Raw genomic sequence first — 207,638 nt, 5'->3', positions numbered from 1 at the left:
ATAGTTGTGCACTATCACAACTATCTAAGGACTTTTAAGTTACCCAATAAAGAAATGTGTACTCAGTCTTTTGTAAGTTGAGGCACCTTCAGCCTTTTTTACAAAATGTTATTTATGTTTGTTAATTGCATATTACTTGATACAACAAGTCAACACCAAAATGACTGAAAAATAATGCTTAAGAGAAAGATTTATTAAACTAATCTTTCATAGATGTTCAGATTTAATCTTGCTTCCTTGCTTTCTGGCACAATATGCGTTCCAGGTTTATCTTATATCTTCCCCCAGACAAGGAATAGGCCAACTCTGCAAGGAGCCCCGAGTCTTGAATGGAATCTGATCTCATTTTAGTCTTAGTATTTTGGGAAGTGGATTAAGCCTCATCTCACACAAGTTGCCAATTAGTGGGGGAAGCAAATGGGATGTTAGAACATGGTCTTCCTTCCATACATAATAGATGGAAAGGCCTATGTCTACATATTAATATGTATAGATATAGCTATATAGATTTTCTTTTTCCACTAAAGCCTATGTTGACAAAATACTAAAACTATCAGGACTTCAAAGCTATGTTCTTTCAAATTCTGGATGTGTGCCTACTACACTTTGGTAGATGTTGGAATATACAAAGCAAATCTTAACTCTCCTGTATTTACATTGCTGCAATAAAGTAAAATGGTAAGTTAGCTTGGTTTGCAGTCACCCAGAGAACCCACTCATGCGGAGCATGTCAAGTGCCTGCCAATGTCCCTGTTCCCTGGGCAGGTATGAATGAAGAGCCTCTTAGAGCAGGAGTTTGGTAACTACCAAGATGATACCTCCTTCTGCCACCAGGGGCATGAGGCAGGTGTAGAGCTTGAATTTGGAGGTCATCCAGGTAGCACTGTCCCTGTCTCGGCCCTGTGGGAAAGGAGGTACAAAGGCAGGGAGCTGTGGCAGGAAGCACACAAGTAAGTGGTAATACAGGGCCAACAGCGGCTGCCACTCCCGACTACCCGGAACCTCTTGCTTGGGACTGGTAGTAGGTCGTGAAAATGCCGTTAAGAGAAACAGGAAATTTGTTAGGGACGTGGTGGTAGTTGACACATTGGTCAAGGAAAGCTAAAGGAAGTGACATTTATGCTCAAAACTGAAAATGAAGAATTTACTTTGAGAAGGGTTGGGGAAGAACCTTCCAGTTACAGGGAAGAGCAAAAAGTCACAAGCCAAGAAAAAGCTGTCAAAAGCTGAGAGTGAGGTGGGAGTGTTTTCAGATGAAGTTAGAGGACTAGAAGGAGGTCAAATTTTCAAGTCTTTTAGGTTGTAAAAAACTGGTTAAAGTTTAACGGAAAGCTACTAAAGGGCTTTAAGCAGGGTTATTGCATAATCTGAACTACATTAAAAACAAACCAATTATAGACTTTGATACAGAAAATGAATTACCTTTTAGATTTTGAAAAGGATTCAAATGACAAAAGATGACAGAGGAGGCTGTGTCCCCTTGTGTGAGTCATAAATAAATTCTTGTCATAAATTAAAGTCACCCTTAGAAAACCAGACGTGGCCTCTCCTTTTCATTACTATCCTCTGTTCTCACAAGAGAAATTTTAAAATTATTTCATTACTCGGTCCTGAAGCTTCAAAAGCTTAATAGTAATTTGTTAAATTCCTGCAAATGAATGCTTGCACAAGGGGGTGATAAATGCATCAAAAAGTACGTTCCTCAAAGTAAGGTTGGTCATTCCCAAGTCCACCCTTTACTTAAATTCCTTTTCATCCTTGGGGCTCAGGTTCCTGTAGCACGCCCTCTCCGAAAGAGGCAAGTTAGGTCGGTACAAACTAGCTGCCCATCTTCGATCTCGCCTCAGGATTTGGAAGCAATTTCTGCAGGATGGTGTTTTAAGCTGGCACCACCCAAAGAATAGGAGGTTCTCCCAGCAGGGTTCTTTCCCATGGGGGCCTCGAGCCTGGCCGGGTGGTAGTGGAGTCTCCATAGAAGACACGGCCCTAAAATTAGTCCAGGCCTACGCCGGTGGAAGGAAGTGAAGCGACACTCCAATATCCTTTCTTGCACACTCTTGAAGATCACCTAGAATGCTTCACAGACAGGACGGTGTAACCCAAGAACCCGCTCACACCCAGAGGACCGCAAGCGTTTGCCAATGCGCCTGCGCCTGGGTCGGCCAGGGGCGGAGCCCGCGTGCTGACGTGTGGGAGCGTGCGTGCGTACGTGACGGGCGGGGCGTAACCGTCGCCGGGCTTCGCACCTCGACAACTGTTGCTGCTGGGTTTTTTTCCTGGGGTTACTGTTGTAAAAAGTCTTCCTTAAAGGCGGAGTGCTGCGCTTTTGGGCTTTCTCTACTGATTTGCGCCACACAGAGCATTTGTGAGCATCTGGTACTGGGGCGAAAATGGTAGCTGGGGGCAGGGAGAAATCAAAACGCCCGTTGGGGTCCCAACCCCTACTACTGATAGATGGACTGGTCCTTGATCTACTTCTCCACACCTGGAAATTCTTTCCTTGGCTTCCCCCAACATCCCCGCTCCAACTTTCTGCAAACTCAAGAGGTAGTTTCTTAGGTGTTAAGTGTGGTTAGGTACATTGGGTAGGTACGACAGTGATTAATTGAGGGAGTTGGACTCCACTGAAATTGCATTATCCCTAGCAGGTTCTCAAAATGTCATCGGTCAAGGAGCAGCTTATTGAGAATCTAATTGAGGATGACAGTAAGTCCCAGCGGAAGATCACCATTGTTGGAGCTGGTGCTGTAGGCATGTCTTGTGCTATTTGTATCTTACTGAAGGTAAGGGATAATAAAGCTATCCTGTGACTGAAAATCAAATAAGCACTTTTAGGTCTTGTAGATGTTGAATTCGGGCTTGCAGGGCTAATCCCTTGACAGCAAATATGTATACTCTTCTCAGATTTTGACACAATTTAAAAAACATTTATTGGGAGTTTACCATGTGTCGGGCATTGATAGACTATTTTAAATTTATTCATAGGATGCACGTTGATGGGATTATTTTCTTGAATATTATAACATTTTCTGTTGAAATGATCCATGAATTGCCTTCCTTGAAGTGTAATGGGTAAAAATCATGTTTCCCGATGGCTTATACTTTAAAAATTTTTAAAATTGTGTAAGTATTACATCCTCATTGTAAAACAAAAAATACCAAATTTAATAAAATAAAAATGGAAGTTCTTTAATTTTCCTTTCTATTTCCAGAGCATCTTTTCATGTGCTTATTGGCCATTTGTAAATCTTTGAAGAAATGTCTATTAAATCGTTTGCCCATTTTTAAATCAGGTTATTCGTCATTGTTCAGTTGTAGAAGTTCTTTTTATATTCTAGATATTAACCGTTTCCCAGATACATGAGTTTCAAATATGTTCTCCCATTCAATGGGTTTCCTTTTTCTGTGTTGATTGTGTCCTTTGATTCACGGATGTTTTTTATTTTAATGTAGTTCAATTTATCATTTTTACTTGTGTTGCCTGTGCTTTGGTGTCATAGCAAAAAAATCATTGCCAAATCCAATGTCATGAAGCTTTTCCTCTATGTTTTCTTATAAGAGTTTTATAATTGTAGGTCTTACATTTAGATCTTTGATCTATTTTGAGTTAACTTTGTATACGGTGTAAGGTAAACGGTCCAACTTCATTCTTTTTTGTGTAACTATACCATTTATTGAAAAGACTGTACTTTCCCCATTGAATGGGCCTGACACCCTTGTCAAAAACCATTTGACCATAAACATGAGAGTTTATTTCTAGGCTCTCTTTTCTGTTCCATTGCTGTATCTGTCTGTCTTTGTTCCATTACCACACTGTTTTGATCACTGTAGCTTTGTTTTGAAATTGGGAAGCATGAAACCTCTTAAGTTTGTTATTTTTCAAGATTATTTTGGCTATTCAGAGTCCCTTGAGATTCCATGTACATTTCAGAATGTACTCTTGTATTTCTTTTAAAAAAATGCCATTGGGATTTTGATAAGGGTTGCATTACATCTGTAGATCACTTTGGGTAGTATTAACATTTTAACAATAGTAAGTCTTCCAATCCATGAACTTGGGGTGTCTTTCCATGTATTTGTGTCTTCTTTCATTTGTTTCAGCAACGTTTGGTAGTTTTCAGTGTACAAGGCTTTTGCTTCTCTAAATATTTTAAAGGTATTATTTAATCTTTATAACAGCCTTAGGTGGTAGGTACTGTTATCTCCATTTATAAATGAGAATATTGAAGCACGGATGTTAAGTACCTTGCCCATGGTCAAATGGTTGGTAAATTAAGGGGCCAGAATTCAAACCTTGGCAATCTGGACACAGATCCTGTGCTCTTAAAGATTTTACTATATTATTTAGACAATTTTTGGAAACCTGCAAAGGAAGATGACAAGAAGCAAAGCCAGTTGGTCACTCTAGGCATATTCAAAAACTGCCATTTTTATCTATTAAAAATATAACTATCCTTTGATTATAAAATAGCCATACAAAATTTTTTTCTTATTCTACTAAAACTGAAATAGGAGCATTTTCCAGAACATTTTATTCAGAATTTTCATGTATTTTAGGATTTGGCTGATGAACTCGCCCTTGTTGATGTCGCAGAAGACAAATTGAAGGGAGAAATGATGGATCTTCAGCATGGCAGTCTTTTCTTTCATACTCCCAAGATTATCTCTGGAAAAGGTTAATTTTAGTTTTATAAAGTTATTTTCAGAGCTTTAAAAAAAGCAATGAATTTTACCAAACTGATAAATACAGAATTAAAAATAGGACTATTATCATTAGAACATATAGTTTAAAAGGTTAGTTAGTTTTTTTTTTATTTAAAGAACATTTCATTCTCATTGGAGAAAATTTGGTGAATACACAAAAGTATAAAGAAATATTTAAATCTCTTCTAATAGCATATTTCCTTTTTCTCTGTTTTTTTTTTTACATAACTGACATTATATAAATACTTTTTAAACTTACCGTCTGTCTTATAGATTGCCTGAAGGATATGCAAACTTGAATAATTTTTTTAATAATATTGATATATTTATCTGTGCTCTTTAACCTGGTTTTCTTTTTTGTGTTTATAGAGGATCAGGTTTCAAGGTATAGTGTGAGGTTATAGAACAGGAAATGGAGAGCTTGTCTCCATTAGCATTAGTGTCATGTCTTGACCAACTAAGAAGCCTCAGAGAATTAGGAAAAATAATTAGTTTATCATACACTAAAGTGGATAGCGCACTCTGGTAGTTTGATTCAACAGATGTAGTTGTACTAGAAGCTCTTTTATCTAACATGATTAGAACTGAAGGTGGTTACTTAATTTAAATATGCTGTTAGAAAGAACCATCATAAACATTGTATATTGACCTAAAACATGTAAATGTACGTAGATTAGAAGTTCATTTGCTAATTTTCTGATTGTAGGGCAAAGCCTTTTAGTGTGGCTCAGCTGATTGGAGTTTTGCAGTATCCTTTTAAAAGCACAGCAGTAGTGATCATTTGAATTTCTTTAAAATACTACAGTTAATTTAAAGATACTCATGAAGCAATTTGATCACAAAACTCTACTAAATTGTTATGGTTTTCTCTTGCACCTAAAAGGACTTTTAAACAACTTGTTTTTAATATGTCTTTCCAAGGCATTCAACTTAATTTTCATAGAAACAATTATTTTAAAATATTATGAGATATTTGAAATATAAATAGTTTAAGTATAATAAACATCAGTGTATCCAACACCCAGCAAAAGAAGTGAAACATTATCAGTTCAGTTGATACGATCTGGCTATAACATCTGTTCATATCTCAATCCTGAATGTAGTGTTTACTGGGCATTTTTTTTCACACTTATATTTAGTGATTCACATCATATAATAGATATGACTGACCCAAATAACGTTTGGGCATAAACGTTCTTGATATGCAGCACTAATGAGCAGAAGCGCACACACATACTAGGTAGAAGCCCACTAGTTGAGAGTATTCAGCGTGCCTTGCCATCAGTATGGTTTACATCAGTTAATCTACTGAGTTGGTTAAGTGGAGTCAACTTAAAAGAGCTATTACTGTATTAAAATACTTTAAAACCATTCAGCCTTTCATTTCTAGTAATATGGCAGGTGCCATATCTGGATCAATTGTTTTGCTGTAAATGAGAAAAACTCCTGCATAAAATGTGAAAGAAAAAGATATCCTGAAAGAATTCATATGCTCTTAACAAAGTGAGACATTTTCATAACAGTCAGTAGAGAGTTAAGCAGAGCACTGTAGCTAATTTTCACTCGGTAGCAATAGACAAACCTCGTGAATTTCAATTTTGTTTCTCGCTACCTCACAGATCTTAGGAGACTGGAGACAGCCATACTTGGGGTGTTACATAGGAGATAACCCCATAAAGCTGGTCTCCAGTGGATTATACCAGGGATCAGTAAACTTTTTCTAGAAAGGGTCAGATAGTTAATATTTTAGGCTTTGTGGGCAATGTGGTCACTGTCAGAACTCCTCAGCTCTGCTGGTGTAGACTGAAAGCAGCCATCGACATTACTTAAGTAAGTGAATGTGTACTTAAGTAAGACTTTATTTACAAAAATAGTGGACGAGATTTGGCCTGCTGGCCTTAGTTTGCCAATTCCTTAATGTAAAGATGATCTAGAAATGATTTCCTTCCTACCTTTGGGGACTGCAAGTAAAATTGAGTGTCTCAGATGCTTAGTAAAGGAGGGAAATGGTTGCTAAGGATTTCGAGCTATAAGCTCTAAATAAGCTTATTTGAATTCCGAAAAATCTCAAGCAGTCTTAAAACTTAAGATGACTCTTTTGAGGAAACCCACTTTATTTCAGACCTCATAGAACTTCCACAAACAAAATTCCAGTGAAAATGAACATCTCACAGTAGGAATAATTAAATCTGTAAGAAAATACATGAGCAAGAACCAGCAGACATAACAGAGAAGGCCACCATAGATTTCAAATATTGAAATTATCAAACACAAATTATAAATTAACTCTGGTTATTCTATTTAAAGAAATAAAGGACGAACTTGAAAATATCAGTAGGAGACAGTAAACTATAAAAAAAAACAGACTTTTAAAATAACCAAATATGGGCCGGCCCAGTGGCTCAGGCGGTTAGAGCTCCATGCTCCTAACGCCGAAGGCTGCCGGTTGGATTCCCACATGGGCCAGTGGGCTCTCAACCACAAGGTTGCCAGTGTAATTCCTTGAGTCCTGCAAGGGATGGTGGGCTGTACCCCCTGCAACTTAGATTGAACACGGGCACCTGGAGCTGAGCTGCCTCCCGAATGGCTCAGTTGGTTGGAGCGCGTCCTCTCAACCACAAGATTGCCAGTTCAATTCCTCGACTCCCGTAAGGGATTGTGGGCTGTGCCCCCTGCAACTAGCAATGGCAACTGGACCTGGAGCTGAGCTGCGCCCTCCACAACTAAGACTGAAAGGACAACAACTTGAAGCTGAATGGCACCCTCCACAACTAAGATTGAAAGAACAACAACTTGACTTGGAAAAAAAAAAAAAGTCCTGGAAGTACACACTCTTCCCCAATAAAGTCCTGTTCCCCTTCCCCAATAAAATCTTTAAAAAAAAAATAACCAAATATAACATACAAATATGTAAGAGAATGAACTAAAACTCAATTAATGGATTTACTAATAGAGCAAACACATTTAAAGAGAGAAGTGGTGAGTCTAAGGCAATTACCCAGAAAATAGCAAGAAGTGGAAAATAGGACAGGTTAAGAATCTTGGAGGGTAGAGTGCTAAAGTGTAATGTACATCTAATTAGAAAAGTGAATGGGGCAGAGGGTTATGATTGGGCATTTTTGAGAATTGATGAAAAACATCAACCAACAGATTCAAGCCAAACATAGAAGGTGCTAAGATATTTATGAAAGAAAGGGAGGAGGATGAGATCAGAACCTGTTATAATGGATCTTATGATCAAATTAGGGGTATAAATATGACATAACCATGGGAAGAGAACATCAGGCACTATATGTAAGGACTGTTTGAGAATTATAGGCAGTAATTCAGTAATGCTTTAAAAATTCAGTAAAGAGAATAGTATTTGGGCATAATAATATTTCAAATAATTTGAACTGTGGAGAGGTGACTCTGGAGAAGTTACAAGGGTTTTTGTCCATTTATCCTCTAATATCCAGAATATTATATGAAAAGTCTGTTCATCTCCAAATGCCAGACATGAAGGTATATGAGCACTTTAATAACAAGGTCATACAATAGACTTTTAAAGAATTAAGGCACGATGATTATGGCAGTCTTGATATAAAGATTGTCTTTTGTTTTCCTTTTAGATTACAGTGTATCTGCAAACTCCAAATTAATTATTATCACAGCAGGTGCACGGCAGCAGAAAGGGGAAACTCGTCTTTCCCTGGTTCAACGTAATGTGAATATCATGAAATCAATCATTCCTGCCCTAGTCCATCATAGTCCTGACTGTAAGATGATGATTGTTTCAAATCCAGGTGAGTCTTTTTCTTCCCTTTAACTGCATAAGGGATGGTCTTTCCATAGCATTCCTTTAAAAAAAAACACAACTTAATTGAGGTAACATTTATGTACAATAAACTGCATGCATTCAAAGTATACAATATGAAGTAAAGTTTTTTCCAGCTTTATTGAAATAGAATTGCCACATGTAAGCTTAAGGTGTACACTGACGTATTACAAAATGATTACCACAGTAGAGTTAGTTAACACCTCTGTCACCTCATAGAGTCATCCCTTGGTATTCTTGGAGGATTGGTTCCAGGACCCCCATGGATACCAAAATTCTCGGATGGTCAAGTCCGTTATATAAAATAGGGTAGTAGTTGCATATAACCTATATTTGCATATAGTCTACAGTAGGGTATGCATACATGTTACTTCATTTGCGTGGATTCAGCATAGTGCTCAGTATGTGGTAAGCTCAAGTTTTGATTTTTGGAACTTTCTGGATTTTTTTTCTTAAATATTTTTGATATGCGTTCAGTTGATTGAATCCACAGATACAAAACCTTTAGATACAGAAGACCAGCAGTAATTACGATTTCTTTATTGTGGTGAGAACATTTAAAATTTATTCTTTTAGCAACTTTCAGATACATTGTTAACTATAGTCACCAGAAGTGTATATCAGATCCCCAGAACTTAGTCATCTTATATCTGGAATTTTAAGTTTATCCTTTGACTGACATCACCCCCTTATCCCCCCTCCCCTGACAACCACCATTGTACTCTTTTTTTTTTAATTTTATTGGGGACTATTGGGGAGCAGTGTGTTTCTCCAGGGCCCATCAGTTCCAAGTCGTTGTCCTTCAATCTAGTTGTGGAGGGCGCAGCTCAGCTCCAAGTCCAGTCGCCGTTTTTCAGCCTTTAGTTGAAAAAGGCTGAAAAGGTCCCATGACGGAATTGAACTGGCAACCTTGTTGTTGAGAGCTCTTGCTCTAACCAACTGAGCCATCCGGCCACCCCACCATTGTACTCTGTTTCTATGAGTTCAGTTTTTTTAGATTCCATATGTAAGTGACATCCTACAGTATTTGTCTTTCTCTGTCAGACTTATTTCATAGCAAAATGTCTTCAAGGTCCATCCATGTTGTCACAAATGGCAGGATTTCCTTCTTTCTTGTAGCTAAATATTCCATTATGTGTATATATACTCGTATACCCAGAAGCGGGATTACTGGGTAATATGGTAGCTCTATTCTTAATTTTTTTGAGGAACCTCCATACTGTTTTTCATAGTGGCTGCCCCAGTTTACATTCCCACCAACTGTGCACAGGTGTTCCCTTTCCTCCACATCCTCACCAAATACCCCTAAATATTTCATATTTTTGATGTTATTATAAAAGGAGTTGTTATTTACATTTCATTCCAATTGTTTATTGCTAGTGTATAGAAATACTATTGGTTTTTACGTATTGAGCTTGTATTTTGAAACATTGCTAAATTCATGTATTAATTCTAGTAATTCTCTTTAAATTCTTAGGTCTCTACATCATTATGTTATCTGTAAACACAGTTTAACTAGTTTTAATTCTTCCTTTCCAATTTGAATACCTTTTTATTTTCTTGCCTCATTTCACAGGTTAGGACCTCCAGTACAATAGTGAATAGAGGTAGTAATGAGAGACAAATCTGAATCACCCTGGAGGCTCATTTTCTCTCTCCTTTGGTAGCTTATCAAAGCCAGCATGTGGAGAGACAGCAAGGTCTGAAGCTGATGTCAGCATTCCTGGCATGCAAGGTGCTTTCCAGGGCCCTCCGTAGGTAGACCTTGGCTCTGAAAATGCATACTCCTTACCATTGTTCGTGGACCCAGTTACCCTCTAATAAATTTTTTGTTACTTAAGGAAACTAGGGGTTCCCTTCCCCCTCCAAAGCTAACATATAGATATGTAACACAGTGTGGTGGTGGGGCTCATTCTTGTACTGGGAAGAGTTTCAAGAGAACATCCTGCTTGCCAGCCAAGGGAGGCTACTTCGTACTTGGCCATTTGGTATGTAGAAGATCTATGCCTAACCTATGCTGTAGCATAATGAGAATTTAGTGTGCATAGTATGGCGCCCTACTTCTCTGCTTCTAAGATTTTCCCCAATAAACACTACATGATACTCTGGTATTACTAGCATGTGTCCATGATACCCTCACACAAGTGTTGACAGTGACATGCTTGCCTATTTCCTTATCTTATGGGGAAGGCATTCAGTCTTTCATCATTGAGTATGATGTTTAATGTGTGTTTTTCTAGAAATTCCCTTCTCTTCATAATTGTGGAGAGTTTTTAAAATCATGTATGGTTGTTAAATTTTGTCAAATGCTTTTTTCTGCATCTATTGACCCTTTTATCATTGTATAAAGTCTTTGTCTTTAGGAATAATTTTAAAGTCTATTTTTTTATTGTGGCAAAATTACATGATATGAAATGTACCATTTTAACCATTTTAAAGTGTGTAAATTCATTGGCATTAAGTACATTAAGTATATTTTATTTTGTTCAACCAGTACCACTGTGTAGAGCCCAGATTTTTCATTACCCCAAATGGAAACTCTGTACCCGTTAAAAAGTCACTTCCCATTAACTCCTCTCTTCATTCCCTGGCAACCCCCCTTTTTTTGCTGTCTGTGTCTATGGATTTGTCTGTTCTGGATATTTAATATAAATGGGGTTATACAATATTTGTCTCTGGCTTCTTTCACTTAATAATGTTTTCAAGGTTCATCCATATTGCAGCATGCATTAGTACTTCATTCCTTTTTGTGATTGAATAATATTACACCGTATAGATATACCACATTTCATTTACCATTCAGCAGTTGATGGACATTTGAGTTGTTTCTACCTTTTGACTATTGTGGATAATGCTGCTGTGAGCATTCATGTACAAATTTTTGTTTGACCACCTGTTTTCAATTCTTTTGGATTGAAATACTGAGTTATATGGCAATTTTATGTTTGATTAGTGAGTAATTGCCAAACTGTTTTCCATAGTGGCTGTACTATTTTACATTCCCACCAGCAGTCATAATTGTTCCAGTTCTTCCCACCAACACTTGTGTTATTTTCCATATTTTCATTTTAATGATTCTAGTGGATGTGAAGTGACATCTTATTGTGGTTTTAATTTGCATTTCCCTAGTGCTTAATTACATTGCATATCTTTTCAATGCTGTTGGCCATTTGTATATCTTCTTTGGAGAAACGTCTATTCAAGTTCTTTGCTTATTTTTAATTAGTCTGTTTGTCTTTTGGTCATTGAGTAATAAGAGTTCTTTATATATTCTGGGTATAAGACAGTTATCAGATATGTGATTTACAATTATATTCTCCCATTTTGTGGGTTGTCTTTTCACTCTCTTGATAGTGTACTTTGATGCCCAAAATGTTTAATTTTAATGAAGTCCAATTTATCTGTTTTTCCTTGAGTTACTTGTAATTTTGGTGTCATACCTAAGAAAGCATTGCCAAATCCCAGGTCATGAAGATTTACCTTTATGTTTCTAGCTCTCATATTTAGGACTTTGATCCATTTTGAATTAACTTTGTACATGGCACGAGGTCAAGCTTCATTCTTTCGCATGTGGATAGCCATTTGTCCCAACAACATTTGTTGAAGAGATTATTCTTTCCCCAATGAATGGTCTAGCACCCTTGTCTAAAAATCAATTGATCATAGATGAGTGAGTTTATTTCTGGTCCTTCAGTTCTAATCTATTGATTGATATGTCTGTTCTATGCCAGTATCATTCTGTGTTTTTTTTTTTTTTTTTAGATTTTATTGGGGAAGGGGAACAGGACTTCATTGGGGAACAGTGTATACTTCCAGGCCTGTTTTTTTCCAAGTCAAGTTGTTGTCCTTTCAATCTTAGTTGTGGAGGGTGCCATTCAGCATCAAGTTGTTGTCCTTTCAGTCTTAGTTGTGTCGGGCGCAGGTCAGCTCCAGGTCCAGTTGCCGTTGCTAGTTGCAGGAGGCGCAGCCCACCATCCCTTGCGGGAGTTGAACCGGCAACCTTGTGGTTGAGAGGATGCACTCCAACCAACTGAGCCATCCAGGAGCTCAGCGGCAGCTCAGCTCAAGGTGCCGTGTTCAATCTTAGTTGCAGGGGGCAGAGCCCACCATCCCTTGCGGGACTCGAGGAATTGAACTGGCAACCTTGTGGTTGAGAGCCCACGGGCCCATGTGGGAATCGAACTGGCAGCCTTCGGAGTTAGGAGCATGGAGCTCCAACCGCCTGAGCCACCGGGCTGGCCCAGTATCATTCTGTTTTGATTACTGTAGTTATGGAGACAGTTTTGAAATCAGGAAGTATAAGTCCTTCAGCTTTATTCTTCTTTTTAAAGATTGTTTTCACTGTTCAGGTCCCCTTGTGATTTCGAATGCGTCTTAGGACTGGTTTTTCCATTTCTGCAAAAAAAAAAAAAAAAAAAGTCCTTTGGAATTTTGATAAGAATTGAATCAAATCTGTACATCACTTTGGGGAGTATTGCCATATTAACAATTGTAATTTTTCTAATCCATAAACAGGGGATGTGTTTCCATTTCTTTATGTCTTCTTTAAATTTTTTTGGCAATGTTTTGTCGTTTTCAGTGTGCAAGTCTTTTACTTCCTTGGTTAAATTTACTCCTAAGTGTTTTATTATTTTCAATACTATAAATTGAATTTTCTTATTTTCCTTTTTGGATTGTTCATTGATAGTGTATACAAATACAGCTTTTTTAAAATAATACATTTTATTTAACCCAATTTATCCCAAAATTATTCAACATTTAATCAATGTTAAAATTATTAGTGAGATATTTTTTTGAAATACAGTTAATTTTTGAGTGTTGATCTTATATCCTGCAACTTTACTGAATCATTTATTACCTCTAATAGTTTTTGTGTGTGTGTTTGTGAATTCTTTAGGATTTTTCTGTGTATAGGATCATGTTGTCTTCAAATAGAGTTTTACTTCTTCCTTACCAATTTGGATGCCTTTTATTTCTTTTTTTGCCTAATTGCAAGTGACTCACTTTAGATTTAAAGACATAAATAAGTTGTAAAAGTAAAAGGGTGGAAAAAGATATTTCACACACACACAGGAACCAAAATAAAGCTGGAATCACTATGCTGATTATCAGAGAAATTAGTCTTCAACACAAAAATTATTAGAGGCAAAAAATAATAATACATAATGATAAAAGAGTTAATAGGTACATAAACAGCATTCAACAAAATTCAACACCCAATCATGATTTTTAAAAAGAATCTCTCAGTAAACTATGCATAGAAGAAATTTTTTTCAACCTGATAAAAGATATTTAAGAAAAACCCACGGCTAGCATCATACTCAATGGTGAAAGACTGAAAGGTTTCTCCCCCCCAAGATCAGGTAAGACAAAGATGCCAGATTTCACCACTTCTATTCAACATCATTCTGGAAGTTGTAGCCAGAGTCATTGAACAAAGATTTACAGACAAATCATTTAAATCAACTATTTTAAATATGTGTAAAGAGCTAAAGCAAACCATGTACGAAGAAGTAAAGGAAATGTGAGACTGATGTCGTACCAAATAGTGAATATTATTAGTAAGTACATAGATAGAAATTATAAAAAGGAACTAAATGGAAATTCTTACGTTGAAAAGTTAACTGAAATGAAAATTCAGTAGAGGGGTTCAAGAGCAAATTCAGAAGGCAGAAAGAATCAGTGGACTTGAAGATTGGTTAGTTGTTTAATATTTGGGCTTCCTTAGGGATAGTTTCTACTGCTTTGCTTCCATTGTATGGTCCATACTTTCTTGTTTTGTTTCACATCTCATAATTTTTTGTTGAAAACTGGACATTTAAAAAATTATAATATGAAAACTGTAAAAAATCAAATTCTTCCCTCCCAGGGTTTATTTTTGTTGATGCTTGTTGTAGTTGTTTGTTTTGTGACTTTTATGAACTAATTCTGTAAAATCTGTGTTTTTTATTGTGCATGGCCACAGACATCTTTGTTTTCTGTTTGTTTAGTGATCAGCTAGTGATTGAACAGAACTTGCCTTAAATGTTGAACAAAAAAGTATCTCCCAGTCTTTGCTGGAGGGCTCTATGTGCATGTTGGGGAATGCCTTCAACACTCAGCCAGTTTACAACTGTGCCTTACCTTTCATTTCCTGCTTGTACAGCACCTCAAGGTCAGACAGAGCTAGAGCTTAGGATCCTCTCATGCTTTACCCAAGTATGCACACACCTGCATACAGCCCTGGGGATGCATGTGGCCTTATTCTAGGTAGGAGATGCTGATAGTTTAGGTGAAGATGTGGTGATGGAAAGGAAAATGTAGGTGGGGTGGCTGGTTAGCTCAGTTGGTTAGAGCGCGGTGCTCTTAACAACAAGGTTTGCAGGTTCGATCCTCACATGGGCCACTGTGAGCTGTGCCCTCCACAACTAGATTGAAACAACTACTTGACTTGGAGCTGATGGGTCCCGGAAATGCACACTAAAAATAAATAAAAGTTAAAAAAAAAAAAGGAAAATGTAGGCCATCTGAGAGGTAGAATTAACTGACTGATTATTAAATATTCAGATAGGCACATACATTATCTCAAAAGAGAATTTGTTTTAAAATTCTGATAGTGAATAATTTAGCCTTTTAAAACCTACATGAGAGATTATCCATATTTCTTTGCTGATTTGCTTCACTTTGAACTCTGTAATGAATCTGTATTTGACTGTAGAAAATTGATCTATTCAGAAAAGTAAATTGTAAAAGGAAGTAACTATAAATCATTTTCTTACAAGAGATTGTTCTTCCTAGTGGATATTTTGACATATGTGGTCTGGAAGCTAAGTGGTTTACCTGCCACTCGTGTAATTGGAAGTGGTTGTAATCTAGACTCGGCACGTTTCCGTTACCTAATTGGAGAGAAGTTGGGTGTCCATCCCATTAGCTGCCATGGTTGGATAATTGGAGAACATGGTGATTCTAGCGGTAAGTATAAACCTATTATCATTATGTAATCACACTTCTTATCTGTAATGATGCTTATTTTCTTTAAAGTCTATTTTTTTATATTAATATAGCTGTGCAACTTTTGTTTTATTGGTATTTCCCCAGTATATCTATGCTTTTTTTTCCTTTACTTTCAGTCTTTTGCATCATAAAATTGTGCATAGAGCGTATAGCTGTTTTAAAAGTCAATGAGTGTTTCTTTTATCCATTTATTGTTATTTTTAAAATAACGTTATTAAGATATAATTCATATACTATAAAATTCACCCATTTAAAGTGTATAATTCACTGGCTTTTAGTATATTCACAGAGTTGTGCAGTCATCACCACCATCTAATTAAAGAACATTTTCATCACTCCAAAAAGAAACTCCTACTTCTGCACTCACCCCCACCCTAACCCCAAGTAACTGCTACTTTCTGACTCTATAGATTTATTTATTCTAGACTTTCATATAAATAAATTTCTACAATATATAATTTAAACTATTACTTAGACCATACCAACCTTTTTCTTTTCTGAACTTAAACATTTAAGCTCTGCTGCACAATTAGAACTTTATTCTTCTTGTGGTGTTCTTTAATTGTGTCATATGTATAAATCTTATTTCCATAGTGGCAATAAACTGATTGAGAATAGGGACCGTTTGTTCATTCAGTCATTCATTTGTATATTCAAAATATTTAATGAGCCCTTCTCTTTTCTTTATACTACAAAAGTCATAGTATAATAAATACTTTAGATTTGATTTGGACAAATACTTCTTTGATCAGTGCCTTATTTTGACCCTGTTGGCTTCCTGAAAGTCATTAAAGAGAGTTTCCCCAAATATGTTTTAATTTCTCACATTTAGTATTCTATTGTTTTATTTTAAAACAAAGCAGTGTATTCTGATTAGTATTGATTTGAATATATTTAGTATTCTATTTAGTAAGATTTTTGTTTCTTTTCTCTTTTTCTGCTTTTTGTTGGGTTGATTAAACTTTCTTTAATTTCCTCCATTACTTTGGATGATACACTCACTTTGTAAGTGGTTACCTATAAATTTTTAGCATTCATACTTGACTTCAAAGTAATTAGTGTCTTCGGTGGGCAAGACATGGAAATAACCTAAGTGTCCTTCAATTGATGATTGTATAAAGAAAATATGGTACATATATACAATGGAATATTGCTCAGCCATAAGAAAAAAATGAAATATTGTCATTTGCGATGACATGGATGGATCTTGAGAATATCATGCTATGCAAAATAAGTCAGACAGAAAAAGTCAAGAACCATATGTTTAACTCATATGTGGGATATAAAACTGAAAGCAACAAATATACAAGACAGATAAACAAGCAAAAACTCATAGACACAGACAACAGTTCAGTGGTTACCAGAGGGAACGGGGAAGGGAGCGAGGTAGAAAAGGGTAAAGGGGGTCAAGTATATGGTGATGGAAGGAGATTTGACTTTGGATGGGGAACACACAATGCGATATACAGATGATGTGCTATAGAATTGTACACTTGAAACATATATAATTTTAACAAATGTCACCCTAATGAATTTAATTAAAAATAATTAGTGTCTTTTTTCTTCTTTGGAACACAAAGATCTTGGAATGCTTTAAATTTGATCACCCTCTTTCTATCATATATGTAATTATTAACCACTTTTCTGGTTCATCCTATTTTTATATCCCCAAACTAGTTATAATTATTATTATTTGAATACTCAGTAGCTGTTTTTATTTATGAACATGTTTGCTGATTTTATTGCTTGTCTTATTTCCTGTATCTAACTCCTTCAGTTTTTTTCTTCCTGAAGTATATCATTTCAGTGTTGTTTATGTGAAGGTGTTTTAGTTTCACCTCATTCTTAAGTGACTGTTTAACTGGATATGAGATTGATTCCAGATTGACAGTTATTTTATCTTTTTTCAACTATTCTTTTCTTTGTGGATTCTGTTGTTGTACCTTGCTTTAAAATGCCTTGTATACCACATAATTATAAATAAATTCTACTACATGTTTTTCTAACACTTATAATTTTATTTTTTACATTTCCCTTTTTTGTCCATTTGAAACTTATTTTTATATATGGTAATAGGTAGTAACCTAACTTTATAAAAAAATTACTAAACTGGAACAACTGATGCAGTACTAAGAAGAAGCATTCATTCTAAGATATATTTCTTTTTAGTGCCCTTATGGAGTGGGGTGAATGTTGCTGGTGTTACTCTGAAGACTCTAGACCCTAAATTAGGAACTGATTCAGACAGAGAGCAATGGAAAAATATCCACAGACAAGTTGTTGAAAGGTAACAGTACTAATTCAATTTCTTAATGTATTTATAATCAGTCTTAGGAACAAATTTCACAGGCAAAAATATATAGTTGATCTATGCTTTTTGTGATTTAAATAACTCTACCTGCCTGAAAATCCCCGAATTTAGACTTCTATTTTGCAGAGCTTAATTTGGGGAACATTTTTCAAAAAGAAAATGGACTTCACGAGAACTATGTGTTTGAGGGTAATTTAGCAAGTGGTTATGAGCATGGACTTTGGAATCAGGTTGCCCAGGTTTGAAACATGGTTCCACCATTTATTAGAGGTGTGATATTGGGAAGTTATTTATTTAAAAAGCTCAGTTTCCAACTCTTTAAATTGGGGATAACAATGGAGCCTACCTTAGAGGGCTGTTATGAAGAGTGAGTTAATACATGTAAAATGCTTAGAACAGCACCTAGAACTTAAATGTTCATCAAATGGTTTGATGAAAAAAAACATGAAGCTGATGCCGATCGTTAGAAGGTCACTAGGTTTCCTTGTAAATGAAGTGCCTTGACTGCGTGTGCGTCAGCCTTGACAGCACACACGGTGCTCCTTCACGCCTCAGTCAAGTTACATATTAGTAGAAGTTACAGAACTAAAAAGTCACTTTTGGATATTCTAAACTGGAGTGTTAAATTTATAAAAGCTCAAGCGTAGTGTAGTATATTTATGATAACAACTCTGCAGAAATGTGTAAGAAGTAAGGCAGACACTAAAAAGGCCCGCAATATAACAAGGTGATAAAGAGTAAGTTTTTATTTTCTAAATGCCTTTTAGTTAAATATATATATATATACACACACACACACATATGTGTGTGTGTGTGTGTGTGTGTGTGTGTATATATATATATTCTGATTTAAAAGCACATGACCACTTTAACTGGTACAGAGATTGTTTGGGAAGATGAAAAAATTCTGGAGAGGATCGTGGTAATAGTTGTACCACAGTGTTCATGTACTTAATGCCACTGAACTGTATACTTAAAATGGTTAAAATGGCAAATTTTACCACAGTTTTTAAAAAAAGTACACGATACCAATAGTGGTTTGAAGTTCAGACTCAAATTAAAGGGGCATAGTAGGCTTTAACCTAGCATTAAGTTAGTCAAGCTTGATGAATGGATACTGGACAGAAAACACAGTATAGAAATTAGCATTTTCTTTAGGAGGTGTTGCAAACACTCAGGAGTAGCTTTCAGCCCCCATCACTACGTGGGGCACACTCAGTTGCAAGGGAAGAGGGCAGACTACCCCAGCTTAGGCAAGATGTTGCCTTTGTTTCCCAACACTTTTTTTTCAATTACAATTGATATTCAATGTTATATTAATTTCAGGTGTACAGCATAGTGGTGAGACATTTATATAATTTACGAAGTGATGCCCCAAATATGTCTAGTATCCTGGCACCATACATAGTTATTATAGTATTATTGACTATGCTGTACTTTACATCCCCATGCTATTTTGTAACTGCCAATTTGTACTTCTTAATCCCTTCACCTTTTTCACCCATTCCCCCAACCCCCTTCCATCTGGCAACCATCAGTTTGTTCACTGTATCTGTAAGTCTGTTTTGATTGTTTGCTTGTTTTGTTTTTTTATTCCACATATAACTGAAATCATATGGTATTTGTCTTCTCTGTCTGATTTATTTTACTTAGCGTAATACCATCTAGGTCCACCCATGTTGTCACAAATGGTAAGACTTCATTCTTTATTACGGCCAAGTAATATTCCATTGTATACATGTACCACATCTTTATCCAGTCGTCCATTAATGGGCCCTTAGGTTACTTCCATACCTTGGTTATTGTAAATAGTGCTGCAGTGAACAGAGGGATGTATAGATCTTTTTGAATTAGTGTTTTGGATTTCTTTGGATAAATACCCAGAAATGGAATTGCTGGGTCAGTGCTGGGTCATAAGGAAGTTCTATTTTTAATTTTTTGAGGAACCTCCAAACCATTCTCCTTGCACCCGTTTGTAATCCCACCAGTAGTGCTCAAGGGTTCCCTTTTCTCCACATCCTCACCAACACTTGTTGTTTGTTGATTTATTGATGATAGCCAGTCTGACAGGTGTGAGGTGATATCTCATTGTGGGTTTTTTTTTGTTTTTAATTTTTTATTGGTAACAGTGTGTTTTTTCCAGGACCCATCATCTCCAAGTCAAGTCGTTGTCCTTCAATCTAGTTGTGGAGAATGCCGCTCAACTACAAGTCCAGTCACAGTTTTCAATCTAGTTGCAGGGGGTGCAGCCGACCATCCCATGTGGGAAATGAACCGGCAACCTTGTTGTTAAGAGCTCACACACTAACCAACTGAGCCATCTAGCTGCCCCTCATTGTGGTTATAATTTGCATTTCTCTGATGATTAGTGATATTTCCCAATACTTTTTTTTTTCAGTCTCAATATGGCCTCTTCATTATATCCTCTCCCAACACTTTGTAATACCGTTCTCGTCACATAGCCTTCAGGATCTGTGTGCTTGCTTCCAGTCTTCTAGTCCTGGTGCAGTGCACAAATCAAGGGTTAACATAATGTACAATGCTGATAACCTAGTTCTCTTATGGTTAATATTCAACCTTTATCTTAACTAATTTATGTATTTTTTTTCCAATTTTTTATTATGATAGAATACACATAACAAAATTTACCATCTTTAACCATTTTTAAGTGTGTGGTTGAATGGTATTCAAATCATTCATAATGTTGTGTAACCATCCTCACCATCCATTTTGTATCTCTTTCATCTTGTAAAACTGAAACTCTGTACCCATAAAACAGTCTCATTCTCCCGCCCTGGCAACCTTCATTCTGTTCTCTGTCTGTAGGATTTTGACTACTCTAAGTCTCTTATATAAGTGGAATCATACAGTATTTGTGTTTTTGTGACTGGCTTATTTCACTTAGCTGATTCTTTCTTCTGCCTACTCAAATCTGCCTTTGAAGGCCTCTGGTAAGTTTTTCATTTCAGTTACAGTCATGTGCTGCTTAAGGATGAGACTACATTCTGAGAAATGCATCCTTAGGTGATTTTTGTCATTGTGAGATCATAGAGTGTATTCATACAAACGTAGGTGATATAGCCTACTATTACTTAGGCTATATCAATAGCCAGTTGCCTCCAAGCTACAAGCCTGTACAGCATGGTACTATACAAATGAACATGAGATTAAATCAAGCACAAGAGAAAATGATGCAATCAAGAGACGTGAATATAAGATGTATGAGGCACTGCTGGCATCACATGGCATATTGTTTTACAGCAAACTTTTTTTTTTAAATAAGTAGAAAGAGTACACTCTAAAATGATAAAAAGTATAGTAAATACGTAAACTAGTAACATAGTCGTTTATTATCATTATCAATTTTTATGTACTAAACATAATTGTATGTGCTACACTGTTTTACAACTGCATATGCTGAGGTGGTCCGTTTACATATCAGTCTTATCTTTTGCAACCAAGTGTGTCCCAGCGTCTTGAAACTGCATAGGTGGTTGCAGGACCACTGGATACAAATAATGATGCTGTACATTTTGTGTTTCCTGGATCCTTTTCTCAAAACTAAATAAACTCAGTGCTATGTTAAAACCTCTTTGTCCTTTGAGTTTGACTGTCAGTCCAATCCTGAGATCTTTGTTGGTGGCAGTGCAAAAATATAATACATATTTATTATAGAAAACAAAATTCAAGAAAGCATAAAGAAGATAATATCACCCATTAGCCTGTCACTCAAAAATAGTATTAATAACTTGGTGGATTGATGCAGTTCTAAAGTTCCTATAAAAATGTATTATGTTTTTTTATAAGACTGAGATAAGAAATTGCACCTATAGGACTGTGCTATTTCCTTTGAAAATGTATCATGAACATTTTCCTGTATTTCCATATATTATTGACTTAATGATATATTCTTAGGAAAAAATATGTGCACATGGCTTAAATTATATACATTGCACCCTAGTAACAATTTTAAGTGGTTAGCAAGATGTATATACTAACTTTAAAGGTGATCAGATTCTATGTTTGGATATTTAAGCAACAATACAAAAAGTTTAAAACTAGTTTCATCTTGAGTGTTGCATATGCCCTAGTATTCTACCTTTATTATAAAAGAAGGATGATTTATTACTTAAAGTGAATAATGAAGTTCATGAGAGTAGTATAGAAACCTGTTTTACCTATTCATAATTTCTAGAAGAAATCTCTGAGAAAATTTTAATAGAGTGGTATTGACATGTAGGTTGTTTCAAAATGAATGATTGAAAAATACTGTTTTCTCTAAGTTGACTTCTCATTCATTTGATTGTCTTACTTTCTACAACTGCAGTGCCTATGAGGTTATCAAGATGAAGGGCTATACTTCTTGGGCTGTTGGCTTATCTGTGACAGATCTGGTAGGATCAATTTTGAAAAATCTTAGGAAAGTGCATCCAGTTTCCACTCTGGTTAAGGTAGGCTTAAATTGAATCTTCATTTATCATCTTTCCCTTAGTATTTGCTGAGTCCTTACTATGCACCAGGCATTAGGCAAATTAGTGAGGGTATAATGGGGAACAAAATAGACAGACCCTGACCCCCTAGAATTTAGTGAAAGAAATGGACTTAATAAGACTATTACAAAAGAAAATATATAATAAATTATAAGTGCTGTGATGAAAAACTAAAAAGTGCTAAGAGTATACAAGAAGAGAATTTACTCTGGGAAGAAGGCGGCATGGGTGGTGGGTAGCGAAGTCTTCCCAAGGAAGTAAAGGGTGACCTAATCTGAGTAATGAGTAGGAGTGAATTTGAAAGGTTGGACTAACATTCCAAGCAGAAGGATCTGAGGTAGATACAAGTAGAGAACACTTGAGGATCTGAAAAAAAGGTTAGCTGTTGCAAGGCAGAGAGCAAAGGGAAGTTCATGGTGAAGCTGGAGAAGCAAGCAGGTCAAAGCACCGAAAGCAAGAGTGTAGGCTGAGGGGATGGCGGCAGGGGATGGCGGTCAGCACAAAGGGACAGGCCAAGCCAGGCCGAGGGGCCCAGGGGCCTTGTTTCCAACCTACCCAGCAGCCCCCAAATGGCATGATGGAATGGACAGGCATGCTTCAGTTCTAGTCTGAGGAGCCCATTTGAGAAGGAAGAGAGACAGAGAAAGTAGAGGGAAACCAATTACCAAAACAGTGGCAGGGAAGCAGAGGGCTTTCTTCCCCTGCCACAGTGGCCTTGTTCCTGATGCCACCCAACCCCTGGAAGCTCATGTTAAAGCTTCAAAAGTTACACAGAGGTGGCAACAGAATGACCAAGGACAGGTAAAGGAAGGGAAGGTGAAATTAACTGGAGCTGGAGCCTGGCTGGGAGTGGAATGTGGGCTGACAGTCTGGTGCAGCAGTGGCTTTCCATGGCGAGGCGCAGACCAGGTTAGAGTGAGGAAGGAAGACATGAGACTGGTGTAATGGAGCTCAAAGTGGCTCCAAAATGAGGGAGCTGGACTTCCGTGGGGGAGGTGGCCAGCGTCCTTCTGTGGGTGACTAGGGAGCGAGACAGAAACAAGGGGTACATCTGAGCTCCTCAGGAGAGCCCCAGAAATGGTGAGAGGAGAGGGAAGCTGGGCTGAGTAATGCCTGTGGGCTGGGAGCTATCATGGGAGCTGGGAGTCACCCCTCCAGAGTCAAGGGGCCTCTCCATTCCATGAACGCTAGTTCCAGGTAACTTTATAATCAGACCGGGAGGAAGAACAAGACCTTCCCATCGCCTCCTCCAACCCGAGACTCAACCACAAGGCATGGGGAAGGAAAGACCCACGAGTGGTGAGAGGGGGAGGCCTGAGGAGTGCACTGGGGACAGTAGGAGGAGGCAGAGGCTTGTGTCTGGGCACATAGGCAGTATGTGGTGGCCCAGGTTTTCATAGGCTCTGGCAGCTGCTGCTGAGGCCCTCGATTCAGCTGTGGGAGTGGAGGGAACATGAGAGCTGTTGGCTGGCAGTTCAGTGGGCCTGTCTATCATGGGAGGTCCAGGCTAGAAGTCAGGTGGGGGTGGTGGACAGAAGTCGCCAGGAAGGCAGGGGTGCATTCCATTGGCAACTGGTGGGGGCCTTCCTGGGCGTGAGAGAAAACCCATACCCATAGCAGGCCTCACCTTTGGGGGCTTGATGTTGTCCAAACTCAGTGGTGCCCTCTGACGTAAAGGTCAACTTATATCAAGCACAGCCTTTCCAGCCACTTCCTGCTTCAGACGTCACTGTTACCTCGATGTATTTAAACACGGACTGCTTGACTTCACAGTTCTTCATCATAAAATGATATGAAGAACTGCATGGCTTCCTTTCCCTTGGACAGGAGGATGGCCCAGTAAGGGTAAAGTAGACAGTGCTTTTCTTGGGCCCTTTGACACTTGTGGCACGTTATTCGTGTCATGGAACACAAGTTCCACGTGGTCCTAGGACACTCCATGCTCTTGGTATTGTTGACGATCACTCCACCACTTTGCGAGCGATTCATTCGTACTCCATAGCCTCCCAGGATACTCTTGTTCCGAAGCTCTCTTGCATAGCTGCGTTTCCATATCAGGTTACTAAATAATAACCTAATTTTGCCTTTTAGGGTTTATATGGAATAAAAGAAGAAATCTTTCTCAGTATCCCTTGTATCTTGGGGCAAAATGGTGTCTCAGATATTGTGAAAGTTCATTTGAATAATGAGGAGAAGGCCCTTTTTATGAAGAGTGCTGACACACTTTGGAATGTCCAAAAAGACCTGGTATTTTAAAGTCTTCTAATGTTCCACTGTTTTATAGAACAGAAGATAACAGACTGTATATTTTACATTTTGAAAGCATTTTAATCTGATCTGTAAAAAAATAAAGAAAACATTGAAGACCTATAGTGTAACTCCAGTCTCTCAAGGCTAGAAAAAGGAAATAGTAAAGACATTTCTCCTCTTTATGAATCTCTTATAGCTCTATTCTAATGATACCCAACTTGTACAGATATGTTACACTTCTGAGGGATGTCATATATATAAGAGCTGCCTTCAGGTTTAGTAGAATATGTATAACAATCCATTGTAATATAGAACTTATGATTCTTCTCATAAAACAACAAGCAGTTTTTCTAGTATTGACATTTCATCTTGTGATTTCTTTAGGGCACCAACACATTCACTTTATATTGCTTCATTAGCTTTGTATGTCTATGTGTAATCTTTATCAAGTACTTATTTTTAAGACCATGTTATATCAGAAGGAAAACAAATATAACTAAATAGTATAAAATTTTTTAATGAAATGTCTTCAACCTTGCAAGTATTATACCAATTCATATAAATTCAAATTGTTGATTTGGTGTCTCTGTTGAAATATACACAGGGAACTTAGACCATATTCTAGGTAATTTGTTCAGCAAACTACTATATTCTTGCTGTATTGTGATTATGAGGTCAATATGACATGATTTCTGCCCTCAAGTATTTCACAGTGAGTATTTAGAGTACATCAACTAATTAATGTTTTTTTTAAGTTTTTATTTTTTATTATTGGGGAATATTGGGGAACAGTGTGTTTCTCCAGGGCCCATCAGCTCCAAGTCGTTGTCCTTCAATCTAGTTGTAGAGGGTGCAGCTCAGCTCCAAGTCCCGTCTCCGTTTTCAATCTTAGTTGCAGGGGGCACAGCCCCCATCCCATGTGGGAATTGAACCGTCAACCTTATTGTTGAGAGCTCGCGCTCTAACCAACTGAGCCATGCGGCCGGCCGCCCCTCCGGAAGCTCAGCAGCAGCTCATTGTCTTCAATCTAGTTGTGGAGGGTGCAGCTCACTGGTCCATGTGAGAATCAAACTGGCAACCCTGTTGTTCAGGGCTTGCGCTCTAACCAACTGAGCTATCTAACCAACTAATTGATTATTATTATTATTTTTAAAGACGTTAACCTTGTTTTTTTTTTTAAAGATTTTATTGGGGAAGGGGAACAGGACTTTACTGGGGAACTGTGTGTGCTTCCAGGATTTTTTTTCCAAGTCAAGTTGTTGTCCTTTCAATCTTTGTTTTGGAGGGCCCAGCTCAGCTTCAGGTCCAGTTGCCGTTGTTAGTTGTAGGGGGCGTAGCCCACCGTCCCTTGCGGGAGTCAAACCGGCAACCTTGTGGTTGAGAGGATGCGCTCCAACCAGCTGAGCCATCGGGAGCTCAGCGGCAGCTCAGCTCAAGGTGCTGAGTTCAATCTTAGTTGCAGGGGGCGCAGCCCACCATCCCTTGTGGGAGTCGAAGAGTTGAACCAGCAATCTTGTGGTTGAGAGCTCACGCTCCAAACAACTGAGCCATCCGGGTGTTCAGCGGCAGCTCAGCTCAAGGTGCCGTGTTCAATTTTAGTTGCAGGGGGCGGAGCCCACCATTCCTTGCAGACGACCAGGAGTGGAACCCGTAACCTTGTGGTTGAGAGCCCACTGGCCCATGTGGGAAGCGAACCAGCAGCCTTCGGCATTAGGAGCACGGAGCTCCAACCACCTGAGGCACCGGGCCGGCCCCCAACAAATTGATTATTGATGAATGCTTGTTCACAGTCAATTGGTAGCTCCCTCTTGGTGCCCAGGGTAGAAGTGCACGTGCTTCTTTTGATTTATATATACAAATACATATACTTGTATATACACACAAATATATATATATACATACAGGTATATACATATATATTATATATGCATATATAATACAATAAATATTATAATACAATAAATATAATCATTCCATGATTCCACAAATAATTTAAGGGAGTTATGGGAAATATACAAATAAATTGTCAGATGTGTATTATGTATTACAATTCACAAATGAGTTAGAAAACAGTTAATTAGGTAGAATGTGGTGGGAGAAGAGAGGTAGAAACCTTGGTTTATCCCAGACTAAGGGAAGATAGGGGAATTTTGGATCTACACTTAACGACTTCATAAGTAATGAATTGAGGTTTCTCTTCTACTTGTAGAAATGGTTATCAGGACTGCACCGATCCAATTCTTAGGGTTTCATCTTATTTTAAAATCTCTGTTGCATAGAGGATTTAAAAAATTTTATTTTTTCTACTTCAGCTCACATTTGTGGGTGGTAAAAAGTGAAAAATTCCCAATCAGATATCAAGCCCTTATTGGATACATCTAGACATGGTTTGGTTAGAAATAAATGTACTTGGGCTCTCTGCTGGATGCGTTCTGGGAACAATTTTGATAGCTGAGGCCCACTATTTCAATGTGCCTGCTGTACCTCCTATGCTTGGAGTCCGAGGAGCCTCTGAAGCCCGCCAAATACAGAAACCGCCACCTGCGGCTGGCGCGCAGGGGCCCGGCAGCAGGCGCAGGTGCTGGGCCTCAGAGCCCGCCTCTGGGCCTCGCGCCTGCGCCAGGTGTGTGAGATCCCCACGAGGCCCCACGAGCTGGGCGCGGCTTGCTCAGCCTCCGTAATCAACGGTTGTCCTCCTTGGACCTCAACTAGTTCTTTTCCTCTCCGTCTTGAGTGGTCACGAGGTGGGCTGCAGGAGCCCTGCGGACCAGCCTGAGAGTGGACACCGCGGGAGCGAATTTCATTTGCCCAGGGATGGCTCTGTCCCTTCCGGGCGGCACGCTTCCCACTTGGGGTGGCTGGCGCTTCTGTTGTGTGAGTGTGGCCGGAGGTACCTTGCGCCTGGCTGTCCTTGGCCCTGGACCTGTGGACTCAGAGCGGGGTCCTGGAGCTGAGAGCTGGGAAAGGGGGAGAAGGAACCTGGGGAGGGGCGAAAGAGCCGTCCTGGCTGTAGTCTCATCTCTGGGGGAGCAGCCCCTTTGCCTTCCTTTATTCCTTCTTAACCCCTCTTAACTGTAACCACCTTCCTCCTTTTCCCCTTGGTTTGTCTCCTGGAGGCTGGGCTGCTGGCCAGAAACTACCCTGCTTTTTTCACAGTCATCTTTGTCGTTCCCTGTTGTCTGAAGCACCTCCTTTCCCACGGGTGCCCAGGAGTTCTCTATATGCCCCCTCTCACTACAGACCAATTCCTAATCTGGAAGTGGCTTTGCAGTTTTTTCTCACTCTATTAGGTTTCCAAGATGGTGACTGTCAAGCCTGAATTTATTAAGAATTTCACTTCGGAGGAGGGCATTTATAGCAATAAGATCTCCATTATAGAAATTGGATCAGCTGACATGGCCTGTACAATCAGCATCTTATTAAAAGTAAGTTATGTGCTGTGTGCCATAGGGTCAATTAAGGTTTCCTTGTTTGGAGGCAAGGCCACTGCATATGGCTGTGCAGGTTGTGTCCAGGCAAGGGTGAGTGGGGGCCCGAGCTGGCTTAACCCTGGAACACATGCCCCGTTTAGTTGTTCCACCCAGAGTGGGCTTCTTTTTCCTGTGTTTATGATGTATCATATGTTATAAGCATCACTGTGTAAAAGCATGTTGACATTTGACTTGAACTCATGTGACAGCAATATGAGGAACCCCTTTGCTTGTCTAGGAAACAGCTCACAGGTTTAAAAAACTGGAGAAATAGGTGACAGAAAAAAAGTATGCAACCTGTTTGTTGTGGTAGTGTCCTGCTAGTGCCAAATACAGTAGTTGTTTTCCTTTAAAATTCTCTCATTTCTTAGTCTAGTTCCCTTCCTTCCTTATTCATGTTAGGTTAGTTTTAGTGTTTAGTTTTTCTTAGTATTGATGTAGCTAATAAAGTTAGCTTCCAGTTTAATGTCTAGACACGACTAAAAAGACTCTGACACCTTTCTAAGAATATTACCCTCATCTGAACCCATAACGTTTAATAACTCATAATAAACTCTTTGAGCTATGCTTTCCGTGTTTTTGATGACTAGCAGTTTTGAGTACTGGTCAGGTGTTTCATAGACTGCCCCTCTTAGAAATTGTCTGATGGTTTTCTCATGGTTATATGGGGGTCATGGATTTTTGAGAGGAAGACACGGAGGTCAGTGCTATTTTCATCACATCATATCCAGAATGATATCCATGATTTATCATGGTTCCTGTTGACCTTAGTCACCTGGTTTCTCTACTGCAAAGTTACTCTTTTTTTTCCCCTTCCCCTTACTGTGCTCTTTGGAAGAAAGTCCCTATGTGCAGGCCGTACTTACAGAGTGGGGAGTTATCCTCCCTTTCCTTGAGGGTGAAGTATCTACATAAGTTATTTGGAATTATTCTGAATGGAGGATTTGTCTCTTTCCCCCTGTTTATTAATTCAATCATTTATTAATATCAGTATAGACTCACAGATTTAATTTATATTTTGATTTATAATCCAATACATATTTATTTTGTGTGTCAAATTATTTCAGCTTTGGTCTGGGGAGCTCATTCAGTTGGCTATTGTATCCCTTTTACATACCCCATTAACCATAGGGTTTTTGTTTTGTTTTGAGCACTTCCTTACTTTCTGGCACTATGTTTCATCTTCTTTATCTTGTATATTTTCTGCTCCAGTCCTAAATCAGCCTTTTCCCCAAGGAGCCCTGATTCCTTTTATTGGGGAATTATATTATAAACCAAGATCTGGATGCTGGGTGTGCTCTTGGCGACTGAGGCCACAGTACATTTTAAAAGCAGCCTTTCAAAGATAATTTTATCAACGCTGCATAATTCTGTCCCTTACTTCTAAAACATACATGTATTATGAACTATCTGAAAGAGAAACTAAGAAATCAATCCCATTTACAATCACATAAAAAAAAAAAACCCAAAAATAAAACCTAGGGATAAGTTTAACCAGGGAGGTAAAACACCTGTATTTGCACCGTAAAAAACTTGTATAAGACACTGAAGAGAGAAATTCAAGAAGATACAAATAAATGGAAGCATATACAATGCTTATGGATAGGAAGAATTAACATAGTTAAAATGTCCATGCTACCCAAAACAATCTATAGAAACGTGCATTCCCTATTAAAATACCAGTGGTATTTTTCACAGAACTAGAACAAATAATCCTAAAATTTATATGGAAACACAAAAGACCCTGAATAGCTACAGCAATCTTGAGAAAGAAGAACAGACTATCAGGTATAGTTTGATATGTAATATCAAACTATATTACAAGGCTATAGTAATCAAAATCGCATGGTACCAGCATAAAAACAGACACACAGATTGGTGGAACAGAATAGAGAGCCCAGAAATAAATCTATGCCTATATGGTCATTTAACCTATGACAAAGGAGGCAAGAATATACAATAGGGTAAAGACAGTCTATTCAATAAATGGTGTTGGGAAAACTGGACAGATGCATGCAAAACATAAAACTGGAGCACCTTCTTATGCCACATACAAGAATAAACTCAAAATGAAACCATAACACTACTAGAAGAAAATGTAGGCAGTAAACTCTCTGACATTGCTCTTAGTGATATTTTTTTTTTCCTGACATATCTCATTTGGCAAGAGAAACAAAAGAAAAAATAAATGGGGCTGCATGAAACTAAAAAGTTTTTGCTCAGCAAAGGTAACCATCAATAAAATGAAAAGACAATCTACTGAATGGGAGAAGATATTCGCCAGCAATACATCTAAGGGGTTAATATCCAAAATTTATTAAACTCATACAACTCAATAAAACAAAAATCCAATTAAAAAATGGGTAGAGGACCTGAATAGACATTTCTCCAAAGAGGACATACAGATGTCAATAGACATATGAAAAGATGCTCAACATCACTAATCATCAGACAAATGCAAATTAAAACCACAAGGAGATATCACCTCACCCCTGTTAGAATGGCTATCATCATCAAATCAGCAAACAAGTATTGGTGAGGATGTGGTGAAAAGGGAACCCTCGTGCACTGTTGGTGGGATTGCAGATTGCTGCAGCCACTATGGGAAACAGTTTCGAGGTTCCTCAAAAAATTAAAAATAGAACTAGTCTATGACCTAGCAATTCCACTTCTGGGTATTAATCCAAAGAAATCCAAAACACTAATTCAAAAAGATATATGCACCCCTGTTTACTGCAGCACTATTTACGATAGCCAAGATATGGAAACAACCTAAGTACCCATCAATAGATGATAAAGGAGATACGGTACATACACACAATGGAATATTACTCAGCCATAAAAAAGAATAAAATCTTACCATTTGCGACAATGGATAGACCTAGAGTATATTATGCTAAATGAAATAAATCAGAGAAGACAAATACCATAGGATCTCACTTATATGTGGAATCTAAAGAACAGAATAAAACACAGCCTCATAGATACAAAAAACAGACTGATGATTGCCAGAAGGGAGGGAGGTTGGGGGACTGGGTGCAAAGGGGGAAGCGATTAAGAAGTACAAATTGGTGGATACAGAATGGTCAAGAGGATGTGAAGTACAGCATAGAGAATATAGTCAATAATATTGCAACAAGCATGGTATGTATGGTGCCCGACTAGTGGGTACTAGATGGGGGATCACTTCGTAAATTATATAAATGTCTGACCACATTGCTGTACATCTGAAACTAATATTGAATGTCAACTCTAATTGAAAAGTAAAAATTAAAAAATTCTAGTTCGAAGTGGCCTTATACTTGAATTATGCAAAAACTTCTTGAGCTCCTATGTGCCAAGAGATGCTAATCACTAGGGAAGTGGAGATGAGTAAGACTATTTTCAAGGAGCTCACAGTACAGTGAGAACTTTCTTCTACAGAATCCCTGCTTTATCACGGTAGTCTCAGCTAAAATTGAAGAGACGTTCACTCCCTACTGAGACTGTTCTCTTTATTAAATGGTTTCTGGTTTTGTTTCCCTAATGGTGAGCTGAAACTTCCCTGTTTGTCACTTATATGTCTTGTGTGTGTGTGTGTGTGTGACTTTTATATCAGATGAACTGTTGAACAAATTTACTGTGTCTTTAATAATTCGTAAGGTAGATATAGACGGCCAGTATAAGAATTTTCTTTCTCTCTCTCCCACCCTGCCCATCCCTTGACTAACGATGTCTTTTAGGGCTTGAGTGACGAACTTGCCTTTGTGGATGTTTATAAAGGCAAAATGATGGGCGAGACAATGGATCTTCAGCATGGCAGCCCTTTCGTGAAAATGCCACATATTGTTTCTGGCAAAGGTTAATGTCATAGTTAAATACTATAAATATTCTAATACTACATGAATATCTAAGAAAATCATGTCTTTATTTTCCTTTGTAAGACTTCCCCAGTTTTTATAGATAAAGCTGGTTGCTCCCTACCCTGTACTCCCACAACGTGTTTTTGATTTCATTAGATTATACTTCAGTTGTTTAAAAGGTTTCCTTCTGCTCTATACTGAGTTCCTGGGAGCAGCAGTAGTTATTACGATAGTTATCATTAGTTGGTCGCCCACTTTGTGACAGACACTGACTAAGCACTTTACATGGATTATTTAATCCTTAGAACTCTGGTTTACAGATGATGCACCTGCAAATGGAGGCTAAATAGAAGTGATGGCGTAAGGGTTTGAACCCAGTTCTATTTGACTCAAAAGCCTAAGCTCTTAACTGTTGTACTTTATTTACTCGGGATCCAGGAGATAATTATTTGAAGAAATGAAGAACTAAGATCTCCCTGTTCAAGGATCTTTTCACATCTAAGTAAACATTCTCATTTACCAGACTTAAGTACATTTCGACATCTTACTCTATAAAATACAAAAGGTATATTAGGAGAATTTTTAAAAATATATACATGGAAAACTTAATACTAATTTCCTGAAATTAAAAGAGTGCTATGGGCAGAGCAGAAGATCTAACGGAACCCAATCTTGAGTAAACATAGTGTAGTGATTGAACTGAACAGGAAATGTGTGCTTAAATGTCAGATGTTTTCTCCCATAATCTATTTTCTGATCAAATCTTTCCCCAGATTATCTTGTCACTGCAAACTCCAGTATAGTGCTTATCACAGCAGGCGCATGCCAGATGAAAGGAGAACATGCCTTCATTTAGCCCATCGCAACGTGTCCATGTTTAAACCCATGATTTTCAGTATTATCCAGTACAGTCCCTGCTGCAAACTGATCATTGTTTCCAGTCCAGGTCAGCTTTATTTTAACTGTTCAGTGAAGAATTTTGTGGATTTTTTTGGGAGGGGTGGTTTTAGTAACTTGGTAGAAAAACTAATTTAATGAGTTTTAAATTATAAACTACCAATATAACCAGGATCATTTCCTGTTTTGTTACTGTAACATGGATTTTGCAGTTGTAATCAGGGTGTATGTGCCATAATGAAGATTTCCTTAAACACTGGTGTGTATGAAGAGAGAATATGTTTAATCATATGAATTTCAAGGTTTACATTCTAAAGGCTTTCATATCTGAGCTGTTTCCAGATTACTCAGGGTGCAGAAGTGAATGTAACACTAGTTTACTGCCTGACTTTCCAAAATTGTACTAGACTCCTCATTGGTGCAGGCACAAAGTGGAAAAATTCAAGATATACTGTGGAGATACAATATGCAGAACTGCTGATAGATTATGTGTAGTGAGGGACAGAGAGGAATCAAAAATGACTTCTTGATTTTTAATTTGAGCAACTGATTGGGTGGTGGTTCCATTTACCGGGGTTGGGATGCTTCCAAGGAGATGGAGTCAGTGAGGGAAGTACGGGGGGTGTTGGGTTTAGGGAAGAAAATCAAGGTTTCCATTTGGGACACGTTAAATTGGAGATAATGTGAAAAGACATTCAAGAGGAAATATCAAACAGGTAGCTGATTGAGTCCGGAACTCAGAAATCTAGGCTGGGCTATTCAAATTACTGTATTTTAAGGTCATTTGGAATAGTTTTTCTCTGCGAGTAGGCCAAAACTGAGTATATGGTTAAGTTTTAAAATTTTGATATTAAAATTAAATTTTGTTTCATAATTTTATAAAATACTTACATGGCCCTAGATTTACATCAAATCTAGAGAACAAGAATTATTCAAAGAATTATTCAAATCATTCAAAGAATTAGTCTCTGTCCCCTTTTTCCTATAGCTTCCATCTCTTTCTAGGTAACCATTTAAAACTTTATTTTATTGTTTATAATGTGTTTGTATGTACACTTTTCTCCATTTTCTTTTTTTCAAACTTGATAATATATCATGAGGATCATGCATAGTGTTATTTAGGCTTTGTGGTGAGTTCTGGAATCAGGAGATGTTAAGTCCTCTAACTTTCTTTTTCAAGATTGTTTTGGCCCTTCTGAGTCCTTTGCATTTACACATGAATTTTAGAATTAGCTTGTCAATTTATGCAAAAAACTCTGCAGAGATTCTGATAAGGATTGAACCTGTAGACTACTTTTGGTAATATTTCCATCTTAATAATATTTAAAGTCTTCCCATTGATGTCCATAGGATGTCTTTCCAATTTATTGAGGTCTTCTCCAGTTTCCTTTAGCAATTGTTTTTGTAGTTTTCAGTGTACATATCTTACTCTTTCCTTCTTAAATTTATTCCTAAATTCTTAAATTTATTATTTTGGATGAGAATGGTGAATGCAATTGTTTTCTTAATTTTATTTTTGGACTGTACATTGTAAGTATATAGAGATGTAGTTGACTTCTGTATGTTAATCTTGTGTCTTATTTTGCTGAACTCATTAGTTCTAATATGTTAGTAGAATTTTAGAATTTTCTATATACAAGATCATGTTGTCTGTAAATATACAGTAGTCGCCCCTTATCCACCAGGGATATGTTCCAAGTCCATCAGTGGATGCCTAAAACCATGGACAGTACCAAACCCTATATGTACTGTTTTTCCTATGCAGTCATTCCTTGGTATCCACGGAGGTTTATTTCCAGGACCCTCTTCGGATACCAAAATCTGAAGATGCTCAAGTCCTTTTTATAAAATGGTGTAAAACAATGCATACTGTCGGTCGGCCCTCCGCATCTGTGGTTTCCCAACTATGGATCGAAAATACTGTTTTCAATCCATGGTTGGTTGAATCCACAAATGTGAAACCCGAGGATACAGAGGGCTGAGTGTATGTACATACCTATGATAAAGTTTAATTTATAAATTAGGAACAGTAAGAGATTAACTATAATAATAGATAAAACAATTATAACAATTACTGTAATAAAAGTTATGTGAATGGAATTAAAGTATTTTAGAAAATATCTGACATTGAACCATCTTTGCATTTCTGGGTCATTAAGTATTTTTTAAAAAACCCATTTAATTATATTTGCCAATACTTTAGTACTTGTGTGTGTGTGTAAATAAATGACATGGGTTTATTATTTTTCATGTGGTCTTTGCTCAGTTTTGGTTTTAGGGTTTTATTACCCCCACCAAAATCTTTTTCCTGTAATCTAATAAAATAGGATGTATAAGAATACACTGTTCCTTGACGCTTTGATAAAACTCATCTGTAAAACAGTTTGAAATGGTGAAGGGATAGATTTTTGCTAGAAGTTCAAGAATATATATTTGTTTATTCAAATTTTCCATTTCTTCTTAAGTCATTTTAGGAAGTTTTCTAGAGTCGTCCATTTCATCCAAGTTTTTAAATGTACTAGCATGTGTTTCATATTTGATGACTTTTTAAACCTCTACTGTACCTGTGGTTACCTCTCCTGTTTCCTAATATTATTTGTTGGGGACACAGCCCTGCCCCCACCCCGCCCTCGTTTTGCCTAGTCATTTTCTAATTTATCAGTCTCCCCTTCCCTAAGAATTTGCTTTCCTTTTTGTAGATACTGTGGTTTTTTTTATCATACTACTGTCTGCTCTTATCTTTACTTCCCTTTACTTTGTGATCAATACATCTTTGCCATTGATTTTTAATCTTTGTTTTAAAAAATGTGTTTAAGAATATGTATTTACTAGTATTTTTTGTTTTGTTTTGTACGTTGTCATTCAATTCTAAGTATTTTGTTAATTCCTAGATTAATTTTCTCTTTAACTGTGTCATTTAAGAGTACATTTTTCACTTTGAAACATATAAAATGTGTTTTATTGAGGTCTAACTTAGCTCAGTTGAGATCAGAGAAATGGACTTAACATCAGTTCTTTCAAATCTATTAAGGCTTATTTTCTGACACAGCCAATAGAAAGTGTAAATGTTTGGTTTTTTTTGGGGGGGCGGAATGGACTTTACTGGGCATGATGATCTTTCTATATATATTCAATCACACATCAATTTTGTTTAGTTTTACTATATTACTAATTTTTAATTACTGATCTATAACAATTCCTGATAAAGGTATTATATGTTGTAATTGTCCACTATGATTATGAATCAAATCCACCTTGCAATTCGCAGTTTTTCTTCATATATTTTGAGACTATTTTATGAGTTGAATCTAAGTTCATAATTATTATATATTGTTGGATTGTCGCATATATTATGTAGTACCTGTTTATCCCTATTAATGCTTTTTTGTTGTTGAAAACTCTATTTGTTTGCTGTTACTATAGCTACACTGCTCTTCGTTTAGCTAATAGTTACCACTTTTTAAATTCAGTAAGAAAAAATTCTGATAAAGCTAATGATGTTTAAATTATTAGTTCATACACCTAAAACATCAGACTATGCCAAAAACTTTGCCCTTGCCTCCTGAGACTAAGGCCTGATTATGTTTTGCCAGACAATTATATTCTATCTATACTTGTTTCTCTCTGTTCCCCTTAACTAAGCTTTTTGCTGTAAATGGGTTGTTCTCTGAGAAAAATTAAAAGACTTGATAAGGGAGTATTGATGTTTCTCAAAAATTTTTACGTAGTGAACCTACTGTATTTCTGCACAATAGGTATGCAAAGTAGCAACAAAAAAGTTTTTAATAAATTATTTCTGTGTATTGTTGAAATTGTAGTATAGCTGGAGTTGGATAGAGAACCATGTTTTTCCCCCACAAAACATAAGATTTACCAGTTTTATATATATATATATATATATATATATATATATATATATATATTTAAAATATAAATATGTATGTGTATATATATATGTACACACACACACCTATGTATATAGGTACATATATAGGTATATATATATATACACCTATATATATATTTTACCTATATATATATATTACCAATTTTAGATAAATCTAAAAAAATGTATCATTTTAAATGAGAACATTTTCTGACATTTATTTTTTTCTTTTCAGTGGATATTTTAACTTATGTAGCCTGGAAGTTGACTGCATTTCCCAAAAACCATGTTATTGGGAGTGGTTGTAACATAGACACTGCCCATTTCCGTTTCTTGATTGGGCAGAGGCTTGGTATCCACTCTGAAAGTTGTCATGGGTTGGTCCTTGGAGATTCAAGTGGTAAGCATAAAAGCATCACTGAGCCATGTACACTCTCTGAAACATATTTAGAATGTATTGATCATATAGCTATTTAATCATAAAGTAAAATAGCTCTTGGGTGGGGAGAAAGGGCTCACTTATTAGTTTTATAATAATCTACCAGAAATACTCATAAATTTGAAAACAGTGAATGTTACTATAATCCTATACATGGGTAGTTAGGATTATAAGGCTTTCTTAATACAGCACGAAGTCACATGATATAGTTTATATTTAACTTGGGCCACTCTAGTTCATAAAAGTCAGTATTGTAATTTAAATAATATGAATTCCTTATATTAACTGGAAAAAATTAAAGGGGAGAGGAGAGCGTTAACATGGCCATAGTAATCCTTTTTTCTTAGTTTCTTTTGGTTAAGAGCCTGTGAAATCAAATATAAACCCCGGCTATAGAAAAGCACTCGAAGTGATAAAAGTTAAAATTTATCTATAGTTGAGTTTAAAGCTGTCTCTTACTTGGAGAATCTCTGCCAAGATGACAGAATTGTGGGCCCATCCCTAAAGATTTCGGTGAGCAGATACGAGCTGGGACTTAGACATCTGAAGTGTTTGATAGTCCTGCTGCACATTCTAAGTTGAAAACTGCTCTGGGCAATGACAAGTTTTGCTAAGGTTTTTTAAAAAATCCTGTTACCATGTAACAGATTTTTTAGTGTCTTTCTCTTAGTTCCTGTGTGGCGCGTGGAGTGAACATTGCTGGGGTCCCTCTGAAGGACCTGAACTCAGACACAGGAACCGATGAGGATCCTGAGCAGTGGGAAAGTGTTCACAAAGAAGTCGGCGTCAGGTAATACGTTCGCTTTGTCTTTTCAGTACCTTGGAAGTTAGTGAGCCTGAATTCTGCCAGAGGGATGAGATGAGGTCCCTACAGTATATGTGGTCATATTTCCTGTTCTTTTCTTTCATTAGCACTTCTCCTTTTATTTTGATGTGATCACACTCACCAGGTGATAAATTCTAAGCAGTGAGGGTCTGCGTCTGTCTCCCTCAGTGCCGAGTCTGACCCAGTGTCTCCCACCTAGGAGGCACTCACTGTTGACTGACAACGTAGTTTTTTAAATCGTTGCTATAGTCTACTGTTAGTGATAAAATGGATTTCGTCTTTTCTGGATCTCTGTACTTAGCCTCCTAATTCTGTTTACCTTAAATAACCAACCCCTATAAGAAGTATCTAGGAGAAACATTTCAGTCTTGTGGCATTTTCAGACAGGTTCCCACAAAATGGACGTTCAGGGACCAGTATTTCTTCCAAACTTCTTATATTCACGATTTCTTCTAACTCCACCGTGGCTATGAGATGCTCAACAAGAAAGGATGTACTTTTTGGGGTGTTGCCCTGTCTGTAGCTGATATAATGGAAAGTATTTTGAAGAATCTTAGGAGAGTGCATCCAGTTACCACTATAAGGTAGGATGTTCATGTTTGAAAATTTAACATTAACATAAAATGGGGTAAAACATTTAGCAGGGACAATTCATTTTTGAGGTTGATCTTGTGAAGTACCTCTCTGTTCTTTGTTGCTGCTGAAGAGGAAGGGAGGGGTTGTGGGGTGGAGGGAGAGACTTATCTTTGTAGCTCTTTGTCATGGCTTAGTGTGGTGTTTCTTATGTTCAACTAGGTAAAAGTAATCCTTTCTGCATCTTTAACTCTACAAATATCTAGTAACATTGGGAAGCACAGGGTAGGTCTTGCTACCTTTTGAGTTGTTCTCTAACAGTTCCAACGATTCCAGTGACTTAAGTGATAGACCTCAGAAAGAAGCATTAGTCACACAAGCATTAGCAGTTAGACTCCTGGCGGGGGGGGGGGGGGGGATTTGGAGCCTGAGGAGGATCCTTCTGCTGGTCTGAATGGGAGAGGTTAGAAAGAAATGGAATTAAACCATTGGGAATAAAGTACAGAAATTTTGAAGTGGTCCCGAGAGGAAGTAGTTTGGGGTAAGGAGATAGGAAAAGGAGGGTGGGTCCCAACAAACACGGCAAGAGGCTGGGCCTTTGTGGAAAGATGGGGCTGAATGTGAACAGTGAACATGTATAATCATAAGTTTTAAATTATTCTGTCTTGGTCTGTTTTTCGGCCACAGTTCTAACTACAAATCTGTTAAATACTCATTCACCCAGCAACTATATTTCTTATATTTCAGACCTTTATTAGAAGTGGGAAAGAAAAAGGATTAATTTCCAGGTTTTTACTTTTAGGGCCTTTATATGGAGTATTCCTCAGTGCTCCTTGCATCCTGGGAAGGAATGGTATTACAGACCTCACAAAGGTAAAGCTGACCCCTGAGGAGGAGGCTTGTTTGAAAAAGAGTGCAGACACTCTTTGGGAAATTCAGGAACTCAAACTTTCAAGTTGCTTAAAGCTACCATTCTGAAGTTATCGAAGATGAGATAGTATTTATAGGATTATATCTATCACACTTTTGAATAAACTCAAACTCCTAAAACTTGGAAAAAGGAAAAGGGGAAGAGTGACTCTATTTAGCCTTCCAGCTGTTTTATTTAGCATCCAGATTGTTGGATAATACTTATTTTTTACAATTTCTAAGTGACTGCATCAAAGAAGGTGTTTTGGTACTTCTGATGTACCAGGACTTACCTTGTATGTATGTAAGTACTTGCCATTTGGTCCACCTGGCAACACTGATAGGTGTTTATTGTGTTCTAGAAATTCTGATTCTTTTTAAGCATATGCTGCTGCTTTCGTCCTGGCTAACTGATGCCTACATGAATTTATGTTATAAAAAGTTGGACTCCCTTTACAATGTAAAACTAAAAGTATGCATCACAAAAATAACTCTAAATGGCAGCTCGAACCCTAACACGAAATTAAACCTTTATTTGAATTTGCTAGTTTTTATTCTGATATTTACAAATGGATTTTTAAAGAAAAGATCTAAAGTGTATAAACCGCTCAGTGACAACTGAGACTAAGCTTTTCCTTGGGAGAACTATGGAGTAGGCTGCCTAGCTCTAGATATCTTAGAACATCTCAAATTAGAAAGTTCATTACTTTACAACCTCATCAACCTTCCAGTTCTCCCATTTGATAGAGGAAATTCTGTTCTTTTAGATGAGCTCTGCAGTACAGTACAGCTCATTTTGTGGTCACGAATTTGGCTACAGAATCACTTGCCAGGAAGATTGCCTTCAAAGGCGGTAAAAGCAGGGAGACGGGAGCAGTATACCGTACCTTCCTCCTTAGTTGTGGCCAGACCATCTTGCCTAGTTAACCTAAGTTCTCAGGTATGTAGCTTGGCCATTTGCCACTTTGCTCCATTTTTCTTGATGAAAACAGTTATGGTTCAGTCAGGCCTAGAAAGGAAACAAACCTAGATAGGGACTGGTAGGTAGGATACAACCCAAGACCTTTCACAGAAAAAGTCACATCCCTCAATTTCAGTTATTTCAAAATTTAGATTTCTATTTGTATATCCCATATTAAATAGAATTCACTTTATATACTATAGAATAAAAAAAGCAAAATTTCAACTTATAATGGATATCATGTTTTGCTTGCTAAATTAAAAGCTGGGTTTTGTATTAAGGTTTCATGGATTTTTCCTAAAAATGTTAAATAAAGAAGAGAAAAATTATGCAACAAATTTTATTTAGCATAGTCAGTCCCAACATTCAGCACAAAAAAGTTTACAGAGGATAGAAAGTGCATTAATAAAAGCCAGTCTTTACCAAAAGAAAACAGAAAATATATTATTGATTCAAAATATTTTACACTTGAATGATAAACTGCAATAACTTATTCTGGGCACCTACTGATCAGAGAAAAGAAGAGAAGAATGCTTCAAGGAGAGTCCGACCTCCAGCTGGTACCAGAGGAGTCAGTAGAGGTCACTGAGACCGGCAGTCTTTCTGGCTTTTTGCATTAGTGCCCTCAGCTGGAACTGTTTCCGGGACAGAAGACGTACGTGCTGGGAGGGGGGAAAGGTTTCAACAGTTTTAGAAAGGCTTTGGCCCAGGCCCAGGCCGGAAGTATCAGTCTGTAACCTGAATGGGATCTAAGAATCCTAAACTCTGTTTGAACCTTCCTTTGGAACCCGCCCTTCATTACATGTGGCTTTTTAAACTCCAACAGGTTGATGCTGGCAGACCATGTTAAGGAAGGAAATCTTCTGAGACCTCCTAAAGGCTGACTTCACAAGGAAAGCACCACCACTGCCGGCTGAGCTACATCTTGAGACTGTCAAGATGCCAGGGAAACTTGTACTGTGATCCTAATAACAGTTACAGAAAACTCTGGTAACTATGACTCCTCATTGGCTGGGAAGGGTGGGGATGCACGTCACCAGGCCAGCGCATAACACACACCTCTCGACTCTCCACGTGCACCTTTCCCTAGGCTACGCTGCCCAAGCAGGGGAGTGTAGAAAGGAGGTTCTTTCTTGGGTCTCTGGTTTGTACCCAGCCATTCATGTGCTTACACAAGGTCCAAGAGTGGTTTGGCCTCTGTCATAGTGATACAGACAAGATCTGCAAGTGACCCAACCAGCCTCGCATGTACACTGAAGCACCAGGAGCAGCTGGACTGCATATCCAAAGGGTGGCTGCTATTCCTAAAACCATGTTCTTCACACCCACCAGACCAGTAACCAGACTTGCCTACTGGATCTTTCCTTTATGCCTGTACAATAGCATTAAGCCTGAAACAATCTTCATTCAGAAGTGCTCTAGTACCAGCTGGCAGCCCAATACTTTGCAGGGCTGTTTGACTGGGAAAACAGGTCTTAATATTATGGAACTCTACCAAAATTAACAGAAAAAGAAAAACAATGGGGATGGGGCAGTTAGTGATCTCAGTTTAGAGGCTATGACCTGAAAGAACCAATGGAAATCTGACTGTACCTCCTGACCCACTCAGCTTGGTGCTGCCTGGGAGGGGGGACCTGCACCCACAAGCCCACTTCCCCCCCCACCCCAGACGGACCCTCAGCCCTCCGGAGGTGAGAAGACACTGCTTACAGTCATGTACGAGTACCTCACTTTCTTTTGAGAAGGTGAAGAACTTTAACCCTCATCCTAGAAAAACCCTCTTGGTTTGTGCTTTTCAAGGTCAGTGCCTCTAAAACACAGGTTCCCCAATCCTGGAAAGCAGATGAGGAAGACATACCTTTAGGAAGACATCTAGGTCTATGACTCCCCGCCTCAGGGCTTCTCCCAGGTAGAAGATAGTGTCTTCAATAGCATTTTCCTCTGCGTACAGATTTAGGATCTGTTTGTACAGTGGGGCTGTGGGAATGATAACTTCATCAATATCATTGTTTTCCGACTGATTTTCCATTTTCTCCAGAGCAGAGCTGAGTTCTTCATCCTTCTTTCTCAAAAGTTCTATGTTTTTATCAACCTCAGCCTGTAAACAGAACAATCCCAGCGTGATGATTTTATATTAATTGTACATAATTATCTGCTTGCCAGACATCTATAACTCAACTTCACAGAAACAGACTTGCTAATAAAAAAGCCATGTGTAAACACTCATGGATGAGATTAATGTTTCAAACAGCACATTTGGTCAAAGGCAGAGGAAAAGGTGTGATCTAGTATGCTGAGGGAACGGTTAACGTTGGGACTACCCTGAGCTGAACACTTTCAGTGGCAGTGAGAAGCTTGTCACTTAACACTGACAAATGACATTGCAAACTAAGCCACCAGGCAAGATACTTTCCACCGGGAGGTTCCTTACATGAAAATCATAAAGGAAGGCTTACTTCTAAACAAGTGGGCATCTGCCACAAAGGACTAACTAGCCCCAGTCTACACAGAGGATTCAACACAGAGAACCCTAAACCCTGAACACCAATCACAAGATGTCACATATGCCAGCACCTCTACTTCATCATTAAACAAAAGCACAGGGCTGACCCACACTGACTCCTCAGGGCACAGCAGCCTGATAAAAATGTGAGAAAGCGTAGAGCTAACGTTGCAACCACTACGTTTATTTGTAGCTCTTAAGTCACCCATAGATTTCTGCATTATTAAGTTAGAAGGGCTCAATGAAGACACTTTGAATATAGCTCACAAAACATTTGGAAACAAAAAGAACTGACCCTGAGATCTGCAGGCAAGATCTGCAGATCTTTACCATGGCTTAGAGCTCTCTAAAATTCTTATTTCCTGGTAACTGTTTGGCAATATCAAGCATCAAACAACAGTATTCCTTTGGGTCAAAACAGCATCCCCCAGGGTGAAGGTGCAAGCAAAACTGCACCTTCCTCTGCGTACAGATTTAGGATCTGTTTGTACAGTGGGGCTGTGGGAATGATAACTTCATCAATATCATTGTTTTCCGACTGATTTTCCATTTTCTCCAGAGCAGAGCTGAGTTCTTCATCCTTCTTTCTCAAAAGTTCTATGTTTTTATCAACCTCAGCCTGTAAACAGAACCATCCACCTCCCAACCAAAGACCAACCAATTCCACACACAGGCTCCATTTTAAACAAAGCTATAGAGAAGCTATATTCACATGCTTAAAGACATGTTTAATTTTCAGAACTCTATTAATATATCCACAATGACCACTGTAACCAAGGTACACACAGAACTTTGCCTTGCCTGCAATTCAATCTAAAAATAACAACTAATTTTCAATGAGTTACTTACTACTTCTTGATCTAAACGTGTAACCATCTCTTCCAGTTTCTGGTGACCTTTTTTCAGGTCTTCCTCTGTTCGTTTCAAGGCATTGAGCTCTGCCTGGGCGCGATCCATTTCCTCCTTCATCCGCCATCTTAGTTTGTCACTGACCGCTGAGATGAGAGAAGCTCGAATGGTGTCCTCACTGATTGTGCCATCCCTACTGGGACCTGCAGATGAAAGGTGGGAAAAACAAAACAAAAAAACCCCTTTACTTCCCAAGCTCTTGCTATTTCTTTCACAGAAACCTTCAGAAAACAGGACAAAGTATGAGCTGATACTTTCAAAGTGGGAGGGAAGAAATATTGTATGTTAAATGTCACAATTTCATCAAAAATAAAATTAAAATCTGAGTTGATTCAGAAATACTTTCCCTGTAAGAGATTACTAGTAATTCATATTTACCTGCTTTCTTTACGTATAGCCCAAACTATTAACTATTTTCTCAATAAAGCAGACGCTATGTCCCTACAGATTACAATTATTCCTAAATCTCCAACAAATGGAACAGCACATTTATACCAAGGAGAAACATGAATTAGGTCAAGTCAATTCTCAGGCTTCCTTGCAAAGCTGAAGGCGACAGGAACCCGCTGTAGAGGCCAGTAAGAGAACAGAGAACAGGCAGAGTTTCCCTAAACGATTGTATAGTAATAAGTTTTCCCTTCTGCAAGGTTTTACTCCTTTCCTCTTTATCAGAACAGATGAGCAAAACAGAATGACATCCAAAAAATTCACCAGCAGATAAACTTATTTTCAGATTCTTTACTATTCTCTTCCAAATGCGCTTTTCTAATCAGTGTCTTATATAATTTCCTTCCACATTTCAGATCCATTTCAGACATTGTCTTCAAAAGGTCCTCCCATTGACACATGTATGAATACTTTTTAGGACAATCAACGTTCTCCAGTTAGGGTCCTCACTCAGCAAATGTATAAATACGGCTGATGAAATACCATGTGAGGAATTACTGTAAGTATATTTAACCTTTATTGCCTACAATGAATACAGACTAACAGAATCTTCCACTTTGAGCTTAAAATTTTGAGCACCTTTACATCGAGTTCCACTCATCAGGGGGAAAAAAAATCCCCTTTAAGCTGTTTGTAAAAATGTCCCCGAACTCTCACCATTCATGTTCGCATCCATTACAAGCCCCTTCCTGGCCCTGAGATACTGTTTGTAAAAGGAAACTGCTGTCCGAACGCCACACGTGCTCTTCAGGGTGCTATCTGATCACAACTCCTGCATTTCATAAACTGGTCTGGTCACTCCGGATTAGTAAAGCTGTCATCATTTTCCTGTCCCCCCCCCCCCCCAAAGATACCAGCAACCTCCCCGCACTCATCACACTTCCACTCATTCCCTCACACCTTCCACCACTCGTGTGTCCAGTCAGCATCTCCCTCAGCCTGACTCCTTATCCAGCCCTCAGGCTGTATACAGGCTGCCAACCAAGGCGGCCTCGCTCACTCTCCGTCAGATCCCCGAAGGCCTCGCCTGCCATAACCTAACCCAAAGCCTCAATCCTTTTCATTCTTTCTTTAAGCTCTATGCACTCTTGTACCTTCTTTCCACAAAGGCAAAAAATCCTCTGAACATCTTCAAAGAAGACTGAAGCCATCAGATGGGAGACTTACACTCTCTTTCTCTCCCTAGAACAAGAATCCAAACCCCTTTAATTAGGTGCCTGACTCCTCACCCTTCAGAAGTATCAACCTCCTTTTCTCAGGAAGACAGCTTGCTTTCTTCCAGATTTGAATTAGTCTAAGAGTGACTGCTTTTTCTATTCTGCTTTTGTTCTGGTTCTCTGGTTAAGCTGTGTCCTTGGCTACAGAAAGCTCCCTTTATTCACCTCTGTTCTTGGCCCCAAATCTTGGATAACCTGAAACCGTTCTCTCTGGTGCTACCTACGAGTTCTAGTCCAGGCTTCCGCGCAGCTCCTCACGTTCTCTGGGTATGACACTGCTCCTACAGTGCATGCAAACGGACTCTCAGGGGGTTAAATAAACTCGTGCTCTCTTTATAAAGTGGAGACGTACATACAGTACATCAACAGATATATAGTATAATCTATGGTATTAACAGTTCATGGCCAGGATGAATAAGAAATGTCTGAAAAGGCTCCTGAGGTGTGTGATAAAAAGAGGTTAGGAAACACTGCTGTAATCCATCTGTGATTTTTTTTTAAAGCAGATATTTTGTTGCTGCTGTGAACTACTTGCTGGCCCTGTCATCACATCCCGTATCATTCCTAAAATTATGGTCCACGTTTGCTACAACACTTACGTTATGCTAATCAGAACCTAGGAAAGGCAAACTTCCTGGCAGCTCTAACTACCTGCTAGATGGTCATGCTTTTTCCCACACCATCTCTACCTCTTCCATTAACAAACTCTCATCATTCTAAACTTAACATGTTTAATGCTCTTGAGTATCACATTCCATCGTCTATCATTCAATATGGTTACGGCTAATCTCTACGAATGATCCTTCCTCTATTAACCATAATTAATTCCCCAAACACCAACACAACAAATAGAATCTGCTTTCTTAACAGTTCTTACTGTACGTATCAGTTTAAAAACCTAACTTTTCCAAAGGGAGGGGCTGTATAATCCTCATTATCCTTCCTCAACACTAAACTTACGAGTGGCAAATTGCTGAATGATTTCCTGAAACCAACAGAGCAGTGATGACCTAGGAGGAGTCCTGGAGCAAGGCACCCTGAAGTCCTAGATTGTTCCCCGTCTTTAGGATGTGATTTCGGAAACTTCCTTCCTTTTACTTTATGCTGGGATGGAGACGGAGGTAATTATTGAAATTGTTTACAAATATAGATAAGCTGCAAGATAAATGATTAATATTAAACCAAATGAAAGATCAAATCAACATCTCTACTACCTGAAAGTCAGAAGACCAAACTTCTAAAGCTCTATCATCTCAAAGGGGCGTGTATGGGAAAGGGTGTTGAAAAGTGAATAAAGTGCAACAGTCAACATCACAGATTTCAACACTATCGCTGTTTCCATTTACTCAATTCTGCCTAAATAGCTACCACAGTTTAGTGCTAAGCCCTACTGGAGTCAAATTCTTTAAAGACACTGTTCCGGTCCCCAATAGGACAGCCAAATTTTCACCAGGAAATAGTCCCATAATTCAATCTCTGACTTGCCATTTTTGCCAGGGAGGTGAAAACTATAATTTTGGTTTCTCACAACAAGTTCAAAAGATTAGAAAAAAATGCAAACTGCAATTATAAATATGAGAAAATTTTATTGAAACAACTTAATACAGGGAAAAAGTTGTTTCTGTAACAACCTTCCCCTTTTGCTATACAGACCAGTTAAGTTTCCAGCCTATTCTCTATTGCAAACCTCCCTTGCCCCAAACTGAGAAGTATAGGACACCCCACGATTCCTGGCTTGTAACATGAGTGGTGGCCTATCCGATGTTTAAGGTATCGCGTACCCCCTTTGCTAAAGCTCCACAATGCCCTTCTCATCTTGAAATTACAGTATCTTGTAGGAAGTTTTGGGTAAAGCCTAATCTTTGAAAAACATGCGTTTTTTGTATTCGGGGGTATTTTTTTAAAGTTCAAACAAAATACTTCATAGTTTGGTCCTGTGTAGTAAAGAATCTACCTTATCCAAAAAGAGGCCTGGCCTTTACCCCTGGCTGCTGGGGGAATCTCTAAGCCCCTGTACTGTCCTGCTGTTTATTTGGGGGCCTTGAGCCACCCCAGATAGTCTAACAGTGTGATCTGTGGTAGGGGCTTTGGGCCATGCAGTAACAGCTCAACACCGGTGGGGCTGGAGATGAAAGGTCAGCCACAAGGTAGTATCCCATCTGTGACCAAGCCCCATGAAAAACTCTGGACATCAAGGCATGGGAAAGCTTCCTTGCTTGGCAATACTCTACATATAACGACTCCACTGGGAGAGGACAACTAGAAATCCTATGCTTGGAACTTTCTGGACTGCCCCATGTGTGTGAGATAATTTTAATCTGTATTCTTAGCTATGTACTAAGCCGTAACTGTGAATATAACAGCTTTCAGTAAGTTCTGTGAGTCCTAGAGAATTATCAGACCTGAGGGTGGTCTTGAGGACCCCCAAAGTTGCCATTGATATCAGAAGTGAGGGTGGTCTTATGGACCTCTCAAGCTTTACAGGTCTGTAGTAACTGAGGGTGTTTTCTCACCTGGTCAGGAATACCGACATTCATGGCAATCTGTAGAGTAAGTCAGTGTACCTCAAATGAGGATGTATGAAAAGGTAACATTTTTCCTTCCTTACTAAATATACAAAATAGAACATACCAGAGTTAACTCTTACTTCATGGGAACCTTTCACAGATACAATGTAACCTAAAGATAGCTGTTCATTTGGACAGATTTTAGGCCAAATCGAAACATCTAGTTTCTTACATTGTACTAATTTATTAAGTCCTTAAAAGAGCAAAAGGGCTAATTTTCAAAATAATGACTAGTAAAGATGGTATCTCTCATTAAGTCCCTACTTTATAAAGATATATTAGGGAGTTTTAAAACTTGTTTTTAAAAGAACTTGGCTTATCATATCCTACCTGAAATTTTATTATGGTTCCTATGAGACAGGACAATGTTTCTCCCAGACATTGGAGACCCAAATGATATGAATATGGTGAGACATTCAAATGTGTGGTCAATCATACACAGCAATTGAAGTGTTCCATTTATCTGTGTAGAAGTTATCCGAACTAATAAAGGCTTAAGGATCTTCTAATAACTAGCCTGGATTTTTCACACACAAACATATCAATGAACTTTGTTAAAATGATTACATTAAAATGCATCAAGTTATACTTACACTAAAATTTCAAATCCCCATTTTTAAAAACACATTTAAATCCTGGAATTTACATTCCGTTTCTCTTAGATAAAATATGTTAAAGGAAAATGCCACCTCAGAGCACCAAATTAAGTCCTTGCAAATAAGTCTCCAGCTAAAGCCAGTGACACTCAGAACAGGAACCAAGATGAGGTAGCAGCTGCCTGGCTTTCTGTAAAGGTCACAGTTCACCCTGAGGAGGCTAGAAATGCCGAGATTAGGCCTAATCCTTTCCTTTATCCCACAGACCTTATTATACAGCTTATTTCAACACTTTCAATCCATCTACTTTCTAAAAAGGAGAGAACTGTAATTAAGATCTGAAGTATGCCAAAAAAAAAAACAAACAAACCCAGATTTAAGTTCAAAATTCAATGAACCCTGACATTTTAAGAAACTCTGTATATAAACAAAAAAAAATTGGTGGAAGATTCTCATCCTCTGGATCACGTCTCAAACAAAAAAAATTTTTTTCCCTACAATGTCTTAAGAGAAATTTTAATATTGTTTATATCTGCTGTAATGAGCCCTGGGTTAAGAAGAGTTTGTGGCAAACAGGCATCCCTCAAGTCCCCACACACTGACCTTTACCCGCAGAGTCAGATTTCACAAGTGCCCTTCTACAATTCCAGATTCGTAGTAATTGAAAAAGTAACAGATTTTGAGAAACAGTCCTAAGCAAAGCATTTAAATGTCAGGATCCGATCACTAAGCTTATTTCCTAAGGAAACAAGACAAATTTCCTACTATTAGGAAACCAATACCCTTCCAATGATCTGGTAATTCCATTTGAATCATGTTCAAAGTGCACGAGTATACAATGCCTGATTTTAAGCCGTCTTTAAACACTTAAAACTATCAGTTTTATTTATCTTTTAACAGTACTTACGGATGATGATCACTACTTCCTATAACTATTATAACTTATATTAGAGAATCCATGGTAACCCCAAAGTAAAATACAAATTAACTAAACAGTAACTTTTCTGACCTCACTTCTAATCAGCAAAAGTGAATAACCGGCTCAACATTTTTACTTCTGGACCCTTGTTACCTGCTCAGACCCACATACTAATCTTTGGTCTGGCAGTTATGCGACAGAGCAATCTATGGTGCCTAAGCAATCACAATCATTTGCTTACTGCACATCTACTCAGAAACTGGATCAAGCCCATGTGATCACTAGATCATATTATTTCTTTTTATTAAAAAAAAAAACCACTGGTCAACCTCTGAAGTAGGAGGAACATCTTAAACAACTATCGGCATTTTAATTCATGCTATTAAGCGCAAACCAAGCAAATTCGTTAAGTTGCTTACAAGGGCTTTTATTTATAGTCTCTGAATATGTAAGCTTGTAATAGTACTGCCAGGCGTGGTGCAGGCTATGGAACTTTCTTCCAAAGAAATCAGGACATCTCAATTTATCTTTTTAAACACTATCAGAGCAATATTCTTTAAGCTCTAGAAAGTTTCTATACCCACAAGAAAGTTTAAAGAAAGCCATCATAGGTTTACAATTCTTAAACACACACTACAAAGAAAGGATTTAAATTAGTTTACATTAAAAAAATCAAGTTTTCAAAAGTGGAGGTAAGTACATAGGACCTTATTAAAATAGGATACAAAAGTAGTAACTATTTCAAAAAAGAAATGAAAATAAAATCACTCAACTATCATAATCATAAAAGATGAAAGCTGCTACTGACAGGTGTAAGCACAAAGGTCAATTAATCTGAAGGACAGTAAAATTACATCCTTCGAAAAATGGGTGAGAATCAAAGTCATGCCTTAAAATTATTTTGTGAAAGAGAATAACTTAGGAATCCACTGTGTTTCCCCGAAAATAAGACCGGGTCTTATATTAATTTTTGCTCCAAAAGACGCATTAGGGCTTATGTTCAGGGGATGTCATCCTGAAAAATCATGCTAGGGCTTATTTTCTGGTTAGGTCTTATTTTCGGGGAAACACGGTACAATGTTAAAGGTATCCTATTGGAATAACCACAGGAAGCCAAATGAATCAGCTTCTCCTTCCTTTCATTTAATAATTAAACAGCAATTCAAATTCATTGTTAAATTACACGAAGGCTATTTTTTTTTATTAGTTTCAGGTGCACAAAACAAAGTAATACTTAGACATTTATCATTTACATCCCTCACACTGAAGGTATATTTTTAAGCTTTCAAAATTTATCATTACTGTTTTGGATTACTGTGACAGATACAGTTCTAACATTTAGCACAGTAAGCCATCAGCATTTTTGCCCTCACGACTTACTGACTGGCTAGCATTGGAAGAAAATGCTCCTTACCCTGAAGAGGAGACAGGTCTTCCCAAAGGGAGTGTGAGAAGACTGTGGAGGCGAGGTGCCCAAACCCACACACAGCAAGTGTGCACTAGTCCACCACACGCGCCAGGGGCCCAGGGCGCCATACCCTGGACGGACAGCTTCTGTAAGCCCAACTCGCTAACCCAGGATGGCCAGAGAAGGAAGAGCAGCATTTGGACAGGACTGTCCAGGAAACCTTGTCATGTTTATTAGCTTCTATCCTCAAAAGAATATTATACAATAGGAAGCTTTCTTATTTTCCTTCAGTTTTTCTTTTTACCTAATTATTAAATATGGACCGATGAACGGAAAATACGGAAATAAAATCATTCAGCTGCAGCACGTACAGGGTTTTCCACTTCCGACATTTTACAACTTGACTTTAATAAAGATAAACTGGTTTCTCAAATATCTGTTAATGCCCTTCCAAACTTAGTGTTTCTGATCCTTGTTTACGATTGAGTTTAGAAACAAAATATTAAAATGACATTATTAAACTCTGAGGTTGAGATATACAGTACTTGGGAAGATTTTCCAAGAGAAATTCTGTATAAGTATTGGCTTTAACTCTAAGGGTTATCCTTCAGATGTTTCTAGAAAAGAATGGAGGCCAGATTGTACTGTTGGGTGTGTCATACCATATGATAACCCAGTAATTCAGGCTACACCTTTTACTTTTAGACAAAATCACATGAATTAAACTCAAATATCATTCCACATAAGATGGTGCAGGTGAGCTACTATGGACCTTGCTAGAGTACTATTCTTTGTCCAAACTTATCACATGTAAGGGTATTCATATATCCGAGACGCCAGGTTAAATGTGACAGGAGGAGCATCATCCACGAACTATTCAGTTTCCTAGTTAGCTTGCCTGCTAGCTCCCAACCAATGACTGTCCGAAAAGATGTTACTATTATTAAACTATAACAAACTGAAAGTCATACTGTATAGAAATTAAAGGCCGAAAGTCTAGGAATTCAGAATTATAAATTAACTATAATCATTTACACAGCCTCCTGAAATACATGACCCTCCAGAAGAGAACTTTTACACTGTGCCAAGAGTGGGACTGCCAAACTTTTAAATCTCCTCCTGTTTGACAAGGGCCAGGTGGCAGTCGTGACGGTGAAGACACACCACCTACTGTCTCTCCTGATGCTCATACCCATACTTTTTAGGGATCTTGTAGGTGAAACTGGTTAAGATATACACAGTCCTGGACAGAGCAGTTTCTCTTTTGCTTCTCCAGTAATAGGAGAAAGGATCTTTGTCTTAAGTTTCAATACATATTACCAGTTAGATTTTACTTTATTTATTTCTTGCGATGTGAATAGGTTTGTTCCTTCATTATTTGCTGACTACTGAAGTAGGGATGAATCAACAAATTCAATGTAACATGAAGTAACTTTTCAACAGAGTCTAGACAATGGAAAGAGTCCTCAAGAACTATGGTTTTGAGGTTTTGTAGAAATTAGTTTTATTTTATTCTGTAAATGTAAGATCCATTTTAAAAGTATGGTTTTGGTTAGTATATACTGAATGGCTAGGACTAAAATTAAATGACAGTATTTTTTGTTTTGCTTTAAAAATAGTCAAAGTAAAATTTGACATGGCCCTAATATAGCTCCCTATAAAACATAAATCAAAGTCCTACGGCAACAATGTAAAGGAAATGTTGTGTAGCAAGACCAATAAGTTATGTACCCAGTGACTTTATGCTAATATTTGACAGGTTTAAAAAAGAAAAACTCTGAGCTAGCTTACTAGGGAATTTGAACCATGACTGTGAGCTATAACACATGTATTCAAATTATAGGGGAGGGGTTACTGAAGGTCACGGGGCCGACCATCTAATACTAGGATAACCAAAGCTTCTACTGGCCATTATGATCAGTTAACAACTCTACCAAAGATATTCCGAAATGAGTCTTTGCAAAGTAGGTTAATAGTATGTTATCAGGAACAGGAATAAAAACACAATCCTACGCAAGTAGGATATGGGACTAATGACAAGATAAACTTTTCCAGTCTCAAAAAGAAACTATGAAAAAAGAACACAGCATGAATATCAAGGAAAAAGTTTCTAATACTAAAGATTTATGTAAGACTTTGTATTGGAAATACCAAAAAAGAGTTGTATGTAAAAATGTGTTTTGACGGCATCTTTTAAAATAAATTAGAAGCATTACTTCAAACATATAAAACAAAACTTTCCATTTGGAAATAGATTTCCACTTGAACACAGGAAAAATTAATGTTATGTATCCCAAAGGCACATCTAAACCTTCATGGATTATTTGATTCAAAGAACTATTCCTCCTTGAGATGTGAATTAGCTTACATGATTCCCCTCAAAGACAAGAATGTTAATGACAGACCCAAAGTGTCCCGACAACAGATTCTGTTCAGAGTCAAGTCCTAGGCCAGAAGTACCTCATTTTGTTATTTCCCCCACTCAGATATATCAAAATTTCTAAAACACTAATAAGTAAAACAAGGTTGAAGACATCTGTACCACTCTCTGATAAAAAAAACTCCATCTAGATGAAATAAACCTAAAGATTCTGGCACAAGGAAGTATGACTGAAAAGTACATCCTCCGATGAAGTACATAAAGAAGCCAATCGTCTATTGACTTGCTTTACACATACATTCATAACATGGAGGTTTCATTGAGTGGCACCACATTTTTCTGGATACCATGTTGGACCACACTATAGTAGCATTCTTGAAAATTTGCTAGATAAATCTTTCTTACTTCAGATGATAATATCCAACCACTTCATTACTCCCAGATTATTGCCACCTAAGTGTACCCCCAGCACATCAGGATGTTGGCAGACAGTGCCATGGACATATCAAGCTGGGAATTAACTGATCCCACATCAAGCCACTCTTCCCTGTCCAATGGAGTCTGGCATTCTCCATGGAAATGCCCAGCAGCTGACCAAAGCTTTTGAGTGCCCGTTTCTCATTCCTGAAAACATACAAAGGACCACATATCCATACCTGCCACTGCTTTCTTCTGGCATCTGCCATTAAGAATATAAACAAGTATTAATGCTGTCTCATAAACTTACTCTTTATACTTGGTAGTGGTCAAGTAGTTTTAAACCTTTCAAATCAAAGTTCAAGTTCTCTTACAGTTTTTGCGATGCCAACTTGATGAGTTATATGCCTAGTGCTAACAAAAATGTTTCACTCTGAAGAAACACATACTTTAATCTGAAGAAATAGAAACTTAAATTTTTAAGTTTTCTAAATTTGTTTTATCCTCAGATAGCAAGAAAAGTTTACCCTTCCTTCTGATGCCTTTGTTGACAAATAATGTCTACAATGGACAGAAAATCTAAGGAAAGCTGTCCGAGTTCTGTATTGTTTCCCACTGATCTTACAGTTGAAAATGTTTTCTGGTAGCTACTTGCAAAGATGATATCCAAAAAATACATCTGGTCTTAAAATTACTTAAAGGAAGAATTTAAGTTACAGATCACAACTTTTCCTTCCCTTAAATAATACAAATATTAAAATATCACTACAATTGCCCAGACTTGATGGAAAAGCATCATTAACAGGTTTTTCATTATCCACCAGCTGCTTTCATTGCTTAGTCAATGCCCTCAGAGAGCTCCAGTCTCATGAAGGTGGTTTTAAATCAGGTTACGCAGGAAGCTGTCTGTCCAAGTAACAAAATGTTGTTCAAAATCTACACTGAATGGAGTCATAAAGAGCTGTTTTAAGTTCTAAGATCTGCATCCATCCTCAGTCTTCTACTACTTTCTCAGAAGAGGTTGCTATAAAGAATGCAATCTCTATTACTTCATTTTTAAGTGGTTCTTTTACTTCAGTATTGTTGGCAATGTTAAAAATACACTTGCACAGGCATCCATGTCAACAATAAAGACATATGTTAATGATGTCTTCATTCAGGTGTTTTACAACATCAAATCCAAACCTATAAAGTGAAACTATCAAGTTCCACAAAATACAAGGATAAAGTAACCACATTCATTCTTTCTCATGGGCTCAGTACTACAAATATCAATAGCACAAATCCTAATGATCACTGGGAGACTGAGAAAATGCTGACTATTTGTGAACTCTAATATTCAAATGATACCTTTATGTTTCTGCTTTGCTTTATTATAATTTTGAAGTTCAACAGTGTTTTGCACAATGTACTGCTAAAACATGATGAAAAAAGTCAAGTAGGTAAGCAACAAAGATTAGAAAAACAATATACATGAAAGGATATCCTATATTATCATAAAATGGTAACTTATTTCTAGTAAGAAAGTACTCTTAAAAATACAATAGAATATTACTTGCTTTGATAACCTGTTCTAAAAACACAGACATTAAATTTGACTTTAAATATACAATTTCCCCCATGTTCCTTTTTTTGGACGTATGTAAGCTGTAAAATACTTTGTACCTGTTGTATTGAAATGAGTCAACATATAAAAGATCTTTATAAACAGAGGTCTTCTACAAATCAAAGGAATTATACTATCATCTCAGTGAGAAACAGGGTGACAAAATAGCATGATTCCCATTTTACTGATGATGCCTGAACAAGAATGGAGAGCTTAACAAGATTTAGTGTGCTTTGTTTATGGACTAACAATCTCCCATCACTAGGTTTCTAACTCAATGATTTAAATTCAATTATAGAAAGAGCTACATTACAGTATGGATGAGGACATTAAAAATTAAAAAAAAAAAATCAAAACCATGCCACTAGAACCTCAGTAACTAGAAGGTATCAATCACCAAAACAGTGGAAGAAAATGCTTTTTGGGGGAGGGTATTTATATCAGATTTCAGGATAGTTACAATTTACCAGAAAATGTAACAGAAAAATAAACTTCACAGGATCCTACATTCGCTGAGGCACTCAGCAAAATATTTATCAATGAACTTCTATCTATCAAACTTCTATATATCACTGTTGTGACGTTGGGGGGGAGGGGGTGTGTGTGTGTGTGTGTGTGTGTCGCTCGTGGTGGTGGCAGCTGATTGGTCAGGGTAAACCTGACTGCTGCATGCAAAGAAAACAGGCAATGGACAAATCTTAAGACAGAACAGCAGTAGGAGATGAGGTCAGAGAAATAATGGGGAGGAAACCAGGATTACATAGGGCCTCTAGGCCTAAGAACTTTGGCCTGAACTCTGAGTGAAATGGGGAAATACTGAAAGGTTTTGAGCAGAGGAATGACATTATTTATGTTTTAATAGGATCACTCTTGCTGCTGTGTTAGGAACAGATATAGGAGGCCACGGATAGAATCAAAGAAACCTTTCAGGAGGCTGCTGAAGTAAATTACATGAGAGAGAAGGGTGACTTGGATCAGCACAGGATACGATCAGATTCTAGGTAAATTTTGAAGACAATATGTTATTGATGAGGAATCAAGGATGATGTCGAAGTCAGAGCACGAGTACTGAGTAGGTATCAGTGGAGACAGGGAAGTTGTGTAGAAAGGTTGAGAGTTTAATTCTGGTCATGTTGAGTTTAAGATGTCTATTAAATATCCAAGTGGAGATATTGAGAAAGCAGTTGGATGTAAGAATCTGGAGTTCAGGGGAGAGGTATGGCCTAGGGATATAAATTTGGGGACTGTGGGTATAGAGACAGTATTCAAAGCTATGAGACTGGTGGAGATCACCAGGAAAGTGAGCACAGAGAATGCCAAGGACAAAGACGGGGCTCCAGCATTAGGGAAAGGAGGACCCTGTAAAGGAGACATAGCACGAATACCAGTTAAAACATGAGGAAAACCAAGTGAGGGTGGGTTCTTGGAAAACAAGAGAGGAAACTGTATAAAGGAGGGAGAAACCAACTGTGTTAAATGCTGCCGACAGGCCAAGTAAGTAGAAAACTAACCAGCCATTGGATTTAACCTCATAAATGTCATTGGTGACCTTAACAGAAGCAGTTTTAGTGGAATTGTATGAGGGAAATTCCAAATGGAGGGGGTTGAAGAGTGAAAGGGAGAAGAGGAATTGAAGATAAGTACAGATAATTGTTTGAAGGAGTTTTGCTGCAAGGGTAGTAAAGAAATGGAATAGTAGTGGCAGGGAAAGTGAAATTGAGGGGAGGATTTTTTATAGGTTATTTCAGGACATATTTTTGTGTGCTGATGAGAGCAATCCAGCAAAGAACAAGAACTGATAATAAGAAGGGAGAGAGAACTGCTGAAATGATGCCCCTGAGTAAGTTAGGATCAGATCTAGTGGACAGAAGCAAAGAAAACTGACGTATGGCATGAGGGAGAAGGCAGATATGGTGGTACAGGTGGTGGCAGACAAGCATGTGGTGACGATGAGAGTCTGTATAAGTTCCTGTGCTGCATATGTTCTTCTTCTTAGTTGAAGAAATATTCTATTTGCTTAAAGTATTATTACATTTTAGACAAGTCTAGTAAGCAACACAAAAAAGCAAGTACTATTGGTCCACAATAATTTGTCTTACTTGACCCACTCATATTACCCAGTGGTGCTTTCTTCTCCTAAAGATGCTCATCTGTTTTTACATACAACCAGGCTAGGAAAAACTAAGTATCAGTTAATAGTTCAACCCACACAAGGTTCATGAGTAAAAACATGTTATACACAGGAAAGACTGGTAAGAGTCCATCAGATTTATTTTTATGTCCTGATGGAAGCCTCATTAACATGATGATAAATCCCTTCAAGTTTTAGATTCTCGGATAGTGGCCATTGAGAGTTTTTCCTCTAAGAAGGAAGAGTAATCTAACATTTCAATATAAAGGTGAACCGCGGGAATATGGAGATAAGATTGACGGTGTTTAAGGGTACAAATTTGTAATGAGTAGTAAATAAGCAAGAGATAGAATGTGCAGTATACTCAATATAGACAATATTGTATTATACTTATGCAATGTAATATTGCTATATGGCAATCATAATATATAAACATATCAAAGTAACATGCTGCACACATTAAACTTACACAACGTTATATGTCAAATTTATTCAATTAAAAAAAAGTGAAATGCACTTTTCACAACAGAAGACTCTTACTTTCCTTATGTGGAGAAACACAGTTTTGAAGGCTACTCACCAACAGTGGTCACAGGAGGCTGGGAAGGGTACTGGGAACTTGTTGTGGCGGGATACGGACCACCAGCTGGGTAAGGACAGCCTGGGTAACCACTAAAGAGAAGAACAGAAAACATTAAATGTTAAGATGACCCAACACTACAGTATCTTTAAGAACCCCACTCAGGAAGTTAAGCTTGGCATGTCATTGTTTTACCAGTTAATGACTTTATAGTTTTAAAGCTACAGGTGTCTATTTAAGCAAGGTTCTATAGACATTCCATTAACGACACTGGATTTACTCTCAAAGTGAACGGTTAAAATACTCTTGCGTGGCCCTGGTTATCTGAGGGTCACCCTCACAGCAGCAGAAAGCAACCAGAGTGTTTCTAAGGGCAGTTCAACAGTATCAGAACTGGAAGCAACAAATATTTTCTGAGAGAACATTTTCACTCTGATTTCCTAACATATAGGGAAATGATACTATTTAATTTTTACTTGGGGCTCATTGATAACCTTTGTGAATATCTGATCTGAAAATACTCTTTAAAATAAAGTTTTAAAAATTCTGTTCTCATTCTATGGAAAGTTTGTTATTCATGTATTCATATCAGAGTTGGAAGGAACTCTTATTTCCTATCCAACACTGTTTCATAAGTATCATTTACAATATCCGTGACAAACGGTCAGCGTCACTACTCTTGTGCTTTGGAGCCATTATTAAGTAAAATACGGGCGACCTGAACACAAGCACCGCGATACCACAACAGTCCACCTGTTAACCAAGACGGCTACTAAGTGACCAATGAGCAGGGAGCTTATACAGCGTGGATCCACTGGACAAAGGGACAAGTCATAGCCTGGGCGAGGTGGAGTGATACAGCGCAAGATTTAATCATGGTACTCAGGATGGTGGTACGCAACGGAAAACTTAGGAATTCTTAATTTCTGAAATTTTCCATTCATTATTTTTGGACTGCGTCTAACAGTGGGTAACTGAAACTGCAGAAAGGGAAACCACGGATAACAGGGAACTACTGTACTATTTTCTGTCTTTGTACATTATTAAGCAATTTGCCCTAACTAGCAAATCCTTTCCAAATTTTTAGAGTTCTTTCTGACCTAAGTGTATTTAAAAATGAATTTCCAACACTCTTATGTTCCCGTTCCTTCACGTATCCCTTCAAAATTTACTATTTATTATACTGAAGGCACTGTGCCCTAAGAGCTTGAGGTAGGAGCTGATGTGAATCCATCTCTTCCTCAAGATACTAACAATCAAAATAAAGCAATATCCCTAATAAACAGTCCAGATAGGATAAAGGAAATAACAAATGCTAAACAAAAGTTCAGGAGGTGGAAAGTAGAAAATCAATACCAGCCCAAGGAGATCAGGGAAGGTTTTAGGGAGATCTGTAAAAACTATGAAAGTGGCACCTTTATTCTCTTCAATTTCCCTATTCATCACCCTATGTTCTCCAGCCAAACTAAATCTCTAGTTTTTCCTGTTGTGTTTTTTTTTTGGCTTTCATACCTTAGCTCATACATAAAATGAGTGGGTTGCACTTGATAATTGGTAAGTTTCCCCTCAGTTATAAAATGTTATTACTCTTTGCTGCTCCCTCACCCTCTAAACACCTAAATTTCTTCTTTAAGGTATTCTTTATAAACCAGTTCTTGTATTTATGAAGCTAACTCTAAACTCCCACCTCCAAACCAGATGTGACCTCTCCTTTAAAGCTATTTATTTATCACAACACTTACCATTTTCTGTCTTTTCTGATATCAGGAACTATTTCCTAATAATCTTAACATATGCTCGCCAGCACACATACCAAAACGGGAACAACAATTCTTGCTATAACCTTTTAGTTTCCTTGTATGCATGCTGCAGGTGCTACATAAAACTTGGAAAAGACCTAAGATTTGGAAGGGGCCTTAGAGATCATCTAGTCCAACTTTCCAGAGCAAGAATCAAGACTCTTGTATTCATTGCTTTACGATAAAGATTCTTCTTCAGTCACTGACTTATCATTTCTCCTTTAGGACAAACAGAGAAGAGAAAGAGGTTCTGAAGCTCTTCTGCCAAGACCTTTTATATACAGAAAGACAGAGGTGGCAATTTGGATAGTTGTGCTTAACGCATTAGCATGTTACATTTTGAGATTAAAAGTCACGTTTCACAGAAAACAAAAACAAAAAACAACACATCAAATCTTTGAAAAATAGCTGCCTCAAAAAGGAACTTCTTATAAATAACCACACAAAAGACTTTTATGGTTATGTAAGATAAGTGAATAAGATTGACAGTTTTGTCAGTATCTTCAGCCTTCATTTTTTTATGTGCAAGTTTCTTTGAAACGGCTTTCCTGTTCAGAAGTCCATTTCCTTATTATACTTCCAACATCCATTCCCTACATGTCCAAAGTTCTGCTTACTAGCAACTATTAACTACAAAGGCTTGTAATTTCAAGGCTTCAGACAGTATTCCATTTCTAGAACTTAATCAGAAAATTAAGGGCCTCAAGAAATTTAAAACTTATATCCTGCTTATACAATCGTAGCAATCTTTCTCTATTGTCCCTGACAGATGTTCATCAAGTCTCTACTTACCTTTCTAATGTGACAGAATGCTTACTACCTAGAAAGCTAGTCCCTGAAATTAAGAAAGGCCCAGAAATAAATAAGTTTGCCAAACTTAACTTATAAGATCCTGCACGATAGATATAGGTAATCTATATATAGGTAACCTATATGTATAGGTAACATATTTAGTTATGGCAGGTGTTCCAGAAATCTGGCTGCATTTATCTGTTAGGGTTATCTGAAGCTAATAAGATGTGAACATTTCTTGTTAATTGTTAGAGTACCTGGAAATCTCATTTAGGCACCAGGGCATGCCAGTTTAAGTTAGCCCAAAGACCACCTCTTGAAAGCACCCCTAGATTACTACTGGAACAAACACACATTTAAAACATGGGTTAATAATTATTTCTCATTGATTTTCCAGTGTATATGATTCAAAGACTGCACTATTAATTTAATTTACCTGTGTCATGTCTTTGGGTAATAAAGGTCCATAATACATGTAGTCTACGAAATAAATGAATAAACATCATGGGGACAAGCCTGACCCCATCATATGTATAAACCATTAATTTGTTCCCTGTAATTTACAGAAAAGGTAAGTTTTTTTAAAGGGGTATTAAAATATTCTTCTTGATTGAATTCATTACTATTAGTATTCCATTAACCTTTCAGTTATCTACACTGGACATACAAAGTTCTTAAAAGGGAAGTAACAAGAATTTCAAGGTCCCAAACCAATCAAGATCATTGTCTATAAATGAGAAGGAGTTGCACTTCTGTAGAACGGAGAAAACTCCCTTTGAACTACGTACATACCGTAAAATTCTACCAATAAGCCGAGTTTTATCTACATTAAATTGCAACTAAATTTACTTTAATGCCTTAATTAGCATCCATTATTTTTATTATAAATCTAACAGTAGAATTTCTAATACAATTATTCAAAAGATAATTTTTCATTACCTGGGATTGGGAGGGTATCCGGATGGGAATGGAGAGATTCCACTCGGCATGCCTGGCATGTAGGATGCTAAAAGTAAGTTTAACATTTTAAAATAATATGCACAGTCCTGGATACATAGGTTATCCAATAAGATATACATCACTGTCAAGCCACAGCAAAATTTCATACAGTTAAAGACTCCAAATCTCAGCACCAAAACAAAACACTTCACCCATATTAGTTCTTTACTTCAAGCATAGTTCTCTGCAGATCACATAATTCTCAAAGTATTAAACGTGAGTTATGACAACACACATAACAATCCCAACAAGGAATAACTGGCAAATAGGTCAACTTGGTCAGTTCTAGAAGCTCTCAAGGAGTCTAACCTGAGACAGGAGCTGGTTCGATTTAGAATTTAGAAGAGAATCCTACCCTCCTCTAGTCCATGGTCAGCCTCTTATAAAGTGGCCTCTTGATTATATCTAAGAAATCTTTCGATATTTAAGACAATGTTGACCAATTAGCACAGCTGGTTTTGTTGGTTTGATTGAGGACTTTAAGACTTCAAATTACTACGAGAAGTCCTATACAAAACTGATATTCAGCTAGATTGGTTAAAACCAAAACAAAAGCTTGGAAATACTAAGAGAAAAAGGCTCAAGTATAGCAAGCTTAAAGAATGCTTTACATATTTTTTAAAGAGAACACCAATGACAGAACTAGTCAGTGGTGTTAAGAGGCTAATCAATATAGAGGAAGAAAAAGATAAGTTAATTTTGGCTTTAACTGGAAATGACTTGTCTGAGAATTAACTTATCCTCAGTGAAATTTTTCTTACGAATATAATGACGAATTGGCCCTTAATCCAATTAATAAATATTTTAGTGCCTTCTATGTGACAGGCACCAGGAATTTGATGATGATGGGGAAAAAATAAAAATAAAAAAGAATTCCTGGCCTCAGGTTGCTTATAGTCTAGTGAGGGAGAGAAACAAGAAAGGAGTAACAACAGAGTGGTAAGTTTTATGTGTTATGGCAGGGCAAGTACAGAAGTGCTATATATGTGGTAAAATAGGAGGTAGACAATCTAAACCTAGGAGGTGGTAGTAAATAAGTGATCTAGAGAAACGGTATATGAAGCTTTGAAGGCAACAGAGGTGGAGCCTTCAAGAAATAAACTTTTAGAGAACAGAGTGCAAGTAGGTGAGTGAAATATGCTGGACTCTGATCAAGGGCCTCGGAAGTCTTTACCAAAGTTGCTCTCCAAGTACCAGTGTTCCTAGTTTTCTTGTTTGGATGAATCTATCGATGGCATAAGTAAGTTTTTTCTTAAGTATAATAAAGCTAGGATGATGTTTAATGCTATTTCAAAAAGGAAGAAACCTTCCAAAATGTTACAACTGCTACATTCCATAAAACATTTGTTTCTTCCCAGGGGCAAAGCACAGTTGATTTTTCTGAACATCAAAACATGCAGCCACTATTAAGTGTCAGCAAAATACACAATCACTAGTGCCCATGCTAGTTTCACTCTCATACCGCCTCAGAATTATAAGCAATTTTTCTGTTCTGAGGTTCTGAAAAGCTAGCAATTCCACCAAAGCCTTCAAATTTTGATTTTGGGACAAACAGTAAATATAATTTGGATCCAAGACTGGCAAGTAGATAATAAGGTGAAATAATTTTAGAGCCAGAATAAAATGGGATACAAATACACATAACATATGGGGTTATTATAAGAATTAAATAAGAATGAATATGAAGTGCTTAGCTGTCTCATAGTTGCCAGTCAATAAATGTTGACTATTACTATTTCTTGTCAAAAAATGAGGTTTGAACATAACATTTTTTTAATGTGACTCATAGCTAGCTCAAGTCATCCTAAAACAGGAGATCAAAAATGTTTTAAGTAATGACAATAATAAAAGTATGTAATTTCTCAACTAGAAGACAATATTTACTTAAGAATGTATCCAAATTTCTGGGCTATTTCTTGGTGTGTGTGTGGGGGAATGGAATTCAGACCACTTCTTTACCATCATACCTGATGATAATGAACACTGTTTAAATATATAAAAAGTATTAAGGCTAGAATGGATGGACAATCAATTGGCCTCTTAGTAACTTACTTAAATTAGTTCTAGATTATTTAACGTGATTTATAGTGAGTACAAAATTGAACTGCCGTAGTGACCTCTTTACTGTGGTTTCTTTCTACGTCAATATAAAACTGGAAGAAATTTAGGGAAAAAATGTTGCTCAGGAAAATCCCTAAATTTCTGAAAAGGTTATCTTTATCTTAAGCGTTCACTATGTTATTTGAGCAAATAAACATGAATGATGAACTAGGAAATATTTGATATTTCATACTTAAATGAGCAAGATTATCTAATCTTGAGTACTAGAGTTAACAGAATTTATTAAGATGAAAACAAATTTCTGGTCAAAAGAATCACTAGAATCTTTATTAAAAGAGCTACTAAATCCTAAAACTAAGCTTATTCTGGGAAGGAAAAGGGTTTAGAAGGTTCTTCCTGTTAGATTCCCATTCAGCTTGGGAGTCAAGATGCTCAAGACAGAATGGATTGAAAAGGAAGAGAATAATTTTAGGCAGGAGAAAAATTAAAGCTCAGATAATCTGACTTACAAGATAAATAAGTGTAGTTAATTATAATCTTAAACAAAATCTGTTAAAAATAATCACAGCTCAAAACAATGAAATCAATGCAAGTTTAATGCAGACAAAACAAGTAAGTACAACCAACTCTCAATTATCCAGGGTGATTTTAAAGTATCAATAAGAATTATTTTTAAAAACCCAGAAATAACAGAGATAATGTACACCAATTAGGGGAGAACTGGTACTGACTGCATGCCCCCACCGTCTCCACACAAGGCAAAATCATGAATTGGCTGTACTAAAGAGAAGAAAGCTGAGAGCTAGATGCCCAATTGTGTATACCCAGAATAGCTGAATGTAAATTTAGTTGACTTTGTAATTGAATCTTATCTACAACACTGATCCTAAAGTTGCAAAGAAAAGAAGTCAGACTATCTTTCCAATTATATCTGCCTCCAAACTGATCAAATAAGGCTATTCCATGGCATGCATAATTTAAAAGAAAGTTCAAGCTCTATCCCAGCATTCTTTCTCCTCCATTTTGGAATCCAGCACACCCAGAGTTAGATTTCTACCCACAAACGAAAGCCCAAATGCCAGTCTTTGGTGGGAATCTGTACATGCAGATGTGGGGCCTCAGAATACCTCCAAAAACTCCACTAACTTGATAAGCTAAAAAGCAAAGTGAAGTCATTAAAAACATTTTTTTAAACAAGGTTTTCTGTTTTCTTTTGTTTCTCTGAGTTTAAAAAGCCAATCTCCATTCTACTTACTATTTGGTGGCCCTGTTGCCTGGTATGGTGGATAGGATGCTGACATGGTAGGCCGGGAGAAGACCGGAGGTTCATCTCCAAACACCACAATCATCACCTGAATAAGCCCCAACAAGTCTGACTGTGGCTAAAAACAAAACAAATTTAAGACACTAGATTACTGTACAAAATATACAAATTGTTAAAGGATCTTTCCTTCCACTACCATAATTACAAAGAGAGGGCCTGTTTTTCCATAAAGGTTGCTCAACTTTTCTCTCAAATATCAATCGAACACTAACTTAAGAGAAACTATGCCAGGAAAAGTTGTTCAAATTGGCTTATTTGATGGTTCCATTTTCATGTCTTAATGTGTTTTGTGTATATTTCATTCATTAGTTCATCAGGTACTGAAGTACTCAATCATCTTGATCAACTAATCATCTTCATAACTTCTCCTGATACAAGAGTTCACTATCAGTTTTCAACTTTCCAAAGCACCAAACTCATCTCTTGTTCGATTTGTCCCAACTTATGAACAACGATAAATAACATTTCAGAAAGCTTCCTGTAAAAATTTGCCACATTGCACTATTCTAATCTCTTTCTGTGTTGGTGAATTTATACGCTGAGACTGGAGTATCTGTGTAACACCAAACACCACAAAGTATGGGCTGGGGACCGTGGCTAGTATGGGAGGGTGGGGATGGTTTTGAGACCACACACTTTTATCTCTTGTTAATGATTTAGTCCAACAAAACTCCCAAACGAAATCACAATCTCATGCATTTTTAAGTTGATCTATAATTCACATACCCTTCGAAAATTTACCCTTTTAAAGTGTATAGATCAGTGGTTTTTTTTCCATTACCACTAAATTCAAAAATGTTTTCATTACTCCAAAAAGAAACGCATCCCCATTAGAAGCCATTTCCCACTTTCCCCTTCCCCCCAGCCCTGGGCAACCATTAATGTATTTTCTGTCAATGGATTTGCCTATTCTGGACATTTCATATAAATGGAATCATACAATATGTGACCTTTTTTGTCTGGCTTCTTTCACTTAGCATAATGTTTTCAAGGTTCATCTGTGTTGCAGTATGAATCAGTACTTCATTCATGCATTCTTATAACTACAGTTATGTCAGGACAAGTTTTATTTTAATTCTTTACCATTCCTTTCACACTAATTCTCAGAAAGAAGGAAAATTAACCTCATCTTTAATATCTACTTCCAGACCTAGGATAAAGCAACAGGTCATGAATTCAAACTAATTCAGAATGACAAATAACTAATTCAGAATGATACAGGATATGAAAAAAGTAGCATTATGGCAGCAGCTTATTTTAGCTCAAATGCTAAATGGTCAACTAAATAGATAATGCCTTTAGGAAATTGATTTCCTATTGTAAACCCTGCAAAACTCCTCTCTTCTCTACCTTTTTACTTGCTTGCTTTTCTAGCAAGCAATAAAAAGGTCAGATTTTTACTTTCTAAGCAGTATGTATGTTCAGGGTAAATTAGCAATTTAATCAGTAAGATAAAGATAAATGACAGCAGTCCTAGCTTACATTCTGTGTCATACTAGATTACTGCAACAGCTTCCCATGTAGCTTCCAGTTTTACGTACTGATTATGACTGAAAGCATTTTCTATAAATGTTCATGCTTCCCCTTCAGTAACAGAGAGTTGTCACTGAGAAGCAGCTGTTTGGACAGGGACTACATTTTCCAGCCCTCCTTGCAACTAGTTTTTTCCAATGGACCATAAGCAGAAGTGATTTAACTTGTAAGCCAAGATGGATAGAAGGGGGGTACTCCTTTACCACTCTCTCTTGGCTTGTCTTCCTTCATGCAGAGGAAGTCGTGGGAGATAGTGGCATCACAAATTGGAAAGAGCTTGGGTCCCTGAAGTACCAAGTAGAGGAAAAGCTGCCTGCCAATGAGGAACACTCCCGTGGACTACTACGTGGGCAGGAAATTTCTAGTGTTAAGCGTCCAGCATTTTGGGGTTTGTTTTAGAGCAGCTAGTGATTGTCAGTTAATTAATGTATTTATCTAGTACAGTTCAAACATTATACCTAATAATCATTGCTTTTAATACCCTACTCTTGTTCAAAAATCTAAAATGATTCCCAACTGGATCTTTTTCTGGGTTCTTTATTATGGTCCATCTATGTGTTTGAATATTCCTGTGACAATTCCACTAGTATCTTAATTACTAGTTTTATAATATATTTGGATATCTGTAGGGTAAGTCCCTTTAACCTTATTCTTCTTGGAGAGTGCCTTGGTGACCCTCAATCTTTTGCATTTCCATATAAATTTTAGATCCAGCTTATCAAGTTCACAAAATTAATAAAGAAATACAGAAAGAAATGAAAACTCGTTATCATATAGATCAACTTGAAGAGAACTAGCATTTTTGACTCAATACTGAGTTTACCAATACATGAATATGGTTCTCTGTCCTTTGACTTAAGTCTTCTTTAATGTCTTTCAATAAAATTTACAATTTTCTCCATAATGGACTTGTACATCCTCTGCAAGGCTTATTTCTAGGTCAATAGTACTAAAAAAATATCAACTATTCATTTACCACTTCATTAATTCTCTATTATGGGTGAGTCCAATCTGCTGCTAAACCCATCTACAGAGTTCTTAATTTCTATTATTCTATTTTTCAGTTCTAAGACTTCCACTTGGTTCCTTTTTATTATAATTCTCCATCTTGAACATATTAATCACATCTTGAACATATCATTTTCAAGTCTGTGTCTGATAGCTGGGTTACTTGGGTGTGGCAGTGTCCTGTTTCTATTGTCTTTTTTCCTCTCTGTCCTCTTTCTTGATGTACTTGATACTTTTAAATTGTATGCTGGACACATTTTGCGAAAAATTATCGAGGCTCTATGTATTGTCTTCCTCTAGCAAGGGTTCACCCTACCTATGGCCAGCAGGTACTATGAGAATGACCTTAATATAATAATCAGAGAAGGAGCTGATTCAAGCTTGGGGTTTTGTAAGGCTTATCCCTGACTTCCTACTCTTGCGTTCCTCCAGTGGCATCAACCAGAGCCTAGGATGTCTACTTACACCCCTTTTCCTTGAGAAGCTTCCAAACTCCTATCGCCTCCGCAACAGGAGGCTGTTGAGAACTTGGCTGTGTTTTTCAGAAGTTTTCTGCTTAGCTTTTTAGCATCTTATCTTTAAAGCTTAGAAATTCAGCATATCCCGAGGGGAAAACTTAGATTATCTGGTTTATTTCTTTGTAACTTCCTTTTCTCCCAAATCTTGGCTCCTGAAGTACTGGCTGCACTGGCAGACAGAACAGCAGCTGTTATCTGGTTAGCCCTATGAACCTGCTAGAAACTCTGCAGGTTTCTTTGGCTCTTAGCTAAAACCCTCTGCCCAAATTCTCAGCCTCTTACCCTGTACCAAGAATCAGTAAAGACTCCGAGGGAAAACTGGCAGAATGTTGGCTCATCTCTCACAATTCCTTCTCTGGAGGATCTTGGACCTTCGAGTACTGATTGCCTCAACAGTTCTCCACAGCTCCACATGTTGTTTATGCTTTAGCTTTTCTAGTTATTTTGATAGGAACACTGGAGTGCCAGAACTTTATGATCAGAGGCAGAAACAACTTTCCTACTACTATTACTTCTTGATAGGAACACTTTGAGTAATGAGAGTTGAATAGTCTCACAAATATATGCCACCAGTATACTATTTTTTAAATGCACTTCCCACTCTGTAAAATCTATCCATTCTTAAAAGTTCAACTCAAGCAAACAGAGACTATGCATGCTGTATAAATTATAAAGCTCTATACAAACACAAGATACACAGTCACGTACCACTTAATGGGGAGAAGTTCTGAGAAATGTTTTCAGGTGATTTTATCATTGTGTGAACACCATACAGTGCACTTAACGCAAACCTAGATGGTATAGCCTAGTACTGCAATTGTATGTGCTGTACTTTTATACGATTGGCAGCGCAGATCTGTTTATACCAGCATCACCACAAACACGTAACATGTTGTGCTAAGTTCGGATAGCTACGACACCACTAGGTGATAGGAATTTTCCAGCTCCACTGTAATATTATGCGACCACCATTGTATATACAGTCTGTTGTTAGCCAAAATGTTGATATACAGCGCATGACTATATTTGTTTTGGAGAGTCTTTTCTGATTACCCAGCTCAGTGATTAGTGATCTTACGTGAACTTATCTCTTCCTTGGAATCCTCTTTGAGTGTTAACAGAAAGTAGATGCTAGTAAGCAAATATATATAAACTACAACAAATTCACAAAACACTGTTTATACTTACATGTTTCCATTCATGTAGATAAGGAAGATATATCTTCCCATTTGCATCAACATGCTTTCCTGTTTTAATAGTCATTGAACTAGTAGGCTTAACAAAACAGATAGGAGGATTATATGGGTAGGTGTCCAGCAGCCAAAGGCATATTGGAATATTATATGTATTACCTGAGAGAGAAAGATAAACTTCAGTTATTCTATATTCATTATTTTTCAATAATGGCTTAGTAGGTAAGCAAAGAGAACTACAACTAAGCAATACTTTACAAACTCACAATATTTTAATGTTTCAAAGTTCTGTTTAAGATCAGTTTCTCACATTTGCAGTCTGTAAAACACATCAGCGGGATTAAGGAGCTAATTGATAACTACTCTGCCAGCGTGTGCTTGCTGCTGTCAAAGCATTCTTCACAGATGATCTTTTGGCTCAATCCATTCTTTGCTACTTGACTCCTGTCACGTCAGTTAATAAGGTTCACTTGAAAGGCATAGAGAAAGAAGACCATGGATTATGGTATCCTATCAGAAAGTGATATAATTCCCTTGCCAAAGCTATTCAACTGTCAAACAGATGCTGATTGGTGGCCACAGCTTGACCAATGCACATGGCATATTCAATCAGTTATGTCATCTCCTTCTCTTTGTTTTATGTAACAGAATCTCTCATTGAGAAATTTGACCATATATATATATATACATATATACATATATACATATATATATATATATATATATATGGTCAAATTGAACAGTGCTTCAAAGGATCCAATAGTTAATATATTGAAAAAAATCATAACCTTTTCTTATTAAGCTCAAAGCCAATGTCCAAAGTAACCATTTGAATCACCTGACATAATTCAGATAATGTTATCTGAATTTCCTCTTAGAAAGTTTCACTTCATATAAATATACACGAGTATAAATCTCACTTAAAGAAATCAAGACAGTTGGGGGACTTTGGATTTATTTTTTACTTCAAACTTCTGCAATGAAGAAAGAACTCCAATAGAATACATCCGAATACATAAAACGTAAGTTTGTTTCCATCACCCAGAATTCTCTGCTTTGTGAAAATGAAGACTTCTCCAGAATTACTTAGGCTTAAGAACTATGCTATAAGAAAAATGGTGAGGGAATACAGGATTTAGATAAAATTTTATATATATGAAATAAATATCTTTAATTATGTTTACCATAGTTTCCTGCCCTCCCTCTTTTACTCACATATCTATTTCCCTCACCAGAGCTTATTTCCTGAAGGCAAAGACAAAGTCAGCAATGCTGAGTCTGACTCAGTCATCCCTAATTTTATCATACATGCTTTATTCAATTTTGATGCTCAAGTGTCTTTTCCCTCTGCCCAGAATGTCCATTCTGTTATGAATAGCTGACTCATCCTTTAACAAGTTCAAATGCCTTTTCCTCTATTATCTTCCCCACATGGTCTTGTTCTCCTCTGATCTCACAGCGCCTTTACATTTTATCATTCTATAGCAGTTATAGAATATTGTAAATACCTATTTATTCCCCGTTTCCCCTATTCGTGTAATCTCTTCCAGAGAAGGTGCATCTTTTATTTACCTTTGTATCATAGCCCTTACCCCCTATGCCTCATGCATAGCAGGTACTACATAAAATTATGGGTAAGTCACAGAGACACAGGTCTTAGTGAGTCACAAGGAATAATTCACAAACAGCCTCCAAAAACAGAACAGTTGTTTATGAGACTGAATGCTCCCTATCACTGTAACTGTTCCAGCAGAGGGCGGATGACTGGTTGACAGAGATGTAATTATCCATTATCAGCATTATCACTAATACTAACGACAACGATACATAACTGCTTTTGACATCTGTTTATTATATACCAGACTCTGTGCTGAGTCCTTCACACACATTATCACAATGAGTTCTGTTTTCAGTCAGGTACTATTATCCTAATGTCACGGATGCCCATTGTCACAAACCTGACAGATTACAGAGCAAGAACTGAAACCTTACTCTGCCCCGACTTTAAGACTCTATCTTAGAAACGATACTATATGGCTTCTCATTGTCAGAAAAGTCTGAATGGGGTGGGAGGCTGAACTAGGAGGTATCTAAGATCCTTTTCTAGTCCTAAGATTCTCTGATAATGGGAAACATCAAATTCTTCTAGCACAACGAGGCATTTACTGATATATCTTGGTAAGGAAGGGAAAAAACAAGGCTGAAAATATGAGGTGCTGCTGCCAAATGAAGTTCAATTGCAATAGAAGTTAAACTCTCTACATCATCATGAAAGTCATGAGAAAGTTGGTCTCAATTACTTATAACTCTCTGGCAACATATTTTGTGAATCAAAATGCCTCTACACTGGAAACGTAAATTACATTAAGACACTTGCCTCTGTACAGCACAGGGATGGTTCCGGTGAGGTTCATCAGTTCCCTGGAACTACCATCATTAAAAACTGGAAGGAAAGAACAAGGATTTAGTCACAAGCGTTTTCACAGATGCTCCCATGTAAGTTATTCTTTTAGAAACGCTGGTTAAAACTCATTATTATCGCCCGTGAAAGGGGCTAACTTGTTAATGTATCATCCATTTTGTCCAATAACAGAGTATCCTTTGTTGATTCACTCAGTGGGATCAGTTTTAGAATGAGTAAAGAAAAGATGCTTTGAATTACTTGGAAAAATCGATGGGAGTGCTAAATAGGAGCTCTGTGTTCCCAACGTGATTATAAAATTACTTAAAAAATCACCGTCAACTAATACCCTACTAAGTGTCCATCTAATACGTAGCATAAAATTTTAGATTCCCCATAGGTTTATCCCTACTCACTATCATTCTCAATCCCAATGTAGTGAAAAAGCACAGTATTAAAAAGAAAAAAAGTTTTCGGTTAAATATAGACATCTTGTATTGAGACAAGTATTCCTCACATCACACAAGTTTCTCTAGTTCTAACGGACTCCCTAGGGCACGTGACGTGGATCCCACGGACTGCTAGCCTCTGTGATAATGACTTGGAATGGCACCGCACTGCCGCGGGGGGGCTGCGGTGTGCACAAGAACACAGCATTGGTCCCTCAGTGCTTTCACTTACACTGACAGTTATCCATGGTGCTGGAATTCATTCTCATTTTGTGTTGTTGAAGAAACCACCTTATTGAAATGTCTGGCTTTATTTACTCTAAAAGCATGTTGATAACAATGGTTCAGATGCGGTCGGCCATGTAAGATCTGTTCAACGATTGTGGAGTCTGTCAGTTTTGATCAACATGCTTATGCTTTTAGCATGCAGTAAGAACTATACACTTACAGTACAATTCACATTGTACCTCCCCCATGAAGCGAGGTTTAAATTAACTCTAGGTTGGGTAATATGAGGGGTGTTTTTGGATCTGGATACCACAGTACAATATGTGGACATGAGGGAGAACTGTGCCCTAGGTTCACTCTGTGTTGTTAAGGAAACGCAGGAGTGTCCCTCTGCTGTCCCACCCCCATCACCAGGCTGTGCCAATGTTTTCAAAGCCCTAGGGGTGAGTGGAGTTTAGAGTGAGAGTCTCAGCTACAAACTTCTGCTCTTTGCCCTCAGGGCCACCAAGGACGTCATAATGGACAGAGCCCTTGACCATGGCCCATTAGGTATGGGGACAAAAAGATATTAAAAAAAAAAGTACAACTTTAGGTATTGTCATTTCTTACTTAAATTCCACGTTTATTTCGTCTCAACGAAACTATGCACTCTACAGAATTAAGGATCACATTTAAAAAATGTTTTCCTCATCTACAAAATGAGAGGAATAGTCCAGAACATAGTTTTCCTAAATGACCTCCTAAGAATATAAAGAGACGCTGGGTTGCTGGAGGGAGCAGGTGTTCGGGTTCAGTAGTTAATCAACTTTACGATACACTATACAATATATTCTCTCCCCTCCTGGTGGGTATAACACATTGGTATATTAAAGGCTCTGAGAAACACTGCTGCCAAGAAGCCCATTTAATCTGTAACTGCTCAAATTTAACCAGAGAATCCCCTTTACCCGCCACCCCCGCCCCCAGCATCGTTCTTCACAACTGTGGATAATACTTTGGGAAACGATGGACAAAACTATCTTTATCATCCCCTCTAGGTCTAATTTGTATAGCTCTATGTTAGAATATTTGTTTTAAAACTTAAACAAATATAAGATGTTATCATTAGATCTTGTAATTTTTTTCTATCCCTCTAACCCTTAACAGGTGGTTTAGTCATAAAATGGAAAAACCAACAAACTTAAAAGAAAAATGGGAAAACTACAATCATTAACAAAAAAGTAAACTCAAAGTGCAGTAACTGATATTTTATTACATAAACTCACCATATGAATCCAATACAGGTTTGAGATCTTTGTATAATGTAATAACATTGACAGTTTCACGTACAGTTAGGTCTCTGTATTTATACTGAAAAGCAAAATCACACAAGAATTTAGTTTAAAACCAATGTACATATTTTACTGCTAGATTAATTTTCTTAAAATCTTATTTTCTTAATAGCACTCTTAAAAGCGTAATGGTTCTCACTAATCATTAATTAAAGCCTGAATCTCAATAACTTTCTCTCTTGCCACCTACTCAAACCCTTCACTCACCTCCATGTTAGCTCCTTCCAACTTAAAAGGTCTTCCACCAAATCAAATCTTCCATCATTCTCAAAAACCTAGCTTATATCTCTCTCTTCTTAACGAATCCTTCCCCAGAATTCCCTTTAGCTCACAGTGATCGCTCCCTTTCTTCAAACTCCAGCCTTTATTGTCAATAACAACTATTTTGCAGTTTATCATTTGCTGTATTGTATTTTCATATTCCCAGCTTGTACCGCTCCACTCCAGAAAACTAGGAACCTGGCTTACACACTCTTGGCAGATTAGGAGATCAGAAGATGGGGACCCCCATCTGACGACAATACTTGAAGCTCACCATCTGACAAGCTCCATCCATGAACACAAAGCTTTCAATCAGCTTTTAGTGTTTCTTAAAAAGGAACAGTCGGCTATTGAAAAAACAAAGACTCCAAGAAGCATGTCAGAGACCAAACAGAAAAGAAACAAGGAAGTAATAGAAATCATGCAAGGAGAAGAAAACTTCAGAAAGAATTAGCATTAATAATTTCAAAGAAAGAAGAAATGACATTGTATCCATGAAACAAGGACACTTAGAGAAGAAAGGACTCTTGGACATAAAAAATGTGAGAGTAGAAACAAAACATTCAATACAGGGATTTGAATATAAAGTCAAAGAAATCTCACAGAGACTAGCACGAAGGGTAATAAACAATAAGCAAGAAAATACCAAAAAAAATTAGGAAACAAATCTAGGTCCACTCAAAGGCATCTCTTCAGCATTTTTTGCCCTCTTTTTTCCTGAAGTACTAATTTTTCCATGCTATGGGATCAGTACTATTAGCACACAAACACATTTGTATTTCTCCCATTTTAATCACACAAACACAAGTTTCTAACTTTCCTTCACCCCTCTAGCTACAACCACACTCTCTCAGTTCCCCTTTATAGCAAAAACTCCTGCAAGGAGCTGTCTATCTTTGCTGTCTTTGACTACTCCGTTTCTTTCTATTCTTTTTTTAAACCTTTCTATTACAGAACATTTCAAACACATCTAGAAGTAGCCAGAACAGAATAACGAGCCCCTGTATCCCACACCCAGCTTCCACAATAATCAACTCATAGCCAATCTTATTTAACCCATAATCTCATTCATATTTCCCTCCTCCTGTATTATTCTGACACAAATCAGAACATCATATCCTATCACCCATAAATATTTTAGTATGTATTTTTAAAAGAATTTTTTTAAAAACCCACAATACTATTATCTATTAAAATAATCACTATTTCCTTAATATTATTACATATGTAGTCTCATGTCATTTTTTTTCTTTGGTTTGCTTGAATCAAGACCCAAATAAAGTCCACACATTGCAATTTGTTAAAATATCTTTTAGGTCTCTTTAATCAATAGAGCCTCTCTCATCCCTCTTTTTTGATAGCAGCTTTGAGATAATTCACAAATTTAAAGTAAATTATATAAAGTTCAATGGTGTTTAGGACAGTTACACAACTACCACCACAATCAATTTTAGAACATTTTCATCACCTCCAAAAGAAACTGGCTTTAGCAATTATCCCCTTACTCCACCTGCCCGCACCCTCATTCATCCTAGGCAATCGCTAATCAACTTTCTGTTTCTATCAATTTGCCTATTCTGGATATTTCATATAAATGGAATGATATGCTATTTATGACTAGCTTCTTTCACTCAGCATGTCTTCAAGGTACATCCATGTTCTAGTATGTATCAGTGCTTCATTCCTTTTATGGCTGAATAATACGCCATTACTATTAAATATATCACATTTTATGTATCCACTTATCAGTTGATAGGCCCATTTCTATTTTTACCCCTTGGAATTTGTTCACAAAATCAGTTCATTTGTCCTATAGAGCCTCCTATGATTTGGATTTTGCTAAATGCATCGCCTTGGTGTAGTTTAATATATATGCTCCTATGTCCTCTGTATTTCCTGTAAATTAGTAGTTGGATCTAGAAGTTATCAGCTTTTTCCTGATTTTTTTCTAAACTTTACTTTTTTTCTTCCTCCTCCCCATTGTCCTCTCCCTCCTTCCCTCTCCTCCCTCCCACTTCTCCTCTCTCTGTGGCAGCCCCTTCTCAGTCTCTGCTGGTTCTTTCTCTTCTAATCTCTTCATATTATTGAGCCCCAGGGCTCAGTCCCCTTCCTCTCTATCTAAACTCAGTCTTTTGGTGATTTACCTCAAGGCTGTAAACACCATTTATATGCTGATGACTCCCAAATTAAAACATTCCAAACTGAACTTGTTTCCTGAACGCCAGCTATGAATACCCAATTGCCAATTGGACTATCTCCATTGGGATATCTAATGAATATCAACAATGGCATGGAACAATATTCTTCAATTACCAAGTATGTAAAACAATATACTTTTTTTCTGTTTTTTTGTTTGTTTTAAAAGTGATATATAAACGTTACAACATAGATCTGGGCCACAATCTTCTAGGGTTCCCCAAAACTTCCTCTACAGTCCAGAATAACTACTTTACCAAAAGAAAATCAAGAAGCCTAGCCGACAGTAGACAACCAAGAGAAGCTTTATTTTGAAAACTATCACTTTCTCTTTAGAGATTATAGCTCTTCAACCAAAGACTATGGGGACGATTTTACTAGAAAACATTTTTTTTCCCCCAAAGAATTAAGCTTATGCATAATAGTGTGTTTCTGTAACACTGAAAATGGTTTAAACCATTTCGATTCCTACCTTCTGGCTTTGATAAACATATCCAAAGCTAACTAGGTGAACTACAGAAGATTCAACTCTCAACCACTTCACATCCACATACATCTTAGTGTCCAACTAGCTTTGGTAAATTGGAAAAAAAACAAAATACCTTACTCAGTTCACTCTGGTATCACGTGCTACAGGTGAAGTAACTATCAAAATATTTCACGGATTTAAAAGACAAAACGCATATTTGTGGGTTTTTTAAATGAAAAAATACACCGGTCGCGAACTGTGAAGGCTACAAATTAAGTTCAAAGCGAATAAATTCGCGTGATAAGCATACAGTTAAAGACAGTTAATCCTAGCAAATCAAAGTCCCTGAAATGGTAATGCAATTTTATTTATTTCACCCGAGGAAGTGAGGTACTGGTATTTTGGCTTCTCTAGACGTTTTTACTTATAATCGAGTCAATTCAACCAGTAGTTACTCATCGAGCGTGTGAGGAATACAAAACTCAAGAGGACACAACCTCTGGGGACCAGGAGGAAGGGCGGAGACTGACGGACCCGTGTATTGGGACAAGAGTTGGGGAGGATTGCCCCAGATCGAGAATACAATACAATCCCCTCTGTGTGTTTATAAAAGGTAAAACGAAAACTACGCTGTCCCCCAGACTGTTCCAAACTCAACCCGAAGAGAGGAGAGCAGGGGTGGCAGGCGGCCTCCGCTTCGCGCCTTTGTTGGCTGCCGCCGCTCCCCACCTTCCCTGGTCCCGTATCGGGGCTCCGGCACAAGGCGACAGGCACGTCTGAGCTGGGGGAGCAAAGACGCCCGCGGGCAGGACTGAGGTGTCCTGCCCGCCTGGGAGGCTGGCGGGGCTGGGGCGGGCCAGGCCCCGCCGGGCGCCGAAGGGAGCCGTGGGTGCGCGCCGGGGGACGAGCGCGTCGCGGCCTCACCTTGGACACCATTTTCTTGAGCTGGCTCTCCGACACCGCCATGGCGGCCACGTCGCGGCTCCCGTCCCCGAAGGCAGAGCGTCAGCCGCTCCGGGGCTGCCCCAGGCCACCCCACACAATCGCACACCGAGCAGCCTGCCCCCCACCCCCCGCCTCTAACAGGAAGTCGGCAGCCACGACAGTCCTTCCGCTTCCTTTACGTCACTTCCGAGGTAAGCAGTAAGGCTGCGCGAGGGGTGGGTTCCTACCGACCCACTGCAGTGCTCCGCAGGGCGGCTTGGGTCTCACTGATGAGGGCGAGCCGGTTCCGAGGATCGAAACTCTGGGCCAGGACAAGATCGGCAGGTGTTTCACAGTTGCCCTTAGACTAGGGGAGCAGGTGCAGGGGTACTGCGAAAGTCTTCCCAATGAGCTTTAAGGACTGAGTCATCAAATGGGAGAGCACTGCACTGGGAGTCAGAAAACTGTTCTGCCGCTAACTTGCTCTTGTGATAATAGCACGCAAGTACACTTCTAGCTCCGGCCGAAGTTCTTTCCAACTCTAAGATGAGAGGCTTGCTCTAGATGATGCCCAGGGTCTCTCTGATGATGAGAGTTCATTTGTTTTAAGCTTAAAAGTTCTTCATACTACATTGACAAGGGCAAAGTGCAGAGACCTTGTTTCACAGGAAGCCTGGCAGTCATTTCTTGTCCAGGAAATCATTCCCCTACCCAGGCATAACCGGTAACACAGGCTGCATTCTACCTTGCGTTATATTTGTGTGGTAGCCTGTCCAGTGTCCTAGTCTTTGAGGGCAGGCTCATCTTCCCATCCTCATTGCACAAGAGTACTCGATCTTAACTGAATGTCTACTACCTATAAAAATTCTTCATGGTCATTTATATTAGGCATTATTGTACATCACCACCAGTCTTATAAGTATAGTGTCATTCAAGGTATTGTAAAACTTGGTTTTGATTATGTGAATTATGGTAATTTGGATTGTTTTAGCTTAGTGCTAATGACGAACAGGCTGTGGTATTAATTCCTTTCTAAATTGGCATCTAAGTAAAGACCACATACATAAAGAGGGCTTAACTGAAACCATGTAGAAGCATCACTATAAATTGCTGCACACACGCAGTAAAGGCTATTCCAATATGTATCATTTTTTTAACATTTTTTTATTAGCTTCAGGTGTACAAAACAATGTAATAGACATTTGTCATTTATATCCCTCACACAGTGATAATCCCCGTCCCCCATCTACTCTGACATCGCATAGAGCCGATACATTTCCACTGTCTCTATTCCTAATGCTGTACTCCACTTCTTGTAACTATATATACATATATAAAATTGTAGTTGACATTCATTATTGTTCAGCTTCAGCTTCAGGCGTACAGTGCAGTGATCAGGCATCTACATCATCCCTGAGGTGGTCTCCCTAATGAGACCAGTATCTATCGGATACCCTACAAAATCTTTACAATATTATTGATTACATTCCCCAAATTGACTTTCGTATCCCCGTGGCAATCTTGTGGTTACCGCCAATAGGTATCATTTTGTTTTGGGATATGGACACCATACATATGTTAGTAAAGCATACAGCCCCAGTCAAATGAAAATATAAGGCAGTCTATCCTTCCCTGAATCTCTTTTATGTCACTTAAAAGCATTGTGGTTTTCAAACTGTTCTTAAAGCCACAGCTCACTCAGGAAGAGCAACTCTGCTTTCACCATTTGGGAGAGTGCAGGTAATATATTGTTTTAAAAGTTTTCTTGTTAAAACTAATTTTTTAAAATTTGAAAACAATTAACAAAATCCATTCTCTTCATTTTGCACGTAAGCCACTTATAACTAAATATCCTGGGGACCATATGAATTATATGAAAGAATCTTTCTTCTCAATCTGAATAAATTTCCTTCTACTCAATAAATTAGGCACCTCCTGGTGATTTTTTAATTCATTATTAATAGTCAAAGATTGTTTTATTCATTATTCTTACTATTTAAGGAAAACTACAATGTAAGTTGGAAAATAAAATATTTCTCTCTGCTACAATATCAAAGAAACATTTTAATCCATGCCCCACTAAAAATCATACATAACAAGAGACATTGCATGATTTTGGAAAAATGAAAAAGTGAAATAGCAGCATCATGGATGTCAGATTATCACCGAATCATAGTGAGGTGGTGGTGGTACTGCTTCTTGACTTGTATATGGAACTTACAACATGATTGATAATATTCAACACTCAAGAACTATCTGATAGAATTACTTCTATATTGTGGGCTTCTATAGAGCAAGGGCTATTACTCATCTTTAAATACTCAGATTCTAATACAGTACTTAGAATAACAGTAGATGCTCAATAAGTATTGTATTGACATGTTTCTTTTATAATTAATGTAGTGAATTCTTGGCAATTCATCTACTATATAGTATCTTGAGTTAGGTTATTGCGTAAGAGCATAGGAGAAATTAGGTAGTAGAAATTATCTAATTTCTAATTAGATATTAGAAAAGGCTAGTTTAAAAAACCCAAGGTTCTTTCAGTTTTACTTTCCTATCTCACACGAAAGGACAATGAGGATACAATACTAGAGTAGCACCAAAATAATCTACCCGTCTAGTGAATTACACAGAACTAATGCTTATCCTTCAAATGTCCAAGGTTTTCATACTAGTTAATTCTGGTGGGAATCTTTCCAAGCATATTGAATACTTGTCTACTTTCTTAAACACGGGACACTGAATATAATATCACCTTTTCTTAATGATTTGAACTTATCATTATAAGCATCCATTATTATATTAAATCAGTATTAGTTTGACTATTTCCTCTCTACCTAGGATGTGTCTGCCTTTATAAACTATTGGGCTCCTATCTCTCAGACCAGCTTTGGATTTACCTATGGTATGCTTTCAAAGCACCTAAGACTTCTTCACAGTACTTATTCCATTTGCAATTGTACATTTACTTGTGACATTTGATTACTGTCTCCCGTACTAGATTATAAGGACCACGAGGCCTTGTACCTAGTCCAGGTTTTCTCACCACTATATCTGCAGTGCCTAATATACACAGCGCTGGGTGTACAGTAGGTTCCCAGTCAATACTACCTGAATGACTAAATAAATAGTCATAAATAAATAGTCGGTGCATACCCCTCGCTGCTATTTGCTGAGGGCAAGTCTGGGAAGTCAGGGAATCAATCTTTCTAAAAACTATGTTGGGGGAAAAAAGTCAGCTTCTATATGAGAATGGAAGAGCACAGAACCCCAGCTTTAGGGTCTTGTGGTAACTATTTTGGCTATTAGGTCTTTCCCCACTTCTAGTGTTTAGAAAAAGTAGAGGTTGTATGGTTAAGTGCCCTGTAGCCATGAGGTCTGAGTCACTAAAGCCCAGTTTCCTCTTCTATAAAATGGTAATAGTTCTTACTTCAATGGGTTACTATGAGGATTCGATAAAAGAATAAAGTGCTTATCACACTGCCTGAAATATAAGGAGTGTTGATGGTAGTTGTTACTATTAGTTGCTACCTTAATAGGAATATGCTATCTTTTCCATGTGAAGGTATTTGTTATTGACCCATCACCAAAGTGTACGTACACTGACTCCTTTCTTCAGGAGTCGTTAAAGGATTTGCTCTGAACAATCAGTCTATCCAACTTCCCCTTAAAACGAATGGCTTTTATGAAAGCTTCATATACAGTAAACTCACCTGGCTTTCATTCATAATTTTCACTGAGAATACACATTTCTCTATGGCTCTACTAATATTACAGTGAGTTTTTGAGATGTTAAGAGATCTGGTACAGCCCAGGAAAGGTTACAGAAAATTTCAAAAAGGATAGTCCCACTAGAAGTTAAACTACACTTTTTCTTCATTTATTAAAAAATTTCACTTTCTCTTTTACTATTTTAAAGTACATGTAAAACTCACTTTTGGTAGCTAATTCATTGAAGAAGGAAAACAGAATGCTTTATTGCTATTACTTCCATCTGTATTTTAAAGAGGAACTATTAATACCTTGAACTGTGGATCCTTTGAATGTATACCTAGCACAGATTTCATAAATTCATACTGGGCCTTCAGCTTATCATGCTTACTGTAATAGTCAAAGAGTAATTTTCTTTTAAAAATGTATTACTTTCAAAATATTCCCAAAGTGCTGAATGTGCTTTGATGGTACATAATTTTACATGCTGCATACTGCAGGTAATGTTTCCCTCTGCTATAGGTTTAAAGAATAGTATACATATCTCAAGAACAAGAAAGAAAATTAGATTTTCTTCCTCCTTATCTAATTCCCTAAGAATTCAAATTGCAAAAGTAACCAAGAAACTATCTACCTTAATCAAACAATTTGTAAGGGTAAGTAGTAAGATACAGAAATTCTTCACCCTATATATATGTCGGCAAAATTAAATGACCTTTCCTTTCAGGTAACTCTGAACTTTAGAATCAAAGTTTTAACTGTTGCTGGAGACCATGGATCGATGACGCACTGCTTTGGAGTTTCTCAGTCACTCTGTCGTCTTTCATTGTGTTTTTGAGGACTTCAGCTACCCCATTGGTTCCCAGGATGCAAGGCAAACTTAAAAACACTTCATTGTTTATATCATAATATCCCTGAAATGAATAAAACTGGGATTATAACAGAGCTAAATCAATGCAAAACAGTTAATATCATAAATATGAATACTTTCTTCTTTTCTAGCCCTAGTACAAAGTGATACAAGTTGAACTTAAAAATTTCTTTTTGTTTATTTATTTTCTAAACTCAAGTTATTGCTTCAGAAAATTTCTGTGAAATGGGAGGAACCTGGTCAAAGACATCCCCTTAATGGGAAGGCAAGCTAGTCCCTGCAATATGGGTTGGGGGCTAAGAAAAAAGACTGTCAGAGGAGAGGAGCACAGAATGGGCTCTGGGTGCAGTCAAATACAGTAACCTGTTTGTAGTTTGTCTTTCTATGTTTTATTTCTCCTGGTAGTCCTAAGTTTTCAAGAAAATGTGGTCAAGCGTTGGTACGTTGTCTTCGCTGTGCTTTAGGGAGGTTATGCTTGGGAGAAAGGGGAAAAAGGACAAACTGAACCGGAGAAGCAGACTGATGACCAGCTAAGGCCAGTTGGCACGTCAGTCTGGGGTGACCTGGCTGGCTGAGGTGATAAATGACAACCAGAAGAAGTTTATGGAATATATACATGCTTCTTGGGAATTCCCCCAAATTACATGGGGGGGTAAGGAGCAAGTCCAGACTTCCCATAACGAAGCAGGATATGACTTAGACCAAACTACCTCCTCCCATGTGTTACTTTTAAAAAAGCTGGTGATATTGAAGACACCTAGGTTACAGTGGGAACAGCACTTTTTCTGGCTTTATATTCATAATATAAAAGTTTAAGAATATAATGAGAGAATGAGAATAGCAATTACCTTTGCTAAAATGGATACAGAATGCACTTTCTTTTTATCATTTACAAGACTGTCAACCAGGTCAGCCACTGATAGTCCGACAGACCAGGATCTTTGACCTTTTACCTTTAATAGTTCCATGGCTCTGGGTTACCAAAAAACAAACAAAACAAACTTCAGAAAATGCAAAAAATAAACATATAGTTTTACCTTCTGTTTATTGTATTAATTATTTTTATGACACAGAAATAAGAGTTATACATCAATTGTTAGACAAGCCTACAGATAATCTAATGATTCAGCTTTTCTTAAAATGTCAGTTCACAGAGAGATAATACAAATGGCCTAATAACATAGGAAGATGCTCACCACCACTAATATTTAACTAAATATGAGTTAAAACAGTAAGTACACTTACTGTTTGGCTGATCACAATTGGCAAAAATTAAAAAGACTGATAACTACTTTTGGAGAAGCTACAGAGAAACAAGTACGTATTCCTATAACTGTTATTGAGAGTGGAAAGTGATGTAGTCTTTTAGGAGAAAGATTTGGCAACATCTGATCTAGAAAACCTCTTCTAGGAATTAGTCCTACAGCAATATGCTCAAGTGTACAAAGATACACATATATGTATGTTTGCCTTGCTTGAGACAGAAAAAAAGTTTGGAAACAATTAAGCAAGAGGATTGGTTAAAATTCAGGGGTTTCCAAACTTTTTTCAACGTTTTTTACCAAGGGCCATGTGCAGTTATACACAAAGAGCCGGGCCACTCACTCGAGGTGAAGTACGTGTTGCCTCACCTGGTTTATTTAAGTAAACTAAATATATTTTTGGAATTAGCTGTGGGCCGATTAAAAATGGATTGCAGGCCACAGTTGGCCCACAGGCAGCAGTTTGGACACCCCTGGGTTAAATAAATCACTGCCAAATGTAGTACTATGCAGCTCTTGAGAAGAATAAAGCAGACTTATATGTACAATATGGAAAAATGTCCAAGGTTTATTATTAAGGAAACAAAGCAAGCTATAAAATAATACGAATAGCATAAATCTATTATAAAATTTTTTAAAATATAATGATAATGTTTACAGAAACACTGAAAAAAATGTTTGGACATGTGGACACTAAACTGTTAACAGTGGTTGTTTCTGGAAAATGAAATTACCCCAGTTTTTCACCTTCTATATTATAGATATCTGTAGTATTTAAAGTTTTATAATAGCATACACTCTTTATGTAGCTAATAAAAAAATGATATCAATTAAAGAAACATGTTTGAATTTCCTTTAAAAGCTATAAATATAGGATTATATAGAGAATTAGGTTAGAATGGCTTATATAATATACTACTCTTCTCAATAAGAGAATATTATTTCCAGTTGTTATATTCTAATATATTCTATTATATATTATTCTAATATATAAGCTAAAGGTTTAAAAAGCTAAAAATCTCCACCACTCAAACTGTAGGAAAGTATTTTATGATGTGATGGTGAAACAACAAATGGCATGAAAATATATGTAGAGGCTAACCTACAATATCCAGACCCTGGAAAGCTCTGAATAAACACAAAATATACAAGGATCTGTGCCTTATACTTTGCTTTTGCCTGAACTTATAACATAGCTTATCCATTCATATTGGACTAATTTCTAAACATGTTTATGTGTGATTTATAAATACATATTAATTTTAAGTGGTATGGACAAATTCTCTTCTACATTTAAGAAAATTCTCAATATCCTCAGATGTACAGATGTAGGAGCTGTAAACCACCATCTACAAATCAGGAACGAGTTCTACCCTTTAAGTGTCAACTGTGTATCGGAAACAAAGTTTGCAAAGCACTCATAGATCTACTTTCAGATAAGAAATCAAAGAACAGAAAACATTGCTCCCTTGTACTTCTGGATTTGTCCACACTAGCTAGTGTTGTCGGCAGAAGTCCGGTAAGTGCGTGCTGTGTAAATAGCTGTTACGTTAGCTAGAAAGGACATGATTGTTAGTTGGATAAATGCAAATCTACACTCAGTGTTACCTGCTGGACAGCTGCTCCTGAGAGAGATGACTCATTACTTCTTCTTGGCCACCCCATTTGGTCACTAAAAGGTAAATGAAAAATTAATTATATTTTGTCAATCACTCTCTTAGGCTTAAGATGTGATAAATGATCATTTGCAGCCACGGGTACCTGTATGAAACATTGCATATGCATTTCCCCCCTCCTAGCAGTTACATTTTTACACTGATGACACTAAATTGCTGTACGGTTGCCTGGGGTTAGAAAGACTCTGAGCTGTAATCCCCAAAGTCTCCTTGCAGCCTCCCTACTTGTCCGCTCTCATCAATAACAGTTCTGCCAGGGCCGTTTTACTGTACAAGTAGAAAGCTTTCTTCCCTTAGCAGGCTGTGAATAACAGGTTCTCAAGTGCTACAAACACTTGGCATCTGTTCTGTTGGGAACCACACAGATGAATTTCTTACACCAGGTGAGAAATAATCTGGTCACGGATCCTGGGCTAGATTTCCACAGCTATTAGAGAGGCCGGGCGCGGTTTTCTAAGAGCATCTTTGGCGCGACCCATTTCCTCTCACTACACCATTGATAAAAACAATTCAAAATTCAACGCTGTGTACGGGAACTGGATATTTACACCACACCTTAATACTGAACTGAAAGTAACATTTTCAAACCTCTCTAAAATATTCATCTGTTTCTCATCTGTGTGAAGACATTCTTTGATACAAATCTTTACTTGGGTAAGCAAAACAAAAATACATCCAGGTATATAAGACTATCTTATGTTTAACACACACGTCTTCTCAAATGCATTCAAAATTAGGCCTAAATTTAGTGATGTGTCACCAACAAAGGACACTATGTGTTTCTCCCTTCTTCAAACTGAGTATAAGCTTCCAGGGGGGCGAGGACCAGGTGTTCTCCCTCTGTGTCCTCTCACATACTTTACCATGGCAGAGAATGCACAGGAGATAATACAGAACTGACCTCGCACACCATCCGTAATTATATCTCACAACAAAGGAAAACGTAACAATTAAGGTGAAAAACAGAAAAGTTTTTCAAGTTTTTCCATTAAATAAAATAACAGCAAAACAAAGAACTGTTACATGAAAAACTTAAATACATGTGGACAGATTAGGGATTTAAAAAAAATGTTTCCCTTGGAAAGAAGGATGATACATGAATTATTTTCTAAAACAATTTTGGTACTTTATTAGCATACTCACAATAAACAGAAAATTGCACAGAAATGTCTCCTAAATGAAATACAGCATTTATAGACCTTGGAAAGATGAATAAAAGGGGCAAGGTAGGTATAAAAAAGGACAAAGGACACAAAACAAATCTGGAAATGAGTAATGAGTATCACTGTCATTATATATTATCTACAAGATCACATTCTTTATCTTTCCTCTCTGAATCTGGACTTATAAGAGCCACAAGAAAAGAATTTACTCATGGCACAGTTATTAGAATTTTCAATTAAGTTGAGATGGACTTAATTATTTCATTTTTTGTTCATTTACCGCCTAGCCCTTCAAGCTTCCTAAATGTATATCCATCCTAGTTTATGGAGCCCTTTCAAATATTGTATCCTAATCTTTCTGGTTCCACTCCTTGAGAACAGTAATCTTCTGGCCCCCAAATTTTAATGAAAAATGACCATGGGACAGCAGTTTTCCATTCCATATAATACCTACCCCTTTGGTAAGACTGATGCCCAAAGCAGATGAGCTAACCCTCTGTTCTGAGGTCCAGCCCTTGGATTTCTAAAAGACCATTTGAAGGAGTTACCTACAGTTTACATACGCTTTCAATATCACAGCTGACAATAGCAGCTCCGGAGCACATGTTCTGCTGACTATCTAATTTGGTGGGGCATAATATGAATGACCTTTGGTCACTAGATGGTGTCAGGATCATTCATTTCAAAACACATTCCAAGCTCACGGAGCTTGCAGTCTGGTGGGGTGAACAGACAGGTAAATAAGCAATTATAACACAGTGTGATAATTTTTATAATAAAGGCATTAACTTACTTAACCTGGAGAATTAGGGAAGGCTTCCTGGGAGAGGTGGCACTCAAGCCCAGTCTTGAAGGGTAAGGAGGAGTTACCCAAGTGAATGAAAGTTCAGGAAAAGGAAGCATCAGGTGCAAAGGCAAGGAGGCATGAGAGTGCACGAACCATTCAGGAAACTGCAAGCTGACCATCTGACTAGCATAGAATGCCCGGCAGATGGCCGATGACGCTGGAGAGGGAAGCAGGAAACAGATCCTGAAGGGTTTTGTATGGCATATGATTCCTTCCCCAAGCTGTAGCTGTCATTTGTCTCTGAAATACTTGAGAATAATTTTACTTACACACCTGCTATTCTTATAACTGTTTCCAAATCCTAGTACTGCTTTACTTCAAAGCATAGTTTTACTTGTCCTTTTGCCAACTGTCTACTCATCACCATCTTGCTGATTACTACAATAACAACGACCATGTATGAGAGTTTACTCTGTGCCAGGCACTGTTACTAAATGCTTTAGATAAATTATCTAATTAAGTCACAGCAAGAAAAAGCACAGCTTTGGAGTCGATCAGGGTTCAAATCTCAGTTTTGCCCTTATTAGACATGTAACGGCAGACAAATCAGTTAACCTCACTGAGTTTTAAGATTCCTCATCTATTAATTTGGAAAACCACCACCTCCTTCTCAGGGTGTTTTAAATTTTAAATGAGATATGCAAAGCATTTAATACATATAGTAGTCACTCAATATAAAATAACTACAATTGCTATTACTATGGTGGTGTCACTTATGCAAAAATATAATCAGTTGGTGTCTACACATGACACCAGCAGAGGGAGCCTCTAATCCATTTCGGACTTCACGGCCAAGGTAAGTATACCTATCCATGGATATAACTATCTATGGGAGGAAGTAGAAGACAGGATAAACAGCGATCTGATAGTGGTATCTAGACGGGAGACAGGGAGATGGGTTGGGAAGTACATACGTAGCTTCAGTGGTATCGGTAATTTTCTTAATTGAGTGTGGATTAATTAATGTTTATACTAGTATTATGCTTTAAAGCATACATATACAGTATGTGTATTTTGTATGTGTCAATATTACATAATATTAAAGTGATTGCAACTAACGTGCACCTACATCTCTTTATTTCTAGTTCCTAGTTGAGAGCTGAGGACAGAACTTCCATATCCCTTCCTTGTGCTTTTATCCTCCTTCCCTTGGACCTCTCTCATAGCAAATCAATACTGTCTTTTATTATAGTCATTTCCTTTATTGGACTCTACGCTTCCTAAAGACAGGGTCAGGTTTTTGTACTTCTGTATACTAGCTCTAACAGTAGTCAGCACAGTTCCTTAGGTTTCTTTATTGCCACATCATCCTTTATTTTCTCTTTACAATTTGTGATATTAATGCAACCATTCTGTGAAATGTATTAAAAAAATTGTAACTTATTTGGGGGACTAATTACATAAATTTCAATATATCCGGTAGTTAAAAAGAATGAATGAGATCTGTATGTTCTTATGCAATCATTTCCAAGTCATATTAACAAGTAAAAAGACAAGGTGGAGAATGATACATGATTTCATACATGTACTTGTCTACGCACAGAACATTTCTGGACGGTTACACAAGAAGCTGCTAACTGATTGCTTCTAGAGAAGGACTGGGTGTCTGGCATAGAAGGGTGACTTATTTTTCACTGCCTATCTTTGTGTGCTATTTAATTTTTTTGCAATGTGAATGACTTTTTCAACTAAAAGAATAGCTTAACAATTTACACTTTTAATAAGGAGAAGGTGCACAATGTTAAAATTGGATGAGAATAAACAGCAGTGTAACAAAAGAATAAATGCCATGAGGCTATACATGGTGACTTACCATAAGCTAGCAGTAGCTTTTAGCTCAAAGGAATGAAGAAATCACTGTGGAGTGATGTGATCATGAAAAGCTTCATAATGTAAGTAAAGGGGGCTTGACCAAGGCTTTGAAGGATGAGATTTGAATATGCAGAGAGATCTGAATATGCAGATGATGGGGGAGGTGGATGCAGTGGGCAAAGGTCCCTGTGGCTGAAGCAAAGCTGTGGGGTGGGGGGACTGGAAGGCACAGGACCTCGGTTTCAGTCCTCCTCTGACCCGGAAAGCTGTAGGCTCTTGGGCAGGTCACTTACCATCCCTGCATCCATTGCTGGCTCCCGAAAACAAAATGTAATTGATGATCCCTTGGGTCCCTCCCAGCTCTCTAATAACATGACTACCTCCATAGCTATAATGGGGAAGGAAGAATAGGGCTACATTTTGGAACTCCTTGAATGCCAAGCAAAGCAATCTCATGGTTTGGTCAGAGGAAGCCAGGGAAAGTTTTTGAAAAGAGGAATATGATTTAGAAATATTGAATTAATATGTGAAAGGATATAGTAAACACTATGAAAGTTTTGGCTAATATTATTAATCTGGCATCATTTACAGGGCAGACTAGAGGGGAAAGAGCAAACTAACTGGGAGATTTGCAATAATCAGATAAACAAAAGATCAACATAGACCAGAACTCAAATGGAGTAAGTAGTAAGTACAATTTAGGGTCTTGGGTTTGTTTGAAACCCTAGACCAGCGGTGTCCAAACTTTTATCAACGGTTTTCACCCAGGGCCATCTGCGGTAAAATACACAAACAGCCGGCCACTCACTCGAGGTGAAGTACGTATTGCCTCACCTGGTTTATTTAAGTAAACTAAATATATTTTTGGAATTTGCTGCGGGCCAATTAACAATGGATCATGGGCCGCAGTTGGCCCGCGGGCCGCAGTTTGGACACCCCTGCCCTAGACATTCGTTACTCTAATACAACTGCTGCAAGTTCTTGTTTGCTACTATTTTCTAGGGTCCTATTGATTAGTGCTTCCTGTCAGGCAGCATTATGAGCCTAAAAAGTAGTTCTGCTTTAATCACACAGCCAAGTTTTGTAAAAGTTTATTCTATAGCCTTTCTAGCATTGAATTTTCTAGGTAGCCAGTGCAGATTTATACAGATTTAAAATGCTGCTGTGTTTTATTAAAATAATTTTCTTAAAAATACCACATATGACAAAATTAGAAAACACAGAAAAGTACACAATTTTTAAAAGTTACCTCTAACCCAGATATAACAACTGTTAATATTTAGCATCAAAGCATATAGGAAGCTTTAAATTCTAAGAAAATAGTTTTGAGAACATATACAACCTGACTAAGGGGTCACGACTAATCTTAAACTTACAGAAAATTAAATATAAGTAGAATAACATGTTTCAAGGAGACGTTCACAATATAGGTAGGACATGTTACACAGAAGGCACTCAAATGTGGAACAAAAACCAACTAAACTCCACAATTCTTGAGTCCCCAGATATATCTGAATATCATGGCCACTAGTGATTTGGGCCACTGGTGAAAATGTGTTTCTTACCTTTGTCTTCTCCCTGCTCACCAATAACCCATACTTCTTTTCCTGAAGTCTGTGCCTTCAAAACATTTGTAATAATATACTGTAATCTCTGTGAATCCAGATTGCATCCAATTCCAATCACTCGATTTGCAGGAAATGTACTCAGTTTCCATGTCACATAGGTCATGATTTCCACTAAATATTGCATACAAGGTAAAAATGTAGAGATTTTAAAAAATATACTCCTAGCCTAGTTCATAAACAAATATTTATTATTTTAATAAGTATGTGAGAACTTGTACATACTGTTCTTACGTCTAAAAGCAATATAAGGCATAACGTTTTTAATATATATTAAAAACACAAACCAGATTTCAGCATGATTTAACATCACTTTGTTGTTAAATATAAATTGTTAAGAGTAGAAAACATAATTTCCTAGTATAGTTAAGCAAGGAGGAGGAAAACTGAGCACAGAAAACTGGAAGATAATTTTGTTTTCATTGATCAAGTTGTCTTTTACATCTATCTTCAGCTGAATTTGAATTTCTATCTTTAAATTAAAATATGGAATCACATACCACCACGATGCAGTATAGCATTGTGAATAAAAACACAACTTTTTCTTACATGCCACAAGGATGTCAGGAATTAAAAGAGACCAGTGTCCCTCAACTAATTACTATAGGAAAACAAGTGAAATGCATCCCACACTCCTATACTGGGAACATTTAAAAAATGTGTTCACTAATTTGAGTCCAGCACCACATCTAACTCTTTGAAGATATTTCTTTTTTAAGTAAAACAATTTCAAATACAAAAGTTAACCTGCACTCTTGCATGCTCACTAACATTTTATGACACTTTGGAATTAACAAAAGATCTTTCACATAAGCCAGCATTTTTCTCTTGGGTGTTTAACGATTTTTTTCACTGAGGGAAGCATGGCTAACAACCTGGAACATAATACTATTACATTAAAAAAAAATCATAATTTGTAACCTTCCAGTTAATGCCAGTCGTAAGAAATAACTTGTTGAAAAGATATGGAAATACTGTAGTGTTCATTATAAGAGCAATTTAACTGAATACTCCAGCCGTCCCTTTATAATCTAGTTTTATGACTTTCATGAGGAATGGCAAGTCTACTGATGCACTGGACCATCAACTTCATTTAAAATAAAACCTTTTACCTGGTTGAGATGCAACAAGCAGGACACTGTGTTGACTATAATGTCCCAGAGCAGGGACAAGGGCTCTGAACAGATCCACGTTACTCTGTACCACGCCAAGGTAGGACTGAGAACTACCCAGCGAGTTAACTGTGAAGATGACCACCTTGGAATGAGCGGAGGCAGACAAATCTAATGAATAAAAAGAAACAGTTTGAGCTCAAGATGTAGGTTTTAATCAGGCAGGTAGGTCTGAGTTCAGGACAATGAGGTTTTTCTTTTCTACAAGCAGAGAGCTTTTAGGTGCACCTGCCCTCAGGTCCATCCTATTTCCATAGGAAGTATACAAAGTGCTGAAGTTTGCCATCAGAAAGAGGATTAAGAGCATAAGTGTATCCCAAGGTGGGGAAAGAGAGCAATAAAGCCAAATAAATTACAGGATCCAGAACCCACAGATAAGGAATTAATGATTTTTAAGGAATTAATGATTTATCCACAGATAAGGAATTAATTCAGAACTCTCTCTCTCTCTCTCTCTCTCTCCTCTTTAGAAATATCTGCCCTCAGTGTCTTTATTCACCTCAAGCCTCAAATGGGGCCCTCCTGAGCAGCAGTCAGATTCAATGACTTCTAGGGTGGCCTGCATTTCTAGTTTTCCAGAGTGAAAAGAAAAGACAAAAAAATATGAAAAGAAAAGAAAAAGACCATCACTATCTGTTGGTATGGACTCTTATGCAAACACAGAAATTTCGAATGTCATGGGAATAAGAGACATAAACAGAATTTTGCCTCGGTGCCATTGAGCTACAAAGACACTGTGGCAGAGTCTCTGGTTGGAGTCGCCACTATCATCAAAAGTGACTGACTCGCCCCTGCAACCTTCTGGGTAACAAGAGGAGAAGGGAAAGGGCTGTAGGAGATCTACAACTCTCAGGGGAATAGTTCCATGTCTGTGATTGTTCCCACTGTTTCAGTGACTGACGGACACTGGAATGATCAATCCCGCCCAATTCAGTGCTTTTACAAATCGAGACCATGTGAAAGAGTTCTGAAGATGGGAGTGCTTCAAAGACCTTGGTATCTGTTTATTCTCTTGGAGTTCACAAGCAAGTTTTGTTGTTGCTAAATTTGTTATGGAGCCGCAAAGCTACTGAAATCACTTCTTTACCCAATCGGACTACGTTTGAGTATCTTCAGGGTGTGTCTTCTATAAAATGTATTTCAGGGATGGCCTGGCAGCTCAGGTGGTTGGAGCTCCGTGCTCCTAACTCCGAAGGCTGCCGGTTCGATTCCCACATGGGCCAATGGGCTCTCAACCACAAGGTTGCTGGTTCGATTCCTCGACTCCCGTAAGGGATGGTGGGCTGTGCCCCCTGCAACTAGCAAGGCAACTGGACCTGGAGCTAAGCTGCGCCCTCCACAGCTAAGACTGAAAGGACAACAACTTGAAGCTGAATGGCACCCTCCAAAACTAAGATTGAAATGACAACAACTTGACTTGGAAAAAAGTCCTGGAAGTACACACTTGTTCCCCAATAAAGTCCTGTTCCCCTTCCCCAATAAAATCTTTAAAAAAAAATGTATTTCAGAGCAAAGGAAAGTCACCAATGGTAAATTTTATGTTATATCCATTTTAGCACAATTTTTTTAAAAGGAGGGATAAAAATATTAAGTGCATAAAACAAGTGCAGAACCAGTTTCCCTAGTCTGTCTCCTGAAACAACTACTCTTAACAATTCCTTGGTATTTCTCAAGATTTAGTCTATGCATATACAAGCATAACTGTTTATGTATGCAGATATAGTATAGTTCCATGCTCATACGTACATATGTATATCCCCCAAATGTTGTAGTAGCTACTTAAAAAATATCCAAATGGAGCAAAGCGCAATTCTCGGATGATGAGTCAGTGGCAATCATCAATGACTGTCATGATGGGGCATTACTGAAATTTCCAAGTGAGCTTAATTTCCCAAAATTATTAATGTACTTCACCATATCCTAGAATATATTTATGAGATGTTAGTTATCGTTATATTTAAAATGACTTCATGGAACAGTAATTTAATATGTGTTATCAGGAATGCCCAGCCAAAATTAACAAGGGGAACCTGAAACATGCCCCGAGATAGTGTGCACTCATTCAGCATTCCCTCCTTGGCGACAAGCCATGCCCTGTACATCCACTCCAAGGATTCTATTCTTTCAATTATCTGAAACAACGGTTATTGATGGTTAATGAAACACACAGGAGGAAACAATTTCCTCCAGTCCTAAATGGCCTCACAGCCTCTAGGGTCCATGTACTAAATAGTCCCCTAAAGTCATTTGGAAGAGTTAAGAGGTCCCTTAAGAATTTCAGTACCTGGAAATGACAGGCACAAGGGAATAACCAGCTCCCCCAGGGATCCTCTACTCGAAGCCTACAAAAGGATCATTAAAGCAACTATTGCACTCTTTCTAGAGACAGAAAATGAAGTCATTGTATCCTACAGGGATCCAGAGGCTTGCTAGCACTATTACACCCAAGTCTTATAACCTAGAGGTATAACTTCAACTTTAGTTCTTAGTACATTTAGGCTTGTGAAACCATTATGCCTCAACATTTTACTTGGAAAATATGGTCAAGGAATACAAGGGACCAAAGTAAGGAAAGGCCAAGAAAAGCCAAACAACTATAACATATTACAAACTGACTTTCACTATCACCTGGTTTTGGAAGATTAGAATAAACACTTTCTAGTTCAATGGTCTTCCAGTTTTTTGTTTGTTTTTTTTTTTTAATTTTATTTTTTTATTAGTTTCAGGTGCACAAGACAAAGTAATACTTAGACGTTTATCACTTATATCCCTCACACTGTGTGAACCCCTCCCCCCAATCTTCCAGTTTTTTTGATCATGCATCCCTGGTAATAAAACATTTTTAAGTCCACATCCCCAAATATAGTATTTACCTACATATACCAGGATGCCAAAAATATACACATTTTAAGAGATGTTATCTATGCTCAAGCAGTAGTTCGCCGTAATCGGAAGTGTCTGGATGCTGATGGTAACTACTTTGAGCACCTCTTGTAATTGCAGAAGTCAAATGTGACTTGTATTCATCTTTTGTTATCGGTATATATTGAGTATTACAATTACTACAGTTTTTTTCTTTCTTAAAATGTGTATACATTTTTCTGGCACCCTCTGTATATGCACATTATAAAATATATGTAAAATTTTTTAATTAAAAATTACTTTTTTAACATTTAAAATCTTATTTATTAATTATACAGAAATGTTTTTTGTTCTTATTAACACTTATTTTAACAATATATTTTTTCCCAGATAAGGAAAAACTAAAGGAGTACATACAGCACCACCAAACTAGTATTACAAGAAATGTTAAAGAGACTTCTTTAAGAAGAAAAAAAGATAAAAAATATGAATAATAAAATGGCAATCACTACAACCAATAATTACTTTAAATGTAAATGGATTAAATGCTCCAATCAAAAGACATAGGGTGGCTGAATGGATAAGAAAACAAGACCCTTACACATGCCGCCTACAAGAGATTCACTTCAGATCAAAAGACACACACAGATTGAAAGCAAAGGGATGGAAAAAAATATTTCATGAAGATGTAAATGGTAGGAAAAAGTTGGGGTAGCAATACTTATACCAGACAAAATAGATCTTAAAACGAAGAGACAAAGAAGGACTCAGCAATTCCACTTCTGGGTATTTACCCAAAGAAAACCAAAACACTAATTTGAAAAGACATATACATCCATATGTTCATTGCAGCATTATTTACAATGGCCAAGACATGGAAGCAACCAAGTGCCCATCAATAGATGAATGGATAAAGCAGTGGTACATTGACTGCTACTCAGCTATAAAAAAGAATGAAATTTTGCCATCTGCAACAACATGGATAGACCTAAAGGGTATTAAGTGAAATAAGTCACACAGAGAAAGACAAATACTATATGATCTCACTTATCTGTGGAATCTAAAAAAATAAATAATAAATGAACAAACAAACTCACAGAGAACATTTTAATGGTTGCCAAATGGAAGGGTGATGGGGGTGGGGAGATGGGTGAAAAAGGGGAAGAGATTAAGAAGGACAAATTGAGAGTTACAAAATAGTGACGGGGAGGTAAAGTATAGCATAGGGAATACAGTCAACAGTAATATAATAAGTATGCATGGTGTCAGATGGATACTAGGTTTATCAGAGTCATATAAATGTCTAATCACTATGTTGTACACCTGAAACTAATATAATATTGTTTGTCAACTGTAATTGAAAAATAAAAAATTATTTAAAAAACAAACAAACAAAAAAACCTCAATATATTTTTAGTGAAAGCAATGTGAATTGAATTTTTTAAAAAATCTTGATTTAGCACTTTGCTATATACCAAGAGGCAGGTATTATTCCCACTTTACAGATGATCAAACTGAACTTTGAGAGATTATATAATCTGACATATGTCAGAGGTATAATGTGGCAGAGCCAGGAAGCACACCTGCATCTGTCTAACTTTAAAACCAGTGTTCTTAACCGTTATGAAAGAGCAAGCAATCAGAGAAAACAAACTTATACTAAAGTGTAAGCCAGAGACAGAGAACAAATCCAATCTGATAATCAACTGCAATCTCTGAATGACTCTGGGTAAGTCACTTAACTTATTTGAATCTTAGGGGATTTGGACTAGGTGCATTGGCATTACAATCTAGGACTCTAGGCAAAGCTAGTGGATTTTTAGAGCAGTGAAAGAACTCTATGATACGATAATGGTGGATACAGGTCATTATAGATTTGTCCACACCACCCATAGAATGTACAACACCAAGAGTAAATCCTAACGTAAACTATGAACTTTGGGTGATAATGATATATCCAGGTAGGTTCATCAATTGTATCCCTCAGGGAGGGGATGTTGACAAGGGGGGGGCTATGCATGGGTGGGAGCAGGGGGTACATGGGAAATCTCTGCGCATTCTGATCATTATTGCTCTGAACCTATAACTGCTTTAAAAAATAAAGTCTATTTTAAAAAAATTCTAGAACTTAAATATGAGAGCAAACAAAGCATCCATCTTTTAAGCAGAATAACCAGACCTTTGCTGATCTCCACATTCGGAAGGTTGAAGATATCAAGGTCCATCATCCCTCCTTTAGTCCCTTCTGAGAGGTCTAAGAGGACAAGTCTGTCTGCAATGCCCTGTCCAATAAGAAAAAGAACAACATTACACTGGACATGGCCGGTTACTCAGTTTTAATTCATTCAGAAGGGAGGGCTCATGTGCTGTCATATGAGGCAAAAGTAACACAATAGCAATAAAAGGACATGCAAGCAAGATATTATGAACTGAATAATGTGATCCTTTAGGCTTGACTGAAAACTGGGATCTAACAGGGCTAACTCAGAAGTCACAGATTGCAGGTTTCTTTTGATGGAACGAGTAGTAGAGATGATCCGGTACACTGTTTGCTATTGTTCTTGAGCTGACGTTTTCATTTTGATGTCATAATTTACCTTCTGAAAGAATTTAGAGTGATTTTTTGGGGTCTATTTTAGCATCAAAGTCAACACTATTGCCAAGCTTCTCTTTAAAAAAAGGATAATAACCATAAATCTAAAAGGAAATCCCATTATCAAGCGGTACTCTCCCCAGACAGCTCACGGAAAAAACCTGCACGTGCCTGTAGGTGGCTCTCTGGGTGCCATGGTGGGCTGACCGTACATGACAACATGGAACTACCAGAAGGCAGTTTACCTTTGTGCAAAGTCTTTTTCCAAAGTAGTAAGGGAGGTGAGGATGCCTCCCACCTTAGAGTGCAGGGGCAAGAGTACCCAGGGACCTACCAGGCTATCAGGTAGAAAGTACAGAAGTTAAGAAAACAACCCAGTTATACTACTTACTAGCTCTGTAATGCTGGGCAAGTCACTGAACTTGGCCTTACTTCATGGGTTGTGAGGATTAATTATGTGACATAGGGCTGGCAGAGAGCAGTCCTGTCTACATGGTACCTATTAATTTTATTACTGTTAACCACACTTGTAAGAGAAATGCAAAGAAAACTATGAGTTACCATTTTTCATTTATCAGACAGGCAAAGATCCAAAAATTTAACAATAAAAAACAGGTATTTTCATATGCTGTAGGTATGAGAATAAACTGGTATAATTGACATGGGAAATAATTTGACAATTTCTATCAAAATTTTAAAATATAGTAACTCCTTTAACCCCCCAATCTCATCTATAGAAATTATCTTACAAGTTTATTAGTACATGTGTCTAATGATACAATATGTATACAGATATTCAAAAGACTAGAAACCACCTAAATGCCCATCAATAACAACAACAATAATAATGAGGCAGTATAACATAGTGGTTTGGAGAACAGCTTCTCAAGCTTTCAGGGGTCGCATTAAATAGATTAGTGAAGCACATGGATCACTAGGGATTTTGTTTAAATGCAGGTTCTATAAATAGATTGCCTAGCTTCAAATCCTGGCTGCATTTATTAGCAGTCTGACTGGGCAAGTTGGGTACCTCCCTATGCCCTGGTTTCTTCACTTGTAAAATGGCAGTAATGATGGTATCTAAGCCACAGGGCTGCTGTAAAAACGAGTGCCTGGCACCTAGTAAGCATTCAGTAAATGTTAGTTACTGCTGGTACCACCATTCCTTCATACCTGGTACCACCATTCCTTCACTATTATGACTGCTATTGTACTATATGAATCTTGTATGAAAACATTGTTTAAAAAAGAAAAATGGAAAAAATGTTCCATCTAGATAGTTCACAAAGAAATACTGATAGTAAAACTCTTAAACAGTTAAAGCAACATGACTTTAAAGGGCCTTCCTATACTTAATAAAAATGAAGATGAAACTTAATAAAAATTGATAAAACTCAGTACTGTTAAGGATATCAAAAATCAGGTCGGTGTGCACTTTTTTATTAGTAGCATAAATTAGTGCTTTCTGAAGAACCATCTAGCAATATGTAATAAGTGCCATAAAAACCATTCATGCCCTTTGACTAGCTAGTACTATTTTTGAAATTATGTACAACACCGACAAGAAAATCCAGATGAGAAAATAAGCAACTTGTAAAGCAATCTTTACAGAAGTATTCTGTTTAGTAACAAAGGAACTGAAAACAATTCAAATTCCAATTAAGAGGGAACAGTATATTCAGATGGAGGGTGCAGTAAATAAAACTATAATATCTCAAAAGGTAGTATATATTGTTCTGAGCAGCCAGCTTTTAAATTTTTCTAGCTCCCTGGATACAATTTAATTATTTGCTTGAAGTAGAATCTACCTCCAAGACTTATGTGAGCCTTAAATGAAAGAAATTAGATGATAAGGAAAGGGAAGAATTTAGATGGTGAACAATCAAATTTTAATTGTAAAGAAAACCAAATGCCAGCTACCAAATAAACAGAGGACAGCTATTCTATTCTGGGCTACATCCCTCAAATGACATAATAGACATGCTGTTACCAGCATACTGGGCACTGGAGGGGCTTTTGAACTGCTCTAGACGGGGATTCAAATGCCTTTCTGAAAATAATTTATACAGAAAAAATCTAGTAAAAAGAACTGATGAAAAATAAACAAATCTCAAACTAGTAAAATGTCAACTCAGGAATTACGGTCCTAAAAGAAAGTACACACAAGAAAAAGGCAATCTTAACAAAAATGCTAATTTTAGAAAGAGCTAAAATTATTAAATAAGAGTTTAATTAAAGCAGCACGACAGAAAACAAAAGAGTTTGTGACTAGGTCAGATGAATGTTAAGTTGAGGTTTCCCTTGGATTAGGATGACGAGCTCACTGTTCAAACCACTTTTTCAAAGTCTATTCCATGACTAACTAGTAATTAAGAGGCAGCACCCCTGATGAGAGTTTTCAACTATTTTTTTGTCAACTAACTATAGTATAAGACAAAATGAGGTTTTCTTACGTAACGAAATTAAGCCATTACTTCTTATATGTTAAATATAAACTACCTAAAAGCGTTGCAATATAACAAATGTATTTATAACAACTATGCTTACATACCTTGGCTGAAATTGCTAATGTGCAGGCAACTCCCAGTTCTCCACCTCCAACCACAGTAATTTTATTAATTGTTTTATTCTCATAATTTGCCCAGTTCTTTGAATTTATGTCTGATACACCTAGAAAGCAAAGTGAATGATTATGAGAACTTAAAAAATACACCAAACTTTAATAACTTGGACAGAAAACATTGTGCTACCGTGTTTCCCCAAAAATAAGACCTAGGAGACCATCAGCTCTCATGCATCTTTTAGAGCAAAAATTAATATAAGACCCGGTCTTATATTATATAATACCTGGTATAATATAATATAATATAATAATATAATATTACTATAATACCAGGTCTTTACCTGGTCTTATGAGACCAGGTATTATATTATATTATATTATATTATATTATATTATATTATATTATATTATATTATATTATATTAGACCGGGTCTTATATTAATTTTTGCTGCAAAAGACGCATTAGAGGTGATGGTCCGGCTAGGTCTTATTTTCGGGGAAACATGGTAGTTCATAATAGGCACTCAAAAATACTTGTTGAACATACGAAATGCAAGAAAGACAGGAATCTCATATTAAATATTCTACTAAATAGAGGCTACTTTTTTTTTTCTTTTTTTTAAGGAGGGCACAGCTCACAGTGGCCCATGCGGGGATCGAACTGGCAATCTTGGTGCTAACAGCACCACCCTCTAACCAACTGAGCTAACTGGCCATTCCTAAGGCTACTCTTTTAAAAAGAAAATACAAGGTCTGACAATTAAGTCCGAGAACTCATCCTAGAAAAAGTGCTACATACCTCATTGATGAATACTACGGTCACTTTCAAAGTACTCCCCTTGGGAAACTATGCATTGACGCCAGCGCGTAGTCCACCCTTCAAAGTAATTTTGGAACTCTTTTTCTGGAATGCCATGAGAGCTGTCGTCGTATTACCCTTGATGTCCTGAATGTCATCAAAATGTCTTCCTTTCAATATTTCCTTTATCTTCGGGTAAAGAAAGAAGTCATTGGGGGGCCAGATCAGGTGAGTAGAGAGGGTGTTCCAATACAGTTATTTGTTTACTGGCTAAAAACTCCCTCACAGAAAATGCTGTGTGAGCTGGTGCATTGTTGTGATGGAAGAGCCATGAACTGCTGGCAAGAAGTTCAGGTTGTCAAACTTTTTCACGCAGCCTTTTCAGCACTTCTAAATAGTAAACTTGGTTAACTGTCCAGTTGGTACAAATTCATAATGAATAATTCCCTTGATATCAAAAAAGGTTAGCAACACTGTTGCAACAAGTTCACGAACTTAATTGTCTGACCTCGTATCTTTTCAAACATTTATAAAATATTATTTAAGACTGTTCCTGTAGGCAGAAAGAAGAGGGCCACGGGGAAAGAAGGGAGAGGAAGGAAAGGAGGAAGTGTGGGAGACAAAGGAAAGAGAGGAGATGAGATCATTCTTAAGAAAAGCTGCAGCCACAGCTAACTACAATGGATTATAATACTACCAGCATTGCGGGCAGGGAAAAATCTCCACCCACTGTGCCACCATGACAGTTCCTACAAGGGCCAAGTATTAAAAAGAACCAGGAAATCCCACTTCCCCACAGGAAGGAGTAGTCAGCAAAGACAGCAGGGACCCGCCCTGGGAACACCTGGGACACCACTCCTACAACTTGAATATTCTGTGCCCTCATTTGAAGAAAATCCTCAGCCTCTTTCTTCATCAGCACAGTTGCCCTCCTCCTGGCCTGCCCACGCCCGTCATTTTGGAGAGTGTATTCTTTTTCTTTATTTTAATAAATCCTCTGATTGCTTGGCTTTGTCTGTGTTGCTTATTAGGTACATCCTCGAATTCCTTCCTGTGACGTTCACCAAGAACCCCCATTCTCCAGTAACAAAACTAAAAAAATAGGATTTCCGTAATTCTGAAAAACATTGTGATTCTTACTACTCTGGTCTAAAATGTAAAGAAATATATAGCTCCTCACTAAATTTTATAAGCATGGGTATTTTGCTTTGTACTCAATGAGCAACACTGAGAATCAAAGATTTTCTGGTCCAATATATTGAAATGAGGTGGGGCGGTTGGATGGCTCAGTTGGTTAGAGCACAAGCTCTGAACAATAGTGTTGCCGGTTCGATTCCCACATGGGCCAATGAACTGCACCTTCCACAACTGGACTGAAAACAACAGCTTGAGCTTAGAGCTGAGCCACACGTGGACGACCAGTTGGTTCAGTGGTTAGAGCGCAGTGCTCATACCACCAAGGTTGCCGGCTGGATTCCCACATGGGCCAGTGAGAAGCAACGGCTTGAGCTGGGAGCTGAGCCGCTGGTAGGAGGCCAGTTGGCTCAGTGGTTGGAGCACAGTGCTCATAACACCAAGTTCGCCTGTTTGAGTGCCACAAGGGCCAGTGAGCTGCGCCCTCTACAACTAGATTGAAAACATTGAAAATGACTTGAGTTGGAGCTGAACTGCACCCCCCACAACTAAACTGATAAAACGACTTGACATCCTGGAAAAACATAGTGTTCCCCAATATTCCCCAAATATTAAAAAAAAAAAAAAAAATGAAGCAAAGCCCCATAATCATATAATGAAAAAGTTTGGGACCATTACTATATATTGAGTGGTTTTGAACAAAACCCGAATTATTTTATCTGTCAGTATAAGAGTAATATTTTACATTTTAAGAAACCATATTCATCAGAACTGTATGGTAGGTAATATTTCATAAATGTACAGGAATTTTTGATTCAACATAGATATGTGTGTATGTATATATATATATATAAATATATATATATATGTATATTTGTAAAAATCAAGTAACAGAGAGTAAAGGCTATTAGTGAGAAATTATAAACTCATAACTCTCTGATTAACAAAATACAAACCTTCCGTGATTTTTGCAATGTAGGCCAGCAAGTCCACCTGCCGCGCCTCATCAGATGATGACAGAGAATACAGGGGAAGTTCCTCTTGAAACTTGGCAATCATTTCTTTAACTAATCCAACAATGACAGATTTAGGCTGCAGAATGCACACAAAGGGAAGAATTATGTAAAAAATTTGCTAACAAATCTAACAAATACTAACTACATTGTTAAGTATACATTGTTATAGAGGTAGCCAAAACAAAGCATTGCACTATACTCTCAGTTTTTGAAAACTACCATAGAAATCATGTGACACCTTCAACAGCTTTAATACTTTTAACTGAAAAAATAAAGGGAGAAAAGCTACATATACATCTCCATAAAGTGGGAAAATAGCAGGAATGTGTTCATCTGCAGAGTACCTATGTTTGGGAATGATCTGTCTTTTTTTAACTTTTTATTTTGAAATAATTGCATACTATAGAAAAGTTGCAAAAATAGTACACAGATTTTCCATATACTTTTCACCTGGATCACCAAAATGTTAACATTTTATCATTTTTGCTTTCTTAGTCTCTTTCCCTCTAAATATTTTTCTGAACCAAATGAGAGTAAATGCAGATACAATACCTCTTCACCCCTAAAATATTGAGAAATAGAGTGAAGAAATAACATGGAGTCACCACCGTCAAGCTGCTTAATTACTAAACTCAAGTAGACTCAGGTATGAGGAAACAATTCTATTCTTGTTTAAACTAGCTTGAGACCTTAAACTTTGGAACTTTCTGGTCCTGTGTCAATGCCTAGATATGTAGCAAACCTCCAGATAACCTCTGGTTACCCACTGAAGGACTAAGGAAAGAATGTGCACTTATCTAGACCACTTAACATCCATTATAAAGACTGTCTGACAGCCATTACCCAGACAACTGGTCAGCTAGAAGATTACCATCTCAGACCAATCCAGAGACTACGAATGCAGGCCTGATTCTTAAGAATGGAACTTTTTTTTTTTTTTTTTTTTTTTTTAAAGAAGGGCGCAGCTCACAATGACCCATGCAGGGATTAAACCAGGCAAACTTGGTGTTATCAGCACCACGCTCCAACCAACTGAGCTAACTGGCCACCCCAAGAATGGACTTAGCTTTTCTTTCTTCGTTAGAACACTGAGTATTGCTTAGTTGTGTTTCCAGTTTGCAAACCCTCTAAGACCCTTGAATAAATCTTAATCATTAATTTTTAGCCAAGGCCTCCAGATTCTTTTTGAGTCCATCTAATAATACTATAGTGTGTATTTCCAAAAATGCAAAAACAAAACTAAACATTCTCCTATACAACCATTACCAAATAAGAAAATTAACATTGATAAAATATTATCTAGTCTGGTACCGTTTCTTTTCATTTAACTAGTTAAGCAATCCTAGTGAAGTTCACTTAATGCCACTGAGCTTCAGTGTTACCAGCAATATAATGTGAATAATAAATCTCAAGTGGCTATTATGAGAAACCAATGAGCTGATGCAGACAAACTATACACTGAGTGTAAAACAGATGGTTATTATTATTATTAGGAATATTTAGTGGTTTGTTCATTTTAAAAAGTCCTTGATTTCTCGGCGTCTAGGTATTTATAAATCACTATCACTATTTATAAGTTAAGAGGAGGAGGCCATTAGGATAAAAAACTCTTAACACCTTTAAAGATAAAGCAGATAACATAATGTGTGAGGTTATAAAGTATAAGAAACTTTGGGGAGATGATTATTGCGGCAAATGGGAAAGTGCAGGCACTCAAACTCATATTCAAAACAAAACAAAGTAAAACCAAACCAAACCACTGTGCTGTTCAAACAAACTTCTGTAGGCCTAATACAGCACACTGATTCTCTTGGGGAAAATGTCTATAATCCTTGGCCTAGACAAGCTTTAGATTCTTTCTAGCTCCAAAATTCTGTATAATTATACTACATAATTATAATTCCAACTGCATGTGGAACTTCAAGTTACCATAGCACTTTTAAATAGGGCAATTTAAATAATGTAATGTCTTAAGACGAGTTTTAGCTTATAATAAAGAGGCTCAGAATAGTAACATGAAATCAATACTGTCTGAACTGAAATCAAGCACAGCCTCAGCTATCTCTGAGTATTTATTAAACAAACAAAACTATGAAAAGAGGGGCCAAAGGAAGCCAGAAAGAGAAAACAGGAAATATGAATTCCCACAAAAGGGCACAGATCTCAAAATATTGTTTGAGGATAATTTTTAAAAAAGAAAAGCAAGTGAAAAAGAAAGGTAAAATGGCGAGATAAGCAGATAATTCAAAAATGAAGACACATACGTGATAAATACCTGAAAATGATTTCAGTTTCTCAACTAAGCAAAGAACTAAACATTAAAATTAAGACATAGTTTTTTCCCCTCAAATGGACAAATTTTTATCATGTCCCACTCATAACATTTAACTGACAATCTTATTTAAATCACCAAGTAATACAAATAATGCACAAGTTCAAAAAAGATCAGTGTTTCCCCATCTAAACTCCACTACTGACAACTGTGTGAATCCTGTCTTTTAGTATTTCTTTTTTTCTTCTTTTTAAAGGTTTTATATATATGAAAAATATAGAAAACCATAAAAACAAAGTAAAGTGTCCACAATTGCACACCTTTTTATAGAATTTATATAAAATCAGAAGTGGTAATCCTAACGCCATCTGTTACTCCAACCTCACTTGACTCTGACATATATATCCCTGTCCTCCTGTTCTACAACTTTCTGGGTACCTGTATTATAAATTATCCTTTCATGAAAGTTTTCATTTTTTTAAAAAATGAGAGTATATTCTACAACCTCTAAGTAAATGTGAAGAGATACGAAAGGTTTGTTTTCTTTTAATGATAATACCTTCTGTGAGAGCAGGGGTGCTCTAACACGGTACTCATCCTCACTGCTTTCTACTGATGGCAGACACGCAACACTTCGTCTACCTTTTGGAGGCCAATGTGGCAATCTATAAGAATAGCCTTCAACACATTTACAACCTTTGATCCAATAATTCTACTCCTAAAGATTTATCAATGCTCAATATAATGATAGATGAAAAATGCAGAAGACAAAATTGCATAATGTGAGATCTATAAAACAAGTAAATTACAGTTACATACATCAACGTGGGTAAATTTTATAAACTTAATACTAAGTTAAAACAAAGCACATAACAGAAGATAATATATAGTATGATTCAATTTGCGTAAAGGTCAAAAACAGGCAAAACTACAAATAAATACATACATTACATAAGAATCTTTAATAGGGAGTGACTAGGAAATAATGCCCAGTATCTTGCTAGTAGCTTTTCGTGTACATTAACAAGCAGCAAACAACTATAAAAAGACAGGGAGCAAACAACAGTTGGCTCCTAAGCCTGGAGTGAGCAACTTCAGGGAGGCTGCTGTCATCAGGGTTCTGGGACTTGGGTGACCCCCAGGAGGGGCTGAATTTCAAATTACTTTTAAAGACCATATGAACAATATCATTGAAAGAAAATTCAGTAACTTATTTGTTACTTTGATCCACTAGGATCAAAGATAAATATTCAGACAAATAAGAACTTTTGAAAGAAAATCCAACTTGATCTTACATGGCTCCAGTTTTGGAGGTATGGCAAGTATATTCTGCCTTGAGCGTCCACATGTTTTCCAACTGAGATTCCCATATTTGCAGTTGGCTTTAAGAAGCAAATGGGGGGAGCAAAAGGGTGAGAATCCAAAATCCACAAACGAATTGGTATGTTATATGTATTACCTATTTGAGACAAAATAAACACACTTCAAACAACAATAAAACATACACATTTACTTATGACATAGTTAGGTAGCATTTTATAATAAGTCGTGTAGTCAAGTTTATAGAAAAAGGATTTATGTAAATCGAGGCCTATTTTCCCCATTTCATTTACATTCACATTGGAAATATGTTCCATTTAAAGCACCAGCATAACATTTGAGAAAATTTAATTAAGACAATGGCCAGCTCATCCAATTCAACTCAATAAATATTTACAGGACCTACTGTGTCAGGAGTTTGAGATACCCCATCTTCACTATGTAACCTTCTTTGCTCCACCCAAGCAGAGCTATTGTACCTTTCTTGAATGGTAGTGGACACTTCTATTTTTACACTTACTTCTTCTGCATTGAAATGATTTGCTTACAGGTCTGTTTCTCCTTTTACACTGTAAACGACTTCCCAAGAAAGGATTATGTATTACGTTTCTATATGCCCTGGACCAAGTATACTGCTTAACATACTGGCTGCTCAACAAAAGTTTTATGTGAATAAGAATGACTGAGGTAATAAACAAATGAAAAACGAATGAATGAGCAAAGACTAAGTTGCTCACTCATTATAGGTACCATAACATACAAGCTAGGTTCCATGCACAGAAGTTAGAGCTGAAAATAACCTTAACAGTTACCTTGTCTAGTGGTTCTAATTAGTGTACTGAGATAGGAACTTGCGTGTACTCATATGCTCTTCCGATCATAACCATGTATGTCATGCCATCCCAGAGTCAAACTCTGACTGCCTTGGTTGCCAGGAAGCCCAAAGCTAAACCTAATATAAGTGCAAAAAACTAACCTTAAACTAGAAATCTGATTAATTACCTTAGTTGTTTTATTGTAGCTCCTGATACTTATTCCTGCTTTCAAAGTCTTACTGCATATGTTTTTCACTGTTCTTAAGAACACGGCTGCTCAAAAGCAAGAATGCCTAGGTTCAAGTCCCAGTTCCACACATTACACACATAGCTTCTACCTGGTAAGGCTGTTGTGAGGATGAAATTAGCTAACGTACGTAAAATGTGTAGATCAGAATATGACATGGTAAGTACCATGAAGTGTTGGCAATTTTTGCAATTTACCTCAAACCCATTTTGTAAATAGGCTAGGTATAAATAAAAAGTTTTCTTTTCCACTGTCGTACTAAGGAAAGCCTCCTTCCACTGAAAGCTACTTTTTTTCATCTTGCTTACTCCTCCCATAAGCACAGTGATACTCAGCCCTGTCTGCAAATTAGAAACATTTAAGGGACTTCACAACATACCAATATCCAGGCAACTACCTCAAATTTTCTGATTCATTGGGATGGCATCTGGACATCATTTTTTAAAAGCTTCCCATGTAATTCTAACGTGTAGCTAGGATTGAAAATCAGTATATTACAGAAATGTCCTTATACCTGGAGGGGTCTACTATTTTATATCAGCAGTTCTCAGAACCACATACCTCTTCTACTTTTGTCTAACAATTAAAAACAATTTTTTTTTATTGAGGTATGGCAGCACAATAAGTCTAGTTAACATCTGTCACCACGCATAGTGTCTAAGTATTTACAATCAAGGTGTAGGCATAGCTGTTGGTCTGTAGATAATTCCATGATTATAAAGTCATGCGATCATAGCACCACAAAGGGACCAGCAGCTACTGAGACCATCACATTCTTCCAGAAGCTTCTCTGTCTAATGTTGTATACTCTAGGCCAGTGTTTTTCAAATGTTGGTCACAAAAATGGGTCACAAAATTAATAGAAGAGGTTGCAAACAATATATTTTAAAATGGAATTAAATAGAAAATAGAATGTATGACAGGTAGTATGGTATTTCAGTTATGTGCATATATGTGTGTGTACACATATACATACATACATATCTATTACCTATCTCTATAAAAGTATTTATTATTGTAGGGTCAGAGTTAAAACATTTGAAAGCCACAATGCTAAGCCATAAAATTTTTTTTGTTTAATAACATAGCTGGAGTGGCAGTCCAAATCCCGACAGAGCCACTTTCTGTGTCAATCACTATACACTAAAGAAAAGGAAAGAAATGTTTGTTAAGGGTATTTTCCTGAGATCAGTGACCTGCTACCTCCATCAATGGCCCTACCCAGCAGTATTCATGCATTTTAATAGCGTAAGCCCGGCAAAGCACCTGGTGAGCCCGATTCCTGTGTCTCACTGGTAAGATGTCACTACTGGTGTTCTCTGTTCTCTTCTTCCTTCCTTCTTTCCCATTCTTTTCTGTCAGCAATTGCCCTGCCTCCTACCCTGCCCATTTATCTTTCAGTAATTCATTAACCAAAGAGTCAGAACTCCTGGTAGAGTCCTCAGATTTAAAGTAACTATCTTATAAGAATTTAAGTTAGCTATAAAGTTTCTAAAGAATGGGTGGATGATGAAAAATTGTCATCATGACCTTGATACAATCTTGGAGGGATATGAAATAGTCCAGAAAAATCTCTGCAGGTAAACATAAGGAAGCATCAACAGAAGATTCATATAGGGAATAGGACTGGATAGGAGGTTAGATATATGCTTAACCTCATCCTGTCTCAATTGTTTAAATATTTTTAGAATGAGCATGTATTATTATAGTTATTATACTAACAAAACGAATAACTAAAAGAAAGTAATACAGGCAGACAAATAATAATGGCCAACATTTATTAAGTACTTACCATGCCAAGCACTCTGCCAAGAGTTTTCCTTATAGTAGTAATTCACTCAATCCTCACAATTCTAGAGTTAGGCTCTATTATTGGCCCATTTTATAGACCAGAAAGGTAATACATTCTGACCTTCTGATCAGCAGGAAATAACTAGTGTGCACCACACTGAGCTGATATAATTCTAGTCAAAATTAAAGAAAAGAAGTGTAGTGCCAGTAAGAAGGTATTGTAGGTACCATTACTACCTTGAAAGACCCCACATAAGAATCAATGACAAAACTCCATTGTTCTAGGAGGGCAGAGTGCCAATGAGGGGCCTCTTACCAATGGTATTAAGAACATTTTTATGCCTTCCTATTACCTTCCCGCACTGTCCTAGAAACTGAAATGCTACTAAGCAAGGATTCATTCAAAGTCATAGGCTTCTCTGTTACTACGCAACTACCCTTGAAATTATTGCGGTGGGTAAGAATTGTGAAATCAATCAATCAATCCATCAGTCATTGGGGTGGGTTAGAATTCTCTCTCTTTCTAATATCTAACTATACTAAATGCACAATACAAGTAACAGGGAACAGGTATGAGTAAAGTTCTCCAGGCAGCCAGAAAACAGTCTGAGAACTTGCCATGGAAGCAAAATAAAAATCAACTCTTATGTCAACGATACATGAAAGTACACTGGATCTTTTCAATAACATTACTGTGTTTCCCCGAAAATAAGACCTAGCCGGACCATTAGCTCTAGTCTTTTGGAGCAAAAATTAACATAAGACCCGGTCTTATTTTACTATAATATAAGACCAATAAAATAAGACTGAGTCTTATATTAAGTTTTGCTCCAAAAGACACATTAGAGCTGATGGTCCAGCTAGGTCTTATTTTCAGGGAAACACGGTAGTGTAAAAGCAAGGTGTTACTTCATATTGAATTTATAGATTGCATATATAATATATACTTTGATGTCCACTGTCTGAAAAAACACCTAAGATTAGAAGTGTTGAAAAAACTGAGAGGCCAAAATTTTTGTCTATAATTACTCATCTTGTATGTCTCTTTATCCTATATTTATGTTTAACTACTAGGAAGCTGTATAGATGACTAATAAAGTATTTATTACATGTTAAAAAAAATCAACTCTATAAGCACAGCACTGTATATTAGTGATTTTGGAAGTTATCCCTCCTGGGATTATTTGTATTTTAAAAGAAGAATAATTTAATGGTGGAATTTCAGGCTCCACTTCAGAAAAACATACTGTAACCAACGCTTCACTGATGTCCTTCAAAACACACTATAAAAGCAATCTCCTGTGATACGTATCTGAAAGGTCAGCCCTGCTGAACATGGAGGAAGTAGGTCTGGACAAATAGGAAGAGTTACGTACAGAAAAGTTAGTGATTTTTTTTTCCTCTTGGGGCAAACACTTAACTATTTTGGTGACCTGTCAGGTCACTGAGATTATGTTGCTTCCTTTGAGCTTTAATAACCCCTGTGTTTTAAACTTTTCCTGTTGTGAGTTTGAAGTTCCAACCTGATACCAGATGTATGGTCTTAGGTAAATCACTTGACTAGGCTTAGACTCAGTTAGACTCAGTTTCACCTACAGAATGGGGATAATACTACATCACATAGTGGGAAAGAGAGGAACAAAACGTTGACATAATGGAGAAAAAGGTGGGGATCCCTGCCATCTGCTACAGAAAAGAGAGATAACGCTCCACCAGAGCAGTCCCATGTCTGTCGCTCTCCTCTGCATCCCAGCACCCAGCAGAGTAGTGGGCACATAGTTATCACTCAATATTTACATAACTGAATGTGTTGACATTCACCTAGACCTTCCCAGACTGGGACAATCTGCTATATTCAATGAGGCTCTGTAGAGATCATACACATGTCACAGCACTGGAATGTTAGGGCACCGAACAAAGGTTAAGTTCTTCTTAAACTGCTCTTTTAGGAAATTCCCACAATTTCTCGACTTCCACACTTACCTTGATACATCACAGGAATAGTACCAGTGAAATTTAGCAGGTCTTTCTGGGAACTGTCTTTGAAAACTGGAAGAAAGAAAAAAAAGCCACAGAATGTGCAATCAGCAATAGGAAGAACGGTATTAAAGTAGGGTTGCCAGGAGTCAGAGGCGACTCAATGGCACCTAACACACACACACACACACACACACACAGAAACACACATAACGTCTACATACCATCAGCTAGGAATCAGTAAAAGTGTTGACAAGGGGAAATTACTAGATGTTGTTTTCTTAGAAAGCAGAGAGGATAGTTGAAAGAACACAGGACTTTGACACTGAAATCCCAACTTCTAGGCCAATCTTCCCCACTTAGAAGCATGTGACTTTTTGTTAATTTCTTTGACCTTCATTTTCATCAATTATAAAATAAAGTTAGTAAGACCGCATTATAAAGTTGTCATAAAGATCAAATGAGATAATGTGAAAGGCCTTAATAAGAAGAATTATAAAATGTGGAGACTTTATCAAATAATTGTCACGTGTAACAAATCACTTTCAGAAATCAGATTATAACTTTTATAATCAGAAAAGAAAATGTTAGCTGTATTTTTTAAAGTGACCTTTTAGAAAGATCAATAATTATCTTCTTTGGTTTCTCTAATTTCATTATTCTCAACTTTTTTTTCAACTTTCACATCCTTGAAATTTCAACGTACTCACCAATAACTAGGATACATTGTGGAGAATTAATACCCTAATCTCTGAACTGAATACAGAAAACACTACCTCTGGCTTCAAACTACCATACTGCCTTAGAATGTAGCCCTTTTAGTACCTCAGTACCTATACTGTCTAGGCAGGAAGAGAAAATGCCAGATAGACTTGATGACCTATTAGGATGGGAAAAGAGGAAACTAGGCCTGACAGAAAACTCAAGGCTAAGAGTGTACATAAGTACAAATGTTTACCTTGAACTATATGAGTGAAAGGTAACAATGAGTGAAGGGATCACTCCAAGGCAAAAATTAAAATGGAAAGAGGTGTGGAACAGGGATTGTTACTCGGGGAAACAGAATAACCTAGAAAAGTGGTAGAGAAACCACAAGTGTAAATATTTATTGTCAAATCATATTCAAAAAGCCAAAACAGAAGTGATTATGATGTGTGACTATCATTGTCTTCAATAATAAAATATATGTTGACAATATAAATCCTATAGCTTGAAGGTGTAACGGCACCATAGCTCACTTTCTGTAGACAGGAAATGATGAAGGAAGGCACTGTAAAAGGACAGGCAGTATTCAAGCAAAAGGCAAGATGGATACGGGTACAAACCCCAACTCCATTCCTAACTAGCTATGTAATCTTGAACAATTTATTTCAACTCTCTGAGCCTTGGTCTCTTTATTTGAAAAATGAAGATGATAATACTTACCTCACTACTTTGGTTATGAAAAAAAATGCCAGATAACACAGATACAACATTTGGAAGCATGTCTGGCATTCAATACATAGTATTAATAACTGTTATACCCCCATCCCAGGCAATGAGGTGCCAATCAAAGGAGGCCAGTCACAGATGGACCAGAACTGATCATTTCCTCCACATATAAAATTAGCTACATTTTGAGGAGTTATTTGAAGTATTTTTAGTCCTAAGAAATACTTCAAATAACTCCTCAAAATTTCTAATATATAAATCCAAATTAGATACATTTTCTTAACCCCAAATAATTCAAATATAAAACAAACACATACAGAAAAAGATTTTTTTTCAAAACTGTATTTTGACTAATTCGTGGGTCCTGGAATTAATTTAGTGAATCTCAGTCAGTATTTGTTTTTAAATGGAATGTAATAGAATAGAAGGGAACATGACCCAGTATCCATAGTATTTTAGTTATGTGTATATGGGGTCATGACACAAAACATATTTCTAAGTGTGGGCTGTGATCAGAAATTTTTGAAAGATAGTAAAGAAAAATCTTTCTTAGGTAGCCAGACCTTCTATATTAAGTGAACCGGATAACTAAAACTTTGTTATTATAATTTAGAATCAACCATATATGTGGTCGGCAAAATAATGGCCTCCAAAGATATCGTGCCCTAATTCTTGGAACCTATGAATATGTGACCTTATTTAAAGAGACTTTTTAGATGCAATTAAGTTAAGCACCCTGAGATGGGAAAATTATCCTGTACTACTGGAGTGGGCCTAATCTAATCACATTGGTCCTTCAAAACAAAGAACCTTCCTCTGGCTGTGGCGAGAGGGAGATTTGACTACAGAAGGATGGTCAGAGAAATGCGACATTGCTAGCTTTGAAGATGGAGGAAGGAGACCTTGAGCCAAAGGATGTGGGTGACCTTTGGAAACTGAAAAAGACCAGGAAATAGATTCTCTCCCGGAATCTCAGGAAAGGAACTAAGACCTGCCAAAAGCTTGGTTTTAGCCCAGACTTCTAACCTACAGAACTGTAAGATAGTATATTTGTGTTGTTTTAAGCCACTGAGTTTGTGCTAATTTGTTTCAGCAGGAACAGAAAGTTAATACAATGTAAATTGTATTAACCTAAATTTCCTCCAGAAACCATAGGTCACAAAGCTTAGTGCAAAAGCAGGGGATAAAAGAGAGAAATGAGAAACTATAATTTTGTAGCTCTCTAGGTGTAGGGAAGATGCTGAAGAAAATTTGCCTTCATTGTTGGATGTATGTTTATTAGCTTTTTTCTGTTCCTTCATGTGAAGTGATGGTTAGCTTAGCGTTAAAAGAATTCTGTGCTGTGATTAGGGGTTGAGTAAATTCCCCCTTTGGCCTCATTCTTCTGTGCAGGGGAGATATGAAATGATGTTGCTTACTGTATGAGATGAGGTTGCTTTTCTGTCTGTGCTGTGAGGCTTTTATCTGTTACCGCATATGAGGTGATGGTTAGCTTAGGGTTAAACGAATTCTGTGATCAGGGGTTGAGAGAATTCCCCCTTTGGTCTCATCCTCCCGAGTAGGGGAGATATGAGATGATGTTGCTTTCTATCTGTTTCGCTCGCATCAGCAGATGAAGTGAAGAAGTAGCTAAGTTATATCAACACGTTGCCAAGCTTTAAAAGGTCTTGGACCAATGGCCCCAAGCAGCAACAGCAGATGTTGCTTGTCTGGATGAACTAGCCCTTCAGCCGGATAAGCAATATTTTTTTCACAGTAACTGCCGGACCCTCCAGGAACTGGCCATTCCCGGAGGGGGAGGCAAGGACAAGGAGTTTGGGTGTAAGGCACATCTGAAAAAAAAATATAAAACAGACCTGAGTTCTTTGAGAGAGAGCTCTTTTGATGGTGAACTGTCATCATTCTAGTACGCTTTGGAACTTGTATGCAGCTTACAACTTACAGCATCAGGAGACGCAGACCTGGTGAGGTCTGGCTGGTTCCCGACCTTTCCAGGGTTATCTCCCACGGTTTGGTGAGCTTCTTTAGCATAACATTGTTACAGTGTTTCCCCGAAAATAAGAGCTAGCCAGACCATCAGCTCTAACGCAACTTTTGGAGCAAAAATTAATATAAGGCCAGGTATGGTATTATATGTTATGATATGATATGATATGATATGATATGATATGGTATATTAGGTCTTATATTATATTAAAATAAAACCGGATCTTATATTAATTTTTGCTCCAAAAGACGCATTAGAGCTGATGGTCCAGCTAGGTCTTATTTTCGGGGAAACACATTATTAAGGTGTGTGTAGTTTAATCTTAACCGCATTTTACTTACTGTGCATATTCTTGTGATTGTATTCCTTGATTGCCTTGATTGCCTTTGACTTCTACTATTGATTAGATATTGCTAAATAAATCAATCAATAAATCCCTCTCTAGCATGGGATCCTCCCTTTTCTTTTCCCCGCTGATCATTACACTAGGAACAAATAATTAATAGTTTATATAATGTAGCAAAAACTAGAGAATATGATTCTTACCATAGGTGTCCATGGAATATCTGAAATGTGGAAAAAACATATTTACATTCTTTAATTCTTCCACAGTTAGATCTCTGAACTTGTACTGAAATGAGAAAAATGAGCATGGAATAAGAAGAAATCTATAGGCAATGGAACGATTACAATTAACATTTAAGTGAACACTTACTATGTGCTAGGCCCTGGGCTCTGAGTTTTACAAACATGAATAGTATTTGATTTAATCCTTTTAATAATAACCCTATGAAGTAGACAGGGCTTATAACTGCTCTACTTTACAGAAATGAAAATGAAAGCTAGAGAATCAAAATAACTTGCTGAGTTAGACAGCAAGTTAGACAGGGAACACAGCACTCAAACCCAGGACCTGGGCCTTTCATCACTAAATCAAACTGCCTCCAAATACCTCCTGAAAGCTTAAGAAGTATGTATTACCACTGTCACCACTGTTCAAGATCCAACTTTTATTCTTGAATACCTCATTCATTCACTTGAGACACCTTGAATTTCCCTTCCAACCCTCCTGTTACTGCATCTTGGGTTTCAAAGGGAGAACAGAAAGCATGCAAGCATTTGCAGTCAGGTTAAGTGAACTGTCTCTTCATTCATCCAGATGTACTCCCAGAAATACTACCTTGGTTGCCCTGTAGGCAAAATCATTTAATTTCTTTGACTTTATTTTCTCATTCCCAAAGAGAACGAATACCCACCTCCTAGACTTGAGCTAAGGATTAAATAAAAGCAAAAAAGTATGTTAAGTGTCTATTACCATTCTAAAAATGAATTTGAGAAAACAATTGCATTTACAATAGCATCAAGACAAATAAAGTAGTTAGGAGTAAATTTAAGAAGATGCAAAAGTTAGACTCTAAAAACTATAAAACATGGTTGAAAGAAATTAAAGTAGATATAAATAAATAGAAAGACATTCCTTGTTGCTAGATCAGAAGACTTAATATTGTTAAGACGGCAATACTCCCCAACAGATTCAATAATTAACAATCCTTATCAAAATTCCAGCTGGCTCTTCTTGTTTGCAAAAATTTACAAACTGATCTTAAATTCATATGGAAATTCAAGAGACCCAGAACAACCAAGAAACCCCTGGAAAAAAACAAAGAAGATGGAGGAGTCATACTATAATCAAAAGACAGGCTGTAATAAAAAATTTTAAAAAAAGACAGACAATAACAAGTGTGGAGAGGATGCGGAAAAATCAGAACCCTCATATACATCTACCACCGCTAGTGGTAAAATGGTGCAGCTGCTTTGGAAAAGAGTCGGGCAGTTATTGAAAAGATTAAACACAGAGTTACCATTCAACCCAGCAATACACCCAAGAAAAATGAAAACATGTGCACACAAAAACTTGTGCACAACTGTTCACAGCAGCATTATTCATAACAGCCCCAAACTGAAAACAATCCAAATGTCTATCAACTGATGAATGGATAAAATACGACATATAGATAAAGTGGAATATTCAGTCATAAAAATAAAGAACTGATACATACTAAATATGGATGAACATTGAAAACATTATGCTAAGTGAAAGAAACCAGATACAAAAGGCCATATATTGTAAGATTTGTCTATGACCTATCCAGAACAGGCAAACCATAGAAACAGAAAACAGGTGAGTGGGAGCCGAGGGCTGGGGGAGCTTGGTAGATAATGGGGAATGCCTGCTAACAGATCCTGTTTCCGCTCTCTGAGCCTGAAGTTTTTTGTCTGCAAAAGAGAGATAGCTCTGCTGCCTACCAACTTCAACAGGTGTGTGTATGAGGCTGTCATGATTAACACATGTAAAAGTGAGATAATAAACAAAATAGCTACACAAAGTAAGTACAGACAGGAAATGATGAATCAGTATAAAGCATATCCAAGTTACAGAAAGGCTTCCAGGAAGAGCTGTCTACAATTCATCTTAGAGTCTAGAATGGTACAGAAAATTAGAGGGAAGATACTTCTCTTCCTACAAGGTCATTTGAAGATGGGGAAGAACTTGGCAGACAGAAGAAAAAGCCTATGATTATTAACAACTCGCGGGGCAGGAATCACCTCTTACTCATCTCTGTATCTCCCCACAGCACGTAGCACAGGGTATGCCTTCAATAAATGTAGGCTGCCTGGGTGCCAGTTAGCAAAGAGGCAGATTTACAATACCAGAGTGGATGGAGAAAGCATCTGTGATCACCGGACTGAGAATTGATCAGTATTAACCACAATACAGCAGGGTGAAATGTGCCCCAGATTCAGGGTCCCTGACTCAGGGTACGCAAAAGTGAATGAAATCATCCCAACTTCAAACAATATACAAATGTACAAAAGGCTGCATTGCTGTCATCGGGAATATACATTTATTATGAACAAAAACAATTTTTGTTTTGTTTTCTACTTAACATTATAAGCTGTTTTCTACACCCTTAACATCCTGTGAGACTGTGACTATTAATGGCTACAGTGAGATAGATAGAATAGAATTGATTTAATTGCAAAATTGCTATAAAAGTTTATCCAAAGAGGGCAAAAGCACACTTCTTAGGGCTTGAAAACCCAAGTCACTACTACTAGTCAGAACGTGATTTGCCTTTTTGACACCTGAAAAAAAAGACATCTATTTTTATCTGTCCTGAAAAAGATATTCACGTCAAGTTTCACTCTAATAGAAAACAGAATACCTTCTTAGTGTAATATTAAGACATATATTCCATTATTGTTCCTACACCACCTAACAGAAGTCTGTACAATAGTCTCTAAGGAAATGTGCCTCAGACACATATCCATAGTTAAAATTGCCACATGCTTAGAGTACAGGCATGTCACTGAAGAGATGAGCTGATCCATAAGATTCTAAGACAAAAGCAATTATACTGTCAAAAAATCAGTAAGACTGAAAAATTGGTAAGTTACTAAAATTTTAACTTTGACATGCTATAGTATGTTTATTTAGTAGACTGATATTTATGAACACCAAGAATATTCTTATATGACAGTGCTCAAATGTAGGACACACTGAGGAACACTATGTGGCATCATTTCATAAAAAAAAATTTTAGCAGGAAGGAATCTTCCAGATCAAGTCCAATCTTATCAGTTTACAAGTGAGCAAATCTAGGCTAAGTCACTTATCCAAGGTAACTCAGCCAGGGGAGTGGGAAATAGGAATTAGGGAACTGGAGAATTTTTCTAAACTTAGTATTTAATACAAACTAAATGATACATAAACATGTACACACATTTTGAAGAATAATAAACACTCGTGCACCAGTCCACCCACATACAATCTAGAACAGTGCTAACAAAACTTTCTACCATGATGGAAAAGATCTATACGTGCTGTCCAACACAAGAGCCACAAGCTACATGTGGCTACTGACACTTGAAATGTGGCTGGTATGACTCAAAATCTCAATTTTTAATTTTAGCTAATTTCGATGAATTTAAATAGCCACATGTGGTTAGTGGCTACCATACCACACAACTCAGACCTTTCCAATATCTTTACACCTATCTAAGGACTTTTTTTGTCCACTCAACTGCCTCCCTTGAATTGAGTATTCACATTCCTTTGTTTCTGCCCTCCATAGCTTTATCACATATGTGTGTATCCCTAAAAAAACACACTGTTTATTGTTTAATTTCTGTTTAGTTTTGTTGCTTAGTTTTACCAAAATATAATTTTGTATATAACCTCTGATACTTTTTCACTTTGTAACGTTGCATATTGTAGCTCATTCATTTTCACTGCTACATAGTAGTGTTTTCCATATGTGAATACACAACAAATTATCCTTCCGTCAATGCAGACATATTTGGGTTGTTTCCAATTTTTAGTTATAAATAATTCTGCAAATGTCTCGTTTCATATATTCTGCATTTTCTCTGGTATCTACCAAGATGTAGAAGGGACATAAAACACATACAATCAAATTAATAAAATAAGGCCAAATTGTTTCCCACAATGGTTAAATAAGCATTTAACCATCTGTAGTGTTTAAAGTTCCAATTCTTTCACATCTTCCAAATCATCTGAAATTATCTTAATTTGTGCCAGTCTAGTGAGGGAAAATGGTGGCTTTTCCATGGCGACTAATGGATTGAGCAAACATTCATTGCCCTGTTTCTTCTTTTTTTAAAAATGCTTATTCATGTCTTTTGTCCAATTTTCTGTTGGTTTTAATACTGATTTGTAGGATGCTAATTGATACATTTTAGATATCAATACTTTGCCAGTTATATGTTACAAAATTCTTCTCTAAGATTGTATTTTGACTCTTCACTTTCTTTATGCTGTCTTTTGATATCTAGAAGTTCTTAATTTGAATGTAGTCAAAGTTATCAGTCTCTTTAAGTATTTTATGTCTTGTTTAAAAAAATGTTCGCATATTCTGAGTCCATAAAAATTTTCCCCTACATTTATCTCTATACATTTTAAAGTTTGTCTTTTACGTTTAAATCTTTAATGCACAGGAATTTTTTAGTTTGGTAAGAGGATGTAGGGTAGATGTTGAAGAAAATTTGCCTTCACTGGTTGATGTGAGCTTTTGTCTATTAGCTTTTATCTGTTCCTGCATGTGAGGTGATTTTCTGTGCTGTGATCAGGGGTTGAGTAAATTCCCCCTTTTGGTTTCATTCTCCTGAGCAGGGGAGATATGAGATGATGCTGCTTTCTGGGTCTCATTCTCCTGAGCAGGAGAGACATGGGATGAGGTTGCTTTTCTGTCTGTGCTGTGAGGTGATGGTTAGCTTAGGGTTAAAAGAATTCTGTGATCAGGGGTTGAGAGAATTTCCCCTTTGGTCTCATCATCCCGAGTAGGGGAGATAATATGAGATGACGTTGCTTTCTGTCTATTTCACCCACATCAACAGATGAAGTGAAGAAGTAGTTAAGCTACATCAGGATGATGTGACAGGTATATTGCCAGGCTTTGGAAAGGCCTCGGGCTGATGGTCCCAGGCAAAAACAGCAGGTATTATTTTCATCAGCCGGATGTGCAACGTTCTTATCATTAACTGCCCAACCCTCCTGGAACTGACTATTCCTGGAGAGGGGAGGCAGGAACACAAACTTGGCTCTGGGGTACATCTAAAGAAATATATAAGACAGACCTCAAGTGGCATATGGATATTGACTGATTGCTGTTTCAAGAGGTTACTATTCAGAAGACTTGCTGTTTCAGGACTGCTTTTCAGGACTGGATTGTTTAGAGTAAGAGATGGGAACTTGCCTCAATGGACAGTACAGACTTCTTTTATTTGGTGAATTGGCATCATTCTAGCATCTTTGGGAACTTGTATGCAGCTTGCAGTATCAGAAGACGTCCTAACTTCCAACAACTATAACAACAATAACAACAACAACAAAGACAACAGCAGCAGCATCTTGGGAACTAACAAGCAGCGTGTGGTAAACACCCGAGTTTCTCAGCTACAGACTTGGCAAAGTTTTGATTTATAACTTTTCAGTGTTGTTCTCCCCAGGTTTGGTGAGCTTTTGGCATCTACTGTAATAGCTACTATCCTATAAAGCTTGTCACTGCTTTTTGATACTCCTTACTGATGTTATTTGTGTATGTAGCCAAGTGATTTTTGGTCAATAGTAAACATGTATTGGGACCTCTTAAACTTATATGTATGTATACTCCTTTGACATGACGTTATTATCAATGTATATAGTTTAGTCTTAACCACCTTTACTTTCTGTCATTAAAAAATTCTATTAATTGTCTTTGTCTTTTGCTATTGGACATTGGTACCTAAATTGATTAGCTATTGCTAAATAAATAAATTGAATAATCCCCACTCCAGTGTGTCCTCTTCTCTCTTTTCCCCACTTGTCATTACAGAGGTAAGAATCCACTTTCATTTTTTCCCCATATGGATAATCATCTGTTCCTGTATTCTCTCCATAGTTATCTGCAGTGCCTGTTCTGTTTTATATTGCATTTCCAAACAGGTGTGAATGTGATTCTAAGCTCTCTAGTTTGTTCCACTGGTTAATTTGTCTACCCTATATCAATACCACACTAAATTTTAATTACTAGTCTTGACATCTGGTAAAGCAAGTCTCCACACCTACTCTTCTTCCATAAAAATGTCAAGATTATTGGCCTTCCGCCCTTCCAAATGAATTTTAGAATCAGCATGAAAAGTTCCCAAAATAACCTGTTAGAATTCTGATTGGAATTGCATTGACTCTCTAGATTAATTTGGAGAGAGCTGATTTCTTCATATCCATGAAGTTGGAATATTTATTTACGTTGGAATATTTATTGTTTTGTTTTCGATAAAAATTTTCACTTTCTCCATACAGTTGCTTAATTTTAACGTATTGTTCACAGATTTTTCAGCTTAAAATTATTTCTAGATATTAAGTTATTACATTATTTGCCTAGTGCGAGGGCTGAGGAACTTCAAAAATATTAGCAGGACTGACTTGTTTCTAACTGGTTTCCTTAATTTACAAATCCAACAAATGTTAAGCATCTATGTGCCAGATTCTGTTAAGCACTGATGAAAAAAAAAATTTCTCTGCTAGTCTACTCCCATCCTTGAGAAAATCACCATCTCTCTTTTGTCTTCTTCCTTCATTCCAGTTCCACCAAAATTATTAAGTTCTTTTTCTACTATCAACTTTAACAATTCTTCACACTGGACAATAATAATACATCACACTCATTAAAAAACTTGGTAAGAATGGTTCTTTTAATTTCATGTTGTCTGAAGAGGAGATAGAAAGGCTGAAATTCTAAGTGTGATGATACTTCTCTTCCTACAAGATCTATACCAGTCACAGGAGATAAAATCATTCTAATCGATTACATATAAATAATTTCAATCATGAGGCTTCAAAATCTCTCACAACAAAGAAAGACACAGACAACTCCAACAAAAAATGGCGTAAGTGTATGGTTTCCGCTGGGAAAGTCTTAAGAAACATTAAGAATCACTTAACTAGAAAACTGGTGAAAAGTGGGCTTCCTTCCGACTATATACACTAGTGGGGAATCAGAGAGCCTGACCTAACCCGGAAGCTGGCGCCAGTCACCACCCAGAAATGTAGATCGGACTTCTGGGTCACCCTCCCACTCAACCTTTCAACACTAAGAGAATCTCCTGTGGGCCTTCAAGCGCTGCCCTCATACTTAAATCTACTCAGGTTTTTCATTCACTGCACGGTTATTAGCACCTCCGTTGTTCTCAGGCACAGGGCGAGGAGACGCACCGTCTTGGGGGTCAGAGAGTTCCGAAGCATGAGTAAGTTTTGTAAATAAATAACTACTCCACCATGTGATAATCGATCCTTCCGAAAGCAAGTAGAGAGAAGGGAGTGATTCTGTTTTCCGGGAGTAACAGCTGAGTTGAGTCTCACAAAGGATGAGCAGGGCAGGTCCAGAAAAAGTGGGACAGGCCATTTCAGCAGAGAGGGGCGTGGCTACAGGGACAGGCAGGTATTTGGGACCCAGAGAAGCCGGAGGCCTGAGGGCTCACTCTGGGTGGAGGTTGGGGGACCTGGAACTCGCGGGCGGAGCCAGAGCCCCGACCTAGGGAGGGTGAGGCCCGCGGCCAGGCCAGGGCTGTTCCCGCAGCCGCCTTCCGGCCAGCCCGCCTGCGCTCCACGCCCCAGGACGAGGCGGGGACACACCGCGAGGAGAAAGCTCGGCCCGGGGTGGAAACGCCCCCAAGGCCCGGGAGCCCCAGGCCCGGCCGGCGGGCTGCCCTCACCTTGCCAAGGAGTCGCCTCAGACGCTCGCAGTCGAACTCCATCTCCGGCCCGCTTCCGGAGCCAGGCTGCCGGACCCCAGCCCCCGGACCTTCTGCGACACCGGTTCCCGGACGGCGGCCGCCGAGGACCAAGCCTCCCGAGCGGGCCGAGGCCCCGCCCCTTCCCAGACTCGAGAGTCACCCGCGTTGCGCGCGCGCGGCGCCGCTGCGGTCCGGCCGGGAGTCCACTCACCGCTGCAGCGCGAGCCCTGAGCGCCGACCGAAACGCGGTAGGGAACCGCGACCCGGCCGCCTGGAAGCAAACTTGGGGACGTCTGTGACGAGAGGGACAGGAAGGACCCCAGAAGCAGGCAGGGAAGTGGAAGCAGCTCTCGCTGTTCTGGAAGAGTTTCTGGGCTGTGTGAAATTCAGCTGTATCGAAAAAGATCAAGACCGAATATTGTAGGTGGATTTAGGAAGGGAGAGGTAATGAAACTCCAAAAGCAAAATTACGGGAGCTAGAAAGGGAACAGGGAGTCAGGAGGAGTGTTGCCAGAGAACTGGGAGATGGGACAGCCTTGTGAGGGGGTGTGGCGTCAGGGCGCGGGCGCGCCTTTTAAAATTATTTATTTATTTATTTATTTATTTATTTATTTATTTATTTATTTATTTTATGAGGCGGTGTCATAAACATGGTGGTGGAGAGAGGAAAAATCCAGGTGAGAAAGACTTTGAAAACAACAGAGGAGGTAGATTGTTGGATGAGGTCATCTGGAGAAGGAAGGCGAAGATAAGCAATATGCTGGCATCGGTAGAGCTCCTTGACTTGTGGGTTCCCTGCTTTGTATCCCTGGCTTGCGCCATTGGGCCTAAAAAGTCACAGGAGCTGGATTTTTCTAACTGTCAAGATGTTGGGGTGGTGGGAGGGTGATTGTGTTACTAGGAAGAGCCAAAGGCAGGAATGCTGTGACTCAATTAGGAGAAGAAAGTGAAAGGCTGGAAGGAGGCTTTATCCATTCAACAAAGTTTTGTTGAGCATTGACTAGTTGCTAGATAGTTTTCAAGGTCTGAGGATACGGAAGTGAACAAAATTAACAAAAATATCAGCTGTCCTAAAGCTGTCATTCTTTTATTAGTAGGAAGAGAGCAAAACAATAACTATAGTAAGTAAATCAGACTGCATGTTAGAAAGCGATTGTTATGGGACAAAAATTTTTAAAGGCAAGGTAAGGAGATCAGGGTAGGTCTCCTTGAGAGGTGAGAGAGTGTTTCATATAGAGGGCATTCAAAGCAAAGTCCTAAGAGAAGCATCAGCATGGAGAGGCTTAAAATGGCAAAGAGGCCGGTGTGGCTGAGTAGAATGAAATAAGAAGTGAAGAAGCAGAAATAGGGTAAATCCGAGAAGTAAGATGGAGCCAGCCACAAGTGGTTTAAGGCAGTGATTCTTCCGGTGTGGTACAGCCTCAGCATTACGTGGAACTTGTTAGAAGTACAGACCCCACCTCAGACTTACAGACTAGCCAGAAACTCTGGAGGTGGGGCTGAACAATCTGTTTTAAGAAACCTGGATGAAAAAAAAAAAAAAAGAAACCTGGATGATAAAGTCTGAGAACCACTGTGGGGCTTGGTAGACAATTTTGACTCTGGCTTGTCAATGCCCTCCAGCCAGAGACCAGCTGGAACACGCCCCCAATTAAACAAGTCGGGTTTATTACCCCTTGCTGTGAGAGAGCAGATAATGTAGAGAACCTTTGGATAGCTCGCTAAGAGTGTTGGAAAGAACCGATTACAGGATTTGGGTTTTGGGTGACTCGGGGGCAGGTTTAAGGAAACAAAGCTTCGCTTTGGATCGGGAGCTATCAAAAAGCAGGGACAATTCTATGGTTGGGTATCTGAAAAAATAGAAGATGGGCAAACTAGAGCAAGGATAAAGCTGTTTTTGGTAAAGAAGCAGCAGTCACTCATATTAGCAGAGAGAAGAGGATGTTTGACATTTCAGGGTTGCACAATGACCTTGTTTTTGTCTGCTTAGACAAAATTATGAAGTGGCCTTGTTTTGTCTCATTTTGTCATAGTCTGAGTGACCCTGTCTGATGTTGGTGTTCTGTGACATTGTTATATCCAACAGGAGAATAACAGCCTAGCTGTGAGTGCCAGGTCGGCTAACAACCCTGAGACCTCGTTGGGTCAGACCAGTTCCGATGTCAGGGGTTGCTTTTGTCTTTGTTAGGCTTTTACTCTGAAAGAGGAAGTTACTGGAGGGTTTTGAACAGAGTAACCTGATCAGACCTGTTCTGAGTATGGGCCATGTGACCAATGATGTCACAATGCCCTACTGGATTCCAACGTCTCCACTAGGGAGTTGCGGATCCCTTGGAGTCAAGGACTGAAACAGACATGCAAGACCTCTGCCAACTGAGGGTTTTATGAGCATACTCCTTTGCCAAGATCTTGGTGAAGAGTCTTTCACTGAGCAATTGTGTCTTAGAAATTGTCATGATTGTGCTTGGCTGGCTGTTTTTTGTTGGACTTGCATGTTACATGGGCACATTTCCAAAGTTCACGGTAAGTAATGACCCTGCCTGTAAATCCCTGGTAGTCAGCCAGTCCTGGCTCTGGCTGACCCTCCCAACTGGGGTTTCTGACCAAGTGAGAAAGATAGTTGAGGTCTCACTATTAATTGGATATCAGGATGCAATGGGAACAAAGTTTCCCAGGCTATTTCCCATCCCATTGGGACATCTTTAAGTCCCCCTCACCCTTAGTAACTTATTTCAAAGCATGGAATTTATAAGGGGTCTGCTCCCTATAGTGCCTGACTTCTGGATTTCAGGCCAAGTGGATCAGTGGTTGGAATGTGGGCTTTGTGTGGGACTTTTCAGCAGCCCTTCCAGTCACATATAGAGACAGTTACCTATTGGGCCAGAGAGTACAGCCATGTCTGCCTTTAAATTTCTTTCTGACTCAGCCTTCAACTCTGAGGTGGAAAGAAAGGTGGCCTGTTCAGGAGAGCAAGGCACACAGGAGGAGCAAGGCTTTGGATGAAGATCTACAACTGTGAGTGGTAGTCAGGTGTGTCGGGCTGGATTCCTCCCTCCCCAGAAAACTTGGTGACACCCTGAAATCTCAGTGGAGAATTTATATTCCTCTGGAAAATATGATAAACTATAGAAGGGGAAATGACTGGACATAGATGGTGGGGAAAGAAAATTCACGGAGCACTGCTGAGGGCAGCAGGCCAAAGTTCAAAGATTTAATAACCCCACCTCATAGGTATTCTTTTCAAAGACTGTTCCAATTTACTAACTTATTTGCTCCTCACAGACTCTATAATAAATTGGACCAGCATTTTGAATGCCCCTTTTGGAAGACCCTGAAACTGGAGTTAACGTTAATGTGAGGTCAAGTCCTAACTTTACAACTTACTAGCTATGTGACCTTGGGAAAGATTCATCTCTCTGAAGTTCAGTTTCTATCTCAGTCTCTTACTATTTTTGTGAGGATTGCATTTTGTAATTGCTATAAAGCCTTTAATGCAAAGCTTGACAATTAGCATTTAGTAAACGCCAACTTAACACCTAAGCAAGATAATGAACCAGTCAACAAAGATATACTGGTGGCAATGACCTCACCTGTTTCCCCAAGGCTACAGAAACCCACTTGTTTGTGAAGCTGGGATGCAAGCATAGATCTCTGGACTTAATAGCCTCTTATGGTTATTCTACTAGACCAGCCTGCCTACAGCAAACGTTAATCAGCATCCTTTTAGCAAACCATCTCCTGGGTTCCTCCCATCCCACCCCATTTCGTTCAGACCTGTTGTCTTTGGTGGTGTTGTTTTGTTTTGTTTTGTTTTTAAGATATACCATAGTTAAAGAAACTTAACTCTGAGTCTTAGTCTTCTACCAATGACAGGATCAGGTTTTCTGGGAAGCTACTCCAGGAGGCAGGGAGGGTGGGTATCACGCCTCAGCCCCAGGTACACTAAGAACAAGGCATGATGGTTTTGCTTTTTCTTCTCCATCTGCCCCGGAATTTCTCTGAGAGTATTGGCACAAAGCAGCCGGCCCTCTGTGGGCGTGGGAATGTGGATGGAGGCACCGGGCACGCGTGTAGCTGAGGCACTGCCACCCTCTGATCCTGACCAAACCACTGAAACTACAACTCAGTTCCTCCAGCTGTGAAATGAGCATAACAGCCCATCCTCCTTCTCTTCCCTCCTCAGGGATGTTGTGAGGAGGCTCACCCTGCAGGATGAAGATTTAACTGTGCTTTTTTGCAAAATGCAAGATTTTTCTTCTTTGAATAGCCTAACAATAGTATATAAAGTAATTGCTCCTAGCATCTTAGCCAGTTCATCCAGGCTATTTTTTGTTTTGTTTGTGTTTTACAAAGGAGTGTTTTTTTGCATCTGATTGCCTAGAGCCAATAGTCAAAAATTTGACAGGTGATAATAAAGATATAATGCCAGCTAGATCCTAACCACATAAGAGTCACCAGAAAACAAGGCCCTTCTGTTAAGGGTTCTTTAGCCCCAACATACCTGGTATCCTGGCCAACCATCCCATAGCTACTCACTCTGATTGGTCCCCAAAGACACAAGAGCTGATGTCACAATTGGTATCTGATCTCTGCCCCCCAAAATGGCCATGGCAAGCCATTTCAGTTCAGACAACCACAAAGCTCCTCAGCCAGGAGCTATCATGCTGGGCCATTCACCACCTGGTCTTGAATGAAGCAGCCCAGTACCCAGGACCCGGGGACTAGAACACACCTTTGAGAAACACCATTTTCCCCCCCGAACACACCACCAGCCCGCAATGATTGTTGTCTTATGGATGCTTTTCATTGCAGGAACAATGTGGAAGGGATATAAATATCCCCCAGGAGGGGTAAGTGTGCCTTAACTTTGTTCTCCATTCCTACTTTGAAATGTATTCCCCCAGGAAAATGAACTGAGCATCAAAATCCAACTCTAGTAACTTTAGAAACAAATACCCTTTTCTTTATTAAAAAAGTTATGTAGCTTACGTACTTCAATTATTATTCACTGTCTACTTAGTGTTGAGAGAGTTCCCTGTCTTTCCTTTGACCTTTTATACATATTTTCCTAAGAGTCTCTATTCTTTTTAAGTTCTTCAGTTTCTTTCAAATAAACTGAAAGTGTAGAGGTAAAGACTTCACAGGCCCAGGGTCAAAGCTGTCTGACATGAGTAGGTCACTCTTGTGCTCATGGGACATTTTATATGCTCAGCCTTCAATACTATTTCTTAAATCACCTCACTCCAGCAACCCACATTCAACTCTCCCTCGTCAAATAAACACTGGTTGGTAAAATGGTTCTTGTTTGTGGCAGATTGTCTCTTACCTCTCTTCTCCTGCTGGACCTTGGACATTTGTCTTTTCACTACCTCTTGTCAGCTCCCATATTGCTAAGCCCCACTGCCAACTGGGATCGCAGGTATCAGTAAGTGACAGAATTGGAAACAGCTACCCTTGCGTGCCCTTGGCAAGGAGAGCAACCGTGTTTCCTCGAAAATAAGACCAGGTCTTACATTAATTTTTGCTCCAAAAGATGCATTAGGGCTTATGTTCAGGGGATGTCATGCTGAAAAATCATGCTAGGGCTTATTTTCCGATTAGGTCTTATTTTCAGGGAAACATGGAATTACCTCAGCCCCACACCTAGCAAACACTAAACAAGACCCACCTGACATACTTTTTTTTTCCTTCAGACCCCTCTGGAAATAAGCAACGATGATCCTGGTGAAGAAATGCAGCTCTGAAGCTCACCTGACCAGCTGTATAGTTCCTGTTGTTGGTTTCGCATAAAGTCATTGCACGTTACTTGGTCACATTTTATGTAAAAAGTTACTGCACTTTTTAAGATGAAGACTTGGCATTCTGTTAGTTCGAAATGGAGATGGAGGAAGGGAAGTAGTCAGGGTGGATGGGAGTGATTGAATCTCCTCTGTTTCATAGTCCCTAAGGTTGGTATTAAGATTAAGAGACTGCTCAATTTGTCCTCTGTTCTGTATCCTTAAGGACAGAAATACTTGACAGCTCTATAGACCTATTTCCCATGTAATGTTTTTCCTGGACCCAGGGTTGAAAAAATGTTAAATGTCAAGGGATTGCAGGAACATTAAGCCTATTTGGGGGGGGTATTTCTCTGTGGCTTTTTCACAGCGATTATTAAAGAACCCAAAGCTTACACGGTTGGGGAAAGGACCTCATTTTTATATTGGGTGCTAGATACTAAATTATACATTATTTTAATCTTCAGCAATAAACCTTCTGAGTTGGGTACTAGCCTTTTTACAAAATGGCAAAATGAAGCTGAGAGGCTTAAGTGCCTTCCCGACTCCCACAGCTCTGGGTTGCAGTCAAGATTAAGGTCCAGGCCTTCTCCTTGACATGCTTTTATGTGCCAAGGGCCAAACAAAAGAGACTGGGATAGCCAAGATCTTGGCTGCCCCTTGGCTCAAATGTCTCCCTCACCTGAAGAACCAAGAAATTGCCTAATGATTCTTTTAGCAGTGACTGCTGCTAATAGAGGCAGCATGTGTAGAGACAAAAGCGAGCTGCTCGCTGAGTCCTCGATATGATGCCGTTTGAGTTGATGAGACCAAGGTTGGAACCTAAGTATAAGAGCCATGCAATTAATCTGGGTATCTGTGCCCTAGGTTATTCATAATAAGCCCTCTAGTGGTTTGGAGCTTTCTGACCCTTAAAGGGGGAGGGAGGGAGGAAGAGACAAATCTAACAGTAAATACAGTCCTTTAAAAATAAACTGGATCCCTTATGGGAGTCTAGGCTAAGTCGAACTGGCAACCTTGTGGTTGACAGCCCACCGGCCCATGTGGGAATCGAACCCGCAGCCTTCGACGTTAGGAGCACGGAGCTCCAACCGCCTAAGCCACCAGGGCCGGCCCCTGTAAGTAATTTTTAACATAGCTTCCAAAATTTTATGTTGATACAATGTTTTAACAGTGTATTTAAAACATTGTAACTAACAATGTAATTAAACAGATAACATTCTATCATTAAGATACTTTGTTAACCTTAAGACTGGGTAATATGTCACAAAGCAATTCCATAAGGTAAGATAAGAATCAGTCCTTAAAATAATGTGCTTTACCAAGATCAAATATAGCAATCACATCATCCTTATAACACAGGACCTCAGAAACAGAAGGCAGCAATCGAGCTAAAAAGAGAAAACCATTATTAGCTGACATTAGAGTAGATTTCTTCCTGGTTGAGAACACTCAATGAGGGGAGTTGGCTGAATAGCAAAGTCAAATAAATACAATGACAGGGTCTTGAATATTACACTTTTACCACAAATAAGGAAGATAAATTTCATGGTAAAAAGATCATGCTAAATCAACCAGGATTAGATGTGGGTAAGAAATGATCGTGCTGGGACAACTGGATAGCAAAAAAAAATAAATAAAAAAATAAAATAAAAAATAAACTGTATGGAACTGTTCCCATTCTGTGGCTGCTTGGGGTCAAAGGTGTCTGACATGGGTGACCTAGTTCCATTGTTCAGACATGCACCCTTACCGGCAGGTCTTTTGGTTACATAGACATTTTGTTGATGACTATTTGGTACATGTTTACTAAACTATTTGTAAGTGGCTCTATGCACTGAATGGATTACCCTTCTTATTTTTTTATGGGGGTAAAAGTGAATTCAAAACCCATAAGCAAAATTTTCTTCATGATCTCTCACTAGGCTACTAGCATTTTATACTTCTTAGGACCTAAACTCAACACATTCCTTTAAGTGCCTACATCCTCTGTCTGCATGGCTGTGCCCACTGCCATATAAATATATACCAGGGGTGCCAAAAAATGTATACAAGTGGACACTTTGGTGAATGTTGCTCAAGCAGTTCACTGTAATCAGAAGTATCTGGACGCTGATGGTAACCACTTTGAGCACCTCTTGTAATTGCAGAAGTCAAATGTGACTTGTATTCATTTGATGAATACACGTCTTAAGTTTTTTCCTTTCTTAAAATGTGTATACATTATTTGGGCACTGTATATATGTATATATGTGTGTGTGTATATATATATATATTCATTCCTAAGGCCTCATCTCAGTCATCTCAGGCTTTTATTACAGAGGATCAGAACCTGCTTTTTTAATTTAAAAAAAAAAAATTTATTGGGGAATATTGGGAAACTGTTTCTCCAGGGCCCATCAGCTCCATGTCATTGTTCTTCAATTTAGTTGTGGAGGGCGCAGCTCAGCTCCAAGTCCAGTTGCCATTTTCAATCTTACTTGCTGGGGGCGCAGCCCACCATTCCATGCAGGAATTGAACCAGCAATCTTGTTGAGAGCTCGCACTCCAACCGAGCCATCCGGCTGCCCCAGAACCTGCTTTTCTTGTAAGAGAAGTGTATACCTAGTTCTTCCCACCAGTTCCAAGTGTATCTCCAAAATGCTCTAACTTGGTATCTTCTCTAAGCTGGTGGGGGCAGGAGAAGATGAGGTTCAGTAGCAGGGGCTAAGTAGGCTTGAGTGTGGAAGGGAGAACGAACGGGCTTGTGTGTAAGGAGGCAAACCCATTTCTGAAGTCTGATGAGTCTATTGGGGTTTCTTAGCTGGAAAAATGTTCAGGGTGATGAAATAAGGAGTTTTAGTAAATAAATGCAAACCAGTGAAAATAACAATAAAATATTTTTAATGCCTACAATTTCTTTTATACATAAATTGCAAAACTTTCACCTGTATATGCAAAAGTAGTTTCTCTTGCAGGTCGACAGCACCAGATTAACAATCTAATGTATGTAAATGCTTTTTTAACTTGATTTGTCCATTAAGTAAAAGACATGATGGATTTAGTAACTCCAAAGAAACCTATATCCCACTCTTAATCATACACTAAACACCTGAATATTTATTTCATCACGTTCACTCACAAAATAAATAGTAGTCTAATATTAATATATTTAGCACATTGAAAATAAACCAACCAGTCTTTCCTCGTATATTTACTCTCTTTCCAAACATGTTTTGGTCTCCTGCTATATCTCAGAAATGTACGAATAGCTGCTTTTAAGTTACAAAATACAAAACAGTAATTTATTTCTTGGAGAAAATCTTGGGGATTACATTAAAAAAATGCAATTTCAAGTTCCCATAGACTTTCTTTTTTAACAGTCTTTGAACCTTCTCACGGCACACATGTAAGGCTGCCTGTGACATGTGATACCCTGGCCTCCAAATGGACATAAATGCATTTAGTTTAGAGAAAATACAAAGACAAGTTCTGAAAGTGGCCTTAGAACAAGTGCCCCTTGCTTTGACATAGCAACATCAAAAGCAAGTGGGACTGTGCAATGAGAGCCATGTGAGTTTTATGAAAACTACTTTCCTTTCACATCATCTGTTAAGAGAATGCCACATCCATGATCATGTAACATTGCAATCGTGAAATAACATTACTACATTCGTGAATTAACATTACCTAATAAAAGGCACATCTTCAAATATTGAATTAATAAAATCTGAAAATCCAAACAAAGGACACATTAAAAATCAAGCACTTAATTTGTAAACCTTGATAAAATAACAGCCTATTCCAGTTTCTTCAAAGGTTTGTGAGCTTTATATAAGAGTGGTCAGGGACTGCAGAACAAAATGGAAGACAGGATTTGGAAACAAGGCCAAGATTGACTTAGAAAAAATTTTTTTTAAATGAGTGCCCTTTTATGTTGATGCTGAATACTAAAATCAGCCCTCTACATTATAAAAGAAACACTCAAGTGATAGACATAAGGACACAATCTGACTCTTCTGAGTTCTATAATTTTTATCTTGCACAATAGTGCCTTTCTGTACAAATAACTGCACAATATCATTGAGTAAAGTGCTAGGAAACTTTAAGCCACCAAAAATCTTTTCAGCTGTCATGAGCACTTGATTGTAATTACAGATTTCAAAGAGTATGAATATTGAAACATCTATATCCAAGAAAAAAAAACTTTTGAATAGGGGGATAAAGCACATAAGTGACAGCAAAGGAAATACAGTGGGTACCTCGGTTTTCTATCGTAATCCGTTCCGGAAGACCGAATTTTGAAACATTCGAAAACTGAGGCACGGTTTCCCCATAGAAAGTAATGCAAAATGGATTAATCCATTCCAGAACTTTAAAATCAACCCCTAAAACTGCAAATTTAGCATGAATCTAATGATACCACAGATCCATAAAATTGACGGTGTTCATAAACCGAAATGTTTGTCAACACAGATGTTCGAAAACCGAGGTACCACTGTAATGTTCCAAATCTATTTTATTTCATAGAGTATCACATTACCCTTACATCAGTTTCACTGAGGGTATTTGTGATGGGTGAGAGTTAATAGGATTTTCTGCCACCAGCGTTAACAGTTCTATGTGGAGCCCTGGAAAGGGCATTATTCCTAGTGATGATGACACAATAGGATACAACTTCAAAATTAAATCCTCGCACTTTCAAGGTTTGAAATTCAAAATAAGTCAAGAGTCTTAGGGACTGGGTCATATGGTCATCCCATTAACGGAGGCTAATGAATGGTCATCTGTACTACCCAAACTTGAAGAATCAAGAAAGCTTTATGGATAAAAGAACACAAAAATTTGGGGCCTTTTGAAGAGGAAGGATTCTTTGTAGGACACCCTCTCCTACTTCCTAATCCCCACCATCCAATGGGTTAAGGTAGCCACAGTGTTTATTGTAGAACTGTTCTACAAGCCTACGAGTTATGTCCCACTGTCCCCAACCCTCCACGTGTAGAATCTAGGACAAATGCTCTCTAGCATCGTATCTCATTTTGTTGCTGACTTTCCTGGAAACTTGGCTTCTCTCCAGGTCTGCCTGATTGGAATTGCTTGGACTTGAGGCTTAAGAGAGAGCAAGTCAACAGGTATGACTTGAAGAAAGGTGAGAATGCAAGAAGTTCCACAGACCAGTAAAACCCCCGTTACAGGGCACATCCTTTTCTACCTGGGAAAAAAAAATTTCTTCACAGTGCATAGTTTGAAATAAAAGTGCAATATGGGCAAAAAGAGAAGGTGGTGCTCTTGATACACATGAATTTAGTTTTTGGTTTTTGCCATTAATTGCTAAGGAATTTTAAGATAAAAATGCAAAGTCATTAACATCAAGAAGTACAAGGGCACCTTGGATTCCAAAATAGCTCTATAATGGGGAAGGAGAATGGGGAGCCGGGGAACCTCACATGTCACTTGCTTATTTTTTAAACTATTACTCTTCCAACTCTAATGTTTGAATAAAATAAGTATTTTTCTTCAATATAAAAATGAATTTTTAGATAAAAATCAGCACAGTAACATCTATTTTACAATAAATCTGAAAGGAAAACTTGGAAAAGAATATTCTTACACTAAATGACATAAGTTGTATACTAACTTGGAAAATTTTTGTTAACTGTCTAATCACCTAAATTACTGAATAAGAATGCTCAGCATCCAATCCATGAATAATGCAGAATACCATATTATTTATTCTACTTTTTACTTCAAAGTCACAGAGATGACATCCATATAATTATAAAGCCTACTCTACATTTTCAAGTTCCCAATCCAAACATAGATTAGAACAGGTCGCTTTATTGCTGACAACATTCACGAAGGGGCCAGATTCCTCATAAAAAGACAAAACTTTTAAGTTTGGGAGCTGGCCATAGCCCTATTCACGCAGCGGGAGAATTATGAAAGTCAAGAGGCAATCTTTTTTTTTTTCCTCTGTAAAATAGCAAAGGGACAGGAGAAGATGGGCTGCCTGGTGAGCAGCCCCACATGAGAGGGCACAGCTCATCAGGGTCAAGAGTGGCAGCTTGAACGGTTAACCTCAGAAGAGCACTCACTGGGCATTATATTATCTGCTTTACAGATTTCACCCTGGAAAGTATTTGAAAACACTTTATGCTCAAACTATACATTATGCATTCGTTCTCCTCGAGGACCCAAAAACAAATCTAAAATGATAAGGGGGCTTCTTCTGCTCCTTCTTCCTTGCAGCGGGGTATCTCCAGAACTTCACAAAAATAAAAGCAGCAGCTAACGCCTCTTCAGTTTCTTGGTCTTTTGGCGTTTCATTTCTTCTTCTTCACGTCTCATTTCCTCTAAGTCCTCTTGCATACCTAATCTTAAACTGTCAAAAAAAAAAAGGTATGTGTTAATACATGTGAAACTACCACTTTCTTTAAAAAGCAAGAATGGAATTTCAACTGAGAGCTCAGATAGAATGTATTGATGCACTCAAAATGACTCAAGGCTTTATTTACCACTGAAAACAGATTAGCAGGTAAAATATTTTTTTACCAGGAGCCACTGCCACCGACTCAAATTATAGTGGAAAAAAGACCTCACATACAAACAACACACCTTAACATTCCCATTAAAGTAATAAAATAAAAATTATCTCAATAGCATTTAAAAATAATGTTTATTTAAAAATAAAATAAAATTCTATGCGTGTCCATTCCCAACACTTTAGTTGTATTTTATCTGGTTATAGGAGGGGAGGACAAGAAGGAGAAAATGGCTTAATATTCTGAGTTGAGAATGAGGTGAATTAGGTTAGTACTATAAACAAAATAATTATTTGTTACTCCTACCCAAGAAATCATCATTAGTTTGCTATCAGGTAGCCAAACGTGAATCAGGCAGAGGGGACTGAACATCTCTCATCAGGTCCCTGAGGCCAGCAGTGGCTTAGGTTAGCAAGACTGAGCTGTACCTGATGGGGAAAGGGAATTAGGATGGAGGAAGAAAAAGAACACGCTACCAGGGGACCAGAGGAGGCCTCTAGCATTTACTGTGTGCCGACACAGGTGAGGCACTGCACTAGGCAACTTGTCCACATTAGATCTTAATCCTCACAATTCCGCATTCAGCAAACACAGTGTATTCTCACTTTACAAATGAGAAAACAAGATTTAGAAAGGCTAAGGAAATCTGTCTAAAGCCCCACAGCAAGGAAGCAGGCTTAGAATTCAGAACTGTGTAGCCCAAAGCCACTGCTCCCAATGGTGCAACTGAAGCAGCACACAGAAAAAGAATTAAGACATGTCTACACAAATATGCTAAGTTTTGTGCTTACCTCTTTGCTTCTTCCTTCTGCTGCTCTTTCCAACTACTCTCCATGTAACGTAAGGCATAATCACTTTCATCTGTGTATCTGAAAAGAGGCAATTCAAGTTGTTTTAAAAAAAAAACAACAAAAACTCAATTTTCTAAAGGAACTACATCTTCCTGTTTTTAAAATCAATATCCTTTATAACTAAATCACACACACACAAATTTAGGATTACTCCTCCTTGCTTGGCAAGGAGTTAGGGGGGCAGAGGATGGGTAGAAGTGGATTTCTGAAGTAAAAACAAATTAAATGAGCCCTTACTCCCCCCAGAAGGCAACTATTCCCGAATCTAATGCTGTTGAAGGTGCCAATCCAACAATGCTTACTCAACTCACTCACCTCTATCTCTATTTACATGATTATATTAAAATCCTGAAAGCACAATATATATGTGAAAATTATTTTGCATAAATTTAACTTGAACTTCATGACCATCATGAGGTAGGAAAGGACTGTAGAACAGAGGAGACTGAAGCAAATAGGTCAATGGCTTGACCAACATTTGATTTTTAATCCAGTTCTTTCTTCTCCTAAGTATCTTTTTTAAAAAGATCTCTCACATCTATGGCTTCAAAGGAGGGAGCACTTGTTGATTGATAGGCACTGTAATAAAGCCCTTCTGTTCTGCATATACAATTCCTCATTTAATCCTTCCGAATGTCATTTTAAAAATAATTTCCTCGGGCTGGCCTGGTGGCTCAGGTGGTTGGAGCGCCGTGCTCCTAATGCAGAGATCGCCCGTTGGATTCCCACATGGGCCAGTGAGATGTACCCTCTACAGCTAAGATTGAGAACAACGGCTCTCCCTGGAGATAGGGCTGCCGTGAGCAGCCGGTGAGCAGTCGGAGGTCGACGTGAGCTGCCATGTGCTGCTGTGAGCAGCCGACCAATGGCCAACGACCGACTGCTTCAGTCGGGGGAGCGCAAGGCTCATAATACCAGCCTGGGCCAGGGAGCTGTGTCCTGCACAACTAGACTGAGAAACAACGGCTTGAACCGGAGGTGGGGGGAGGTGGAAAAAGGGGGTAGAAAATAATTTACTCATGTTTATCCAGCTAGTATGTAGTGGAACTTCCATTCAAACCCTGATCTTTCCTCTAGACCAGCGCTTCTCATACTTTAACGTGCGCATAAATCACCTGGGAACTTTATAAAGCCAATTTGGATTCAGTAGATCTGAAGTGGGGCCTGAGAGCCTGCGTTTCTAACAAGCTCCCAGGTGATGCCAATGCTGCTGTCCAGGGACCACACTTTTGAGTCGCAAAGTTTTTTATGCCAAAGAAAGAAAAGCAGGTGTCAGATCAGACCAGCTTTCAACATTGTAGCTCTGTGGATGGCTTTCTGATTTCAAAGCCAATCTATTTCTTTTTTTTTTTTTTAATAATTTCTTTTCATCTTTCCCCTTCTTCTGCCTCCCCCCCCCCCCCCCCGACTCTGGTTCAAGCCGTTGTTTCTCAGTCTAGTTGTGTAGGACACAGCTCCCTGGCCCATGCTGGTATTATGAGCCTTGTGCTCCCTGCAGCTGAGGCAGTCAGTCACCGGTCATCGGTTGTCCGCTCACAGCAGCTCACAGCAGCCCACAGCAGCTCTCGCAGGCTGCCGGCCGCCGGCCGCTCATGATGGCTGCCGGCCACTCACGCGGGCCATTGGCCACTCGTGGCAGCACACAGTAGCCCATGGCAGCCCAGCTCCAGAGAGAGCCGTTGTTCACAATCTTAGCTGTACAGGGCGCAGCTCACTGGCCCATGTGGGAATCGAACCAGGGACCTCTGCATTAGGAGCACGACGCTCCAAACACCTGAGCCACTGGGCCGGCCCAAAGCCAATCTATTTCTACTACACCAAGCTGCTTCATTCTAATTAAATACACATCTTATAAATATGACAAGTTTAAAAATGGATACTTTTTGGCCCCCACGAAGAACTACACAAATAATTCTGGATTAATTCTTAAATATTAAGTGTCGAAGGAGTAAATCTAAACAATCACGCAAGGATTCCTAATCAAGAATTGTATTCAAGGGATTTTACAGTTAAGATGGCACAGTAGATGTTACACATTTTCTACTGTTGCTAATAAAATTTATCTTAATCTTGAAAAAAAAAACAGAATTGTATTCAATGCCTCTACTTATTAATGCTTATTTTCTTTCCCCTTACCATAAATTATTCAAAATAAAAAAATGTATCAAAATCTTCTTTAGCCTTACTTTTTTCGGTCATAGCCAAAGATTTCACGAATGTGCTTGGATATTTCTTCCTGAGGTTCTCCTTCATCTTCAATAAAATCTTCCATTTCAGAGTCATACTCTTCATCATCCTCCTCTTCATACTCTCGCTGCCTTTTGTAACCTCTAGGGAAGGAAAGCCTTTGAGGACCTAAGAACAAAAAAGCTATTATTTACAAAAGCATTAAAACTTAAAATAATACCAACAAAGTTCTATGTAAACTGAGATTTTGAGAACTCATTTTTCTCTAAAACCACAGCCAGGGAGCAGGTGCACAGCATGGAGTCATTACTACATCATTCCCGCTACTTCACAGTATCCACAAGGAACAGAATTTTCCTGTCTATCCCAGGGCTTACTAGAGCTGTCTGGAATAGTCCCCATTCTTCTAGATTTAAAAGACTGGCAGAATTTCTAAACAAAAACAAACAAACCCCAAACAACAAAAAACTACAAATAGCTATAGGATAACTAACTTAATTTCACAAAGACACCAAAAATAACAACCTACCATCTCTTATCACAGTTTCATTAAATTTTTAAAAACTTCAATAAAGTAGGAAAGGTTCTCAGAATTATGGATAATTGTTCAAACCAAATACAGTTTGACTTTAGGAAAAACTCACTACATTATGCTTATTTTTGTCATTTTACCAAAAGAATGATTAAACTTTTTGCAAAAGAGAGGCATTGATCAATAGACCCATATCTGGAAATAGCTGCTTTCTAATCCTTGATTACAGATACTCCTTTTGTTCTTCTAAAGTTCTTAATATGCAAGGCTTGTCTCATTAGCTCAGAGTTTCTTTCTCATCTTCAGCACTACTGACATTTTGGCCCAGATAATTCTTTGTTGCGAGGAGATGTCCCATGCACTGTAGGATAAAAGCAGCATTCCTGGCCACTATCTACTAGATGCCAGTACCATCCCGTCCCCAGCTGTGTCAATCAAAAATATCTCTAGGCATTGCCAAATGTCCACTGGGGATCAAAATCGTCCTTGGTTGAAAACCAATGCTCTAGCTGAAGTTAAAAACATGGAATCTCATCTTTTGTTTCTTTTTATATTCTCTATGGTGCCTAATAAGTGCTCTAACAAATGCTTATTACCATGAAGAAACTATGACCTAGTAGCTGGTAGGTGCCACCAATCCCATACCTTGGGACAATAGATTCCTACAGAACTAGTAGCCAGGGCCTTGACGTCGCCCGTTATAAGGAGCAAAAACACAAGAGCAGTCTGAAACAGTTTCTGGCACATAGTGGTACTTAAATATTTGGTGAATAAATAATGCACCAAAAAGCTTCAAGCTTACAAATACCCTGCAGTCCTTGAAGACACGTTTCTCTCGTCCTCATGAAAAGGTGAAGATGAATTCATTCATTCATCTTTATAAGGCACATATACTCACCCTGTCTTCCAAATCACATAGCTAAGTTTATTAAACTTGGAGACATTTTAGGGGTAAACAGAGAGGGCTCTAGGTAACTCTCTTTCTAAAGACTTTTCCAAGCAATGGTCACTAAAGAAACTCTCAGGTACAGGACAAAGCATCAGGATTCTATCAACATAAGAGTACAATGAAAGCCACACAGAAGGGTTACAGGGCCACTGGTTAGATAAAACAAAGGATGTTTTCCAATTTCCCAGTGTCAAATAAATACTCCAGGGTGAAGGGCAATTTTACCTTGGGCAGATCTGTAGCCAGATAAGGGAGGCTTCATTCCATTCATCTGTCCATTGCTGGACCGGCTAATGATATTCTTGGAAGAAATTGTTTCTGAGACAACAGTGCACTTGGGCTTCAGGGATGTGCCTGAACTACTAACTGTTCGCCCAGGTCCCAAGCTGCTCACTGGTCTTCCAGGACCGGAATTACTGACAGTTCGTCCAGCTGGAACTGAGCCACTTACTGACCGACCAGGGCCAATGATTGACCTCCCAGGGGGTCCTGAGCCACTCACTGGTCGTCGAAGGTCATGTGGACTGTTCACCGGCCGCCCAGGGCCGCCAGAGCTGCCCACCAATCTCCCAGAACCACCTGAGCCACTGATGGGTCGCCCAGGCCCAGGGCCACTTGAGCTGCCTGCAGGTCGTCCAGGGCCATTTGTACCGCTGACTGTCCGTCCAGAAGGACTCTGGACTGTCCGTCCAAAAGGACTGAAGTCACTAGTTGACCTCTTCATTCCACTGACCGATCGCTCAGGTCCTGAGCTGGAGCTGCCATTCTGGCGCCTGGAAACGGGGCCAGAAGTAACTGTAGGCTGAGCAGTCCCTGTGCTGGGCCTCCCAGGGGCTGAGCTGGAGCTGCCACCTGGCGGCCTGACACCTGCACTCTTAGCCTTGTTATGTGGGGTGACCGTGGACCCAGACCTGGAATGGCTAGGATGCGGAGATTTTTTGGCTTTGTGCTCAGCAGCAGATTTCTGAGTCCCTTTAGCAGAAGTCTTTGGGACACCTGGTGAATAGGTACTCGAGTGGGTCTTTCTAGCCCCATTGAAAACAGGTCTGTCGTGGCCCTCACGAAGCGAGGGTTGGGAGCAACCGCCAGATCCTATTTTGGTCCTCTCTCCTGGCATGGATTTAGATGAAAACAAACCTAAGTGTTTCTCATTAGCTGTGCTGGGTCTGGATTTCTTCTCAGCATGAGGAGGGGGAGTACCCTTGGAAGGAGGATGCTTGTCCCCAGAAACTTTGCTAAGTTTTGTGCCCACACTTTCTTTCTGAAAGGGTACCTTTTTGGTTGGAGGTAGTCTTGCATCTGTCTCAGGTTTCTTTTTCCTATGCTTTCGTTCAAGAAATTCTCGCTCCTTAAGTTCTTCAGCAGTCATAGGCCGCTCTTCTGTTTTCTTCACTACTTTGATTTCCACTGGTTCGTACTGCTTTTTCTCAGCCAGCCTGAGTAGATCAGTGAAGTTCATGACTGGTGGGGCACTTTTAAGGGGGACCTTTGGTTTGCTTTCAACTTTGGGAGGTTCCTGCTCTTCTTCATACTCTGACTCTGACGCTGCTTGATTGTATTCTAGGAATTCATCCTCTTCTTCCATCTCGTACTCTTGGTCTGTTCCCTGACTAGCATGGCTTTCCGTTGCTTGTCTCTTCTTCGCCTTTTCCTCAACAGGAATCCCATCATAACCGTGGAAATTATCCTTTGTCCTCTTGGCCATAGCTCTTGCTTTCTTGTCATGTTTTAGCTCAATTCGTTTTTTCACTAGTTCTTCTTTTCTCCTTTTCTCTTCTAAGGCTAAAATTGACAAAACCAGAACACATTTCAAGGTCTCAAGATAATATGTTTATCTGAAATCAGTAGGTAGCCAAAACACAAGCTATATTTATTTTGGAACAATACAGTTTGAAGACATCTAGGAATCAAATGGGGAAGTCATTTGAACAAGTACCAATTGAGTCAACATAACGAATGGGTCACATATGGGTTTTCTACATGAGTAAGCAAGTGAGAGACTTGGCTTTTAGCTTTAAGTATAGAAAATAGTCCATACCAAAAAAAATATATCAAGTTAAGGGAACATTGGTACCCAATTAGCAGTTGTTACTATGAATCAATGAATACTCAGACTCACTGAATCAGTCTCCCTGTCATTTATATGAAGCAAAACCACTTTTTAAGTTCACTGGTTTTCAAAAATTGCCTCTTTATTTTAACTTTGTAGATAGCACACTTACCAACAACAACAATAATAATAAAAATACAGAATATATTAAAAGCAGATTCAACACCAAGATCAAAGAATGGAGTTTTTATTGAGGCCCTTACTATGGTCAATGAGAAGATATGGTCACTATCCCCAAAGAGCTTTTAACTTAAGAGGGACTAAAAGATAGCATATATACTAATGATCAACATAAGAACATACATAATGTAAACACAGCTGACTCAGACACACAAGCAACAAATCCATTAGCCTGTTACATTATTACAGCTAGCTGTCACCGTGGAAGACTTTAAAGTAAGGCTATAGATACAAACCTTTTCGTCTGAGCTCCTCTTCTTTTCTTCTGAGAAAAGCTTGTACAGCTGCTGATTGGACACCCTTAACTTTGGGGTCTTTTTTGGAAGGACCCACTGCCAAACTGTACCTTTTCTTTAAAAAAAAAAAAGTGTAAAAGTTATAAGCAATTCAACTTTAAAAACATACTGTCTATTAGTTGTAAGGCACTGTGCCAAGAGATTAAGGGAGGTTTTAATGTTGACTGAAAAACCTATTCTGAATACTTAAGAGATCATATAACCCACAGTAAAGCGTAGCCATAAAATTTCAGGCTAAATATGATTATGGATAACTATTTTTATGTGTGGTTTCTTTGCAACATCCCAAATAATGTATAAATGAAAAATTCAGAGAAACACTATTTTCAGGCTATTTCCCCAAAAAGGTAGGTACCTGGACCGGGGACTGGAAAAAAAAAAAAAAAAAACCCAAATGCCACCACTTAGAACAGATTGTTTTACAATTCTGATTTTAAAAACCAGCCTTCGGGGTGGCTGATTAGCTCAGTTGGTTACTGCGTGGTGCTAATAACACCAAGGTTGCCAGTTCGATCCCCACATGGGCCACTGTGAGCTGCGCCCTCCTTAAAAAAACAACAAACAGCCTTCTTCAGAATTAAGCATTTCAAAGTCCAACTTTTCAAACAAGCAGAAAATACTACTACTCCCAACTGTGTTCTTTCCTGAGTACTCTACTCCAGATGATTTTCTAGTAGGGATTCGTGGCTACATAGGTTATTTTGCTTACAACATGAATCACTGAGATTTTACTCTGACTACAGGCAAAGGCTGGTGGCAAACCATAGCTAAAAAACATTTCAAAGAAATCTGAACAGCAAGAAGGGCCCAATTCTCTGCAACCTTTAACAATGTACCTCTTAGGTTCATTAAATAATAATTTGCCACATAAACTCTTTTAGCCAGGTTTACATATCACCCAAAGAGTGAACATTGTTACCATTATCCTGGCACAGAAGGTCTTTCTCTGGGCTTCATTTTTTATGTAACTGCATTGGGAAATCACTAAAATTAGAATACTGTTAATTTGAAGTATGAAAGGAAAAACATTTCCATTTTATAAATATCTATCATTAAGGAAGTATGATTTATAGAGCTAATAACTCAGATTGGGATGATTCATCTCTAGGATTATTGTACATTAAATTTATGCCCTGAGAAGTAAGATTTTTTTTTTTTTAAAGATTTTATTGGGGAAGGGGAACAGGACTTTATTGGGGAACAGTGTGTACTTCCAGGACTTTTTTTCCCCAAGTCAAGTTGTCCTTTCAATCTTAGTTGTGGAGGGTGCCGTTCAGCGTCAGGTTGTTGTCCTTTCAGCCTTAGTTGTGGAGGGCCCAGCTCAGCTCCAGGTCCAGTTGCCGTTGCTAGTTGCAGGGGGTGCAGCCCACCATCCCTCGCAGGAGTGGAACCGGCAACCTTGTGGTTGAGAGGATGCGCTCCAACCAACTGAGCCATCCGGGAGCTCAGCAGCAGCTCAGCTCAAGGTGCCGTGTTCAATCTTAGTTGCAGGGGACAGAGCCCACCATCCCTTGAGGGACTCGAGGAATTGAACTGGCAACCTTGTGGTTGAGAGCCCACTGGCCCATGTGGGAATCGAACTGGCAGCCTTCGGAGTTAGGAGCACGGAGCTCCAACTGCCTGAGTCACCAGGCCGGCCCCCAAGAAGGAAGATTTTTTAAAGTGCCCTCCCTCTTTTGTCTTATTAGGCAGATGATATTCTTAATCCCTGAACCTGTTGCTGTGCTAGGTAGTTAAAAAAAACAAACACTCAGAACAAATTGAGCTACTTAGGTTTGTCTCAGAACAAACCATGATCCCCAAAACGTGTATGAACTTCCTGGAGGAAAGCCAAAGGATCCATTGCTTACCATTCGGCTGCCTAACACAAGGCATCTTAAACAGGCTGGAACTTCTAGCCAAGTTAGTCTACCAATGAAGCAGCTGGCCAAGGAAGCAGGCCCTAATCCAACCTGAAAAGCCTGCAAGATAGCAATGCTGAGAAGTCACACATCCCTGAGAGAAAACCCAAGACAGCAGCCAGAGTCCTTTCCCAGTTACCTTGGCTGAGTCACAATGAGATCCTTTTTAACAACCCGTATCTTTGTAAATTTAGCTGTAGACCCTTTCCACAGTGGATTGGGGACCATTATTTAAAGGAGAGGTAAAAGGACACTGAGGAGAAAGGGGAATACGGCTTATCTAACTATATACAATTGTCCTGGTTTACGAGAACCTCAAACATAGACCTTATCCACAAGAAGCTCACATTTGCAGAATGGAAGGGCCACCGTGAGTATGATTCAAGTTGCACGAGATATATACAGATTCATAAGCAGAGGTGCACACGCTCACTCCACCCATCAGGTAGATTTGTAAAAAGAAAGGATGGATTTTTAGTGCTAAGACTTAAGATTTTCCTGTCCCTGTCAATTATATAGCCCATAGAATTACCTTCCAAATCACAGCTTACACAGTGTTTCCCACAGAAAAATGCCAATATACAGGTTTGTGTTGTTAAAATAGGATTGGTTTGTTATCTAGATATTACAGCAATGAGCACTTCCCAACTTGATTTCAGGATAGACACCTTTCTTCCTACCCTGGGCCTTTAAGAGATAAGTAATGGGATTATGACTAGTAGAAAAACTATTCTTGACTGAATACAGGCACCGAAAGGAAAAACAACGTAAATGGGCAGTTTAATAGCACTTACCAACAGGCTTCAGTCATTCACATACCACTTCCATTTTTTTCCCTTTTAGTACACCACCTGTATTATTATTTACTAATTTTAAGAAAGTACCTAACACCACTACTTATTATTACAGCTTTACCCCAAGTACTTATATCCATGAAATGGCTGGCTTGGACAGCTACTTATATTTTTCCAAATTATATCAAAATATATAACTACTTTTTTAAAAGAACACAACTATTAGAATAAAAAGTATTTTTGTATCACCTAAAATCATAGGAGAGCCAGAGCTACGTGTACTGCGCTTTAGGAAATACAGACTAAGAAACATAAATACAGGAAAGGCAGACCACAAGGAAGAAACAAGGGGGGGCTGGTAGTTCAAGAACTCGGATTCACTCAGAAAAGAATCCCAAAAGCTAGCATAAAACTGACCATCTTAGCCACATAGTGTATCTCATTTTTTTCTTTCAAAAGTTTTTATTTGAGAAAGAAATAAAACCCTGCTTTATGTTATCAGAAAAGTCAACACTGACAAAAGAATAAAATTTCATTACCACCATTTAAATTTACTTACGTAATTGTCATTTTTAAAGTTCTACGTATATTGTTTTTACTCCCAAAGAATTAAAATGATATCCTTGCTGAAACATTTAATGGTCAAAGAAACTAATTATCTCTTAATTTTAGTTAAACCAGAGAAATAATTGTAATTTCTCAGTTCAGGGATGTTAGGAACCAACTTACAAAGCATTCATTCTCCACAAGATATTCTCTTGGCCTTTGAAGGCGTCTATTTTCAAACTTAATATTAGAGTCGAGTAAAAATTAACGACGAGGGTTTTCAAAATAAAAATGTCATCTATTTTGTATAATCATTTATTTATGTAATCATTTATCCATGGCCTTTACATTTTACCACATTTTCTGATACCTATCACCATGTAGTGCTACACTGGGTATATGAGTTCATTTATATGAAATGTCCAGAACTGGCAAATCCAGAGACAGAAAGTAGATTAGTAGTTGCCAAGGGCTGAGCAGAGGGGGAACGGGGAGTGACTGCTAAAAGGGAGTATTTTTGAGGATGACGAAAATGTTCTGCAATCAGACAACGGTGATGGTTGCGTAACTCTGTGAATATACTACAAACCACTGAACCGTACACATTAAAGGGGTGGGTTTTATGGTATGTGAATTATATCTCAATAAAAGTATTTAAGAAAGCTTCGGGCTGGGATTACATTATATTCTATTTAACAAGGCAGGAGAACTATTTGGCACTCTCCCCTCCATCAGATGGTCACATTTAGCTCCAGCAGCAGCACATCAAGATGCATCCACCAATTCTGAATCCTATTCAAGGCACCAGGCTGCTTCATTGTTTCAGCTTCATGAAAAGCAGCTGGACAAGAGTTTCTTTCATCCTAAGTGTATCCATTTCATAATATGGCAAGCCAACTCAGTCCTTCTGCTGGGCCCCAATAAATAGTCCACAACGTGAAATTTATGCCATTTAAATACGGTACCAGGGATTTTGCCAAAATTTGTAATTCTGAAGCCAACAGACCTAGAAGACATTAAGTCACTTTAAAACACATGTGTTCCTTGTATTGAGATTACACTGCACGGTCAGATTAAGAAAATAAGAAGCTTTCAGTCTGGAAATAATGTGTTCAGCAAATAGTACGTTATGTTGGAATCAACAGTCAATCCCTTCTTGAAAGCTATTCTTTACTCAGGAGATAACATACTGTTGTCATTGTAGAGGATACAAACTTCCCGATAGTTACATACATTATAGATCTATTATTGGTTACAATTTAAGAGTTAGGAATAGTCAAATATAGGCTTAACTTTAATAATCACTATACAATTTCTAAAATCTTCTCAAAACATCACAGCCAGGGAATGAATGTAGGCCTGGAAAACCAATGGTTTGCATTAGGCTTTGCTTGGCTGGGTAGCTAAGAGGGTGAAAATAAAACCACCAAAAAGCTTTCCATTTAGGTTTGCTATTGGGTTAAATGTAAAATTTACTATTAGAGAGTATTTATAAAAATATACCTGATTATAAAATGTAATATCAGAGTTACTTCAGAGCCTCTCGCCCAACCTCTATGTCAGAAATGGCCCAAAAAAGGACAACTGTGTATTTACTGGCTGTCACTCAGTTTGTAGCAGTCGGGATTAGAACCTAGGTCTGACCGAGGTCCAAAAGTGTTCTCACCACAGTGAGCCTCACCTCTGATTTGATCCCAACGCTTTCATCTCCAGCTCTAACCCCAACCTTCAGTGCCATTCTCTCATTCCCACCTGCCTCTAGGACAGTCCATTGCCTCAAACAGGCCCATCACTGAACTTTCCATCTTACCTTCCCTCCCCCTCAGATTCTGTTTCTGTTAACCATGCTGGCAGTCTCCCTACCAGGCCGGAACTCTCTCTCTATCCACCAGGTTCAAATGCTGTTGGTTTGGCCCTTCAATTTCTGTGCCATCAGACTTTACTGGACACTGAGAAGTGTCATCAAAACACCAACAAGGTTACTGCCTAAGGCTCCATTAGGCTGGAGCTGGGGCTGAGCTGGATGGGTTCCGTGGTGCAGGCTGTATAGATTGACAAGCTTCCTCTCCACCCCACATCCAATATACTCTCCGCATTCAACACCGGGTCGTGACCAAGAACAAGCACTCCAGAACCAGTCTGTCTGGATGAGATTCTCTGCCCTGCCATTAATTAGCTGTGTGACTCTGGGCACGTTTCTTCATCTCTCTGGGCCTCAATTTCATCTGTAAAACAACCTTCCTTATAGTCATTATGGTGATTAAAGTAATTAATATACATAAAGTGCTTAGAACAGTGTCTGGTACAGAGTAAGCACTACAGCTGTTAATTGTTGTTGCTATTATTTTGCAGAAAGAGATTATATAGGTAATGGTGGGGAAGAGAACTAACAGAGTCTCTGTGGGGGCAGTAGTTTCTAAAAGACCCTTTCCCTAAAACACTGGTTGAGAAGTACTGCTCGAGGCTAGAAATCCAAAGCTGCACCAAGCACTGGAAAAGTCATTTTCAGATCCAAGAGTGGGAGCAATCCAGTTATAATCAATTACAAGTCAAGGGTTCAAAGTGACTACCTGAAGAAACTTTTTTGTTGGCCCATGCTGCTCTTTAAAAGGAAATATAATAACTGTAACAAATGGTAGGCTTCTTTTGAATACACGGAATTTGGCATCTATTATTCTACATCGAGACTACTTCAAGAACTTACGTTATTTACTGGCCCCTGATGACATCTGAAATCGCCATCCCAGTGAAAGTCCCAGGGCTCCATTTTCACACCTACATTCTTCTGTAAGGGGCTACAGCACCCCAAATTCTTATATATCTGGTACCCCATGAAGGTTTCTCCTTTAGTTTTTGGTTTGAGGGTCACACCAGAGTTACGGTACCTTGTCTGGGATGCTTCTCACAATCTGACTGTGAGAAAGACCATGTAATTTGTCTCATGCCCTACAAGCCATCAATTACAGCTACCTGAAACCTAAAGGAATCCATATTCTAAACTCTGCTATTCTATCAAAACAAGACAACCCTTTTGTTTTTGCTAAAAGAAGGCAATCCAGTTATAATCGATTACAGGAGGTGAACTAAGTGCAAGGTTACCAAAAATATCTTTTCTCCTTTAAATACAAACAGCGCTAAAGACAATGACCGGTTACATCACCTTGATCAGCTGTTATTTTGTATTCAGATTTCCACTGGGAAATGATCCTGTGCCTAATATTGCCAGGCATGATGCAATCCTTTCTGTTTTAACTAAAACATTATAAAAATAACGAATACTCCAAACAGTGGAAATGACAGATGTCCCATTAGGAAAATAAATATTCATTGCTTCTCAAGCCAGATATCATTCATAGACACCTCTCCAAAATAAAACCCTGCAAAGAGTTTGAAGTGGCTATACAGACAGGTGTTTTAGATTTTAGCCTCCCTTTGATTTCAGTCTAATCAACATTAGTGGTATTTCCTTTCTGTAGCAAAGGTCTGACATCAGAATTCTGAAGACTGAAATCTGAAAGTCTGCTCTGACAGGATCCAAATGGAGGGTAGGGGAGAATACAGCTAAAAGGGAGAAATGAACCATGCATTAGAGAGGGTTCAAGCTACAGCTGTCAATTACTGCAAATCCTCTATAGTTCTCAGACCATCAATCAGTCAATCAATCAAGTTTATGTCAAGCAGGGTCTGTGTATGTGGTTTGAAATGTTGTTTCTTGACTTGGATGGTGGTTTACAAGAATATTTGTTTTATAACAATCTGTATTATAGTGCACCATATATTAAATTTCATAATTTAAAAAAAGGAAACTGGGGTTGGGAGACTCTTCAGCTGTTATCAATTAGGCTTTGTTCCTTTTAAAAAATATGAATATGGCAAAATGTTAATATATATTAAATATGGGTGTGGGCATACTCTGTATATTTTACAAGTGTCTAAAATTTAACAATATATATTTTGTAAGAATGTGTCTCTTTCCACAGTCGACTTAAAAGGAAGAGGAATCCTGCCGCAAGACAGCATTTTTCCTAGGCCTTATATACACTATTTGCATTGATGGTGTACTCTAAAAGGCTTTACTTTGAGCTGATGAAGAATATAACTTAGAATAATTAGATGAATCCAATTAAAGCAAGATCACGGAATAAATTTAACTAATCTTGCTCTATTCCTCAACAGTTTCTTTTATAATGTATTTTCATCTGATGTAAAAAGATAAGGATTATAATGCTACTAACTAAATCAAACTTCTAAGCTTACTAGCTTTTTGAGTGGAGGGGAGTGGGTAAGGAAAAGCATGCTTTCATAACATACATACCTGTGTTCATCTATTAAATTTTAAATGACCTCAGCAATATACCTGTTTTCCTTTCTGCTTCCAATTTTTGTTATTCCAATCAATAGATAATGCATATATTGTGAAATATACACATATTTTGAAATCTGCTTTTGCTCTGGGAATGTCTACTTTTCTTCAGCAGTTATCATTTTTTAGAATAAGAAACAACTAACTTGATTCTTGGTTCTAATTTTTCCACAGAATATGCCTGGGCATCAAAGCTAGTATTATCACCTATTTTTAACCTCCACTGAATTCAGGAAGATCTTGAATGAACTATGAACCTAATGCAAAGATCCAGTATTACCAGACCTAATATTGACTTGTCTAGGAAATTTACAGATGCAGGAAGTAATTCTGTTCAAGGTTTCAAACGTTTAAGCCCAGAACATCAACCTGCAGAGCTTATGACTCACTGGTTTAGGAGAATGATTTTATTAAGAGTACTTGCGATGGAGATGGAGAGACAGATAATAAACTGGGAGATGTCAGTTTTATGTACCAGTTATTTTACTATCTTCAAATCAATGTTTTCAAAAAGGTAATAGAATGGACCCAGCATCAGAAAACAAGCACAGGAAAGAAAAAAAGTAACATTTTGCAACATACAAAATACTAAGAAACGGCAGCTCAATGAATTCCAGTCGAATTGACTTTGAGAGCTGTTTGAGTTCTACAATACACCTCAGTGCTCAAACAGCAGGTATCACCATGCAATTCGTCGGTTTACAGCTGTGCTGTGGGTACTGGCTGAGAATCCAGAAATGATTCGTTTATGCAAAACAGCGACAACCCCGCAAACCAGGCACTTGCCACCACTTCAGTATTTGGATTTTAAAAGTCTTACACCGCGAATTGGCCAACGTTACTGAGCAAATGAGACCTAGATTTCAAACAAAGACGAATCTGGAAGGCCTCAAGGAAACGGAAGCTGAAACAAGCTCACCTATGCTGTTGGTGGCCAAGAATTTCGTGGAATCCACTCCATTTCTCTTCCCAATACAAAAGGTGATCCTTGGGAGGCGATAACTTAATCACCTCGTTTGCTGAGTGGGTGGGGCCACAAATCAAGAGAGCTTGTTCTGGAAATCACTAATGTCCGACCCGAAAATAGGCAGGAAATCAGCCAAAAAGCAGGAAATCATCAAGTTTCTAAAACCCCTGGCCTCCCAACATACATGCTTCCTCCCCAACGTTTGGGCAGAAGTTTATGGCGAAGCCAGAAATGACTCGATTCCACTGTGTGCCAGGCACGACTCCACTCCACTCACCAGCTCTCACACAACTCAAACACCCAAACCGCGGGAGTAACTGAGCTGGCAAACCCCACTCGCCGGAAGGCTCCCGCCTCGCATCTCACGCCTCTCTTCACGCCGGAGTTCCCAGAAGTACATGCCCCCAAAAAAGAAAATAAAGGTGTTCAGGTCTTTCCTCTCTCGGAGCCGAGAGGCGGATGCCTGGAAGTTCCACCCGATACACATTCCGAACTTGGAAGATTAGGATCTCCTACAGGGGCGCCCCAGAGGCTACATACCGGTACGTTGTTGACGCCCTGTCCTTTGGAAGCTATCATGAGAATTTCCCTGAAATCCATGTTGACCGAAGCGGAGAGAATGGGCCAGGTTCTCGGAAAGGAGTGAAACTACGCCTTAGCCAGGCGGCCAGCTGCAGCCCAGTGAGCAAGCTGGCCAACCCCTTTCCCACCCCTCCCCAGCACGACCACTTCCGGCGCCTTCCAATGCCGTCTGCCCGCCCCCTTTCCTCAAGCGGCCTATATCCTTTCAGGTCTGTCGCTCACTCGCGAGTCCCTGGCGTAACTTCCGCTCTTAGGCTCGAGACACGTAGAAACGTGGTACGTGGCTGCTGACGTCATCTCGAAGGGGCGGGACTAAGCCCTTCACCGACCAAGGAGACGTGGTCTAGTAAACGACGGGGTGTGGCTAAGGCAGAGGGCCACTTCTCTGGCGGCTCTGGAGCGCGGCCTGATAATGATGGCGCTCCTTATGAGCCGTGGGTAGGGAAAACGAGGGGGTGGGGGTTACCTTCCAGGCCTGGGTTCGCTGGGTGTCACGGGTGGACGCTCAGGTTCGAGAAGGCGGCGCCCCGACAGCAGAACCGACAGGTCTTGCGCAGGAGTTTTCAGTTACTGGTTTCTAGGCGCTCGCGAAGCCGCGCAGGCGCAAACGACACCGACTGGTCCTCTGTCTTGGATGCACATTCATCACGACCTGGCACATGGCTGTGCTCACCTCCTTCACAGATGTGCCACGTATAGAGGCACCCCCTTACTGCCTTTGCCCCATTTAGATTAAAAACTCCACGTAGGTCAGCCAACCGTGTTTTGCTCAGTGGATGCGTTGAAGAAATCCTCACAGACCCTGCCTGGAAATAGTTGATACACTGATAAAACATGCATATGTATTCATTGGGAGTCCACTCCTGGGTTCCTCTTAAGGGTTATCTGTAGTCTGTAAGGTTATCTCGATCCAGTAAAATACACTCCTTAGGAGGATTTGGGGCTAAGCGTGGGAACAGGCCAGGATTGCAATGGACAGTAGGGATGTTTTCAGTGATAGAAATGCCCCCAAACTGGCTGGCGGTGACGGTCGTGCTGTAAATTTACTAAAAACCACTTGCCCCTTTAAGGACAGAAATCAAGAGAGGGGGCGACACAGTCTGCAGAGAGAAAGGTTTTTTAAGGTGAAAGCTTGATGCACCAAGGGAGCACACTCCAAAGGGAATGTGTTACCAAACCCAGGTTCGGTGCTGCTTGCCTCCCGAAGAGCCCAAAAACCAGAGTGACAAGGGTTGGTGAGGAGGAAAGCGTCCTTTATTCTAGATGCTGGCAGGTAGGGAGAGGGCAGAGTCATGTCTAAAAAAAAAAAAACACATTCCCCCAGCCAAAATGATTAAGGGGTTTTATAGGCAGGTAAATGGAAAGAACAAAGGAAAGCAGGCCTCAGGGCTAATAGTTGAGAAGTCGTCTCCTGGGGTCTTCTGAGCCCTCAGGTCGGCCTCAATATTATCTTAAATCTTATTGTCTGTAGCCGGAAAGTCAGTGGTGAAAAACTGCTAGGGAGTTGTGGTCAGCGTCCCGACTTCCTGGCGCCTGAGGATTAAAGAAGCTGCTCTTTTCAGGTTAGGATGTTGTTAATTAAGGAGGTATGGGTAGCCATGAAAAAGGGAACAGAGTTCTTCAGTTATCTGTGGAAGGAGAAACAAGGAGTAAACAGCTGAATGTCAGGATGGGTCAAACTGCAAACTAGCTCTGTTTAATTACATTATTGATCTACCAAATTTCACCCTTACAAATGGAGGTGGCTCCCTAAGGCTTACAGGCACAGCAGTTTTATGTGCTCTTGGGGTTCCGTCTTTCCTTTTTCCCTCCCCAAAGTATGTTGAAGTGGGTCCCATATTGCAGTGTACCTACATGCTACTTCATGGGTTGCATGTCTCTTTAGCATCTTACATTTCCACTTAGGAGAGTGTTTTTCATTATGATAATGAGGAAAAGTTAACTACAGCACAGCTTTTTAAACGAGGGTACATGCGAGGCTTTAGAAACTTTCCTGGGCCTGCTTATCTCCCGCAATTATGGTGCTGTCCACTCATTGTTTCTTATTAGCTGGGGGATGTGGCTCAAGATTGTTCTCCCCAGCTGCAGGCTTTAGCTACCAGACCACCAACTACAAACAGACCAAGATTAAGTCCGTCTGATGGCAGAACTGGATTCCGATTTCTCAATTTTCCTATTCTCAACTTTCCCGTCTGGGGAACCCAGCATTGCAGGCAGATCATCTATGCCATACATTCCTTTCAGATACATACCCACCTATTTTACGTGGTTCACACTTGCAGGAGGCCAACTCTACAAACATTTCACCCTCATTATTGTGATTTATATGGAAACTCGGGTGTAATATATATGAAAAAAATAACATATCTCAGATTCCTCATCTGTAAAAACACTAAGATTTATATATTTCCTTCAAATGGCTCACTATTCAGTGGGTAGAGTCATCTTTCAATGGTTTCCCATTGTTCTTAGAATAAAGACCAAAATCTTAATCCTAACTGAGGCCTGTAAGGACTGCTATGATTTGCCCCGAACCACTTCTCCAACATCACCAGCTTGACTCTTTTTTTTTTCTTTTTAGTTTCAAGTGGACAAAACAACATAGCAATTAAACATTTATATACCTCACAAAGTGAAAACCCCCATAAGTCTATTACCCATCTGACACTATACATAGTTATTACAATATTATTGACTATATTCCCTATGCTGTACTTTACATCCCCATGACTATTTTTTTTAATTGACATTCAATATTATTTTATGTCAGTTTCAGGTGTACAGAGTACTGGTTAGACGTTTATATAATTTATGAAGTGATTCCCCCAATAAGTCTAGTACCCATTCTGACACTATAGTTTTTACAATATTATTGACTATAATTCCCATAGTGTACTTTACATCCCTGTGAAAATTTTGTAACTACCAATTTGTGCTTCTTAATCCCTTCACCTTTCTCACCCAGGTCCCCAAACCCCCTCCCATTGGGCAACCATTGGTTTGTTCTCTGTTTTTTCATTTATTTTGTTCTTTAGATTCCACATATAAGATCGTATGGTATTTGTCTTTCTTAGTCTGATTTATTTTACTTAGCATAATACCCTCTAGGTCCATCCGTGTTGTCACAAATGGCAAGATTTCATTCTTTTTTATGGCAGAGTAATATTCCATCGTACATATGTACCACATCTTTATCCGATTGTCTATCGAAGGGCATTTCAGTTGTTTCCACATCGTGGCTATTGTAAATAGCACTGTAGTGAACATAGGGGTCATATATCTTTTCAAATTAGTGTTTTGGATTTCTTTGGATAAATACCCAAGAGTAGAATTGCTGGGTCATAAGGTAGTTCTATTTTTTATTTTTTGAGGAGCCTCCATACTGTTTTCCATAGTGGCTGCACCGATCTGCAATCCCACCAACAGTACACAGGTTTCCCTTTTCTCCACATCCTCACCAACACTGTTGTTTGTTGATTTATTGATGATGGCCATTCTGACAGGTGTTAGGTGATATCTCATTGGGGTTTTTATTTGCATTTCTCTAATGATTAGTGACAGTGAGCATCTTTTCATATGTCTATTGACCCTCCCAGCTTGACTCTGTCATTCCCTTATTAGTGCCAAGCTTTCTCCCACTCCAAGGCCTTTCCCTATAATTCCCCAGACTCTGCCTGGTATATACCTTTGCTGGACCAGCTCCACCTCTTCCTTCATCATTTTATAAGCCTTTTGTGGGTGGTTGTCTAGGTTCAAGCCTCAGCTCTAGTCATTCTTAGGTATAGTATAACCTCAGGTAAGTGTTTCATCACTCTCTCTACCTCTGTTTCATCTATAAAATTACAACAGCAATGATAGGGGCAATGTAAAATACTGCACATAAGGACTATAGTTTAGTACCTGGCTGTTATGGTCTGAGTTGTGTGCCCCCAAAATTCATATGTCGAAGTCCTAACCCTTGGGACCTCAGAGTGTGACCACATTTGGAGATAGGGTCTTTAAAGACAATCATTAAGTTAAAATGAGGTCCTTAGAGTGGATTCTAATCCAATTGGGGTGTCTTTATAAGAAGAGGACATATGAACATAGACAGGTATAGAGGGAAGACCATGTGAAGACATAGAAAGAGGATGGTTACCTACAAACCGAGGACAAAGGCTTCAGAAGAAACCAACCCTGCCGACACCTTGATCTCATACTTCTAGCCTCCTAAATTGTGAGAGAATAAACTTCTATTGTTTAAGCCACTTATTCTGTGCGCTTTGTTATGGCAGCCCTAGCAATCTAATATACTGGCATATGGTGAATATTCAATAAATATCAGGTATTATTTCTCAACGAACACTCTTTGAACTAGCTCAGGACCCCTTTTGTAAATTCTTAACAGCTCTTGGTATGTTTTCCTTCATAGAGACTTTCACAGATATAATAACTAATATATATTGAGCCCTTACTCTAAACTAAGTGCTTGATGTGGATCCTCTGATCTAATCATAGGTGCCTGTAGTAAGGCACTTGTTGCTATTTTATAGATGAAAAAAACTAAGGCTTGAAGAGATGAAATAACAGAACTAATATTGTACAACTAGTCAATGGGAGACCCAAGACAAATCTTTGAGAGATTGCCACCATGCTAGACTGCCTCTTTATATTTCAATGAGTCCATTTGAATTGGTACAAATATGTACACATGAAAATATAGATTAGGTAGTTATTCAAAATCACCAAGAACAACTGCTGGATGTGGGAGTGAGGTAAGGAATGAGGGGGGAAGAGCAGTTTTTCTGTACCCATAAGAGAAAATTTATATCACTGAATTCAGCAATTATTTCCTGAGAAACAACTGTGTACACAGCCCTATCTATATACAATACAAAGAAAGGAAAGACCCAGCCCTTGCCTGGTCAAGGTTTTTATTCTTATATGAACACAAGTAACAATGATGTAAGAAAGTATTAACTGAATTAGGGGTACAAAGTTGCCAGATTTAGCAAATAAAATAAGATGCCCATTCAAATTTTAATTTCAGATAAACAATCAAAACAATAAAAACCATTCATCGTTTATCTAAAATTCATATTTAATGGTTGTCCTGTATTTTATCCGGTAACCCTAGAAATGATTGGAATTCCAATCAGAACATGAGCAAAGACAGAGAGGCAGGAAAGCATATAAAAGGGTTCAGAGAACAAATGGTGGATGTATTTAGAATAAGGTCGGAAATAAGGATAAGAAATGTATCTGCTCACTCGCGGGCCGTGAAAGAATTCGCAAATCAGACGGAAATATAGAAGATTTATTCAAGTAAGAGGAGGCTCGGCTGGGCAGTCTGCTGGAAACTATGGCAAACTACTGTGTTGAGTCTTTGTTTGGTCTGAAGTTTTATGTTTTCCGGTAGTTGGGGGTGGGGGAAGGTACGGTAAAGCTGCTTATCTCAACCTTTGCTTATGTTATGTAGATTTAGGTTGGAGCCAGGAGAGTGGATCCCATACAGATGCAAAACCTCTCCCAAGTCACCGGGCCAGCACTGAGCCTCAGTAAATAGAAACAGTGAAACCGCATAGTCAATGTATAGGAAGCAGAATCGTTAAGAGGCAAAGAAAAGAAAGCTTTCAAAGAGTCCCAAGTTAAATTACACTGATTAATTTCAATTATACCAGAGATCCAAATCTCAAAAATATAAGATTCAGTGCCACCATTACAATCCCGTCTTAACCGGAAATAAGGTTGTAAAAGTGGGTGAAGCCCTGTTGAGAAGGTCTTGAGAGCCAGGGCAGGAGGGGAGGAGGCAGAGGAACCAGTAAAAGACCAGTCAGAAAATTAGGAGGAGAACCAAAGGAGTGCAGTGTAGCATTTCAGAAGGCGATAGAGAAGACTTGCCAAGGACAACCTAATAGATCTAGGCTTCAAATGTCAAATGCTACAAGGAGGTTCAGTAGTAATAGGACTGAGAAGGTCATTGAGTTCAGCCATTGACTTCATTATATAAAAATTAAAATCACTATTAAATACCCCTTTTGAGATAGAAAAAAACCATAGGCAGTCAGGGACATGGCCACCGTGGAGGGGATTAAGGCGGAAATAATAACAAAACTAGAGTAAATAACTTGAATAGCTCACAAAGCCATTCAAGCCACAGAGCCTGCCAAAACTATCAGCTCAGGTGTAGGGGGGAAGGGCTTGTAGTTAACAATTTCAAACTGCAGAGAACCTGTGCAGGTTAAAGAGCTAAGGTAATAGCCTCTTGTCAATCACAGGTGTCAATCCAGGGGTCCCTCACCTGGAGAGGAGCAGCCCATCCCAGGTAAAACCCTCAGGCTCCTGCGAGTCCCACCTTTTTGAGCCTTGCCTTTGCTCGGGGCCCGCTCCAAACGCTTTCTCTTCTAATAATGGCCTTGAGCTACTGCTTTCTGTTCAGGCCCACGTTTACCTCTTTGAGGTGTACTTTTTCTCCGAATAAACTGCCTTTTCACTACTTTATCTTGGTATCTCATTCAATTCTTTGCTCCACATGCCAAGAACCTGGACATTGCGCCAAGAAGGACCTACTCTCCGGTAACACTTTCACTCATCAGATTGACAAAGTTCAGAGAGTTGGAAAATAAGCGATGTTGGAGAGGGTCAGGGAAACAAGACAGTATGATGGGAATATAAATTAACCTCTTTGAAAGCAAGTTGGCAAAATAATAAGTTGATGTAATAAAGGCTAAGGCTATGTGTTTATTGTATGCCAGGCCCTCTTCTAAGTAGTTTCTGTACATTAACTCACTGAATTCTTACAGCAACCCTCTGAGGAAGACACTGTTACTGATAGTGAAACCGTGGCTCTTGGCTCCAGGCTGTGTTCTCCAGTGTACTGGCCTGTTCCATCAAGTCTAAGATCCAACTACTTGGACAGAAATTCCCTTTCTAGGAATATGCTCTACCAGGGTATTCATACATATGTAAAAAAATACAATTAAACAAAGTTATTCATTGTAGCATGGTTTGAAAAACACTCTAAATGTCCATCAGTAAGAGACTAATTAACGGGGCCGGCCCGATGGCTCAGGCGGTTGGAGCTCCGTGTTCCTAACTCGGAAGGCTGCCGGTTTGATTCCCACATGGGCCAGTGGGCTCTCAACCACAAGGTCACCGGTTCAAGTCCCGCAAGGGATGGTGGGCTCCTCCCCCTGCAACTAAGATTGAACACAGCACCTTGAGCTGAGCTGCCTCCCGGATGGCTCAGTTGGTTGGGGTGTGGGCTCTCAACAACAAGGTTGCCAGTTCGATCCTCGAGTCCCACGAGGGATGGTGGTCTGTGCGATGGTGGTCTGTGCGATGGTGGTCTGTGCCCCTTGCAACTAAAGATAGAACATGGCACCTTGAGCTGAGCTGTGGCTCAGCTCCCAGATGGCTCAGCTGGTTGGAGCACGGGCTCTCAACCATAAGGTTGTCAGTTTGATTCCTCTACTCCCGCAAGGGATGGTGGGCTGCACCCCCTGCAACTAGCAACGGCAACTGGACCTGGGGCGGGGCTGCGCCCTCCACAACTAAGATTGAAAGGACAACAACTTGAATTGGAAAAAGTCTTGGAAGTACACACTGTTCCCCAATAAATAAAGTCCTGTTCCCCTTCCCCAATAAAATCTTAAAAAAAAAAAAAAAAAGAGAGAGAGAGACTAATTAACTACATTTTGGTATAGCCTTAGCATGGAAAACTATGTAGCCATCACAAAGAATGAGGCAGGACTCTACGTACACATGTGGAATGATTTCTGAGATATATTTTTAAGTGAAAAAAGCAAGATGTAGAATAATGTGTGCTACTACTGGGGTCAAAAAAAGTGAATATAGATAATATATATACACATATGCTTGCATATATAGATTATCTCTGAAAGGATGGGGGCCAAGAAGAGGATCTTGGAAATGGTTGCCTCTGTGGAGGAGACAACTCAGTCGTTTTTCACTGCGTTCTCTTTGGTGCTATTTGAATGTACTGCCTTTTCAAAACAAACCAATGTTATTTTTTTTCAGGTTTTAAAAAAGGGGATTATGCCAGCCAATGGTTTTGTACCACTCTCCACTTTATAATGTGCACTCATGTGCATGAATTTCTTTGCTCTTCAGTTTCAAGGAAAGCCTTATTTACCCGTCTCTGGGAAGTCATTGTACGGACATGAAATGTTCTATTAGAGATCTCTGTCCCGAATGGACCCTTCAGAGCGTCAGAGCTGCTGCAGTAGCACTTTTATTATCACTTGTAAAAGGCAGAGGCCTGGGCAGGGCAGGCCTGAGTGTTCAACTGTCTCAGCATTCAAAGTTCCTCCAGCAATTAAGCAACCCCAACCTTCCCGCAGGGCTTTTGTAAGCAGTTTCAGCAACTTGATATCCGAAGAATTGACCGACTAGAAGTTAATGGAGTGGGAGGAAAAATGGGTGACTATGGTATTTGAAAACATCTGGTGAAGAAGAAAAGGTTAGAGACATGCAGTGAGGAGGGTAAAGGGTAGGGGCTATTGGGAGAAAGGCAAACTCAGAGGCTGTGTGAACAGGGAATAATGGAATGAGCGGGGTCTTTGCCAATGGCAGGTCTAAGCTTTAATCTTAGCTCTGCCATGGAAGGGTGATGTATTCTTAGGTAAGTTACTTTTTGGTTATTTTGTAAAATGTATTATTGCACAGTATTTGAATACAATGATGTGAAAAACTTGCAAGCAATAGAAATAAAAAGCCCCCATCAGCTCCACTTAATTTCACTTCGCTCGCCAGAGGAAAACTACCATATCAGATTTCTGTGTGTTCTTCTGAGATGTTTTTATATGCACAATTATACCTAATGTATGATATACGTGTAATATACACATATAAAGATATAAAATATGTAGAATACCATATATATGTCGATATATATTTTAGATATATGGTGTATATACACACAACATGCGCACATGTGTTGTGTGTGTATATTTACAGGACAATACAAATTTAAAGTATTTATATTTGGAAACAATATGGTTTGTTTACAGAAAGGATATTCTATGTATTCATGAATATATATGTATATGGATTTTTTTTAGTTTAAAATATGTCTTGGATATGTATATGTATATGGATTTTTTTTTTAGTTTAAAATGTCTTGGAGCTCTTTTCATGTCAGTACATATTGATCTACTTTATTTTCACAGCTGCTGCATCATATTCCATAGTTTTTACTTATAGTTTATTCAACAACACAACTGGTAATGAATTGTAAGGCTTCTTACAAATTTTTACTATCATGAGCAATGCTGCAGTGAATATCTTTGTACATGTTTTTTCTTTGTACAAATAGTCCTCATGTTTTCCTATGTTAGATATTTAGATGCCTAGAAATTGGATTGCTGGGATAAAGGGTACTCACAATTAAAATTTTTAATAGCTACTACTTACTTGTCCTCCCAACAGGGCATACCAATTTAGATCCCCGCCAACAATGTATTGGCACACCCTTTTCTCTTTAAATCAGCTCTGGATATTATCAAACTAACAGTTTTGCGAATTCGATGGGTGAAAAATATCTTGTCTTATTTTTCCTATCCTCAATGACTAGCCAGCATCAATTACTAGCTACTTTCATATGCTAATGGAATTTGTTGTTCTTTTTCTTATTCTGTAAATTGTTCACATCTGCAATGGATAGTTTGATTATTTCACTGGCATACATCCCACTCTGTCCCCCATCGTATAGCAGGAATTCCATCGGGTGGGATACACCCTCCTCCCAGACCACATTCTCATCAGTATAACAATGATGTGGGGATATTTTCCTGTGACTCCCCAAACGATGTAGGTGATGTTGGATCTGCTGGCAGTTTCTGGGTGTAGGCTGGGATCTTGTCTCGTGAAGCCGAAGAATGGAAACACAGACCAGGAAGAGGCAAAAAGTTTTAAAAAGAGGATAGTTTATTAGAGGCAGGAGAAGAGGTTGCAGCTCCCGAGCGGGAGGAGGTTCCGAATGGGGGGTGCCCCCTGACTGAGGCAAAAGCTCTTGCCTGGGGAAACGGGCGGGAGCTTTCTAATTGGATTCATCTATCAGGTTCGTCCTGTTTGCTCATCCTGAAAGGATTAATGAACCAACCCATTTCTATCTATCAGATCTGCTCCGATGTCCGGCCAGAAGGGATTTGAGATTATCTGTTAACCTTAAGGTGTATTCTCATGTCTCTGTCCTGGAGTGAAGGAGACATTCCAGGACCTGGAGTTTCAGGATATGGCTGCTTTTTTTTTTTTTTTTTTTTTTTAAGATTTTTTTATTGGGGAAGGGGAACAGGACTTTATTGGGGAACAGTGTGTACTTCCAGGCCTTTTTCCAAGTCAATTTGTTGTCCTTTCAGTCTTAGTTGTGGAGGGTGCCGTTCAGATCCAGGTCAAGTTGCCGTTTCTAGTTGCCGTTTCTAGTTGCAGGGGGCACTGCCCACCATCCCTTGCGGGAGTGGAACCGGCAACCTTGTGGTTGAGAGGATGCCCTCCAACCAACTGAGCCATCCGGGAGCTCAGTGGCAGCTCAGCGGCAGCTCAGCTCAAGGTGCCCTGTTCAATCTTAGTTGCAGGGGACGGAGCCCACCATCCCTTGCGGGACTCGAGGAGTTGAACCGGCAACCTTGTGGTTGAGAGACCACTGGCCCATGTGGGAATCGAACCGGCAGCTTTCGGAGTTGGGAGCATGGAGCTCTAATGGTCTGAGCCACCGGGCTGGCCCCCAGGATCTGGCTGCTTTTTGTTTATTCCATCAGGGACCTCCCTATCTACCTAGTAATCATACTAACCTGTCTCAACATCATCCTGGTTTTCCAAGTGATTAAATTTAAAAAAAACCCCGTGGATCTGATTATAAAATAGTCAAGTAGGTATGAGTATTATTCAGGCACAGTAGGCCCAGAGCCCAGGCATAGAGCTCTTATCTTTATAAGGACACATGAAAAAGCCATAATATCTTCAAAAATCAAAAGGAAAAAAATGAACTTTTAGGTTAAAGAAGATGCTTTAATATACAGAGGGTGCTAAAAAAATGTATATACATGTTTAAGAAAGGAAAAAACTGTATTAAAATCGCAATACTCAATATATGATGATAACAAAAGATGAATGCAAGTCATGTGTATACATTTTTTGGCACGCCTCCCCCGTATATTATGGATTGAATTGTGCCCCCCCCCCCCCCGCAATCCCTGTGTTGAAACTCTAATCCTCAATGTGACTATTTAAAAATAGGGCCATTAGGGAGGTAATTGAGATTAAATGAGGTTTTAAGAGTGGAACCCTAATCCCGTATGACTAGTGTTGACAAGAAGAAAATTCTAAGATGTCCTAAATTAAATTACAGCAGGTCAGAGGGTGGAAGGAAGAGAAGAAAGAAGAACTGCAGGGCCAGCTGACAAAAGACTGCTCGCATTCCTGTATGTCAGAATTTTGGATTAACTTCCAGGTGGCTGTTTCTGAGATTATCCAAAAGAGAAAATAGCCAGGCGCAATCAGACCCCAGGAGCCACCGGTTTTTTTTGTCTATACATGAATTTTCCAATCTGTCGCCCACAGCGATCCACAGGAGCAGTCTTCCTTTTCATTCAGACTCTGGGCTTATCCCCAAACTAGCCCACTTCACCTTCTCCGATCACCGTTGTCTATAGCGAATGTAAATTCTTTCAGAATTGTCGCCACGCAGCAGCTTAACCGTTTGTTTCCTTGAACCTGCCCCCAAAGAACGGAGAGTCTGTAAAACGTATCCTTTCAGGGACTTTGCTAAACCTTTTTGTTTGCACCTTATGCCTCCCTGTTTGGTCCCAGAAAGATCACTGGACAGTCAATGATAAGTAAGATTCCTCATGGAAGGAACAACTCAAGCCAGGCGCAGTCGCGTGGGGACCAACAGGAGAACCCACGGGGTTCACAGAGGTGAGCACAGCCCCCCACCTTCCTCAGGCTAAGGAAAACCTCAGCCTCTGTGGCTGCATTCCTTCCCAAAACCTGCAAGGGAAGTGATTCAAGGATGTGCTCTCCATCTATTCATATGTATATAGGTTTTGTCCCTTGGGGAAGTTGAGACTTACGGTCTTGCTGCCTGCAGGCAAGGGTGATTGACTTAAATCGGTTTCCTATTATGATGTATGGGATTCACAGATCTCGAGATTGACAAGCTTTATCTCCTTTACTTCCCCACCGAACTAATAAAAGCTGATGCAAGGCCGGATTCGGGGCTTCCAGTACTTGAGACTGGGGGTCCCTTGGTCTCCGCACTTAAACTCTATTCATGACTACTGTCTTTTCTTAACCCTGCGCCGCCCTCCTCGCTCCCCACAACTCTCGTCGCGCGGGACGCGACACAGAATGGCTTACATCTTTCTCCCCACTACCTGATATATCAAAATGCTCCCCAACTTCAGGATGGTGTACACGCTTGCCTTTCCCACCTGGTACTGCTGGTGGTGGTCTAGACGTCGTGACTTAGGGCCTGGTCTTTTACTCGCACCAATGGCCTGATAAACCCTTTCTTTTAAAAAAGATTTTCAGCCACATCCACACAGAAGAAAGGCCAAGTGAGGACACACCTAGGAGGCCATCTGCAGGCCAGGAAGAGAAGCCTTATCAGACACCAACCTTGCCAACACCTTCATCTTGGACTTCTAGCCTGAAGAACTGTGAGGAAATAAATTTCTGTTGTTTAAGCCCCTGAGTCTGTGGTATTTTGTTATGGCTGCCTGAACAGACTAATACAAAATATGGTATTAGTATGTTCATCTTTCCCACCAGTGCTGTCATAACACAATTTTTAATTAATTTTGTTTTTAATGGAGGAAGGGGCGGTGGTGTCTATGGCCCATGAAAGTCATAATGTGGCCCTGTAATCAGGCTCTGTCATTATCTTAGTCCAGGCCTTTAGAATTAATGGTAGGGAAAGAAGACTGCTCTAGATGGTTGGATATGAACACGAGGCCTGGAATAGCTGCTGCTACTTCTTTATTACAAGGGAAGCTGACACACTGAAGAAAACAGAATAAAGATCACAGAGAAATGCAATCAGAGCTCTGAGCCCTCATGCCTCTATGCTTCAAAATCTTAAGGAAAAAAATTTTTCAACAAAGTAATTCATGCATGCATTCAGTTTTAAAACAGTTCACACACACAAAGCATCAAATTTAAAACATATATTCTAAAAAAGTTAAATGGTAACTTTTCTTTTTAAAGAGTAGTCTTTTATCCCACTCTTCTCCATACACCCAAGGGTGCCATCCCAATGGCAACCATGCTCAACTCTTCTTGATGTCTCCCCAGTCTTTAACTTTCATATGCCTAAATAATGTTTTCATATTTGCTGTGTCTTTTTCACTCTAATAACAACCGGAACTGACACATGTAAAATGCTTAGTGCTCAACAATTGGTATCTTTAATGTTAGAAATCATCAAAATAACCCAATGAGGAAACTATTATATTATTCTTATTCTCCTGATGAGGAAACAGAGGGGCCAGAGTGTAGACAGCATGTTACTTTCATGAAAGTTCACTCCTCCTAAAATGGTTGGAGGCAGGATTCAAATGCAGAGCTAAGGTCTTAGCCACAATGATTCATTATCACCCGTAGTCACCATTTTGAAAACCGCTGGTATGTAATGTGGTACAAAAGAACTTGCTTGAGAATAGAGGAGGTAAGGCATGGTGAAGGTGGGGACCCGCCTTAGCATGTAGCCTTGGAATAGGGTTGCAGGTTAAATCATATGACACCCAGTTACATTTGGATTTCAGATAAACTATGAATGATTTTTTTTAGTAGAAGTTATGTACCAACCAAAAAGTTATTGATCGTTTATCTGCGATTCATATTTAACTGGAAATCCTGCATTTTTACTCGCTAAACAAGGTACCTAGAACCAAGTGCATGATTTCCTGCCAGGAGTTTAGCTCCAGGGAGGAGCAGGCAATTAGAGCGGCAGTGCGGGCCTGTGGTAACTCTAACCCCTGTCACTAGGCGGCAGTAAAAGACTGAGCAGGTCATGGGGTGGGACTGATGGTGTGTAGAGGAGGGCAGGCCTGGGAAAGAGCTTTGGCATGGAGAACCTCAAATCAGAAAAGAAGGAACGGGCAGCTCACAGAGAAAACACAGTTTATAAATGATTAGTTAACATGACAAGAAGCTCAATCCATTCATAATTAAATGAATAAACTTAAATTTAGATATTATCCACCACTCAGATTGACAAAAATAAAAATATCAAAAAAGATTAATAATAGTGTTACAAAAGTGTGAGGAGGTACTATGTGAGTGGAGACTGGTGCATCAATTTTGGATTAGTGTGAAAAATGCATGTAACCTTTAACCAGTGATTAAACTTTCGGGGATTTATCAGACTTACTCTCACATATATGTGGAATCATGAAGATGTTCCTTGTTGTACTAGCCAAAAACCCAACAAACAGCTAAATATCCACCAAAAGGGGACTGATTCAATAAATGATAACATATCCAGATAATGGAACACTATGCAGCCATTTAAAGAATGCTATAGATCTAGATATGTTGATGAGGAAAGAATTCCAGGATATTTTGCCAAGTGAACCGAGCAAGGTGCAGGCCAGTGTATAGCATTTCGTCCCATTTGTGTGTAACAGAGAGAGAGAGAGGATGAGACATATTTATAAATTCACAGAACATTTCTGAAAGGATATCCATGAAACCATCCACAGTGGTTGTCCTTGGCGAAGAATGCAGGGGGTCCAGGATAGAAGGAAACTTACTGTGAACTGTGTCAGTTTTACTCGTTAATTTTTTTTTTAACCACATACAGATATTACCTTTAGAAATTTAAAATAAAAAAGAAGTTTGAAAAAGTAAAGAATGTCGATGTCAGACTAAGAGGTAGAAAGAAATGTGTCCAAAAATGAGATAGAAAAAGTAGAAATGGCCCCTGAGCAAGGGAGTGAGTCATCAGGCAGCAGCAAGCTGGATGCGTCTCTTCAGAACACATGAAAAACCTTTGGTTCCTAGGATGCCTTTTTCTCTTTGTGAAATCATGTACAGTTCCCATACGTTCCATCCATAGATGCAAGGTGGAGCTGGGTTGCAGGTTCTCAGGACACCTTGGGTGTCAACATGAACTTCACCAGCTGTGATGTGTGACTTGACCAGTAGGAGGAGAGAGGGGAAGTTCTGGTTTAGGGAGCTGCATGTTATCTAACCTCCTTCCCTCTAACCCGTTCCTCCAACCGTCTCATCTTTGCTGCTGTGGGAGACAGCAGTAGGGAAGGTATGGAATCATCTAGAATCATCTAGACCTGATGTCAAATCCTGGCTTTGCCACTTACTTGCTGTGTGACTTTGGCCTAGCAACTTTGCCTCTATGTGAGCTCCTTATTTTCATCCATCCATCCATCCATTCATTCAATCATACATTTATTCAAAAATATTAATTGAGGGGCCGGCCTGCTGGCTCAGGCAGTTGGAGCTCCATGCTCCTAACTCCAAAGGCTGCCGGTTCGATTCCCACATGGGCCAGTGGGCTCTCAACCACAAGTTTGCCTGTTCAACTCCTCAACTCCCGCAAGGGATGGTGGGCAGTGCCGCCTGCAACTAAGATTGAACACGGCACCTTGAGCTGAGCTGCCACTGAGCTCCCGGATGGCTCAGTTGGTAGGAGCGCGTCCTCTCAACCACAAGGTTGCCAGTTTGACTCCTGCAAGGGATGGTGGGCTGCGCCCCCTGCAACTAGCAACGGCAACTGGACCTGGAGCTGAGCTGCGCCCTCCACAACTAAGACTGAAAGGACAACAACTTGAAGCTGAATGGCACCCTCCACAACCAAGATTGAAAGGACAACAACTTGACTTGGAAGAAAGTCCTGGAAGTACACACTGTTCCCCAAAAAAGTCCTGTTCCCCTTCCCCAATTATATATATATATATATATATATATATATATATATATATATATATATATATATAAATCTAAGATTGAGAAAATTAAAATTGAGAACAGGTCTAGGATTATTTGGTTTCAGTGGTACAAATCTACTTTCAGGCCAGCTCACAGAACATTAAGGAATTGTTGAAGTCCTGCAGGAACAGTCTGAGAACCACTGCTCTACCACATAATCACCTCTATCTTGGTCAACCCCTTCATTGCCCTATTACCAGTAGCCTTTTTTCCCTATGGCCACAACAGCCAGTCCTTCCATTTCTCCCTATTCTTCATTTCTAGCTCTCCTTCCTCACTGGGACCCCTGCTGGCTGTATGGCATGTATAGTGAGATATGAATTCATTTATTCAGCAAATAGTTATTGAGCACCTACTGTGTGCCAGGCTCTGTATTAAACACTGGTAATACAGTGATGACTAGAAATAGGCATGTCCTCATTTCTTATAGGGCTTTTAATCTAGTGGGGAGAAGATAATCAAATCATCTAATTAATTGTGCTCATAATGATAAAGTGAGATGACATCTCTGAAGAACAAATTTATATAGACCCATGAAGGCAAGCATCAGAGGCAGTGGTTGTGGTGCTGTCCAACAAACAAATTAAGTCACCTTTATGAGTAAACTTACTTAATCAAGTCAGGAAATTCAGAGAGAGCTGTCATCATAAGTTGATGGGTGAGTTCAATCTCTTATGATAAACATAGTATATACCCTGGAGTATACAACCCAGTTTCTTACAACAAATATTTTCACAAAAGTAGTTTCCTTATTATAAAAAAAGTATTTATAGCCTCAAGATTGTTAGTCAGCAATTCTTAAAACCATTAAAACCAACCTGTCATCTTACAAGGAAGTCCTTTGTCATTCTTAATAAACGAACTTAGAAACTCCACTTGATAATGACAGGATATAAATAAACATAGATCTAACATAAATTTGATGGTAACTGATATGTAAATGTTCTCTATTCTTTTCTTTACCTAGTGGAGATGTAAGGCAGCTGAGCAATTTATCTCCAAGCACCTGTGTCAACAGTCATCTTTGCCAATATTCCTCTTTAAAGGGAGAACTAAAGTTTGTGGCCTCTGGCTTCAGATGTAATGTCTAGCCAAGGCTTATTAAAGAATGTTGGGGGGATTATAATTTTTGGTTTCCTCATATGTGACCTAGGTCAAGTCCTGAGCCTCTCTGAGCCTCAAGTTCCTCACCTGCAAAATGGAGATAATAACAGCGCCTGTACCACAAAGGTACTGCGAGAATTAAAAAAGAAAATATAGATAGAGCCCTCAGCATATTGTCCGGCATATATTAGTTTGGTACAAAAGTAATTGCGGTTTAAAAGGTTAAAAATAATTGCAAAAACCGGAATTACTTTTGCACCAACCTAATAGCAAACACTAGAAGACATGTGTTATTATTAATATAGGAAGTGGAACCTCTAGAAAATTAATTGAAACAGAAATGTGATCTTCACATCATGCTTAAGAGTTTACATGTTTATTTCTAAGATGAACTAATGTTCTTCAGAGCTTTCACCAAAGCAGAGACTCTTTTTCGAGAATAATGTGGCAATTTACCTGGAGAGCAATTTGTAAATCATAAATAATATAATAATTCCATTCATTTGGTTTAATCATCCTACTCCTAAGAATTTTTCCCAAGAAAATATTCAAAGATGTGGGTAAAGATTTTTGTAGAGTATGTTCATTACAGCATTATTTACAATAAGGAAACAATTTACATATTCAATAATTTGGGGAAATTAAACAAATTATGGTGAGTTTATATTTTAAAACTAGAAATATGCATGTAAAAACAATTGGAAGGAAATATATCAAAACATTCAACTCTGATTATCTCTGGATTGAAGCATTATAGAGTATTCCTATTATATTATTTATGCTTTTCTATTTTTTTCAAAATTTTTCATAATGAATGCGTTGTTGTCATAGTAGAAAACATCCTTTTTTTTAAAAATAAATTTTTATTGGGGAATAGTGTGTTTCTCCAGGGCCCATCAGCTCCAAGTCATTGTCTTCAATCTAGTTGTGGAGGGTATAGCTCAGCTCTAAGTCCAGTCACTGTTTTTAATCTTTAGTTGCAGGGGGCTCAGCCCACCATCCCATGTGGGAATCTCAACCTTGTGGTTGAGAGCTCAAGTTCTAACCAACTGAGCCATCCAGCCGCCCCCTCGGCAGCTCGTTGTCTTTAATCCAATTGTGGAGGGCACAGCTCATTGGCCCATGTGGGAATTGAACTGGCAACCCTGTTGTTCAGAATTCACGCTCTAACCAACTGAGCCACACGGCCACCCCGAAAACGTCCTTTTTAATAGACAAATTTTTCCCCCTAAGCTTTGTAAAAGACCACCCATGTGACAGGATCCCCATTTGGAAAGGAACTACGTAGATATCCTCTCACTACTACTCTAGATTGGATCTTTTACAACCTTCTCATGGATTATTGCAGCAGCTTCCTAGTTGTTCTCCTTGCTTCCAGTATTGGCTGTGCAATCTCACTCTCCATACTGGTTGCAGCTAAAATAAGCTTTCTTCAATGAAAATCTGTGTGTTCACCCCACACCTACAAATCTTCATGACTCCCAAGGTATTTGTCATAAAGTTGAAACTCCTTGGCAGAGCAGGTCCATCACAATCTAGTCCCCAAACACACACCTCTTCCCTCTTCATTTCCCACCCCTCTCCCTGGTCCACACCTAGTCATGCTGTCACAACTTTATGTCTTTGTACACATCCACTGCTGCGGCTGGTAAACCCAGCCTATCCTTCAAGGTGGCAGATGCCCCCTCCTCTAGGAAGCCTGCTAGGACATCTCCCTTTGCAGGCAGCATTCAGTAGCCTCTGGCTACCCTTTCTTTGGTGCCCACTTTTATCACAAGTCCTTGTGGCTATTCAGTGGTTTATATGTCCATACAGCCAACAGAATGCACCTCCTTGAAGGCTATCATTTAATAGCTGTGTAATAAGTGCTCTCTATGTGCCAGGCCCTGGACTAGGCATTGGCCTTTCAAAAAATATTTTTTTTTCTTTTTTTTCCTCTGCCAAGCACGTGCCACATGCTTATTGAATGAATGACTGAGTTAATAATTATCTAGGACAGAGATTCTCAAACTATAGCCTGCATATGAATCACTTGGGAAGTTTGTAAAAATACAGATGCTAGGGTCCCACCCTAACGCTACTGAAGCACAACCTCCCAGGTGAAGTTTAGTCACCTGTATGTTTCACCAGTTTCCCAAGTGATGCTGATACACTCCAAAGTTTGTATCGTGGAGAAGTCCTACTTAATCTTCAGAAAAGATTATGCCTAAGGCATTCCAGGCAGATAAAAGCCCCCTCTGAATTTCTTTCCTCAAAGGAAGGAAGACTCTATATACCGAGCACTTATTAAGTATCAAGTGGCTTATATTTAGGTGTCTTATATACTTTTCGCATTGAATTCGCACAAAAACCCTCTCAGGGAACTACTGTTTTCCCTACTTCAAAGGAAATAAGAAAGATTCATTCACTGGCCCAAGAGCACCTGGCGGTGCTGGGACTCTAACCAGATACTACTGCCTCCCCAGCTGTTTCCATAACACCAGGCCGCCACCCCAACCCCCCACAACCAGTGCCTCTCTCTGTGCTTCATTTTTCACAGTTCCCAAATGCCTACCAGCAAACTGTTCTGGTTCATGAAGAAGGTTTCACCAGGCCTAGAAGAAATGGGAAAAATAAAAGTAATACCACTCTTTTTACTAAGATAAAGTCTATTTAAAGGACTGGCCTCCATTCCGATTATTTTCTTTATTTTTAGGGTTAAAATGTATTTTCTTTTACAAAATGATGGTGATGGAGGTTGATAGTTCTTTTTTTTAAAATGTCTTGGCAAAATACAAAATAGGTAACCCTCATTTATGGTCCGATTTTTTTTTTTTAGACTAGTTCTGGAAACCCCAAAATGTGGTTATTGCTAATTTAAATGCAATCCCCCTTCTACAGTGTGGACCTGTTTCCTTGGCTCTCCCTACAGCAAGTGGAGATCATTCATGACACTTCCCTGTACAATGACGGTTTGCAAATTTGTTGCTGCGTGGTGTGTGTGTGTGTGTGTGTGTGTGTGTGTGAAGTAACAGAGAAGAATGGCCGATGTTTCAGGGGAGGGGGAACTGCTAAGCATCCCCTCTTGACTGCTGCCTTCCCTTTTTCCCCTTCTGAGCCTGCTAGGGCACAAGCCATCAGAGCTGGGTGCAGGGAGAGGAATATGATCACAATTTCAGCTCTTTTCCTTGGCAGTTTACACCCTATTGTAATACATATGTATTACATTCCTCCAAAGCCCGGCCTTCTCAGGATGGAAGGCAGGAAGCCGACCTAGATTAGGAAAGGGTTTGGAGAAGGCTGAGGTTATACAAATAACTCTCCTGACCCTTGTACAGGGTGACTCGGCCTCACTGGCTTTGTTTCACTTCCTGTCTGGTTGGAAGGAATCTCCTGGAAGGTCCAGCCAGGCTTGGCCAGGCCCAGCCAGTCCTTGCTGTCCCTGCCTATATGTTCTGGTCTTGGGAAATCTGAGGAAAAGGGGGTGGGGTGGAGGTGGGAAGCCAAGGCCAAGGTCTTTGCATTGGCCTCTCCCACTGGATCCTGAGCTCCATGAGGACAGGGAAGGTCTGTTTTGTTCATGTCTGTGTCCTAGATCCAACCTAGCCCATTGTAAGTGGTTAATAGTAACTCCCAGTGCATGTACGAATGATTGTATTGAGTGAGGTAACTAGAGGAAGAATCCGGGCCGGGGAGATCACCTGTCTGGGAAGATGGGGTCTCTGAAAGGAAGAGATAAGAGGGTCGCTCTGACCTATTATCCCAAACTGGTCCTCAGGTGTTGATGTTGAGGACAGAATTACTCATTTAGGGTCCTGATGCTTGGTGAATGGAATCTTCTAGGCATTTATTTTTTTCCTCAAAAGCCGTTCTCCTGCCCAACTTCCTGATACTTCTCCTTTCTTATTTCTACTTCCTCATACTAACTTCCCAGTACTGAGGAAGGAGCAACCCAAAAGCACAACCCAGAGATCTTAGAATCTGGATGGTGAGGGAACTTGGAGGGAGGCTGGGGTTGGTGAGACAACTGAACTTGGATGACCCCAACACAAGGACTTATTAAAACACACGAACTTCACAGAGCCTGGAGCTCTAGAAGCTTGGGTGTTGGAGATCATCTAATTCTATATACCCCACAGAAACCAAAAATCCCTCCTGGGACATCCCTGGAATTGAATCCCATTAGGAGACCCTTGCTTTGGCAGCTTTACCATGAGAGAAATCCAGTTATGTTTTAAGACCTAATGATGCCCTTGTCAATAAACAAAAGAAAGGAAAGAGAAGTTAAAATCCAGTTGTGTCTGGCTCGAAGCCCAAGAGCCAGCCAAAGACCCCAGAACGATCTTAGGGACGCTGACCCACATATTATCTCAAGACAGCATTAAAATTTAGCCTTAACTGAGACTCTAGAACAATGAGTTCTCCTAAAATCTTTGTCCATTTCCTAAGGGCCTCCTGTATCATGGACTATATTGGCCACTCTAGTGCTCACCTATGTGGCCTAAGTGGGCTCCAGCATTCTGGAATCAATGTCTTTAGAGAATGGGTGGTAATGGAATTCCATATTCCGAGGTTAACTCTTGTAAGCAGAGAGAGCAGGAGAGACTTACAGGAAAGACCTGGGCTGGGGCTAGGGGAATGGAGCCTCACACAGACCATGAGCTAATAGAGCACACAGGCAGGAATAAAGATTTGTCATTGTCCTCTGTCTTCAAAGCTTCTGACCTACAACCATGGGGAAGCAGAACTGCCACCTCTCACCTGTTCTAGGAGGAAAGAACCAAACCACTAAGACCACAGATCATCTGTGTGAGCATATACCTCTCAGGCTGTGTCTGTATTTCCCCCTGTGCGTGTACTGGATGTGCCAGATACATGTCAGCATATCTGCTTACCTTCATATCTGTCTTCTTCCTGGTCTCCCTACTCCTTTTTTTCCCTTAAATGTCATCTACCCCAGGGCTTAATCTGATCGCTCTTCTCTACTCCCTCAAGACCCCTCCCTGGCTAATCTCATCCACATAGCTTTCAGTATGACTATGGCTTCCAAATATATGGCCCTGTCTTTACCTCGGTTTTGAGCTCGAGATCTCTACCTAGCTCCTCCCAAACACCTCCACTTGGCTGACACACATTTTTCTCAGTCCTATCAACTCATTTCCTCATGCTGCTATTGGAACATCTGAACTTGTTATGCCACCCTTAACATTTCTTCACTGGTGTCTGATTTCCCTCCCCAGATTTATAGATGGGGCAGGGGTGAGATGGGGTGGGGTGACTCTGAGTGTTGGTTAGAAGTCTTCTGGAGGTTTGGAACAGAGAAATTAGCCAAGATCCAGCAGCAGGTCAGGGTTAAGGTAAACAGTTTAAGCTGCGTTACAATGCCAAATGGGGCAAACTATGTGAGGAGAAAGTATCCTGTCGCAAAACCATGGGGATCAGAGATGGAGGAGGCTACTGGGTGAGAAGCAGCCCCACAGGGGGAAGCAGGGCAAGCTTAGAAGGCTGATTGGTCACAATTTCTAAGTATCATCCATGTATCTGGTATGTGGGAGCCAGGAATAATCAGAGAAGCTAAGGAACAGAACACAACTGGTGTACTGTCAGCTACTAGGTCAAGGCTGATAAAGATGAACTGGAACTTTTAACTCTTTCGCTGCATTAATTGACTTCAAGTTTGTTTTTTTTTCTAAATGTGTCCGAAATCCACAAAAAACAAAATGTTGATATTTTGACTATTTTATGCATTTAATAATAACAATTTGAGCTGCTTTGTATATAAATGACATTATTTTTATATATAAAAATTTCAGATATATTCGGCCGTCATGGCAAAAGGGTTAAGCAAACACAGTCAGTCGGGAGGCTCTATGGGAGGAGTTAGGGTGTTTGGAAGTTCTCCCCTCTCTGTGTGATCCTGAGAACCCTACAGGAAGAATTCTGTTCATAACAAAGCTCTATGGTCCTAACTTCCTTTTCCCTTCTATAAATACCCCTCCATCTTTGCACAAAGGCTGATTGTGCACGTGGCTTGCCATGTCTTTATGCACTGAATTGCAACCCTTTCTTTTTCCCAAATGAATCCTTTTGTTGATGAAACACCTAGTCAATATTTCTTTTCAGCTGACAAGTCCAAACTCCTTAGCAAACATTCAGATCCTTTCTGACCTGGCTTCTGCTCACTTCTCCAGGTTCACCTTTTTCACTCCTCAGCTCACCCCAGTACTACAAGTATTTCCCGGGATCCAGTATGTTGTTTGTGCTTCTATGTACACACACGGTTCCCTCTGCCTAAAACATCATTTCCTTTGGTGTCTACTCAGTGAAGACCAACTCATCCTTTTAGATGAGCCCCAGATTTCTCAGCTCCTTCAGGTATAGTGAGTAATTCTCATGTCATGTGAGACATACTTTCTTACCTCAATTATTTTAATTGCTATATTACACAATAATTGTTTACCTGTCTACCTGAACTGAACTGGGTACTCCATGCATACAGAACCTATATTTTACTGAATTTTTAAAACCCCAGCATCTAATATGGTGGCTGGCATACACTTGATGCACAGTAAACATTTGGATGAATGGATAAATGGGCTCACATTCTTATTGGGGAGAAAAGTAAGTAAAGAGAAAAATTACAAAACTGTGTGAAAAGGGCCATGCTAACAGGTTGTTTTGGGTTCAGAGAAGAAGGAATGCCTGATTTCAGACAGCCCTACCCCACTTCCTGGTCCCTGCAAAATGTAATTCAACATAAAAACAATACATGGTGAAATAAAATTTTATTTTTGACACAAACAAGAAGTCTTATCCATAGAAATGAAATTAGATAAGCTTTTTCTTTTGGGGAAGGGGGCAGTGGCTCTGCTTTGTGGTGACTGTATCGGTCAGGGTGCTGGTATACTCAAGAAGGTAACTGAAAAGAATGTAGTGACTGCTGGCAGAGATGTGGGCAGGATTAAGGAAACCAGTCAGGGCTGAAGAGGCACCTAAAGACTAGCAACAGTGGGAGGCAGTTGCCGCATCTAAGCCTGAGGTCTAGGGTAGGAGCCTGGAGCGATAGCCATGGAGGAGCAGAGCCACTTTAGAGCCTCCGGCTGGCCCATCAGGCTGGTGGTAGGGGGACCTCACCCATGCTCTCCTCACACCCTCAGATCTGCCTCTGACTCTCATTAGCTGAACCCAATCAGAAGTCAGAGGGCAAGCAAGCCCTTGTGATCGAGTTCGAGTTCGTAGAGGTCAGACTCCAGGGACAGGGTGGAGAAGGGCCGGATATGGGTCTGGGTGGTGGCAAGGCAAACAGAGAACAGCCAGCGTGGAGGAAAGATGTCTCTACTCTGAGGGCGACCTTTATATATGATTATTGCCTGTGGGGTAATTAAGCATTAATTCGAGCCCTGTGGATGAGAATTTTGTATCTCATGTTTTGTATATTTAGGTATTTGTGTGTCCAAGCTTATTAAAATCTGTGCTGCTTAATTAGTAGGTCTGGGGTGGGAGAGCGGTACCTATATTGTTAAAAAGCTTCCCAAGTAATTTCGATAGTCTCCGCTTTTTGAAAACCACTTTTACAGTCCTACCCTCTCGTTTTTATAGACAAGGAAACTAAGGTCCAGAGAAATGGAAAATGCTGTGTTTGACCACTCTCTGTTTGAGAATTATCCCTTAGGTGCTGTTAAAGGGTTTGGCTGGAAAACTGACATGTTTGCATATATCATCTAGCCCAATTCCTCCATTGTATGGATAAGCAAACTGAGACTCCAAAAATGGAGGGATGTGCCCTGTTAGTTATATAAGTCATATAGTTATGTAGTAAGTTAGTTGTATAGTAAGTCACAGAGAAGGAGGAACTAGTACTAAAGACAGTATTTCTAACACTCAATTCACTGTTCTTTCCAGGCAGCACATTTTGTAGGAAGGGGTGTGTGTGTGTGTGTGTGTGTGTGACAAAGCCCGGGGGGCAGCAATTCTAGTCTCCAGTTCTGGTAAGGTAGGTCTCCCCAGAGCCTCTGCCTGGAAAGAAAACAGGGCAGGCAGAGATCGTTGGCCACTGGGGCTTTATGCAGGAGGGCATGATGGAGGGACAGAGGAAGGCTGCGGGTGCCCCCTAGTCCCAAGCCTTGATCCTCACCCTCATTGCCCTGGACTCTGAATCTCTGGTTGTCAGTTCCATCACTAGAAGAGGGTGTCAGGTTGACAGCACAGGCTTTAGGGAAAGCTGGGTGGGGCCCAAAAGAAAAAGGAAGAGATCTGTGTGGGAGGGGCTCAGACTGAGGTCCTCTCCTTGGCAAGCACCAGGCAGAAGGCCAGCACGAGGGCTGCAGTGTCACCATCCCAGGGTGTTTCAAACTCCTGGATGTCTGCTAACTAGGGCTAATTAGGGCTGGTTACCCCCAACCCTACCCCCAATTCCCACAGTTACTTCCCTCCTACTGCAAATCAAGAGCCATCCTTTGGATGACCACTGAGCCATCCTTTAAGAGGTATCTGAAATCATCAACTCTAGGAAGCCTCTAGACTTAAATTTCCTGAAACTACCATGTTTCCCTGAAAATAAGATCTAGCTGGACAATCAGCTCTAATGCATTTTTTGGGCAAAAATTAATATAAGACCTGGTCTTCTTTTAATATAATATAAGACCAGGTATAATACGAGATGATATGACATGATATGATATGATATGATATGATATGATATGCTATAATACCAGGTATAATATAATATATTATAATATAATATAATACCGGGTCTTATATTAATTTTTGCTCCAAAATACACATTAGAGCTGATTGTCCGGCTAAGTCTTATTTTCAGGGAAACACGGTAGCAGCCCTTCCTTTTCCCCATTGTGTGAGAGGAAGAAATTTTCTTCCACCCTCAATGTTTCTTTGGCTGGTCTAATAATCAAATAGACATGAGACAGATTAACAAAGAGAAAATAATCAAATTTAAAACATATGTGTGCTTGGGAGCCCCACATACATGAGAGGTTCAGGGACAGAGAGTTAAAGTGAGGTATATATGGCATTCTGAGCTAAGGTTAAAGGAGCTTTGGGGGCTTCAAAGGGTCATTGCAAGATGATAAGAAAAGCAGATGTTTAAAAATTAAAAGTGTGCCTTGCCCTATAGATAGGTCATACAAAGTTATTTCTAGTGATAACTCTTATGGGCAAGGCCTCTAATTTAAATGCTTAAGGGAGAGGCAAAAGTTTCTCATGAGCCTGCAGGGTCTTGATTAGCTTCAGCTCAAATAATTCACGTGCCAATGTGGCACATTTTGGGGAGGCCTGCTCTGAATCCCTACAGTTTCCTACTCTAAAACTTCCTGAGAAGTTTCACCTTCCAGAGGTTTTTAGTACACAATTGATATAAAAGCTTAATTAAAAAAAAAACTTCTAATAAATTTATTCAATCTTATCCAGCTTGATCACACATAAAATTTCCTCTCTCAAGATTCCTTTTCATAAACTTTCTACAACTTTCTTTGTCCCTTTTAGTGTGTTGCTTGTTCTCTTAACCAATTCAGAAATAATCAGTACAAAACTACTTCATTTCCCTTAATGAAAACACATCTCCATATCTCATTCTTTTTTAAAAAAGCCAAACATATCCTATATTTTGGGTATACACAGTTGTTTTCCCTATTATCATTATTTTTTTGTAACTTAAATTACGTATATTAGAATTCTCAACCTTTAAAAACCTTAATTTCTAGTGAAAACTAAGAAGTAAGCAATTGTGAACTGTCTGTTACACCAGTATTCTTTAAGTTGATAAATTTATGAACATACTTCATAATTTCTAGAAATATATATTTCCTCATAACACAATTTTTTAAATGCGGCCTGTTAGACATGTTTACTAATAGACTCAATTATCTTTAGTTTCTCTATAATAAGAAACAAAAAGTAGATAAACCTATGTTCAGTAATTAATATTTTATCATTTTATCTTATTTGGAAATAATTTAGACATTTAGACTTATCATTTAACTTAGCAAAATTCTAAAGTTTCAAGTTACCAAAAAGTTTTAGGAAACCATTTTTAAGTATAATTATTTTTATATTGTACTTATAATTATAAGTTATATTGTACTTATATTGTACTTATTGTACTTATTGTAAGTATAATTATAAGTACAATATAATTATTGCTAAAGAGTTCACCAAAAAATAACTTTTTATCTTATATTTATTTAATTTACTTGTTCTTAACCATTATGTTTAGATTACTTAAGAAAATTTCATCATATCGAGTTATTTTTCCTGCTGACAAATTTTGCAATGGAGATAACATGAACCTACTTGACTAATAAATCCAGGTAGAGTTAAGTATTATACTTAATGCTGATAACTCTAAAGAAATGCCTATTTAACCAAACCAAACTGACTTTAATGTCAAATATTTTCCCAGATCACCTGATTCTGAAAAGCATTTGAGTTAGTTTGTATTATAGTTTTGAGATTGCTTATATAAGTGCTTGTTTGTTTAAGCCAATGAAGTAGAGTTCTTTTGTAAATTAATAATGCCATCTGGATGTAGAAAGCCCACACAACACACACGAACATACAGACACACAGACTTCCTAACCTTTATCTTAAAATTACTGCCTTTTCAATAATATTGTAATAACTATGAATGGTGCCAGGTGGGTATTAGACTTATCAGCGGGATCACTTTGTAAATTATATAAATGTCTAACCACTATGTCATACATCAGTCCACCCATGTAGTTTAGAAATGTAACATTGAATGTCAACTTGTAATTGAAAATAAAAATTAAAAAAATTACTGCCAAAAGATGGGTATGATAATGTAAAAGGCCAGTAGCATCCAAACTGTGTTTCTGGCATATGGAATAAATTAAGTATCTACTTAGATGGCAAAAGCTTTTTCTTGTTAGTATTTGTGGAGAAAATAATTAAGACTTGTATTTGTCCTTGGCAAGGGAGCCAGAGAAGCTGTTTATGCTTTAAAGAAACTCTCTTTTGCCTTTTTTTCCCTTCATCCTTCGGAATTGGGGATGATAAAGATAGGAAGGCTTTGAATTGCTTCTAGAGCTATATTTCTGGCTTTGCAAAGTTTTGTAAGAACAATTGTTCTCAAAATTGGGTTGTAACTTGAGTGACATCATAGGTTGATCTAGCTAACTACATCTTCCTAATTTGCATCTTTTCCTCTGGGTACATAGTTTTAGTTTAGCTTGGGGAGGATGCTCAAAGACTCCACATATATGAGAGGTTCAGGGATAGAATGTTAAAGTGAGGTATATATGGCATTCTGAGCTAAGGATAAGGTAGGGAGCATTGGGGGCTTCAAAGGGTCATTGCAGGGTGATAAGAAGAGATGTTTAAAAATTAAAATGTGCTCTGCCCTATAGATAGATCATAAAAAATATTTCTGGCGATAATTCTTATCATGGGCAAGGCCACTAATTTAAATTCTTTAAGGGAGAGGTAAAAGTTTCTTGTGAGCCTGCAGGGTTTTGATGGCTTTCAGCTCAAAATAATTCACATGCCAAAGTGGCATATTTTGGGGAGGCCTGTTCTGAACATCCTACACATCCTACACCCTACAACATCCTACACATGCTGGGCTTGGAAGGAACCGCAGAGATCATCCATTCAAATACTATGAGGAAATCAAAGGAAGAGACGGGAAGTGATTCACCCAATCACATAGCATGGAAGTGACAGAGCTGGGATTAGATATCAGTTCATGTGACTGCCTATCAGTCCACCTGTGTAATTTCCATGCTTCTGAACACTCTCAGTTCTAAATGTGCCTGTGTACCTTTAGTCTGTGTAATATTAACATAAAATCTGCTTAAGTTGTATTTTTGGCAAAGTTAGTTCTCACTCCCTTGGGTCCTTAAATATGCTCAGGTCTGTCTGTCCATCATTCCTGGTGTGTTCTTGTGTATGTTACAGTCGTTTCTGAGTTGTGAGTGGTGTGTGCTTAAGGGGCCTTGAGTTATGGGGTCTATAGGCTGCTGTGTGCCTATATATTAATATATGTCTCTGTTTTTATGTTGAAGGATGTGTGTCCATCTGTGGTTGTCGTTTTGTGTCTATGTATTTGCTTGGTGTCTAAGGATAGCTGTGATTCTGTATGTGCTTGTGTATATATGTTAGGAGTATGGATCTATGGGCTGCTGTGTACCTATTTATGTCCCTCCTTTCATGTTGAAAGTTATGTTTCAGCTGACCATTGTGTGTCCATCTTGGATGTGTGTGTGTACACAGTGAAGGCTGTGGGTCTGGTGTCCTTGTGGACTGAATATTCAACAGCTTAAGGGAACATGTCTTTGTCTTTTATCCCCCAGTTATGTATGTAGCCGTGTGTCCAGGACAGGAATGTTTGTCTGTCAACCAGGCTCGGTCCTCATCCAGGGATTGGGGTTTCCGTCACGTTCTGGGATGCCTGTGGCATTGCTTTCCCTGGAGGCCACGCCTTCCGCCCCCTGGGAGCAGAAGCCCCTAGGACCTGGAGGGCGTTTCCAGCAGGCCCCGCCTCGCCCCCACTGCAGCCCGCTCATTGGCCATGTCTGTGGTGACGTCGTGGGGATCGCAGACAGAAACCCCAGCGCACCGCACGCGGGAGGTATTGTCCGTCATCCCGGGCTTTGTTACGTTGTCATCTTCTCACCCGGCTACTGGCGCTTACTGGCCGCTGCAGCCCGGAGAAGGGGTGTCAGCTGCTGCAGCCGTCGCCGCCGCCATGGTGTCCCCGGTCACCGTGGTGAGTGAACGAGCAAGCGAGCGAGCCAGTGTGTGGCGCGGCCGGAGCCCACCGGCCTGGGGACTAGGGTGCTGCCAGCCAAGTCACTGGGGGCCGAGGAAGGGCAGAGGTCCCTCAGCGGCCGGCGGTTGCTGTCAAGGCCCCGGGCTCCTCAGACCCGTGATGCCCTTCCTCCTTGCGCCCCCGGTCCACCCGCCCGCCCGCGGGAGGGAGGGACACAGTGGGCACGTGACTCGGAAGCGTGACTTTGTTGATCTCTGTGCGTCTGCCGCGGGTCGACCGGGTAGCTGCTGGGAAGAAGGAGAGAGCGACGGGTTCTGCGTGGGAAGACCACAGGGAGACGTGGGAGAGGGCGAGGGAGGGCAGGAGGGTGACTGGGACCTCCTGGGAATCCTGTCCCAAATTCGTTTCCTCCGCTTCCTCATTTTATAAACAAGTCTGGGGCGGAGGAGGGTACACCCCTGAGTATAAGCATCGTTGATAACGCGCTGTAGGAAGAGGGGTGATTCTCTATTGACACCTCTTCTTTCTCAGACTTTCTCAAGTCGAATTTTTGTGTCTTCCCCACCCTTCGGTCAAGTGCAGGGTTCTCTATGACTGTCAACGTCTCCCCAGCTACTACTGCCTATTTCTTCTTCTAGGTAACATGGGGCTGGGGGAGGGGGTTGATGCTTCCAGCGACTGGCAGGTGGATACTGGGGAGACCTGGGGACTATGGGGGCTGTGCGTCTCCTTCAGTCTCCTCCTCTGCCCAGGCTCTGCCCTGCCCAGCTTGGATGGGGCATCTCCAGAGGAAGGGACTTAGTCATCTCTTCTCCCTGCTCTGGCCCCAGCAGAGCAAGGCAGGCTTAGACCCTGGGCCCACCCACCTTCCTCTTCCCAGTCTCCCATCACAGTCTGATCAATCCCCAGGTAGCTGGTGTCTGGGAGTCTGAGTGTGTCCCCAGAGCTCTGTGCTGGACAGTTCGCCCAGCTGGATGCACAATCACTTTGGGCAGTGTGGGTACACAGGGCACCTCAGCTGCTCGGAATGGCCTTCAGAGACCCTGTACCAGAAAGAAGCCCAAGGAAAGGGGTTTCAGGAGATCAGTTATTCAGAATATCAGCAGCAGCCCCCTCCCTCAGCTTGGAGAGTGTCTGCAGTGACCTTGGACACAACCTTTCTTTAGCCACCCTCCCCCTAATCTGGCTGAGACCAAGTCAGCTGCTCTAACTTCCCCCTTTCAGTTCTCCATCTCCTCCCAGCCTCTCTGCTGGCTTCAGATCAAAAGCTGGGGGGAGAACCTCCACTCCTTCCTGCCTCTCTTTCTCGTGTGCTTTGAGTTGCTCCTGTTCTCTGGGACATGAGACTGACTGACATGTCCCTCCAATCCCCAGATCCCTGCAATTCCTGGCATTTCAGGGGTAGTTTTCTTGCTCCCAACTCATGGGTCCATTTCTTTAGCCAGCATCCCTAACTCCTCTCCTTGTCCTTGATGGCTACTGTGAGGCTGGGGCAGCTGGAGTGGAGGCTGCGGAGTAGACTGGCAGAGGAGAAAACCTATGGGGGCAGAGGTGGTTGGCAGTGCCCCACCTCACGCATTCCTGGCACTCACCTTGGTGTTGCCAGGGCCCTAAGCCTGTGCCCTGGCCCCACTGCTGAGGATCACGAGTTGGCCAGTTGTAGCGTCTCTGTAGTTTCCTGCTGACTAGACTCCATTCCAGACAGCTGGGGGCTGATGCTGGCAGAGGGGCTAAAGGGACTTTGGGGCGGGAGAGAGAGGGGCCAGAAGGGAGAAGCATTGGTTGCAGGAGGAGACATTATCCCAAGGTCTGTTTTCTGCCCAGTGAATGACCGTTCGGGTCCTGCCCCAGGACCAAGAGTGGACATGGCCAGCAGGTATAGTGGAACCCGTCCCCTGCCTAATCCATTAAGCATCAGGGTGGTGATGGGCTTGTTTACATCATCCTGGCTGGTTGGGGCAGGCCAAACTGGTTTGTGTGTGTCAGTCCGCCCCATCGGGGCCTGTCTCTAGGATGGATGTCTGAGCTCTCCTATGGGCTTCTGAACTCCCAGGTTCTGAGTGCTGCCCTTGTCCTATGTTCTCCAGGTGAAGAGTGAGGGACCCAAGCTGGTGCCCTTCTTCAAGGCCACCTGCGTGTATTTTGTGCTCTGGCTGCCCGCATCCAGCCCATCGTGGGTCAGCGCCCTCATCAAGTGCCTGCCCATCTTCTGCCTCTGGCTCTTCCTTCTGGCCCACGGCCTAGGATTCCTGCTGGCCCACCCCAGTGCCACCCGAATCTTTGTGGGGCTCGTCTTCTCCGCCCTAGGTGATGCCTTCCTCATCTGGCAGGACCAGGGCTACTTTGAATACGGTCAGTTGCTGCAGTAGCTACCTGGGGGTGGGGGTTAGAGGGTGCAGGGGGGCCAAAAATTTGGGAGCTTTTGAACAAGAATATGGGGAATCTGAAGGGTTCTGAGACCAAGCACTGTGGGGCCCCTGTTGGAGGAGGATGACCTTGCAGATGATCTGGTGGTCAGTTCTAGAGTTCCTCAGGGGAGCGTGTGGGGGGGTGTCTTTACCTTTGTGAATTTCTTCCCCCACATTACTCCTCAGACAAAGCTCCTGGGTTATCCCAAGCACTCCACCCCCACCTCAACCTCATTACGTGTTACTGACCTGAGCCTGCCCTTAGCACCCCCTCATTCTCTTACTCCCAGGTCTACTGATGTTTGCTGTGACCCACATGCTCTACGCCTCAGCCTTTGGCATGCGGCCACTGGCTCTTCGGACAGGTGTGGTGATGGCAGTGCTGTCGGGCCTGTCCTATGCCTTCCTCTACCCAGGCCTTTCGGGTGCCTTCACCTACCTGGTGGGGGTCTACGTGGCCATTATCAGCTTCATGGGCTGGCGGGCGATAGCAGGGCTACGGCTGGTTGGGGCAGCCTGGCGCTGGACTGAGCTGGCGGCGGGCAGTGGTGCACTGCTCTTTATCATCTCAGACCTGACCATCGCCCTCAATAAGTTCTGCTTCCCCGTGCCCTACTCGCGGGCACTCATCATGTCCACTTACTATGCCGCCCAGATGCTCATTGCCCTGTCAGCTGTTGAGAGCCGGGATCCAGGGGAAGACTACAGATTGAGCAAGGCCAACTGAGGGGCTGGTGTCTGGTCACCCCTCTCTCCTCCTGGGACTGGGGTCCAGAACCTGGCAAACGGCAAAAGCTATACCGATGGTTGCAGTACCAGCCTGGGGCAGTAGGTACCACCTGGAAAATGTACAAGTTTGAGGGGGTGAGCGGGAAAGGATCTCTCTAGCAAAGCTAGTAGTCCAGGACAATGCGGAGAGCTAAAATGAGCTAAAGGAATGCCCCACGCTGGAGCCCGAAGTAGACATCTCCCCACCTCTGCCCCAGCGGGACTGTCAGAGCTCCTCTGGAGGGCGACGGTGCTTGGCTTCTTGGCCTCTCCCTACTTCTACTAGATGGAAGAGTCTGACTGACCCACTCCCACTCTTTCTGCTCTATGTAGAATTGAAGGGGAGAGGAGAAATCAGTGCCAAGGCTTGACGCCCCTCTCGTAGGCCCCTAGTTGGGAAGATTAGATGAGGGTGGACAGGCTCCCTTTCCCTTATCTATCCTTGTTACTTGAACAATCTCAATCTCTAGGTGGTAGGTGAGAAGGTGAAGGGGTATGTGTCCAGGTAGGCAAGAGAGGGGCTGGGAGCTTGAGCTATTAAGTATTCAAGTTGGTCCCATCTCTCTCAAAGGCCAGCCCGGAGCTCAGGCCCCACGTCGCCACTCTGAGACTCTGTCCCCAGGGCTAGGGTGAACCATGCCAAAGGAAGAGGCCAGCCTGTGTGTGTGTGTGTGTGTGTGTAAGTCTGTGTGTGTGCAATTTGTCTCCCAGCCTGTCTTTCTCTGCCATCTGTCTTCGTTCTGCTGTTTGTTAAAGTCTTATAGGGAGAGGCCTCAGGGAGCTGCTGAAGGGGTGCTGAGCCTGGCTCAGAGAGCTGGGAGCTCCCCTCCCCCTTAATGCTTTCCTCCATGATACTCCTGCACTGCAAGCAAGAAGAGGGGGCTCCAAAGACACTCTAGGGTCCTAAGACCCGAGGCACATTCAATGCAAGAGGAGCAAGGATTGGACAACTCCATCCTTTATTGCTCATGTGAAAAAACAATAAAAACCATGGGCTGTTGGCTGCCCTGTCTGTCTGTCTGTGTGGTACATGCCTGTCCTGGAGAGGAGGGGGTGGGAACGTGGAGCCAGGGCCCTGGATGTCCTCACAGCTTGGGTCACAGTCCTGGCCAGTGCATCTTGGCGCCAGGCTGGCTCCCTGGCTCTGGTAACACTGTACTGGTTGGAGTGGGTCTCACTTGACCAGTCACGTGTGTGTGGGTGAGGATGTAGTTCAGGAGGATGGGGGATGGGTAGTAGTCGCCACTGTCCACATTTGTCCTTGATGCGCTTGCCTGTGCATCAGGTTCCCCAGTGTCTTCCTGCTGCCCACCTCCTCCCTTCCTAACCCCAGACCTGCTGCCTGCTCCGACACAATCCAGATTCCCTTCCAGCATCTTCTCTCTCCTTGGACTCTGGGCTCAGTTGAACAGATGGGAGGAATGGGATTAGACTGGGTGATTCATACTTTGGATGTGAAGCCCTGGCAGAATAATGTGTCCCCCCCACTCCAGGGACATTTGCATCTTAATGGGCAGTGCCCTGACCCAGAATTTGAAAGGGAAGCCTTGGGTGGTGGTGAATGTGCCATTAGTAGATAGGTTGCATAGTTGCGGGGATGTGATAGGAGACTCAAAGTCCCATGTGGGTGTTGGATGAATCAGTGATTTTCAAGCAAGGATTTTTTTTTTTTTTTTACAGAAATCCCTGGTAGAAGATAGAAAAAGAATCAGTAGAGGAAGGAGGCTCAAAGACCCCTATCTTTTGTTTCAAGTCCAGTAGCTTCTTAAGATTTTTTTTAAAAAGGAAGGATTCTGCTGCAAAACCTAAATTTGAAAGCTAGAGCTGGATGACTAATCCTTTGTAGCTCTGAGATGCTCTAGTCCTCAAAGAGTGGGAACCCTACACACATAAGAGGCAAGGTCCTGATCCCATAAACCCTGAACTCTGACGACAGACCTGCCCAGTCTAAAGAAATGGGACAGAGCAGGATGGGGAGAAGGATGAATCTGGCGACACTTGCCTATCCATGCCCTGAGAGGAGAGAAGGCAAGTCAAGGCCCAGTCACAGGGGAGCTGGCCCCTCCCCATGTGGGTGGGTGTGGACCAGGCTCTGAGCTCTGGGTTTTGTGCATCCCCGCCCCACGCCCATTTCCAACCCCTAGGTCCAGGCTGTACACCACCCTCAGGAACAGGCAGGGGTGAGCTCAGTCATTTATTGTCCCATCCCTTCACTGGATGTTGACATTGACAAGCACCACAGAGCAAAGTGGGCTTCCCTCATGGGGACCATGCCCGAGACAGGCCAAGGAGTCCCACATCACAACGTCCGCCCGATGCCGGGATGGGCTGGAGCTCACATAAGGTACTTTGATTTCTTCTGCAGACTCTCCGTGACTGATGCTAGAATTGACTTGTCATCTTTATCTGAAAGAGCAAAACAAATAGTAGTGTTAATGGTGCTAGGAGCAAGGGGGACTTCATACAGCTGGACCTGTAGTTACTATGCAGGAACCAGGGGCTAGACCCTGCCTGGGACCCTCCGTCCTCCCCTGGGGCTGGCATGGCTCCAGTCCCAGTCTCTCAAGATCAGGTGAGTGTGTGGGGCCAAGAGCTGCCAGTTATTGAGCATTTAATATTTGCCAGGCACTATTTGCCTCGTGCCAGGCACTTCCATGCACTATCTCATTGAAGCCTCAGAACAGCCCTAAGAAGTAGAGGAGAAAACAGGCTTAGAGTGGCTTGCCAAGGTCACACGGCGGGTCAATGGTGGAGCCAGGACCCTGGGCCCATGTGCTTCCAACCAGAATTAAGTGGTCAGGGATCTCGCTATCGACTGAAAGCTGGCTATCTCCCACAGCACCTTCCCTGGCCTAGTTCTGTCACACAGTTTAACAGTAGCCACTCTGAAGGCTTCACCTCAGTGCCAGACACGTAGCTGAGTACCTGAGGGACAGAGCAACAGGACATGGGCCTTTTCCCAAGGAAAGGTAGCTATACCACGATGAAAAATGTCTGTCACCACGGTGACGATGGACACTGATGGAGTGCCATGGAGAGTTCAGGGAGTGGCAGGGGATGTGGCTGGAGAGGGAGTTGGGGTGGGGGAGGGGCCCTGTTGGTTGGGATTTTGTGAGAGGATCACGGGACAGCTAGGAGGGAGTGTAAGCAAGAGGGAGCAAGGCAGGTCAGCATGGCATCGGGAGTTCATTGCTACCAGCTGTGTGGGCGGGAAGACAGTACCCTGTGTAGGAAGGACTAAAATATTTCCCCTCCATGTGTACACATGAGCAGAAACGTGGCACAAATGTGCAGAGGGAGAGCTTCCACTAGCTTCCCTTCCATCCTCCCCGCATTTGTGCCTCCCATCTGGCCTAGACCAGTAGTTTTCAATCTTGAATCACTTGCAAAAATTTGTAAACATCAAGATTCCTTCCAGGACCCTGCCAGAGAGATTGTGGTTGGTGAATCTGGTTTAGGCCTGATCACCGGTGTCTTTTTCAAGGCAAGTGTAGGCCCAGCAAAGATTGCAAACCACAGTCCGCCAAGGGCTTGCAAACCTCCACATCTGCAGGGGCCAGGCACATAACAAATGACATTGAGGATGGAGAGTGTGTATGCCACCTGATGGCAGATTAAATAAAAGTTGCCAGCCATGCAAAGAGAGTCAACAGCCCACGAGACACCACTTTGTGCCTCTGCCCCAGAAGGGATGCAGCCCGCCTCCTGCCCCCATGCCATGGCACCCTCACCATAGACGGTGAGCGTGCAGCTGCTGCGGTCCTTGCCCAGCTCGTTCTCCACCAGCACGCTGTACTCGCCACTGTCTTTGAGTGTGCAGGTGGGGATGACAAGTGTACATACGCCACTGGTGGAGTTGTACCAGAACTTGGAGTTGGCTGTGATGTTGACTTCGCCCTTGTAGAGGGTCACAGTGGGCCGCGGGTTCCCAAGGAAGGCGCAGGTCATGGTGCAGTCCTGGCCGCGCAGCACTGTGTGTGGCTTGAGCGGGGTCAGGAAGCGAGGCGCGTGGCGCCAGTCCTTCTTCTGGTATGGCTTCAGCTTGGAGCTCAGGTCCTCGACTGCATGGGGGGATGCAGAGGCTGTTAGCACCCCCAGATCCCCACCTGTCACCCACTGTCTTAGAGCTTGGAAGGCGCTCCACGAGACCCAGCTCGTGGAGCCCCAATGACCTGGGTTAGATTCCCAGATGCCGGCAACTCTGGAGCCTTTTCACTGGTTCCTGAAGTTCCCCTTCTGCCACTCTCCCACCCCCCTTGCCACTTCAGGGTTCCCCGACCTAAGCCAGGTCCACGGGATTTTACACTTTCCCAGACCCTGGAGTCCTAGACTTCTTTCCAGCCACCAGCTTCCCAGACCTGAGCTGTTATTCAACTTTTAACTCTCCGTCCAAGCTTTCCTCAATGTCATCACAGCCCCCTTGGTCTCAGTTCTCTCCTATTTAGCCCCTCTTTTCACATTTCCTGACACTGTCCCCACCCTTAACCCCTTCCCTCCAGGGTTCCTGGATGTCAGTCACACCTGCTCCCTGCCCGTTAGAGATCCTTCCCAGTGAGGGTTTTAGAGACCCCCTTGGCTCAGAGAGGACAACATCTCAGCATCCCCCCCCCCACCAGTCCATCCGGCCCTCCACTGTCACTCGGCCCCCCAGGGCACCTCCCCACCACCATCTTAGCCTCACCCCTCAGGGTACCCCAAAGGTATCTTCTCTAGGTTTCCTGACCTCTACTTTCCCCCCCAGCGACCCTGACTTTCACCCTTCCACCTCAATGATCCTCTGATTTCACCTGAAGTCTTGGGTACCCCCAGCAACTCTTTTTTTAAAAATAAATTTTATTGGGGAATATTGGGGAACAGTGTGTTTCTCCAGGGCCCATCAGCTCCAAGTCGCTGTCCTTCAATCTAGTTGTGGAGGGCACAGCTCAGCTCCAAGTCCAGTTGCCTTTTTCAATCTTTAGTTGCAGGTGGCACAGCCCACCATCCCATGCGGGAATTGAACCGGCAACCTTGTTGTTGAGAGCTCGCGTTCTAACCAACTGAGCCATCTCGCCACCCCACCCCTGGCAACTCTTATGTCACTCTTATGTCCCCAGTATCAGGGATCCCAGATGTAACCTGAACCCCCAAATACCCCGACTCACTCTTGTCCTTGTTGACGAGCCAAGTATCCTTGGAGTCGAGTGGGTCACTGTCACCAATTTCGTTCCGGGCCAGCACTCGGAAGTAGTACTTCCTGCCAGGGAGCAAGCCGGTAACTGTGTACTTGTTGCTGAAGACGCGTTCTGCAGCTGTGAACCAGGTGGCAGTGCTGGCATCCCGTTTCAAGATGACATAGTGGGCCTCACCATCCTCCTGCACGTCAGGGCTGTGGTTCCAGGTCAGAGTCACCGTATTGGGGACCTCCTCAAACAGCTGTAGGTTTGTGGGTGGCCGTGGTATATCTGGAACAGTCAGAAGGTCCATCACCACCCCAAGGGACCTGAAGTATTGTGCCCCCACCCCAGCCACCTGCCAAGCCCTTTGAGTCTCAGGCAGCTGGCTTCTTGGGAATCAAAAAGAACTGTTAATGAAGTATAGCGCTGCTATGTACTAGCCCTGTGAACTTGGGCAAGTTACTTATCTTTTCTGAGACCCAATTCCTTATTTGCAAAAATAGGGCTAAGCAATAACTATCATAGAAATGTTGGGTAAAATGCCTGGCATGTAGTAACTTCAATAAAAGTTCATCCCTTCATCCTTTGGGGGTTTAGGGCTTTATTTAAAGCTTCTAGCCCTAAGAGGTCACCCCGATTTTTAATGAATTCATCTCCATCTGTTCCTCCTGCCTGTCACTGGTTCTCTCTGCTCTCTTTTTCCGACCTACTCTGCATATGTCCCAAAGCTCACCAGATATGACTGCAGAAACTGAAACAAGGGCTTGGTCCTAGTTCAATGCCCCTGGGGCTTCAGCACAGTGAGAACATGTGGAAACCCACCCCATGAAGGCAAAGGCTAATGAAGTCTTACTTTGTGGTGCCAGAGAAGCCTTCACTACCTTAAGGCAGGACTTTATAGTAGCAGGAACTCAAGCAGCAGTGGGGAACTCTACTTTGGGGAGTGTGCAGGGATTGCTCCTCGAGGCCCCTGCCCACTGTCATACCTGCCACTCGCACATGGATGTCATAGTGTGCCTCTCCAAACTCATTCTGGAGCAAGATGCGGTACACCCCGGAGTCGGAGCGCTTGGTGCTATTGATGAGGAACTGGGAGTAGTTTTTGCCTTTGGTGATGGCTTCCCTGCCCTTGGTGGGAATGCCATCTCTCTGCCAGATCACGTTGGGTGGTGGTGAGCCCTGGTGGTGACAAGAGATGGCACCAGGAGTCACCCAACTGGTACTTGGGGGCAGGCCCTCCCCCCCAATGTTGAGGAGTCTCCTGCCAGGTTGTAGTGCCAGATATTGGGCGAGGGGCAGAGTCAGAAGCAGAGACTACAATAGCTACAGCAGCCATCTTGGCTGAGTGGTGGGCATCTGGGGCCAGGGTCAAGAATGACTCACGGAGAAGGCGGCATGGATGCAGAGGGCTGTCCCAGCACGAACCACCATGTGACTTTTCAGCCGGGCACTGAGGTCAAACTTGGGGGCAGCTGAGATGGAGGAAACAGAAATGGGGGAATGGACCTCTCTTTCCAGAAGATCAGCTTTAAGCTTCCCCTCCAAAGCCTTTCCCAACCTCTCCTCCTTCATGTCCCCGTTACAGGACATACAGATACTAACAGCCCTGCATTACTGTGAAGCATTTGTGTTCTCATTTGTCTCCCTCTACTAGTATATAAAACGCTTGAGGGCAGGTCCAGTGTCTTATTTGTTTCTGTATCCCTTACACTTCCCTTGGCATGCAGTAGATACTATTTGGCACATAATCAATGTGTTTTGTTTTTTTGGCAGGGAAGCTCCTGGGGGTGACCCCTGGCTCTGTCCAGGCACAGTAAGCTTGGACGACTTTTCTTAATCACAGCAACACCCAATTTCCCTCTGGGGGATGAGGTCCCAGGGAGGAAGGTTTGGAAGCTAGGACGTTGGGGCCCACACCCTCAGCCCTCTCTGTGTCCTCACCTGGTGGTGGCATAGCACGGACCCCGTCATCCAACTCCACAGGCTCCCCAACCCCAGCCTCGTTCACAGCCCGGATTCGGAAGAAGTATTTCTGCCTCTCAGTGAGGCCTCCCACCGTGTAGCAGGTGCCTGAGATGGGGATCTTTGTGCACTTGGACCACTCCTTGGTGTCTTCAGCCCGCATCTCAAGGATGTAGCCAGAGGGCGGGTCTCCCTCCGCAGGCTCCCGCCAGGCCAGGGAGATGCTGGAGTTGGACGAATCAGACACGTGCAGGCCCTGCACCAGGCCTGGCGGTTCTGGGGTGCAATACACATCCAGTCATCCCCCCCAAACCCATCTCCACTAACTCCACACCAGTTTCACACTCAATAACCCTGAAACCTAACTTCACCACTTCTACCTCCAACTCCCGTTAGTTAACACCCTCGATATCCAACCACGCACACTCCAAATTCAATTCTCTTACTGACTCAGTACTTTCACCCTCGAAGTCAATACCCTCCAAATTCAACTTACCCTACACATTCAACCCCTCTGTATTCAACGCCCCAGCCCTTAACCCACCCTTCTCTACCATATCCTTTCACATGCAGTATCCCCACCTCCCCTCCTAAACACGACACCCTCCATACCCATACTCCATCCTCAAACATGCTTCTACTAACTCAACTAATACTAGAAATACTCAAAGTGTGATAAACAACTGATTTCCACCCTGCCTCCTCACGGTCCCTGGCACTCAACCTTTATTTGCTGGCTTTTCCAGGTCTGAATGCTGTCCCTCCAACAGGCTGGGAGCTCCCAGAAAGTGAAGACTCTTTGACCCCCCTCCTGTTAGACTTTCCCAAAGAAGACGTCTTCTCTCTCTACCTTGAATGGCTAATTCTACTACGTATGGGTGCCTGGCAGCCCCAAACTCACTGACAGGGTCTTTGGCCACCACTGAGTTGGATGGCATACTGGGATGTCCGGGGCCTGCCTTATTCACAGCTATAACTCGGAATTCATATTCTGTATCCTCCAGGAGACCATCCACTGTGCACTTGGTGTCTGAAATGGGAATTTGAGGGGTTATGAGGCCCGGAGGCCCATGGGGCGGGAGACCACAGACTGAGGGGACATAGAAGAAAGGGTTAAACCTCAGTGGAGGTGGGGGAGGGAGTATGCTCAGAGCAGCAGGGGTACATGGGTCCACCCAGCAAAGTCTCCCTCAGTCCCTCCTGGGTCTCTGTCCCTAGAAACTCACCCTGGATGGGGTCCTTGTTGACTGGCACCCACAAGTTACTGCCTTTCTTCCTCCGCTCCACAATGTAGCCGAGCACTGGGGCTCCCCCATCCTGGGTGGGGGCATTCCATGTGATGGTCACGGCCTCTTTGGTCACGTCAGTCACTTGAGGCTGGGAGGCAAGACCAGGGGGCTCTATAGGGATGGAGAGAGGACAACGGTTAGGAGAGAGAGCATGAAGACACTTGCCCATTCCATGCTGACTTCTCACCCCCTCTTTAAAAAAACACCTTAAACCCATGATTCTTAGATCAAATGAACTGGGAAGGAAAAAACACAACACCAACAATTAGTGTCTAAGTCCTACATCCCGATAATTTATTTGGCCTGGGGTGAAAGCCAGGCACTAGCATTTTAAAAAGATGTTGGTGATTTTAATGATTCAGAATCACTGACTTAAACCTTCCAACCTGTGTCACCCCTAATGCCCTAGTTCTGAATGTACTTTCTAGACACATTGGGACATGCGATCAGCTGGGAGTAGTGTAGAAAGTAATTAATTAGTACCATGTTTTCCCAAAAATAAGACCTAGCTGGGCAATCAGCTTTAATGCATCTTTTGGAGCAAAAATTAATATAAGACCCGGTCTTATATTATATTGTATAAGACCGGGTCTTATATTATAGTAAAATATGACTAGGTCTTATATTAATTTTTGCTCCAAAAGACGCATCAGAACTGACTGTCCGGCTAGGTCTTATTTTCGGGGAAACACGGTAATCATAATTAAAATATTGATGTTGTCCAGGGTTTTCTTCAGAATAAATTTAGCATGGTTTCAAGGTTATCCCTCAAGTAACATCACTCTCACTTAGATTCACGATGATTTCTGGAATGGAGAAACAAGCGGAGTCAGTTCCCTGGAGTTGTGCACAGTTCTGGGTACACACAGGAGTATGTTGTACATGTGTTCTCACTGGAAAAAGTTGAGAATTCCTGCCCCAAACAATGTTGTGTTCTTGCTCTGGAATCCATCTATCTCATGGGGCAGCTAGAGAAATGACCTTGTGTAGTTCCCCACAGACCAGCATTCCTCACTGGCTGAAGGCCCCCCTCCTGACCCCTGAGTTCCCCACTGACCACGGGGCTATCTCACTGACCAATAGGATTTCCTGCAAACACTTCGTCTGTCTCCAGTGGATCGCTCACTCCTTCCGAATTGACCGCCAGGATACGAAACTGGTAGGCTTTGCCCTCCTCCACTTTGTTGGTAGAGAACGTGGTGACTTTGCTGTCCACTTCGCCTATTTTAACCCAGGACTTTTTGCCGACTGCCCTCCGTTCCACTATGAACTGGGTCACAGGCCGCCCACCGTTGTCCTTTGGAGCCTTCCATTTCATCTGCACACAATTACCCGAGAGCTCCAGGAACTCCACCCGGCCCTGGGGAGGCTTGGGACGGTCTGAGGACAGAAGATAGCATCAGAACAGGGCTTTGGAGCAAAGGATCAGAGGGCTTCATCCCACTCGCTGGAGGTCCAGCCAGATTGGGACATAGCTAGATTCTGAGCTTTCTGGATCGTTTCTCTGTGTCCACTGCGCTTCCTTCTAAGACTTGTCCAAAAAGTTCGATCCTTGCCCCCCTGAGACTCCTGCTTGCCTAGGAATGGGTGAACTGGAGACCTGCGGGGCCCCTTCCTCGGCTGATCCCCTCCTTGTCCTCTTCCAGACAAGATCTCCCCCTTTTCTGAGCTTCCAGAACTCCAGTGCTTGCTGGTATTACAGTCTGCCTTACGTTATAATTACATGTCTACCAGTTTTCATCCCTTTTGGGTTGAAGTACTGCTGGGGATACTTCATTTCTGCGTCCCCAGTACTGAGAACACAGGAGGTGCTTAGTCTTGCTGCTGAACTGACCTGAAACTCACATCTCCCCACCCCGCAGCTTCATGGAGATGCAAATGGAGGAGGTCATGATGGTGTGTGTGTGTTGCATGTCGAATGTTATTAGTTCACGAAGGCCATCTTCTCATCTCTTTCCTTAACCTTATGTTCAGACCCATCCCAAATCCTTCCCCACATCGTACCATCTTTTCCTCAACCTCATTTTATCCTCAATCCTATCTCTCACCTCCCCTCACTCCATTTCACTTCGAACCCCAGTACTCTTTGCAACCAACCTCACTTTCATCCCTAAATCCCATCTTTCTTTCACCCCATTTTCACCTTACTTCCAAGCATGTCCTCATCTCTCAGTCAATACTTAAGTAACATTAGAAGGTGTGCTTTAAAAATCACTTGAAATAGATACTTAAAAAAGTCACCCTGTTCCATAAGAGAAACTGAGGCTTAGGCTACCCAAGGCCACCTGGTTAGGAAGACAGGAAGTGGGGCTGCTGGCTACAAAGCCAGCACTCCAATCCCATTCACAACCCAAAGGACTCTGTCCCCAATTCTATCCTCTGAGCACCAGGCAGTAGGTGCGCCCAGCCCAGCCAGGGTCCTGCCCTCACCCAGCACGTTAAGGTGCACAGTGGCTGTGGCTGAGCCGTGGTCGTTCTTGAGCTTGAGCAGGACAAGGCCACTGTCCTCGCGCACGCAGTTGGAAATGGTGAGCAGCGCCTGGTCTTCTCTGCGCTCCATGGACACGCGTTCTTCCTCTGTCACCTCCACGCCGTCTTTGTACCATGTCACTTTGGGCAGCGGCTTTGCCCGGAAGGGCACCTTGATGTTTGCCGTGTGGCCCACCTTCACGGTCACGGGGTGCGCGGCCAACGCTTCCAGCACCGATGGGTCGATGGTTGGAGGATCTGCAGGTTGGGGCGGTAGGGAAGGCTCGCCCAGCAGAGATGGGGAAGGAGTCAAGGGGATGGGGGAGGGGCTACACGCATGTGGGCGGGGCTGGCGTGGTTGAGGTTTCTCTACAGTGGGTGGCGACCTTACCTGCAACGAATACCGAGGCTTCGCTCTCTGCGCCCTTTGCCCGGAAAGTGTACTTGCCCTCGTGCTCCGGGCCCATATTGGGAAAGATGAGCTTGTGCACGGCACCCTGTTTCACGATCTGCACGCCGGGCAAATCCGTGATCTGGGAGCCAAGAGGTGGGCGTGAGTGTGAGTGTTTGCCCGCTGGCCCCCTTCCTCCTTGGTCCCTTTCCCTAGGCCCTGCTCCCGACCTCCTTGCCGTCCTTCAGCCACACGCCCTCCACCTTCTCGTCGTTCAGTACTACGCACAGCTCCGCGGGGCTCCCGGTGGCCGCGTGCACGTCGGACATCCCGCTCTTCACCGTGGCCAGACGCTCTAGAGAGAAAGGGAGCAGAGGTGTGCTTTGGGAAGAGCCAGGTGTGCTGCGTCTATCAAAATTATTTATGATGAGCAGGAGGTTTGCAAATGGTCAGTGTGGGGATGGGAGCAAATAGGTGAGGGGTTGGGGGAAAATCAGTGGCACTGGGAAATGGTGATCAGGAAAACTGGGAGATGGCTAATGGGGGGAAGTGTTGAGGAGCATCAGAGGATGGTCAGTGGGGACTAGGATGCTCAGTTGGAGATGGGGAACAGACGGTGGGGATGCAGGTGGTTAGTGGAGTTGAGATGCTTAGTTGTGGTTATGCTGGTCTTGGGATGCCCAGGGTTATTGGGAATTGAGGGTGGTCAGCGTCCGTGGGGAATGGTCAGGGCTAGTGAGTAGGGACTGGTCAGGGTCAAAGAGTGTGGGATGGTCAGCGTCTAAGAGACAGAGATGTTCAGGCGCTGGGAGATCAGAGATGGTCAGAATTTGGCAGATGGGGGCTGGTAAGAGTGAGGAGGTAGAAACTGAGCATAGACTGGGCGAGGGTTGGAGTCAGTAGGCGGGCTGATCAGTGTCCAGGGTAGGGAACTATTAGGGTCTGGAGAGGGTTTGGTCAGTGGGGACTGACAGGGTGAGTGTGTACCCTCTACGGTGACCATGGCAGTACTGAAGTACTCAGTGGGGTCTCCGTCCTGCATGGCCACCACAGTGTACTCGCCCCCGTCACTGAGCTGTGCATCGTCAATGATCAGCTCTGCTCGCTTGCCCTCGTGGTTCATGCTGTACTTGGTGCTACGCTCCAGCAGCTGCCCGTTCTTCTTCCAGCGCAGCGTCACATCCTTGGATGTCAGCTCACACTCAAGGCATGCACGGCTCTTCTCTTTCACACGTACATTCTTGAGGGTGCTCACAAACTTGATGGGGATGCCTGAGGACAGATAAACATTTGGACCTCCTATATCCCTTTTCTGCAGCTCTGCAGAAACACAGGGACTTGTGACATGGAGTGTGTTTGTGTGCAACATGTGACCTATTGAGGTACCTAGCAGGGAGAGTCCCAGCTCTGCCCCTTACTTGCTGCCTAACTGTATGCACTGCATTCACTGAGTCTCAGTTTCCTCCTATGTAAAATGGGATAAATGCCCCCTGGGAACTCTAGCCATAATTACACTGTCTCTCTGGTGTCTGGGCTTTTACATATGTTGTTCCCTCTGTGGAGAATGTCTTCTCCTCTTCCTCTTTCTCTTCTACTTTTTGTTCTTCTTGGTAAAGTTTGGTTATCACCTCATCACATCCTTTCTGACATCACCAGGTGGTACCCTTTCTTTGGGCTCCCCCAGCTTCTGTGTCTCCCTCCATCACAGCAATGATAATTCCACATCACATGTGTCAAGTGTGGTTCACATGTGTGACATGCTTCTTGGTGTAGCCACCATCATGTGCAACTCTCCTCACAAGCTATATAATATGAAAATGTGAGCAGGCAAGAGTAATGTACTATAATATATGATATGAGAGCTACAAAAGCTAATTTCTTGACCCATGATCTCCCAGCTGATAATAAGACCCCAATGTATCATGACTCCTTGCTTGAGAAGTTCTGTACTAATTCCATTTCCACATCTGCCTCTTCCACTAGACTAGCAGTTAGTGAGGAGGAGAACTCTTCTTTTTACCCATCACAGGGCCTTGCAAAGAGGAGATGGATTGATGATGGATGGATGGAGGGAGGGATGGATGGATGAATGGATGGATGAATAGATGACTGCCCACATGGAGGTTACTGTGGCATGAAGCCCTCCCCTCAAGCTCCGACCCAACCACTCACGGTCAATAGTGAGCTGGGCCTTCTGTACCAGGTCCCCCACCTCGGCAGAGAACTCGCCGCTGTCACTGAGTCTAGCATCCTTAATCTTAAGTGTGTGGGTCAGACCATCCTCGGACACTGTGATTTCATACTTTTCATCCCTCTTCAGCTCCTTCCCATTGAACTTCCACACAAAATCGGGCACTTTCTTGGAGAGGCGGATCTCAAACACAGCTGTCTGGCGCTCTGTCACCTTCACTGGCTTCATCTCTCCCAAGAACTTCAGTGGCTCATCTGCAGCAAAAAGTAGGAGGGGCAATTACTGGACTGCAACTCTGTTCTCTCCTGAGGCGTGGGATGGTGAAGAGGGCATGGAGACTCAGATGTCACTGGCCACCTGTAGCCCACAGTTGGGGAAAGTATCGTTCTCTTCATTTCTCTTGTGAATCCTGGAGTCCCCTCCCATGATGTTCTTATGGTCTCCTCCCCAGTAATGTTAACAGCTATTTTAAAAAGCACTTATGTAGTTTTAGATATGTGCCAGGCACTCTTCTAGCCAATTTGCACATATTAATGCATTTAATTCTCACACAGGTAGATTCTACTATTATTCACCATTTTACAGATGGTGAAACTGAGGCAAAGAGAAGTTAAATAACTTGCCCCAAATCACACAACTCGTAAGTGACAGAAGCTGGGATTTGAACCATCTCTAACTCTAGAGATGGTGCCCTTCATCGCTGTACTACATGGTGCCATGGCAGTTATTATCTCACAGTCTTCTCCCTTCCACCCCACATTTCCCTCCTGCATGATTTCCCACTCCCATGCAGTCCTTTCCTGCATAGTCTTCTCTTTCATAGCCCCATGGACCCCATCCCTGGCTATTCCTCCTCCCTGACCCTCATGCCCACATGCCTACCCAGCACTTTGAGCTCAGCAGTCATCCGTTTGTCACCCACGGACAGGCTGTAGATGCCTGCATCATTCATAGTCACGTTGGTAATAACCAGCATGTACTTGGTGCCCATCTGCTTCACATCGTACTTTCCCAGGGAGTACTGGATCCTCAGTGGTTCATTACCCTGCCCCGTGAAACAGGTAGAAAAGCTGCTGAAGCGGTTTAGGAGAAGATTTCCAGAGGTCCCCATTCCTCAAGGCCAGTCTAAGCTGGAGGGTGCCATGTCTACCTCTCTAAGATCCCCAAACACACCCAGAGGCCCCAAAGATCTCCCTAGACTCATTATGTGGCTTGGCGAGATCCAGGGTCCCTGCTTCCCCAAGGCCTAAACTCTTAATAAGCATGAGTTCATTAGATGCTTTCTCTTAGCTCTTCAGTGGCCTTCAGGACTATCTAACCCAGCATTTTCAGATGGGTAGACTGAGGGATAGAGAGAGGAAAGTAACTGTCCCAAATCAAACAGCAAAGTGGGGGAACAGCTAAGAATACAGCCCAGTTCCCACCGAGTTTCAACCATACCAGGAGGCACTCTCTTGATAGGATGGAAGACAGGATATGGCTGATGGATAATGAGAGGGTCTGGAAAGGGACGGGGTGCAGAGAGGAAATGCTATTGCCAGGGGGGATCCTGCCAGGTGCTTTCCCACCTTGACCCATGTCATTTTCATATTGGCGTCCTTCAGCTCCATGATGCATTCAAAGCACACGGTGGTGTCAACCTTGGTCTCTATATCTTCCAGGGGCTTCAGAATCCGGATGGCCTAAGAGATTGAGATAACACAATGGCAGGTGTCAGGGCCATCTGAAGCCTGCCCAGTCTGTCCCCAATCCTGGAGGAGCCTCCCACGGCTCTGGGGAGAAATGACTAGGCTGAATCGATAGCTGTGTTTCCCCCCACCCCCTGCCACTGATTTAGGGGAAGACAGATATGATGGAGGATGAGAAAAGCACCATCATTCATGGGACAGTCACTATAAACCTGGGCTCATTACATAGATTCTTGAATTCCAGTGTAGATGCTTAATTATTCTGAGTTGGTTGACTGAATGAATGACAACAATAACATGGAAACAAAAGAAGAAAGTATAATTGTCATTTTGCAGATGAGGAACCTGAGGTTCAGACAGACACCCAAGATCACAGTTAATAAGGCATCAGAACTGGGATTTGAACCCAGGTCTGACTGAGTCTGAAGTCCATCCGGGAGTGGTGAAGAGAGGAGAGGTAGAAGGAAGGTGCTTTGAGTTCCTTTCCTGCTTTTGCTGTAGAGAGTACGCCTTTGAGTCTGTGTGTGTACAGGATGAGGAGACCTTGCCACCACGAGACACACAGGCACTAGCACTTTTGGTAAGATCCATCCCCCGTTCTGCACACCCCTGCCCCCCACCCCATGGGTACTGACCTCCACTTCTACTTTCTTCATCCCTTTGAGCTTCTTGAGCAGTCCCCGGAAGTCAGTGAAACCATACTCTATGCAGACCTTCTCGAAGTCTTTCTTGGGCACCTTGGACAAAATCTCCAGCATCTCTTTCTCATCTGTCACCTTCTTCTGCTTCTTCTTGGGAGCAGGGGGAGCCCTGGGAGGAGGTGGGTGCCAAGCTTGGACTCAGCGACTCCCTCTGAAGACAGAGGGAGCCTCTCCTAACTTTGAGATGCCCCTCCCTGCTCCATGTATTCTCGGAGCCTCAGCCATTAAATCAGGGTGCTGTTGAGAGGCCCTCGAGAAGCTCTAGCCTGGAGGACGGGGCATAGCACTATGGGCAGAGGAGCCGCCCAGCCTCACCTCTTCTTCAACATCTTTTTGAAATCCAGTTTATCTTGACCTGAGGACAGAGAGAGAGGGACAGGGTCAGACAGGGGGAGTTTGGTCCTTAAGAAGAAAGGCCAGGAGGAGGGGGCTGGCTCACTTTCTGTCACCAGCAAGGACACGGTGTAGATGGCATCTGCATGGTCATTGCTCGCAATGCACTTGTAGTTGTCAGAGTCATCCAACGTCAGTGGCTCCAGCTGGATCAGAGTCAGGCTATTAGTAGAGGAGCGGGGAGGGGACCACAGGGAGACTTTCTTCGAGATGAGGAAGGAGGGCATTTTTGGAGGGGTAGGGGGGGGACTGAGTGTTGGGTGTATGTGTGGAGGTTTGCACAGCCTCCATGATTTGGAGGCACCAGGGAGCAGTCTGTGTGAGTGTCTGTTTGTAGCCTGATACTGCATCCGATTCTCCCCCTCAGCTGGAGCTCCTGGAAGACAGGGACTTCCTCTGAGCTGTCACTCTAGCTGCAGTTTCTGGCACTGGGCTGAGTACTCCTATGTTAACACATTCTTCCTTTTCCTGCCAGGCACTAGGCTGAGCCCCTGAGGAAACGGTGAACAAGGCTACTTTGGTGCCTGCAACAGGGCGCTTACAACCCAGGGGGCTTTCAGAAGTGCTTGCTGAAAGAATGCGTTTGTGTAAAGGGTGGCCAACAGGGGGACTCTGGGGCAGTTTGTATTGTGCTGTGGGGGCTGATGGTCCAACAATGGGTTTTTATGGGGAGAAAGAACCAGCTTTGGTCTGTGGGGGAGAGGGGAGGCTCTTTGCCTTTCACAACGGAAGTTGGGGCTAGACCAATTGAAACAGGAGTAATTATAGGCCTAGGTCGCCCAGAGACCCATCCCTCCTTTTCCTCAAAGGATCGGGAACCAGAGGTTGCAGAAGCTGGTTATACTGAAGGATTATCAGCTGTTGGTAAGACTTTCTGGAAGGCTCACTTGAAGAGCCCAGGAACCCTAACCCTCATCCTTACTTTATGACCAGCCCCTCCCTCTGTCTGGGTCCACTTCAGCTCAGCTTCACTCCACCGGCTATGGTCCCGCCCCTTTCTAGCCACTCCCTTAGCGCTGGTCTCTGGGTCCCTTGGTTCTCTCACCTTCAGGAACACTCATTCCTTCGCTTCCATTTGTTCTGTCTTTGCCCTAGCTCTGTCTTGCCCTGCCCCTAATTTTGGTTCCCCGCTCTGGGAAAGCCCCAGCTCCTGACTGGACTCTTATCCTATCCCTCCTCTAGGGCAATGACAGCCTCTTTTCCCATCTCCCAGTTCTTGGGTGGCTGTCTTGTCCATGAGAGGACCTGTGCTCCCCCGCTTGGGTTCCCCAGCTCTGGTCTCATCGGTAACTGGATCTCAGGCTCAGACCCCGCACCTTCAGCACGTGTTCCTTGTTAATACTGTCGTAGAACATCTTGGCCGACTCCTTGATGGGGATGCCACTTTCCCTCTTCCAGGAGATGTTGGGTTTGGGGTTCCCCTTCACCTGGGCTCGGAACACAGCTTTATCTCCTGCAGTGGGCACAGGACACGTGTTCACCTCTTAGCCTCCAGGCTGCACCTTGTGCCTGCCTCTCCCTCCTCCCAGGGATCTCGCCCCAGCCCGGGCAGAAGAGGAACCATTGGTCTGGCTCTGCCAGGGTTTGTGTATTGGGGACAGTGGTGGTGGTGGTAGGGGGTGGTGGGGACACTGGGGAAGAAATGGAAGCACCCAGGAGCCTGGGGAGATACAGGGTGGGGTGGGAGGGTGACGCACCCTCAGATGCAGTGACTGGATGAGGCTTCTCCATGAACTCAGGGACGCTCTGGCCCTCAGGGATGTTGGAACTCCGAGTCACCAAACTGAAGAACTCTACAGTGCTTGAGGACTTCCTTGTCACGACTTCCTCTGTGGCGGCAGGGGAGAGGTCAGAATAGGCTCCCGGCAGAGCTCAACTCCAGACCAGAGCACTGACCTTTTCTTGGGGGGATGGTAGAGCACTTTAGGCCAGCGCCAGCAAGACTGGCTTTGGCTAAGAAAGGAGGCCCTTAAGAAAAAAGGAACCCTCATACACTGCTGGTGGGAATGTAAGTTGGTACAGTCACTATGGAAAACAGTATGAGGTTCCTCAAAAAATTAAGAATAGAATTACCATATGACCCAGCAACCCGAAAATTTAGAAAATATTTATCCGTAAAGATATATGTACCCCTATGTTCCCTGCAACATTATTCACAGTGGCCAAGCCATAGCAACAACTGAGGTGTCCCATCGATAGATGATTGGATAAAGAAGATGTGGTACATATATACAATGGAATATTATTCAACCGTAAGAAAAGATGAAATACTGCCATTTGCAACAACATGCATGGATCTTGAGAATATGCTAAGTGAAATGAGTCAAATGGAACATGTTGAGAACCGTATGATTTAACTCTTATATATAGGATATAAAACTGAAAGCAAAAATGAACAACATAAACAAACAAACGAAAACTCAGAGACACAGACCTCAGTATAGTCAGTGGTTATCAGAGGGTAAGGCGGGAGGGAGGAAGGTAGAAATGCGTAAAGGGGGTCAAATATATGGTGACAGGAGATTTGACTGCATGGTAAACACACAATGCAATATACAGATAATGATAGAACTGTACACTTGAAACCTATATAATTTTATCAACCAATGTCAGCCCAATAAATTAATTTTAAAAATCTGAATAAAAAAAAGAAAGGAGGCCTTTAGAATGGATGGGTTATTGTATTTGGCAAATTTTAAACAGCAGGGGGAGCCAACTCCTCTCCCACCCCCTCACTGGTCTGTCACCCTTACTGGGCCATGGACCTGAGTCCTAATTTTCTTTTTCTTTTTTTTTTTAAAGAAGAAGCTTCTCTTTTGGGATTTTCTTGATCACTTGTGCTTCTCTCCTGGAAGTCCTGGTCCCACAGTAGCATTAGGAGGGGCTGGGCCTGCTCCTGCTGGTAGCTTAGCTGAGCTCTGCTGTGGGCCTTCTCCCTGCCCTTCTGTGGGTTCTGCATTCATTGCCACGGGAGCAGTGATACCTGAGTGGGAGACAGGAAACATTCCCACTCCAGTGGGACTACATAAGGGAATCTCAGGATCTGCAAGAGTATACTCAATATGGTAATATAATTTTATATTTGGGAAACAAAAAGTTGTTCTTTCAATAGAAACTACAAGACACAACATCTTGTTGGCTAGTGAGTTAATAATTATTCGGAATCGTGGAGCTCTTTGTGTCAGGAACTGTGCTAAGCACATTTCAGAGATTATTTTATTTAATCCTCTCAATACCCCAGTGAAGTAGGTGCATTTATTATCCCCACCAATCTGAAGGACTGAAAAGCAAAACGTGTGTTAAGAAGCGCTGTGGCCTGCTGTTGAATAGTGATCAGAGGTCTCAAGCAGTGTTCAGGCTGCACTGGCCTGTACACCTTTTATTTGACTTCAACAATGTTTAAACGAAAAGTAGCCTTACATAGAAAACTTGAGAGACTTCACATAAAAATTCAGGTTTCTGGATTCTCATATTCCCATATGGTAACATGCAGTGGGAGGTGACTACAACGGCCCCTTTAGATGAAGTATGTCCTCTCCAGTTCACTTCCGTCGTGTTCCTGCATTTAAATTCCCTGCCTGGACCCTACTGACCAGTGGTTTTAAATTTTGGCTGCATATTAGAATTAGACCTAGGAGAGCTTTAAACACAAACACCTGATTTAACAGTTGGGTGACACTAAGGTGTTGCTATTTATTTCCCTCTTGCCCCCCCCACCCCCCCCTGCCCGCCCCTCCGCACTCACGCAGCCAGCACTGAGAATCACTGCCATAATTACTTGAGTTTGCAACTTCCGGTCTCAAGTCCCAGTTATTCTATATGCTCTGCCTCACTGACGAGGAGGGGTCGGCAGAGCGTGTTTATCTGGCCTTGACCTCTGTGCACAGAGGACGATCCCTCCAGGACGTTGAAGGAGGGGCAATGACCTGAAGGAGGGGCAATGACGGGGAGGATGCATATTCAATATCCTGGCCTCTGACCGTCTTTTAATCACTTTTCTCTAGAGACAGGACTAAAACAATCTGTTCTGCTCTGAGGCCATTTCTCAGCTTTCCCTTGGATCTGCCCTCCCCCAGGTCTGGTCCCCAAGGGATGAGATCCTGGAAGCTTAGGTCACTTGTTTATGTGTTTATCTTCTCTCCACTGGCAGCTCAAAGTCTCTGATTTCTTAAGTGGCACAGGGTCAGCATTACTCATGTGTAGACGAGGTAGCTGCCTCCCTAACTTCCTCCATGCTGAAAATTGCACCATCAGAGGGACAAGCTTTTGCCTATGGCTCTGATCACCTCAATTACGGGCCATCAGTTACTCACACACAGCCATGGGCTTGATTTTTCCTGAGATGTTTTCCTGGAGATCTGATCTGTGGATGAATAGCCGACTGGCTGAAGCTTTATCCAAGTACAGATTAGAAGCACAGGCTGGGAAAGGGTTGCTCTTGGGCTTCTGAAGGGCCCACGAGTCACAAAGACTGAGGCCACCCAGGGGGTGGATGTGGAGAAAGACAGGCTGCCCCTTTCGCATCCCTCCCATCCCATTCTACTTGCCTCCCGCGATCTTGGTTGTCTGAGAGAAGGTCTGCACATGGGTAGTGGAGCTGGAGAACTCCATGGACACATGTTCCTGCACCATCTGCTTATGAACGGTCGTCATGGTGACATCAGGCGTGGGCACTCACCTGGGAGGACCGGGAGAGGATGAGGCCATGAAGGATAAGGAAGGGAGGAGGAGCGAGATTCAGAGACATTCGTGCGTGTGTGTGTGTGTGTGTGTGTGTGTGAAGGTACGGGGGCAGGTGGACACGGGAGATAGCTGTGCACTGGAGAGGGTGAGGAGAAGTTGGGCAGCAAGCTTCTTCTCCCTTCTTCCCTTTGTATCTCACTTTCCCAGGCTGGTTACAGAGACCAGTAGGCCTGTCCCCCAATGAGTAATCCTAAACCATTCCACGTTCTGGGAGGAGGACGACGTGAGGTGTAGGTTTACCCAGTGAACTAAGTAAGGCCAGAGGGAGTCGAGGGTACCTGCCCATAGTACATGGAACGAGGGAGGCAGTGCTGGAGGCTTTATCAGAAGGACGTGAAGTCAGACCTGAGAAGGCAGTTTCTGACTAAGCCTTGGGAGCAGGCCTTGGAAGAAGCTGTGGATTTTCTTCCTGGGCCCCAGGACCCCTGGCCGCGGTGGAATGCTAAAGCCAGACCACAGCGCATTTCTACAGCTCTTTTGTTTGCGACACAGTTAAGACACAGGTTGACTTTTTATTTCTTATACTTTTTTTTTTGAATTGGTAATTCAATCACATAGTTAAAAAATAAATACCGGTATAAACAGGTATATGAAGAGACTCGCTCCCACTCCTGAGCCCGTCCATCTCCCAATACTCCCTAAACAGGTAACCACTGGTGTTCTCTAGGCTCCTTCTGGAGCTCCTTTGTGAAAATATGAATATGTCTTTGTCCTCGCCCGCTTTTTCACATGTAGCCTATCGTACACAGCATTCAGCCCATTTCTTTTTCACTTCGTAAATCTTGCGGCGATCTCCCCATACCAGTTCATAAGGTTTCCTCATTCTTGTTAAGAGCTACACAGTATTTCAATGAATGGATGTACCTGTCTAACTAGCATGGCAGTTTTTAACCCCCTTTTTTTTGTAAATGAGGAAACTGATGTCTGAGAGTAATGACCTGTCTAATGTTACTCAGACTGGAATCCTAGCCTCTTGACTACCAGTCCAGTGCCCTTCCAGGGGACCCCAAAAACCCTGTTCTAAGCCAGGCAATTCAAGGCTATCTCCCCCCAATGATATATCTCTGTGGGGCCTGTTTCTCCCTCTGGGTTCCGAGTCGACCCCTATCCCAGCTCTTGCTGTCCCGCTCTGGGCACAGAAAGTAGCAGTCTCTGCTCCTTCTTGAGGGAAGAGGGAAGTCTTACCTTTGCGTGACCAGTCTCTCCTAACCCTCAGATGCTGTGTTCACGGCTTTGGAGGCGCAGTTATTGCCTGGGCTGTAAACTGGCCAGTCTCTTTCTTCCTTTTCCCCAATAGTGAGGCCACCAGGAGTCACAGGTTCCTTAAATGTCTGGTCCCCTGGGGGCGATCCCTTACTGCAGCTGCCCCAGCTAGATGGCACATTGCCTTTTATTTGGGTGTGGCGGGGGGGGGGGGTGGGTGGTGGCGGTGGGAGGGGGGAACAGGGAATGGGGAAATGAGGCTGGAGCCAGGGCAGAGGAAATGCTGGGGGCGGGGTTGAGGTGGTGGCCCAGGGGTACTTTACCTGTTCCCTTGTGGCAGAGATTTTGGTTCTCGCTGCTGCTGGGTGGGAACTCTCTGAGCTGAGGGGCTCAGTATGTATGTGTGTATGTGTGCATGTACAGTCCAATGGGAAGGTCTAGAGGGTCTTCCATTTTGCATAAATCCAGGGGGGCACCATTCATGTTGCACTCTATATACGGGTCCTGCACAGCCTGAGTGACCTCACAGGACCACCCTGGGGGAGGAGAAGGAAACGTTGGCCCTCCTCCCAATCTGGGTAGAAGGGCAGGAGGACCCATTCTCCTATTGGAGGGTGGCTGGAGGGCATGCCCCTCCCCCTCTCCTGGGACCTGCATTTCAGCTGGTCCTGCATTTCAAGCTACTCCCTCTTCCTTCCTCACGGTCTGTGCCATACCTGCATGCCTGGACCTTTAACCAGCCCACAAAAGGCTCTGGTACCTGTAAGGACCTGCTGGTTGGTCAGCAGCCCTGCCCGAGCTCCACTCCTGACCTGGAGTGACCCCTGCCTGCCAGCAGTGGCATCACAGCTACTTTAGCTGCATCCCTAGGGGCCGGGGTAAGAATAGAGCAAGAGATCTGAGCCCCCAAGCGAATTCCTGGGGCCCCTTGGGAGGGGCTACTCTCAGACCAGGCCTTAAAAGGGAAATTGCTGGGTTGCAGCTGCTGTTGGGACCTGTAGGGCTAACGTGGGATAAGTTATCCTTATCCTGGCCAACAGGGAGGAGCATGGGGGTGATCTGAATGTTCCCCTGCCCGAGCCCAGTATTCCCTAGCTCATCTGTCAGAGCTGGTGGCCTGCTAGCCACTGTGCCTTCTGTAGAAGCCTTCCACACCTGTCCTGGA

At 40.4% G+C, this 207,638-nt stretch overlaps 8 protein-coding genes across 13 annotated transcripts; 4 read left to right on the top strand and 4 right to left on the bottom strand.

Moving 5' to 3' along the window:
- Positions 1 to 914: 914 nt before the first annotated feature.
- Positions 915 to 24,684, top strand: LOC117030373 (L-lactate dehydrogenase C chain). 2 transcript variants are annotated; one of them, XM_033120411.1, is made up of 8 exons: positions 915 to 950; positions 2,649 to 2,783; positions 4,558 to 4,675; positions 8,316 to 8,489; positions 15,299 to 15,472; positions 17,684 to 17,801; positions 22,153 to 22,276; positions 24,407 to 24,684. In XM_033120411.1, exons 2-8 carry the CDS (start codon positions 2,658 to 2,660, stop codon positions 24,569 to 24,571), a joined length of 999 nt encoding a protein of 332 aa, XP_032976302.1. In that variant the 5' UTR covers positions 915 to 950; positions 2,649 to 2,657; the 3' UTR covers positions 24,572 to 24,684. The 2 variants fall into 2 exon arrangements, with proteins under 2 accessions (XP_032976302.1, XP_032976303.1); XM_033120412.1 differs by lacking the exons at positions 915 to 950; positions 22,153 to 22,276; positions 24,407 to 24,684 and adding exons at positions 2,225 to 2,365; positions 19,479 to 19,516; positions 19,969 to 21,061.
- Positions 24,685 to 27,034: 2,350 nt separating this feature from the next.
- On the top strand, positions 27,035 to 39,476 carry LOC117029673 (L-lactate dehydrogenase A-like 6A). Its single transcript, XM_033118886.1, is given in 12 exon segments — positions 27,035 to 27,188; positions 27,300 to 27,610; positions 27,856 to 27,990; positions 31,758 to 31,875; positions 32,651 to 32,719; positions 32,722 to 32,823; positions 36,896 to 37,060; positions 37,770 to 37,780; positions 37,783 to 37,888; positions 38,389 to 38,509; positions 38,638 to 38,651; positions 39,301 to 39,476. Coding segments are annotated over 12 exon segments (1,482 nt in total).
- Positions 39,477 to 40,694: 1,218 nt separating this feature from the next.
- TSG101 (tumor susceptibility 101) lies at positions 40,695 to 77,709 on the bottom strand. The gene is made up of 10 exons (XM_033119583.1): positions 77,535 to 77,709; positions 73,619 to 73,703; positions 71,653 to 71,718; positions 69,271 to 69,434; positions 64,955 to 65,081; positions 61,579 to 61,645; positions 58,049 to 58,140; positions 43,721 to 43,923; positions 42,227 to 42,466; positions 40,695 to 41,030 (listed from the first exon to the last, which is right to left on the bottom strand). The coding sequence occupies exons 1-10, from the start codon at positions 77,574 to 77,576 to the stop codon at positions 40,941 to 40,943; spliced, it is 1,176 nt and encodes a 391-aa protein (XP_032975474.1). The 5' UTR covers positions 77,577 to 77,709; the 3' UTR covers positions 40,695 to 40,940.
- Positions 77,710 to 81,227: 3,518 nt separating this feature from the next.
- UEVLD (UEV and lactate/malate dehyrogenase domains) lies at positions 81,228 to 123,218 on the bottom strand. Of its 2 annotated transcripts, XM_033119580.1 has the most exons (12): positions 122,759 to 123,218; positions 115,031 to 115,115; positions 111,073 to 111,138; positions 106,212 to 106,375; positions 102,585 to 102,720; positions 99,683 to 99,801; positions 96,718 to 96,820; positions 91,617 to 91,787; positions 90,445 to 90,618; positions 84,990 to 85,053; positions 82,968 to 83,091; positions 81,228 to 82,162 (listed from the first exon to the last, which is right to left on the bottom strand). In XM_033119580.1, the coding sequence occupies exons 1-12, from the start codon at positions 122,798 to 122,800 to the stop codon at positions 81,995 to 81,997; spliced, it is 1,416 nt and encodes a 471-aa protein (XP_032975471.1). In that variant the 5' UTR covers positions 122,801 to 123,218; the 3' UTR covers positions 81,228 to 81,994. The 2 variants fall into 2 exon arrangements, with proteins under 2 accessions (XP_032975471.1, XP_032975472.1); XM_033119581.1 differs by lacking the exon at positions 91,617 to 91,787.
- A 357-nt stretch (positions 123,219 to 123,575) lies between these two features.
- MISFA (mitochondrial sheath formation associated) lies at positions 123,576 to 128,951 on the top strand. Of its 2 annotated transcripts, none has more exons than XM_033119584.1 (4): positions 123,576 to 125,302; positions 125,706 to 125,794; positions 127,592 to 127,629; positions 128,473 to 128,951. In XM_033119584.1, exons 1-3 carry the CDS (start codon positions 125,234 to 125,236, stop codon positions 127,611 to 127,613), a joined length of 180 nt encoding a protein of 59 aa, XP_032975475.1. In that variant the 5' UTR covers positions 123,576 to 125,233; the 3' UTR covers positions 127,614 to 127,629; positions 128,473 to 128,951. The 2 variants fall into 2 exon arrangements, with proteins under 2 accessions (XP_032975475.1, XP_032975476.1); XM_033119585.1 differs by having other exon boundaries at positions 125,706 to 125,809.
- A 3,990-nt stretch (positions 128,952 to 132,941) lies between these two features.
- Positions 132,942 to 151,928, bottom strand: SPTY2D1 (SPT2 chromatin protein domain containing 1). Of its 2 annotated transcripts, none has more exons than XM_033120733.1 (6): positions 151,802 to 151,928; positions 142,123 to 142,237; positions 139,822 to 141,378; positions 138,115 to 138,283; positions 135,869 to 135,946; positions 132,942 to 134,917 (listed from the first exon to the last, which is right to left on the bottom strand). In XM_033120733.1, the coding sequence occupies exons 3-6, from the start codon at positions 141,299 to 141,301 to the stop codon at positions 134,824 to 134,826; spliced, it is 1,821 nt and encodes a 606-aa protein (XP_032976624.1). In that variant the 5' UTR covers positions 141,302 to 141,378; positions 142,123 to 142,237; positions 151,802 to 151,928; the 3' UTR covers positions 132,942 to 134,823. The 2 variants fall into 2 exon arrangements, with proteins under 2 accessions (XP_032976624.1, XP_032976623.1); XM_033120732.1 differs by lacking the exon at positions 151,802 to 151,928 and adding an exon at positions 151,294 to 151,512.
- Positions 151,929 to 180,936: 29,008 nt separating this feature from the next.
- On the top strand, positions 180,937 to 185,291 carry TMEM86A (transmembrane protein 86A). The gene is made up of 3 exons (XM_033119843.1): positions 180,937 to 181,111; positions 183,202 to 183,466; positions 183,813 to 185,291. Exons 1-3 carry the CDS (start codon positions 181,091 to 181,093, stop codon positions 184,247 to 184,249), a joined length of 723 nt encoding a protein of 240 aa, XP_032975734.1. The 5' UTR covers positions 180,937 to 181,090; the 3' UTR covers positions 184,250 to 185,291.
- A 161-nt stretch (positions 185,292 to 185,452) lies between these two features.
- On the bottom strand, positions 185,453 to 206,873 carry IGSF22 (immunoglobulin superfamily member 22). Of its 2 annotated transcripts, XM_033119842.1 has the most exons (24): positions 206,797 to 206,873; positions 206,456 to 206,609; positions 205,075 to 205,205; positions 202,225 to 202,356; positions 201,844 to 201,980; positions 200,574 to 200,673; positions 200,450 to 200,489; positions 200,069 to 200,243; positions 199,314 to 199,427; positions 198,628 to 198,790; positions 197,727 to 197,999; positions 196,542 to 196,826; positions 195,785 to 195,909; positions 195,555 to 195,696; positions 195,125 to 195,421; positions 193,772 to 194,074; positions 192,632 to 192,805; positions 192,307 to 192,435; positions 191,385 to 191,681; positions 190,827 to 190,915; positions 190,430 to 190,622; positions 189,432 to 189,731; positions 188,022 to 188,351; positions 185,453 to 186,696 (listed from the first exon to the last, which is right to left on the bottom strand). In XM_033119842.1, exons 3-24 carry the CDS (start codon positions 205,178 to 205,180, stop codon positions 186,626 to 186,628), a joined length of 3,975 nt encoding a protein of 1,324 aa, XP_032975733.1. In that variant the 5' UTR covers positions 205,181 to 205,205; positions 206,456 to 206,609; positions 206,797 to 206,873; the 3' UTR covers positions 185,453 to 186,625. The 2 variants fall into 2 exon arrangements, with proteins under 2 accessions (XP_032975733.1, XP_032975731.1); XM_033119840.1 differs by lacking the exon at positions 206,797 to 206,873 and having other exon boundaries at positions 206,456 to 206,626.
- Positions 206,874 to 207,638: the final 765 nt, after the last annotated feature.

This window comes from Rhinolophus ferrumequinum, chromosome 11 (assembly GCF_004115265.2).
Source record: "Rhinolophus ferrumequinum isolate MPI-CBG mRhiFer1 chromosome 11, mRhiFer1_v1.p, whole genome shotgun sequence".
Taxonomy (NCBI): Eukaryota; Metazoa; Chordata; class Mammalia; order Chiroptera; family Rhinolophidae; genus Rhinolophus; species Rhinolophus ferrumequinum.
This window is presented reverse-complemented; position numbering and strand designations above follow the sequence as displayed.

Coding starts and splice junctions, on each gene's coding strand:
- IGSF22 (XM_033119842.1), bottom strand. CDS start 205,180: ATGACGACCGTTCATAAGCAGATGGTGCAGGAACATGTGTCCATGGAG. Junction 195,422..195,554: donor AGCCTCGGTATTCGTTGCAG/GTAAGGTCGCCA, acceptor CCCAACCTGCAG/ATCCTCCAACCATCGACCCA. Junction 188,352..189,431: donor GCTCGTCAACAAGGACAAGA/GTGAGTCGGGGT, acceptor CCCCCCATGCAG/TCGAGGACCTGAGCTCCAAG.
- TSG101 (XM_033119583.1), bottom strand. CDS start 77,576: ATGGCGGTGTCGGAGAGCCAGCTCAAGAAAATGGTGTCCAAG. Junction 43,924..58,048: donor GCCTCCTGTGACCACTGTTG/GTGAGTAGCCTT, acceptor TTTCATCTGCAG/GTCCCAGTAGGGATGGCACA. Junction 42,467..43,720: donor CACGTTTAGATCAAGAAGTA/GTAAGTAACTCA, acceptor TTCTGTTTACAG/GCTGAGGTTGATAAAAACAT.
- UEVLD (XM_033119580.1), bottom strand. CDS start 122,800: ATGGAGTTCGACTGCGAGCGTCTGAGGCGACTCCTTGGCAAG. Junction 85,054..90,444: donor TGAGCAGGGAGAAGACAAAG/GTAAGAAACACA, acceptor TTTACCTTTTAG/TGACCAAATGGGGTGGCCAA. Junction 83,092..84,989: donor CAGGAGCAGCTGTCCAGCAG/GTAACACTGAGT, acceptor TTGGTAACCCAG/AGCCATGGAACTATTAAAGG.
- SPTY2D1 (XM_033120732.1), bottom strand. CDS start 151,353: ATGGATTTCAGGGAAATTCTCATGATAGCTTCCAAAGGACAGGGCGTC. Junction 142,238..151,293: donor AGGGCGTCAACAACGTACCG/GTATGTAGCCTC, acceptor TTTTTTTTAAAG/AAAAGGTACAGTTTGGCAGT. Junction 141,379..142,122: donor AGAGGAGCTCAGACGAAAAG/GTTTGTATCTAT, acceptor TGTCAATTTTAG/CCTTAGAAGAGAAAAGGAGA.
- LOC117030373 (XM_033120411.1), top strand. CDS start 2,658: ATGTCATCGGTCAAGGAGCAGCTTATTGAGAATCTAATTGAGGATGAC. Junction 15,473..17,683: donor AGAACATGGTGATTCTAGCG/GTAAGTATAAAC, acceptor ATTTCTTTTTAG/TGCCCTTATGGAGTGGGGTG. Junction 17,802..22,152: donor CACAGACAAGTTGTTGAAAG/GTAACAGTACTA, acceptor CTACAACTGCAG/TGCCTATGAGGTTATCAAGA.
- MISFA (XM_033119584.1), top strand. CDS start 125,234: ATGATTGTGCTTGGCTGGCTGTTTTTTGTTGGACTTGCATGTTACATG. Junction 125,303..125,705: donor GCACATTTCCAAAGTTCACG/GTAAGTAATGAC, acceptor TTTCTGACTCAG/CCTTCAACTCTGAGGTGGAA. Junction 125,795..127,591: donor TTGGATGAAGATCTACAACT/GTGAGTGGTAGT, acceptor TTTTCATTGCAG/GAACAATGTGGAAGGGATAT.
- TMEM86A (XM_033119843.1), top strand. CDS start 181,091: ATGGTGTCCCCGGTCACCGTG. Junction 181,112..183,201: donor TGGTGTCCCCGGTCACCGTG/GTGAGTGAACGA, acceptor TATGTTCTCCAG/GTGAAGAGTGAGGGACCCAA. Junction 183,467..183,812: donor CCAGGGCTACTTTGAATACG/GTCAGTTGCTGC, acceptor TCTTACTCCCAG/GTCTACTGATGTTTGCTGTG.